Source organism: Cavia porcellus, unplaced genomic scaffold (genome assembly GCF_034190915.1).
Source record: "Cavia porcellus strain 051 isolate PalLab524CR breed Dunkin Hartley unplaced genomic scaffold, mCavPor4.1 scaffold_29, whole genome shotgun sequence".
Taxonomy (NCBI): Eukaryota; Metazoa; Chordata; class Mammalia; order Rodentia; family Caviidae; genus Cavia; species Cavia porcellus.
Window position 1 is genome coordinate 7,212,266 of NW_026947512.1, and position 285,904 is coordinate 7,498,169.

A 285,904-nucleotide genomic window follows, 5' to 3' on the forward strand; every position below is an offset into this window, starting at 1 on the left:
CCTGACCCAGTGTTGATTTTCTTAGATTGGTGAGGGCATTGTGCTGTGAATACAGCTGACCTTAGGAGATGAAGGGTGAGATGTTCCGGGGTAGTGTAGAAAGCTGCCTGCAACCTTTCAGGTGTTGTGGCTGAACGGTGTACCAGTGCACACCTGGGTGGTGTCAAAGTCACAGTGGCAGGATGTAAACAGTTGGGAAATCTATGTGAGGGGAATATGCATCTTCATTTTGCTATCTGTTCACTTTTTTGCAGATTTAAATTTTTTAAACATAAAAAGCATTGAGCAATATCACTTAAAATGTTACCTGAGTATGTATTTTAAACAGTTTCCTCCTTCTGTTGAAACTTAAGTCTTGATGCCCTGTACTCCCACTGCGATGTATTCACTCACATCTGTCCCCTGCTCTGTGTGTCATTCTTGCAGCCACAAAAAACACGCTCACGTTTGCTGATACCAGAAAAGCAACAGGAAACCTGTGCTGTGCTTGCTGGGCCTTACTTGGTGGGGGTGGTGTGGGGCTGCCTTCCTCCTGTCCCCCACCCTTGGCTTCCCGCCGGCCGGACTCCTGTTTGTCCCCACATCCCCCTACTCCGGAAGGCCTTCCCTGCCCTACTTCTGGGCTCTTTGGTCATTTCCCCTACCACAGTGAGGAGCGGATGGACGGTATCGCTTCAACATCTGTTTTCTTGACTGAATTATCCTCTAGACTACAGTTTCCTGCAAGGGAACTTTGTCTTTTTACATCTGCAACTGTAGTGCTTGACAAAGTATCTGAGATTTAGGAAGAGTCTAAAAATCTTAATGAACGCATGCCTTGTGCCTGAGTGACCAAGTTTTTTAGAGCACCAAACTGGAATGCCATAATATTAGAGATTTATATATTCAAGAAGATTTAAAATTATGGGTATATGTAGCATAAAATTATGGGTATATGTAGCATATGTAGTATATGTAGCATATCAAAGGTGTTTGTTACAATTATGGTAAATTTTTTTTAGACAGGGTCTTTCTATGCGGCCCAGGCTGGACTTGAACTCACTGTGTTGCTCAGGCTATAGACTGACCTATACCTCATAGCAATCCTCCTGCCTCAGCCTCCCTAGTGCTGGAATTATAGGTGTGCATTACCATGCCCAGCTACAATTTCTTAAAAGTTATATATTTCATGATATATAACTCATGAAGGACTCTCTAATTCCTAAGTGAATTTTTATACTCTTGGTTTTTTGTTTTTGCAGTACTGGGGATTGAATCTTACAGACTTTGCAATGAACTGTGTTCCTAGTCCTTCGTATTTTTTATTTTGAGACAAGGTCTCACTAAATCACCAAGTCACCCAGGCTGAGCGGAAGCTTTTGATCCTTCTACCTCAGCCTCCCAGAGTGCTGAGATTATGGATATTACCAAATGCCTGGCTTGGTTTTTGAGGTAGAATCTCACTATGTTACCCAGCTGACATCAAACTCTAGATCCCTTTGTTTCATGTAGCTGGGGTTACAGGTGTGTGCCACTGCACCTACTTTAATCTTTGTTACTCTTTATTACAGTTTTTTCACATCAATTTATTTCACATACATATACCTATATGTGTGCATACTGTTAATTTTTTACTTTTACTATTAGAAATCTAACCCAGACCTTTATACATGCTAAATATGTTCTTGGCTGCTGAGCTATATCTTCAACCCCAACTTTTTGTTTTAGTGTTTATGAGTCTATTTTTTATTACTGTTTAAATTTCTATTTCTGGTTCATTATTACTCCTGTAAAGGAGAACTCTCTTATGTATTCTTTTGTAGTTGTTGTTGCTATTGTTGTGCAGGGTCTTGCTGTGCAGTTCAGGCTGATCTTGAGCTTACTTCGTAACCCAGGCTGGCCTCAAATTTGCAGTAATCTTCCTGCCTCAGCCTTCTGAGTACTGAGATTACAGGCATGTGTCACCACACCTGGCCTACTCTTGCATCTATTATAAAACTCTTTAGTGGATCATCCTAGATTTTCTAAATATATAGTTATAGGTAGAGATAGTTTCCCAATATTGATACAATCTGATTACCCAGTTTTTTCCCATCTAGAATGGATGGCCTTTGAATTGGCATATGAATAATTTTGGGGTACATGAAAATGTTAATGACGGTATTTGAGCAGGCAAGTTTTATCAGTCTCTAGGTCCTCAGCTTCTCCAACTGCTTTTTCCAAAATCTGGTGATGGTGTATGTCCCCACCTCAGACTTGAGAAGACAGGCTGTGGAAATGAGACTCAGGGTTAAAGTTAGGCTTTCTAGTGGGGTATATATGCTAGTTACCTAACCCAACTCCCACCCCACAATTCAAGAAGCTGAGTCCCAGTGCGATTTTCTCATACATAAAGGATCATACAGCTTCCCATTAACTTCCTTCCATTTGTCTTTTTTTTTCTTTTGTACCAGGGATCAAACTCACGACCTTGTGTTTGCTGGGCAGGCATTTATACAACTGAGCTAAATCCCTGGCTGCTTCCTTCTATTTGATATAGGTCATGTCCAAGCAAAATAAAACAGAATAAAGCAAATCAAAACAAGACATCATTTCAAAACAAGGCAATAGAAAATCAATAATGGTTATCATTAATGCCTCTTGTTGTCTTCAAAATAGCTGTCCATAACTTCAGAAGTAGTAAAATCAAACAAAACAGAAATAGAATAGAACCAATAAAAACAAAACAATGAATGCAATAAAGGACTTCAAAACAAGATAATAGTAAATCCAAAATGGCTACCGTAATATATCTTATTACCTTTGAAATAGCTGCCCATGTCATCAGATACAACAAAATCAAACAACATAAAACAGAATAAAACCTAACCAAACAAAACAATGAGAATAATACAGGATTTTGAAACAAAAATAATAGGGAATTAACAATGGCCACCATCTGCAGAAGGAGATCCTGCATAGATGCTACATTGTGTATTGTTACCTTCTGAGAGGATGACTAGATTACCAACTTTAGGCCTGCAAAGTCAGTGAAACACTAAACACGACAAGCATTAGGCTGTATTTTACTTCATTAGCTATCATCACAGCCTGTGTTTCTCTGGATCAGCTGCTTGCTTACAGGGAGCTGGGAATGTTGGCTCTTCTTGTCTTCCTGCCTGTGAGCCTGAAAGGGCTGGCATCTGGCTCTCCCCTGGTCAACCCATCCAAGGTACTAATTCATCAGAGGTTTTAGCTTCTTGTTGACTTCTTGTTCTCCTCCTTGCAGTCTGTGAATGGCGCCAACTCATAGGAGAGGGTTGGCATCTGGCTTGCCCTGAGTCAGCACATGCGTGGCGCCAGCCCACAGGAGGTCTTAGCTTCTTGTTTACATCTTGTTTGCCTCCCCCACAGTCTGTGAATGGTGTCGGACTCGCAAGACAGGACTGGCATCTCTAATGTTTTTTGATCTCTGAGACTTTAAGGCCAGTCTGGGTTACAAAGTGAGTTCAAAGCCAGCCTGAACTGCATAGCAAGACCCCGTCTCAAACAAAACAAAACATTAAAAAAAAAAAAAAAAGAAACTCAGTTGATTATCAGTCTTCAGTAGTCCTTTTGTTCCTGGTGGGTTGACTGACTTCTTATGATTATTTATTTCGTCCACATCTCTATCACTATACAAGAGATTCCTCTAAACTGTAATCCCTATTAGTTTATGCTAATTTTTTCATGACTTCACGAAGTAATTGTGAAACCTGTGTCAATTTCCCCTTCTTAGGCTTTACATCCAACACTCTGATTTTACTATCAATCAGCTGCATTTCAAGTGGGTGCATTCCAGGTGTTAAAGGTAGAAGATGAAAAGTATTTCATAACCTAGCCTTGGAAAGCAGAGTCAATTCTGACATATCATTGGTCAAAGGGTTATGATTTACATATAAAATGTCTCCCTAACTCTTGTGTTTGGGAGGTGATTGGTTTGTGAGGGTACTATACTTATCCGGGGATTTCCCCATAGATGAGTTTATTATAGGCAGCCAAGTTAGATGGATATTAATATACAGTCAGAGCAGGATTGGAGCCTCAAGGAAGTCAGCACTTTTTTAAAAAAACAAAGTTATCAGAATTGTGGCTGGAGGTGAATCTGAAGAGAGCCAGGCTCAGGATGGAGATACAATAGCCAGGCCAGCAAGATAAACAGTAACTTGAGATTATTCTATAATTAGCACCACTAGGTCCAGTGGGCCCACGTGGGCATCAGATACATAGTGGATGACCAGAACATTCAGATCCATACTCCTCTGCCTTTCCCTGAATTTCTTTCATCTTTCCATGTACCATTTGCTACAAGGTTTGTTTCCCTATGGGACCCTTAGTTAAGCGACTCCACTCATAATCCTACAGATTGATTGCAGTTTGATCCACGTTGTATCCCTGTTGTGATTTTACAGAATAAATTACCCCTGACGAAGAGCTGTGATAGCAGCTGATGGAGACCTCTCTGGTCTCTTAGGAGCTTTCTCTTATAAACCATTCTTACTCTTAACCTCCTGTAGCCCTTGGAATTCATTCTCCGATTTCAGGGGACACAAACTTCTAGCAGGCTGGGAGTTATATTTTTCCTATATCAGTTCAGTAGCTAAATGTGCTACTAGGAAATGGGGCCTGGATGGAAGTGGGGTCATTGGGGGCCTGATCCTGGGTATATTCTTGTCCCCTACCTCTTCCCTGCCCCTATAGGTTGAACAACTTTCTCTACCTGGCCCTTCTGCCAGGCCATTTCTGCCTTGGAGTTAACCGATCATGGACTGAAATCATGAGCTGAAACAATCCTCTCCTCCCTTAAGCTGTGGGTGTGGGTATTGTACACCAGTGACGGGAAAGTGACTAAGACACAAACCATGGACCAGGAGTCAGAGAAAGAGAATGAAGCTACACATTCTGAATCACACTGGAAGTCATCATAAGTTAAACCTCTTTTAATGAAAAAGCTTTCAAGGCACAGAGGAAATGTGAACTTGTAAAATGAAAGTAGGAATAAATTACAATTTTAGAACTGAAATTGATGAAGTCTTATTTAACTTGGCTATCTTTTCCTAGTGGCACTTTCTTCTCTTTTTTTAAGTTCCAAAATAGTGCTAGCTTCAAAAAACAAGGCATCCTTTCCACTGTGATTCTTTTTGTTGTAACCTGCACATGAAAGCAAACATTTCCCAGGTAGTTGGTTCACATATCCAACATGTATCACTCCTCCCCCTGCTGTTGGCTCCTTAGGGCCTCTAAGTATCATCCATCTAGGAGAAAAAGCATATAATTTATTGTAATTCTTTTCTCTGGTTTCACCCTCAGTGTAATTTGTAAATCACACATCATCTCACACCTTGGAAATACGACTTTGCAGCAAGCCATCTCTTCTGTGGCAAGTAACAGTGATAGTCACCTTACAGGCACATGTCCAAGGAGGCTATTTCCTTCTGTTTCTGTGAAATAAAAAATCTCATTAAGTGCTTCAGCTCATTTTAAAGCAACCAAAATGTCACTAGTTTTTTTTAAACTTGTCTTAGTCCATTTGCACCGCTATAGCATAATACCTCAGATTGGGTGATTTATAAACAACAGAAATTTATTACTCATAGTTTTCCAACTAGGAGCTCCAAGACCAAGAGACAGGCAGAGTCAGTGTCCAGTAAGGTTCTGCTTCACAGATGATCCCTTCCTGTTGTGTCCTCACCTGGTGGAAGGGGCTAAGAGCTTGCTTGGACTCTTATTAGGGTATTAACATCATTCATTAGGGTGGGTCTACATGCTTAATCACTCCTTAAAGGTTCCATTTTTTAAAACTACTGCTTTGGAGATTGGGTTTCAACATATAAATTTCAGAAGGACATAAACATTCAGATCATAGCAATTATGAAAGTCCCCAAATCACAGAAAAATAAGTCACATACATGCCTTGTGTAAGTCATGTTGTGTACAAGGTGTACAGTGCAGAACATTTAATTGACAGGGTCTTTTTTTCATCTCCTTTTGTAAGAAGTTTATAAAAGAATGGAAATTCCATGGAATATCAAGATACGTAAGTCTAGTATTTGGATGACAATTTTTATTTTATGTGTTCTTCCACTTCATTAAATCTTTGCCCACGCCAAGAAAATGACTTGAAATTCCTTTTTAAAATTCAAATCTAAAAGCTAGGAAGAACATTTTGTTGTCATTGTTCCTGTGATTTGAGACATCACTTTGACAGAGTGTGGAAGTTGTGGGAAGAACTCATTCTGCGCTCAGAGGGGCCAACCCATCTGTCATCAAAATTTTCCCTTTTGTTTGCCAACAAGACATTTTGGTTGCAGCTTCAGAATCAGAAAATATGACTTTACTGTTTCATAGAACAATCCAGTAACAGATACAAGAATGCCTGTTAATTCATGTTAGTTTTTGTGGTAATGCCCACATTTGCAGCAATTATTTCAGTGTGAACATTGGTGTCTTGGAAAATGAAAAGAATTTTGACTAATAAAAGTACAGCGCTGGCCTTTCTCATCCTGAACTCATGAGGCTTGGTCTTCACTTGAGCTTTCACCACCCAACCCCACATTACTGCTACAAATTGTGCAATATGTTGCTTTGGTTATTTACCACTTAAATTCTATTACACGGTCCTTCTTGTTGCTTAGCCTTCATTTGCAAAGCGGTATGGGTCATGCTGGCACAGGTATAGTAATTGTTCTCTCTTATCATCTGAACCCTTAAAAAAGTATGGTCACAATATTAAAATTTAACTAGGGTTGTCTTCATCCAAAGCCAATGTTTAATCCACAGGCTGTTACAAAACAGGTGAATTGCCCACTTCAGTTGCATCCCTGAGAAGAAGGCAAACAATGGGAGATCCCTGACTGTGATACTAATCAAGGTAGGAAACAGGAGCCTGAGGTTTGCGGGTTGGGAGTCAGCAACTCTAGAAGTTGAATAAATTATGTTGCTTACTATGTACTTGACAGTTGCTTTCAACTGCTTTTTCTGAGATGCCACAGGACTTGTGCACCTTTCCTTAGAACTTCTGCACTGGGACTTTCATTCCTTATCCCTAACACACTGGAGGTTGAATTCAGGCCTCATGGACGCTAGGTGTAATTGTTGGTTGACTGTGTCAATTTGAGAAGTTTGGAAGTTTAACTACATTGGCTCAGCCATTCTACACCCTAGGGTTCTGTATACTGAGCTACATTTCCAGCCCTTCTTTATTTATTTAATTTTAATTTTATTTTTGCTGTACTCATGATTGAACCCAGGATTGTCAAAATGAGCTACCTCCCCAGCCCTTAAAAACTTATAAAAACATGTTTGAAATTAATTAACTCACACTGCGGATTGAACCAAAGGAAGCCCTACCACAGAGATGCATCCTTAGCCCTTTTTACGTTTCACTTTGAAACAAGTTCTTGCTAAGTCACTCAGGTTGGGTTGGAACTTGTGGTTTTCCTGACATGACTTCCCCGAGTATCTTCGGTGCATGAGTGTGATGCCTTTCCAGAAATTTCAAATATAAAAGGTCTCCTTCATTAGCTTCGTGATTTCTGTGAGCCTTTTTACCAGCCTGCTCTTACTCTGTAGGGTGTATTTCTTTTCCACCTTCAATACATACACATCCTCAATATCTTTTCTGTGCCCAATTCTTTGTTCAGGACACCAAGAATTTGGAAAGAATTTCTTCGGGATCCAAAAGCCAGTAACAGTGGGACTTAGGGGTTTCCTAGTGCCTGGGGTTTTCATACTGGGCCTTTCTCATCTCTCACCCTATTCACCGCTGGCAGTCACAAAGGCTTTTTCCCTGGGGATGGTGTCCTAAGCCCACTTGGGCTCTGACAGTGTTCCTGACTGGCCTTCCCCCCAACATGGATTCTCCTTACCCAGTCTGTCCGCTCAGCCCCCGGGAGGCTGCTCCTCTTTCTGCAGTGTTGTAACAAACAAACAAAAAGAGATAGACTGCAAAACATGAGTGTATCACAGTCAGAGTAAAGATGGTTTCCCAAAAATTTCAAAATTTTTGTCGTGTGTGTGTGTGAGCACATTTATGTGTGTAACTGGATTAACTCCCTGTAATGTAAAATGCCTCCCCCAACCCTGAACCTGCCCTCACGATGGGGCTCAAACCCAGAACCTGAGCATGCCACGCAGGCACTGTGTATTACAGCCTGAGCTCTGCCATTTTTAAATCTATGTTCTGTACTATTTTAATTCTTTTTTTTTTTTTTTTTTTTTTTTATCGGTACCGGGGATTGAACTCACGGCTGCCTGCTTATAAAGCAGGCACTTATGCCGCTGAGCTAAATCCCCAGCCCACTATTTTAATTCTTACAAGACAGTAAGCAATGAGTTTTAAAAATTTTTGTCTCTTTTTTTGAGACAAAAATTTTTCACTATGCAGTTCAGGCTGGCCTTGAACTCACTTTGTAACCCAGGCTGGGTCCGAACGTGTAGTGATGCTCCTACCTCAGCCTCCCAAGTTGTGGGATTCTAGGCATCCACCACCACCCACATCTGGCTATTAAATTTTATATTATAACCGATACATTTAAAAAATTTGTACCATTTAACGTTTCCATGTACATATACATTGTGTCTTGGTTAAATCAGGTTAAAGATATTTATCCCTTTGAATAGTTATCATTTCTTCATAATAAAAACTTTCAAAAGCCTTGCCTGCAGGATTTTGGAGGCTATAATACATTAGTGTTATCTGTAGTCACCCTGTTGCCCAGAAGCACACCGTAAGCCCTTGCTTGTATCTAACTATAATTTACTACCATTGGTGAACCTTGCCCCACTCTACTCTCCCAAGTAATGTATCAGTTATTCAAAAACAAAAAGTAACCAAAACTTGAGTGCATGTATCTATGCTTAAACAAAATCAAAAAGGAAAGGGAAAACACCAAAAATGTTTATGTATGAATAATGGAGTTCTCTAGATAGCTTTTTAAGTTTTTAAAATTTGCATTTTAGTATTTATTTATTTTGAGACAAGGTCTCCCTATGTAGTTCCGGCCAGCCTGTACTCACTAGGTACCTCAGGCTGCTCTAAACTCAGAGTGCCTGCCTCAGCCTTGCATGTGTGACATTACAAGTGTGCACTGTCACACCTTGCTCAATTTTAATTTTCAAAAGAAGTACGTTGACAAAATTATTTGTAGACAAGGTAGGAAAATAGTTTCTAAATATTCTATTTTATTTAATGAGCACTTTGTGTATACACCAGGCACTACACTAGTTTCTGGGGATGCTCTGGCAAGTAGGACCAGTCTTCTTGTCTGCATCTTAGGGCCTAGAATCTACTGGGGAAACAGATGTCCAAATAATCCCCCATAGTAAGGGATAATGGGGTTGAGGAGCTGTGAATAGCTATGAAACTACAGCCTAAAGAATTTGAGGTCATTGGAGAGTGAGGAGCTTCTCCCTGGGGAAAGCACAGAACTTAAGGAAGAGATAAGGAGCTGTTAGCCAGGCAACAGGGGAAGGGGACTGCATTTAAGGCAGAGAGAATATTGAGAAATAAATCTGCCTTTCTTTGTCTGCAGAAAACAGCCACAAGAGATGCAGTTATAAAGTTGCCAAGGAAGCAAAGCTGCCCAGGGAAGGTCTGGCGAGCCCTTTTAGAGAAAAACACGGGAAAATGTCTTTGTAGCTTCTTTGGGCTCATTCCCAGTTGTCCAGAGAGCTCAGTGAAAAATGGAGTGGTTCCCAAAACACTAAACCAGCCACTTATTCACTGGAGGAAGCACTCAGGAAAGAAGATACTTACATTGAATATGTGACAGTAAAGGACAGCACTCTGCAGGTAGAAATTTTCCCCCCAGGGGGCAACAATGGTACAGGCATTGCTCATTGTCATCCCCAAATCATTCACCCAGAGCACAGGACATGTGCGTTCAATTGTCTGAACAATACCAGAGCAAACCTTTCTCTTAAGCAAACTTAGGAGTCAGTAGTGTAACTCTCTGAACTATTTTTATATACACATATATGTGCTTTTTCTTTCAGCTTGTCACACTGATGAAACAATACAGTGTTTACATGTGTGTCTTATTTATTTCACTAATGAGTATGTTCTCAAGATGCATTTATTTACCTATAAAAGTGTCCAATTTATCATTATTCATGGCAGACTAGCACTCCGTTATATAAAAATACCACAACTTTTTTATCCATTCCTCAGTCTGTGGACACTCAGGTTGTTTCCAAGATCTGGCTGTTACAAACTGTGCTGCTATACATGGGTGCACATATATCACTGTGGTGTGATGTTTTTAATTCTCTTGCTAAGATACCCGGAAGGGAAATAGCTGGGTCGAATGGGATCTCCAATTCTAGTTTTTAGAGGAGTCTCCACACTGCATTTCCACCAACAAAGGAGAAGGGCTCCTTTTCCCCACAGCCCCTCCAGCATTTGTTATTACTTGATTTCTTGGCAGGAGTCACTCTTTCTGGGGTGAGGTGAAATCTCAGTGTTGTTTTAATTTGCATCTCTCAATGACCAGTGATGCTGAACATTTTTTCATATATTTATTTGATGTTTGTATTTCTTCATCTGAGAAGTGTATATTCATCTCAGATGCCTGTTTTTGGACTGGGTCTTAAAGCTGGGAGGACTGATTTTTTGAGTTCTTTATTTGTTCTCGAGAGTAACCCTTTGTCTGACATATAGCTGGCAAACATTTTCTCCCACCTTGTAGGCTATTTCTTCACTCTGTTGATGGTTTCTCTTCTGCAAAAAGTTTTCAGTAGGGTGTGATCCCATTTTTGATTCTTTGTGATAGTTCCTACGCAATTGAGGTTTTGTTCATAAAGTCTTTGCCTACACCAGTGTCTTCAAGAGTTTTACCTACTCTACCTTCCAGAAGATTTAATGTTTCTGTTTCAATATTAAGATCTTTAATCTATCCTGATTTTAGCTTAGTACATGATGAAAGATATGAGTCCAGTTTTAATCTTTGGCATGTGTAGAGCCAGTTTTTCCAGCACTATTTATTAAAGAGGCTTTCTTTCCTTCAGTGAATATGTTTGGCAACTTTGTCAAAGATCAGGTGGTTTAGTGTATCTGGAGTTGTTTCTGCATCTTCTAATTTGTTCCATTGATCTTTGGGTCTATTTTTTTGGCCAGTACCACACTGTTTTTATCACAGTAGCTTTATAGTATAATTTCAAGTCAGGAATTGTGGTACCCCCTGTCTTGTCTTTGTTGCCTAGGATTATCTTTGCTATTCTAGGTATCCTCTGGATCCAGAGAATTTTAGGATTGTTTTCTCTAATTCTGTGAGATATGCTATTGGACTTTTGATCAGATGAAGACTTTTTAAAAGTTTTCATGGATTGCTAAAGTAATTTACTTTAAAAATGCAACATGCTGAGGAATGAAATAATATAACTTCCTTTTTTTTTTTTGGTAGTGGGAATCGAATCCAGGACCTCACGTTTAACAGGAAAGCACTGTGCCAGTGAGTGACATCCTCAGCCCCACAACTTTCTTTTCATACTGATGCCATTCTCCAGTTTACCAATTTGTATGAGTTATTTGCATTAAAACTGCGCAGTTGCACTGGAACATTTACTTTGATTGAATTGATTATATCAATTATTATGATGCAGCTTAAAGTAATTTAAGCAATATATATATTATATATGTATAGTCTTTTTGAGACTATGTCTCACTATGCAATTCCAGCTGGCCTTGAGCTCATTTTGGAGCACAGGCTTACCTCAAACTTGCAGCAATCCTCTTACCTCAGACTCCCAAGTGCTGAGATTAAAAGCATGCACCACCATGCTATATATATATATATATATATATATATATATAATCAAATCTGAGATGTTCAAAATCTATTATTACTCATTATGTAATGAGTCTTCCAAAAAGACATGTTGAAGTCTTAGCTGTTAGTACCTCAGGAGGTAAGCTTTTATGGAAACAGGATCCTCACAAAAGTAATCAGGTTAAAATGAAGTTATCTAACATAGCAGGTGTTGTTAGGACAAGAACAGTTTGGATACAATATTGGTCCTGTTCTGTTTTTTAATGTTGATGACATGACCATTTGTGAATTTATCAAACTGATGAAAGATACATTTTTTCTGATATAACGTATGTAGACATCTTCACCCATGTACTGTTACATATAAATATTACGCTTCTTTTTTTAAAAAAAATAGGATGGGTCTGTAAGCATAGCTCAGTGATAGACTGAGTATTGCTTAGCGTGCACAAGGTTCTTTGTTTAACCCCCAGTATGGTAATCATCAATTAACGTTTTTAAATGGAGAAAAGCTGAAGCAGGTTCTAGTTGTTAAGTCAGAGAAAACAGCATAAGCAAGGGCACAGAGGCTTGGGGAGTTTCCTCTCTAGGAGAAGCTCAGAGAATGGGAAGCAAACACCTTGTGAGTAGGAAGGGGCAAAGGAAATTTCCTAAGTAGATATTGGCATGGGTGCCTTCTAATTACACAGTCTGTGCTTTGGCCGGGGTGGTGGTGCGTGTCTGTAAACGCAGCACTGTGGGAGGTTAAGGCAGGAGGATCACAAATGTGAGCCCAGCCAGGGCAAGCTATCAACTTACCAAGACCCTTTTCACAATAAAAACAAAAAAGGCCAAAGTCGTTTCTCATTACAAAGGCCCTCAATTCAATGCGCAGCTCACTCCCCTCCTCCCAGCACGATCCTGGGGTAGTTTGAAAACACGGCCATAATATTTTGCTGATCTTCCTATTAACAGGTGAAATCTACTTCCACATGCTTTAAATTTGGGCTGACCTGGTGATTTTGCTTTGACTAACAGGCTGTAGTGAAAGTGATACTGTGAGAGTTTTGAAGCTTCTCCCTTAAAATGCCTGGCAGTTTTTGAACTCATGCTGAGTATCCTGAGACCACGATGCTTTGAGGATTACAGTGGTGGCGGTTGAACTGTGGCTTGCACCAAATGCATAGCTGAAGTCTTTACTCCCAGGACCTCACAACACGGCCTTTTTTGGGAACAGGAAGTTATCAAGTTAAAATGAATTCGTTAAAGTCTCATCCTGATAAAATGTCTGTATTCTGGTGAATATGGGAAATGTGGACCCAGGTACACACAGAAGAATGCTATGTGAAGGTCAATGCAGAGATACAGGGTGAAGCTTCTGCACACCCGGTGCTTGGAAGGATCAACCCCGACAACGTCTTTGGGTTCTTGCTGCCCAAACTGTGAGACGGTGAACTTCAGAGGGGTTGTGTAAGCCTCCAAGTTTGTAGCACTTCCTTACACAATTCCTCTTACCTCCTGGAAGCTAAGGGGCGTCTTAGTTTGCTAGGACCACCCTAGTGAAGCACACAGACTGGGGGTGCAGAAATGACAGAAATTTATTTCCTTGCAGTCCTGGAGGCTGGAAGTCGAGGTCAGGGCGTTGGCAAGTTGGCTTCTCGTGAAGCCTCTTCCTGGGTTGTAAAGCTCATCTTTCTCTGTGTCTTCCCATGGTCTTTCCTCTGTGCTCTCTGTGTCCAACTTTCATTTCTTTTTACTGGGGATTTGAACGCTAAGCAGGAGCTCCATTTACTCTGCCCTAAATTTCCTCTTCTTATAAGGGCATCAGTCACATCGGATGAGGGCCCACCCCAATGACCTCCTTTTTAATTTGGTCAGCTCTTTAAAAACTCTGTTCCCACATGCAGTTTCATTCTGAGGTCAGAGGTTAGGACTTCAGTAAGTGAACAGGGGAAAGACAGCCTGGATGTGACAAGAGGCCTAGGAGGAGAACCAAGAAATGCCAGCTGACAGCAGTGCCAGTCGCCAGCTGTGTGACTGGAATAGTGATGTTCCTTCCAGCCTGGCGAACCTTCCAGCTGATGCTGTTACATGAGTGAACCCAGGTGAGACCCATGAAAAGGCCCGTCCAATTCATACAATTACAACAAGTAATAAGTTACTGTTGTTTTAAGCCACTAGGGGTTTTTTTGCACATGGTTTGTTATACAACAATATATAACCTGAAACAACCCCACTTTGGAGAAATCCCACTTCAGGCCCAAGTCTATTACACTACAGTTAATGATAGGTTACATGTAAAATGGATTGTTTAGTCAGCTATTTCATTATTACCACTCAAAAGGAAGTCGGTACTAATTTATTAATTTAAAATGAATACATATTGCTACTGGTAACATTTGTATAGCACTTTGCCAATTGTTTGAAACAGTCTGTTAATAATTTATAAGGTTTTTTAATCAAACCAATATTGAAAGATAGACTCGTGGGGCTAAATGGAACAACAAGAGATCATTTAATCCATCTTTTTATCTTCAGAAAGAATGACTTATTCTATCCCAGCCAGATAAAAATCATCCTCTTCCTCTTCCTCTTCCTCTCTTTCTCCTCATTGTTGTCATCCAAAAAAACTTTTAAAGTGTCAATCTGTAAATGGAACTGCATTTGGCACTCTGTAGCCCTTTAAAAAATTAATACAGTATAGAGACAAAGTACACATAAAATCTAAAGTACTGCACACACAAATAGCTTAAGAAGAATACTATACATAAAATGACAGGAAAAATTTTTTTCTCTTCCCATTTATCTACATAAGCATTTTTCTGCTCAGGTAGATAAATACATATATATATATATATAAACATAGATAAACACAACTATATAAATATATGTTTATGTGCAGTGAAAGAAAAAATTTGGGGGAGCATAACAGCTTTAAATAGTTGAAGGACTTTCATAAAGGAAAAAAAGGTTAGACTGGTTTTGTGTGGCTTCAGGGTAGAATTGAGACCAGGGGTGAAACAGGTGGAAGTTTCAAGGAGGCAAATTTCAGTTGAGTTTAGGAAGAAATAATTAGGAAGTAAATGGATGTCATCACTGGAATTACTATAGAGGGGATTCTAGATTAGCCCAGATAATCTCTAAGGTGCTTTCTAGCCCTGTGATATGGAGTCATATGTCAAACAGTAAATATATTTGGAGGACGTAGAGGAAGATAGGCGAATTTTATAGGTAAAGAATTATTAGCAGCTGTGGTTGTTTTAGGTATGGACTGGGAAATAGGTCTACTGCTAAATGTGCGATTTCCTTATGAAGAGTGTAGGATCTGAGTGGAAGGGGAAGGCATGCAGGAGCTATATGGGGGAGAAGAATACAACTATTGCAAAGTCATAGCTAGAAAGGAGACATGCCAGAGTCAGGCTGATTGAATAAGGCATGGTTGCTTCCCATTGGAGGAACAGATGAGTAAGATAGGCAACTATAATTCAAGGTATCTTGGAAAATAACTTTGAGGCATCGAGTGAAAATTTTTAACTTTGTACATAGTGAAAAGGAGAAGAAGCATGGTAAAGGAATAAGAGAGAGAGTTTCTGTTTAATAAATTGCTTGGTGTTAAGGAAGAGTCTAGAAAGAAGAGGCTTGTAGGAGAATCCCTCAGAGTGACGTGAGCCACAATTAACAATGTCCAAAATAACACTGTCCACAAAGACACAGAGAAGAGGTGGGTGTGGGAGATGGCGTAGAAACTACAAATGTGCCAACATCCTGGAAACGCTGACTGGGGAAGACAGGGATCAGTACAGCCCTGCTCACAAGCTCTTTGCTCTGGAAAAAGTGCTGTTAGTCCTGTTACAGGGAAGGGAAGCTGAGCTAAAGATCAACCACACAATTGGGGCTAGACCAAGGGCAGCCCCCAAAACACAACCACCAGAGGCAAGCCACATAAACAAGTTGTTAGGACTAAAGCAAAGCCAGGGTAGTAAGTGTCCAGACTTGGTGTTCCTCCTTGTTAACTGCCACACACACAGTTCTAAAAATGTTTCACTTTTAGTGTTCTCAACAAAGAGCACTAAGACCTTACACTTGTGGCCTCATTGTGTGCTTCCGCTTGCCCCCTTTTACTGTATATAAATAACAACACACACCGTGCTGGGTTGTCGCTGCATCTCCATCAGAGAGGTCAGGTCCCATGTAATCCCAGCTTTCCTTTTATGTGTCTGGTTTCTTTTTAATCTCCCTTTCCCCTCTCGCAAGACCCTGAAGCTGTGGAGTTTGCAGCAGGAAGAATGCTAAACCATTGAGTGTAGGGTGAGGCTGTCCCCAGTCCACTTGCTCAATACTAGCTCTTTTTAAAATTAATTACTTGAGGACTGAATTATTATACCATTGAGCTATACCCCAGCCTCCTGCTGCTTTCCATGGTTTCTCCCCCTGCCTAGAGCTTCCCACCTGCCTTCAATTAGGCTGAGATGATACTACTTACAACTGCTCATGATGGTGAACAATAAATAGTTCTCAGTTAAGTCACTTTGGTTTATTTGTATTGAGGTACAGTAGTTTCCCACACCGACCAGGTCTTTTTTTAGTTTATTCCCTGCTTCCCACTCACAGAAAAACACAAGTGTGGCAGGATGTGATAGTGCATGCTGTAATCTCAGTACTTGGGAGGCTGAAGCAGGAGGATCGCTGGGAATTCACCGCCAGCCTGAATGACATGAGACCTTGTCTCAAAAACAAAACAGAGAGACAGAAAGAGAAAGAGAGGGGGAGAGAAAGAAAATGGAGGGGCGGAGGGGCGGAAGGGCGGAGGAAGAGTGACACAGAAACAAGGTTTCACAAGTCCCAGCTGCGTTTGTTACACAGACGCGCACGTGGGGGGAGCTCAGCACTGAATCTGACAGGTGGAGGCGGTACTGAGAAGACCGGAGATCCGCGAAGCCCCAACGCAGTAGCTTGTAGAGCCGAACATGTGAGCGAATTCCAATCTACGAGACTGGGGACCAGTGAGATGCGGCACGTGTATAAACTAGGTGGGTGCCCGGCGCACGTTGCGGGGAGGCGGGGCGCGGGGCGGAGCCTCCGGCAGGCCCGCCCCCGAGTCGCGGAGGTGCCTGGGCGGGCGGGAGACGCTCTGTCCCACGCTTTCCCAGTGCTCGGTGGTTTAAAGATGGCGGCGGCGGAGGCGGCGGCGGAGGCGGCGTTGGGGGCGCGGAGCCGCCGGAGGGGGAGGGCAAAGGAGACTCTGTGAACCGCCGAGAGCTAGCGCGGCGGCTGCGTGAGGATCCGGCTGCGGAGCTGCTGGTGGCCGGGCCCCGGGCCAGGGCTGGGAAAGACAGACCTGGGCCGCGCCAGGACCCTGAGGCCGGAGCGGAGGAGGAATGTGACCGGGGGCCGGTGGGGGCGCGGGAGTACACGAGCGCAGGGATGGGGCAGCAGGTGGGCCGCGTCGGGGAGGCTCCGGGGCTCCAGCAGCCTCAGCCGCGCGGGATCCGGGGCAGCAGTGCAGCCAGGCCCTCCGGTCGCAGGCGGGATCCGGCGGGGCGCACCACCGAGACCGGCTTTAATATCTTTACCCAGCATGGTGAGTGTGTCCGGGAGCCGGCGTGACGACTTGGGGGCGGCCGGGGGTGCGGTTCAGAGGCGGTGGGAGGTGGAAAGGCAGCCCTGGGGGGTCGCGGAGTGGAGGGGTGCCTGAGAGCGTGGGCGGAATCTGCTGCCATCTGGGCCAGTCGCGGGAGACAAGTCACACCCCTCCCCCTCCCGTGTCCAGCCTGGCTGGCAGCTCCGGGAGCGGTGGAGGAGAGAGCAGTGGTCTTAGGGACCGTGGGTGCGCTGTCCTCTGCCCTGGGACGGGATTGTGCTGCTGGAGGAGGACAGCGGTTGGTATCCCCAGGGGAGGGAAGGATGAAGGGAGGTATGAACGCTGTCTAGGAGTGGAAAGATAAACCGGTTGTTAGCGAAGGAAACAGGAGTTGTGCCCCAGAGGGATTGGCAGATAGAAACTGAATCTCAGGAGACTGTGGCATATAAAGTATGTGTGTATGTTAGGCGTTGAGTGTCAGAACGGTGAATTGTGAACCGTGCCCAGGAATACCCTTCTGTAGGAAAGATAAGGGCAATGTGTCATCACAATTGACACTTTTGTTTTTTTAAATTAGAAATAAAGGACTTTTTCAAACCACTCAGTTCCATGCCTTTGAATAGGACACAGGATTCTGAGATGGGTGGCATGGGCTAATAGATTGGTAGGCATGGGTAGGGCTTCAGTGTTAACAGAGCCAAGATTCTTTAGTATTTGTGTATGTCTGTTTGTATGCAAATACTTACACGTGTGTGTTCTCTGTATAGTCTGAACTCTGTTTGGGCTCATGTATATCTTTAGACAAGTTCTCTCCATACTGTATGTCATACATTCTTATTAGTAAAAAATATGAGCATATACTCTTAATAGCTTGGCATTTTTATTAGTTATATACATGTGCTGCAGTACTAATATGTAATTTATAAACACAGGAATAGAATATACCCAGAAATAGAATATAAAAAGGAAGTAGCTAGCTTTGATAGCACATATTTGTAATTCTAGCACTCTAGGTGACTGAGGCAGGAGGGTTGCAGATTTGAGACCAGCCAGGGCAATTTAGCAACTTAGCAAAGGCTTTTCTCAAAAAATGAAAAGGGTGGGGATATAATTAAGTGTGAAGGCTCTGGGTTCAATTCCCAGTGCAAGAATAAATACATAAACAGGCTGGGACTATAGCTCAGTTTGCAGGGCCTGGGTTCAATCTCTCCAATACAAGAATGAATGAACAAATGAATAAATAAACATGTGCTGGGGATATAGCTCAGTGTGAGCGCCCCAGTTACTATCCCCCATCCAAGGTGAAAAAAAGCAGAAGTAGAGTGCATGGAGGTGTTGAGTTTAATTCCCAGTGTGACCCCCCCCCACACACACAGAATAGAATTTTTTTTTTTTAGTACTGGGGATTGAACTCATGACCTTGTGATTGCCAGGCAGGTGTTTATGCCACTGAGCTAAATCCCCGCCATATAGAAAAATTTTTTAAATTAACTACTTGAGTTCTAATATTCTTTTCTACAATCCAGTAGATGTTTTTGCTCTTTGGCAGGGTTTTTTTTTTTTTTTTTTCTTTTTGAGACAGGGTCTAGCTATGCAATTCCAGACTGTCCTTGGGCTTTCTTTGTAGCCCAGGCTGGTCTCGAACTTGCAACAATCCTCCTGCGTCAGCCTTTCTAGTGCTAGGATTACAGGAGTGCGCCCACCATGCCCAGCTCCTTGCACCACTTTTGAGATCATCTTTTTAGAGAATGGCGAAGTAGAAAAGGAGGAAATCCAAAATTGACCATGAGATTATAGATGTGACTTCTATACCTGGATAATTGAAATTGGATTGAAAGTAGCAAACTGGAGTTCTATTGAAGATGCTATAGAAATAGATACTCTTGCTAATTTGCCCAGGCTAACCTTAAAGTTGTGATTATTCTGCCTCTGCCTCAGCCTCCCAAGTTAGTTGAGCTTATAGGCACACACCACCAAACTAGGCTCAGAGTGTTCTATACAGTTTCAGAGAGAAGAAGAAAAAGTGTCAACTGTTTATTAGAAATAGAGTTTGGGAGGAAGTAATAATAAACAGTTTTGTGCAAAGAGAGATGAGCTCAAGGATTGTGGTGATTTGTACTGGAGTTCTACACTTGAACTTGTGAATAAACTGAGTTACTTCCTAATGGAAGAAATACAGACAATTGGGGAGATCCAGGCTTGTGTCTACTATTAAAGGTGTACCATGGGATCTCAAAGGTATATGGATATTGTATGTTAGATCTTTTTTTCTGTCTTTTTAAAATAGTCTTACTGTGCAGATCAGGCTAGACTTGAACTATTAGTGGTGATCCTCCAGCCTCCTGATGATGCTGGGGTTACAGGCGTGTACCACTATGCCCAGCTCAAGTGTGTTAGTGTTTACTGGAATTATTTCCTAAAATATAGGAGAAAAGAATGGGTTAGTAGTTTTTAGGGGAGAAGTCATCCAAGTAGCTTTGACTTGTGGGAAATACTACTGTTGCTGTGCATTAAACTTGGCCCACTGGACAAAAGTGATTCTTTTCCTGTAGTATTTCATTCAGATACAAGATTTTCAGAAAAGGAAGAAGTCGTAAAGAATAGATAGGGAGATTTTGAAGGATGGATGGGATTTGAATCGGTGGAGCCTGTTGATGGGTGAGTGAAAGGATGTCTTTTAGGAGTGAACTAGCCTTATCCTCTGAGGGAAAAAAAATCCTAGAAGAAAAACTGAAAAAGTCAAGATCTGGTCTGGGTTCTACCTGACTGGAATGGGTAACGTCAGAGTTTCACTGTAGGTACTTCACCAAGTCATGGAATATTGTTCTGAAGCTTTTGCACAGAGACCTTGTTAAAACAGATTGCTTGGTCCCACCTCAAGTGTTTCTGACTTGAGTCTGAGGAGAGGCTTGAGAATTTGCATTTTTAACAGATTTCCATAGCTTGCATCTGCTGCTGGCTAGGGTTATACAGTACTTTGAAAGCCACTGTTGTGAGATGAAGAAGCATAATGGATCAAAGGTGAATCAGAGGTTGTCAGGAAAACAATGTATTGTTTCACTTCAATTTAAAACTAGTGCAAATATCTGTATGTTCCAAGTCTGGTGTCTTCGTGTGAGTGACCACTGCCTTTAAGATTGTCCTTTTGTTATTTGATCTTTAAAAGTTTATATGTTGAAGGCCTGTGAAAAGATATACTTTTGAAAGAACCTAGAGTTATCAGGGAAAAGAAGGTGAGGGACTTAAGGTTCTACTGAAAGTTATGCTAGAGTAGGTTGGGTTTTAGTTGCTGGAAGAATTGGGTGATAAAATAATTGTCACTTTAAAAATGCTGTATGCAAAGGATAAACTAGAGAATGTTACAGGTAAATGGATGTAACTTGAGACCACACTCATAAGTGAAATAAATACAACATACGTGTATACATTGTATTGCTCACTAGTGTGGGAAGAATGAAACAACATGTGTAGGTGTGTATATATATGTATATTAAAAACAAGATTGTTATACTACTGATTTCTCTGAGTTCACTAAGGAGAAAGATTTGTGTTGGTATTTTTCAGACAGTTGAACACAGATGTCTTATGCTGTGGGTGAATGATTGGGGCACAATGTATGTGCACAATGTATGTATCATTGTTGCCCTCTGATTGGCGTGTTGTGAAATTTTGTCGCAGCTTTTCTTTTTTTTTCTCCTTGAAATAAAATGGATTTGGGGCCAGGGATTTAGCTTAGTGGCATAAGCGCCTGCCTGGCAACTGTGAGGTTGTGAATTCAATCCCCAATACAAAAAATAAATAAAAAGAAAATACAATAGATGTTTTAAAATTATAAATAAATAAAATACTATGTGCCTGGTATGTTCTAAAGCATTTTGTATACTTTATTTATTTATACCTCATAAAATTTTATTTACCCAAATTGAAAAAGATTTGAGATCAAACAAATTGGGATATTAATTTGCAACTCTATAGTTTTGGTGTGATGGCGCCTTGTTACCTTTGTCTTTTTGCTTTTTTTTTTTTATCGGCACCGGGGATCGAACTCACGACCGCCTGCTTGCAAGGCAGGTACTTATGCCACTGAGCTAAATCCCCAGCCCCGCCTTGTTACCTTTGGAGTATGTACTTGTGCATACATATATGTATATATATTTGTGTATATACATAAGAGTTTTACCTTATCTCGGACCAGTGGGGAGGTTTCAGAATTGTGAGTGGTTAGTACTTTGACTATTATTTCTGACAATAATGGGAATGCTGCTAACATTGTGCCCTTAAAAATGGAAATACAGGCCAGGTGTTGTGGTGCACATCCATAATCCCAGCACTTTTGAGGCTGAGGAAGGAGGATTGCCATGTGTTTGAAGCCAGCCTGAACCATGTTGCAAGACCGTCTCAAAAAAAAAAAAAGTAAAAAATGAAAAGACAACATTGGGTCCTTTTTCATGCTGTAAATGTGCTGTTTGCGATGGTGGTGGTGCTGCCAGCTTTTGCATAGTAAAGTCTGCCAGTATTGGCTTCTGATCCAGTAGAACACAAAGCTCTGTAGGCCATTTGTATTCCCTGCTTTGCTGCCCCAAGAGAAGAGGGGTTTGGTTTAGAAACCTTTCACTTGATGTGGTGAAGTTCAAAGAAAGTGTTTTATGTGTGTGTGTGCCTGTGTGCAAGTGTGTATATGTATACATGTATATTATACATACAGTTTACTTAATGTGTTCTCGTTTATGCTAGTCCCAGGAAATTAAAGTGACAATATTGAGTTAGGGCCACTTAGCACTTTGTAGTTCCAGGGTTCTAGATATTTACTGAGAAATATTTTTTTAAAACTAACTGCTAACAAGCACAGTTGATATGAACCATCTTTTTTTTTTTTTTTTTTTCTTTTTAAGACAGGGTCTCTCTATGCAGTTCACACTGGTCCTGAGGCTTACCTTATAGTCCAGGCTAGTGTTGAACTCACAACAGTCCTCTTGCCTCAGCCTCCTGAGTGCTGGGATTACAGGCATGCCCCACCACACCTGACTTGAACCACCTATTCTTTATAGAAAAGGAAGGTTGATACATAAGTTTTTGAAATTTGCATTTTTGATTGATAGTAACATACAAACATGTCTCAATGTAAAAAAATTAACAATAGAGAAACATAAAGAGTAGTTGTGAAAGTCCTCTTTGAAATATCTGACCTAGATACATATTTCTTACAGAAAATTACTCTTTATAGTTTGATGAGTGTTTTGCAGAACATTCTTTGTGTTTACAAATATTTGGTATATGTATTAATATTTTTCTCACCATATGCATATTCATACTGTATGGGTTTTTTGCATATAAAATGTTGGGAGCTGGTGTGGTGACATATGCCTGTAATCTTAGCACTTAAGAGGCTGAGGCGTGAGGATGACCATGAGTTTAAGGCCAGTCTGGACTACATTGTGAGATCTTATCTCAAAAAACTAAACAAATAAAATGTCTGTAAGAACTTTCTATGCCATTATGTAAAATTTTTAAAATTTTTTCGTAAGTTTTATGTTTCATGTTCCACCTATATAACCACTTGCTTTTCTTCTTTTTGGATTTTTTGGAGACATAGTCTCATCGTATAATTCTGGCAGGTCTTGAACTCCCTTGTGTAGCCCAGGATGGCTTGAACTTGCAGTGATTCCCTTGACTCAGCCCCTCAAGAGCTGGGATTGCAGGTGTGCACCACCACACCTGGTCATTTCCTTGTTGATGAATTTTGCTTATAAGATTATTTTATTGGTTAGTTTTATTATATACTTATGATTCACAGTAGTTACATTTGTTTTGTGGAACTGGTACATGTACTTATCACATCTTAATCATTTTTACTTCCTCTTCCTCTCCACCATGCTGTCTTCCTTCATTTTAAGATTTTGTTTTGCTTTGATTTTGATTTTGATTTTTCGAGATGGTATCACTTGTGGTTCAAGCTAGCCTTGAATTTACCATGCAGCCCATGCTGGGCTGACCTTGAACTCATGACAGTTCTTCTGCCTCAGTCTTGTTGAATGCTGGGATTAAGCTTTTGGTTTTTTGTCTTTTGCAGTGTTGGAGTGGTGCCAGAGCTTAGTGCCTGCTAGGTAAGCAATAGACAGTTGAGCAGCTCTCCACCCTGGTATTCTTTCCTTATCTTCAATCTTTCCTTCCTTTTCTTTGTTGAGACAGGATCTCACTGGATAGTTCTGGTTGTACAGACTGGCCTTGAGCTGGGCATCCTCCTGCCTCAGTCTCTCAAGTTCTGTGGTCATAGGCTTGTACATTATATTTCTAATTTGAATCTATCTGGAATTTATTTATTTGAGCTTGAAACAAACAGTGTTTTTCCATTGTACTTCATACTAATTAGTGAATTGTCCATCACTTCCCCACTGATTTAATAAAGTCATATTTATCATATGTGAAATTCTCATACATATAATTGGCCTTTAAAAAATTCTGTCATTCCATTTATCTTCATCTCTTCCTACATAGTAAAATACTATTTTAATTTTTATGAACTCTTATAGTACATGCATTTATCTGGCTATCCTTCTCAGTAATTGTGTTCTTTTTCAAAAAAATATTTTTTGTGTTGTATCTTATATCTTCCAAAGACCTTTGGGATCGAGCAGTTAAATTTAGTTATTTTGAGAGGCTTTTTCTGTTTGTTTGTCTTTTGTTTTCTGAGGCAGAGTTTCATATGTAACCCTGGCGGCCTTGCACTCTCAGCAGTCCTCCTTTCTCAGCCTTTTGGGTGGCATGCACCACCACGCCTGGCTACTTTGACGGGATTTTAATAGTGTTGATTTATAGGCTAATTTAAGGATGCAAGATCACATTATCCTTTTGCAAACCCAGGCAGGTTTTTTTTATTCTTTATTTTATTTGTAGTGGCTTTGTACAGTTTTTGTTAGGTTGTAAGTGTAATCTTTGTGCATTACATATCCAAATTGCTTCTTGCTAATATGTGAAAGATGAGTGATTTTGTATGTTGATTTTGGATCTCATTGCCTTCTTATATTGTATCTAGTAATTTTTTCTTAGTTCTCTTTCTATGCTGTACTAATGCTCTGCCAACATTTTAATTTTCTTAACACTGATAATCTTAGCTGCTTTTGTTTTAAAGGGTTATTTTGAGAGAGTGTTTTAGTTTTCATTGCTATCTTGGCCACACTTTTGTGGTACATAACATTAAGGCAGTTGGTTGGGAGGAGACATGGTGGAGATGGTATGGGTTGCAGGGAGAGAAAGATTATCTGTATTTATTAATACCAATTATTTTTATCAGTAGCTTTTTCTACTTTCTATAAAAATATCTGAAGTACATGTAGTATGCATATCTAAAATGTGTATATAAACAGCCATAAATATATAATAAATGGAGAAACTGTATATTTTAATAGGGTAATGAGAGAAATTATTTGTCTGCATCAGCATAAAAATGTCATTATTTAAAGTTAGCATCTAGAATAAAACATTATTTATTGACTACTTTGGTTTTTGTTTTTTTGCATAAATATTGGAGAATGTTGTACAGATCTTTTTGCAGAAATGGGAAGTGTTGGGTTTGGTAAATACATTTCTAATTTTGGTGAGCTTGATGACAGTTATAGTTAAAATGCTACATTAATAGTTGATATCATTTTTAGAACTCTGAGCATAGGTTCCACAAATTTAAACTTTTTAAGTATAGAAGAAATGTAATGTATTCTGTGGATACTGTAAAAGAGTTCCAGATTCTGCTTAGTTGGATCTGAGTTTGGGTTTAGCTTCATAATCAATACATTTTTATTATGCTGCTGGAGGCCCATTAACTACTCGAAGATCAGATTCAGTGTGGAATAATTAATACTGTGAAAGTGATACTTAGCTCTAGGGAAATCTCAAGAAAGAACTTTTCTTTTGCAAAAGTAATTAATTCTCAATTAACAGGAGTTAATTGTCTGATACCAGTGAACTCTAAATTCTGTTTTTAGTATGTGAAAGAAGCGTATTTTTTAAAATTTAATTTAATTTAATTTTTTTGGTACTGGGGATTGAACTCATGACCTCATGCTTGCCAATATTTCAAAAACTTAGTATGAATAAAATAACACATTAATTTTTATATTGATAACATGCTAAAATTACATTTTGGATGTATCAGAACAAAGTATATATATGTAGATATGTTTTTTTTGGTGCTAAGGATTGAACCAGGACCATGTACATGCTAAGTATAGGCTTTACCACTGAGCTACAGCCACAGGTCCCAAATAAAGTTTATTATTAAAGTTAATTTTATGAATTAAAGTTTTAATGTAGCTACTAGAAAACTAAAATCATGTGCTTGTTATGTATTATATTTCTGTTGGACAGTGCTATTTTATATGGGAATCTCTGTGCAAGCAATAAGTTGTTCCTTTAAAAGTGCAGAAATACTGTAGACAATGAGAGTTGGTTGGTTGGTCGATTGATTATAATACTGAGGATCAAACCCATATCCTTTGCACTGAGCTGTAACCCAGCCCATTTTTGTTTTTTATTTTTTTATTTTGAGACAGGGTGTTGCCAAGTTGCTCAGGCTAGGTTTGCACTTGAGATTCTCCTATCTGTACTGCTGTGATTAAAGGTGTATGTCTCTATGCCCAGCAACAATGAGAATTTAAATGAATGAATGCATTCAGCAAGTAAGGAAAGCATTATTTTCTTTATATTCACAGAAGTGTTACACCTGGCATGTTGCAGTGTATAGTGTAATGAAGGGGCTTTGAACCAACCTGAGTTTTCTTTGATTAGTAAAAAGTCTTTTTAAATTTTCTCTCTTTTTCCTAGTGTATTTTTCCTTTGATTGCTTTATTTTTAGCTTCACTGCACTTTTAAATCTTTAAATGAAAGTCTAAAATACTGTATATTTCAGTTTCCATTTTATTTTGTTCTATAATTAACTCAGTTACTTGGAAAAATTCAAACACTTTCATAGATTTCTTGACCTAATTGTTTCAGTTCTCTGTTTGTTTTGAAATTATTAAACATCTTCAAAGAGAAAAGTCATCTTGTTCGTAGACTATAGTTGTGAAAATGGGTTCAGTCCAAGGTGTTTCCTTTTCAAGTGTGCGGTCATACAGGCCCTTTTGTATGTAAATATCTATTTTTTCTTGATTTACTGTGTTGAGCTATCACATATTCTGCAGTGCTGTAGTTTTTTCTTCTATGTCAGTGGTTTTCTGTGGATAATAAGTGTTGGTCGGACTCTTGGCTATAAGTGATAGAAACAAGTCCAACTTATATGATACATAGAAAACTGCATGGAAAGAGTGAAGGTGTAGAGAGCTCAAGGTTAGGAATGCAACTAGACCTGTCCAGAAGCAGGAAGTAGAAGGCTGCTAGAAACTGCCAATATTTATTTTTTGTTTTAGCTTCTGTTTGTTCTTTTTATTCTTCTTTCTTAGATATTCAGTGGATACTGGACTTCCTGATTTTTTTTTGTCTTTTTGAAACAGGGTCTCTCTATGCAGTTCAGGCTGGCCTTGAGCTCACTTTGTAGCCTAGGTTGGTCTCGAACTCACAAGAGTCCACAGGGTCCTCCTGCCTCAGCCTCCCGAGTGCTGAGATAACAGATGTGAGCCACTAGCCTGGTTTAGACTTCCTGTTTTTTAAATCCTCTGTATTGTTGAAGAGGGCAGTGTAATAAATGTTAATTTAGGCCAGTTCTAAATTTCTAGGAGTGTCACTGTGATTGATGGTCACATCACCTTTTATAGGGTTTCTTAATCCTATATAATGCTGACATTTTGGGCTGAATGACTTACATTGTAAGAGCTGTCCTGTGCATTGTGGGATATTCAGTAGCACCTTGTCATTTACCAATTGAATGTCTAGCATTTGTCTTCCAATTCTAACAACCAAAATGTGTCTAGATATTTCCATATGGCTGTGGGTGGTGTGGCTGAGAACCCATGGCCTTTGGGCCTACCAGCATGTGAGGAGGACATTATGGGAGTCTTGTGAACTAGTGCAATTATAAATGTAAGCAGTGGTGTTTTTTTTTTAGAATTGTTCAGTGTTCTTTTAATTTTTTTTTTTCTCATATGAAGTTTCTTTCTTTTTTTTTTGTGTGTGTGTGTGTTTTGGTTTCTTGAAACAGGATCTCACTATGTAGTGCAGACTGGCCTTGAACTCACTTATGGAGCCCATGCTGACCTCGAACTCACAGCGGTCCTCTTGCCTCAGTCTCCTGAGTGCTGGGATTATAGGCATTTACTGTATTTCTTAATACTTAAAATCTTTTAGCTGGAATTTTAAAAGTTTGTGTTTGGTATGTATATGGGGGTGGGATACTAGCAATCAAATCCAGAACCTTTACAGTTTAGCTACATTCCCAGCCCATTTTTTAAATTTTGAAATAGGCTATCCCATTGTTTCTCAGATTGGGCTTGAATTTGCAGTCCTGTCTCAGCCTGTCTGAGTGCTGGGATATATGTATGTACTATCATGTACTACCTGCCCTAGCTTGCCATTTTTGTTATTTCTCTGAATGTCAGTTTTTTCACTGAGAGTGTGTATATATGTGTGAGAATGTTGGTTATTTTTAGAACAATTTAAGTTTTGGTTATTAGACATAGGTGCAGATATTTAGAACTGAGTTTAGAAATAGGGTATTCTAATAAACTTGGCTTACACCCAGGTAAACTGATACTTGGAGTGTTGATCAGTTAATTATGGACACATAGCCTAGTAGTAAATGCCCAGGGGAAAAAATTAACAGCTTTTTCTCAATCATCATTATGTTCATGACTGAATCTATTATAGCAAAAGGCCGATTAGTAAGAAAAAAGCATACACATTTACTTAAGTTTTATGTGACACCAAGGCCATCAGAAATGAAGGCTCAAAGCAGTACAAACTCAGCGTGCTTAGGTTTGGTGAAGAATAGATAGTGGTGCAAAAGTATAATTGACCAAAGAGTGAGTGGTCTGAATTGAGGTGGACTTAGAGCAGGACCTTTGTGGTGTGGTTCATGCTGTGCTGCAGGCATAGAGAGAGCCTCTGAATGAATCTTAGGGTCTGCTTCTGACTAGAAAGTGATTCTTTCTATGTTCTGCATTAGGGTAGAAGAACAGGAGGAGGTTAGAGATAACTAATTGTTTCTGGTGTTTCCTCAAGTGGCAGAGTGCAATATTTTGGAGTAGTAATTGAGACTAATTTCAAATTTAATACTTTATAATATAAAATGCTCCAAATTTGAAATACAAGTTTTGAATTTTGGAGCATTTGGGATTTTAGAGCATTTCATTACTCTTATTGTGGAGCTACAGAGCAATTAGAATGTAACCTATTTTGGGGGGGATGGTTTCTAGTTATATTGTGTTGTCTATAATCTATTTTTTAGAGTATTGCTATATAATTCTACACATTGAACACTTATGTACCACCTCCGCTGCAAATTTTAATTATTCTCATTTAATCCTCAACCAGTAGTAAACATGAAAGGTTCTCAAAACAAGGCAAGTTACCTCTTTAATTATTATTTTTAAAAGTAGGCTGATGGTTTAAGAGTTGGGTGCCTGTGTGCCAGCAGGTTTTTTTATTTTTTGTTTTTAAAAAATACTTAATTACAGAAAATTTCATACATGCTCTCCCTAGTGATCCATCTGCATCTCTCTGATAGGTACCATATCATTTTTATTCCTTACTTTTATTTTGCTTTTGTTTGGTTTTATTTTATTATTTTTTAGTTTATGTGGCTAGACTAGAACCCCATGCTTTGCACATGATAAGCACATGCTCTTACCATTATTTTTTTTTTAATTTTTATTATTATCATCATTATCGTTTTTTTTTTTTTTTTTTTTTTTTTTGGTACCTGGGATTGAACTCATGACTTTGCACTTGCAAGGCAGGTTGCTTATGCCACTGAGCTAAATCCTCAGCCCCTATCTTTTTTTTTTTTAAATAGGGTCTTGTTATGCAGTTCAGGCTGGCTTTGAGCCTGTTACTGTATGTGCATTGTCCCCAGGCTTCCTTTTTTAAAAAAATTTTTTCCAAAGTTTTTATTTTTATTTTTATTTTGTTTTGCTGAGATAGGATCTAACTACAAAGCCCAGGCTGGCTTTGAAGTCACAGCAGTTCTCCTGCTGCAGCCTTCCAAGTGCTGGGACTACAAGCAGGCACCATCACACCAGCCACCAGTTGTTTTATTATTCTTATTTAATTGTTCGGTTCTTGCTTTTCTCACAAAGGACGCTTTGAAATGATTCTGAAATTTCTTATTGATATATAGAGAAAAGCTAGTTGTTTGGTCCTTAAAAACAAAATGAAACAAAACACCAAAAATGAAAAACAAAAGGAATGGAGAACTAGTGGAGTTAAGTCCAGAAGGCGGCACTCCATGGACCGCCGTTACGGCCATGGGAGCGGATGAGCCATTAGCAGTTAAGACTGCATACTCCATCCATTTTGTTCAGGGGCTGCAAAATTTTGGCATCTTTTTGCTGTGTATATCTGTTTAGTTTTCCTTTCGCCACTGGTTTTCTTGATTTTTTAGCTTGTCTGGGGAGTTTAAGGACTGCACAGTTCTTTATCACAAATACTTTAAATGTGTTATTGTGGTAGTGTCTTTTGGAATTTAAGTCGTATGTTGACTAAAAGACCAATACATCTGGCTGCTGTTTGGCCATCTTAATTTTGGCAATACAAATCATCAATTGCTTGTATGTACATCCAGAGATATATTATGTTCATATATGTATGGATGCATACATGTATGTCCCCTGGCTGCTTTCTGCCCTTTTTTTTAGACTAATGAAAATATTATGTATACTGTTTTGCGCCTTGCTTTTAAAACTTTTTTTTTAAATTTAATTTATCTTGGAGCTGTGGTGGTTTTGTTGCTCTCTCTTGCTCTATTTCTTTCTTTCTCCTCCACCCTCTCCTCTACTTCTTTTCCTCCTCCTCATCTTCCTCCTCCTTCCTCTTCCCTTTCCTCTTTCTTCTCCTCCCTTCTCCTCCCCTTCTCCTTCCCTCCTTCTCTTGTCTTTTTGAGACTGTCTCACTATGCAGTTCAGGCTAGCCTTGAGCTCACTGGGATTAGAGGTGTGCACCACCACACCTGACACTGGAGAATCTTCCATATTAGTAAATAAAGAATTTGCTTTTTAAAATGGGTATACAGCATTTCATTGTCTAGATGAACTATATTGTTAGATTGTTTAAATGCTACAGTGAAAAATGGGTCACTTTAGACATGTTCTAGAATGAATACCTAGAACTGGAACTGCTGACAGAAAGGGTATGGGGCTTTCAAAATAACCACTTACTGAATAAACTTTTTTTTTGCTTTGAGACAGGGTCTCGCTGTGTAGTTTAGGCTGTCCTGAACTCATTTGGTAGTCCAGACTGGACTTAAACTCACAATGATCCCCCTGCCTGAGCCTCCCAAGTGTTGAGATTACAGGTGTGTGCCACCACACTTGGCCCTAGTTTTTTGAGGTTCTTCCTACATAGTCTAAGCTAGCTTTAAACTGTCACTGTAGAGCCCAGGCTGACCTCGAAATCATGGCCATCTACTTACCTCAGCCTCAAGAGTGCTGAGTGCTAGGATTACAGGTTGTGCCACTATACTGGCTTTGAGTCAACTTTTATCCACCATTTTGTATGTACAAGGATAATGGAGAAATGCCCTCAATGGTTAAATTTTTAAAATGTAAAAGAGCCAGGCGTGGTGGTGCTTATTTGTGATCCCAGCACTTGGGAGGCTGAGGCAAGAAGATCTTTGTCAGTTCAAGAACAGCATGGGTTACAAAGTGAGCTCAAGGCCAGTTCGAACTGCATAACAAGACTGTATCTCTAATAAAAGAAAAAAAAATGGGATAAGTGTTCAAAGCAAGAGAGGGAGTGTCTGAAGGGGAATTAATGACAGTAGCTCTTTCACTATAATGAAATTTCTCGGGTGCTTTTTTTTTTTTTTTTAAACAGGATCTCACTTGGTAGTTCAGGCTGGCTTTGTAGCCACTATGTAGCCCTGAACACACGGTGATCCCAGCCTCAACCTCCTGAGTGCTGGGATTACAGGCATGTGCTACCAGCATGTGCCCGGCTATTTGAATGGATGAATGCATGATTGGTTCATTACTAGGAATCAAACTCACAACCTTGCACTTGCCAGGCAAGTGCTGTGCTGTGTGCTATATATTCCTGGACCCTTATAATGAAAAAAATTTTTTTTTGATACCGGGAATTGAGTTCAGTACCTTGCGCTTGTCACACAGACACTGTGCTGCTAAGCTATATCCCTGCCCTTCTATGATGAATTTTTAAGTTTTAAGTATTCATTGTATTTTTTGATTACCCTGTTGATCAACCATTTGTGGCAGTTTCTGTCAAGTAAAAACATTAATGATGTGTCCTTATTCACCTTAATAATTGAACTGGCACTGTGCTACTTCTGGCTCTTATCCAAAGTCAAAATAACCATGAAAAGTAAATGTTTTTAATCTATTTAGGATACTGAGGCAGCACAGTGCAACTAAAGGCATTCATGAAAGAGGACTTGAGGAGCCGGAAATTTAGCTCAGCAGCAGAAGTGCCTGCCTTGCAAGCACGCAGTTGTGAGTTCGATCCCCAGTACCGATAAAAAAAAAATGGCAAGAACAGTGAGATGAGTGTGTTCAAAGCAAAAGGGAGTATTTTGAGGGGAACTTTTATGTATCTGTTTTACTGTGGAGTTTTTATATCAGGGATTAAACTCATGACCTTGTGCTCATGAGGCAGGCATTTATACCACTGAGCTAAATCCCCAGTCCCAACTGTGGTATTTTAAAAAATTTAAATATACAGTGTATTTTTAATTATGCCTCATAAGTTAAATATTCTTGTATGATATGATTTGCTTGGGACTAATAGTATTTCAGATTTCAGAGTTATTTACATAGATTTTGAAAATTGAGACTAATCTCAAATTTAATACTTTGTAATATAAAATGCTCCAAATTTGAAATACAAGTTTTGAATTTTGGAGCATTTGGGATTTTAGAGCATTTTAGAGTAAGCATACTTTACTGTATTCACATCCTGTATGCATTTGATTTCATTTCTGGAGTTCATTCTGTTCTATTGATTTGCCTGTCTGATTAAGTGCCAGTATCATTTTATTTTTATTATTATTATACTTTTATAGTATGCAGTATAGCTTGATGGAAAGGATATGGATGAATTAACCTGCCTGACATTGAATCTTGTTTCTACCATTTACTTATCATTCCTGTAATTCAGTAACCTTATTTGTAGAGATGATAATAATGTCCGTTATTAGACACATACAATATGTAATATAATAGTTGTTGTGAGGATTAAGTGAATTAATTTATATAAAGAGCTTAGAACACTGCTTAGTGTATAGTTAATGCTATATATTAGAGCTGTCTTGATTTTTTTTTTTTTCTTATTGTGAATTGAACCTAGAGCCTTTGCACTGGGCTACATCCCACCCTTTTTTCTATCTTATGATACGGTGTTGCTGAATTTCTCAGGCTGGGCTTCAATTTGCAGTCCTCTTGCCTCAGCCCCCCCTAGTGCGTGGATCAGAGGCATACACCACCACGCCCTACTGGTCTTTTGTTGGAGCTGTCCAGTAGGGCTAGTTCTTTTTCAGTTCTATTCGTTTTGAGAATTTTCTTGACTATTTTTGTCTGCTTATTTTTTATTAGTTTTATAAGTTGATCTATTTAATTGGGATAAAACTGGGTTACGGATTATTAACAACAGTGTCTTCCCCCAGTTACGATGAATGAATACATCAAAAATTTGTCACTTGCACAGCATGTTGATTGTACTCAGTGATTGGTGGGGAAGGCCCCACGTGGACATGGGCTCTGCTCATTTTTTGCTATCCAGAGATCATCACAGACAGCTTGCTTGCGTTCTCTTTCTCTTTCTTACCTTCTTTTTTCTTTCGTGGTCTATTGAGACAGGGTCTCACTGGCTGTTCTTGTCTCTGTTTTCATAAGGTAAATTAAATTTCATAAAGTAAATTAAAAATTTAATTTGCCCTTCATGTAAATGAGTATTACGGGGAAAAAATATAATCAAAAATAAAAATAAGCCCTTGAACCAGCCTTCCTATTTGGAGAAGTCAATAAAGTTCTGTAGTTCTTTTAAAACCTTTCCATGTATGTCGTTTGTATTGCCAACCAAAATGTATACAAAACATAAGTGCAAATTTTTTGTTAATTTTTTTTTCTGTTTTTTGGGTTTTGTTTGTTTTTGCAGTGGTGGGTATGCAATGCGGGGCTTTGTGCATGCTAGGCTTGTACATTCCCACCCAGGTATCTTTTCACTTTGTGTATTTTGAAACTTCTAAAATGGAAATCTTAAATTGAAGGAGAAAGGCTTTTTTAATTTTTAGTTCTTTTTAGAACTTGCACATTTATTCCTGAAAGTAACATCTAATATTTCTGTTTTAAAATTTTTATTATTTCCTAAAAATAAGTTTCTTGAAGGCTATTGTATTCTGTATTCTGCTGAGGTCATACAAAGTTTATCTAAGGACAAAACATATGCAGTATTAACAGAAATGATTGTAGGGCAAAAAAGCAGAAGATATTTCAGCAATTATGTCAAAGTACAGATCAGTCACTAATTTACTTATAGTCTGGTGGTGTTTAACTGGCTAAAATAAGCAAAAACTAAAGAAGTACAATTTTTTCTGCAAATATTTAAAATCTTTTCTTATATTTTAAAAGAAATATCCTTGAGGTGTTAATCTTAATGAACCCTTCGAACAGAAGTTACTTATTCTAAGGCATTGTTAAGTACTGAAACAAAAGTGTGTGGGAGGACAGCAAGCTTATATATATTCTATTCCTTTTTAAATGTCATGCATTTTATTTCTTTCAAGAAGAATGTGTGGGTTTTCTGTCTAGTTTTCAGCGATGATTATAAAGGAATAGCACTCCTACACCTTAGCCAGTTTGTAAATGTATATGTTAACTGATAATAAGTAGAAATCTCTTGGAACTAAGGCACACTTTCAGTTTTTTGGGTTTTGTTTTGTTTTGTTTTTAGTGCTGGGAATTGAGCCCATGGCTTTGAGTCAGAGTGATCTATCTACCTTTGAGCTACACTGCAGCCGATTTTTTCTTTGATTTTCAAAAAAGTATTACCAAATATCAACTCTTGAACATTGTAGATGGCCAGTAATATCTGTTAAATTGTATCAAATGTTTATCTCAGTGTGCTAAATAAAATTTTTACCATCTTTAAATCTTAGATATCCTACTTAAGTATAGATACAGCATTTAATCATCTCATAGTGTATCTAGTGCATTTATGGCTTGCAACAGTTTTAAAAGTTATGCATAAATAGTTGGTAAGTTATAAAAATGATGCAGATCTCAGCAAAGTAAATTTTAGTTAAAATGATAGTAATGGGGACAAGTTTTGGATAGACAACGTAGATGGCCATTCCGCTTACCAACCAACCAAGCAAACAGAAAACACCCAAAACATCTTATTTCCAAAAGGAACATCTCATTTGGGCAAAAAGAGAAACCATAGCAGCTTTGAGTCTCATCCTTGGAAGTGTGTGTTTGTGAGGTTGAATCTTGGGAACTTGGATTTTGGAAGCATTCCCACCATTTCCAGAGTGGCCTACTGTACCCACATTGTACTACCAATGTGGTTTATGCTGAATATCTGCTTGCTTCCAGGGAGTCTGAAGTTTTTTTCAGCTAGACAAGTGATGGCAGACTTTGGCCGCACATGTCCCAGTGGACTGTTTTGTACCATTGAAAGCTCTAAGAGGTTCACCACCATTGTACTAAATAGAGATTATTTGTGTGACCAATTCCAAACAGAAACCTTGAGCACCAAGTCTCTAGTGAGTTTACTTTGGAGACACTTTTTACACATTATAACTCATTGCTGGAGAAATTTACGAGTTCTGCGTGACTCTAGTGGGAGAAGACTTTCAGAAGGTTGTGCCACGTTTCCTCCAGACTTAGTCCCATGTGCCCCTTCGCATTACCATGTTTACTTCTGTAGTCTTTTGTGTTGCTATAGTAAGTCACAATCGTGTGCATAGTTATGTGCTGAATTCTCTGAGTCATCCTAGTAGTGTGTCTTTGAGGACTACCTGACACACTGATCAGACGCTTTATAAGTACAATCTACTGTCTTCATAGAAAGCCTCTGTGGAGAAGCAACCAATGAAAGATGTGATTTTTTTTTCTTTAAATTGTATCTTTTTAGGGTAATAGGAAGTAGGTAAAAGTAACTTTGAATCTGAAGGTGAAAAAAAAATAAAATCTGTGGGTGAAACACTTGTGTTTAATATTCTGTCTTTGTGAGGCTTCATCTTGATGTCTAGCAGTCTACTGAGGTTCTGTGTATTGTAGAATGTATGTAATTGTGGAAGGACAACTAAGTGAGGCAACATAAACATTGACTCAAGAAAGCACTATGATGTAGAAAGTGCATGGGATTAAAAACTACAAATGAGGCTGAGGATTTAGCTCAGCAGCATAAGCACCTGCCTTGCAAGTAGGCAGTCGTGAGTTCGATCCCCGGTACCAATAAAAAGAAAAAAGAAAAAAAAGTGTAAAAAAAAAAAAAAACTACAAATGTTTTCTAAGCTTTAAGGTGAGGTTTTCAAGAATTAATTGACACGTTTGTAAAATTTCAGTAACTGAAGAATATAGAAAGTTTGGGGGAATAGCAAAAAGAATTCTTATTTACTTTTTGCCTAGATTCCCCAGTTGCTAATATTTTGTGTTATCATATTCTTCTCCTCTCTTCTTTTTCCTTGTTCTCTCCTTAGCCAGAAGTATGTGTTCCTATTGTTCCAATCAGGTGTACTCTGGAGGAGAACCAAAATCCTCCCTTGTGCTTTGGATATATATTGTCAGTTTAAGAATTAATTCATTGTGATATGAAGGTGAGCTGTGTTTTTTTTATGAAACAGAGGAGCCCTTGGTAGTAGGCTTATTTGTGCAGCCTTGATATGTATTTTAGTCTTCAGTTTTTTCCTACTTCCTGGGTCCCATTGTTGCTACTGAAAAACTAAACTGCCAGTACAACTGACATTCCTGAAGATAATGTTATTTTGATGTAGTGACTTTATAAATCTTTTTGTCTTTGGTATCTTTCATCTTCATTAGAAAGTAATTAGATAGATTTATTATTCATTAAGAAATACTAATTGTCCTACTTGCAATGGGTTGTGCTTCCTAAAATTACAGCGGTTTTGGAAAAATCAGCAATTATCTCTTCAAATAATGCCTCTCCCCACCTCCCCTTGAGACAGGATTTTGCTGTGCAGTCTTGAGCTCACTTTGTAGCCCAGGCTGGTCTTGAACTTGCCATGATCCCTCCTGCCTCAGCATCCTGAGTGCAAGGATTACAGGTGTGTACCACCAAGCCTGGCCAAATACTGCCTCTTTCTCATTATTTGTTTCTTGAATGTTGTTCATACATATGTTGGACTTTCTTTTGCTCATTCTTCTCTAGTTTCAATTCTTGTATCAGCATTTTTTTCAGTCTTTTAGTGATCTAGTCTGTTTAAGCCATCATTTGAACTTGTAATTTCAGTTATATTTTTCATGTTACTCTTTAAAATTTTTGTCTCTCTTTTTAGTTATGGTAAAATACATATTACATGAAGTTTACTGTGTTAACAATTTTTATTTATTCATTTTTTTTACTTTAAAGAGAATAAAACCAAGCAAAATAAAATAGAATAAACCCAATCGAAACAAACCAGTGTAACACAAGATTTCAAGACAATAGGAAATCAACAATGATTATTATAATAACTTTTCAAAATACCTTCTGACAAAGTAAAAGTCAAACAAAACAGAACAGAGCAGAACCAGTAAAAACAAAACAACGAATGCAATAAAGGGCTTCAAAATGAGATAATAGTAAATCCAAAATGGCTACCGTAATGTATCTTGTTATCTTTGAAATAGCTGCCCACACCATCGGATATAATAAAATCAAACAAAACAGAATAAAAACCAACCCAACAAAACAATGAGAATAATAATGCAGGATTTTGAAATAAAATAATAGGGAATTAAGAATGGCTCCCAACTCCAGAAGGAGATTCCCATAGGAATTGTATATTGTTATCTTTTGAATATAGGTGATCAGGCTACCAGCTTTAGACCTGCAAACTCAGTGACACACTAAACACTATAAGTATTAAATTGTATTTTTGCTCAATAACTATTGTCACAGCTTGTTTCTTGGGATCAGTCAGTGGCTTATGGGCAGGCCGGGGCGTGGGGAGGGCAGGTGTTTGTGCTCTTCTTGTTTCCCAGCCCACGTGCTGGAAGGGGCTGGCATCTGGTTCTCCCCGCAGCAGCCTGCACCGTTCACAGGGAGGGCTTGCTTCTTGGTGACTTCTCTTCCTCCACAGTCTGCGATTGGCCGTGACTCTCTGGAAAAGGCTGGTGTCTGGCTTTCTCCTCAGTGCCTGTGGATAGCACTGATGTGCAGGGAGGGTTTGCTTCTGGTTCTTAACAACTTTTAAATGTATATTTTAGTGGTATTACATATATGTATCTTTCTGCACAATCATCAACACTGTCTCCAGAACTCTTCATCCTCCCAAACTAAAACTCTGTATCTCTTAAGCAATAACTCCACTTAAACCCCTGGCAACCACAATTTTTTCTGTGTCTATGAATTTGAACATCAGGTGTCCAAGGAGAATCATACAGCATTTGTATGTGTGTGTGTCCAGCTTATTTCATTTGTCATGATGTCCTCACATATAAGTTTCATCTGTGTTGAAATATATATCAGGATTGCTTTCCTTTTAAGACTGACGATAGTATATCTACTGTTGTATTATCTACCATATTTTGCTTGCTTATTCATTTGTTCATGGACCCCTTGGGTTGCATCCATCTTTTAACTATTGTGAATAATGCTCCTGTGAACTGAGTATAGAGATGTCTCTAGTATCTGTTTTCAATTCATTTGAATATGTACCTAGAATTGGGATTGTAAGATCATCTAGTAATTCTGTATTTTTGAGTAAACACTGTTTTGTTTAGTGGATGCACAATTTTGCATTTTTTAAAAATTTTTATCAGTACCAGGGATCGAACTCACGACTGCCTGCTTGCAAGAATTTTGCATTTTTATCAGCAGTGCACAGAGTTCCAGTTTCTCCACATCTTCGTTGCCAGTGTTATTTTGTGAGAAAACTTAAAAAATAATAGTATCCTAATAGGTAGGAGGGTGGTATCTCATTGTGGTCTTGGCATTTCCCTAATGATTAGTGATGTTGAATGTCTTTTAATCTGTTTACTAGCCATTTGTATATATTGGAGAAAAGCCCTTTGCCCCTGATTTTTTTTGTTTTTGTTTTGTGGTGCTAGGGACTTTTCTAGCTCCAGGATGGCTTAAGAAGTTCTGGTTAACCTGCTGGCTGGAGCTGCAGTCACCTGAAGGATCCATTGGGAACTTAGTTAGCTCATTCACATCATTACCTGTGAGAGGCCCAAGTCCTTTCACAAAGGTCTCTCTACAGGGAGGTGTAAGTGTGGTCACAGCAGGGCAGCTAACTTCTGAAAGTAAATGATCTTAGAATAAAATGTCACAGAGCCTTTTATGAGCTAGTGTCTGAGACATACAACTATACTTCTTTTCTTTTTGGTCCCGGGGATCAAACTTGACCTCGCACTTGTGAAGTAAGCACTGTGCTGCTAAACTATTTCCACGGCCACTTATCTTACACTGATTGCTAGAGGTAAGTTCATAAATGCTCTCTGAGTAGGGAATTAAGATCCATTTCTTGATGGGAGAAGTGTCACATAATTTGACAAAGAATACCTTAGAGTAGTGATGTGGGAACCTTTTAGAGCTTTTGGTGGTATAAACAACCTGCTGTGGCAAAAGTGTCATAGATTTGCCACCACTTTAGAGTAACTCTTGTATTTTATTAATCCTGGTTTAAAAAAGTGTTGAAGAGTTAGAGGTATAGCTCAGTGGTAGCATTTGCCTAGCATGTGCAGGGCTCTGGCTTCACTTCACAGAACTGAGCAGCAAAACGACAAGAGCATAGTGGATGATGATAAAGTTGTTTTTTTGTTTTTGTTTTTGTTTTTTTTTTTTTAAACAAAATAAAAGCCTAAGCGAGGAATAATTTCAGGAGAGGGATATGTTGTCATCCAATGGGTTTCTGTTGGGCACTACAAATAATATTAATGTGATAGTTGGTGTCCTATTGGATGGTTTATACGTATATCATTTAATCTTAATAACATATATCGTTTAATCTAAATAGCCACATCATAACCTTAATAGCCATTAGCTAAATGAATCAAGAAAAAGTAGAATACATAGTGTTAGCAGACAAGTGGACTTCTACCAAGGAGAGGTTTTGTTGATTTGGTTGGGATTTGAAGTATGTCCATGGAAATGGGTAAGGAAGTATTTTAGGTAGAGGAAACAGAGTGCAAAGGACATGTGGATTAAGAAGCGTGGTAGTACTATTTCATTGTGCTCAAGTTTGATCGAAAAGCCCTGCATTTTTTGCATCTTAGTTATTTGCAGAAACATGAAATAGTGGGGCCAGGGGTATATTTTAGTGATGCAGCATCTGTCTGGCAAATGTAAGATCCTGAGTTCAATTGCCAGTACCTACCAAAAAAAAAACCGTGAATAGTCATTGTTTTTATTTGTGTGTCGCATAGTAATTGCGTTTATTTGTATATAGGGTGTTGATGCCTTAAAAATTGTTTCTACTCATTCTTACTCCACATGTTAGTAGAAATTATATGTAAAATTTTTTTTCAAGTTCCTGTAGAAATTTTCCAAGCTCATTTTTAGTAAACTTGATCTTGGCCAAAAGGCCAAGAAATGATTCAAGCTCATTTTTGGTAACCACTGGCTTTTTAGAATACACTGTGGTGAATATTCATGTTTTAATTGCTGACATTTAAGTCAGTGAAGTAATTTAATTTTTGTAGCATACACTTTAAGTAGAATTATTAGGATACTGCTAAAGATTGGTTTAAAATTTTTAAATTTATGCTTTTCTATTAAAGGTTCTTGGAAGAACTTATTATATAAGAAAGTTTAGAAATGATTTTTAAGAAGATACACCTGTAGATGTGCTTCTGTCTCTCTGGATCCAAATAAAGTTAAAAATTATGGAGTTTCCAAAAAACAGTGTTAACATTAATTTGACCATGAAACAACAACAACAAAATAATTGTAGATGAGATTATAAGTGAATTTATTACCAAAAAATTAGAAAGTTTAATTTAGTAAATAAAGAAAACTTCCTCACCCATCCACCAGGGGACACTCCAGTACTTAGGAAGAAAATCTAGTTGCTGTCCTAGTTTAAAAATGATCTTTCAGTGTAATTATCACTTTATTGTTTACATTTATGAAAAAGTAGACTTTTAGTGTTTGGGCTATTAATTTAGGAAGGACTTGGTGCATTTTTAAAGTTTATAGTGTGAGTCATTGGCTACTTTTTCTGCTGCTATCACCTCAAACTGACTTCCTTGAGCACTTTAGGGAAACTAATTACTACTTTTTTCTTTTTTGCTCACTTTTTTTTTTTTTTTTTGCCTTTTTTATTTTCACATATGCTAGGAAGCACTCTATCACTGAGCTATATCTCCAACACTCACTTATTTTTTAAGCTGTTGTTTTCCCTGGAAGGTCAAAAAAGCTGATACTTGGTTTGAATTTGTTATAATTTTCTCCATTATATCATGTATGCTTTTCTAAACACTTATCTTAAAAATTATATGGATATGGCCTTACATACAGACCTCACAGAATAATTTCTACTAAAGGTGTTTAATGGAAACATCAGTACCTGATTCAGATAAAATCCTGAGAGGTTTTAACTGGAAAGTGTACTACAAAAATTAGTTGTAGATGAATATGGTAAGTGTAGCTCTATAGATGGTTTCCTATAGTAAACATAACAATCAAAAAATTGCTAGGACTGAAAAAGGAATGTTACATAGTGAATAGATTTAATGAGAATGTTCATACTTAGCAGAAGTAACTTATTAGATTCAAACTCTTAGTTTTGGTGTATTAAAGATTTAGACATTCTACTTTCTTTCCTTATTTTTTAGCCATTTTTCTTGTTTTTTGAAGCTTTTGATGTGGCATATGTGTATCTTTACAGTCTTACCATACTTAAGAAAAATGGCCATGTATATATGTCATATATATATATATATATATACATATATATATATATATATATAAAGAGACAGTCTCCTTATTTTGCTGAGGGTGCCCCAGAGCCCTAAAATCTGGAGCTCTAGTCATGTTGCTGCCTTAGTCTCCTGAGCATGCTGTACTGTCCCTAACTATTTCTCTCTCTGGAAGTTTTATTTTCTCAATTCTGACTATAGTATAGATGTTTTTAAAAATGCATATTTTGGGGTAGATGTTTTGTAGGTCACTAGCTAAGTTTTGATTTTGCCATTTATAAGGTGGGGGTAATACTATTGTATACACCCTCACAAGATTATGAGGACTAAATGGGATAATATATGTGAAGTGTTTGGCACATGGTAAATGCTGGTTAAGAATGTAGACTTTCAGAATTCAAATCCTAGCCCTCTTTTTAAGTTTGAGTCCCAGTTGCTTAGTTGTATGACTTTGTAAAAGTTGTTTAACCTCTTGTAGCCTCTTTTTTAAGTCCTGTTGTGTTTCCTAGAATTTATAACCTGTGTTTATAACTAAGTTATACTTTTTAGCCAGCCTGTGCCTGCTCTTAGAAATGTGGGAATATAAAGGCCCCTTTTCATTTTGTAATCTCTGTGTTGTTTTTGTTTGATCTGGCACTGTTAATGCTTTTGCAGTTTTGTGATGGAAGAAGTTAACATTTTCATATGCAGAAGGAAACTTGGCTAGTTGTTCATTATTATAAAGCAAGGCTTCTATGTGCAAATGAGATGAACGGATGAGTGGCAATCCTGGGATGTTCTCTTCATGTTGCCTTTTCTTTTTTTACCGGGGAGTTCAATCCCCAGCCATGTTGCCTTATTTTTTAAAGCCATATCATCAGCTATTTGAGAAGGGTTAGAGAAAGAAGTTTGAGAAAAGAAGAGAGAGCAAATATTCATTTAGAGAAGTGGAAGAATGAATGGATTAGGGAAATGAAGTGTGATCACCAGGCATTGTAAGAGTTCATATGAAGTTAAAGGTCCTCAAATTAAGAGTGAGCCCAGTCAGGCTGTTCCTGTGCTTTTTGGCAACCACGTTCACTTTGAGGAGTAGAATGATAGAGAATTTAAACAAGGCTTGAGATTTGCAGAGTATATTCAAGTTGGTGGGGGGCAGATGGTGTTATGGTGGGCTGTGGAATTTAAGCTGGGTAAGGAGAGAAGAAAGAACTGTCAGAGCTAAGGGATAGTGAAAAGATTCTGGTAGGATAAAATGTACTAGGAATAAGCCAGAAAGATAGTATTCAGAAAAGTTGCATAGAATTGAGAGAATTCTTTGGAATGGGTGCTGAAGTAGTGTTACATTGAGTTCTTTGATCTTCACAGCAGCTCAAGATGTAGATGGCATAAACATTGTTATTTGTGTTTTGTGGATGAGAAACTAAAGCACAAAGGGTTTGGGGAATTTTTCTAAAGTCACAGAGCTTATATAGAGGTTGCCTGTGTGGCACTGAGACTGCATTAATCTGATGCACAGTACTCCTTTACCATACTAAATCAGCTTCGTAAACATTAGTGACATTATTTATCTTTGAAGGTAAATGGCACTCGCAAGGCTGTGCCTGCATACTTGCCTGTGTGTATGTACGTGTGGGTTTGTGTTGTTGGGAATGGAACCCAGGTCCTCCCATGTTCTAGGCAAGTACTTTCTTACTGAACAACTCCTCTGGCCAAAACATTGTGAGAAATGTACATTAACAAACTTAGGTCATCTTCAGGACTCTGAGTTCACCACTACTGTTATCATTTCCCTGATCTTACTGAAAACATATGCAGTGGAGGCTGAAATACGACAGTTTTGTTTCAGTTCCCTTCATAAGGGGTTTAAGGTGGGTAGAGGGCAGACCAAATAGGAATGTAATATTTTTTTTTTGGTACCAGGTATCGAACACACAGCCTCACACTTGCCAGGCAGGTGCTCATGCCGCTGAGCTAAATCCGCGGCTAAGTGTAATATTCTTTAAACAGTATTTCTTAGAATGTGTCTGCCCAAATCTGTGTGCATTGTTTTTGGTGACAGTTGCACCATTACAAGGCTTCAGGATAGTTGCAAATTGAATCTTGTGTATTCAAGATACAATTCTGCTCTCTGCCCTAATAATAATACCGTGCTTTTTGTCTGTTCTTTTGCACATTTAGCAATATGAGAGAAAACTTTGAAGAGCCCTTTAAATATGAAGGAAGAAGCTTATATCATGGTGTGCACCTGTTATCCCAGCACTTAGGAGGCTGAGGCAGTAAAGTTGCAAGTTCATGGGCAGTTAAGATAGCCTTGGCTAGTTTGGACTATATAGTGAGACCCTGTCTCCAAAAAATAAAGCAAAATGTAAAGAAAGAATATTATTGTTATTAAATATATAATTGGTATTTACTGTGTTTGCTATAGTAGAAAGAATGGTACATCCAAATTTTAGGTAATTTTTTAAAAATTGTGGCAAAATACAACATGTTATCATTTTACTAGATTATTATTATTATTAGGTTTTATTTTTTCTGGCAGTCTTGGGGTGGGAATTCAGCACCTCAGGCCTGCTAGGCAAGTACTCTACCACTGAGCTACATCCTTACCCTTTTTTTGTACTTTTGTTCTGTGACAGGGTCTTGCTGAGTTGCCCAGGTGAGTCTGTAATTTGCAATCCCCCTCTCCTATCCTCCAAGTAGCTGGGATTATTATAGGATGCATTACCATGCCTGGCTGAGTTATTTTATTTTGTTGGTATAGTTGCCTGTTTAAATTATGAATAATGATAGATCCTGTCTCAAAAAACAAAATAAATAAAGTGTGAATAGTTTCCTAGGAATGACCCTTTTGCACTTTGGCCAGAAGAACTCTCTTTCCTGTCTGGTACCTTGTCTGACTGCTTTGAGACAGGGTCTCACTGAGTTCAGGCTGGCCTTGAACTCAATTTATAGCCCAAGCTGGTCTCAAACGCAGTGATGCTCCTGCCTCAGCTTCCCAAGTGCTGGAATTACTGGTGTGCACCACCATACCTGGCACATTTTTTACTTGATAAGCAATAAAGAAATGGTGAACGTTAGAATCTAGTCCTGCATTATCTATGAAATATAGGCTATCTCCCTCCTTCTTGCTTACTCGTGTGAAGCTGTCCTGACTGTTCCTTTGAGGCGTGTATCAGAAAACTTGTCATGGTATATAAACTTCAATCTTGTTACTTCTTGCAGCCAGCTTTCATTGATTTCTTAGATCTTTAGGATAAAGTCCAAACTTAGCAGAGCATCTGTGGCTTTTGTAATTTGGTGCAGGCTCAGTACTGTACATGCTCCTTAGGTTCTGGCCATATTAAAATATACATGGGCTATACATAAAATGGAACTCTCTAGACATAATCTGTTCCTGGCACATAGTAAGAAGTCTGTGTTTCTTGACTGTATCTCCCAGTTATTTTTTAGGCACGTTAATTTATTAACTTTTATTCTGTCATTAATTTTCTTTAAGACTCAGTTTAAGAATATGTATTCTTGAAGGAGGCCTTCTCTACTTGGGTCTGTACTAGTAAACACTGATACCAAAAACATTCAAGTTACATGTCATATTATAGTGGTTGATTTGTGTTTTTATTTCTCCCAGTGGTATGTGACATTCTTGATTGCTGGGAACCGTGTCTTAATCACCTTAGTACTTCCCAATTCTAGACCTGTTTTTTCATAGGCACTTTGTAATTACAAAGAAATTTTAAGATAGTTGTTTCTCTTCTTACCTCCTATTTACAGTATATAATACTATATATCCTTGGGTTCCCCCCACCCAGCACTGTGTTTCAAACTCAGAGAGGCACTTTACAACTGAGCTACATCCCCAGCCCATCCGTCTTTTTCAAAGTGAAAATTGCTCAGATGCTTGATGAGATAATCGTATACAATGAGTATGTATTATAACAGTCATTAGTATAATGTGAATGCCTATTTGGAATTGGGATTTTGGGTGGGAAGTTTAGAGTTTTGAGTTCATCTTCATATAGAAAAATTATTTAAACATTTAAAGTAATTGGGCAAGATTATGTGTTTTATATCTGAGTGTTATACATTTTAAGTTGATGGTAATTTAATATAATTTAAGTCATTAAATTATATTCCTAATTAAAGTGTACCTTGTTAATGTGTTGTGTTTCCTAATTTCCACTCTCTTTTATCAGTACTGCTCTTTTGTGTTCTAGTATCAAAGGTTGTATAATTTGGGTATTCCTTAGAATTAATGACTTGATGGGTGATAAATTATGTCTTCCCACAAGGAAGTTTTATTTTAGATGTTCTTCCATTTAAAAGTCTAGAATGTTAATCATTTTACTGTAAGTTTTTATTCTTTCTGTCCCAAATTTTAATTTAGTGAGAACATTTAGGCAAAACAATAGTCAGGGAAACTATACACATACTAAAAATGTGTTGGATGCTTTGGGCATGAACCTCAGTACAATAAAAATTTATTATACAGTTTTTGGAAATCCAGATTTATTTAGATAATTTGTGTGTGTGTGTTGTTTTGAGACAGGGTCTCGCTATACTGTTCAGGCTGGCTTTGAGCTCACTGTTAGCCAAGGCTGGTCTTGAACTTGCAACGATCCTCCTGCCTCAGCCTCCTGTGTGCTGGAATTAAAGTGTTCCACCACCACCCCCAGTTTTAGATACATTTTTAAATTAACATTTTGGCGGGGGGTAGAATTGAGACAGTTTCTCATAACTTTTTTGTCCTGGTGGCTAAAGTAGCCAGCTCTTCCATAGCAGATCTGTTTGTTCACAGAAGTTTTTGACGTTCACTTTTTAAAAACAGTTATAAAATATATAAAACAAAAATTACAGTCTACTCATTTCTAAGTATATGGTGCAGTGGCGTTAATTATATTCACAGTGTTGTACAACTACCACTGCAGTTTCCAAAACTTTTATCAAGCCAGATAGAAACTCTGACATCAGTAAGCAGTTGTTGCCCATTCCTCCCTTCCCACAGTCCCTAATCACTTCTTTCTTTCTCTTTGAATTTGCCTGTTTTAGATATTTTGTGTCTGTTTTGTGTTGTTTCATTTTTGAGATAAGGTCTCAGTATGTAGTTCACAGTAGGTTGAATTCAACCATGTAGCTCTGGCTGGCCTCAAACTCCCAGCAATCCTCCTGCCTCAGTTTCCAAAGTGTTGGGATTACAGGTATACTCCACCACGCCCAGCTAGATATTTTGTATAAGTAAAAATCATGCAGTTTTTATCTTTTTGTGTCTAGCTTATTTCACTTAGCATAATATTTTCAAGATTCATCCATGTTATAGTATACATCAGAACTTTTTGTGGCTAAATAATATTCCATTGTATGCATATGGTAATACAGTTTGTTTATTCATTCATTTATCACTGATGGACAATTGGGTCATTCTCGGCTTTGGCTTATAAATCATGCTTCAGTTATCATTGGCCCACACAACTATCTGTTTGAGTCCTTGTTTTCAGATTTTGTTTTACATATTTCTTTATTTTGTATATGCCTAGGAATGTAATTGCTGGGTCAAGTGTAACTTTTGAGGAATTGCCAAATTCTTTGCTCAGTGGTAGCACCATTTTATATTCCCACTAGTAGTGTATAGACTTTCATTATGAGTTGATTCTGTCTACAGGATCTTTAATTATATGATCTTGGACAAGTTCCTTAGCTTTGTTACCTTACCTTTTAAAAATGGAGTGTAGGGGCTGGGGATTTAGCTCAGCAGCATAAGTGCCTTCCTTGAAGTGTGCGGTCGTGAGTTCGATCCCTGGTACCGATAAAAATGAAAAAGACCAAAATTGAAAAAGGAGTGTAAATTACGTAATCTGTAACTCCTCTTCTGTCTCAGCCATCTATAGTGGTGCATGCCTCTGATATGAGCACTCTAAGAAAATGAGATGAAAGGGTGTCAAATTCGAGTGCAGAATGGGCAGGTTAGTAGTGACTTATCAAGACCCTGTCTCAAAATAAATACACAAAAAGATCTGGGCTGGGGATGAAGTTTAGTGGACAAGTCCATTTATATTGGTAGATCATAACATTTATTAATTTGTACTCCATGGCTTAAAAATCATAATCAGAAATTTATCTTTTGCACAGTATGTTAAAAAGGTCTTCCTCAGAGTTCTTACAAATAATACTTACAGAAAGCATAGTACTTGACATTTATAAGATGATTTTAAAGATAGTAGCACCATTTGCATAAAGATAATTATGTCTAGGTACTTAATGAAACCTCAATATAAAAGCAGTCAAGAAGAACTGCGAATTTCAAACCCAAAAGAAAAGTAGTTCTCAACAAAAAATAGAAAATTTGAAATAGAAGCCAGGCATGGTTGGCACATGCCTGCAATCCCAGCTACTTGGGAAGCTGATGCAAGAGGATAACAAGTTTGACACCAGTCTGGGCAACCCAGTGAGACTGTTTCAAAAATAAAACAAGACAAAACAAAACAAACCTGGGGATGTAGGGATGTAGTTCAGCAGCCTTTGGGTAGAGTCACCAGTACTGTGGGGAAAATGTAATTTAGCTGTCATATGAACAACAGCTGAAGTCTTTAATACAGTTGTTACTTTCTGTAGAATTTGACTTGTTGGAAATTGTACCTTTCATCGCTGAAATTTGTGTTCCATCCCTGCAGATACAGTACAAGTTTATTCGCAAAGCACCACAAGCACAAAACAGAAAGTATTACCCATAGAATGAACAGGGAAATCAGAATCTTGGATCTGTATTATTAGAAAGCTATGATACCTCAATATACCTTAATGTTCTAAGGAGGAGAAATTTTGTTTGTTGTTTTGTTTTTGCAGGCTGGAGATGGAAGCCAGGGCCATGTGCATGTTAAGCAAGCATTTTATGCCTGAGCTACAGTCCCAGCCCCAGGAAAATAATTTTGATTAGGATTTTTCTCCCTGGCTACTAATCATTAACTAAGGAGAAAACCATAAATAGTTTTTAGTCTCTGACCAAAAAACCACTTTTAAACTACTTGTAGAACTTAAATAGTCTACCTCAGCTCTACAAGGAGAAGGCTACTTTTTATACATAAGTATTTTAAAAATATTTTTAGCACCTGCAGTTTTATACAAAGTCCCTAAGAGAACAGATTTACCAGAGAGATGGCCATTTTTAGGGTCCTCTTTTCCTGCTCCAAATTAAATGAATTAATTGTTAAATCCCAGGTTCCTCATCCTTCTGTCTATTGGGGTATCATTGGATAAGGAAGGAAACAGTGAAAAATGACCACTCTTCTAATTCTGACCATTAGTTCAAGGGCAAGATAGTCCCAAAAGACTGATAGACTCCATGGGATTGGCTTGATTGGATGAGGATGGTATGTCACGACTATTCTTGGAACTTAACTTGGCTGTTTTTGTGCCTCTTTGGCAGAAGCTAAGAGGGTTGGGTTAGATCTCATGGCATCTTTGGAATAATCAGGATACTTAATATACTAGCATCCTGGCTTGCAACTAGGGCTCAGAACTCTGCCGGTAATTTTTGTTTATTTCTCAGTTTGTTTATTTAGTCATTCATGTATTTATTCATTTATTTTGGTGATGGTACTGGAGGTTGAACCCAGAGACTTCACATTAAGCTACACCTCCAGTTTCACACCCTCACCCTTTATTTTTGAAAAATAGTCTTACCAATTCACTAAATGGGCCATGTTAGGCCTGAAATTGGCAGTCCTCTTGCTTCAGCTTTCCAGAGTTCTGGGGTTACAGGAATACACCACTGTGCTCAGCTCTTAACCGTATTTTTAATTCTTGCTCTTCTTATCAGAAATAGGAACATGTCCCTCACTCATCTGTCTCTTCCCCTATGCCAGTGTGTTAAATTAAAGCTTATTTTTCCGTGGATTCAATCCTAAATTTTGTGCATCTAAAGCAGAATTTTATGTCTGAAAAATGTTCATCTGCGTACACTAGGAAAATGTAACAATACTAACAACTAAAACTCCTTCTGAAAAAAACTTACTATTTTTGTTTTCTTGAATAACACTTGAATAGTTCAGATATTTACATTCCAAAAGTGAGTTTGTTTTTGTTTTGGGTTTTTTTTTTGTCTTTTTGAGACCGGGTCTCCCTATGCAGTTCAGGCTCGCCTTGAGCTCAGTTCATAGCCCAGGCTGGTCTTGAACTCACAGCTGTTCTCCTGCCTCAGCCTCCCGAGTGCTGGAATTACAGGCTTGCACTGGTTCCAAAATGAAGTATTCTAAGCAGAACTTTAAATAATCTTTTTATGCATATAGCTAAAAAGAAGTGATGATTTGGTTTTGATAAAGTTCTAATAACCCCTTTGACTTCATGGACTATGGCAAGAATTTGTCTAGTATTTAATCTCCCTTGTTAATTTGCGTCATGATTCTTTTTCATTATTAGCCATCAGCCTCATTGCCCAGGGCATGAGCATGAGCTCACATTCTCATTTATTAGATGTGCAAGACAGTGGCATACCAGACAGTAGTAAAACTTTCTAGGACATCTGTCTGCCAGGAGGATACTAAAATTAAGAGCAGGGTGTTTATTCCTGAAGGACATAATTTTAAGGAGAGGAGTACCCTTCTGTCTCACCCCTTAAATATCTAATTTATTTCTTTTAGGCCTCAGATTTGTCTGTCCTGATAATTCGATTAAGCCTCCTGATAATGTACTAAGCTTTTATTATGAAACATTCTTGGCAGTGCCTGGCAAAGTCTTGGCAATGAAAGTCTGGCCTTTCTGGTTGTAAGTGACTAGTGATAACTATTCTGTTATGGGGCAAGGCAAGGAACAAAAGACCCATTGAAGAGGTCTAGGGAATCTGATGAAGGAGCCTGCTGAACATGTATCAGCCTGATCCAACCTTCTTTGTACCTTTTTTCTGTCTGGCCTTGATGGCCTGTTGCTGCTGTGGCCATGTATGTTTTCTACCTTACCCATTGTTAAAGCCCCAAAATAAAAAACTATCTTCTATCTTTCCTTTTTTTTATCTTTCCATTTTTTGAAATTTAGAAATTGCCCGGTGTTACAAAGGGGAAAGGCATTAAAAGGGAGGCCAGAAGTAAGTTCCTCCTTGTATTTCTCTACATTCTCCCCTTTTTGCTCAAAACGTGTAGGAAAGTTGAGAGTATAAAAAAAGTTGTAGAGCAGTACTTGGTGGTGCATGTCTGTACAGCACACTGGGAGGCTCAGGCAGAAGGATCTTGTTAGGTTTGAGCCCAGCCAGGGCAACTTAGTGACTTAGCAAGACCCTGTCTCAAAATAAAAAATATAAAGAGAGCTAGGAGTATAGCTCAGTGCAAATTGTGAAGGCCCTGGGTTCAATCCCCAGCACTCCCCCAACTCTATTGTAGAAGCTTTTAAGACTTCTGTGGACTGAGTGAGTCATGTTATTCATTAATTCATATATGTATTCCAGGCTATCTCAAACTCATTCTCGGGTGTAATATAGGCGTAGACTATCTGTGAGAATGAGAAAGAACTGTTATTAGAAGAGCTTTGGTTGGTTTGCATGTTTGTAGTCGGGGTGAATTCCTTCTAGATTCCAAGGTGAGGAGGTAGATAGAGGTAAGGGAATACACTTGTGCGTGTGTATGTGTATAACACTGAGTTATTCCCTAGCTCTCATTGATTGATTGACTGAGCCAGGGTCTTGCTAAATTGGCCAGGCTGAACTTGGTAACTCGTGATCCTCCTGCCCCAGCCTCCCAGAGTGCTGAGATTACAAGTGTAGAACACCATATTGGGCTTTTCCTGTAGTTTTGAAGCTGTATATTCGGTGTATGTGTGTGTCTCTTTTCGAGACAGGTCTCGCTAAGCAGTTCAGGCTGACCTTGGGCTCACTTTGTAGCCCAGGCTGGTTTTGAATTTGCAATGATCCGCCTGTCTTAGACTCCCAAGTGCTGGGATTTCAGGCATGTGCTGCGATGCCCAGCTGAAACTATATATTCTTACAAATTGTAATAGGCATACTTCATTTTTTTTGAGAGAATAGGTAGCATTGTAATGTTTTAAATATTTTGTTTTGCTTTTATGTAGTTTTATATCTAGTCAGTGTTCAAATGTCATTGTTTTTAGTTCACTTGAATTAATATTCAGAGAAGATCTATACATCACAGTGAAGCATTTACTAATTAATGTAGTATTTGCTATCCAGGGAAATCGTTATTTGATCTTTTCTGCTTTGATACATTGTATTGTTTTGGGCAAAATAAGTGGTTATTATTTCTTTTGAAAAGGCTCTCTAAAGTTTATTTGTTGCTCTAAATGGATGAGGTCTTTTCCAGACCTGCTTTCACATGTTCTGGCTTTAGAAGAATGGCTTTGGCGGTATTTTTTATTTTTTAAACTAAAACTTTTCTTAATAACTTATGATGTTTAGGCCAAGAGTGGTGGTGCTTCCTGTAAATGCAGCACTCAGGAGGCTGAGGCAGGAGGATTGCTGCAAGTTTGAGACTTTACTGGGCTACAGAGTGAGCTCAAGGCTAGCCTGAATTGCATAGTGAGGCCCTGTCACAAAATGATAAAAACAAAACAAAACAAAAAAACCCTGACAATGTTTAATATTTTGTGAATGTCTGGATGGGATTTATTACACTCATATTTTATAATAGAAAATATCTCATAATCTGGTTTGACATTTGTTTGATTCTGTCAGCTTAATAACTTTAGAGATTTACTTGCTTTTGTCATACTCTATAAGAGGGACAGAATAGTTTTATTACATGATTCAAAAACCATCAGCAATGTGTTCTTGACTACTTGTTAATGCCTAGGCCTTTTTTTTTTTTTTTTCTTTTTGAGACAGAGTCTTGCTATGCAATTCAGGCTGGCCTTGAGCTCAGTTTGTAGCCCAGGCTGGTCTCAAACTTTCCTCCTGCCTCAGCTTCTCCAAGTGCTGGGATTACAGGTTTGCACTACCACTCCTGGGTAGGGGCCCCCCCCCCTTTTGGGTACTGCAGATGGAACTCAGGACCTCAGATTTACTAAGGCAAGTGCTTAAGCTGCTGAGCTAAAAAATCCCTGGTCCCTGAGCCTCTGTCTTTAGTGGGATTTCTTTTATCTATTAAAGAAATCTATTAAATGTAAATTAAATAATCTATTAAAATGTAAATGTATCTGGGATCAGGAGGATTCAGGGCTATCCATTATTTGTATATTAGAACAAGTTATTTAATTATACATTCTAAGGCTAATTACACTGAGACTTTAACCTAGAGGACTAAACACCCTCAATCTTGAGCTCTTCTGTAGTTAAAATAAACTGAATCTGTTCTGTCTCACCTATTATCACAGTCCAATCAAAGATAAAGTCACTTCAGTCCTTTCAGTAGAAAAAGACTGACTTGGGACAGTGTGTGCATACATTTGGATGTGTGCACTTGCAGAGAGCATGGGAGGGGGTGTGCTGGGGAGTTCGTCCCTTGGAAGATGATGGGCACATCGAGTGAGGCAGGCTGTGAAGAAGTACTTCACAGTCTTCTCTAGGATGAGATCTGATGAATTTCCTTGTTTTGAAGTGAAGCATATGTCAAGTTTAATTCTTGTCTTTGCTGTTTGAAAATGCTGTAACATATTAGTTATGATTTTTAAGGCAAATTTTTACTTTCCCCTGAATTATTTTGGCTTTTAGCTCTGTGAATAGTTTTAGTAAGGAGAAAGGTATGTATTTGTAATTTGTACTGTATTTGGGTTTTCTTTCCCTTTTTGTTTTTTTATTTTTATTTTTTGTTTTTCTTGGAGAAATATCAGCAATCAATAAAGAACCTCTGTGACCAATAGTGCTTAGGTTTGTGTTTTTCCCTTCCACCAGTGATTGGATTTTTATCAGATGTGAGAAATCATGCAAGACTTTTTTAGGTTTGTGAAAATATGGACATAAAAAGTCATTCTTAGAGGTTTCACAGAGTCCCTTACAGAATTTTATTTCTGTTTCTGTGAACCTAGTGTAGCATAATTACATGTTATACTTTTCTTCATAACAGTATAAGGTGAATTTTTCTTTCCAAATCCATTTTATTTCAAAGAGAAAAAAAAATAAAATAATTTCAAAATACAGAATCAGGATAAAGTGAACTTTTTAACCAGATGTCTGAGACATTAAGCAGAGTCTCTGTGTCTGTGCTTTGTATTTTCCTTAGTGTCTAGCTAACAGTTAAATGGTACACAAAATTTGGTAGGTTAAGGTGTTGTGAAATTCTTAGTGTGGATCTGCACAGAAGGCCAGTATTTATAGAAGCAGTCACTAATTGTATCAGAACCTATAATCTCTTGGACAGAGTGGTTGCTGAAAATGTTTTCTGTTTATATTAATTAGCACTGATACAAAATTTAAATCCCCGCTTTCCACTTAACTCATTGGTATTCTCAGCTATAACTATGTTAAGGATCTATACATTTTTTAAAAGAGAAATATGTTTACTATTTGGTTACAATGACTAAAATAACCCCTCCTTTACCAGATTTTGCTATAAGTTGAATGGAATTTAAATGATCTTAACTCAAAAACAACTGCTTTAGGTTATTTCTTGTATTTGATTTTCCCCACTCATACTTCTCATAAAAGTCTATTTATCTTGATTTTTGTTACTTTTAGTGATAGTTTGTCAGGTGTTTTGAGAAAGACTGGTTAAAAACCCTTTTTTTAATGTGAAAGAATGTATTCATTTGTATATTCTTCTATGGTTTCATTTCTGTTTTACGATTTTTTTAAGTCTTAACCTCTCCAAAATTAAGGCAAGAAGAAAAATTTGACTCTAAGGTTTTTTAACATTATCCTAGGTAATCAAACATTTCTGTTTAAAGATTTGATTACTTTCCAGATGAAACTAGACCTTGTCCTGTGTGCATATTGTGGAAAACCCTAAGCCAGTACAGAAAGGGTCTATGAGTCAGCAAGTGTGTTGCCCAACTCTACTGATGGACTCCAATGCTTATATTATTTGACCCATAAAACAGATTTCTACCATTGCTTTTCAGATATATTTGGCACTGTTAATATTACTAAATGAGCTGGACTTTTGTAGAATTTTTTTTTTTTTTTTTGTCTTTTTCCTTTTTATTGGTACGGGGGATCGAACGCACGACTACCTGCTTGCAAGGCAGGCGCTTATGCTGCTGAGCTAAATCCCCAGCCCCCTTTTGTTGAATGTTTAAAGCCTCAATAATTGTAATGTTAAGTTGTGTTAGTGTCATGTAATGTTCTCTTATTTTTTGTTCATCTGGTCCCTAAAAGAATTTCTAAAAGTTCCCTAGGTAGGAAAAGGATGTGACTGTAAAAAGGATAACATGAAGGAGATTTATTTATTCTGTTTTATTCTATTCAGGCAGGTAGTGATTACATGAGTCTATACATGTATTAAAATTTGTAACTGTATACCAAAATTTAAAAATAGTTTTCATACTTATTTTGAGCAACATCTCACAGTTGTTTTCATTACAGGTTTAATCACAAATTTTATTATTTTTCATGTTAATAATGACATTTCAACATAAAACTGTCACATCATTTTAAATGTATTAAAAACCTCAGTACCACAGTAATTTATTACTTACCATTACTCATTTTAAAAATACATGAACAGGCTCTTTAACAGCTGAAAGTTGTAAATTATTCTTGTTTTTCTGTTTTACTTTCCTTATAGAATTTTATCCCAATGTTGTATTTTATTGACTACCTGAATACCATATCATTTTCTATACCTAAAATAGTTACATACATTGAAATAGAATTTTTAAAGATCCTGTGTTAAAATTTTTTTATTATTGTTTTGGGATTTGTAATCTATCAGTGCATAATCAAAACTATAAATATTTGATAAAGTAAAATTTTATTAGAAATACATTGTATCAGCTGTTATTACAATAGTGCTACGTAGTCAATCTAAAACATTTTCCCTCCTTGAATCTGGATCATTTGAGATTCGGATGTTCTCAGATGAGCATGATTGAGATCAGCTGCGTTTGGCTCAGCATCACAGGTCCTGTTTTGAGTATCTCAGATTCTTCTTATGGAGATACAGTAACAGAAGCACAACAGGAGTAAGAAACATGTGAAGCCTGTTAAGGCCTCCATTCAAAACTGGCACAAAAAGGCTGCACTGTAGTTTAGTGATAAAGTACTTGCTTAGCATGTATGAGCTCCTGGGTTCAGTGCCCTGTACCATGCACAAATATACACACGTGTACATACACATACACAGCAAACATAAACTCTCCCAAAAAACAAGCATGCTGCTCATTATGTTAGCAACAAATGCCACACAACCTAGCCCAACATTAATGGGGCAGGGAAATACACTTTGTCTGATCTAGTTTAGTAGTGCTGCAGGGTCATTTGGCAAAGGCAGTGGATGTGTAATTCTATAATAAAGAGTAACTAAGAAACCAAGTAACAGTAGTTGAACCTATTTTGTGTGGCTCCCCCGTCTCCCCGCCCCATGATGGTGCTAGTGAACCTAGGAGTCTTGGTGCATTTAAAATTTTTTTTTCCTGTATCTGTAGATATTACTTACAGAGACATCTGATCATATTAGATGTCTGGGACTTATAAATTGAGGTCTGATACAGTAGAAGGTAGCAAAATGAGGCTGGAAACAGTAGACAGAAAATATTGGGAAGTGAGGGAACATTTGCTTAAGTAAAAGAGGACTTGATTGAACCACAGGGTTCTGTACACAAAATGTGGAGTAAAAGTAGTCAGTTGTTTACCAAACAGAGAATGGGCAGGAGTATTATGCAGAGGTCACTGCCAAAGAACTTTGCATGCCATGTAAAGGAGTTGAGACTTTAGTGGCGAAATATTGGAAGATTTTAAACAGTAGTTATTTGATTAGATTTGCTTATGTCTAGAGTAAAAGATTTGGCTATTTATGATTGATGTTAAAAAAGACCAGAGGCTAAGAGACCAGTGGGAAGACTTTTGTATAAATTCAAGCGAGGGATGAAAGGGCCTCAACTGAGGTAATGGAACTAGAGTCAAAAAGAGATATTATTGAAGCATGGAAAATTAATCTGAACTATTTTCAGCCAGTGAGTAAAATACTACATGAGATATTCTCTTGTTAACTTGAAACAGTAAGTATTTTGTTAATATGAGGCTAGAGAATGACTAGCTATTATCACAGTGGCTTATATTGTCTGTATTTTGTGTTTTCCTAGTGTAAATGTTTGAACCTACTCCCATAATCCAGAAATTTCAGATTACTTATTTATCAGACTGAACCCTTGAAATTCTGTTTTTTATGGCTTCTAATTGCCAACAGCATAAATTGGAAATTCTTGGTATGATGTCCAGAGCTTCCTGCGGTCTAGTCCTTGCTCGCTTTTTCTGCCTTCACTTTCTCCTGTTGTGTACACACATTCTCTGCATACACAAAAAAAATCAAACCCTGGGATCATAATAATTTTTAAATTCTTATTTCTTTAAAGAACAGACAGACTCACCGTGTTGGCAGAGCTGGGTTTGAATTCATGAGCCTCCCGAATAGGTAGGGTTATGGATATACACAACAGCCCAACCCATAATAATTCTTTTTTCTTTCTTTCCAGTTTTCATAATTGTATTATGCTGTTCTGTTATTAGTTACTCTTTCCCTGGAATGTCATCTTACTCATTCACTACCACCTTTTAGGTGGTTGATTTCCAAAATGACTTATTTAAGCCAGGTTTAGTGGGGACATGACTGTAAATCTAGCGCTTGGGAGACAGAAGCAAGAGGATCATGAATTGGAGGTAAGCCTGGCCTACAAAGCAAGTTCAAGGCCAACTTAGACTGTATACTAAGATAGTGTCTCAGCTCCCACCCACTCCCACCAAAAAAGAAAAAAAGACTTGTTAATGTGTTAAAAACAGAGGGATCCAGAGGGATCCAGATCTCATCTTTCCAGCTTAGTGATATATATCCCTGCTTGGCACAAAGTGATTCTAAAAATTTTTAAATTAGTACGTTGAGTTATGGATAGCTATACATTCTAGAAATTCCTATGGATTGAGTTATTTTATTTCTTATGTGTACACAGATGCACTCACATACATTCCATGCCCAGAACGATAGTGTGTGTGTATATGTGTGTGTGTAAACAGTTGTTGCATGCTTCCATACCCTAAGTGAAACAGCTGACTACTTAGATTACAAAGGGTTGTATTATAGATCTTTAGGAATGATCTAGTTTTGTTTGCGAGTCCCTCCCTAGGAATGTCATCTGTGAGCCTGCATTGCAGTCATTGTACCAGGTGCTAGCTACATTGAAGGATTGGCACATTCCTTTCATCTTTTAGATTATTTCATTGTCTTTTGTCTCCACAACATAGGCAATGATCTGTTTCTGCAAAGATGCACAGAATCTAAAATGATGAGTTTCGCTAACTTTAAGTGTTCAGGAAGGACCTTTTTTTTGACCTAAACCTTTGTAACAATAAGAACAAAAGACATTTATTTATAGCTTTAAAGAGGTGTGGAAATTTAACTTCAGATTAAGTTGTAAATTCTTATCTGTAGGTATTGCTAAAATGTGTTCTGTAATGTGATATTATGACATTCTTTTTATATAACTAATGAAAATGTGATTCAACATTTTTTGGGTTTTTTCTACTTATTTTAAAAATTATCACAGTAAAATACTTTTATTTACAATGTAGTTCCATGAATTCTAATATGTACAAATTCATGTAACCCTACAATCATTAGAAGAAGTCTATCACCCGAGAATATTTGCTATGCAATAATCCCCCTGTAGTCACATTTCCCCCATTATTTTTATATTAGATTTTATTGGTACATAGATATAAATAATGATCATATTTGTCATAGAGCATTTGTATCAGTACATGATATAACTCTTTTCCCCATTCTTAACTCATGACAACCACTGATCTCTCCTCTACCATATAGTTCTATCTTTTCAAGTATATTATGTAAATACATACAGTGTATAACCTTTAAAGTCAGGTATTGCCTTTGAGATTCCTCCAAAGTGTGGGTTTGTTTTGTTTTGTTTGAATCAAACTCATGACCTCATGCTTGTCAGGCGGGCACTGTGTCACCGAGCTATAGCTCCAGCCCCTCCCAAGTGTATGTTATCAGTAACAGTTCATTTCTTTTTATTGTTGAATGGTATTCCATTTGATGAGTAGATCCCATTTTATCCTTTTATTTATTGAAGAACATTTAGATTTTTTCCAGTTTTAGGTAGTTGGAATAGAAAGAACTACAATAAACATTTGTGTACAAGTTTTGGTTTGAAATTAAATTTTCAGTTTTCCAGAGTAAATACTCAGAAATAGGATTGCTAGATCATATTCCAAGTATTTCACTTTATAAGAAACTGCCCGATTGCCTTGGAGAGTGCCTGTATCATTTTTAATTTGATGGCAAACCTTTAGAAACCAGATGGCCAAACTGCAACCAGAAACACAGTTATTGCAAAGTGCCAACACTGCAATTAAACCTGAATGTGAGGTTTTAGTTTAGAAAAACATCCATTGTCTAGTGATTGGCTTCTTGGGCAACGTGGTTCATGTGCTGACAGAAGAGGGCTTTACAGGCCTGCTATAACTCGTGTGCCATAGGTTCACTACCACTCTAAGCAGTGTCACCAGCTCTTCAGATTTCATACATACATGCATACATACACATATATACATTTATATGTATTTTTTTAATAGCCACTATAGTAGGTATTTAGTGGTATCTCATTGTGATTTACTTTGTTTTTCGTCATGCTGGAGTTCAAACCCAGGGTAATGTTCATAGTAGTTTTAAATTGCATATCAATAATGACCAGTGATACTGAAAACCTTTATGTGCCTGTTTGTCATATGGCTGCTTTTTTGAAGTATCTGTTCAAATCATTTGCCAGTCTTTAAAAGTTGTTTTCTTAGGGCCCAACTCATTTTTGTTTGGTTTTTGTACATCATCAAAGTCTTGTTCTTACCGCTTTTCTTATTGTCTTGTTAAGAGATTTGTTATAGGGGCTGGGGATTTAGCTCAGCAGCATAAGCGCCCGCCTTGCAAGTAGGTAGTCGTGAGTTCGATCCCTGGTACCGATAAAAAGGAAAAAGACAAAAAAAAAGAGAGAGAGATTCGTTATAGAACTTCACAATCGGTTGGCCGAGTTTTAATTGTGGAGTTCTTCTCTGCCACCTTGTCATTTGAGACACATTAGTTATTTGTCAGAGTTACTATGAGAATTAAATGATAATTTGATGTATATGAAGTGCTTGATACACAGCTATATCCAAACCTTTCCCCTTTCTCTCAATTAGTGTCAGAGTTTGCTCTCTAGAATGCTAGGCTTTGGAAATGCTCAGTGAAGAGACTGTGAGATACCTAACATGCTATGTGGCATAACTGGCTTTTGGAGAGTTACTATAAACATGGGTAGATTAATGGTTTTGATAAATTAGACTTTCATTTGTTGTAGTTTTACATGACTTTGGAATACTTAATGACATTTCTTTTCTAGTCTTACTTGACTTTGGAATTCTTAAACACTGTGGGAAGCTGAAGCAGAAGGATTGTAAGTTCAAGTCCAGCACTTTAGTGACTTAGTGAGACCTTGTCTTAAAAGGAAAACTTTTTTAAAAAGGGTTAGAAATGTAGTTCAGCATGATGGCCTTATGTTTCACCCTCAGTGCTGAGCGGGGGGAGAGGTCATTATGATCATGTCTGAACATTGGTATCACAGTTCTATGTATTGATTGTGAGTGTACAAGGAAGTCAGGGTGTCACTGTAGGTGCATGGGCCAAGGCAGTTCCTCTGCTTACACCCGGGGATGCAGGTGCTTAGAAGACCCAAGTTGTATTTAAGTATTAACTTGAAATGAAAAAGACATGTCTCCCATCCTGTCTTACATTGACTGATTTTTTTTAATTTTAAAGAGAATAAAACAAAACAGAACAAAGAGGTAAGAACAAAACAATGTAAGCAACACAAAACTTCAGAACAAGACAACAGGAAATCAGCAGTGGCTACCATAATGTCTCTTTGTTTTCTTCGAAATAGTTATCCATATCTTCACGCATAATGAATTCAAACAAAACAGAATAGTATAAAACTGATGAAAACAAAATAATGAAAGCATTATGGACCTTCACAACCAGACAAGATTGAATATTTGTAATTATGTTCTAAATTAGGCATTCTGCTACAACACAATAAAAAAGAACAGAGAAAGAGGGGCTGGGGATTTAGCTCAGCAGCATAAGCGCCTACCTTGCATGCAGGCAGTCGTGAGTTTGATCCCTGGTACCAATAAAAAAGAAAAAGACAAAAAAGTTAAAAAAAAAAAGAGAGAAAGAAAAAAAACAAAGCATGAAGTTTTATCATACAATATAGCATATAGGGAGGAAGAAGAAGAGAATTGCAGAAAATCTGTACAATTTTGTATAAATTATTCACCCTACAGCATTATTATGAGACTAGATAACTAGATATGTCTTAGGTACATTCTAATCTAATAATAAGATCAATATTGATACAAATTCCAAGTGTTTGGAATTTAAATAGTATTTTAATATGTAGGAATAGTACTAAAGTTACATACTTAATACACCAAATACTATTATATGTATACAATTTATAATAAGTATTGTTAATATTATATATTTTTATATATTATGTAATCAAGTTATATATTATACAATTATTTGAATAAGAAATTATCATCAGTGCAAGCCACTTCAGAGAAGTGTATATTTAAACATATAGTATCCTATATGAATACAGTTACAAAACTGTATTTAGTTTGTTGTTAGTCAAATATAAAAATATATAGAAATCCTGGGATACTAATCAGATTCCAGAAAGCTTCTACATAATGATCCTCAGTTACAGAAACAATTATAGATGGCAGGTTTGAAAGGAATAAGCCACCATATTTCCCACCAGTTTCATAAACAGATCAGTTTCTTCACTTTATGGTCAGAAAATCAGGTAATTGGCTGAATTAGAAATTGGCTTAATTTATGAAACAAAGTTGAGCTAGAGTTTCGACTAAGACTACTACTGCTTCATTAGCAAGCTATCATAACCTTGATGTACTGTATGACTATTTTACTATGTATTACCTACCTCTGGAGAAGTAGTATAGACCCTCTATATGAATTGGAAAATAAATTGATGTGGAATGTAGGTTTTATGGATTACAGATTAAAGAAAGTACCTGTTAATGTGCATTTTAAGCCCATATTAAATTGAATCTATTGAGCATGGTGGCACATACCTATAATCCTAGTGCTCTGGGAGGTTGAGGCAGGGGGATTGGAAGTTCTAGTCCCACTTTGGCAATTTAGTGATTCAGTGAGACTCTGTCTCAAAATAAAACATTTTTTAAAAGGGTCAGGGATGCAGTTCAGTACCAAGCCACAGAGTTCAATCCTCAAATAATAAATGAATGAACGAATCAGTCAATTAATTTAGCTTGCATCCAGTGCCATCTGATTGGAATCCATATCTTCCATTCAACTTTCTCATCTTCATCAATAACCTAACACTTACATAGCCCTTATTTTGTTTCAGGTTCTTTATATAAAATAGCTCCTTTCATCCTCATGTTACTTTTATGATTAAGTACTATTATACTTTCTATTTTTAAATGAAGCAACTGAGAGAAATGTTTTTTTGTTTTTTGTTTTTTTCCAGGGTACTGGGAATCAAACTCAGGACCTCACGGTTGCTGGGTAACACCACACTACTGAGCTAAATCTTTGATGTGAGAAACAGAAATGTTAAAGTGAAGGTGATAGCTTTTAGGTGGTAGAATTTGGGAAACTGGATGTAGAATCTGTGTTCTTAACCACTAGGCTTTATTGTTCATACTTACAGCTGCTTCACAGGAGTGTGACACTTAAATGAATTTTCATTTTTCTTACACTTTATATGTTTGTTACCCAGTAAAAGGAAGATGTATTATTATTATTAGTGCTTACTAAACACAGCTAGAAAAAGTTCTGCAAAGCATGTCTTTTAAACCTTTCCTTCCTTCCTTCCTTTTGTAGGCATGAACCTAGAGGATGTTGGGCTATATCTTCAGTCCCTCATCCCTGCCTCCCACAGCCCTTTTCAATTTTGGGGCAGGGTTTTGCTCAGTTCGCTTCAATTTATAATCCACCTGCTGAAGCCTTCCAAGTAGCTAGGATTGTAGGTGCGCACCTCCATGCCCCACTAAACCTCTCTGTCTCTCATCAGGTTTATTGGTATACTTTAGATATGATATAATGATTGCATCAATCATGGAGAATTTGTACTTGTATATAACTTGGTTCTTTTTTCCCCCATTCCCCTACCCTCCCTTTTAAACCCCTTTTCCCTTCTACTTTTACAAAAGCTTTGTTTCCATTTTTTCTTCTCTCTTTCTTCCTCTCCTCTTTTCTCTCTCCTTTTCTCCTCATTCCTTTTCCTCTCTCCCTTCCCTTTTTTGAGCGAGGGTTTCACTGTGAAGCCCAGGCTGGCCTCCAACTCATGGTGGTCCTGCCTCAGCATCCAGAGTGCTGGGGTTACAGATGTGTGCCTCCATGCCCAGCTGAATCCTAAACTTTTATAGATTATGTGAACAAAACTACGTATTAATATGTCCTGACCTAAAATAGTTTTTTAATTTCAAGTTTTTTCTTTTTACCTTTAACATTTATTTTTTTAAAAGAGAATAAAACAACAAAGCAGATCAAAACAGCACTAATGCAAGCAACACAGGACTTCAAAACAAGACAACAGGAAATCAGCAGTGGCTACCATAATGTCTCTTGTTTTCTTTGAAATAGTTGTTCATATCTTCACACACTACCTTTAACATTTATGCCATACAGCATTAGGGTTCTGTTGCTTTGGATAGTCAGTAGCTGCTGAAATAAAGGTTATGAATAGAGTCCTTTGTTTCTCTTAGTTAAGACAATTTGAAATACCTGAAGTCAGCCGGCAAGAAATAGCTTGCAGCCAATATCCAAGTATATGTACACATTGACATATTCTTCATAGGTACTAGAGAACTAACACCAGAGATTTGAAACAGAAAGAATGAGCTTTTTTTTTAATTTTAATTTTTGGGGGGGGGTCTTTTTCCTTTTTATCGGTACCAGGGATCGAACTCACGACTGCCTGCTTGCAAGGCAGGCGCTTATGCCGCTGAGCTAAATCCCCAGCCCCCGAGGTATTTTGATTTTTAGTGTCATATGAAAAGATTGTTGTTCTCTACAACAGGATGATACACAAAAATTAGAAGATGTATTAGAAGATGTTAGAGAAACTATAGAAATATATATATATATATTTTATGTATGTATTCTTACCACATGCATTACTTCCTTTTGGATGAAATAAGTCATATACCAAAGGAAGGTTTTTGTTTTTAACTCATCCTTTCTTTGAGTAAAAATCAAAAAAGGAGACACAGTCTATTCCATATTTGGTCTGATAAGGTTGTGCCAAAAAGAGATGTAAGTTGTCCTGTCCTCTTAGAGAAAATGTTACATTACTGGATGAATTGCAAGTTCTGGCATAGCCTGTAAAAATTCTTAAAAATTCTTCACTGAGTCATTGCGTATCATCTGTGGAAAAATTTGGGATTACTGTGCTGCTACAGTAAATAGTAGATGTGTCTACTTTCCTTTGCTATAACAGATTGGTTTTAAGTACATGCATATCATTCTAACTATTGCCTTAGGTTTGACTCTTGAATGTCATCCTATGAATGAATGAATGAATGAATGAAGAACAGCTCACTTGGGGAACCTATGTTCAAATTCTTCTGTAGAAGAACAACACTGGGTTATTTTGATATTGCACTCTTGACAAAATATCTGAGAGAAATCAGTTTAAAGAAGGAAAGTTTTAATGATTTCTGAGGATTCAGTCCATGATTAATCAGTTGGCTCCATTGCTTTTAAGCATATGGCAAGGGAGAGTATCATGGCAGGGAGCATGCAGTGGAGCAGAGCTGCTCACTACATGACAAGATGTAAACAGAAAACAGAAAGGGGTCAGGGTCCCAGCCTTCCCTTCAAGAATATACACCCTCAATAACATAACATCCTTCCCCTTGGTGTAATTTCTCAAGGTACCACTCCCCATTAGTGCCAAAGGCTGGAGACCAAGTTTTTTTGGGAGGCGTTCCAAAATCAAACTGCAACAAGGACTTTTTCAGGTCTTTTGTATTATTTTGTATTGCATTAGAAAGATAGCTTGGTGCAGTGGAAAGAATATGGGCTTTGGAATTGAGTAAGACTGGTTTCACCAAGCCTTGGGACTTAAATTCAGTGACTTGACATTTGGTGATAATAGTATCTATTCTTCAGGGACATAGATAATGAGCTATAATTTATAATAGTATCAGTAGAGTTAGAGTATCTGCTATATGCAGAATACAGTGATCAATACAGAAAAAAGCCAGCAGTCTCATTGTGAAATGCAAACAACTTTATTGTTAAAGGTTCTTGTCTGCAAATGGTTTCCAAGCACAAATACACCTTCAAAAAGTATTTCAGGGTAACTGATAATGTAAGAAATAGTGAGAATGGCGTTCTGTTAGATGATGTTAAGAGATTTTTCTGGCCAGAACACAGGATTCCTGAGTCCCACCCAAGATTACTCACTTACCCAAGATCATCTTTCAGGGATGACATCTACACATGAAATTGAGCCAGGTAGCATACTACAGTGGTTTTGGCCTCCGATCCGATTGAAGAAACATGGTTAGTTAGGACTGAATTTTACATTTAGCTCTCTAGTTAGACAAAAAGAGTCAGGAGAAAGATCGAGTAGGTAAAGAAAATGTGACCAGTTAGCGTGTCTAAATATTAAAAAGCACAGCAAATCTTCTGTTTCTTTGAGGCTAGAGTTAAAGATACTGATATATCTTTGGAAATGGAAAGCTGGGTGAGATGAGAATGTACTTTCAATTTCTCTTTCATAGATATAAATAAGCATGATGTTTAGAATTAAATAAAAATTTAAGCTAATTATCATAAGTTTCTGAAATAGTCAAATATTAAGAACTGTATTGAGTTTGAAAATTATAGTTTTAGAGAGCTAGTGTTTGGGCCACCAGAGAGAATGTGTGAATCTACTTTAAGGATGGGCCCAAATATGTTTCATTTTAAATTTTGTTAGCCCTCAATTTTAAAAAAATGAAAAAAAAAAGTTGAGGGTTAAAATAATTTCATATAGCTTTGTAAATATATAACATTTATTTAAATTCACAAATAATACTTTAACCACTGAGAAGTTCCAAGTCTAATACTTAACCACAAGAAGTTGCCTTGAACTTCTTTCTTAAAACCATTTTACTTTTTATGAGTCCACAGATAGGAATCTAACTATAATAAAAATAGAAATGAAATGAAATTAGCACGGGTTCCAGACAAATCTCTAGACTAAATTCTGACTGTTGCCATGTTCCAGATCTTAGTTATAGGAATTGGTAGGTTATGTCTTTAATTTTAGTCTTAAGGCTAAAAATGGCTGTAAAAGTAGACACTGCAGAATTTAAGAGCAAGATAAGGAAAAGACTAGCTAAAAATGTATGAAAATGTTACCAGTCAGTATTTCTGGATAAGGGGATTCTTTAAGTCTGTTTCCTGTTGCTGTGACAATACCCAAGATGAATAGGGGTTTATTCAACTCTTGGTTTTGGAAGGCTGCAGAGTCCAAGCATGGTGTTGGTCTCTGCTCAGTGTCTGGTGAGGTCTTTTTCTGCTGCTTCATGGGATGGCAAAGAACATCCATGGTGCAGTAGGGCAAGCAAGCCAGAGAAAGCTTACTTTGCAACAAAACTACTGCCAAAATAGTTCATTGATTCATGAATGTGTTAATCTATTAATGGGAACAGAGTCCTTATGACTTAGTGGTTCTACCTTTCCAGTAGCATTAACATATGATTTTGTGGGTTAAGTTTCCAACACATGAAATTTGAGAGTCACAAATTCATAATACAGGAATCCTGACAACTGTTGTCTTCATTATTATGTAAATATTATTATTTAGAATTCTAGAAAATGGCCAGGTGTGCTGGTGCACACATGTAATCTCAGTACTCAGGAGGCTGAGGCAGGAAGATTGCTGCAAGTTTGAGGCCAGCCTGGGCTACAAAGTGAGTTCAGTGCCAACCTGAATTGCATAGCAAGACCCTGTCTCAAACAAACAGACAAACAAGAATTCTAGAAAATGGACAAGTATGGGTTTTATGAGTAAGAAAAAATGATGTATCAGAAAAAATTTATTAAATGCATATGCTGGAAAAATGAATACAGTAATACCTCAGTTCATGAACTTGATTCTTTCCATGATTCTGGTTGCAAACTGAGTTAGATAAGAACTGAATCAAATTCAACATTTTTGGTTTGTGACCAGAATCATAGAAAAAGTTGAGTTTGTGAACTGAGTTACCATTGTATGAGTAAGACACACAGTCTCTGCCGTTTAATGGGATGTAGTGGTGGAGGGGAGGAGGAAAAGAGCTCAGTATGTTCAAAATTAGCACATTAAAATTTTTAGAAAACTGTTGTAGGGCTGAACATTTGGCCATCTACCTCTGGGCTCTGTATCCATAGATTCAGCCAACTGTGACTGAAATATTCAGGAAAATTGTGTCTATCTTGGACATATACAGAGTTTTTTCTTGTCATTTAAACAATTTGGTATAAGAACTGTACAGATGTACACTGAATTAGGTATCCAAAAGTTGATTTAAAGTATACAAGAGGATGTGCTTCATTTGTATGCAAATAAACCATTTTATATAAGAACCTTGTACATCCACAGATTTTGGTATCTGCAAGGGATCTGCAGGCCAATCCCTCATGTATACCAAGGGACTCCTGTCTAAGACTGAGCATTAAGTGTAAGCAGGGGCATGTAGAAGATGAAACTAGAAGAGCAAGCAGGGGCCAGACCATAATAGATCCTTTGTATACTATGCTAAGGATTTTAAAACTGAACTGTGTAGAACCTATTAAAAAAAGTTGAACCATAACCTGAGATTTGCCTTGTGAAAATACAAGTTTAGAGGCAATGTAGATACAAGGTTTAACATGGTGAGATGGAAATCATGAAGGTCAGATAGATGAATGTTGTAACAGTTCAGGCAGAGAAATAAAGACATTCTGAATAAAGACAGCTGTAATAGATGGAGAAGAACAGTTAAGTTTGAGAAGTATTGTTAGAATAAAGTTTTTAGGATATAATGGTAAAAAGAATTGGGAATAAAGGAATCTAGAATGATAACAGGTTTTCTAGTTTAGATGCCTGGGTTATACTACTAGCAGCAACAAAACAGACATGTACACATGTACACAGATCAAAAAAGAAATGACTGAAGAGTAGGAACAAAATGAGTTTTGGTTGTTCGGCCATAGGCTGTAAGAGACAAATGATCAGAATGACACTCAGGATAGTGTTTGGATTAGTGGGATTTGGGAGCTGTGGTAAGTTTACATCTCAAAAGTTCTCTGTCCTATTCTGCACAACCTTTGGATGTACCTCCTGTGGACAAAAGGGATGGGTTATGGGTAGGAATAGAATTGTGATGTGGTCTTTCTTTGTAAGTGTTGTAGGTTTTTACCTTGGATTATTGAGCTGGGCCCTACATGCCATCAAAAGCGAGGTTTCTGCACATAGTGGAATAGAGAAATTTGAAGATTCTGGCTTTGATGATTGTAGTGTTAGGAAGGGGAAACGTATGTATTCTCCCTTACACCATCCAAGGGAACTGTGGCCTTACTGATTTCTTGATTTGTCTGAAGGGTACTGACTTCTGACTTGTATCCTCTAAAACGATGATAGAATGGCGAAGTATAATGGCACACACCTGTAATCTTGGCCACTCAAGAGGCTAAGTCAGGAGTACAAGTTTGAGGCTAGTTTGGGCCATTTATCAAAACCCTGTCTTAGAAAAGCGGGGGGCGGGGAGCAAGGAGATACAGTCCAGTGGTAGAGTGCTTGCCTACCATGCACAAAAGTTTGGGTTCAGTCTTAAGTACTGCAAAAACCAAAAAGCTACAAGGTTTCCTAACCTATTACAAACAAAATCCTAACCTATTACAAACATATTTTTGGTTCGATTCCTGGTACCAATAAAAAGGAAAAAGACAAAAAAAAAAAAAAACAAAAACAAAAAACATATTTTTGCTTGTAATAGGTTTTTGTTGGCTTAAGGCATCTAGTTTATAATTGCAACAGCCATAGGAAACTTAATCCTACAGCCGTTGGCCTGGAGTTGATAATGAAAAGGGATGAGTGTGAATGGCTTCACCTAGTAGATTTGCAAGAGAAACAATTTAAAACATGACACATACTTTATAGTTTATTTTATAATAGTCAAAGAGTCAAGTACAAAAGAGTTCAGAAAATCTGTTCACATACTAGCAAGCCAAAAAAGCCAGCTGAGGACCTGGATCCTGCCTGATTTCAGTGTCCTACCTGATTGCAGTTGAAGACCTAGAGCTCATGACAATGCCCTCCATGAGTCCAGCTGGAGGCTGGGAGCCCATGATAATGTCTGATGCAAGTTTGTTTTATGGATCTGTGCTGGGAAAGCCCAAAGGTCAGTGATGGAAGCTAGAAAGTTTGCACCAGTAGAATGAGGGATCTGTGCCAGTAGGCTGAAGGATTTGCATTGGAGACAGGAAGTGACACTCAAAGTAAGGACCAGAGTTCCTCCAGAAAGTAGCACTGCCATCCTCAGTGGCAGTGAGGTCCTGAGCCCCTCCAACTATGAGAGCAGCTGAATTCGAATCAGGAAATCCAAAGCAGCAAGCTTCTCTGGGAGGTTAAACAGCATACCATCTTCCCCTCTGGAACCAGGAAGCAATGCTTACAGTAAGGGCCAAAGCTCCCCCAAAGGGAACCACAGCAATTCTCAGCAACAAGGTCCCATGCTCCTCTGACGATAAGAAGAGCCGAGTTCATATTAGGAAAGCCAACATGGCAAGCTTCTCCAGGAGAATCACCTCTCCCTCTAGAGTTCTTTTTATTTTGTTGCCAACAATTTTCAGGTAGACCCTCCACATCCAGCGTCCTGTTGATTCAATTCAGCTGGCTGTTACAAATTGACCATCAATTATCAGTTCACCACAATCCACCCCTGGTCAACTTGATAACCAGGCACATTTCCTTAAACCATCTTCTCTAGTGGCAGGTTTGTGTGAAATTAACATGTCTTGGCTTACTCAGATTAACATTAATATAAAATTATATATATATATATATATATATATATATATATATATTTCTTACTGCATGCATTTCTACACCGAAAGTAAAATATTCAAAGGGTGATCAAAATTCAAGGTTAAAACACAATGCCTTGGCTAGTTAACCTATTACAAACATATCTAAAAACTGTAAAAATCACATTAAAAGAATTATTAAAATCCCAGTCCTTGGTCAACAATATAGTTCACTGGCACAAGTGTCTGCCTGGCAAGTGCAAGTTCCTGAGTTTGATTCCTGGTACCAAATAAATAAAATGTTAAGACAGTACCAACAAAAAGATATTCCACAAAACTACATTTAAAAAATAAATCACAATACTTGCTTCCCATTAACTTTTTTCTCTTTTTCTTTCGTTGTTTCCTCCATTAACTTTTAACAGCAGGGCCTGGCAAGACTGAAACACAGGGCTCTGCAATTCAAGTACACTGTTCCCTTTAGGTGAAAGTCTTCAATTTGTTTTTCCATTGTCCGGTTCTCAATGAGTATGTACTCTTTCATCCTTGCAATCCACAGTTCAATGGAGCCTCCCCTCTGGAAAAATGCTTCCGTATTCTGTTTCAGGCAGTTATCAAATTTGTTCTTTAAAAATGTTTTTGACTCTGTTCTCCTTTCCATGGCCAGCTCCTTACTGTTCTCTTGTTTAGCTTGGTGCAGCAGGCTTACTCTTAACTCCAGTAATCACCAAGAGCCTGTCAGTCTCTTCAGATAGCACAGTGTGTTCTTACTTCTCCCAGACTTAGAGTGGCTACAAATTACTTGCTGTAATAAGTCTGAGTTCTTTTGTCTAAATGTCAACAGTATCTATCATTTTATTGACTCATCTGAGGTCATTCCTTCTAATGGGGACCAATTTCTCATGTAACCGATTTACTGACCCATATTAAGGACTTTGTCTCCTGGGCCTTTTTCAGAGTGTTGGTTGGTTTCTAAAGTTCCACTGGAAATGTAACACTATTTACTAAAACTTTATTTCAGAGGAGGTGTATTATGTAGCTTTGGGAAGAATTTTCATAGGTACTTTGGGCTGGGACATTATAAAACAGTAAAGTGTATGTAGACTGCTTGCTTAGGTTGATAATTGTAGTCAATGTCAGGGCTTTTTGGTGAATTATGGCAAGATGAAGGTCAGAGACATTGTTCAGGACCACAAAAGGCTTTAACCTCAGTCAGCCCTCTTTGCTTTCTTTTCTCCTTCAGTACAATTTTCAAGGTTGTCTTTTAGGAACACATTCCTCACTTAACAACTTTCTGTTCCTTTGATGTTAAGTGAATTGGTTGCTAAATGAGGAACTGTATATATGTGTACATTACAGTATTCAGAACAAAGAAATGGTCAAAGGAAATTCCAACTTGATGACTTGCTTTTATTTACGTAACTTACATGCCATACTGTAATGCATAACAACATAAAACTGCAGTACTATACAGTGAATCAGAAAAATTACAATACTGTATAAACAAAGTAGACAGTACAAGAAAAAGACATTGAAGTTCTGTAAAAAAAAAAAAACTGTATAGAATTGTCCCCTGCACCCTTGCGCAGTGATGGCTGAATAAGTCCGAGCGGCAGGTCTTAAGTCCAAACAGCAAACGCCTGTCATTAACTTAGTAGGTCATTAATAGAGAAATATCTGTAATGTTGGACCATATTTTGTATTGGTTTGAAAAAGTATTAATTATTAACCACCCAGGTTCTTTTTGTTTTGGTCTGGTCTTGAAGTTATAGTATTATTTTCTTCCTATTTCCTAGAAGATTTTGAATTCAGAGTAGCCTGACACCTATGTTTATGTAGTTAGACAAGTTTCTTACTCTGATAGAAGCAAGTGCATCCTGTATGGACCTGGGTATATTGTTTGACTAGATATAGTGTCATAGGTGAACTCTCAAAAGTGGTGATAACAACTGAGATTTTTTACAATGGTCTGTAATCCTCTAATACTCAGTGCTGCCCTTAGAATCTTATCCTTTTAGTAAATAATTTCCAGTCTGGCCTCAGACTTATGATTCTCCTGCCTCAGCCTCCTGAGTAGCCAGTGTTATAGATTTGTACCAACACAGTTGATTTTGAGCAGTGATTATGAAAGAAATTTATCTGACAAACAGAAAAGTTGCTGTTTTAGCTTTCATTTTTCTAGCAGGAGCTCTCACATTTAAATTTTACAATGAGGCAGACACGCTGGCTGCCTTTCTTTTTTCTTCCTTTCTGCCATTGAACATTAAACCCAGAGCCTTTTCACTGAGCTAAATTCCCAGCCCTTTAGTATTTTTATCGAGACAGAGTCTCATTGAATGGTCGAATTGCCCATGCTGGGCTCAGACTTGTGATCTTCCTGCCTCAGCTTCTCACAGTGTTTAGGGTTACAGGTGAGCCTCATCACACCCAGCTCAGTTGGTTCTTCTTATCAATCATATTTTTATTAGAAAAGTGCTTTGCTGGTTTCATTGACCAGAGAAGCATGTTGATTCAGTGTCTATAAATAGTTAATATTACTTCAAGGGAAAATCCCTGTAAAAACTGGGAGTAGTAAACTGTAGCAAATAAGGTACAAAGATGTCCCAGATTTGTACAGCAGCTGCTGTTTTAGGCAGAAAGGTCTGTGAGCATAGGTAAAGCAAGTGATACTCAATCTGTCAGGTTCAAAAAGAATCCAGGAACTTAAAGCACACCTTAAAAGAAATGCAGAATTTGAGCCGGGGCGATAGCTCAGTGGCACAGTGCCTGCCTGGGAAGCCACAAGGTCCTAAGTTTGATTCCTCGTACCAAAAAAAAAAAAAAAAAAAAAAAAAAAAGGATTTGAATATAACAGGGTATACATAGTCCTGATTAAAATGTCGTCATGACTTTTCAATGAATGAGAAACTTTATGAAAAAGAAACCTCCTTATTACTCCTATTAATGACTATCCTAAAGAGAACTAAGCTAATCTTTAGTGTTTTTGAGATAGTGTTTCACAGAGATCCTCCTGCCTCAGCCTCCTGAGTGCTGGGATTACAGGTGTAAACTACCACACCCAGCCCTAAAGAGAGTTAATCTTGCCAGGCCTGGTGGCACACTCCTGTAATCCCAGCACGTAGGAGACTGAGGCAGGAGGATCCTTGCAAATTCAAGACTATCCTGGACTACAAAGTGAGCCAAGTCCAGCCTGAACTGCATAGCGAGACCCTGTCTCAAAAAGATACACACACAGAGTTAATCTTAGCCTATTTGTTACTGCTGTACCTTTACTTCCTGTTAGCTGTACTAAAGCTTTCAACTTGTTCCCTAAAAGTTTATCTTATCTTTTAATAGATTGATTTTCAAAGTAGTAAGTCACCTCTCTTAGACTATAGAAAGAAGGTTTTAAATTAATGGTGTTAAGATCTCTACTGAGTCCTTCTATGCATTTAAACTTTTAAGGACCCCTTGAGGTTCTTACTAGTTTTCCTGTTTTACAAATGATAATGTTAAACCCAGATTTTATCTTTTTAAGTACCAGAATCCAGGCTGCCTAATACAGCCTGAGCTCTTAGATTAAAAGAAAAAGGGATGGGTGGGGGGAGGTGGGAATGCTGACAGTATAGCTCAGTGATAGAACACTTGCCTGGCATGTTCAAGGCCCAAGATTGAATCCCCAACACCCTTCCTCTCCCACCCACCCTTCACACACAAGAACGAAAAGTTTATTGACAAATAGGAGTCTTACTCTTTTTTTGATGGAAAGCCAGTTTTTGTTCCTAAAGTCTTGAATACATGAAAGAAACAGGAGAGAGGTGAGTGCTCAGAGTAAAGTTGTAGAATGTAGAATTGGTACTCTCCCTAGAATTTCTAGTCAGCTGTTATATTGGGAGCCTTAGCAAGGGGCACAGTAGCTGCCAGTTTACAGATCAGTTTTTAAGGTCTACCATTAGATCCTAAAGTACTAAAGGACTCCTGTTGTAGAAGTACCTTTCTGTGCATTGGTGTCTTTTATGTTCTGTGTTTCATGCTGTTGTGAAAAAGGGATAGGTGGTCAATTGTGAGGAAGTTCATCTGGGATGGTGCTCCACTCCAAGGTCACGTGTGTGGTTATAAAAATAAGAGCTTCTTGGTGAAGCTGTTTGAAATTGTAGACCTACACATAGCTGAATCAAATTTTTTCTTTGTCATATGCAGTCATAGGAGTGCCAGTTTTAGTCTGGCATTGTAGCTCACTCCAGTAATCCCAGTGCTCCAGAGGTGGAGGCAAGAGAATCACTGTGATTTCAAGGCCAGTCTGAGCTACATGGTGAGTTCAAGGCCAGGCTGCACTGCACAGTGAAACCATCTCAAAAAACAAAACAAAAAAGTACCAGTGAAAGTTGTACTTTATGTATTTCCTATTAGTTGATGCAGTGTCAACCACAGCTTATAAAATAAACAGCAAAATAAATGATAGTTTTAGGAATATATTAAAATATAGTTAGCAAAAGAAATGGGAATTGTTTCACTTTTTGGAAAGGAAATACTTTTTCTACAGGCTCTTTGAATTTGTACTTGATTTGTTACAGATCCCTGTAACAAAAGACCGATTAACCAAAGGACTAACAAATTTATTAACTCAGGCATGAGAAATCAGAGTGATAAGTAATACAGAACAGTGGCTTAGCACTTTAGTTTACATAAACTAAACTTCAGGAAGAATAAATTTGTAGAGAAATGACAGGAAAAAAGAGTTAAGTTTTAGGTTTCCTAAGGTGGAGAAATTGAGGATGAATTTATGGAATGAAACAGAACATTTTTTTTTTTTCTGATTTTTTTTTTTTAGGGCAATCTCTGGGATGATGAGAGTCTACAAATGTGTCTCCAGTAAAGGAGGATTTTTGCCCATCATCTTTCACTCTGTCTCTCTCCCTGTTTCTCTTCCTGTCTGTCTGTCTTGTTTCTTGAGACAGAGTCTCTGTGTCATTCAGACTGGCCTTGAATTTAACAATCCTCCTGCCTCAGCCTCCCAAGTGCTGAGATTACAGTTGTTCGCCACCACCTCCAACTCATAAAGCTTTTGAAGATTTGTAAGAATACAGAAAATTTCTTACAGTTTTAAAAAGAAATGAAAACTTTTGTATTTATTTATTAACATCTCAACAGTAGGTGACTATTGATCCATCCTCAAGTATCACCCTTTTCAATTTCTCATAGCTTTCTTGTCCTTCCTTGATTGTCCTTATCACTTGTTCTTCCTTTCTTTCTATTTGTGCTAAGTATGAGAGTTTTTCATTGCTTACTCCTGGATTCCACACTGAAAATTCAAAGAGAAAAAATTTTGTAAAAGAAAATATAGTAAGATGGACCATTTTTTACTGTATAGTATATAAATTTTAAAACATATATAGGTTTGTGTAATTGCTACCACAGTCAGGTTGCTGAATATCACCCCATCAAAAAAATAAATAAAATTCACTTTGTTTTCCCCAACCCCTGGCAACTGCAATGGTTTTGCCTTTTGAAAATTGCATTCTTTTGCTATTGACTTCTTTGGGAAACTCAGCATAATGTTTTTGAAATTTGTCTAAGTTGTGTATATTAGTAGCCTGAAATACCATTAGTTTGTTTCGTGTATTTATTTATGGAGACAGGGTCTTGCTGTGTAGTGCAGGCTGGCCTTGAACTTGCTTTCCTGGCCCAGGCTGACTTCAGACTTACTAGTGATCCTCCTGCCTTCTTAGTGCTAGAATGACAGGCATGCAACACTATACCCAGCTTTCCTTTTATTATTTAAATCAATGTATTTGTTATTTTATAATTAATAAATGGTACTAACATTTCGTGATTTCAATTTCAAATACAGTAAAGAATGACACACAACCCATATACAGAAAAGATCTTTGGAAACCCCAGCAATCTTAATTTTAAATTTTTATTTTGACAAGATATCCATAACAAAGTTTATCCTTTTAAGTGTTTTTAGGTTTGCACTTGACTAGCTGTAAATATAACAGTATTGTGCAACTATCCATTTGTAGAATTAGCTTTTGAGAACTAGAAAAATTGGTAGCTTTTTCACATAAACCACACAATATTTGCCTTTTTGCATCTGTCTCATTCCTATCTTTTTTATAGCACATATTGAAATTTTGTTCCTTTTTAAGTAATACTACATTTTATGTATTTAACACATTTTGTTAATTTTCTCCTCTTGTAACTATTATAGCAATTAAAATGTATTGATAATCTAAATAGGTTTTACTGACTAGTAAATTTATGGTATAGAATTTACATATGGGTAGAACATGGATTATAGAGATCCTTTTTCATAATTTCTTTTTTATAATCCAGAGGAGAAATTCAGTCTGGTCTTTGAAATTCTGAGTCATTATTTGAAGTAAGCTTTAGTATAATTCTTTCTACATGATGTTGACAGTACTGGCTTTATAAAGGTTGATTTCATAGCTTTAAAAAAACTTAATAAATATCAGGTCATTCTTTCTCTAATAACATTAAATTATAATTTTATGTTTCAACTTTTAACTCATTAGCTGTTAGCTTGTTACTTGTATGAATCAAGAAGAGTATCTGGTGTATAGTAGGCACTTCATAAATGTTTATTGATCAGTGAATGTTGACAGATACAGTTATGAACACTTTTTAAATATTACTATTATTGTTTTTTATTGGTACCAGAGATCCAACTCACGACTGCACACTTGCAAGACAGGCGCTTATGCCGCTGATCTAAATCCCCAGCCCATTATTTTTGTAAGACATACCACCAAAAAAATACATGAAGATATACACAGCTATTTTGAAGAGAACAAGAGACATTACAGTAGCCATTGCTGATTTTCCTGTTGTCTGATTTTGAAGGCCTGTAATACCTTCATTCTTCTGTTTTGTTTTATATTATTTTGTTTTTTATGAATTCATTGTGTGTGAAGATATAGACAACTACTTAGAAGAAAATAAGAGATGTTAATGATAGCCACTATTGATCCCCTGATGTCTTGCTTTGAAATCCTGTGTCACTTACATTGTTTTCTTCTGATCTGCTTTGTTCTGTTTTGTTCTATTTTGTTTTACCCTCTTTAAAAAAAAAAAAAGACATACCACCAAAGTCATCCATTAGATTTTAAGAGTGTAATTCTCAGAAGATTACCCTCATTTTCTTCTTTTTGGCAGACACTTATGCCACTGAACTAAATCCCCGGCCTACCCTGATTTTTTAAGTTCTTAAGCGTTAATTTTGTTCCTCTCTGTTAAGAAAGAGTAGATTTTTGCTTTTTAAAGTTTTAATAATCAGACATTTGCAGTACCATTGTGGCAGTCTTTTAAGCTGTATAAGCTACAGAACCAAAGTGAAAGCACTTACTCCTAGCTTTTGACTGTGCATCTGAATCAGATCGTAACTATTTATCTTTGTAATTGTGGTTTCTTGAGCTATTTTGAATGATGTAAAAGATGAGTCTTATTAGGCGTTTCCTCTTTTAAAAGGATACTTGGTGTTTTATTGTAAACAGTTTTCTCCAAGGAAACATTTCTCTGAGGTCTCACCTCATCATCTCCTTAGAAATGAAAACCTTTCTGATGTACAGGTCCTTAGTTTATTTTATTATTAAGCTGTTACTCATGTGTGTTTGATGTAACCCATATGTCTTAATTTTACTTACATGTTTTTAAAGTATCCCCAGAGCTTCTAAAGTAACGTCATTCTGATTCAGTGTTTCCCTGACTACCAGATACTTTTCTTCAGGTTACTCTCCACCCACTGGAGGAGTTGTGAGTGCTCACCCTTTCATTGGTTCCCCGTGGCCACTGCTACATGAGTAAATGCCACATGCATGTGGCATTGCTTGTCAGAGTGGAATTCTAAGACTTCCTCTTTACACAGAACAGTTTAACTTCTGTGCTTCTGGCCAAAGGATGGTCCTGGGTACAGTTCTACTCCCAGCTAATAGTTATGGCAGAGATCAGGACGCGTTGCTTTGCTGCCCCTGCAGCGAGGCCTCAGGATCCGCTCTCCTCGACTCGACAGGTATGGTTCGGAGATGATAGTTGGGGAGAAGATAAATAAACACAGTACGCAAGTATAAATAGTGATATTTAAGAATTAATCTCACCTACTGTTGTTACTGTTATCTTCATTCTTGGTTAGTGAAGTTTTATGTAGCTATTTTTGTTTCTGTGTTTTACAATAGAATTTTAATAAATACTTGTTGAATAGAAGAATATGTAAGTAATATGTGATAGCTTATATTAAGATGTGTAAAGAATTTAAATTGTATCAACTAAACTATTGAATAGTTTATCCAGATAGTTAGTAGATTTAAATAGTGATATTAAAAATTGTTAGCTCCTTAGAGAATATGCAATCATATGAAGCAATTCTGGAAGATAATTAAGTTTATAAAATACTTAAAAATGCCTAAACTGAAAATTTTGTACTTTCAACTTTTCCAGTTTCAACCTGAGAGATTTCTAATTTAATTGATAAAAATTATTAAATGACAAGTTAGGAGAAAGTGTTTTTAATGAAATTAAGCATTAAGCTTCATAATTACCTGAGTTTGAATTTAGCTTTATTCTAGATTTTACTTTGTTTAATCATGGTACTATGTAAAAGTTGTTGCTTCAGTTTTATTTTTGTTGTGTTCTAAAAGTGTATCAATAGAAAAAAAAAACCAGATTACTTTAATTGTCATAAGGTATTTTTGCTACCTTTACAGATGTAAGTAAAATTCCAAGTCTTCTACTGTCTCACTTTAAGTCCATGATCTACCTTTATATGAGCAATTAATTGGAAGAATAGTTAACTTCCTAAGTTATCTTAATTCTCAGTAGTCACTTCACATTGTTCAAAAATAAAACATTCTCAGCCTTCACACTTCAGGCGGGCACAGCACATCTGAATCATCCAGACATGTCTGTTGTAACTGATGAGAAAAGTGGCAAGGACTAGACCCACTGAGTAACACTGCCATCTACTTGCTCTTGTCTCAGGCTTTTCTTTCATCTTGTTTTGGTCTTAGCTTGTTCTCCTCTTTTAATTAACTCTCTTTGTGATTTTATATGTGTGTAATACATGCATTCTTGGTCTCAGAAAAATTTGGGATTTTTTTCTTTGGGGAAAGTGTTGGGTGTTTTTGGTTTTTTTTTTTTTTTTTTTTTTTTTTTGTGCTAGTTGGTAGGATGTGTTTCAGTGGATATCCTGTGCAGACGGATTATACAGGAAATTGGCCCTTAGTTCCATGAGAACAAAACAGCGAGCGGGAAGAAAAAAGAAAGAAAGGAAGGAAGATCTTTTGACTCAACCAAAAAAACCAGGGAGGAAGGGGAGTAGGGAATGAAAATGATTGCCTTCAAAGTTGTGGTTCTTTTAGTACTTTAGCCCAAAAAATGATTTTTATCCTTTATGTATTACTTTATATGTTTGAGAAATATACAGTATATTTGGCTTATATACCTTTTAAATTTACATAAAATTGTGCCATGGGCTCTCATTCTGCTTTCTCATTTTGTCACATAGCATGGTTTTAAAGCAACTAACCTTCCTTTAACAGTCTTCATTTGGGATTGGAGTTCTTCCCCAGAAGAGATGAGCCACTTGTTACAGATATGTCCTTAAACCCTGAGTCATCAGTACAGAATTCCTGATCATCCCGGCTCCAGTGTTTTATTTCATATTCTGTCCTCTCGTGATGTCTTCTATGAGTATGGCAGTCTGTACAATTTATTCATTTGACTTTTGGCTTTGCTTTGTGTTGTGGTACTGGGGATTGAATGCTAGGGCTTTGTATATGCTAAGTGCTCTACCATTGACCTACACCTCGAGTCCTTTTTTATTGTTATTTTGTTTATTTATTTATTTTGGTACAAACTCATGACTTTGTGCTTGCCAAGCAAATGCTTGAACTGCCGAGCTAAATCCCTGGCCCCTTTTTATTTTTATTTTGAGGGAGGTCTTGCTGAATTGCCTAAAATGGCCTGAAACTTGTGATCTTTCTTTAGTCCCCTCTAAATAGCTGAGTTAGTGGCATACAACTTTGCCTGGATCAAAAAAAAAAAAAAAAATATATATATATATATATATATATATATATATATATTTTTTTTTTTTAACCAAATAAAATGTATACTACTTTTTGTTCTAAAGGGTTTAAGTAAACTTCAGTATTTGTTTAATACCATATATCTAACTTGGTCATGGATAGTTCACAGGTTCTCAGAGTTGACATTTTCTTACATTTTCAAATGAGAGACTTTTTCCTCTTCTAAAAAGAATGAAATCTACTTGAGACTGTTGGTAATCATCACAGTAATAATTATAAAACATTGTGTTACCACTGTCATGGGCAAAAACCATGTATCAAACATGGATCTTGTGTTCAGTGTGAACCACAATAAATGTGAATTTTTTCCCTATATTTCTTTTGACAAGGCTTTTAATTTTAATAAAAGACCGTCATTTTGTAGACCAGTGGAAAATCTGCTGGAGTTGATAATTTTTTCATTAAAATAAAAAAAATGCAGAACATAAAACCCATTTGAAGAATGTTTCTTATAACATGGGATTTTGTTTATTTGGTAATCCTAAATTATCCGAGCACACAATTTACTCCATTCACTGCAGTTCTGTTTAAATGAGGAGCAACATGCAGGTTTTAATTTTTCAGGACATCTTTAAGTTTAACATAATAGTCTAATATAAAATGTAATTTGATTAACTGTAGAATGTTAAACATATACTATATTTCTTTTCAGAGAAAGACTTTTTTAATGCTTTGACAAAATACCTGATGCCCAAAGTTAAGAGAGGAAAGGTTCATTTAGCTCACTGGTTGTAGAGGTTTCAGTCCATTGTCAACTTGTTCCCTGGCAGGGGTAGCACAGCAGACAAGCATCACGAGAGACACAGTTCATAGCAGACAGAAGATAGTAAAACAAGCAAGGGGCAAGATAAGCTCTTTCTGTCCTTTACATTGTATCCAGGCTTCTGGGATTAGGATGGTACCAAACCAGTCAGTGGATTGATTTAGTAATTACCCCTTATCCTAGCATTGTGCCATGAATCAGTCACACGTCTGATCCAGCCACTTCTGAAAAAGCCTCACCTATAACCGCATGAGGCTTTGAGGGGACATCTAGACACAAGCTAACAGAAGGCATGTGGTAAAGTGAAACAAACTCTTCATTGGGAAATTTAGATTTCAGCCTACAGAAGGAGTTTCTGTCTGTATCATATAGTTATGAAGATGCCCTCCCCCATAGTATTATGGATTGAACCGGAGGTTTCCACACAAAGCTATACCCCTAGCCTTAATTTTTTATTTTATTTTATTTTATATATATATATATATATATATATATATATATATACATATAAGGTGTCACTGTGAAGCCCACACTAGCCTTGAATTCATGATCCTACTATCTGAGCCTCCCAAGGGTGGGATTTACAGGTGTGTGCCATTGTTTGCCTTTGAAGCCAATTTTTATCCCTGGGTGATATGATTCTTAAGATTAAGATACATTATGTTGTTTCCTGTCACTCTGGGTAAGTTAGTTCAGCTAATATAATACTTACCACATTATTTAATCTGTGACACCCCTCTCTCAAATGATGCAGTTGTTATCCCTAAGGAGTATGTTGTTGTTTGGTATGGAAATTGAACTCAGGATGTCATGCTTGCCAAGCAAGTGGTATACCACTGAGCTACATCCGCAGCTCCCCTAAGGAGTCTGTTGTGAAGTTTAGAAAATGTAGAGAAGGACTTAAGACCACAGATTTAAAGGTTTTTCCTATTTAAATATGATAGAGCCAATTTTTAATTAAGACTGAGTAAAAGGAGAGAGACATGATAGAACAAGTGTTATATGACACAGATAGTTGGATAATTCACCTTGGCAGATTGATAGAGGGTGCATAGTGAAGTTTGGAAAACTCCCGTAGAAAAGGTGTCATGTGGGCTAGGGGTTTAGCTCAGCAGCATAAGTGCCTGCTTGGCAAATGCAGGGTCGTGAGTTCAATCCCCAGTCTAAAAAAAAAAGTGTCATGTTTTTGAAAGGAAAGGGTGGAGGGGGGTGGATATGAGCTTCTGTACAGGGAGGTTATTTGATTACTAGAAGAGCAGTGCCATTCCAGGTATATTGGACTACATGAACAAAGGCCACAAGGTGGGAAGCAGCATCATGTGTGTTAAAGAGATGTGGAGAAGGTTAAGGGGAAGCTGGAGAAGTAGATCCTCACTCTCTGATCATGAAAAGTCTTGAAGACATAGTAAGGAGACTTTAGTTGGTGATGAACTATTGAGATTTAAGAAAAGTGATGTGGTCAAATTTTTGTCTTAAATAGATCACTTTGCCAGCTGTGTGGAGGATGGATTTGAGGCAGACAAGACTGGAGGCAGTAGTCCAGGTGAGAGGTGCTGGGAATCTGAACTAAGGCCTGGAAAGAGAGAAATATTCTAGAAAAATGTTATATGATGTAAACAGTTGGATAGTTTGCTTTGGCAGACAGCCACTAAATAGTCTCAAGGATCAAGAAAGTCACTGCTCAAAAAGCAGTGTATTTCTTGTATACTTGTACTGGGTTATGGAAAACAGGTGTTTTAGGATGGTATAAAGATGACCTGTTTAGGGTAAGTACAGAAACTATAAAACCTTGAAGAAATAGGTCTTACAAGTCTTCAACCACTGCACATAGATAAACTCAATGAATCCCCATTTATACTTGTTTTCTATGGCTAAGTTGTCAACATTTTACAAAAATCTGCCCAGGAAAAGAAATTGGAGTTAGAAGGCTGGGCTAACTCAGTGGCACAAGTGCTTGCTTGACAAGCACAAGGTTGCAAGTTTGATCCTGGTACCAAAAAAAAAGTTAGAAAAAAAGTCAATAAAACAATGAACAGTTGTAAGTCATCTTAACATAAAAAAATACTTTTATATGTTAAGGATATTTTGTATTAAACCAAGTTATGTTCCTTCTCTTATCAGGTAGTTTTAGGATTATTTTGCCAGAGGCACTATTTCTTTAATTTTTGTATAAATAGAGGACCTGGATTTATAAAATACTTATAACCATGTCTTGTTCTATAACAATTCTTTTCATTTGGAGAAACCCTGTGCCTTTGCTATTAATTTATGTATGATTTTAGTAAATGCATATAAATCAGAGCTAAGCTCCTGTTTTGTGGTCTTTTCACTATTTTTTATATTTTCAACAAATAAATGGCAGCTTCATGCTTAGGAAATGCAGTACCTATTTGTTCCTTCATGACTCCATGAAGTGTATAGTTCTGTCCCACTTTGGAGTTGTCATTACAGACCAGCAGCTGAGCTGTGTGTATCAATTCCTTTCCCTTTTTGTGTCTTTCAGAAGCTTTGCACCGCCCCTACGGTTGTGATGCTGAATCCCAGGCGCTGACTGAAGCCATCAGGTGGAGCTCCAAGGAGAACTTACTTGGAGCCACTGAGAGTGACCCTAATCTCTTTGTTGCACTTTATGATTTTGTAGCAAGTGGTGATAATACACTCAGCATCACTAAAGGTGAGGTTTCTATGTGACATCCTGTCAGTTTCTAGCTTTCACAGTGGTTAAAAAATGAAGAGGCCTGTTTTGTTTTCTGCCACTGACTGAAATTAATTGGGTGACTTGGGTCCAGAAACTTACGTTTCATTCTGTTTTACCTTGCATGGGTTATTGCCCTACAAAATAAAACTTTACTTTTTAGCATTTGTTACAGATAAAATGAGTTAAAGCACCTTAGAAAAATATCCTTATTCTTGGAATTCTGTAGTGTGTACTATGCTAGCATTCATCTACCACTGAGGTAAGACTGACTGTACATCTGTTCTAATTGAACTGTGTCCAAGATGAGTCAAAGTGCCAGACCCCAGTGCTACCCATAAGTGCTTGTGCGTACCCAATTGCCTATATGAGAACTGTTCATTGCCAAGTCCAGAGTGAGATTAAGGACTTGCATCCAAAATGCAAACCAACTGTATCATTAAACACACAATTATTTTGTTCAGCAAACATTTTTCAGTCTTGGAACATGACTTTCTGCACAAAGATAGTAGTCCAGTGTTTACATTCTGGCACAAAGATTTTATTTCATTGTGGACCAGATTTGAGTGGCACTAGCCTAAATGACCTAAATGTCTACCGTTTTTGTTTCTAAGGGATAATGAAATAGTAGAAAGGATTTCTCTTGTTAAGAGTAGAGAATAATAGAGAGTAGTAGTTTATTTCAGTGGCAAATTCTTGCAAAAGGGAATACAAGACCCTGATCAGTTTTTTTTTGTTTTGTTTTGTTTTGTTTTTTTAACAAAGGTGAGAAAAGTCTTAACTTATATGAGAAACAAGAAAGTGGGTCATTTTCATTGTACACATGGATTGGACGTATCTTAAGTTTCAGAATAGATTTGAGATGGTAATGATTATATCAGAGACAAGCTTCTACCCGCTAAAGGAACATACTGCTCTTTCTATAAAATTTTTATGTACATCAACTTTTTTAAGCATCAGTTTTAAAAATCAGATTCATCAGAAGCAGAACTCTTTAGAACTGAGTCTGTCAAACTGAGGAATAGGTATGTCTGAGTGAGCATGATTGCGTGTTTGCAAGTGCCAGGACTTTCAAAGGCATATGAAAAGTAGAAGTATCTTCTGGTATCAACCTTATTTAAAGATTTGGATAGTTTAGGGGTAGGGTTGTGATAATATGTGTAGGGATTATGTTTAAGACAAAAGCATTTTTTACATCAAGTTCAGGGAAAAAACAAAGTACTGCTGGATGTGGTGCATGCCTGCAGTTGGGAGACTGAGGCAGGAGGATCGCTGCAAATTCGAGGCCAGCCTGGGCTACATAGTGAGTTCAAAGACAGCCTGAACTACATAGTGAGACCTTGTTGTAGTCTATTTGGACAACAAAATGGACTCTGTTTTACTTTTACTGAGACTTCAGTAAAGAAATTTTCAAAGCAGTGACTCAGAACATTCTTTCCTCTGTGTATAATTTTTTTTCATTACTTTCCAAGGTAGCTCAATAATCACCAAGGAAACATTAATAAAGAAAATCTGTTATTTCTCAGTTACCAGTTATAGCAGCTAGTAGTGTGCTGTTCAAAGACTGGAATTCCCTTTATCTTATGGCCAACGGTGGTTTCTCTTAAAATCCATGAAATGCCAGATTTTTATGCTGGGTTCTTAATATATAAAATAATATCATACTTAAAGCTATTTTACAATTTTGAAAGAAAATACAGGCTAAAATTAAAGTAATTCGAAGACGATATTTTGCTTGATGTAAAAAGAAAAATTCTGCTGGACACGGTGGTGTGTGCCTGTAGTCTCAGGTCCTTGAAAGGCTGAGGCAAATACGTAGATTCAGCCAGGCAGCTGGACTGGGCTGGGTTGCCAAAGCTAGGTTGAGGCCAGCTTAGGCAACATAATAAGGTCTTGTCTTTAACAAAACAGAAAAGAAAAATGTTCCTTTTAGGATTCTTCTGCGAAAGCCCCAGCATTTGCTTTATTTCCATGGTAGTAAAAAATAAAAACTCCCATAAAATAATAAAATTCCTCCTAATTGCCAAAAAAAAAAGTAAACACACAAACACTGAGGATACTTGGCTGTACCCTTGTTGTTGATATAGGGGAAATGCTAGGTGTCAAATATGCTGAGTTCTAGAATGAATGAAAGATCTAAATATTAAAATGTATTAAATCTATTGGAAGATAAAATAGATAAAACTTGAAGACATTGGTGTAGGCAAAGACTTAATAAATAAAACACAGGAACAATTACAGAGAATTAACAACTGGGATCTATTTTATTAAAAAGCTTTTGCACAGCAAGAAAAACCACCAACAAAGTGAAGAGACAACTCACAGTGTAGGAGAAAATGGTTGTCAGCTGTTTCTCAGACAAAGGATCACTATCCAGAATATACAAAGAACTCAAAAAAATCAGACTTCCCAAATGTAAAGGCGCAATCCAAAAATGAGCATCTGAGATAATACACACTTCTCAGATGAGGAAATACAACAAATAAATATGTGAAAAAATGTTCAACATGACTGGTCATTTGAGATGTGTAAATTAAAACAACACTGAGATTCCATTTCACCCTGGAAAGATTGACTATTTTCTTTTTTTGGTCTTTTTCCTTTATATCGGTACCAGGGATTGAACTCACGACTGCCTGCTTGCAAAGCAGGCGCTTATGCCGCTGAGCTAAATCCCCAACCCCTTAGATTGGCTATTTTCAAGAAATCAACCAATAATAAATGCTGGAAGAACTGTGGGGAAAAGGAACATTTCTCCTCTGTTAGTGGGTGTGTAGACTGGTGTAAGCAATATGGAACTCAGTGTGTAGTTACTTCAAAAAAACTAGGATTGGAGGTCCCATTTGACACAGCTATTCCCTTTCTTAGCATCTTCCCAAAAGAATTAAAAACATCGTACCTCAGCAATACATGTGCACACATATTTATGTGCACAATTTGTAATAGCTAGATGTTGGAAACAACCTAAATGTCTGTCAACTAGAGAATGGATAAAAAGATGTATTTTTATAAAACGAAGTACTACTTAGCCATAAAGAAAGATAAACTAAAAACTTATAGGTAAATGGATGCAGCTTGAGACCATACTCATGCAAAATGAATCAGACTCCCTTGTGTAAACATCATATTGTCTCCTTAGTGTGAGAAGCTCAAATAGTGTGTGTGTGTGTGTGTGTGTGTGTGTGTGTAAATGATAATTAAGGTATTTATTTCTCTTAGTTCATTGAAAACAATGGTTTGTGCTAACATTGTTTGGACAATTAAATGCAGATATCTTGCACTCTCAGTAACTTAAAGGTAACAATATACAATATGCAATGTATTAACCATTGCTACCCTCTAATTTTCATGTTTTAAAATTTTATCTTTTTTCTCTTTAAAGTAAAATTAACAAAAGCAAAGCCAAATACGTTGTTTGTGTTCCCTGAAGTTGAAGAATGAATTCTAAAGAACAATGGAGATTAAGAATAGAAAAATTGGGCCAGGGATTTAGTTTAGTGGCACAAGCACCTGCCTGGCAAGTGTGAGGTCATGAGTTCAATCCCTGGTACTGCAAAAAAAAAGGATAGAAAAATTTATTAGAGAAAAGGAATGGGGAATAGGACTAGCTCCTGAGAGACAGGAGGGGTCCTGAATGGGCTGCCAATAAGCTACTTCTCAAAGAAAGTTTTATAGAGCAAAAGCACAAAGAGGTACAGGGGTCAAAATTATGATCAGCCAACAAGATTGCAAGTATAGATGCTTAGGTGACATTGGTCTAATGTACATGAGTACACAGCAGGGGTACATGAGTGAGATCATTAACATTGGTTGATAATCTGTAGTCTTGGCCTTGTCTTCAGTCTTAGCAGTCTTATTCTTGTAGTCTTAGTTTTAGTCTTATTTTTAGTGGTCTGAAAACTGAGAGAGGATGGCCCACCCCTAATGAGATAATGGGAAATCTCAAAAGGGTGGTACCAATAAGGGAAGTGTGTAAATGAGGCCGTTGTGACTTTATCTTCAGGCCTCTAGCCACAGTTCTGATGTGTTCTCATCTCCTGCACGGACTCCCTCTAAGACCCAGCCCTGTCTGACTGCCTACTATATTTCCACCTAACTTAGCTGTCTGTATTATGATAGCCTACAATTATCAATTCTGTTTAAGGATGCAGCAGTATAAAAATATACATTCACAGAATCTTTATTTCTAGTCCTTACAGACTAATACAGAAAAGCTATAGAGTAACACGTTTGTTTTAGTTTTTCTAACAAGAGTTTCTTTTTTTTTTTCTGATGTAGTTGGTCTATATATATATATATATATATATATATAATGTATATACATACACACAAATATATACCGTACCACACATACTGCTGTCTGTATACAATATGTGTTTACATACTCACGTGTATGTGTGTACATACACATTTTTGTGTTTTGTCTCATATCCAGATGTCTCAGATGAGATAATCAGAAATGATAGGAAATTATCTTACGGCAGACATTTTTGTAGGCCATTAGAAAAAGGCCAATGGCTACCAAAGTAATTATTTTGAGATTTTCCTCATTAACTTTTGCTGGTAACTTCTTTTTTTTTTTTTTTTTTTTTTTTTTTTGCTGGTAACTTCTGATTCTAATTGACTTGGCTTTCTTTTGCTTTCTGACACTGAGGAAATGGTGTGAACTCTGTAGGAAGGTTTGCCTCTCTTAGAGGTAAGAGCCTAAGGCGCTACAAGGATCCTTAGATTAACATTTAGGTATTGCTAGTGAGACCTCTTTCATCTTCCTTATTTTGCTAAGCTTCTCAGTCCACAAGTATAAAGGCAAAATGTATATTGAAGTCTAAACTTGATGTTCACAACTTTAATAGAAAAACCAAGGACATTGATGTTGACGGGCAAAGAGCCTTTAAGTGGCTTTGGATTTGGACTCCAACTTCAGAGTCAGCGTGACTTTCTACACACTAATTTTAGAGGAATGAATGGGAATGATTCATTCTTTATGGAAAATGGGAAGGGAAAACATAACTATATTAGGAAACTATAACTATTTTAAAACTGAGTCCTGGAAATAATTGTTTTGGGAAACTTCACTGCCCACCCCTTGCTAAATACTTTTCTTGCTGAAAATATTTTTGGAAATTTTTTGGTTTATAGTTTTGTTTGTTTATTTACATTAACAGTTTTGTTGACTGTTCCGAGGTTTTTTGTTTTGTTTTTGAGACAGAGTCTCATCATGTAGTTCAGGCTGTGCTTGAACTGAATATGTAGCCCAGGCTGGGCTTGATCCTCTTGCCTCAGCCTCCTGATTGTAAGTGTGCACCTGTACAGATGGGTGCCATTATGCCCATCTGCAAGGGAAATTTAGAAGTAACTTTATATTTCACATATCTTATCACTAATCCTTGGTTATCGTTAACACTGAACCATACAAGTGGGGTTTCTTGTTTGGCTTTTTTGGACACAGGATCTTGCTATATAGTTCAGTCTGACTTTGAACTCACTTTGTAGCTCATACTGAACTGAATCTCATGGCCATCCTCCTGCCTCAGCCTCCCAAGTACTGGGATTACAGGTGTGCACTACCATGCCTGGCTTCAATAAATCTTTGTATACCATACAGTTTCTTGAGGACATTTTACAAAAAAAAAAAAAAAAAAAAAACAGTTAATGCCAGAAAGCCATTTCTTACTATGTTCATGCAGTTTAAAGCTACTAACTAAAAATCAATGAGGATGTGGTGAGCAACCAACTTTTTTTCATTATTTGAAAAACTGGGGGCTTAAAAATCTTTGAGTCAATTAATTTATAGTTTGACATTACACTGCATCCACTTGAAATAAAATCTTAATGTCTTTCCTTTTGTTCTGTGATGACTTGATGACTAGGTGAAAAGCTTCGAGTCCTTGGTTACAACCAGAATGGTGAGTGGAGTGAAGTTCGCTCTAAGAATGGACAGGGTTGGGTGCCAAGCAACTACATCACCCCAGTTAATAGCCTGGAAAAACATTCCTGGTACCATGGACCAGTGTCCCGCAGCGCAGCAGAGTATCTGCTCAGCAGCCTGATCAATGGCAGCTTCCTGGTGCGAGAAAGTGAGAGCAGCCCCGGGCAGCTGTCCATCTCGCTCAGGTACGAGGGGCGCGTGTACCACTACAGGATCAACACCACGGCAGATGGCAAGGTAAGGCCTTCCAGGACCCCCTCCTCTGTGGGCTGTCTGGCCTGTAGAGACAGTACTCAGACTGACTAAAGGGAACTGTGTTTTCTAATGTCTAACATGAAATTAAATACTTGCTTTGTGAATTCCGGCTATTTGGCATGCTAGAGAGATTTTGCTCTTTTCAAAAATAATACATTAATTTAAATTAAAAACACGGCTGGGTGTGGTGGTGCATGCTTGTAATCCCAGCCAGAGGCTGAGGCAGGAGGATCCTTGTGAATTGGAGCCAGCCTGGGCTACAAAGTAAGCTCAAAGCCAGCCTGGACTGTGTAGTTTGACACTGTCTCAAAAAGACAAAAACAAAACAAAATAAAATTAAAAAACCAAAAGTAACTTTAAAATTAGAAAAGTACATTAATTTAAAGGTAAGCTACATTTGAAGGTAACAAGGGAAACATATAAGTTGGCTGTTCTAATCCTCACTTGATCAGATATACATTCAGTATATTGATGTAGAATTTCTAAATTAATCTTACAGAGTTGAAAATTAGAGTGAGCTTTAATAGAAAGTTCACAGAATAAGAATGTAGATTTCTTGATACCGGGTTCTGACCTAGATCCCCGATCTCCCAAACGAATGTACAGAGGCTAAATTAAAAGAGACAAGTTGTATAATTTTTAGGGCTCTAGGAGGGTCAAAATCCTTTAATTAAGCTTGAGACTTCCAGGGTAAAGACAAGGATTCTCTGGATTAGTCCACTTACATTAGGACCAAGGAAAAAGGGCAGAGAAACTGAGGAAAGTGCAGGCAATGAGCAGGACCTTGGGAGTCACTTCAAAGACATCTCCAAGTCATGAATCAAGTCAGTTAGTAGAACTGTCTTATGAAGACATGGTAGAAGTGAAACTGCAGGAGTGAGTAATCTTTGCAGCTGCAGTCTCTACCTTGTTAATTGGGGTTGGAGCCAGAGGGTCCACAGCTGGCCTTATCTTGCCCTTTGAGATATCTCTGGCCTCACAGGCCACTACAGGCCTCAGCCAAGACCAGTGATTCAGAGAGGTTCACTTACTGTGAATCAGCTCCTGTCGCCAGGCAAGGGGCTGAGGCCTAGGACAGACTCACAGATAAACATAGAAAACCAATTAGTAAAATTTAAATCCTGCTCAAAGCCATTTCATAGTAGTCTCTAATATCTTGAGACTGATGTTGATCATTAATTTATGTCCATATAAGTAGATCATTGAGTCACTTAGCCGTTTGCATGTTGGGAAGACCAATCATGTAAGAAAGAATAAGTATGTTGTAATGGAACTGTTATATTTTATAAATTATAAAGCCTAAGCTTGCTTCAGTTTCTCTTCTATTGAACAGTAATTTAGGTTGAATCCTTTTTTTCCATTTTTCCTTCTGTGTGGTATGCATTGTATAGAGAAAGCATGGTCACAAGCCAGGAATATTTGTCTTCTCTCTTTATAGAAAGGTTTGCTGGTCCCTGCTATAGATGAATCTCATATATATAAAATTGATTGAAAAGGATTAGTGATTGCCATAGGGTTGGGATGGGAAGAATGTGGGACTAACTGGATTTATTTCTGAGTTTAGATAGTGATGATTGGACAGCTTTGTATGTATACTAAACTACTGAATTGTGTTATTTTAAATGGTGAATTTTGTGGTGTGTAAATATATTCCAATAAAAAAGGTTAAGTGAAAGAAGACCTCAGACAAATCATATTGCATGATTTCATATACATATGTTTCAAGCAAAGCTAATCTAAGATGTTAAAAATGTTAAAAATGAGTATGGAGGTTACCTTTGCAGGAGTAAAAAGCTGGTCGGGTCCAGTGGGCATCTGGGGTGCTGGTTGTGTTAAATCCTTGGTGTGGGTAACTTACATGCAGAATTTTTTTTTTAATTGGTACCAGGGATCGGTACGCACTTATGCTGCTGAGCTGAATCCCCAGCCCCCAGAGTTTATTTTTAAGCATCATCAATTCTCCATTTGTGAATTGTATACTTTTGTGTGTAGAATAAAACAAGTTTCTTTGTAAAAAGTAGCAGGCTGCCTTGGAGAATAAAGCTAAAGACTACTATCTTACTTTACTTTTCTTACTGCTTATTACAAATGAACTATTTTGCTATTGACTCAGAAATCCAGTTGTGCGTCTTTTTAAAAAAAATGGCCTAGACATTCAAAAGTATGTGTAATTAAATAAAAATTATAAGATAATTTAACAAAATTATAGTACCCTCCTCCTAATCATTCTCAAAACCTGAATCAGTGGTTGGCAATTTATGCTGTCTGCAGGACTTTTAGTGTTTCATTAACTTTTGCAGTATACCAGTTACTGTCACCTGCTTTAATCAGAATATCTATCTTTCTTATATATTTGAATTCTGCAGTTCTGTTGGTATGGAATTATTGAGAAAGCAATGAGTTTGATGATCCCAAGTGAAACATTGAAAGTTTTCCCAAGTCTGACTTAGGCAAAGTAGGACGGCCAGTTTAAGTAAAATTAAGCCAAACACCCTGGGAAACTAAGGGAGAAAGATTGCAAGTTCAAGTCCAGCCTGGCCAGTGTAGCAACATAGCAAGACCCTGTCTCTAAATGAAATAAATATGTAAACAAATAAATAAATGGGAGGATGTTGTTCAGAGCAGAGACCTTCCGTTCAATCCCCAGTATAGTAGAAAACAAACTGAAGTTTTAGTCTCCCCTTGCCACCATCGCTTAACTGTTTACCTCAGTGAAGATAACTTTCTGTCTTTATATCTTCAGGTCAGTGAAATAAGGGCTTTTTTCTTTTCTTTTTTAAAAACTACTAATCTGTTTTCAAGGTGTTTAACCTTTTTCCCTTTCTCGTCAGGTGTATGTGACTGCTGAGAGCCGCTTTAGCACCTTGGCAGAGCTTGTTCACCATCATTCCACAGTGGCTGATGGGCTGGTGACAACATTACACTACCCAGCACCCAAGTGCAATAAACCAACAGTCTATGGTGTGTCCCCCATCCATGACAAGTGGGAAATGGAACGAACAGATATTACCATGAAGCACAAACTTGGGGGCGGTCAGTATGGAGAGGTTTATGTTGGTGTCTGGAAAAAATATAGCCTTACAGTTGCTGTGAAAACATTGAAGGTGGGTAGCTGAAAATTACAGTTTTCAGGCATCTTTTTGTGTATGTGCTGAATCACTTGGAAATAACTTTGAAACTTTCCACCCACTGGTGTCAAACATCAGCAAACTGTGATTAACCCTGTTGCCTTTAGTGACAGTGTAAGGGTAGATTATTCACTGTAACACAGTGAAACCTATGTGTGGGAAAGGTTTATCTCTTGTGGCTGTCAATGTAGATCTTAGGTGGGAGTTTACAAGTAAATTCTAAGTTACAAAGCAAAACAAGCTGTTGAGCTTCCTGAGAACGACCCCTACTGGAGAGAAATCTTTATGCAATGTCTAAGAATCTGGGTGCTTTCTTACTGTGCTTATCTTCCTTCCTCTTGCTCCTCCTGTTTCCATGCAATTAGATCATTTCTTGTTCTTAAATTCACAGAAATCTTTTTCCTGACACTACCCTGTCTCCTGTTTAACCAACCTGGTGTCAAGTTACAGAATTATTTGCCAGGTTTCATTTCTTTTACTTTGGAAGCTTCCATGGCTCTGCCACAATTTCTGTTGCCTTGTGGCCTATAGCAAATTGCCAAAAGCCTAGAAGCCAAAAATATGACTGAGTCCAACCCCAGGTGAGCTAAATACGTTGACATGGCAGATAGTACCTCTTAACAAAAAAGGCTAAGGTCACATCCCTGGAAAACTGAACCTAACTAAAGAGATCTTCATACTAGCAAATTTCTTCACTCTATTTAACCTAATCCTCAGTATGCACATGTGCACGCACACACACACACACACACACACACACACACACACACAAAGAAACTTTAAAAAAAATAGGCAACAAAACCCTCTAAAGAAAAAAATCCCCTACAGTCTCCCAGTTCTTTCAAAGCAGATCCAGGTCAAATGTCAGATTGCTAAGCTATACAAAATGATCAAAGAACCAGCAAAGAAAATCAGTGAACTCAAATTATCACCAAACAGGTAGTAGAACTAACAAAATTTATCAATGTAAAGAGTCATATAGAAAATTGGAAGAGCTAACCAAAACTATTCAATACATGAATGATAAATTTACTAAAGAAATAGAGTTAGTGAAAAAGTTCCAAAGGAATATTCTGGAGGAAAAAAAAAATCTGTTGGATATTACAAAAGCAGAAATGAGGCAAAGATTTAGGGGCACAAGTGCCTGCCTGGCAGCCAAGGTCCTGAGTTCAATCCCTGGTACTTCCCCACCCCCCAAAGAAAAGAAAGGGGAAAAAAAAAAAGCAGAAATGACCTATGTGAGGAGAGCATGTCATACCTCAAGAACAGTATACTCAGAGGTACCTAAAAATAACAAAGCAAAAAAAATTGATCCACTAGCTATTAGGTGATATTATGACTACCTAAGACTAACTGAAGTTAGAGAAAAATTAGAAGTTAGAGGGCAGCACACATGGAATAAAGAACCTGCATACAGAAGTTACAACAGAAAACGAAGTCTGGAGAAAGAACTCAACATGTTTTGGAAGCATGTAGAACCCCAAATAATCATTAAGAGAAAAGAAGCTCCTCACAGCACATAATAGAAATCCAAAATGAAGACAGACTCTTAAACGCTCTCAGAGAAAAATGAGTCACTATTATAAAGGTAAATCTCTTAGGAATAGAGCAGATTTTTTCAACAGAAACTTCAAAAGCTAGGAGCTTGGACTGAAGTGTTTCAAACCCTAAAAGAAAATACCTTTTAGTTTAGACTAATAATATCCTGCAAAACTACCTTTCAAAATTGATGGGGAAATAGATCATAGCACTCTGAAACTAGAAATCTATTCCAATAGAAACCCCAGAAATTTTACATTCATCTGGACATTAAATAGCATACTCCTGAATACTCAGTGGAGCACACAGAAAAAATAAAGAAATTAAACTGTCTAGAGGTAAACTATAATACAGTATAACATACCATGATCTATGGGACACAAAGCAGTCCTGAATGAAGTGTATTTTTTAAAAAGCTCAGATCAAAAAAGGAGAGCAAGCTCAGATAATCTAATGATACACCTTATGGTCTCAGAAAAACAAGAACAGTCCAAACTCAAACCCAGCCCATTGATGGAAATCAGAAAGATCAGCACACAGATTAAAGAGCTGGTTCTTTGAAATAAACACTTAGCTAAATTTAGAAAAGAAGGAAAAAGATCTACATCAATAAATTAAAAAAGAATGGCTAGGTTTGGTGGTGCATGTAATCCCATCACTTGGAAGATGGAGATAGAAAGATCACCACAAGTTCGAGGCCAGCCTAGGCTACCTATCAAGATCCTCTCTCCACAAAAAGAAAAAGACAAGTCAATATGGAGGACACCACTACTAGATCAGTAGTAAATACTATGAAAAATTATACTCCAACAAAATGAATCTAAAAGAAATGGACAGGTCACTAGATACGTATGAATTACCAAACCTGCACCAAGAAGACATAAAACCCATGAAGAATCAAATAACAGATAATGAAGTGGAAGCAATAATTCTAAAAAATCTACTGACCAGAAATACCAAGAACTCAGAGAACTCACCAATGTATTGTAAAGATAAAATGCCACAAAACTCTTTAATGAAATTGAAAGGGAAGAAATACTTCTAAACTTATTCCTGGAAGCTACCATTACTCTGATTCCAAAGTCAAAGACCCAGCTGTAAAATCTACAGGCCAGTGTCTCAGGGCATGGATGAAAAAATCTTTTAACAGGATACTGACAAGCAGAATGCAACAAATCACCAAAAAGATTATATATCATAACCAAGTAGGCTTTATCCAGGGATGTGAGAGTAGTTCAAAATACGCAAAGCAGTTACTGTGTAGTACACTACATAAACAAAAGTAAGGCCCAGAAAATCACATGAGCATCTCAATACATGTAGGAAAGAAAAAAATACTCCTTTTAAAACTAAAGTTATAGGATTGTGAGTTGATTCAGAAGATTAAGAAAGGGGTATGCTCCTTTTTTTTTTTTCTTTCTTACCTTATTCTTTTTTTTTAGGAAGATACTATGGAAGTGGAGGAGTTCCTAAAAGAGGCTGCAGTGATGAAAGAAATCAAGCATCCTAATCTGGTCCAACTATTAGGTAAGGAAGCTGGAGCTTTAAGTTTCCTTGAAAGATACTTGGCCTTTGAGTCCTTAATTATCTTCAAATTCTTCTTTTGAATTACGATAGTGGAAACTCTAAGTGTAAAGCAACTTCAGTAAACAATTATGACCTGAAGATGTATCTGAGTAGTAGGCCACTTGCCTAGCAGAAGTGAGTCCCTTGGTTGGATCCCCAGCACCACAAAATGAGTATTAAAAAAGTCAGTGGTAGGATGCTTACCAAGATGCACAAGGCCACAATACTGCAAAAAAAAAAAAGTTTTTACTCAGGTCTGTTTCAAACACAAAATCTGTGACCATCGTTGATTCCAGTATGTAAAACTCACCAGCTTATAGTGATTACTCCAGCTCAAAGCTCAGAAGCATTTATCACAGTAGCAAGATGTTCATCTTGGCAGCACATATATTGAAATGGTACCAAGACATCACAGAACATTCGTACAAAATACGGAGATTGTTTCACAGTTTAAAAAAAAAAAAAGCAGATTAAATATTGTGACCACAGCCATCAGTTTACCCAAGCAAGCAGGAAGTGCTATTACTGGAATAGATTAATTTATCTGTTCAGGTCACAAACGTTTGACTAAGGCTTTTTCAAAATGGATCACTTTTCTTTGAATGTTCTCATTGGGCCAAATTGTCGCAAATAAAGTGGTTTATTGTAGGTTTTTTTTTTTTTTTTTTTGGTGGTACCAGGGATTGAATTCACGACCTTAGGCTTGCCAGGCAGGCGCTTAGGCCACTGAGCTAAATCCCTGTCCCTGTTGGTTCTTTATAAAGAGCTGTCATATGTGAGTGAAATCTTTGTATACAGATGAGGAGAGGACTCAGGGGTTACATATGAACCCTGGAAATTTTTTAGAGAATTTTTAGTAAAACAGAAGCAAAGAATTCCCTTGGCCAACTTTTAGTTTTTACCATATTGTATATCATTTTCAAAGAATGTGATGGTAAAAGGGGGATAAAATTACTGCCTCACTAGACCTAAACATTGTCAAATCATTCTTAGCAGAATGGTTTGGAGTTTTTGAATATATGCTAATAAAACACGCTGCACTGTTGTGCCAGGTGTGTGTACCTTGGAGCCACCGTTTTATATTGTGACTGAATACATGCCGTATGGGAATCTGCTTGATTATCTCCGCGAATGCAACCGAGAAGAGGTGACCGCAGTTGTGCTGCTTTACATGGCCACTCAGATCTCGTCCGCAATGGAGTATTTAGAGAAGAAGAATTTTATTCATAGGTGGGTAAAACCTGGTTATTCCTGTGGCTCACTACCAAGAGATCTTGCTTGACAGAAAGATGAAGGGAAGAAAACCTTCTCAGCAATTTTCAGATAATTTAAGAAAGGAATTCTGTGTTTCACGGGGCCTCTTATAATGTTATTTCCAACTTTTAAACCAGTTTTCCTGATAAAAGTATTGAGAGACCTTTTTTCTCAGTACAGTTGGCAGAGTTCCAAGGTGCTTTTGCTCCACCTGGTGGCTGAATTTGAAAAACAGCTATTCTAGTAAAATGTTTAAATCCTTGTAGAAAAGCATCTATTGCTCCTCTATCCCCATGTGCTTATTCAGAGAAACTCATTTTATAAAACCCTTGTTTTTCTGGCATCACATAACTTCCTCTTGATGAATATTCTACAAACAGTATAAATTAATGACTTTCTACCATGTTAGTGATTATTACAAACTGCTACATTTATCAGTATTTATCAACTCTGCTTATAAAACAAAGAACCAAGAATAGTGTATTCATGACGATTTTTCTTACTGATCGAATGAAATTACACTGAGGTTTTCTTTCCCACAGAGATCTTGCAGCCCGTAACTGCCTAGTTGGAGAAAACCATGTGGTAAAAGTAGCTGACTTTGGCTTAAGTAGACTGATGACTGGAGATACCTACACTGCTCATGCTGGAGCCAAATTTCCCATTAAATGGACAGCACCAGAGAGTCTTGCCTATAATACCTTCTCAATTAAATCAGATGTTTGGGGTAAGATTATAAGGGACTTTTTCCTGCATATGTTGTTTGTTTCCCTCATATATGTTGTTGTTTTCTTTTTGTCTTATGTCCCTCCACATCTTTCCCTTTTTCCCTCCCTTCCTTTCTCCTTCCTTCCTTCTTACCATCCTTCCTCTTCTTCTGCATGTGCCCCTGTCTCAATTTTTCTCTCTTTCCCTCCCTTTCCTTCCTCCCCAGTACTGGTAATTGATCCTAGGGCCTTCATACTGAGCTACAACATCACCCCATTCTGAAACTTTTTTGAGACTAGGTATGCAGGGTGGGCTAGAATTTGAAATATTTTTGTCTTGGCCTCTCAGAGTGCTGGGATTATTAGTGTGTGCTACCACACTCAGTTTATATTGTCTTTATAAATATAAATGTCTTAAATCTTTTTTTTGTGGGGGGGGGGGGTTGAAGACAGTCTTACAATGTAATTCAGACTGGCCTTGAATTTACTATGTAAGCTCAGGCTGACCTCAAACTCACAGCGATCCTTTTGGCTCAGCATCCTGCATGCTGGGATTATAGGTGTGTGCCACCATGCCTGGCTATACGTATCTTAATTTTTTGAAGCTTTCCTTTTATATAATTATCAAAAAAGTATTGTGTTAGAGCATAATATCATGTCTGTAGTCTGAGCTTCTTGAGAGGCTGATGCAGGAGCATTACTTGAGGCAGCAAGTTCAAGATCTGTCTGGGCAACATAGAAAGATCCCATGTCAATAAAAAGTCTGCCTTCAAAGAGGTCACAGTCTAAATCTCAAATTAAATTACAGTTGTAATGATTCTTTCTCTGTAAAGTGCCCTACTTTTTATATTAGTTGGGGTTTGTTTTTGTTGTTTTGGTTTTTTTGGTTTGGTTTGGTTTGATTTAGGGTCTTTTTGAGATAGGGTCTCACTATGCAGTTCAGGCTGGCCTTGAACTTATTTTGTAAGCCAAACTGGCCTTGAACTTACAACAGTCCTCCTGCGTCAACCTCCTGAGGGCTGGGATTACAGGTGTACACCCCTAAACCTGGCTTTACTTAGGTTTTGCTGCTCATTTGCAAAGCACAATGACACAGAAAACTTTTCCAGGAAAATGTTATGATAATTTGTCTTTGTAATTGATCTGGTTTATACTGCTCTGAGAAGCTGAATGGCTTAGTAGAGGATTAGTAAATTTGACAAGTCAAGAAATTTGGGTTATGAGAAAGTAGAAATAGTTATAGGAATCTAAGATACTTTTTACTAGAAAGTGCAAAAACTCAGTGGAATTATGACAAAATCAAGCAAATTGTTTTTACTGAGAATTTTGTCTGATTTTAAACGAATCAGTTTTTTGTTTTACTCCTGGGATATTAGCAGACTTTGAAATCATAAAACTGTAATCCCAGCAGTTAGGAAGGAGACAGAGGTAGGAAGGTTACTGTGAGTTTGAGGCCAACCTAGACTATACAGCAAGACAAAACAAGGAACAAAACAAACAGAAGATTGGAACTCAGCTGGGTGTGATGACACTCACCTGTAGTGCCGCACTCAGGAGGCTAAAGCAGGAGGATCACCATGAGTTTGAGACCAGCATGGGCTACATAGTGAGTTCGAAACCAGCATAAACTGTACAGCAGGACACTGTCTCAAAACAAAAGCAAAATCAGAAAACTCAGAAATAAAGATAGTTCCAAGATTAGTTGGATTATGCCACAGATTTTTTATATGATCATAGTGTATTTTCCCTCACTGTAATAAAATAAAAATTGGGATGTTTTCAGAAAACTGTCTTGAGACATCCTGTAGCATTCCTGTGGGAGACATCTCAGACAGTTCATGCTAAGAATGGTAAAAGGGCATGTTAATATTATAATGGAATTTGATTGTGATCCAAAATCTTAAGGACAAGATATCTGATGATATAAATAATAAAGCAGAAGAAACATTAGGCTCTTTTTTTTTTTTTTTCTTAATTCCTTATGCAGCTTTTGGGGTACTGTTGTGGGAAATTGCTACATATGGAATGTCACCATATCCAGGTATTGACCTGTCTCAGGTCTATGATCTGCTGGAAAAAGGATATCGAATGGAACAACCTGAGGGATGCCCCCCTAAAGTTTATGAACTTATGAGAGCATGTGAGTATTTCTGCATATTTTAATTTTGAAGCACCAGCCAAGTTGAGATGATTAGCAAAACTGAAAACACTTTTTCCTCTCACTGTTTTTATATTGAATTTAGTTTATTATTAATCAGCCAACTGGCGTAGTGTATAAAACACTATTGAGTCTTACTGGAATCCTAAAAATAGTGGTCTGTGACCCAAATATTTATCCAGTTTCTCAAAAACGTTTGTATATATAAGATAAGAGGGCCAGGGATTTAGTTCAGTGGCACAAGAGCCTGCCTGGCAAGAAGCAAGGTCATGAGTTTGATCTTCAGTACCAAAAAAAAAGATAATAAGGAATTGGATTTGCATACTAAGGTAGAGGAAAGCTACTTTCAGCTAAATAAGAATGATTGCAAAAGACTATGGAAAAGGGCCAGACATTTAGCTCAGTGGCCTAAACGCCTGCCTGGCAAGTGCAAGGTTGTGAGTTCAATCCCTGGTACAAAAAAAAAGGGGGTATTCAAAAAAAGACTATGCAGAATGCATAAAAATAATCCCCATAATAAGTAAACAAAAGTTTTGGGCTGTTGAAGATGAAAGTGTGAAGTTGAATAGTAAATTGCAGTTGTGTTTCAACATAAGTTTTATATTATCTTCTCATTGAACATTGGCATTTGTCAAATATGAACTCTTTAAGTGTCTTCTTCCTAGTTCCCTATTAAATTATGGATACGTATATTTGATTCTTTATTATAAAATCTGACTGGTGCAAACTTGAGGACAAGTTTGGTTTTTTCATTTCAATTCTACTAAAAAGAAAAAGCTAGCCATTGTCAAATTCACTTTCTTGCTTCTCCGCATCCTTGTAGTAGAGGGAGTGGGAGCCAAGAACCAGCTTTAGGAAATGGATTCTTATGCTTTTCTCAAACTGAGAAGCAGCTGCATCACTACCACAGTGAACATGCTATAACCAATAAGGATACATCGTGTTGCATGGACCTCTTTATTTAGTGTGCTGCTGACTGTATATAATTCTAGCAGGGAGCTTTTAATACTGTTTTATGTGTCATACAGGCTGGAAGTGGAGCCCTGCTGAAAGGCCCTCTTTTGCTGAAACCCATCAAGCTTTTGAAACCATGTTCCATGACTCTAGCATTTCTGAAGGTAAATTTACTGTTAGTAGCTAGCGGGCGTTATATGTGTGATAATTACATTTCAGAAACTGTTGGCTCCAACGGTTCGTGACTATTTCAAGATATCACGTTAATGGTTGGCCTTTTATTATTCTCATGTTGTTGCTTTTTTTGCTCTTTTTTGATGTCTTATTTCTGTCTTGTTTATTTAATGTTGAAATTATACTTTTATTAGAAATTTATTCATTCTTTCCATAAATAAAATTAATGTTTGGTAGTTCTTATATCATACGATTTATGATATAAGGAAGAAAAGAGGAAAATAAACAGTATAAAAATATTCTGGTCAAACCACATCAAGACAAAATCAAGTCACGAGGGACCAGGGATTTAACTCAGTGGCATAAGTGCCTACCTGGCAAGTGCAAGGTCGTGAGTTCAATCCCCAGTACCAAAAAAAAAAAGTCACAAAAGCAATCTCTCAAAACTTTATTTCTGGAAATTTAAGGATATAATTACAGTGAAAGCACAATAGTGTACTTTATAGTATTAAGAAAACTAAAAACAATTTAAACATCTAGTAGACAATTAACCATTGTGGCTATATAATTGAATATCTAAAATTTTAATATAATTGATTATACTGGGAGGGAAGGAAGTTTAGAATAAGTTAATCTATCAGTGGAGAAGTATTTCCTTTTCTTCATAATTGAACAGAGTGGACTAAGTTCCAGTTTTAAAATAGTCAAAGAGGAAATTAGGCAAGTTGATTTTTGTCTGCTTCCCTTAGTGGTTTATCAGCTAAGAAAACATAGACTAAGAAGAAAGAAAAAAGAGAAGTACAGTGTCAGAGCTTAATGAAAAATGCTTCCTTTCCCTGTGATATATTGTGCTTGTGTAGACTGAGGTCACAGCTGGCCTTGGGAGCTGAGAGCAGATGGCAGTCACAGCATTGTCCTTCCTCGTGCTTTGTTTCTGTGGAGTCAAAGTGTTAGAAATGAACATCAGCCAGAATGTGGGATCCATTTTACTTTTGCATCAACTGTATTTTTACATTCACTTCTGATACCTCTTTAGTCCTTAGTTTAATATTTTTGCCTCTTTTAAAATGAATTCTTTTTGCTGGGCATGGTGGTGCATGCCTGTAATCCCAGCATTTGGGAAGTTGAGGCAGGTGATCACTATGAGTGTGAGGCCAGCCGGGGATGCATAATGAGTTCAAGGCCAGCATGAACTGCATGATAAGACCTTGCCTCAAAAACAAAACAAAAGAAGATTCCCTTAGAACATCAACAGATCAGTTTTCTTTTTTAAATGTTAGAAATATTTGTCAAAAAGTTATTTAAAAAAAAACGAGTGGAGAAAACAAGGCTAAATTTCATCTAATATTGTATCACAATCAGGTCAGACAAAAAACAAAGAAACAAAACAACTACAAAACCCCAGTGGACCTAGCAATTTCAGAAGAGTAGTTTCAATGTTGGAGTCCAGAGCTAACAGAAAAGTCTGCTTGCCATAACATGGTCATTTTAAAGGGATAGGAAATGCTGCAGAACGGCAGGGAGAAGGGTCCAACTCGTAAGGAAAAGCAAGATTAGGGGGATTCTACTGTAGAGGAAAAGGGATGCCAGCGTAATCCTTACCTAGGGCCGCTGAGAGGCTGAGAATATAAGGAACAGATTAAAAGGCTACAGACACTAGTATCAGAAGGAAAGAAAAGCCAACTTAGAAGGATTCAGTTAAGAAAAACATAATTGGTCACAAACTGCTTTGTTTACTGACACATAAAGCAATAGGAAACATCCCGGCAAAAGGGACTGTGTGGAGCAAGTTCTCATGACCACAGCCTGAGGGTTTAGTCTGCGTGTATCCTACCTCCAGTTTTTATAATGCTGAGCAACTCGCTCGGTCTACATGCTGCTCCCATTGATACGGGGCCATGTCATACCGGGAATTCTGTGCAATTACTGAAGCCTGGGACAGCTCACTCTGGCCCAGAGCTGTAGCCCTGTCCAACTGTGGGGAGCACAATGCAGGGGGCTCCTGTCCCTTCCAAAGGAGGAGGAAGAAGTGTGGCACCATAGCAGCTGAGGTGCCACACATAGCACTGGAGTTTGGCAACAGATGTCTGTCAGAAGAATCAACAGAGGTGGAGTTGAGAGGACTGGTCACAGCTGAGCTCTGGACTTGAGGCAGATGAGACACGGTCTGGTCTGCGTAGTTGTATGTAGAAGCATCAGCAGCTGCTGCTGCCACTTCATAAGAGCAGACCTAATACTGCTTCTAGTAATCGAGTACTCCGTGTGCACCATTGCGATACATGGATTCTTCATAGCCCATGGTGTAGAGTGTACTCCATACTCTTCATTGTGCTGTTTAGTAAAGTCTGCCATGTGTCCTGTACAGTCTATCAGGCACTCCTTTAGACCAGTGTCCCTCTTCCCCACACCAATAGCAGCCACTCTGGTCTCCCATCCCAGGAGCAGTGTGAGGCCAGCTGGTGGACAACTGCACATGCATTCTTTTGCCTTGAAACTATCGTCAAGGCCCCGATGGCCTCCACTGCATCTTCTGCCCACTCCATGCATACAAAGGCATAATCTTGTACAATGTCATATTCGATGACTGAACCATATTCCTCAGACTTGGCCCGAAGCCCTTGATTGTACAAGTAGGGCTGATGTTACCCATATGTAACTTGATTGAAGCTTTGCTCTTGTTCTTGCTGACTTCCGCAGTGATGGTCACACTGTGTAGCTGGTGGTGGTGCAGGTCATGGATGGCTCCCCGCTGCTGTCTGGTCTTTATGTGCACAAAGCTATAGTTCTTAATGATGTCACATTCCAGCACCTTTCCATTCTGCTCAAAGCAGCAGTCTTGCTCTGTGGCCGGCCTCCGGGGCGGGTTTCCAATGACAGCTGCACCATTCTGAGGAACCTCGGGGTAGAGCGGTGGTGGCAGTGGCTCCCACATCAGAGATAATCCTACAAAATGGCGACGGCCACTCGAGCCTCAACACGTCAATTTGTAAAAACTAGTTTCAATTCAAAATTGTTTTTAAAAAGGAACTTAAAATTACTCAACCCCCAAAAAATTACTCAACCCACATTTTATTGATCATCTCTTCTTGGGCAGCCATTGTACTCCTGGGTTAGAGGACACAGATAAGACATAGTCCCTTGTATTGGTTAACTTTCCTGTTGCTTAACCAGAAGATTCCTGACATATGCAACTTAAAGGAGGAGAAGTGTATTTGACTCAGGTTTCAGAGATTCTAATCCATGGCTTGAAGGTTCAAGGCAGGAATACCATGACAGAAGGGCATGGCAGAGCAAAGCTGCTTAGCTCATGGTGGCTGGAAAGCAGAGCATGGAAACTGTGCCAGCAAGAACTGTACCTCTAGAGCATGCCTCCACCCAGACACAGGCAGAAGTGTGTTTTACTGCTCTGCTGGGTGCCTCTTAATCCAGTCAGGTGAACAGTCACAATTAACAGTGACATGCCAACATTAAAAACGATGCACTTGTTAGTCAGATATAAGTGAAAAAAAAAAAAACCAACTCAAGCTTTTGTAAGTAAAAAAAGGTTTATTGGCTCATAACCTGACTGTGGAAAATAGAGGTGGCTGAAGCCACGGGCTCAAGTAGTTCTCCCTCTCACACCCACTCCTGTCCAGTTTCTATTGACTTCTGCTTCTACACTGGTCATCCTTAGACTCCTTCAATTGGGTAAGACATAGTTGCCAGCACTGTTCAGGACATACCTGTAGAGCTCATGATCGGAGTAGAGATGGGCTCCAGCTGCTGTGCGTCAGTATAAGCTCAGTGTGGGCTTGGATTATGTGCCTTATACCTGCTTTTGTGAGGGGCTAATTTTAAGGTAAATACTTAAAAAGTTGTAAAATAATTACAAAATTTCACATCTTGACTGATGCTTCATTTTTGTTCAGGAATAGATGTATGACAAAGTATGTCTTTGCCTCAGTAAAAAGCTACTACCACCATAGCCCCACTTTAAGTCAGCTAAGGCTTACTAATGGGGCAAACACTTTTTCAAGATCCTAAATTGTATTTATCCTCCTTGTTTAGTGTAAGATACAATCTAAAAATTAAAATACGTGCAGACATTTGTCCACTTCGTTAACTCTCTGAATAGGCACTTAGTAAATGAGGATGTCCAGCTGACCATTAAGCACATAAAACCATGCTCAGCATCCCTGTAGAGAGGTACAAATCAAATCCTAGCCAGATACTATGATGTGCCTACCAGAATGTTACAACTAAAATCATACCCAAATATCCAGTAACATCCAGTTTACACAACCATGCAAAGAAAGCAGGGCCTTTATAGTAGGTATATAAATTCTTAAAGCCATTTTGAGACAGTTTGGGATGACCCAATAAAGGTGATTGCATGTGGACCCTGAGACCTACTAATTCTCCATCTAGGTTTATACAAAACAGTTGTGCATAGACATCTGCATACCTGGAAGACATGTAGATGAGTGTTACCATTATGTATGTGTAAAATGTACCATGGGCTAGGGATTTAACTCAGTGGTATAAGTGCCTGCCTGGCATGCATGAGGTCGTGAGTTCAATACCTGGTACCAAAAAAGTATTTTTTTTTTTTTAAGTAAGCCAATTGTAGGCCAAGGATTTAGCTCAGTGGCACAAGTGCCTGCCTGGCAAGTGCAAGGTCGTGAGTTTGATTTCCAGAACCAAAAATAAATAAGTAAATAAATAGAATGTACCAATAAAACTTCTAAAAGGGAGGAAGAAAAAGATCTCAGAACACGTGCAGAGAACAGTTCCCAAAGCCCTGCAGGTGTACTTTGCCAGAGAACTTGAGCAGGTTCTCAGCAGGATGGGCTAGTTCTGATGTCAGCCTGAAGTGCGGAATCCCAGCACTGCCTCTCAGGACCTGTGTGTAGAAGTTCTTGAGGAGTTTCCTCAGGATTTGGACAGCATAAAAGGACACAAGTACCATGAATAACCTGTTATTGGGACTTTCTCATGGTAGCCCATCCTGCTTCCTCCAGGATGTACTTTAATTTTCTCTCCTTTTACTGGACCCAGGCTCACTCTGCTGAGGCAGTATGTCCCTCTTCATCTTTACTTTCTTTAATAAACTTTGCTGCTGCTTAAAAAAAAAAAAAAGACATGTAAGAAAGCAACGTATTTATACTAGCTAACAACTAAAATAAGCCTAAATATCCATCAAGAGAATAGATGAATTTTAGGATAATCACACACTGGAATACTACACAGCAATGAGACAGAAATCTGCTAATTGCAACATGTGCTTTCACAAATGTAATAGTGAGCAAAAGAAGCCAAAGGAGTAAATACTTGGTGATTCCATTTGTAAATTAATTAATTAAGAGTTGGCATCTCACACTGTTGCCCAGGATGGCCTTGAATTCCTGGGCTCAAGCAGTCTAGTCTCAGCCACCCAAGAAGGTAAGCTATAGGAACATGCTGCTACAGCTTGTTGCTGCATTTAAATACCATTCTACACTCCATTTCTTTATTTTAATCAGTACCGGAGATTGAACTCAACCTCGAAAGGCAGGCGCTTATGCCGCTGAGCTAAATCCCCAGCCCCGGCACTCCATTTCTTTCCCAGTTTTTCTGAAAAGAAAACTTCATTTCTCTATCGCAAAATTGTTGTTTCTGTCTGTACTGTTCTTTACAGAAGTGGCTGAGGAACTTGGAAGGGCTGCCTCCTCCTCATCTATTGTTCCATATCTGCCCCGATTACCTATCCTTCCTTCCAAGACTCGGACGCTAAAAAAACAGGCAGAGAACAAGGAGAACATTGAAGGCACACAAGATGCCACAGAAAATCCTGCGTCCAGTTCAGCACCAGGTAAGGGTCTCAGCATGTTAGATGAAAATAAAAACTGCTTATTGAAAGGTCGTAGGATTGGATTCTTTTGTGGCCGTCTTCCCGGAGGACAGTACAGCATCCTCCACTCCCACTCTACTCCCTGGCCCCGTGTGGCCCGCACTACAAATCTTGATCTATCAGCCCAACATGTGACTTTGCCACTGCTCATTTTTGGTACATGCTGACTTCCAGATAGCTACTGTTTTCATACTTCTGGCAAAACTTCATCAAGCCTAATAGGCATGGCCAGTTCTGTTCAATTTTAGGGAAAGGAGTCAGTGCTGGGGATTTAGCTCAGCATAAGCGCCTGGCTAGCAAGCACGAGATCGTGAGTTCGATCCCCAGTGCCAAAAATAAATAAATACTGAGGTCATAAGCAGCAGATTCTGACCCCTTTCCCCCCATTTACCTCTATATCACATTTGGAATACTAACTACTATGAAACAAGTCATTGTTTATTTCCTCTGAGTACTGCCAGCACATCGTATTTCGTAGATGCTGATAGAGCTTCTGTAATTCCACCTTAGTCACCTAATGGATTCATTTCCTATCTTTCACATTATTGATTGCCCATTTTTCATCAGGGTTCATTAGGAGTGCACAGACCAGTGGGTCCCCTGCCCTGCCTCGAAAACAAAGAGATAAATCACCCAGCAGCCTCTTGGAAGATGCTAAAGAGACCTGTTTCACCAGGGATCGGAAAGGAGGCTTTTTCAGCTCCTTCATGAAAAAGAGAAATGCTCCCACACCCCCTAAGCGCAGCAGCTCCTTCCGAGAAATGGAGAATCAGCCTCATAAGAAATATGAACTCACGGGTAACTTCTCATCTGTTGCTTCTCTACAGCATGCTGATGGGTTCTCTTTCACTCCTCCCCAGCAAGAAGCGAATCTGGTGCCACCCAAGTGCTGTGGGGGGAGCTTTGCCCAGAGGAATCTCTGTAATGATGACAGTGGTGGGGGTGGGGGCAGTGGCACTGCTGGGGGTGGGTGGTCTGGCATCACAGGCTTCTTTACACCTCGCTTAATCAAAAAGACACTGGGCTTACGAGCAGGGAAACCCACAGCCAGTGATGACACTTCCAAGCCTTTTCCAAGGTCAAACTCTACATCTTCCATGTCCTCAGGGCTTCCAGAGCAGGATAGGATGGCAATGACCCTTCCCAGGAACTGCCAGAGGTCCAAACTCCAGCTGGAAAGGACAGTGTCCACCTCTTCTCAGCCAGAAGAGAATGTGGACAGGGCCAATGACATGCTTCCAAAAAAATCAGAGGAAGGTGCTGCTCCAACCAGGGAGAGACCAAAAGCCAAACTGTTGCCCAGAGGAGCCACACCTCTTCCTCTGAGAACCCCCTCTGGGGACCCAGCCATTACCGAGAAGGACTCTTCAGGGGTGGGGGTGGCTGGAGTGGCAGCTGCCCCTAAAGGCAAGGAGAGGAATGGAGGGGCACGACTTGGGATGGCTGGAGTCCCAGAGGACGGAGAGCAGCCAGGTTGGTCTTCTCCAGCCAAGGCTGCAGCCGTCCTCCCTACCACCCACAACCACAAAGTGCCAGTCCTCATCTCACCCACCCTGAAACATACCCCGGCCGACGTGCAGCTCATCGGCACAGACTCTCAGGGCAATAAATTCAAGCTCTTATCTGAGCACCAGGGCACATCCTCTGGAGACAAGGACCGACCCCGACGCGTGAAACCAAAGTGTGCCCCACCCCCACCACCAGTGATGAGACTACTGCAGCATTCATCAGTGTGCTCAGATGCCGCAGAAGAGCCTCCTTCAGGACAGCCCATGTCAGAAACACAGGAAGGAGGGAAGAAGGCAGCTCTGGGGGCAGTGTCTGTAGGTGGGAAAACTGGGAGACCAGTGATGCCTCCGCCTCAAGTGCCTCTGCCCACATCTTCCATCTCGCCAGCCAAAATGGCCAATGGCACAGCAGGTACTAAAGTGGCTCTGAGAAAAACCAAACAGGCAGCTGAGAAAATCTCAGCAGACAAAATCAGCAAAGAGGCTCTTCTAGAATGTGCTGACCTGCTGTCCAGTGCAATCACAGAACCCGTGCCCAATAGCCAGCTGGTCGACACTGGGCACCAGCTGCTTGACTACTGCTCAGGCTACGTGGACTGCATCCCGCAGACGCGCAACAAGTTCGCCTTCCGCGAGGCCGTGAGCAAACTGGAGCTCAGCTTGCAGGAGCTGCAGGTGTCTTCGGCAGCTGCTGGAGTGCCCGGGGCCAACCCTGTCCTTAACAACTTACTGTCTTGTGTACAGGAAATCAGTGATGTGGTGCAGAGGTAGCCACTGTCCGCTCTAGTGGGAAGATGACACATTTCTGAGGGGAGAGAGAAAGGGACTTGTTTTCCTGTGTTCTTGTTTTCAAATTGAAAGACTGATACTTGAGTGTGTTTATGTGAAGTACCTCAGATCCCTGAGTTCTCACGTTTACAGGTTCATCTCAAAAAAACAAAAGCAAATCACATGAAGGAAGTGTCAATTGGGTCCGGGCAAAGTTGGAAACTGCACTGGAAAAACAGGGAGTGCGTTTGTTTCATTAGGAAATGCAGCCCACCCCCACCTGGAACCTTGTGAGGTGCTAGACTGGGCTGCTTGTTGTCATTCTGCAGCGCAGAAGAGGGCCTTGTCCTGGGGCTCTGGGGAATACAAGAGTGAGTGTGCTCCCAGGCGCCTAGCAGATTTGGTGGGGCTGAAGAAAGGAAGCTGGGATATAGCAGGAGGTTTGTTAGGCTTTTGGAAGCCGCTTCTTGCCTTGCTTCCATGAGTCATTACTGTTGTAAGAACTGCAAGTCAGATTGCTAGACTATGAAATGGAAATACGGCCCTGTGTTTATCATAGTGGATTAGTTGGTGTGAGAAGTAAAGAATGCTGGGATGTTTAATCAGGGAGATCAAAACCTCTTTTTAAAATCTTATATTGATGAGCAGTCATTTCTCCCAGTCTAATATATTCTTTCTTAATGGACCAGTATTGATTTTCTGCTTATTGGTAGCTATCTGTAAACCATAGGTACAGGGGTCTCCTCAGTGGTTCCCTGTCACTTGCTGGGCAAGCTATCTTCTTTTATTTCTGGCAGCATTCAGGGCATTAATCAACATTGATTTTGAAAGTGGTCACTACAAGTTCTTGCAGGGAGGTCTTTTCTGACACAATGCCCCTGCATCCTGCATTGCAAAGCACTGTATCAACTAACATACAGTACTAAGTTGTCGGTTTCTTCTTGAAACTGTATAGCCAGGTCCAGACGCTTACGACTGAGAGAAGTTGGCTGTTCTTTTCTTCTCCTTTAACATCTTAAGCCCAAGGTGGGTAGATAGTTGTGGAAGGCGTTTTCTCTCCCTGTGAGCTTGGATTACCTGCTCACTATTCTCACATGCTTTTGTCCTCTCAAATTTCTGTTCCCATGCCCATCATGTTTGTTTGTATAGTTCATATTGGGGATATTCTTTATTTATTTTATTATTTCATCTCTATTCTAAGAGTTCATAATTTAAGTAGATCGTTTTCAGGGAGAACTGGTTAGATCCTGAAAATCTAATGACTTAACCCATATTTTTTGCCCTTGAAAAATAGTTTTCCCTTTCCTACTCAGTTATAATTATGGAAGCTATTTAGGAAGGAACTGATTTGAATAGGTTATATATTACTGATGTTCTTGGTGTTGTATCTAATTTTAGTTACTTCGTTCTTTTTTAAAGCTTTATAATACCCACACACACACACTCCCTAAAGATAACCCAATGAAAGTGTTTCTCCTCCCAGAGAAATGTTATCATAGGAAGATAGGGACTCAGCACTGAGCACTGAGTTTTCTCCATGGCTCTGTCATCGTTCCACTGTGAAGACACAGCCCCGTCTCTTAATCTGTTGAATGAAAATAGCAGTACGTGTTCTCAAGGGTGTTTTGCAGATAAATGTATTCACTACCCTGTTGAGAGCTTTTGAAAAAAAGCTCTTTAGTGCAGTATTGTTACATTTAATTGTTTATCATTCTCTTCTTTGCTGTGTAATAGAAGAAACTAGTGAAGTTTGGAACTGCTGAGCTTATATTAATCTGGCTAGAATACTAAAGAGGAGCTGGGCATGATGGTGCATGCCTGTAATCCCAGCATTTGGGAGGCTGAGGAGAGAGATCATATGAGTTGGGAGGCCAGCATGGGCTATGTAAGTGAGCTCCCTGTCTCCAAAACACCTAAAAAAATAAAGGAGAAACTATGTTTGGATAGAGTTTGAAAACTGTATTTGGGTATCTTTGACCAAGGAAGAAATTGTTTTCATTAAAAAGAAAGGAAACTTTGATTCTTCTTATTGTTGCTGCTTCAAAGGAGGCCCAGGTAAGAAAAAGATTAGAAGGGAGGTGACCACTGGGCACACGGCGGGTGTCAGGTGATCCTGTCAGTGTGCACCTGCAGCTGCAGAGCGGGCCGCTGGTGACCAGTTAATCTCCAACAGCCCTCCGTACCTCCTTCCTTACCATACCCCTTCATCACACCATTAACTTGAACTGCTTTTAACAGTCTTTTAAAAGTGGGGAGGGGAAAGCTGAAATTTTAGAGAATTTTTATGCTGCTTTTTAAGTTTATCCTTGTCATTGTGGGTGCATAGGGATTATAATTGTTTCCAGGGGATTTTTTTTTAAGCAGGGGCTCTGGGGTTTTTTTTGGGGGGGGGGTTTCTAAGAGTTCCGAAAATAAGCCTTGGGGAAACACTACTGAGTGTATTTCAGCTCCCTGGTTTTCACTCCGAAGAACAGTCTTAAAGGTGGTGGGCAGGGGCTCTGTCTTACTCAGGGGTGGCACCTAGTTCTGTCCTACATACAGTGGGTGCTCAATAAATTCTTGAATTGAGTTTTCTGAACACTGTCATGAGTAATACTAAGTATTGTAGCACACTCCATCCACATGATGCTTGAACCATGTAACTTCAGGGGTTGAGAGTTTAGAGTTCAGGTTAAAGAGACACTGTCGGGCTGGGGATTTAGCTCAGTGGCATGAGTGCCTGCCTGGCAAGCACGAGGTCGTGAGTTCGATCCCCAGTACCGCTAAAAAAAAAAAAGAGACACTGTCAACTTGCTATAAAATTGTAATTTAGATTTTCCTTTTTTCTATTTGAAAAGGACTAACTTTGAAAAAAAACTTTATTAAAAGAAAAGGTTTAAATCTAAAAGAGAAAACTTCTAGAAACTTATATTCAGTCTGAAAGCAGAAAGCAAGGATAAAGAATTTTGTACAAGATGTTGACAAATTTCTAAAGTGGAGATACACACACATACTCACACACACACACACACACACATATGTCACAGCCTGAGTTTTTTCATGTATAGGTAGTGGGATTACAGTTTAGATTTCCTACCTTAAAACAAGGTTTCATGTTGAATACATCTTGATTATACTTTATTCAAAGTATTCTCTTAAAAGAGTACATAAAATTAAAATAGTCTTTTTCCTGTATACCCCAATCATGACTTTCAGAGATTTAGCCTTAAAAGACTCTCTTTAAAGATTTGTTTTGCACGTGTTCTTATAGTGCATTGAACTCAGTACCAAGCTGTCAGGTCTGTTATGCAAAATTGTAGTCGCTGTTTTTCTAGATAACCTCTATGTGTGGTGGAGACCCTTTCTGGCACTAAAGGAGGCTGAGGCAGGAGAATTGCAAATTAGAACCCACCCTGGGCAACTTAATGATTTATTAAGACCCTGTCTCAAAGTAAAGGGATGGGGATATTGCTCAGTTCAAAGGTTCTGGGTTCATTTCCCTATACTGTAAAAAAATAATAACAGTTTAAATTAGGAATTTTCTTACAATTGAAAAGTGGCTAGTAAAATAGTTCTCAGTTAATAAAATGTCCTGACTTTGCTATGGCATAACCTATATTTATTTATCTAAAGTCACAGAGCTTTTGAGTTTAAAGGCTGCAGTTCAGATACTGGTCTGGAGTTCAGGCTTTATAGTCTGTCTAGGAGGCAACTTTTTTTTTTTTAAACTTGCTTGAGCCTCAGTTTCCACATTTTATCACAGAGATAAATATTCACTACCTCAGGGTTGTTACAAGGATTAAATGAAATAAAAGTTTGTAAGATTCTTAGCTCAAGTGCCTAGCACACAATGAGCACTCCATAAATGTTAACTATTATTTATACCTAATCCAGGAAGTACAGTGGGATCTCCTAAGGTTCTTAAAGGAAAATTGATGAAGTATCCCCACTCTAGATCAGAATTAGTAGTGGGATGAAGTCTTAGCCAGTGTGTTTCCAAGAGTCTCTCCAAGTGTTTTAGAAAGCTCACATTGTCTTAAAAATACGATTATGAAAGTACAGGAGAAGATGACTAAGTTACTTACCCATTGTCTCAGAAGAGTCTATTAGTGATTGAGCTGAGGTTAGAATTCAGGTCTCCTGACTCCTAGTGAAGGGATCTTTCCACTGTACTGCTGCTTTGTGAAACTTGGCTAAACAAGTGGCTCAGATAGACAATCAGTCTGCAGTCTGCACACTTGCCAAAGCACACACTCCCAGCACACTAACCTTAAGGCACTCGGATGTTTAATAATGGCAACATTAGCAAAATAAGCATTTAGGACAATGCAGTCATTTAAAAAATTATATGGCATTATTCTTTTGAACTGACTTCAGCAACACAGTCTTGCACTTTGTAGTAAAGGAATACCAACTCCCAATTTTAAAAAGAAAAACCAATCCTACATTCCTTTTTCTTAAAATATAGTTCAGTATCACTTTAGTGACTGTGAGATAATTACATGAAAGCACTTTGAGAGAGTATCTAATATAACTATAAAGTTGTATTATGAATGTCTGTGTAGAACATAAAACATTTGATTAGATGATGATTGACCTAAAGGTTTTGTACCTGTGGGGGACCTGAAACCACAGAGTCACCTCTGTAATTTTATCACATTTATAAATATGAAACTCTAGTATTGTGCTAAAGTTGTTCACAGCTGAATAACTTCAGAAAAGTGGGGACCAATTTTTTGGTTTAATGCTAATCTTTAAAAAAACAGTAAAGTGTGTTCATTTCAGAATACAGAAGCTCTTCAAGGACCTTGACTCAAGAAAGATGAGGCCCTCTTACTCTTGAACACTTCTCCCTACGTGGTCAGCCCTTCATGTCCTAACTCTAAATGTGGTGGAGGCAGACTTGTTACCTGTCGGTGTTGACAGTGTCTGTTTCAACTTACATCCTGCGAGGTTTTGTGAGGCGTTGGGAGAGGAGATAGGAAGAGGGATGAGTGGACGTAGAACCAGTGCACTTGGATTTTTGCTTTTCTAGGATTTCCTACTAGTTATAAATGGCATTGACATTTATCATCAATGCTAATTTTATTCTAAGATGAGTAGCCAAACAATTCACATAATAGATTATGAAATACTCAAGAATAAACAACAGTGGTGTTTGCTTTTGAGTTAGAGCCACACCTCATCCTGATCTCTTACTTTTTTCCATTTTTGCTACTAATGTCATTATCAAACTATGCCCACAACAGGAATTCATGTTGGACTGAGAGGGTTATCAGTATTTTTGTTTGACAATTTTGGGGTTTCATCATCTTGCTTGCATTAACTTATGTCACCTAGCTCTGGGGTCTAGCTCTACCCAAAGCATATAGTGACCAGTCCTTCTTGTGCAGGTAAATCTCTGGGCTTAAGTTTCTTGTTGTTTATTGATAAGACTGCCACTGTCTGTATCTCTGCCTTAGCTTCTGCCAAACCAGTAGTTTAGCACCTTGGAGTATTCCTGCTTCAGTTTGGAATTTGTGACCAACTCCAAAGGAGCCTCTGCCTTGCTGACGGACTTGACATAGGCAATCCAAGGGCACCTGTACCTTCCATGTGACAGGTGGGGAAACTGCTGCTAGCTATAGCCTCACCAGTCAAGAGATGAGGCCTTGGGCTGGCTTAAAATCTGTTCTTCACAGCCAGGGTGTCTTCATCTTTGGGATGAGTTCCATTTTCCCAGTTATTAGACTTTAAAAAATGTAATGCAAGACTGGCTTTTGGGGGCTCGGGGGAGTCAGTCAGTAGTGCCTGGAGTAACAGTTACCTGCCCTATTTAGCACAATTACAGTTGCCAAACCTCACTGCCATTCACTCTGCACCTCTGTACCTAAGGAAGCATGATGTCAGACTACAGAGCAGGCTGCTGCAGGACAGTTACCCAGGCAGGACTCACTCCACCTTGTCTTTGGTAAGTCTTATAGTGTCCAGACAGATGGGTTTCTGTTCTGGGGCTGCTGTTCTCTGTGCCCCCCGACCTGTGGTGCATGGTCTGTCTTAAGTATTCAACATGAGAGTTCAGTTTCTGACTTATTATCTTAGATCCAAAGGCCAGGGATTTAGAAAAGGTTCTTCCCTTTGTGATCAGGGTAAGAAGTTTTTCTGCTTCTCCTGGGGTAAGGAGGCCTACAGCGAATTAGCTTGATTCCAAGCTGACTTGGGGTGACAGAGGTTACCTGCAGAGATTTGTGCCTTCAAAGATGGGGTCCTACGTCCTGCAAAGGAAAAGTCTTGTTTGCTGAGTTGATTGTGCGTAAGCGTTGATTTAGGTCTGGTAGAAATGCGCTTCAGACGGTCTCGGCCTGTGTGAGTGACTCCTCCACTTGTGTGTTCTCCTTTACACACAGTGCTGACCCTGCAGATAACCTCCTGCTGCACTTTTGTCCATCCCATTTGGAGAACTGAGGAAAGGCTGCTGTCACTGGTTCCTTCCCTCCTTCCAAATGCACTTCTTTGCTCCTATGTACAACTATAAATTTGGAATTGTGTACCTGTCCTATAAAAATTGTGTGTTTTAGCTTCCCCATTGCTGAGCAACCTGAATACAATAGCAGAGTCCTGTTAACTTGGCCAGAGGTAACATGTCCTATGCAGATCTGTAGACCACCTAAATGACAGGTGGATGATAACCAACTGAGTTGAAAGATGAGGCACAACTTTGTCCTCAGCCCATACCCCATTCAAGGCAGAATTATGATACTAAAACCTCCCATGAGATTCTGTGCTCATCATTGTACTTGCAAGGGCAAGTTTTAGGGTCCTGCGTATCACTCTGAGCTGCTGAGCTGTGCACAAGTCAGGCTGGTAACCTTTCAGACATGGTGAGGGCAAGTTCAGATGCTAGCAAGCTTTGCATAGGGAGTACTCAGAGTTGTGTTCTTGAAATTTGACTAGATTTGCTTCTGAGCTTCCAAACAAGAATTTTAAAACATTTTCATATCTTAAAATTTAGATGGAGATTTGGACTTGGGGTTAACAAAATTTTCATGTATCTCGGTACCCTGTTTCTGCCCCTATAACAATAAAAAAAAAAAGAGGTAGGCCAAATGAATTTATTCTTGATTTAGAAGATAACTGTAGTGCTTTAGAGCTATCAATTAACAACTCCCAAATAATGCTTGATTTCATTTCTAAGAGCCTCACATATTGTGAGTGGCAGGAGTGCCAGGAGACAGAGCTGCTTCTGATAGATGAAGGTCAAATAAGACATCTTGCTTGCTTGCTTGCTTTTGTTTTTGAGACAGAGTTTCCCTGTGCAGTTCAGGCTGTCCTTGAACTCACTTTGCAGCCAAGGCTGCTTCAAACTCATAGTGAATCTTTTCCTCAGGCTCCCAAGTGCTGTCATTACAGCCGTGCACCACCATGCCTGCCCCTTTTTTCCATTTTGACAGCTGGTTTTCACTGTAGCCATTTCGACTCCATTATGAAAAGAATTTTTGGTCTGGAGAAATTACCTTGATTAGCCAGAGAAATCAGTATTCAAAAAAAAACAATAAGGGACTCACCTTACAGTTCTTTGGTACATATGTTTGAAAACCCTTTAGTGAAATAAAAAACCATCACATCTCATATCTCCAGGGAGGGTATACATTTATGTAAGTGCACATCTTTTCTTAACTGGGAATGAGTGAAAGAGTAAATCACGTCTCTCCTTGTGGACAGCAGCAGTGGCATGACTGGCATGCGGACTAACAGAGCTGTTAATGCGTGTGTAACCCCCGCTCCCTTGGAGACCCCACACTTTGCCTTCCTTGCAATCTGATTGTGTAATGACTATCAATGGAGAAACCCCAGTTTTGCGCTTGCTCCGTAAAAGTAGGTTTGACGCTTCTGATGAATAACAGAACTTTGTCCTAAAACATGCTAATTCAAATTCTTAAAAGCTCATTTAATGTTTATACCAAAGGTCATGCTCTGCAGGTGTTTGTGGTGCAGAGGGTGAGGTCTGGAGTGGTGGGCACTGTGTGCATTGCTAGGGGGACACAGTACACAGTGAGACAAGAAGGGATTTGACTGCGTCAATCATGGGTCACACTACCAGTGTTGTCAGATATCTGTCCTTAATCGTTATTGTAATATATTTTCAGTTGTTTGTTTTCTAATTTAATTCTCTTACTCTGTTGTCTGACTGTGAACTGCTAACAGTGTTAAACTTGATGTAAATAAATGATGCCCTTGAAAGGGACTGCTCTCTGCCTGTTGTCTCACAAGGTTTGCAAATTGTGTTTTGTTTTAAATAAAGGTTGCAATATTTTATTGATGCAATAGTGTTGAAATTGGAGTGTTTCTCCCACTATGTTAAGTGACAGGGAATGTAAGCAGGCTACGTAAAATAGATGTCTGTAAGGTGGAGAGATGACTTCAGCATGCATTCATTTTGGCACTGTCTTTAGGGTGTCCTCTTTGGGATGAATCGTCATCTTGCGATGAACTACATTTTTAACACAAGGCATCATCTGGATTCCAAGCAGGAGTACATAAGGTGTGAGTGTCTCCATTCCGAAGAGAATTCCAAATACGTTCTAAAAATGTTTGGAGCCAAAGCAGCATTATAGACACAAGGAAACAAGTCTATTGTTTTTATCCTTCTTAATCTTTAAAAATTACCTTTTGATGGACACATAAATAATAGATATTTGTGGGATGTAGTGTGATCCAAAGCAGAGTGTTTAGAGTATCCATGACCTTATGCTTTTGTACCTCTTTGTGGTAAGAGCCTTCAAAAGTTAGCTTGTTTTTCTCTTACCTGTTTTGCAATATTCAGTACAGTATTGCTGACTGTAGTCACTCCTGTGCAAAAGAATACCAGAGTGTGTTTCACCTGCCTAACTTTATGGTAAACCCACTGACCAGTCTTTTACTAGTTCACTTTTCTCTTCCTCTCTCTACCTTCTTTTACTCTGCCTCTCTGAAATTGGCCTATTTCCATACCACACATGAATAGACCATGCCACATTTGTCTTTCCGTACCTGACTTATTTCAACTAACTTAATGTCCTCCAGGTTCATCTGTGTTGCTACACTTGATAAGATTTCATTGTTGCACTTTTTTTTTTTTTAACTAGGAATCAAGCTCACAATCTCACGCTTGCCAGGCAGGCGCTGTGCCACTGAGCTATATGCCTGGCAGGATTTCATCGCTTTATGCCTAACGAGTATTCGTGTGTGTGTGTGTGTGTGTGTGTGTGTGTGTGTGTGTTTCCTTTATCCTTTCATCTGCTGGGGGACATTACTCCTGGATTTTGTGAGTTGTGCTATAATACATATAGGCATACAGGTGTTTCTTTGACATACTGATTTCCTGTCCTTTGAATATATACCAAGTGATGAGATTGGTGGGTCATAAGGCAGTTCTGTTTTATTTGTGTGTGCATATGTGTGAATATTTTCCCAACATTTCCAAAAAATATATGAAATCTGATTACACATTATAATGTATTTAAAACAGTCCTGAAAATGCATTTTATTTTTAAATCTAAGTTAAAAATTTGAAACATACATAAAATAGTATATGTTGGGTACATGTGATATCTTGATACTGTAAACATTGTATAATGTTTAAATCAGCTTAATTTATCTCACTTATCATTTCTTTATGAAAACACTCAAAATCCTTCCTGCTGCTTTGAAATACGTAAAAGGTGGTTTCTATAGTCACCTTACTATTCAGTAGCATATCAGAGCTTTTCACTCCTGTCTCACTATAACTTGGTGCCCATTGGTCAGTCTCTCTCCTGTCTTTCCTCCCTCTTGCCTCTCCAGCCTCTGGTAATCATTTTACTCTTCTATAAGATCAGCTTTTTTAGATTTCCACACACAAGCGAGATCATGTGGCACTTGTTTTTCTGTGCTCTTAAAGACAACTCCATTCATGTTACCATATATGTCCTGTATTATATGTATATGTGTATATATATTTATATAGATATATTTTTTGAAATAGGGTTTCACTGTGTAGTTCAGACTGGCCTTAAATTCATTGTGTGGCCTTGTTCTGTCATGCTTGCCTGCATCTAATGAATGATCATGATTCTGTGATGTCACAGTTACTGATGTGCAGATACTGAACCATCCTTGTTTACCTACGATGAATTATGCTTAATGATAGTGAATGATTTTTTTTTTTTTTTTCTTTTTGAGACAGGGTCTCACTTACGCAGTTCAGGCTGGTCTTGAACTTTCTAGGATCCTCTTTCCTCAGCCTCCCTAATGCTGGGTTTATAGACATGTGGTACCACACCCAGTTTGTGAATGATCTTTTTATTTGTTTTTGTTTTGTTTTGCTTTTCAAATCCATTTTATTCATACATGAAAGGAAAAAAAATTTTAAAGTATGTCAGGATGAGTGATCTTTTTAGCATTCTGTTGAATTTTGTTTCCTAGTATTTTGTTAGGGTTTTTGCATTTATGTTCATCAGAGATATTAGCCCATATTTTTCTTTTTGTTGTTGTATCCTGTCTGGTTTTAGTATCATATTGATGCTAGCCTTGTGCAATGAGCCCTATACAGTTAAGTTGCATTGTTTTGGAACAGTTTCAGTAGAATTGATGTTGTTTAACTGGTAGAATTCAGCATGAAGCCACCAAGCCCTTGGTTTTTCTTTAATGGGTAATTTTTGTTACTGATTATCTTAGCCCTTTTCTCGTTGCCTAGCACCCAAAGTTATTTGGCTCACAGTTTGTAGAGGATTCAGTTCATAGCTGGTTGGCTCCAAGGCACGGTGGCTTTGCAGAATGCAGCAAGTGATAAAGGACCACAGACCCTCTTTCTGTCCCTTATGTATTATTAGCCAGGCTACCCACATTCAGAGTGGGTAACACTCACACTCAGGGTGAGGCAATCTTAATCCTACCCAGAACTGTGCCAAGCCAGTCAGTGAACTAATTTAGTAACCACCTTTCATTCTAGCATCAAACTATAGATCCAGCCACCTCTAACAAGCCCCACTTATAACTACATGAGGCTTTGGGGGGCCATCCAGACACAAGCCATAATACTTATCAATTACTATAGGTTTGTTATGGTTTTGTTTCCATGGCTGGGGGTCGTGGTGCACACCTGTAATCCCAGCACTTGGGAGGCTGAGGCAGTAGGATCACCAGGAGTTCACAGCCAGCCTGGACCACATAGACCCTGTCTGCACAAAAATTAAAATTAAAAAAATAGTTTACTCATAAGTCAAATTGTGAAAAGCTGTATTTGTCCAAGAATTTATCCATTTCTTCTGTGTTATCCAGTTTGATGGTATATAATTACTTATAATTGCATCATATGATCTTTTGTGTTTCTACGATTTTAATTACATCTCTTTTTTCATGTTTGATTTTGAGTTTTTTTCTTAGTCTGGTATGAGTTTGTTATTGTTTACCTCTTCATTTCATTAATTTGTGTATGTGTGTGTGTTAGGGTTCATTTCATTGATTTTTTTTTCCCTGATGTTTATTCTTTCTTGTTAATTCTGCATTTAGTTTATTCTTGTTTTCCAAGTTCCTTGCAGTATAGTTTTAGGTAGTTTATTTGAGATCATTTTGAGGTAGACATTTATTTCCCAGAGTTCTCTCTTCAGCTGGGCCTGGTGACACACACATACAACCCCAGCATTCTAGAGGCTAAAGAAGGAACATCACTGTCAAATTCAAGGCCAGCTGTGCTACAGAGTAGTGAGACTCTTGTCTCGACCAAAATAATAACAATAAACAAAAATAAAGTTTCCTCTTAGAATTGGCTTTGCAATATCACAAGTTTTGGTATGTTTGTTTTAATTTTGGGCCAAGAAACTTTAAAATTTCCCTCTGCTTTCTTCATCGGCCCATTAGTTGTTCCAGAGCATGTTGCTCAGTTTCTGTGTATTTGCAGTTTCCAGAGCCCTCACCCCACATTGAAAACCAGCCGTTGTGATAAAGATCACCTGAGCCAGGTGGGTAGCACAGGCTGCCGTCCAGGCACTCGGGAGGCTGAGACATAGAATCTCCATGCGTTCCGAGGCCAGCCTGAATCACAGAACGCAATCCTGTCTCAAAAAAATTAAGTCTCTCAGTATGATTTTCAGTCTTCTTCAATTTGTTAGGACTTGTTTTGTGGTCTAATACATGACGTGTCCTGGAGAATGTCCCATGTGCAGTTGGAAAGTGTGTGTCCTCGGCTACTGGATGGGATGTACATAAATGGTTGTTAGGCCCATTTGGTCTACAATACAATTTAAATACAGTGTTTGCTTGTCGATTTTCTTGTCTGATCTGTCCGTTGCTCTGAGTGGGCTGCTGAAATCCCCTGCTATTTTTGTATTGCAGTAAGTTTCTCCCTATTTTAGGTCTATTCATGTTTGCTTAAATGATTTAGGTGTTCCAGTGCTGGATACATTCCTATTTAAAACTGTTACATTCTCTTGAATTGCCCTTTTATTGTTGTGTAATGACATCTTTGTTCCTTTTTAAAGTATACATATATATAATATACATATATGTACACACACATATACGTACATACAGACGCACACACACATACACACTCCTCTCCCTTGGTTTCCATTTGCATGGAATATCTTTTTCCATTCCTTCACTTTGAGTCTGTGGGTCCTTGCCACTTGGGACCTAGCCAGAGGCCTGAATCTGAACCTCAGCTCTCTGGCTTCATTCACCTACCCATCAAGAGTAAGAGAAAAGCCTACACAAAGGGAAAAATAAGTTTATTCACAAGCGAGCCAAATCAGGAGGGCAGCTATCTGCCACCCTCAAAAACACGGATGCACTTTAACTTACAGGAGAAATAAGATCACGGTTAGGAAATAGGGAATGTAGATTTGGCCAGGCTTTATCCCACCAGCTGGTCCAGAACAGTGTTGAAAGCCTGGTTCTGTTGAAACTTCCTTGGTGCCAAGGCTAAGGGTTGCAGTTGTCACTGAGCATGAGGAAGCTGGACAGATAGCTTAGCTTTACAATTCTAATTTTTAAAGCTTTTCAGTTCTTAACAGTTAAATGAGTCCTGAAGCTACTGTTAGATCTTTGTTTTTTAATCAATACAGCCACTGTCTTTTAATTGGAAAATTTAACCTGTTTACTTTTAAGGTAATTATTGATAGATAAGGATTTACCTTTCTGTTGGTGCCTAGTTTATTGAATGGGAGATGATTGTTTTCTAGATTATATCTTCACTTTTGGAAGTGGACACAAGGCATCTTCTAGAGCTCAGGCTGGTGTAGACAAGGTAGGTAATGTCTGTGCGCATTGTGTGTCTCCAATAGGAGGGGACTGTAAAGAGAAACTTAATTCTCTCAAAACCCATTCTGCGACAAACTCCAAAGAGGTTCTAAAACTGTTGTGAGCCAAAACAGTGTTAATAAACTGTAGACCCTCAAAAGGGAATACTATGTTCTTGTTGGTTGATTTTGTATTTTTAAAAAATTTAATGAGTTATTCTGTGGGTTTTTTTTTTTTTTTTTTGCACTGGGAATCAAACTCATGACTTTGCATTTGCCAGGCAGGCACTTAAGCCACTAAGCTAAATCCCCCACCCCTAAGTTACTGCTTCTAGAAGTTACCTGAATTAGGTACAGGTAGACTACACATAAGTGATAGGCATTAGGCTAATTAGAATGGGTTTAAGCACAGTTTATCTTTTTGAGACAAAGTTTCACTATGAAGTTAAGGCTGGCTGGGAACTCGGAGATTCTCCTGCCTCTGCCTCTGGTGCTGGGATTATAGATGTGTGCCGCCACACCCGGCTTATGCATAGTTTATACCCTTTGCATTCCCTTTTAAGTCCTTTTCTTCCATTCATTTTCAGTTCAGTTTAAGTTTTGTTTTTAGAGTCTTCCAGAAAGAATTTCACATTGTGATCTTCTCCCTCTCACATTATCCATACCTGAACACAAACATCAATCATTAAAGTACAGAAGCTGGAGTCCAATTTCCGGGGTTGAATCCTCATTCCACATAACTGGCTAACTTTGTAACTTTGAGCAAGAAATTTAACAATTTTATGAAGTTTGTCTTTATTAAGCATCTGTGGTATTGTTTCATAACATATATTCCTAGAACCTTTGGCAGTTTCAAGTATTGTGGTGAGAGAAATATCTGTTATTCACAATCCTACCAGAGTTTGTACTCGGGAGTTAACTCTAAAAGAATGGGAGATGGTTACAGGAGGAAGCAACTATGTGATCAGAAGTTTGGAGCTTTCTGCCTCACGCCCCTACTTTTTTTCACACACACACCCCCCCCCCAGCAGGGAAGAGGGGCTGGAGATTGACTTAACCACCAGTGGCCAGTGATTACTCGGCTTCCATAGAACTTTAACAAATGATGGGTTTCAGAGGGCTTCCAGGATGGCGGAGACATGAGGTGCCGGGAGGGTGGAAACTGCAAGAGGGCACGAAAGTCACTGAGTTCTGGGGTTCTGGGGACTCGGGACCACATAAGAACTGGACCAAAAAAAGTAGCAAAGTTTTACATTTACTAAAGGTAGGAAAAGAAATACCCACTGCACAGAGGGTGTGGGCCAATTGAACAGAAGTACGCGGCAGGTAATGGTCACGGTAGGAAAGAGCACAGTGACCAGGAACTTAACGGTGGCCGTCCCTCATGTCTCGTGCCTCCGGCTGACTGATAGGATGGCCGAGGCCATCCCATCTAAAACCTGCTGGGGTTCTCAGGAGAACGGAAGGCCGTTTCCTGTCCCAGGTACAGCACTTTTGGAACTGATTCTCTGCGTGTGCCCTGGACTAACAGGTCGTGCCCACTTGTTCAGCTGGTTTTCCATGTCCACATGTGCCTCAGCACCAGCTGACCCGGAGCACTCTGCTCTATGCCGCTCTTCTCTCAGCTGTTCCTGAGTGTATCCTTTGTAACAGGCTGCCAACAGTTTTGAGTTCTGTGTAAATTATCCGACTGGCAAGGGTCATGTGTTCACTGCGTGGACAAAGCTCATGGTTCCACAAACGTTGAAAACTGAAGTCATGAACCATAGGAGGTGATTAGGAGAATTTTCACTGGAAACAAGAATAGCTTCTGGATTTCCAGGAGGGGTTCTGAGACAAATCCTGGTGTCTCACAGTCCTAAGTGGTGGAAACCAACTCCAACCCAGATACACTGGCTTGAGAATGTGTCTGGAACCACTGTGTTCTGCTACTTGTCTGACCCTGAGTTCAGAGTTCACACCTGTATTCATGACACCAAACATTTCTGGCCAGTGCTAAAACGAAGTGTTTGGTGCACCTCAGATTTATCAATACAGACTATACCTTCTACAGTATGTATTCAGAGTGTGTCAGCGTTAGACCGCAGCTGGATGCGTTTTGACAGGTGCTCTGTCTAGACTGAAAGATGTTGAGCCAGCAGCTAAAAGTGGCCCCTTCTGACTGCAGTTAGACCGGGTTTACCCCGTGTATGGTGAGTGGTGTGAACTACTCGCCTTAACTCCTTCACGTATGTATCGGCTAGGGACTCCCTAACCTTGAGGCCGTTACTTGAGTACTTGAACACAATAAAGTGTTCAATGGGGGAGCCAGAAATGTTCCAGATGAGAGGGTTGAAGAGGGCATCAAGTAAAAGAGGACATAACAAATACAAAAGACAAGTGTATTATTCCAAAAGTGCAGAAGGGAAGAACCAAGAAATGAGAAAACCTGGGAAGTGTAAAGTTTCACATTGTATTTAATCCCCCAAAATGACTTTTCCTTTTAAAACTGGGAGTCCAGGAGTGAATGTTTTTAATATGTAAAAGCACTATGCCTTCGAAACCTCTTCACTAAAATTTTGTTGTGACCTAGCTCAGCTAATGTGGTAAAACAATAAAAAAATAAATAAAAAATCTCAAATGTGCTCCGCCAGCAGTGTGGATGCCAGCATCCACCTGTTCCCATCAGTCCCCATTAAGATTACCTGACATTTGAAGTTTTGCTGAGCACAATTACTAATCTCAGTAAGAAAACAGGTTAAATGTTTTAAAAATACAAAATTTTAATCTTTTTACATATGACATAATCATTTATGTCAAGCCCCCAATTTAAAAAAATTCAATCTGCAGATCAGAACACCACCCACATGATCAGAACACCACTTTTCCCGTTAGCCTAATACCCTGCTGATCCGTGATCCACTCACAAACTGAAACTGCTCTGCTTTGAGAGTAGGAACTTGAGAACCAGCAAACTCAGGTTATACTCCCCTGCACAGGGCCACAGAACTTTTCTTCTGTCTTCTCTAAACCAAGAATCCAACAGCCTTGGAAGCACAAAACCCAAGATAGCCAGTTAAGTGCTCCAGTGCCAGCGAGACCATCGCAGGGCTGAGCCAGCCCTTGGAAATTGCTGATCTCCCTCTGGCCTTTCCAGCTTCCTGGCCTCTCATTTGGAGTGTAGGTCTTTAAGGCACTAAATGATTTTAAGAATTGATTCTGGTTCCGATGTAAGCCTGTCCTTGACAAGTTGTGTGTCAGCCATTGTTGGATGCCCACCAGTGACCTGGCAGGTCCCGGAGTTTTGTTAGTGCAGCAAGGTATCTTCAGAAGTCTCACGGAGCCTTCAAGGCAGGAAGTAGTTAATTCTCTGGGAAACAGATTTGCACCCCTGGGAAGAGAAGAGTTTTTCCTCCTTGGGAACGTAGGTCATCATCTTGGCAACTTCGTCCAGGGTCTCTTCTGTGTAGAGGAGCTCTTGGCTCTGGAAAGCATCACGTGCGCACAGCCTCACGTGACGGTACTCCAGTGGCAGGAAGGGGACAAAGAAGTCAATCAGGTTGTCCTTCACCAGACGGCTGTGGCCAAAGCCACTCTCTGAAATCAAGACCCAGAATTACATGAACTCTAACTGGGCAGAACCCAGTCCCTGAATCTAAGACCTGGGCAAAATCTGACCTCCTAGGCCAGCTCTAGTGGGGCTGTCTGCAGCCCTTGCCAAGAGCCAGGCAGTGCTGCAGAGCACCTCGCATGGTAACAGGTGTGCGGTGAAGCAGGGGGAGTGGGGTACAACTGCCAGACTGTGGCTCTGTTTGATAGCAGAAAGCAGAAGGTGGACCCATCCTACCTTTGGCTGGAGGCTAAATTGCTGAGACCAGAGTTTAAGTTTAAGGGCTTCTGAAAACACTGCCTATAGCTCAGGCCAGTGCAAACAAACTTTTCAAAGAATTTTTAGAAAAGTTCAGGCTTTCTTGGGCACTTTTATTTTGCCACCAAAAACTGACAAACATGATTTTGATATGGCCTGGCCTCAAGCCCTGTCTGCCTCAGAAGCACATAATCAGCATGCAGGCTAATCATTTCCAACAGCGGCTCTCATCACAGGCTTACAGCCAGCCACTCACCTGTGGACTCCTTAATTTCAGCCTGGAGGTGGGCCTGCAAGTGTTCCATTGAAATTTCTTCCCGGGCCCATCCTGCCTTAAGCAAATTCAGGACCACCTTGTTGATGACATTGCCTCCAAGGTTACTGAAAGAGATGAGGTTATTGGCAGGTGTGTATTTTTAGTCTTCCAAATGAAAGCCCATCATTCACTGATGCCTGAAAGAATGGAGGCTGAGGGGCCGAGGTCTTCCATCTCAGGCAAGTCGCATCACAACCCGACAGCCTACAGAAAAGACACTGCCTGCTTCGCCATCTACCCTCTCTTTAATGAGACTGTACAGGGAGCACAAGGTTCATTCCCTTGAGTTCTGTGTGATAACGAGGCCCATGTGTGCATGAGATTCCGGGACAGTGTGGCAAGTACTCGTGGAGAAGCAGACAGCTTCAGGGCGGATCCACGCTAAGTAGTGATCATCAGCCCTGAGGAGGGCACGGTGCAGGCCCCCGGACCATGCATCACAGGCAGTGGGGGGTCAGGAGCTGGAGGAACAAGCCTGAGAGGTCAGCCACGCCGGGGGGAGGAGGCCTTCGTGGGCCCTGTGCATGGGTTTGAGCTTATGGGCCTAAGAGGAGGACTGAAGAGTTTTAAGCGTGGGGTTGCAACTTATCAGCTGTGTGTCCTAAGACAGTCATTCCAGGGCTACGTCGGCTGAAGAGGCCGGGAATGCTTGCAGGAAGCTAATCCCAGAGCTTTCTGCCAACAGTGCACGTGTAGAGGTGATGAAGAGAAGGATTAAGAGTTAGTTTAGGAAACACCACTGAAAGGATGGATGTTGCAACTGAGGAACATGAGAAGTGAGAAAAAGGAGGCAAAAGTTCCCCACGGGTTGCTTGCTGCTCTGCTTGACAGGAGAAGGCTGGACGTGACAGGTTGGTTTTATGTGCCTTTGAGTGTTTTCCATGGCCTGTGGCCGCTGTAGGGGCTGGGATGTCATTACACAGCAGCGATTACAGGTCTGAAGCGTAGAAGAGAAGGGGTAAGGAGAAGAGAGGAACCCAGAGAACCACCCCCTGAGAAGCTTAAGGGGAGTTAAGGGGAGACAGCCCTGCAGCTGCCCTGCCCCTGTACCCTTCTGTCCCGCAGCTGCAGCACCTTAAACCAAGCCTTGCTCTCCCCGTGCTTTTCCTCCAGGGCTGGTGGAATGAGGGGGTGTAATAGGTGGAGGAGGAGGAAAAGCAGGCCTAAGGCTGAGGAGCAGAGACCAGTACTCCTTTCCTATCTCTGCTCACAAATCTCTGAAGCCCTTTGACACCCTAGTAACCCATTTCTTTGCTCATTTTAACATTTGAGTGTGCCCAGTGGGCCAGGCCTCCGGGATTCAGGGAGGAGCTGGGTGGGGACCCTCCTGGCCTACCCACCTCCCTCCCCCAGGGCTACAGGGGATCCTTCCTTAGGGATCAACGTGCTAGGGCCGTGAACCAGCAGAAGCAAGGACAGTCCCCATGTCCTGCTCAAGGTCAGCTGCTCGGCCAGACTTCCCTGATCCCGGCACCACCTGAAGCCGACAAGCTGCTGCCCTGCTTCCACCTCTGCCTCGAGGAAGCCTGCGAGGCGCTCTGTCGGGGCCACAACTGCATCAGCAGGGGCAGGGCAGCTCCATGCCCAGGGTTCCCCCAACCCACATTCGCTGAAGGAGACAGGCAGGGACCTGTTTTCAATGGCATGGGCTGGTGGCCAGGCCTCCAGGATGAGACAGTGCGGCTCATTCCCCCAGCACTGGGGTACAGACCCCAGTGCCTCCCCCTTTCTACCCAGAAAACCATCACCTTTAAGCTGCTCGAGAACAGGAAGCCTGGCTTATTTAACCAGATAAGCCCAGCGCCGAGCACAGTACTCACCACCCAACAGGCACCCTGCACCATCTCCAGCTCTCCTGCAAGTCTCCCCTCTGTCTTTGTCCCCTAGATAATGTCTTCTTTCCCCCACCAGGCTAGGCCCTATCTACCAACAAGCCGTAACTTGGGAGTCCTGACCCTTCACTGCCCCCCACGCACAGCTCCTCGGGGGTGCACTCTGGCACCAGCATGCCACTTGCACACAGACCTTGCCTTCTTGGAGCACCTCAGTTCCCTTCCACTGCACCAGGCCACCTGCTGACTGCCACAAGGGGCCGGAAACACCCCTATGGGCCAGCCTTCTGACCTGGGGCAGGAAAGGCCTGAAGGCCTCTCCAGAACACGTGGTCACTGAATACCCCCAGAACGAACTCAGACTGCTAAGTTTCCTTGCACAAGGAAAGAACAAGCACAGATTGAATCGCAGATCTCTTTAAGCCTTCCTTATTTGTAAGGTGAGAACTAGTGTGCTTGGTCGATAAAGAGCAGCCAACAAATACACACTGAGTACTCCATGCTGAGGTACAAGGCCATGATGAATTATCCATATTTGTACAGTTCACTTTTCAGTTATTTCAAGTCAAAGAAAAACTAGTTTTTCTCTTTTAGCTTCAATAGCTTCTATCTCTGGTCTTACCACCTAACCCATTCCTGGAGCTTTGTGAACTTGGCAAAAATGGGGAAAAGTAGTCAATGTCAGTTTCCTAATAACCGGATGAAGGCAGCCTAATTCTTCCCACCGAGACTAGGACGGGCTATGAGACCGGGGTGTCCTCACCCACCACACACTAAACTTCCTGCTCCATGGCTCCCTCTGAGAGTGAGCTGTAAAACAGTAAGCCCCTGCCTCTAAAATCTGTTCCAGCTATTCCTCAAGACACAGGCTCAGAAGCCTATGACCAATCTACAGTGACCGGAGAGCCCGGGGAACCAACAGAACCTGAGGAGCGAGCACCTAGATTAGAGGCCAGAGGAGCTGTCAGTAGTTACAGGATGGACCAAGATTATCTACCAGCTCCACCTGGACTATTCTGCGAAGCTCCCAGTTATCACAGCCAATCACTCCTTTTTCCCTCACCCCAGGCTGCTTAAATCCCTGTGCTACCCACCCATGGGGATGACAGGTGAGCATGCTTGGGATTCGGGGGGACCCTTCAATATAACGCCCTTGAGCTGTGAAAAATCAGCTGCCAGGGTATTGGCGTCTGCACACCTGGGCAGTGAGTCCTCATCCTAACTCATCTGCCAGCAGATGCATGAGAAGGTGGCCACCAGCGCCTCATTTCAAACAGCTGGTTTAGGATACTTCACAGGATTAAAGGTGTCTTACCCTAGGGTGATTGGTCATGCTAACAGTTTAAATCAGCTGTACTTCATGAGTCCTCATCACAAGGGGGATTCACTGAAGTCCATTATAGAAATCGGGCTCAGACTCAAATCTCAAGGTGTCCGCCCCACTCATGACTAGGGTACCTGAGCACTGCTGAGTTAGAGCAGCAGCCACTCTGTGGGGTGTCCTAGCCTGTGGAGGGGGGTGCAACTGGCTGTGGCTTTGTGTGTCCCATGACCCCTTGTTGGCAGGAGGCCTTTATACAAGGTCACGTCAGAGCTAATGGAACTCAAGGCCACATCTTCAAGTCCCTGTCACAAGTGTGTGTCCTCCTCTCTGCCTCCAGGTCAGCTGCTTCATCAGATGGTGATGAAGTACAGTCTCGCAGGATGCCTTTTCACCAGGCCCTGTCTCCACCTAGGATGACTGGCTGTGTGTGTGACTATGTGGCCTGGGTGAGTCCACCAAAGCTGGTTCACAAAAGGAAAATGCAGGACTGCCGAGGGGACAGGGGACACTGCCAGCTGGTCCGCCACCAAAATGCTAGAGGCAGATGTCTGTCTAGAGACAGCTGGGTCACTAGGTCACATTAGGCAATCCTGGTCCAGGTGAGGGCAAGGGTTTTCCAGGCTGAGGTACAGACAGAAGAATCAGCCAGCTCCTCGGGCGTGGAGGTAGCGCCTGCAGCTGGACTGATCTGGAGAGGACAGAAGAAGCAGCAGGAGAAGCTGATGCGTGAAAGGAACCGCGACTCCAGGCTTCATGCATTCGGTGGGAAGGGCTGGGCCCAGCCGCAGTGGGGCCAAGCATCCCAACTCCCAGCCAGAAGGGCCCCGGGGGGAGCCGTAGGTCCAAGCGACTCCTCCAAACAGCCTCTGCGGCTCGGAGCCACCACCCAGGAGGTGAACAGTGTAGAAGCTGGGGTCGGGACTAACTGAAGACACTTGCATAGCTTCGTGTCAAGCTGCTCTTTTCTCTTAAATCCCTTGTGGAACTTCATCCCTGCCTCCTCCTCACCCCGAATCACCTCTCACAGTCCTGCACAAGCTTTACGCCCCTGAAGGACATGGGAACCCCACCTGGCAACAACAGCCTGGTCCATCCTGTCCTGAGGGTCACACAGAAACAAGGTTAGCCCTCTGCACTCGTCAGACCTAGGTGAAATCACCCCGATCCTCACCAGCTGTGCCCTAAAACCCCAGAAAACCCACCTGCAAATGAGTGCTTTCAGAAGTGAGAGTAAGGTAGGATGGGGGAGGAACTGACTTCTACTGGGTCTACAAGAAACTTTGTAGGGGCCAGGGTTTAGCTTAGCGGTGTAAGCGCCTGCCCTGGTAAGCATGAGGTCGTAAGTTCGATCCCCGGTATCAAAAAAAAATTTTTTAAAAAGCAGCTTTGTGAAGCATTCAAGATGGTCCTTCCATAAAAACAGTTTCAACCGGGTGTAAACATGCACAGCTGGAATCCCAGCCCTTGGGAGCCTGAGGTATGAGGACTGATCTGGGCTACTCAGTGAGTTCAAAGTCAGTCTACACATAGCAGGGCTCTGTGTCAAAAAAATAAAAAAGTTAAATTCAAAAATAGTAATAAAAAAGAGTTGGACAAATTATTTCTGCGTTTGCATCCTACAAAACCATTTCAAGAGCCTGGGGACAGGTCCTGCAGGGCAGTGCTGCAAATTCAACTACAGGTGCTGAGAATGAGGACGCTGTTTAGTCAGCATCATGCCTGAATTTGAGGCCCAGGACTGATCAGAGACCTTCCAAGGCTGGAAGAGGGACGGGCAGCGTGGGACCTAGTGGGACACTTACTCCATCCTCTGACACTTTCCTTGGGAACTTTCAAGGATGGTTTGTACTTGCTTTTCAGCTACTGGGCTGCCATGAAAACGGAATGCCCTCCTCAGAGCTCTCAGAGGGAGTTTTGTACTTATGGGTGGCAGCTTCTCTGCTAGGCTGGTCCGGCTGAGCTCTGCAGACCCTCAGAAGTGCTTGCAAGTAATCAGGGCAAAAGCAGAGAAACCTGAGGCAAGCCGCTGACTACTTTTCCCCAGCCACAGCTTGAGTTAGTATTTCCTGAGCAGAAGGGACTGGCGCTTAGAGTGGGGAAGCCCTCCACACTCACCCGTGCCCTCCCCAACCCAGACCTCACCTGAGAAAAAGAAAGATGGCTCTTGGAGACTTGGTCCTGTGGCCCTCGAGAGCCTGGCGTTCCAAGTGTGGCCCAAGGAGCTCCAGCAGCTCTGGGTGCAGCTTCTCGGCCTCATCAAAGATGAACAGACTCTGGTGGCAGCGCTGCTGCACCTGCTTGATTTGGTCTGTCAGCAGCTCCTGCACAGGACATAGGGAGCCAGTGGGTCCTGGGGTACTGTCTACCTCGAGCCACAAGGGCCTGGAGAAGGCACCCGTCCCCCCAGGTATCTGCAGTGCACTGCCTGACACTCAGCCCATCCCCTGGAACAAGCCTGGGGCCTGGGCTTGTGCACCCTGGATAACAGGCTTCTCACATGATTCCCCTGCACCCCCTGCTCTGGCAGGCCCTGTGGGTGTGGAGGGCAAGACCCTGCCCCTGGGAACAGGGCCTGCCTCTAGCATGCGCTACCCTTCTCCAGGACTAAGTTCCCTCCTGGAACTAATTACCAGCTCACTCTCCCTAGAGACAGAGTTGGACGCCTCTGTGGGGGTGACAGGCAGGACAGGTTCCCCATGCTCCCTCCCAGGAGCAGGGCACTCACTGGCACAGGCTGGGCTGAAATCTCAAGGTACCAAGCTCGCTGAGGGCCCGGTCGGTCCCAGCTGGCCTATGGCTTGGGGCTCTTGTGATGGGCTCCAAAAGTAGACCTTGAGGCCAGGGATGGTGGCACACTCCAGTAATCCCAGCACTTGAGACTGAGGCAAGAGGATTACTATGAGTTTGAGGCCAGTCTGGGCTAAAGAGACAGTTCAAGGCTAGCCTAAACTACAAAGCAAAACCCCATCTCAAAAAGCAAACCATAAACCACCCAAAACAAAAATAAAACTCAATTAACAAGAGGCTTCTTCTTTTTACATCTAAAGGCATTTTATTCATTTGATACTTTAATTTGAAGAATTTGTGTGAAGAGGCTTCTTTGTGGACAAGGAATATATTATGTGGGGTCAATTCCTCACCCTTTGCTGGCCTTGCTAGAGTTTGACTTCAGCCCCAGTCATCTAAGAATATGGGTATGAGAGTGCATCAGCTTTCACAGTGGAGAAGCTGGAATCTACAGTTTTAGCATAGGCAAAGCTAGACAGTTTTTCCTAGAGAAGCCCCAGCTGATCAGCTGCCTGCCTTTAGTCCAGCTGGGGCTCACAACCGTCCAAAGCCATGCTACACTGCCTGGTGACTCGGGCAATCGCTGCCCTCAGAGGCTCACGTAATCTCCCTAAGTTAACACTCTTTGGATATTAGAACCAAAAGCCAAAGATGGGGCAGTTTTGCTGTGATGGGAGTATGCTAATTTTCAATACTGTATGTCTAAATGGGAAAAAAGCTGGAAAAAGCAAAGGATCTTTGTGTCCATCCATCCACTAGTGGCATAAAACAAGCCATTATGGGACACAGAGAATCATGATACAATAAGCCTCTTAAGAAAAACCATGGGTGGGGGTGCAGCTTGGGAGCAGAGCACCTGCCCAGCATGCTGGAGGTGCTGGGTTTTATCCCCAGCAACACACACACACACACACACACACACACGTGCGCACGCACACGCATGCGTGCACATGCACTCTTGCACACACCCGTAAGCAGCACTTGGCAACTTTCTGTCGAATAAAATGAGAATGGTATGAAACACCCCTGGGAAAATCTGATACCAAAGGAAGGTCGCCAGAATGTATGGGGAGATTGTGGTACAGTTTTGCTTTTCTTGGTCTGACATTTCCTGTGACATTTCACTCTTCCTCCAATGCAAAAATGAACTTGAGATTCCCAGCCTATGGCTGGAAAGGAGGCAGAATCTGGAGGAGATGTCAGGAACATCTGTCTGTTCCCTGGCTGCCGGGGTCTCCCTGTGCCTTGTGCATGGCCAGGGGTCCACTGCCCCAGCCACACCTTCTCTGAGGCTTTTCCAGACCACACCACCTTGCAAGGAAGGGCCAATGTCAGGATGTCTGTTGGCACAGAGGCCCACTCAGCCCTGGCCGGACAGCCTGGCTCCCGGCACTGGCGGCCTCACCTTGTACAGGTCCACGTACTTCGAGTGTGGAAAATGGATCGTGGTGATGAACACCTTGACACAGTCACTCTTCAGCCCATCCCGATACAGGTTCTCAGCCACCATTCGCGCCACGAAGTTCTTGCCCGTGCCAGACCAGCCGTGGAAGGAGAGTGCTAGGGCCTTGTCTGGTTGGGGCATCTCTAAGTAGCCTCTCACTGTCCTGAAGACCAGCTCTCGGGCCAGATGCTGGCCGTGCAGTCGCACGCTCAGGTCCGAATCTAGGCCTAAGGGCAGAGAGAGAGACATAGCAAGAGGCACACACAGGCGTGTTCCCTGCTAGGCTGCCGGCGTCAGCTGTTCATCCTGTCTGTCCTCAGAAGAGGCCAGAGGACAGCCCTTGCAACAGAAGGGATTCCAGAGCTATTGTGTGAAGAATTTGGAAAGCACTGCACTCAGAGAGGTAACAGATCACCCTCTGAAGAAGACATTCCACAGTGGGCCGCACCAGGAGTTAGCAGGAAGGACCCAGGGCCACTCTCCGAGGCAGCGCCCATCCTTAGTTTCAGATCCTTAAAGGTTTCGTGGACAAGACCCAGCTTCTCCTTTCTATTTTAATCCAGCAGACTCATACAGAACAGTTACTGTGGGCCTATGCTGGGCCTTGCCACCTCTCAGCTGTGGGGGCATAGGACTGGGAGACAGGAAGGGCACTCGGCCAGCTGGCCTACGGACTGAGTACTCCGAGTTCAGTATCAGCTAGCTGGTCAGGCGATTCCAGCCAGCCAGGTAGGGTGGATTCTGGGACCTTGACAAGTCACAATCCACCAAGCAAGGATCACACACTGCTTCAAAACTCCAGAGAAGGGAAAATCAGCGTTTGCTGCTGTTTCCTTGTTCTGAGGACTGTGTGGTTTCGTATTTAATCCTCACAATAATTCCATAAAGCACATATCACTTGCATTTAAAGCAGAGGAAACTGAGACTTGGAAAGGACTGCCCAAAGTGTGCCCCCTAAGAGGTGAGGTCAGGGACTTGCACAGGGATTTCTGACACCCACTGCACCAGAACAAGCTGGAGACTCAGGCCCTCATGGACAGTGAGTATGTTACAGCTGGGGGTAACTTGTTAGGTCCCTACAGGCTGGCAGAAATCTAAATTCAGACTTCCTGACCTGTATGTGGCCTGCTAGAGGATCCTGTGCTAGAGACACTGTCACTTGCACTTCTTTCAATTAAGTGACCAAAAATATAAGGTGGGTCTCATTTATGAAGATGACAAGAACTGGGATTAGGGGACTCTAGAGAATAAACTGGAGAAAACAGGAAACTTTCACAAAGGACTAACCTACTGGTCTTTTATCAGACTTGGTTCTAAAACTGAAGTGCTCTGAGAGCTAAAATACAAATGAACTACAATATGCAAATAAAGCCACCTCACCTAATTTAAACGCACAGAGGAGGAAAATTGTTTAGCAGTGAGTTGTAAGCAGCTGGACTTGAGGGGAAGAATTCACAGCACACTGAGGGGCAATCTGCAATCCACGTGGTGGTTATTATCAACTAGTTTATTAATCAGGAAAAATCTACTCCTTTCAGGGTGGGAAGCCACTCAGGCATCCCCACTGATCCAAGATAAACCAGGAAAAGTGTTGCGTTTCCCAGACCTTTGCTGGCTGATCATATCCCATCATCTTTAGTCAGTTCCCTCATTGGTAATCCCCACCACTGTTGGACCCTGTCTCAGCCTCCCAGAGCGCTGGGACTGTAGCAGGTACCACCAGATGTGGCAATATTAACCATTCTTAGTTTTTTCCTTGGACCCACTCCCAGGGAGGGCAGGAGGACATGGAGAGGGGTAGCAGGGGAACAGAGGAAAACCTGCAGCACCTATACCTCTCTCTGGCAGTGTTCCTTCCTCCCAGCTGTCTTAGCTGGGTGTGGCATCTTCAAGGAATTCCCATGAATTTCAACAAGTTCTGAGTCATCAAGCTAAAGGTAAAAGGGAGGTTCTCAGCCCTGCTTCAAGTATCATGGTGCTGCTTAAAGAATCAAGATGGAGGGCTCAGAGGACAGAGGTACTCTGGCTTCTGTTCCCAGGTGAGAGAATGACACCACTGATGTTGGTGTTACCTTGTTCCCACTATTCGTCTTGGAACACCTAGTAGTTTTCCCAGAAATCCTTAAACAACTGCACACCTGACTGCAGTCTTGTGGCAATTCCCACTTGGGAGGCTGGGTAAAGTGCCAGAATATCACTTGCACCCCCACCATTTCCCTGTAATCAGTCGCCTCCCTTCCCCACAATCTCTAGCCCCTGGACATGTGCAGGGTCCAACCTGAAAAGTCGTTGGAGATCCTGCAGTCGCCACCATTGCAGCAGTCCCGGAAGCTGCAGTACCACGTGGTCAGGGCATCCAGGGACCTCTGGCCCAACTGGATAAGGGTCTGGCCTGGAAAAAGAGGAGCGATGAGGCACAGCCGAGATTCTGTTAGCTCACTAGTGATGTGACAGCTCCACTTGTCAGTGTCAGCACCAAACCCAGGACTCAGGTCCCAAATCCCAACCCAGGCTCTGCCCACTGCATGCACTCAAGCATTGACTGCCTTCGTAACCAACAGAGAGGGAACTTGGGCGTGGGGGACCATCACCAGCCTTGTCCACAGCGAACTCTCCTCAGGGTCATCAGTGTGAGGCAAAGCAGCAGTGGGGCTGAGGTCAGCACCAGCACTTCCTGATCCGCTGAGGCTGCCCCGCCACAGCCGCGGGCAGAGCCCGGCCGAACAGTGAGGCTGGCGACCAGCGCTGCTCTGAGCGGCGGGAGGGGCGGCTCTTACCCAGGCGGCCCGCCGCAGCCTCGCCATCCGCCTCACAGTCGTCGGGCCACACCTGGCAGCTCAAGAGAGCCCAGTACCTCCTGGACAGGGCGCCGGCTGCCCGCAGCTGCTCCCGCACGCGTTGGAGGCCCGGCCAGCCCCAGGCCGGGCCCGGCTCGTCAGCCCCCTCCCACAGCCTCTCGGCGCCCCGACACCCCGGCGCGCCCGCGAGCAGCAGGAGGAGCAGGAAGCTGAGCCCGACCGCGCGCCGCCAGCGGCGAGGCATGGCCGGCGACCCGGGCTCCAGGCCCGCTGCGCCGCCTCCCGGGTTGGCGGGGGCGGGGCCGGCGTCCGCGCGGCAGGCGGGGCTGGCGATTGGTGTCGCCATGGCGACCGGCCGCTGCAGCCCGCCCACTGGCCTGCGAGCTACTCGGAGAGAAATAGAAACTCCGGCTGTGAGCTGGGACAGCATCCCGAGGCAGACGTCCGCGTCCCCCACCTCACCGCCCACCAGGAAGCAGTCTATTTTGGGTTGCTGCGCTTGGCGTTGCAAAGAAGGTGACACATGTAGGCCTTGAAATGACCACTGTCAATCACTCAGGTATGCTGCTATCACTGGCAGCACATCTGAGGCTTACCAAATAAGGCAGCCGGCATCCTGCCCCAGGTCCGCAGGCCAGCTTCCTGCCAACCTGTTAGAGGAAGCTGTGGACACCATTTCAGTGAGGCGCACTATGCTGGGAGGAGACTTAGCTGAGGGGAGAAGCAGCCCTGAAAACAAGGTGCACACGGGCCCCTCCGACTGAGGGGCCTCTCTGCAGAGCAAAATGAAACACAGCAGAAAGGAACCTGCAGGCTTCCACCGGAAGCAAGAAGCTGACGGGTCTGAGTTTTGTAAATCCCCATAGTCATGAGATCATAAGGTCTCCTGTACTGTGGCTTGCAGCTTTCAAGTGCTTGTGAGAAGCAGCCCATTAATACTACTGGCAAGAGATTTGAGGGCCCCTTTCCCAGACTTCCTTAACACAGAGCGGGGAAACAAGGTTGAACGAAGTCAATTTCAGAAAATCTTACTGCGTTTTTCCAAAAATCACCTTAGGGTCACTAAAATCAGTGACCTATGAGCCATCTTGTCCTAGTTGGAAACTGTTGGTGAAAGACCAGGGGAGCTGATTAATGTCTTCTGAGCTCCGGCTCTCAGGACAGACTGGTGAACCCTGACACCCCGCCTCAGGAGTATGACAGCAAACTGCCTCCCCTGCTCACTCCAGCAGATCACACTCAAGGCCAAGGCTCCTCTGTCCTCAGCTGCTCACCAAGTTTCTCCTCCCTTTCATTCAAAAGGCTCCAAGACCGGGCTAGGAATATAGCTCTGTAGGTAGGATGCCTGCCTGATAAGTGTGACATTCTGAGTTTGATTGTGGTGGTGCACACTTGTAATCCCAGTACTTAGCAGACAGAAGCAGGAGGACTGCTGAAAGCTTAATGCCAGCCTGAACTACATAGTGAGACTTTGCCTTAAAAAAAAAAAGTTTGGTCTTATAAAATTTGTATAATAAAACAAGTCATAAGGACTTATTTTCCAAAAAATAAAAATAAAAAAACCAAAAGGCTCCAAACCAAATAAGCACCTTTGTTAATACAAAGAGTTCAGCTGAAAAGTATTATTATGTGTCTATATACAACTTTAGACTGGTGATGTCAAAAATGGGCCCAAACTTTCCATGGTGCTGCTGCTAGGGCACCAGCACATTATCTGCAGTCACATGTGTTATGGCTTGGATCATCACGGTCTGCCCCAGCCCCAAGACTCATGTTAGAGGCTTAGCCACCAGCTTCATGCTAATGGGGAGGCAGTGAAAACTTAAGAGGTGAGGCCTGGTAGGAGGTCTCTGCCACCACCGAGAGCACAGACGCGTGTTCTCTTTTTCTTTTGTGCTCCCTGGCTACAGGGTGAGCAGTTTTTGCTCCACCCCACACTCCCACTATGGAGTGCCACATCCCATACCCTCTCCACCTGCTGCCAGCAGCCTCAAAACAATAGGTCCATCTGATCACGGTGGGAACTTCCAAACCTGTGGAACAAAAACACTTTTTATAATTATCTCAAAGCAACAGAAAGCCAACACAAAGGAACTCAGGCAAATACACAGCTATGAAATACTCATTCTTTCAGAGTGTATTTTTTACATTGCTGGGTGATTTGAGACTTGATTTGGGCCCAAAGATTGTTCACACAGCGATGCTTGTGCCTGCCTTCAGTGGGTTGGGGGCGATGTTTTTTGTAAACTCAAGTTTCGTTCAGATGATCTCAACAGAGGTCACAGCCATGTGCTTGTCTGAAAATTAAGAACATTAACCCACTCAACAAATTTTATTGAGCCTAAACGGCAGTTTAGCATAATAACAGAATGGGTCTGTCATTTTGTTTGGCAGACTTTGAGTATTACCAATTGCATATGCCTCAATTTCCCCACCTACTGAACAGTCAGCTTGTAAGGATTAAATGACCTGAGTGCATCACACTCCACTCATGTTAACTTTTATTTTTATATATGTTTAGATACTATATAAAATAGCCTATTGGAGGAGGTTTGGATGAGTTAGTACTGGACTTATTGGGGAATTTATGGTGATACACATACCAGTAACAGGGATGTGCTGTAGCTCAGTGGTGCAGCATCTGCTTGGCATGCTTGGGGCCCCAGGTTTAACCCCAGCACCACCTCCAGAGTTAGAGATAATACGTTACAAAAACAATCCAAGTCTTTAAAGACTGTTTAAGTGTGTGTATATATACAGATATATATATATACAGATATATATATATATATATATATATATATATATATATATATATAATTTTACTTGTAAAGACATTTTGGTTTAGAATTACAATTTATGGTAAGTAGGTAGCTGGCAAGTTGTTGGATCAAATTGATTTCAAGACTTTTTTCCCTAAAAAATACTTTTTTTTCACAAAGAGTCAGCCCACGGGAAAACAGCAAAGCAAAATACTAGTTTCTAAGTAACCTCTTGGGTATTTCGGGAAATCGCCTCTAATTCACTCACAGGGCTTGAAAATTAATGGCTATGAGCTCCAGGACTAAGACTTCACGGACGAGGCGGACACCTAGAGGCCGTCGTGAAAACTACAGACAGCTACTTTCCTCATTAGAGTGGCCCAAGGACCAATGAGTTTGCCAGAAATGCAGAATTTCAGGCTCCAGACCTGAATCAAAATATTCATCTTAGCAAGATCTAAGAGAAAATGGGCACACAACACTTTTACTGAGGTCATTTGAATGAGCTTTACAAAAGACACCTTCTCTATCCCACTGAAGGCAGGCAGAACCATCTGCTGTATAAACAAACATTGGGTCCAAATCAAGTCTCTATCTTAAATCACCCAGCAATGTAAAAAATACACTCTGAAAGTATGAAAACTTCATAGCTTGTGTATTTGCCTGTTTAGCATCCATGGTGCACAGCACTGAGGCATCACGGGACAGAGATCGTCAAGAGGCAGGGCTCCTCCAGGATTGAGAACACGGGAAAGTGCGCAAGGGTGTTTCTGGTGATCTGAGATCACCACACACTGAAAACTGTACATGCCCGGAGGCTCTGCATCTCCTAAGCACATGGCTTTGCACGTATGTGTGGAAGCAGGTTCTACACGCAACCCTGATTACATCTGGATGTTTGCCTTATCTCCAAGGTGAGTGCTTTAAGTTTTTCCTGAAGCATCTGGTACCTCCTGAGAAGTTCTCTCCCAGGACTGAGAGGCTGTCTGAGGGAAGAGATGGTCACATTGCCACCTCTGTAACAGATCACACAACACCCAAAAGTCCACTGAAGACCAAATACCTCACATACTGTGACTTGATCCCATTATTCCTTGAGGTTTATACTTTTACCTTACAGAACCAACCAATGGAAAGCCAGTTATGATCACTAATTCATAAAATGACTGCCAAAAACCAGTTTTGTAGGTACACACTGTGGTGTAACATTACTCAGGAACAGAACCTCACACCTCCTTCGCTCAGCTACACTTTTTAAGTACTAACAATCTGATACGCTTAAAAGCAAGTGAGAGCTGTGGGCCGGGAGGAGAAACAAGAAGTGCTCAGCACAGTGGCTGTGGGCTGCGGGTAAGAGCTGAGCCTCTCCCTCTAACAGGCAGCCACCTGATTCAGGTACACAGGCTGAGCAGATAGCAACTGAGGTGCAAAAACAACTTAATGCTTGTATTATTTGACTTTGCAGGCCTAAAGCTGAGAGTCTGCGCATAGAGGATAACAGTATGCATTAAAGCAACTATGGGGGGGGGGATTTCCTTCTGTCTTGTTTTGAAATCCAGTATTGTTGTTTTGCTCCATTTTATTGATTTATCCTGTTTTGTTTTGATTGGTTTTATTGTGTTTTGTTTGGTTTTGTCACGTCTGATGGCATGGGCAGTGATTTTGAGGGAGAGACATTATGGTAGCAATTACTGATTTCTTACTATCGTGTTTCGGGGTTCTGTGTCACTTTCACTGATGCTTTGATTGGCTAATTTTAGTTTCTCTGTAAAAAACCAAACACACAAACAAAAACTAGTGAATCCTCAGAAGAATTTATGTGGTGAGTCAGGGAGAAACACGTATGTTTCATCCTCCGTGTATTCAGGTACAAATGACAAAAACTGGTAAATATTCCACAAATCAAGTAAAAATGTTAAGAACTCTGCTTCGTTGTCTAAGGAGTGCTAGATTTCTACTTCACAGATGTCCTAAGAATTCTAATCAGGGCATCCAGCCTTCTCTTCCTGCCTATATTGTATAGTACTATACCAACAAGATTGGTATTTCTTGGCTGAGTATGGTGGCACACACCTGTAATCCCAGCACTCAGGAGGCTGAGGCAGGAGGAATGTTGTGAGTTTGAGGCCAACCTGGGTTACAAAGTGAGTTCAAGGCCAGCCTGAACTGCATAAGGAGACCCTATCTCAAAGTCAAACAAACAAAAAAAACCCAGATTGGTAATTCTTTAGCTTTAAGAAGCTGCATGAAGTTAACTGTTAATATACAAATGCAACAAAGAATGACCCCCCGGAAAGCTCTGGCACAGCCGAGGCCTTGGATGGACCTGCTGAAGACAGGTGAGGTAACTTAGGGCCTGCCTTTCAGATACTGCGACGCAAACCTCTGTGTATGTTTATGGGGGAACAAAAGATGTAACCTTCTTCTGTCCCCTATAAAACAGGTAGGAAATGGAATAGAAAATACTAGAAAAATCCTAAAGGGGAGGAGAAAGATGAATAGACAAAGATTGTATCTCCATGTTTATTAAAATCTTTATTTTTTGTTTTTCAGAATCGGAACCCAAAGAACAAACTAGAAATTGGGGTGTGTCTCTTATTCAGTCTCTTACCAAGAACCTCTATTTGTGCAACAGCTCTGAGAGGAAATCCTTGGCAATCAAACAAGGGGTGGTGATTCCCATACCTCCCTTAAAGCAAATAAATTAACTCCCGAGTAAGTTATTCCCAGTTTCCTCACTTTTCATTTGTGAGGAACACCTTGGTTTCAAAATATCTGTGACAGTATGGTACCCAGGCCCTAGTCACCATCCAGACTTCAGGAGGGAAAGGGGCCCAGCTGGCCTCCCCGAGGCCAGGTATCCGGAGTCAGGTTCAGGCCCACCTGGCTCGCCAGAGCCTTTACGTCACATAGCGTGCACTCACAGAGACTGCAAAGAGAACTTTTAACAGCTTCAAGTACCTCTGCATTGTGTTTCCTTGTGTCAAAATAAATACATTTTCCTTAGCTTAATACACAGCCACCTTTGTCAGGATGTACAGCTTCGCCCGTGCTCACAGAGGAACTGTCAGGACAGCTCCCCACGAGGCTGCTCTACCGCCCGAGAGGAGACAGGCAGGCTGAGCAGGGAGGCTGAGGAGGACGGGTATGGGATGAGGAGTCCAGAGTTGGTTTGTGTTAAAGACAAGACAGATTCCTTTGGAAGACAATGCTGCACCCAGGTGACATTGAAAAACTGCCATGTACAGGATTCAATTCTTCCAAAATACTGTGCAAATAAATATACCTGAATTTCTCCATTTTCTTCCTAAATTTCATTTGACATACTAACCCTGAGTGCAAACAGGGAGAAATGTCTTAAAATATATTGAACAACACTCTGAGCAAATTACATCATATTAATTTGTTCAGCACAGAAAATTATATATACTCTTCTCCCAACCACAATGTAGCCTCATTAAAGAACAGTTTTAAAATAAAACTTCTATACTCAATATTCTACATTTAAACTTCAAAATACACATTTTGAAGACATGGAAGAACAGCAAATGGCAATCACCTCTGATTTTTCTTCTTTTTTAGTATTAAAATGTATCCACATCTACGTGTTCAGCTGTCAGCCCCAACTTAGAACTAACCAAACCCCCTCCAATGACTTGGTTGTAGCAGCCTGAGCCAGAGTTTAACAATCAAAACTAAGAAGAGGACAGCATTACAAATCGTTTTTTAAAAAGCATCTCTTTTTTTCACACAAAACTTAGTGTTTCTTAGTTTGAAAGTAATAAGGAAAAGAATGGAATGACACATTTTTGCAAATGCTTTGAAGCAAGGATGAAGTTTTCCCAGCAGGTCTCCTTCCTGTTTCTCCCCTCGCAGCTCACCGTCTTCAGCCTTCCTGAAGTTCCCAGTCCGGACAGCTCTTCCTCATTTCCCGGTGCTGCACAAAGGCACCGTGGCTAACCCAGGACTGACTGATGCCCTTTCTACTGCCCCCTGCCAGCGGGTTCCCAGTTTTGGGGAAGCACTAAACCAAGGTATTCTCAAGCTGAACTGTGAATTTCCCTGAACACACATAGCAAGTGGCCTTAAAAATCGCAACCAATGCCTTCTTTTAACACTGTTTCAGTGTTTTGTGCTAGTATCTGCTTCTTAAATTCAGGAGCCTTTTTTTTTTCTTTTGGTCTCTGTGACAGGGTGTCACCAAACTCACAGTGAACTCTCCTGCCACAGCTTCCCAAATGCTGGCATTACAGGTGTACCCCACCCTGCCAGGCTAGGACATCTTTCACAGTCACTCCTATGTCCACCAACAAAATGTCTATAAAAATTACAATGGTTTCCTAATTTCATGCTATTTTAAAGTAGTTACAAGTTACTCAGTTATTTTTCAGTGCCAGAAAATTGGGGCACAAATTGGAAAGCTGTTTTTGAAAGGGTGGTGGTCAAGAGTCCCTGACATTAAATTTGCTCAACCACATCGTGTAAGTATATTTTTTCTGACAGAAGTACAAAGCTGAAATAGCTACTGGACGAGACGCAGGAGGGACACACACAGCTCTGAGTGTACAAGTGAGCAGGCAGCCCAGGCCTGTAATATCCTGCAGCTGCTTACATGTTAGGATCATTTTGCCAAAACATGATACTAAAACTATGTTTTAGCAACACGAATTTGGGAGTATTAAGAGGAGATGGAAGAACTCCAAATGAGACTAAGTGATGAAATTAGGATTTGACATAAATCAAAATCTTATGGCTCCTTGTGGCCACCCCCTTAACTTCAAGGTGTAGAAGGCTCAGTATCTTGGATTCTAGTCTTCTGAATGGCTCATCATAAACTCAGTTTATCCACCAGCAAGGTGCACACAAGGTGGCATAACTGCCTTTCCTTGTAAGAAAGGCAAAAACAGAGTCGCTGATCTCCTAGGAACAGCATCTTTAATGACCAGTATCTTAGAACCCCAAGTGGGAATTCATCTCAGAAGAAAAATGAGGACAGCAGGGATCACAGGCAACCTGACTCTTATTCACGGTATTATTTCAGTTTGCTTTGTTAATTTAGAAAGGATGTGACAGCTTTAAGCAAAAGGGGACATTAGTCTCAGTAAGAGAATCATGCTTGGGTTGTAAAGATATTTTCTCTAGAGACAATGTTTCTGTTAATTTGGACAGAGCTGTGAGAACAGATTTTACTTACATGCCTTTTAGATACTTTGGAACCTAAGCACAGGGCAGCCAGCTTTCTTTCTGTTCAGTATCTCCCAGAGGCTCCACTCAGTGTCTCCCTTCTTCCCTCCTCTAAGATCACCAAACCACACAACGCAGTTGCTCACTAGCTGGAGTATCTCCTGCTTTTTGCCCTTCCCACCAATTCTATCTTACAAACATATCCCTCTCCAACAGAGCATTCTATTTTGGCTCAACAGAATGCAAGGTTTTATTCGCTGCTACTCTGTAGGTAGCAGTAAACTTTCCAATTTGAGTAGTCCTGGTTTAAAAAAAAAAAAAAAAAAAAAGACAAGAAATTGTAAAATGTTTCCACAAAATCCACAAGTGTGGAGAAAGGACTGTAAAGTTCACCTCAAAATAGTCTGGAAGCAAGTGCAGCTTTCACCTATCTGAATGTCACACCTGTTTGTCCTTTGGCATGGGAGACAAAACTGACCAAAAATGCTAATCCCCATTGCTAAAATGAGCCACTACTGAGGAACTCAGAAAGTGGTTCTGCAGGAACATCTCGAGTTCTGAAATATGTCTGCTTTAGTTTCTAAGATACAAAACCCCAAAGACACCCAAGGCCATCCTGTCCTCTACCAAAATTTGCTGCTGGCAACTTCCAAAGCCATCTGATACCATCTGGAATTGATTGTGCTGTTTCTGTATCTTGTAAAAATAAGTTTCACTTATTTTGTGTTGAGAATTACAAGTGGGAGAGAGGCATCCTGTCTTCCACTAGCACAGTGTCCATCCCAAACTGATCAGTGCACTGCTTCACGGTAGCCAGGACACTCAGCAGCCGCTGGTCCACAGCGTCCAGGTGAGGATCTGAGAGCACGGGGGAGATGGGGTCATGGGCCATGGCAGATTTTAAGGCAGACTTCAGCACTCCGTTCTTTAGGTAGTTTAGTCTGTTCCAAGTGGAAACCCGAATGCTGGAAGACAAAGTTTTAGTACAAGTTACATAAAAGCTCTCACTATCAAATGGAGTTCAAAACTTGCTTGGCAGACCAAAGTTTAAAAAAATTTTTTTGGCAGTACTGAGGACAGTGTTGTAGACAAAGACTTTATAAATAAAACCCTGATTGAACAGGAAGTACTGCAATGAGTCAACAACTTGGCTCTCATCATCGTATTAAAAGGCTTTTACACAGCAAGAGAAACCACCAACACAGTGAAGAGACAACCCACATGGGAGAAAGTGTCTGACAGCTGTTCCTCAAAGGATTACTATCAAGAACATGTAGAGAACTAAAAAAAAAAAAAAACAAAAAAACGAATCTCCTAAATTTAAAGACTCAACCCAAAAATGGGCATCTGAGATAAATACACAGTTCTCAGATGAAGAAATACAAATGGCAAATAAATACATAAAAAATGTTCAACATCATACATAGGTTACCTTAAAACACATTAAAACAACACTGAGAGCTGGGTGTGATTGTGTGTGCACTGGGGAGGCTAAACCAGGATGATTGTTCTGAGCTCGAAGCAGCCTGGGCCACATCACGAGACCCTGTCTCAAAACAAACGACAAAACAAAACAAAGCCCCCAAATTAAAAAACAATACTAAGATTCCACCTCAGAATGGCTATTATGAACATAATAATAAATGCTGGAGGGGCTGTAGGGAAAAAGGTAACCTTCTCCATTGTTGTTGTTAATGCAGACTGGTGCAACCACTCTGGAAATCAGTGTGGTGATTCCTCAAAAAATTGGGATTGGATGTCCCATTTGACCCAGCTATTCCCTCTGGGTATCTTCTCAGAAGAATTAAAAACATTGTACTACAGTGACATATGTGCACCCATGTTTATAGCAGCACAATTTGTAATAGCTAATCTTAAAAATAACCCAAATGCCCATCAACCAAAGAATGGATAAAAAAGATGTAATATTTTTATGCAACGGAGTACTACTCTGCCATAAAGAAGCATTAACTAGAGATTTTTATAGGTAAATGAATGCAACTAGAGACCCTATCCTAAGTGAAATAAAGCAGACACACATGTGTAAACATTATATTGTCTCGCTTGTGTGAGAAGCTGAAAGAATAAATAAGACCCAAAATGCACAACAGATAATGTGAAATGGGAAGAAACTTCAAAAGGAAAGAGAAACTGGGATAGTGGAATGGATTAAAAAAGTAAGGGAAAAGCAAAAAAGTATATATATATATATATATATATATATATATATATATAATATAAAATATATGTATTTTATATATATAAAGAAAATAGGATAGTTATACTATGCATTGAAATGAAAGGTTTGTGCTAATATTGTTTGGACAACTAAATGCTGATTTGTGTACTCTGAGTTAACTAAAGATAACAATATGCAATGTATTAACCACTGTTATCCTCTTACTGTTTAATTTTGAAAATAAATTTTTTTCTCTTTAAAATTAAAAAGAAAGAAAGAAGGGACGGGGAGACCAGGGGCTCTAAGGGGCAGTCTCCCATGCTATGAATGTGCCTTGGAGAGTTGCCTAGTGGTTTTTTTTTTTTGTCTTTTTCATTTTTATCGGTACTGGGGATTGAACTCATGACCACCTGCTTGCAAGGCAGGTGCTCTATGCCGCTGAGCTAAATCCCCAGCCCCAAGTTGCCTAGTGTTGAGTGGTGTTGCTGGGCCTGCTTTTCTGTGCTGCCCAAGCAAGGTGAATCCCAGCTGATTCTTCACGTGCATGCTTTAAAATCAGACCAGGAATGCTGCTCTGAAAAGGAACTCTGAAGGGCCCAGTTTTATCTCATTTTCTTTTCTTTTCTTTCTTTTTTCCTTTCCTTTCTTTTCTTTCCCTCTCTCTCCTTCCGAGCTCCTCTCTCTCTTTTTTGTACCAGGAATCAAATGCGGGACCTTGTGTTTGCCAGGTAGGCACTGTGCCACTGAGCTGTATCACCAACTCTCATTTTCTTGAATTATTTTTTTCTTTCTTCGTTCTCAAATACAGATTTTGCTTTTTGTTTCTGAGACAAGGGCTTGCTATAATGCCCGGGCTGGCTTGAACTCACTTTGTAGACCAGGCTGGTCTCAAACCCGAAATCTTCTTGCTTCGTCCTCATGCCTGCTGGGATCACAGGCACGCTTTGCCATGCTTAGCTTAACACAGAATTTCTTAAGAATCAATTATTAGGGGCTGGGGGTTTAGCTCAGCGGCATAAGCACCTGCCTTGCAAGCAGGCGGTCGTGAGTTCGATCCCCGGTACCGATAAAAATGAAAAAGACAAAAAAAAAAAAAGAATCAATTATTAAATAGACATTTGTGAAAAAGTTACTTTTAGTTTAGACAACTTCAAACTAAGATATGCAAATCCCAGATTTTATGTGATGCAAGGATTTAAAATCACAAGGTAAACCAGATGTAGTGATGCAGGAGTTTTTTTTAGAAGATTAGTGCGTTCTTGAGTTTTCTTTTTGCAGGGATGTAGGGAACACAAGAGAGGGTTGACTATACTCTGACATTAAGTCAAGCATACATATGTTTTACTACAGAAGACCACAAACCTTTTCCCCCTGTACTGAAGACTAAACTCAGGGCCTTCACACCGAGCTATACCCTTAGCCCTTGATTTACTATTTTAAGACAGGGTCTTGATAAATTGCTAACTTGCCCAGACTTGGCTCAAATCTGTTATCTTCCTGCCTCAGCATCTCAAGTGCTGGTGCGTGTTTGTTTTCTGAGACAGTCTTTCTATGTTACTCTATGCTGGCCATGAACTCACTAGGCACCCCAGGCTGCCTCCAGGAAGTCTGAAGGCCCAGGAAATGGGTGTACAGTTACCTGAGCCTAAAAAGGAAAACATTGCATGTACATGTATTGGCTGTGCATAACTTACATGCAGCACTGATAGAGAGGGGCAAGAATGCTTCTCTCATCCAGCGAGGGGTTCCCAAAGCTGAAAATTAAATGAAAACGTAGTGAATTAGAAAGAAGTACCAGCTCTCTGCTTAGCATCAAAGAAACAGCAAATTCTTTAAGAAACCCAAATTCTGTAAGTGACCCTAGGTAATTTAATGTGTGAACAGCTCCAATCCGTTAAAAATAAGCAGGACATGACCAATTAAACATAGGATCTCTAATAGCCTGTGCTGACGTATCAAACACAAGTAACCTCATTTGTGAGGAGTCTTTTCCCTTCCAAGATACTGTAAGGTGCTGGAGCATAACTATGGTAACAGTGTGGAATGTACAGACCAAAAGGAGGACAGAAAAACCAGTAAACTTGAAAAGTTTGGGAGAAAGGGGGCTGGGGATTTAGCTTTGCGGCATAAGCACCTGTCTTGCAAGCAGGCAGTTGTGAGTTCGATCCCTGACATCGATAAAAAGTTAAAAAAATTTAAAAAAAGAAAAAAAAAAAGTTTGGGAGAAAAATAAGGATATGTATGTCCCAAACAAGCAGATGGCCATTATCTATCTTACTCCAAAATCCTCTTCTCCACAAAAAAAAAAAAAAAAAAAAAAATCACACTGACAGCTTCAAACTGGAAAAACTGGTCAAACTGGAAAAACTGGTCACAGGGGCTCAGAAAACAACAATTCAAAGCAGACAGATATGAAAGTGTCACTAGCTAATTCAGAGTTAGAGAAATAGATATGAGTCTACAAAAACTGTCAACTTTTACTCTTTTCCAGGAAGCTCTCAACGGCTGGAGAGTCTATAAGTCCTTAGTACAGTGCAAATCCTCTGATAATAAAAGCTGGTACAGTATGAGTGTGTCCCAACCCTCCCACAACTTTCATGCTCTAAATAACCCCCCAGGTAAGAGGTGTGTGTGTGGGGGAGGCTTTGGGAGGTGATTAGTGGAAAGCTCATGATCAGCAGTCACGTCCTTAAAAAGCGTGTTGATCTCTCCTACCGTGTAAGGACACACATCGATGAGGAATGGACCCTCACCAGACACTGAATCTACCAGCATCTTGATCTTGGACTTCCTGGTCTCCAGAACTCTAAGCAACAAATATGCGCTGTTTACAAATTGCTTGGTCTAAGGTATTTTGTTATAGCAGCTGGAACAGACTAACCAACAAATTTGATATGTACCAAATGTTATGTGTATCAGAATTTATAAGATCTCTTAAACAAAATGATCATTTTTACAAGCAAAGATAAAGTTTTTCAGGAACAGACATAGTCCTGGCCACTAGCTACTTTGCTGTGATGAGTCAGAGGGAGCGGTAATGTTTGCTGACCCGCTTTCTGTCGAAGTCATGTTTTGCAGAGTACAAGGTGCCTGTTGCTCAATATGAGATGGTGGCATCTTTCCTAATGCTACCCAAGCATTCTTTTTTTTTTTTTTTTTTTTTGTCTTTTTCGAACTCACGACTGCCTGCTTGCAAAGCAGGCACTTATGCCGCTGAGCTAAATCCCTAGCCCCTTACCCAAGCATTCTTTACTAAGGAGCTGTGCCTCAGCTACTTCCCAGCACTCAATATTAACAGTAGAGACTTACTGCTTGGACAATTCTAGGCTTCAACTAAGCATTCTATTTTAACAAATTCTATTTAAGTTCAACTAAAAGTATGGCACTAAACTGGTCACCATGGAGACTGCAAAGTAGAAATACAATGTGATCTCCAAATAGCTTAGGCCTAAAAAATAAGGATAATATTAATACATAAAATAAACTTATCTTTTTTAAGACAAAATAATTTTATTTAATATATAATCACTATGCAATAGCTCATTTCATAATAGCAAAAGTCTCAGCTTAGACTGCCACAAAAACAGCAAGAACATTCTATCATTTCATAGGATTAAATTTTAAGTTGCATGAACCTCTGGACAGATGAGTTTAACAGGAAATAAAGTTCATCTACTATTTAGTCTGTATTTCTCAGATTTGATGCTCTGTAAATATCATAGCCAAGAAAGAGGTAGTGACAAATTCCAGCTATCTGTGAAGGGGACCACTTTTTAAAAGTCCTGAAATCCCTTAGGGGCAAAAAAGGATGAGTGACAACAGCAAAGGGCCTAAGGGGAAAAAAGAAGGGCACATTCCAATCAGCTGTGTTCTGGATGTTTCCGGGACACCTGCTCTAGTTCAGATCTGAAATGTATCTCAAAGGCTCATCCGCTCAAGGCCTGGCTGACTTCACAGTGCTGGTGGGAGGTGGTGGGACCTAGGAAGGAAGCTGAGCACTGGAGCTTCCCTTGAGGGAAACCTGGAATCCTACCCCCTCCTCTCAGTGTTTGTTAGCTGCCATGAGGGGAGCAGCTGTTCTCTGACATGTGCTCTCCACCAGGATGTTCCAGCTCACCACAGGCCCAACAACAATGGAGCCAACTAAACATGGACTGAAATCTCTGAAATAGTGAGTCAAAATAAATCTTTCTCCCTTTTTATATTGTTTATCTCAGGCATTATGTTATAACAATGAGGAGCTGATTAACGGGTACACCAGAAAAGATCCATCTATTATAAATAGTGAAAAAAGACAGTCCTGCTGGCCTTACCTTTTGGCATTATCGAGAAGGATGAGCATACTAGCACCTTCATCATCTTGAAAGCTCTCATAATGATGGCGGTCAGCATTGCCAATTAGGTAATCAAAGACAGAGGTGTCAATGATGTCCAAGAGGCGCGGGCCTGAGTCATACGGAGATGTTTTTTTCACGGCATCACAGTAGCTCTCATCATACTCCCACCTAGAGGGAAGCAACATCGTGAGAGGTACTGAGAGGCAGAAATGTAGCTTGCTGCTACGAGTTGAATCTTCAATATCCTCCAAAGGCCATGTGCTGAAGGTGTGATCGAGCTTTAGGAGGCAGGACCAGGTGGAAGAAAGTCACTGGGAGTGTGCCCTTAAAGAAAGACTGGGACCCCAACCCCTCTATCACTTTGCATCCCAGAATCCATGAGGTGAGCAACCTTATTTTACAACGCACTTCGCACCATAACATTCTGCCTCACCACACACTCAAAAGCAACGGAGCCATCAATTATGACTGAGTCCTCTGAAACTATGAACCAGAAATAAATCTTTCTTCCTCTTAAGCTGTTTGTCTCAGGGATTCTGTCACAGTGATGGAAAGCTGACTAACAGAAAATTGTCTCTTATAAAGTGGTTCAGAAACCTTTGGAACTGCTCTGCAGAAGTTTGGAAAAGCTTGGAGAAGCAGACTTGAGAGCCTAGAATACCTGAAGCAAGACCAACGAGCAATTCTGGTAGAAATTTAGAAGACCACAAAATGCACACGGCAAAGACTGCTACTAAGGGTTCATATGGAAATGAAGTCTCTATTGGGAATTACACGAGAGGATATCTGTGTTACACTCCGGCAAAAAATTTGTCTACACTTTGTCCATGCCCTGAAACTCTATAGAAGGCCGAATTTAAATGTGGTAGACCAGTTTATCCAACAAGGAAAATTTCTAGACATCACAGAACTCAGGCAGGAGAAGGTTTTTGACTGTCACTTTTAGAAATGGGAGGAAAGGGGCTGGAGATTTAGCTCAGCGGCATAAGCACCTGCCTTGCACGCAGGCAGTCGTGAGTTCAATCCCCGGTACCGATAAAAAAGAAAAAGACAAAAAAAAAAAAAAAAAAAAAAAAAGAAAGAAAGAAATGGGAGGAAAGAGCAGAGCAGAAAGATTTGAAAAACTTGCAGTGTGACCAGAAAAGAAGCATGTATAAAACTCAGGCCAAGGAGGATGAAATGCTGAAGAAATTAGTACCACTAAAAATAAGCCTGAGGCTGAGAATGTGGCACAGTAGTAGAGCTCTTGCTTTGTTTAGTGCCTTTTTTTTTTCCTGCCTTTTTCTTTCTTTTTTTTTTTTTTTTTATCGGTACCGGGGATCGAACTCATGACTGCCTGCTTCCAAGGCAGGCAGTTATGCCACTGAGCTAAATCCCTAGCCCCAGAGCTCTTGCTTTGCATTGCACAAGTTCCTCAGTTCAATCCCCAGCACCACAAAAAAAATAAAATAAAATAAATAAAGCAAGCTTGGTACTTTGCTCCAATATAATAGGAAAGATACCTTGAGAATATCTCAGGAATCAGTAAGACCCCACCCATTACAGATTCAAGGGTATAGAAGTACAAGCCTTGACTTGAGAAGAGAGCCTCTCTGAAAAAGACTTAGCAAATCATTTCTCTAGGATCCGCTTCTCTCACGTTCAGCCATCAAGGTACCCAGAGGCCACTCACTACAGCTGTGGTCCAGGAAGGCTGGCTACTGTTTCAGCGGCAGACTTCGGTGTCACTGATGTGATGCTTATTTTCCAGGCATGTAGAACACAAGAGTTGTGAGGTCACCGAGGTATGACTGAATTTCAAAGGAAAGCACGGGGTACAGGCAGTACGTGGCAGAACTGCAGCCTTTACAAGTAGCCCTTGAAAGGCTGAGAGTGAGGCTGAAGCTGCAGTGGACATCACAGCAAGTACTGATGCTAGGAATAGGAAGGCTGCTAAGGAAAGCTGCAGGGACCAAGAAGGGAGCCCAAAAGAGAGACTGTGTGGGCTGGATAAGCAAAGCCATAGCAGCCCAAGCCCTCTGGAACCCTCATACAATTCCTGTGTTCCCCAGACAATGGACGTGGAAGTGAAAGGATTTAAAGTCAGTGAGATTGTCTTGTTTTGGTCCAATTTCTCCTTGCTATTGTCCTAGTCCTCCCTTTTGGACTAAGTTATCTTTATTCTGTTTATTGTATCTTAGAAGCATGACACTTGTTCTATTTTTTTCTCTTTTTTGGGGGTGGAGGACAGCACCTCATTATGAAGTTCAGGCTGGCCTCAAATTTGCAGCAACCCTCCTGCCTCAGTCTTCTGAGTGCTGGGATTATAGGAATTTGTGCCCATGCCTGGCTTTGTTGTTTTAATTTTTTTTTTTTTTTTTTTTTTTTTTTGTCTTTTTCCTTTTTATCGGTACCAAGGATCGAACTCACGACTGCCTGCTTGCAAGGCAGGCGCTTATGCCGCTGAGCTAAATCCCCAGCCCCCAATTTTTTTTTTTTTTGAGGGCTTAAAATCTATTATGACTGTCAGACTTTTGACTTAAGACTTTTCAGCAGTGCTAGAAGTTAAAACTTTGAGGACTCTTAGGAATGGACTGAATGTTTCCTGTATACTGAGATGGACACAAGTTAGGGTTTGGATCTTAAGTATTCTCCCTACAGGCAAGTCTGGGTTGCCAACACACACTGCTACTGGGAGATGGTGGAACCTTTAGGAAGTGAGGCCTAGTGAAAGAAAGTTAGACCACTGGGACTGTATCCTTAAAGAGATAGGAGATCCTGGCTTCATCTTCTTTTTGCTGCCTGGCAGCCTCCTCTACCATTGTGCTTCTGCCAGGATATACTGTGCTACCACAGGCTTAAAGCAATTGTCACCAAACAACCATAAACTGAAATTTTTGAGGTTGTGAGCTGAAATAAATCTTTCCTCTTTTTAAACTGATGTGCCTCAGGTATTTTTCACAGTGCTAGAAAGCTAACACAACAGCATTGCTAAAAACAAAGAGTCCTCACTTAGTAGGTCTTCCCTGATCCTGCAGGGTTTTTTTTTAACCTCTTGGAAAGCATAGCTAGCTCCTATTATGGATGGTACCTGGCCAAGCAAAGGGAGAATTAAGCCATAGCTCAGAGGAGCACTTACCTGGCCAGTTTGCCTTCTCGGTAAGTTCTGCCCCAAGGGTGTCGGTGCTTCTGCAGAGGCCATACATCTGGAAGCCAAAGTGTGACAGATCCTTCCATCGTGTCTCCGTCGGCACATGCTGGCTCTGTTTCTCGGCAGTAATAGCACTTCCCGTAGAAACAAGTGTTGTTTCCTAAAGGCAAAAAGGAACCAAATACACTTAAGAAAAATACAAAGGCTCCAAATTCTCTTCCAAAGAATCTGAAAGAGATCAGCTGAGTAGACAGGCACTGAAAGAATAAACATACTGAACTTAACTACACTGTACATTGATTTTCCTTTTCTGTTCAGGCAGAAAAGCAAAAGGTGTTGTAAAAAAAAACTCCTCATGGTACAAAAGGATATCTAGCAAAAAGTGAACCCCCATTCTCCATGTGCCTTCTATGTACGCAGTTTCTTTCCAAAGAGTAAACTATCATCAAAGTATTTTTTTGTTTGTTTTTTTCCTTTTTATCGGTACCGGGGATCGAACTCACGACTGCCTGCTTGCAAGGCAGGCGCGTATGCCGCTGAGCTAAATCCCCAGCCCCGTATCCTTCTAAACTTATTTTGGTTACAGCAGAAGTAGCCTTGTTATCCTGAGTGCTGCTGAGGTGCTGGTCAGTTCGCCTAGGGGAGAGAATACAGGCTCGCAGTCAATTTGGTCACAGATGTTGGGGGAGAAGTTTAACAAGCAGGTAAACAGATTGAAGATAATGGGAACCAGGTTTCTTACAGACAGAGAAAGAAGTTAAATGTATGGAAAGGGAGATGGACAGAATAAATCCCGTCATGAATTAGAGATAACTGGTTTCAACTGATGATTTTCATATCCATTCAGAAATACATAAAAAATAGATGTGTATATATGGGCATATATAGATATGTGTATATATAAATGCATATGTACATCTCCTATTGACATCTATGTCCTTCAAAAGAACAGAGCAATAATGACACCCAGGTAGCTTATGAGCACAACCACATAAAAGCATTCTAAAGACCTCTTTAACACTACATTAAAAGGAACCTGGGCTCCTTGACGAAACTGCTGACTCCAGAGCCAGGGCAGGGTAAGCATAAGATGAGTCTGGGCTGCAGTAACATGCCCCACTCATCAGGAAGTGCACGAATGATGGGGCCATTCCAAAAGCACACTAGTGGTTTGTTTGCAGAGGCTCCATACAAACTGGGGACAAATCCAGGACAATATGAGCATTAAAAGAAAAAAAACCGCACTAGCAAATTGCAATTTTGAGTAAATTAACCTGTAAGTTCACAGTAATACATAAGCATGGCAGGGGGGAGGAAAAGTTCTAACATACATTAAGATGACAACTAATAGGTTAGAAGACAACATTAGAAAATCACCACTTAGCAACTATCATAACATCACTTCAGACAAAAACTATCAATAAATGTTAAAACTGGTGGGTGAAAGTTTGATTACACTGGAATATTCACGTAGTTTTAGAATATCTTCCTACAAAGTACTTAGTAATTATCATAATACTTATTAACTATTTGGAAAAACTTTGCAAATACATACCAGCTTAAATAGATAAAAGTTAATATCACAGATATGTATTATGGGACGTATCTACAGATCTGTACCACACACTTCAGCACAGTATCATTTCTCTGGAATTCCTGACAAAATTTTAAAATCATGAACACTGATAAAGTATAAACTCTTCAACAATGTTAAAGCCATGAAAATCAAGGTGAGTGAGAAGTGCTAAATTTATTTCTTTATCTTTTGGAGACAGGGTCTCGCTATGTAGTTGAGGATGGCCTTCAACTATGTGGCCCAGTCTGACCTTAAACTTGGGGCAATCCTCCTGCATCACAGTCTCACAAATGCTGGGTTGACAGGTATGTGCCACCATACTCAGCCAGTAGTTATTAACCTGCGACTCATCAGAACTAGAAAGGGATAACTGACAGTAGTTGGGAGGCAGAGGCAGGAGGATCAAGGCTAGCCTGGGCTACAAAATGAGTTCTAGTCCAGACTAAATTGCAGTAAGATCTTGTCTCAAAAAGACAAAAATGAAAACAAACAAACAAAAAAACGCTTGAAATACCAAGTTCCTAAATGAATTACTGGGACAAGTGACAAAATCTGTCTATAGTCTACAGATTAGATGGAGATATGAATCTATGTTAATTTCTCAATTTTCATGGCTGAAGGTGGTTGTGTTGGAGACTTTCTTAGTAGAAATACTAAGTTTTTTTCCTCCCAAATCCATTTTATTTCAAGGATAAAAAAGAGGAGGAAGAGGAGGAGGAAGAGGAAGAAAAGTAAAAACTACAAGAAAATTTCAAAACATGTCAATCAGGGGTAACAATGGTACATACATTGCACACTGTCAACCCCAAATCATTCATCCAGAGCATAAGACATCTGCATTCTATTCTCCAAACAGTACCAAAACAAATCTTTTTCTTCAGTGAACTCAGAGAAATCAGTAGTGAAACTTAAAATATATATCCATGTCTTTTTTTCAGCTTCTCGCATTAATGAAACAATATGATGTTTACACGTGTGTCATTTATTTCACTAGTCTGAATTCCCATAAGTAGTGGAGAAGGGCTCCTGTTTCCCCATAGCCCCTCCAGCATTTGTTATTTCTTGATAGTAGCCATTCCTTCTGGGGTGAGGTGGAATCTGTGTTGTTTTAATTTGCATCTCTCAATGCTAGTGATGTTGAACACTTTTCACATATTTATTTGCTGTTTGGAAATACTGAAGTTTTAAGGACGCATGCAGTGGTGTAATGGGGCATTCATGTCTGTGACTTTATTTTTTCTTTCTTTTTTTTTTTTCCTTTCTTTTTTGTCCTTTTGAGACAAGATTTAACTATACAATTCAGGCTGGCCTTGAACTCACTTTGTAGGGCAGGGTAGCCTCGAATTCACAGGGACCCTCCTGCCTCAGTCTCCACAGTGCTGGATTTTAGGTGTATGTCATCATGCTGGGCCTGTCTGTGACTATTTCTTAAATGGTTGAGGTATTACAAAGCAACAAATCAAAAGTTACCAAAAAAAAAAAAATTTACCTATGTACAAAGTTTTAAAAAAGTAATGCTTTTGTCTACCTCTTCCTCCACGAAATACAAGTAACAAATATGCCAATTCAAAAATCTCACTCCTTTAATGAGCATTTACATTCCTAATGTATGTGCATCCTTGAGGGGACATTCATATGTTTTTGTATTTCCAAACTCCAGCACAGTCCACACTAAACAGAAAGGAAGCAGCTACATATACACACTTGCAAAGATGATTACATCACTCTCCTTTACCTTAAAAGCATCAGGTAAGACAGATTTAAATATATAATTATCGATTTAACTCAGTAACATCAGAAATACCAAATTTTTTACAGTATAACTGGACATGAAGATTTAAAGGTCAAATGGAAAAATAAAGACTTGCTAGAAAGCTCTTAAGAGAAAAGAGAGGGAACTATTTTGACTAAATATCAAAAATGATAAGGCCTCAACAAAGTAAAACATTAAAGACAGTTCGTGAACACACATAAGTACACGCAGTCAATTATGACGTCTAGAAACTAAAGTTGTAGTTCACAGCCGGAAAAAAGACTTCAATAAATGCTACTGGGGCAACTTTGGAAAAAACCTTTTGGAAAAAACAAAACAAAAACACAGCCAATTTCATTCCACATATGGGGTAAATCCCAACCAAATAAAACTATTAATGTAAAAAATAAAGCTGTAGGACTGCATGGTACTAAAAAGAAACAGGGCAGAAGTGAGCAGAAGTATGACTCCAATCAGTAAACTGAGGCCAGGCACAGTGGCTTCTAGCTGTGGGATTCTAGCTAGTGAGGAAGCTGAAGCAGGAGTATCTCAATTTCAAGGCCAACCTGAGCAAATGAGTGAGATCCTACCTCAAACTTAAAAAAAAAAAATTCTGTATCTGTATCTGAAGATGTAGCTTAGTGGTATAGTGCTCCAGGGTTTGATCCCAGTATAAAAAAAAAACAAAACAAAACACTAGAAAACTGAAAAGAAAACCCAATTATTATATTTTTAAAGAAAAATTTCTCTAGACAAAAAACATAACAATTGGACAAGGATATATTTCATATTACTACGATAAATTTTAACTAAATAAAGATGTTACTGTGAAAAATAAAGCTACAGTATAAATAAAACTATATCTATCCTAAGATGATAAGACCAGTAACAGCAGGAAATGAGCAAAGCACATGAAAAGACAGGTAACAGAAAATACAAATGGTTCTTAAATAAAAAGATACTATATATGAAACAGACAAAACATAAAAGGTTAATGACATATTACTGATGAAACTAGAGAGAAGGACTCTCCAATACCATTGGGAGATAAACTGGCTAAATCTCTACGAAGGGTAATTTGGCCATGACCATTAAAATTTAAAATGTATGCAGGCTGGGAAAAGAACCAAGAAGTCAGCCAGCCCTTCCTGTGGAACACAGGCTGGGATGATAGCAACAGAGGTACAAAAACAACTTAATGCTTATGTTGACTGATTAATTTTGCAGGCCTGGGGTCAGTAGTCTGAGCATCTGTTTAGAGGATAACAATATGTAATATAGCAATTGCATACTGGGGGATTTCCTTCTGTCTTATTTTTGAAAATCCAGTATTGTTCACATTGCTTTATTTTGTTCTGTTTTTTGTTTTATTCCCTTCAAAATAAGTTAATTAATTAATTAAAATAAAGTTTAAAATGTGTGCAATGTAGCAATTCACTTTCAGGAACTTTTTTGTTAATGTTTGAATTAACATATGTGCAAGATAATTCTGAGCAATAATGGTTACAAAATACTGAAATAGCAAGTCCAATAAGGGATGGATAAAATGAAATTACGGTAGATTCATAAAAATGAACACTATGCAGCTGGTAAAACAACAAAATAATGACCATCTTTATATATTATGTGGAAAGATTTCTAAGATATAATAAAAAGAATAAGATGCTGAAGTATGTATAATGAGCCACATGTTATATTTAATTGTTTCATATAAAATCACATAAATTAACAATAGATTACCACTGGGAAGAAAGGACAGTAGATGGATGTTATGAGAACCTTGTCATAGTCTTTTCAGCAGCCGAAAAAAGTTGGCATTGTTTGAATGTCTTTCTGATTCAAAGAACTCAAAGAGAGGGGAAAAATGCAAATAAAGCAGAACTTGGTATGGGAAACCTGTTGCCTACAGGACAAAAACCCAATCTTATGAGTTTGGTAAGCAAGAACCTTCAAAACTGGGAGTGAGTATAGTATACTGGATCAGACCATGGGGGGGGGGGCAGGTTTCTGGAATTACAACATAAACTGTGTGTGTGTGTTCCTTGGGATTGAACCCAGAGCCTTTTAGCATGCTAGGCAAGGGCTCCACCGCTGAGATACACTGCAGGTCCTTAAAATACAAACTATTTTCACCAGGAGACTGCAAGTATCTGGGAATGTAATTTCAGCTCTCTAAACATCAGAAATGTGAAAGAGATAGTAACAGTTCCTCCAATGCAGAGTTGTGAAGATTAAATGAGATAATCCATGGCAATGCTTGGTATATGCTTGACAGTCAGAAACCATAAATGCCAAATATTTATTATTAATAATACAACTCCTCCTACCTTCCTAGTCTTTTATACCCCTGCTTCAGTGCCATGAGCCTGAGGTGCTAAATTGCTATTTCCCGGACATGCTCAACTTCTAAACTGGTTCACTTTAGTCCCTATGCTCTTTTTTGAGTAACTGTGATAGTAAAATCTGTGCCCTCAGTCCAGAATTATCTCCTTAACTGTAGATTTTAGCACCTAAATGATTAGTCATTCACTCTTAAATGTTCCTGACAAGGAAATGAAATAGCCCACGTTAAATGCACTACTTTCCTGTGCTTCCCCTGGAGTCCACCTCTCTGTACACTTTGCAGACATTTAACATTAATTCACTTAGTCCTCCAGTCCTGAAAGCTGGAAGTCATTTTAAGGTTTTTTTCCTCACTCACTTGCTCCCTCTGATCAAAAAGAGCTCACTAAAGTCTTTGTATTGCCACTCTTGAGTATCATCTGAAACTCTGCATCCTTTATCTGCCTTCAGTTCTGTCTCACTGCACATGAATTTTCTGCAGTGGTCCTCTCTCGTTTCTCCCCTTGCCAATTCATCTACTACATGGTCACCTCACTTCATTTTCTAAATTGAAATCTGATTATTCCACACTCAATCTCTCTTAGTGGCCCCATGGCTTACAGGCTCTTCAGAGACTGTCTTGACCAACTATACTCCACACTGGCTAGGCCCACGCACTCTACTTCAGCTAATTCACAGACTCGTGAGCTTGTTTTTGTCTTCTTTCACTTCTCATCACCCTGGTCTGTGCTTTGTCTTCTACCTAGAATATAGTTAACTCAAGGGACTTGTAAATTGGATGAGAAAATAATTTCATCTTCATTTTCATTTATTTCTATGTGAAATTTAGCATTTCATTCAACTATGATGGTGGCAAGCAAACTATAATATTAACATTACTTTTGTCTTGCTCACTAAGAGAATCATAACTTTTTTCATTCTGAATTAGTATGTTGCAGGTATCTCAAAATATCATTTATGGGCTGGGAATGCAGTTCAGTGATGTATAGTGCTTGCCTAGCATGTGTGAGGCTCTGTGTTCAATCCCAGCACCGTGAAATTATCTTCATAATTTAAGATTATGGCAGTTACTAGAGCTCTACTGGACTTTGTTACTTTAACATGTTAAATAACAAAGCACATAACTATAGTACCACAAATTTACTTGTATAATTTTTGATAATGAAATTTACTTGACTATTATTGGTTTCATTTATAAATCTATGTACTTTAATTTATGGATTTAAAAACACTGAGTTTAGGGGTCAAGCATATAGCTCATCAGCATAAGTACCTGCTGGCAAACATAAAGTTCTAAGTTTGAGTCCTGGTACCAAAAAAATAAAAACAACACTGAGTTTAGGATGTAAGTCAATGACAGACTGCTTGCTTATCATATATAAAGGTCTAGATATGATCCCCCCAGCACTATAAAACCAAAACACTACTTTGAGTAAACTCTGAATGTTTTTTCCCACTATATCTATCTGGGGGACCACCTTTTAAGACTCGAGTTAGTATGTAACATTCACCAATGAGTTGTCACTCTGGCCCTAACTTCTAGGCCCTCTTCCCATTTCTCCACATTCCTTATGTCTCCTTAGGCCCTGTATCGTGCTCTCCATCAGAGAGTTCCTTAAAGGCAGGAAGGTCATTCATTTTGAATATTCAGTACCTAGTTTACAACCTGTCATAAAGAAGTGAAGTAAAGTTTTGTGTATGAATGTGTGTGCATTAAGACAGGGTCTTGATCTATAGTAAGGTTTGTCTTGAACTCACTATGTAGCCCACGCTGACCACAAATTCAATACTCCAGCCTCATCTTCCTGAATGCTGGGATCACAGGCTGTGTCAACAGGTCTGGTTTAAAGTTTTGCTGAATAAGTGAATACAGAAGTAGTATAAACTGATAAATGATTTTTAGTGTCTTAAAATCTGAGTTTGAATCCTGGCTAATGGTAGCTTTGTATCTTTGAGGACGTCTTTTACCTTTCTCAGTTGAAGGCAGTGACTCCTCTTTTACTCATTTTCTCTCTGTGTAGGTTTCTTTTGTTTTTCTTTGAATACAGAGTCTCACTGTGTATCCAGGCTATCCTTGAACTTGTGATCCTGCTGCCTCAGCATTCTTAGTGCTGGAATTATAAGACATGTGCCACCACATGTGGTTTATTACATTCTTTTATCAAGCGAATCAAGTAACAGAGTGAAAGAGCATTTTCAAGTTGTAAGGGCTACAGAGAACTAGGTCATTATTATACCAACTTATCTAGTAGTATTTAAAAATGTGTCAAAAGAATGAAAAAAAGGTCACAGATTAGCAAAAAGTACCTGCAAAACCATGTATCTGACAAAGGACTATTTTTGGACTTGTGACTAGAATCTAAGCCCTCTTATATATTACAAATGTCTTACAAATGTTTGATCCCTGAACTATACTCCTAGCTCTATAAGGAATTCTTAGAACTCATTAAAATAGTAAGAAAGCAATGAATGTGATTTAAAGTAGGCCAAACAAGGCTGGGTGTGGTGGTGCATACTTACAATCCCAGCACTCGGGGCTGGACTACATAGTGAGTTCAAGGCCAGCCTGAGCTACAGAGCAAGACCCTGTCTCAAAACACCAAAATAAATAAATAAAGTAAAAGCAGAACAAACAAGGTTATATGGAAAATGTTCAGCACCACTAATCATCAGGGAAATGCAAGTCAAAACATGAGTTGCCATGAATTTGTGGCCAGCCTGGACCACACAGCAAGGTTCTGTCACACACACAGAGGTGCTATCTTAATCCAGTTAAGAGTATTAGTCATCAAAAAGACATATAAAAACCTGCCAGCAAAGATGTGGAGAAAAGGGAATTTTCATGCACTGTTGATAAAAATGTAAATTACTATAGCCATTATGAAAACAGTATGGAGGTTCCTCAAAAACCACCATGTATGCAAGCCACACATGGTGATGTACACCTGTAACCCAGCATTTAGAAGGCTGAGACAAAAGATCACCATTATTTTGAAGCCAACCTGAACTACAAAGTAGGACCCTGTCCAAAAAAAAAAAAAAACCCCTAAAAAACCAATTATGCCTAAAACTACCATATGATCCAGCAATTTCACTACAAAGGAAATCAGCCCATCAAAGACAGTTTTATACTCTCAAGGTTACTTCAGCACCACTCACAATAGCCACAATAAGGAATCAACCCAGGTGTTCAAAATGGATGAACAGAACTTAGGGTGCCGGGAAACCAAGCAACCAGCTCACCCCCCTGGTAAGCGGCTATGGCTCGGCAAGCTGCAGCCGCCCCAGGGCGAGAACCACCAGTGACCCTGAGATCCACACCATGTGGGAACTTAGGGTGCTGGGGAAAACCAAGCAACCAACTCGCCTCCCTGCCAAGCGGTAGCGAGCCTATCTGGCGCATGGGCTGAGAATCAAATATCCCACCCACCCACCTCCATTAGCAAATGGGAGCCAGGGATCTGACCATCTCTCGGGAGGCTGACCATATGCAATATAGCAAATAAGGGGGATTTCCTTCTACCATCTCTTTGAAGGCAAATATTTTTACCACTGTTTTGCTTTATTCTGATTAATGGTATTGCTCTATTCAATATTCTGTTTTGATAAGTTCTATAATGTTCTGTATTTCGTTTTATTTTGCTATACCTGACTGAAAGAACAACTATTGTGAAGATTACGAGATATACTGTGATACCTGTTACTGTTATCCTGGGATCCTGCTGTGAAGTTCTGTACCAACTTCACTACACTGTCTAAATTGGCTTTGTTCTGTCTTCTTCTGTCATATTTTACTACCTTCAAAATAATTTTAAAAAATTTAAAAAAAATGGATGGATAAAGAAAATGTACAAATACATAGTAGAATAGTATTTGCCCAGAAAAACAAGAGTGAAACACTGTCAACTGTGGCAGAATGGATGAAAATGAAGAATACTTGGGAAAGGTAAACATTATGGAGACAGAAAAAGACCCAGGGACGCGCTAGGGTAGAGAGCAAACAGGAATTGTAGTTCAGATCCTCAGTCTCAGAATGAGAAAACAGAAAGCAGGGGGCAGCGCAGAGCGGTCAGCTCCGTGCTAACCCAATGAGGACCAACCACCCCGCACAGCACAGCGAGGCAATGATCTTCCTCACCCAAATGCACTCCTATGAGACCCTCTTACCAAGCTGCCTGATGATCTCCTCAGTTCTCAGGTTACAGGAGGCAGGTCCCAAGAAAACACATGTTTATAAAAAAGTAACTCACACAATGATATGTGGACAATAACTGATTTAGGTCAAATTCTGAGTAAGACTTAGTTGTAAGATCAAGTGGAAGAAATAAATGACCTCATTTCCTACTGTGGAGGCACAATAATGTGCACATTTTGAGAAAACTTTCAATTTCCCCCCATCTACCTTTAAATCCATTTTTCTTATTAATCAGAGACCAGTGTGCCTATTTGTTTTTGGATTCCCTTGGGTTCATTAAGTCCTCCAAGATAAACCGGCTTGCTCAGTTGTGCCCCATTTAACTTACTAACTCCTCTCCTATCTAAATGTTCTCCATAATCCTCTTACCTACAGTTAGGAAGGTGCTCAACAGCTGCTCCGTGGCAACAGGCTTGATTTCTGTTCGCAGATTAACAAATCTGCCAACCACCAAAGGAGCGCGACGGAAACCCAGAATCCTGATTTGGAAGATTGAAGAAGAGACAAATCTTTTGAGATTGTGCTTTTAAATAACAGTCTCAAAATTATGGTTAATAAATGTTAAATGTGTAAAGGTACTACAAGTTGGTAGGTATGCCTTTTTAAGAGACAACATATATTTAGGAGTTTAATGTCAAGATGTATGTAATTTATTTTCCACTTTAGAAAAAAGGATCAGACAAGTCAGGCAACACATGAACTGTTAAATCTATGGAGTACATGAGTTTTTAAAAAATAAATTTTAATAAAGCATTGGAAAAACATTAGGTCTGAACTCAAAATGGATTCAGAACTTTGCAGATGTACACTATATTATAATTTATTACAATTTAAATAGAGGTACATTTGAAAGTTTCTCTGATGGTGTGAAAATGGTACCTTATGACTGAAAACAATCTTTTTTCCATAAATGAAATTTCCTGGCTACAATATACATAATCTATAAAGAAAAGTTAGATGAGTAAAATTTAGAACACACAGAAAATTGATAATCAAGAAAACAAAGACCATCCATTAATTCTACAACCCATAAATGACTACTGACATTTTGGCTTATAAGCATTTTTTGTTTACGTGCACACATAAATACATATACCTATACATATACAAGTAGTTGAGCTTATACTGCGTGCAGTTTTGTATCCTGCTGTTTATCTATCACTGTGTTCACGAACCTTTCTTCATGTCATTAGAAAGACTTTAAAAATGGCTATTTTATAAATAATCTACTAAATGTGTTGAGTCTATCCTAAATCTGAGAAAAGCCACAAAACGAGAAACAGATTTGTCAAAATGACATACAAATTGAGAGAACCCCTGAGGCAAGAGAAACTGGCCAAATTTATGTGTAATAAAAAAAAAGCAAAGCTTAAGTGTCAGAGGCCATGGGGGGAGGGTGGGAGTGGGTGAGGAGAATGGGAAATATTTTTTCTTCCCACTGAGCAGTGCAGGCCAGAGACCAGAGGCCAGTTTAGTGGTGAAGACCACTATCACAGCGGCACTTCCAAGCTGGCCACGTGGCAGTTAACAATCAGGTAGGGGCATGGCCAACAAGTATCCAGCTTCGAGACTCTGAAAAACTCTGAAATGTAAGACACTTAAAGCATAAGTTGTAAGCTGAAGCATCAAAAGTAACATTTTTTTAAAACAAGGAATATCTTATTCAGCAGATAGGCATGCTGTGAAAAGATCAACTTTACACAGTAACTTTCACAGTAACTACATTCAATTAACAAAAATTACTACATTAGGTAATACAAAATACTGGTTTGGAAATGGAGAAATGAGGGATTTTATGACCTGCTGGTATCCAAGAAATAGAAAGCAAGAGGCTAGACAGTGAAGAAAACATGCAAATAATAAATAATGTTTTGGCATCACGATTCTGCTGGGCACAGTAGGATTTACTCAACTTTCTGCCACTAGCTTTTAAAAGAGGCAGAAAAACACAATATTATAAACATTTATTTAACTGTTTCTCTATCTATAGATATTCAGGTTGCTATTAGTTTTTCAGTACAACTAAGAAAGCAGTATGTGGGGTTTTTTTTGTACCCGGGATTGAACTCAGGACCTCACGTTTGCCAAGCAGGTGCCTAGGCCACTGAGCTTAACCTCTGGCAAGTATATGTATTTTTAAATCTATTACTGCATTATGGTATTTCCCAAAAACATCTTCCTAGAAATATCTTAAATATGTACATAAAAAGTCATTCATTCAAACAAAATCAACATTAAATTTTTTTCGACATTAAGATTTTTGATTCAGGGACTGGGGATTTAGTTCAGTGGCATACACCCCCGCCTGGCAAGTGCATGATTGTGAGTTCCATCCCCAGCACCGGGGGACGGGGGAGTTTTTGATACAAAATGCCAGTTTTTTTTGTTTTTGGTGCCAGGGATTGAACTCCTGATCTCAAAACTTGCAAGGGAGGCACTTAGGCTGCCTTGGCCCCAGAGTTCTTAATAGAAATACTGAAATTAACAATGCCAAAAGCAGAATATAAATCTTAATACAGTTCTACCAATAAAGTATTATCTTTAAAAAAAAAAAACTTGCTGTTTTTGGCAGGTGAAAACAGTAACCGATAGTTTAAATTTTAAATGTTTTTTGCCTTTTTTTTGATCGGTACTGGGGATTTTTAGTGAAGACAAACTTGCTTCCATATTTATTAGCAAAAGGTAATTCCTATTCAGCTAACTGCTTGTGTTCTTGACCCACTTTCTATTATAGGTTTTACTGCATATTGTATAAACATGTAGAAAATCCTTCCTAGTCCAAAAAAAAAAAAAATCTCCCCCCCTAATATCCTTACAAATTCATTTTAAAGTAAATATTGTAAATAATTTCTTTTAAAGTCCTTCAATATACTAGATTAAAAGAATTGGCGAGAACAGTAATTGGGATATCGGACAAAGTTTAGCTAAGAGGTTCCTGATTAACAATCTGCTAATAAAATATATTATTTTGAATGCTGGATGTGATGGCACACACCTGTAATTCCAGGCAGGAGGATCATCATGAATTTGAGGCTGGATTGGGCTACAGAGTGAGTTTAAGGCCAGCCCAAACCACACAGCAAGAATTTGTCTCTATTTTTTTTTTTGTCTTTTTGAGACAGGGTCTTGCTATGCAGTTCAGGCTGGCCTTGATCTCACCTTGTAGCCCAGGCTGGCCTCGAACTCACAATGATCCTCCTGCCTCAGCCTGCCGAGTACTGGGATTACAAGAGTGAACCACCACGCCTGACTCAACAAGAATCTGTCTCAAAATAGTATTATTCTCGTTATCTCATAATTAAATTTCTTTTTTTTTTTAAATTCTACTTTCCTTTTGAAATGTGATTGTTAATCGTGACTATCAACCTGACTGGATTAGTAAAGTATACCTCTGTGCCTGGGTAGGTCATGAAGTCATGACCTTGGAGACCATTTTAGCTGGCTCCTAGCACTTTCCTCTCTGGGCTCCTTCCAGTCTGCTCTGCTTCCTGGCTGCCGTGAAATGAGCAGCTCTGCTCCATCACACCCTTCTGCCATGATCTTCTGCTTCACTTCAGACCCACAGCAACAGAACCTGCCAACCAGGACTGAAATCTCTGAAACTGTGAGCCAAACAAACTTTCCTCATTTAATCTATGTATGTCAGACACTTGTCCCAGCAGTGGGAAAGCTGACCAATACATAAAGTTACTCTAATTTTGGAAACTGTGAAAGTTTTACACTAAAAACAATAAAACTCATTATATATTTCAGGCTAGATGTTTCCAGTATATGAGGATAAGTTAGTATTACAACAAAACAAAAAACAGAACTGCCAATTCTCAATTAACTACCAATTCAACACAGGGATATGAGCTCAAACTGTGCAAACATCCTGCCATTTTATTTACAAAGAATATCTTTAGTCAAGATAACGATAGCAAACATGCCAGCAATAAAATGAAACAAAGGTAAAAGTCTGAAGTTAAAATATTTACTTTGGTATTCCTAGTGTCACCTAAATTACGAGATTCATAACTGTAATGGAACTAGTCAATCAGCTACCCAAAACAGGTAACAATTCTAAGTTGTTAATGTGCCCTCTTTACAGAGAGTTCACAAGTTTTCTTTGAGAGATTTTTGCCTAGCATGTTAGTATATGCCTGTAATCCTAGCTACTAAGGAGGCTGAGGCAGGACGATCATTAACCTGGGGCAAGTTAGCAAGACTGTCTCAAAATAAAATTTTTAAAAGGGCCTGGGATATAGTTCAGTGGTAGAATGTTTGTGTGGCACTTACAAGCCCTGGGATCAACCGCAGTACTGTGAAACAGACAAGAGACAGAGAAGGGGAGGGAGAGACTGATTTTAAAAGGAAACAAAGTGAACACAGACCATTAGGTTTATACGTACCTGTCCAAGTGAAAGGCTGCCACCTCTGCATTGTGTCTGTCATAACCAGCATACGGCTCCCCTTCCACCACGTAGTCTCGGCTATATCTAGCAAAGGGAAGGGAAAGCACAGGTGTAGACATGAATCACAATGCATCACACTGGTACTGGGCTGACACAAAGAAAGCAGAATCCACACTTAGCAACCTGAGTCTGTTCCATACACCTGAGAACAGTAGTGGGTTAGACAAATTGCTGCAAGATGGTGGGGAGATAAGGTAGAGAAGGAAACTAGGATTCTGTATCTGCTTCAGCAATCATAATGCAAATAAAACATGGAAGATGTCATTTTTACCACTTTTCAGGGCTCTCAGTGTGGTTTAAGTACAACTACAACATAATTTGCTGGAAAGCAAGAAGCATCTTTGCATTGCTAGCAGTGTTAAATCTACAGTCAGTGTTTAATAAATGTGTAATAATAATGTATTAGACTGAACAAACAAAGAACTTCTGCTTACCAGAATGGCTACAATAAGGCTTATAAAAGAAGTTTAACTCTCTTGGGAGAAAAACAGTACTGATATTTTTCAGATTTTGTTGATGAAAAAGCTAAAATACTTTTGGGGAAGAAAAGCAGCTGGAATAACAGTTTTGCTCTCTCTTAAGTTCATGATGATGCAGTAGAAGGAATACTGGACCAGTAGTGAAGGCTGGGTGTGGCTCTCATCTGTCTTGGTAACCGTAAACAAAACCCTTCTCTTCTTGGTGTAGATACCATATCCACAATATTAAGGACTGGACTAGGAGGTATTTTCTAAGGTCTCATCTTACATTGCATTCAGATGATTTTATACCATATGGGTAACATAAACAAAGGATAATGAAAACTAGTATATTTTTGCTGATTTTTTTTTTTCTTTTTTGACAGGGTCTCGCTATCTAGTTCAGGCTGGCCTTGAATTCACTATGTAGCCAAGGTTGGCTCTAAACTCACAGCAATCTTCCTGCCTCAGCCTCTTGACTACTGGGCTTGCAGGCGTGCACCACGACACTCAACATTACTAATCACTTGTAAAGGTACAATTTAAACCTGTTATTTATGAAGAGAAAAATATTTAACTCACCTATGACTTTTACTGAGCGCCTGCATTCCTGAATCAAAGGAAGATCTATTAAGCTTTACAAAGCAACTGTGAAATAAGTTGAGACTGAAGTGAAGAAGAGCAGTTTCAGTAAGGACAGTCAAATTTCTGATTTTAAAAAAGCTCTGAGAAGTAGTACTATAAAAGTCAATAACTGGGCTGGGGATTTAGCTCCGCGGCATAAGCGTCTGCCTTACAAGCAGGCAGTTGTGAGTTCGATCCCTGGTACCGATAAAAAGGAAAAAAGACAAAAAAAAAAAAAAAAGTCAATAATCTTCAACTTAAAGGATTTTTGAATACAAAGAGAAAGATAGCCACAAAACATACCCTCAAGGCAAAATGAAACATTTATTAGAACCGAAATGGGAGGGCACCAGTTTCTCCTTAGCATGGCCTAAATATGGTAGGGGGTTTTTGTTGTTGTTTTTGAGATAGAATCTCTCTATGACATTCAGGCAAGCTTTGAACTATCTAGCCCAGGCTGGTCTCAAACTCACAGCAATTCTCCTGCCTCAGTCTCCTAAGTGCTGAGATTACAGATGTGTGCCACCACACCCAGTATTTTTGTTGTTGTTTCTAATGCAAATAATTATTTAGGGGCCCTAAATTTACACTGGTTGCTTCTAAATTAAAACTCAACTTATAGGGCCCAGCATGATGGCGCACTCCTGTAATCCCAGCACTTAGGAAGTTGAGGCAGGTGGATCGTTGCAAGTTTGAGACCAGCCTGGGCTACAAAGTAAGCCCAAGGCCAGCCTGAATTGCATAGTGAGACCCTGTCTCAAAAAGACCAAAAAAAAGGTCAATTTTTAAATATCATTGGAGTAAAAGCTGTTGATATACAAACACCTTTTAAATACAGGTGTAGGTTGTCTGCGAAGATAAGAATGTTCTAGAATATTTTTCAGGACTTCAGCAAGTCATACAAAGATATGTGATGAGTACAGTACCCTCCATTCAGTGAAATATTAGAGAGCCTTAGCATACATTCATAATGAAATATAAAACCCTAGAATAGTTCAGGAACTTTGGGAATAGGCTGGAGAGAAAGGGAAGAAAAATGCAAGGGAGTAAGAATCAAGGTGAGAGAATAGCACTGGATAGCGGCAGGAGTCTGAATCCGTGGCTCACGTTCTGGCTCTGCAAAAATCAAAATTCTAGATCTTACTTTCCTCACCTACAAAATGAATTGTGGACTAGCTGATGTGCAAGATCCTTTTCAGCATGGCCTAAGGTTATGCACAGCCTTCTATCCAGTCCTTAGGCCCCTGCCTTCTTGTTCTTTCAGTTTTGGCTTGCAAAAATCAATTTACTTGCAGAATGGATACAGGGCAGGAAGAGACAGACAGACAGACAGAGTGACAGACACAGACAGAGACACAGAGACAGAGCAAATAAACATTTGGTATAATATAAGAAAAAGGACATAAAATCATCACTATATTCCTTTGCACGCCACCCACCCACACATATCTTCTACCTCTGAGAGTAACACATGGCTCCAGAAATGCTGAAACCACAGTGGCTATTTAAAAAAGGTGCACGTCTTGATTTAGCAGGGAGAACTTACGTCCTCCTTTCAGCAGAGGGTGATTCATCTTAAGTCACTGACAGAACAGCGAGATTCATAAAGTAACTGCCAGTTAATCACTCCTATCCTAGTGAAGGATATCGGAGTCTGAGTGAGGTCATTAATTTGCACTTAGAAGGAGGAATAAAAAGCATATGAGGCCCCAGGGGTCAGAAGAGTATTATGCTGGGTGTTTAGAGATTGAAGTCAATTTGCACAAATGCTTAAACCTACGCCCCTCATCTTCCTCAGCCTGTATGAGTGTCTGTTGTAAAGCACACAGGTCACGGTGCACAGTGAGAGTTAACACCTTCTACATAAATTTACAGTGAAATGGAAAAGCAAAGGAAACTGTCCTGCAGCTGAGAGAAAGCAGGAACTAGTCAGCAGAGTGGAGGAGCTGGGGCCCAGTTTGATAGGAAAAAACAGCAAAGGGAGACGAAGGCCCAGAATAGAGAGGCAGATCGGATGGCCCATGGCTGGGTTTGGTTTGGTAGGCATAGTGACAACATGAGTAAAGAAGAGTTGTTCAACTAGTAACTGTCAGATTTCCAATGCTAAAACAGGGTAGTAAGAGATATGAGATAAACCACGTAAGGCCTGGGGTTCATTCCTTCTCTGTTGCCACCTTCCTACGTATCAATCTGGCTTCTCTTCCCTCCACTTATCCCTCCCCTGAACGCTTCAGGCCTGCTGCAAAGCCCTGGTCTACACTGTTCCCTGTTAGCAGTCTGTCTTCTAACACTTCCCATCTCACCCTTAACTCTCCAGTGTACAAGTAGTGAGTGTGGAAAGGAATTCTTTTTGTTTAAGCAAAGTATTTATAACTCATCTTTTTCTATACAAATTTAATTTTTATTTTTGTTTTGCCTTCTTTCACTTTGCTGTTGCTAATTTCAAAACTGAATTAGTGATTTTTAACGATGGGTGCTACACATCATCACACTTACAGAGAGGCGAAAAAAGAAACTTAAGAGAGCTGGGTGGTTAGCTCAGCAGTGTAAGTACCTGCTTGGCAAACTCAAAGTCTTGAGTTCAGTCCCCGCTATCAAAAAAAAAAAAAAAAAAAAAGAAAAAGAAAAAAAGAAAAACGAAACTTAAGAGAATTCTATGTATATGCCAGAATGCAAGCTGCCTGCAACTCTGACAGATCTGGGTTCAAATTCCAAATCCACCTGTTATTGTAGGATGACTTTGGCTAGGTAGTTACTCTAAGCCTCAGTTTCTTATTCTGGAAATAACTAAAACTGATCCAAAGGTTAAAACCATTAACAGATGTAAAAGTACTTGGCATAATGCCAGGCAAATGGTGTGCATTCAACAAAAATTAGATTTTGAATTAGTGTACTTTTTCCACCACCAAAGCCAATCTATTCTCCAAAAGCCTACTGCATTTTAAGCTTGCCCAATGTCTACATTTTCCATCCATCATATTTCCCAATTCTTCCAGGCAAACAAACCCTGGCCTCTTTCACTGCTAGAATCCCAAACAAATTCATGGTCTAGCTGCTTTTTAGCTACCAAGAGTTGGATAACAAAGGGAATTGAATTTTGTACATCTTTTCCCTATATATCTGCTCTCATCCCAGCAAGAAATCTAAGTGTACAATTTTCTCAAGTTTACCAAGAAATGAAAAAATGTTTGGTACACAAATTTTGAGATATTTTGTTGGTAACTAACTCCTGGCAAAAGAATATGAATCATCATCATGTTAACTTTTACTCAAAGAAAACTGTTTTAGAAAATTAACTACTGTGCAGTACTAAATTATCTCTGTAGATCTCCAGAGAAGTCCAAAGGCGTTATTACATCATACAAACCAGTTACTGAGGCAACTAACATGGCCTAGTTCTTTGCTTAAGACAGGTTAAGAAATGACAAGATACTCTTTAAAATGACTATAATTCAACACATTGACAACATAAAATCCAGGTGAGGATATGACCTAACAGAAACTCTCATTTCTTGAACCACTTTGGAAAACAGTTTCTAACAAAACTAAACATACCATTACCACATATTGTGCCAATGTTTCTTTATATTTATCCAAATAAGGTGAAAACTTACTTATGTTCACACAAAAATTTGCATATATACATATATATAGTACATCCACACAACAGAATATTACTCAGCCATAAAAACAACTGAGCTACCAAGCTACAAAAAGATAAGTAGGAAGCTTACATGTATATTGCTAAATGATAGATGTCAAGTGAAAAGGTTAAACACTGTGTGGTATGGTTTCCAGGGGTTGAACAGTAGGAAGGGAAGGATGACAAGATGAAGCACAAGGGATTTTGAGAGCAAGGATACTATTCTACCTGGTATTATAATGATGGGCATATGTCTTTATACATTTGTCAAAACCTAGCATGGGCAACACAAAGAGTGAACCCTAATGCAAACTAAACTCTAGTTAGTAATAAAGACCAAGCTGGGATGGTGGTACAAATCTATAATCCCAGCACTCAGGAAGATCACTGCAAGTTCAAGATTAGCCTGGGCTACAAAGTAAGCTTAAGGCCATCCTGAACTGCATAGAGAAACACTGTCTCAAAAAGATCAAAAAATAAAATAAAATGAAATACAGACCATTACTGACTCATCAATTATACCAAATAATTACACTAATGGAAAATGCTGAGAAGCTTAGTGGGAGCGCAATTAATAGGAATTCTCTGTATATATTCCTCAATTTTTCTGTGAACCTAAAACTGCTCAGACAAAAACAGGTGAAAAAAATCAAGAATTAGCGCTTCAGCACTGAAAGAGACTTCAGTCTCCCATCTAAAACCTAGTCCATCTTTACAGTACCTCGGAAATGTGGTTATCCAGTCTTCGTTGGTACATTTTTTGGTGACAAGCTACTTAGTTCCTAACCAGTTATTTTTTTTTACTTATACTTGACACAAAATAGGTGTCTGATAAATTAGAGATCAAGAATAGGTCTAACTGTCAAAAATTCAGTCTTCCAAAGAAGCAAAGTATGTTTTCTATTTTTCTTCTCCTCAAAGAATTGTATACTTTCAGAACTAGAAAAGTAGGTAGAGCTTCCAGTCTGCCTTGCATTTTACTGAAAAGAATACCAAGAAAAGGAGATTAGCAGTCTTATATAAATCTCGAGTTAAATTCACCAGCTAACTAGCTTTTATGGCTTCTGCAATGAAGACTTACCGCTTAGGTTTGAAGACAACTTTCTGTCCTCCTTCAAGGATCAGTAAGGCTTTCAGCTGCGTCCCTTTATAACCCACATCAGCTTTAATGATTTTCTTGGTGGCCATGGCATGCATGATTGCCCCCAGCTCTGGGGTCTCTTCAGGGTACACTTCCCGGGGCACCACCCACTGGGCTGCAATCTCCCAAGGAGACTGCAAGGTGTGGTCCAGCTTCGGTGCCAGCTCTACTCGCAAGCCAGTCATCATTCGGTGAAAAGCCCTCTGATCCTCCCGGTTGGCAGCTGATGTATCTAAGTTGTCAATCAGGAAAACTTTGGTGAAGATAAAGATGACAAGGAGTATTGCTAATAGTACAACTCGCTGCTTCAGCTTCATGTTGACTTCTTTTTCTTCCCCTGACCCAATCTCTCGATCACTTATCAAGGAGAGCAGGTGGTGATGACTAGCAAGGAGACTCCATGATTACACATTGTTCCACTTCTTCATTAACGCGCCGCCACAACTCCTGCAAGCCCAAGTACAAAGAAAAATTCAATGGAGAATTCTGTCCTTCCACTGTAAATATTTTGTAAGTAATATGTTAGCTTTTTAATCTGCTAATCTTGAGTTTAATAAGATGCAGTAATTTAAATTAAACTAGTCTAGAGAAGAAACTAGTAAAAACTTGATACACTGAAAATTTTAACAAAATCCCAGTTTTAATTGGCATGTAGAGCCATTTAAGTGCCATTTGGCTGGCCACACATGCATAATAATTATCAAAACAATGAAAACAACAACAACAAAAGCAGAACATTCAGATTAATTTCTTTAACTTTCATTTTTTCCTTTCAAAATCTATAAAGAACTTTTAAATGTCCAAAATCACTAGTATGTGCTAAATTTTCAGTTCTTACCTTCTCCAAATATATGCTTTATGATACCCTGTAAGACAAGAACTAAAAATGCCAAAGAGGGTTCAGTGAAGAGTAACAACTCTTCCAAATCCAAATACTCACCAATCCTAGGTGGGTCATAACTGCTACTCATGTATTTAAATACAATACTCAGACACCACATTTCGTCAGTCCTTCACTAATAATTTCTCAAAATTAAAATGCCTTTAAAATATGGATAACTACTCTGGATAAATTAAGTAAAGGAAAAACATTTGACTATTAGTAGAATATGATCAGAAAACTATAAGAACTGTGGGAGTAATAAAACCCAAAATGTGTAACTGTCATTGTACAAAAGAAAAGAAAAGAAAGTGCTCTAAAGGTTAAAACTGCATATTTGTTTAAGTGTCTAAGATAGAAAACCATATTACTGAGTTTTTTTGGATCATTGAACAAAACTGTTTGCACTCTCACTGTTTGAAAGTCCACTTTATATGCTTCAATTTTGTAACTTGAACAACTATTTCTAAGATGACAATATGTAATCTATTAACTAGTGATTTCTTACTGTTTATTTTTTAAATTTTGTATTACTTGTACCCTTTTTCTGTTTTTTTCTTTTTCTCCTTAAAAAAAAAAAAGAATATGATCAGAAAACTGAAATGAAACTTAGAATTATAACAACACTACTAAGTCTAGAATGGTCAGGTGCATTAACAAGAATACTAATGCAACAAGCATTAAAGAAATGTTGCTTCTAGTATGGCCTGACCGTACTTCAGACAACTCTCAAGCTACAAAAGTCCAAATACAAATTTTTGCAAGGATGTAAAGAATACACAATTCAGTTTCATTTGCATGCTGAAAGGTTGCTTTCCATTCTACAAGGCCATTTATAAACATGCACAAGCTTGTCCTGCTATATACCCACAAACAGCACAGCACTGGGGTAAGAAAAAGATGACAAGACGCTAACAGTGCTGTTTCACTCTCCAATTCATTTAACAACTCAAACCATTAATCTAAGAAATAAAACCAATACAAAGGGCAAACATTGGGGCTGGGATATTCTCCAACTAAACTTGAGACTGCTGGAAACAACCTGAGAGCAAAGATGCGTTCTAGGGGCAACACCTTGGTATACCAGCTGATATGAAGTTTGTTCTGTGATTAACCACTCCTTTCCTGTTATGAAGGAAGCAAAAAGTGAGAGTTAAATTCAAATTCTAATTATCCATAGCGACCTGTTTCATTTCACTGCTATTTCCCAGGAAGCACCTAACACTATTAGCTGGGAAAAAAGCCACTTCAAATACATCTAAAATGTAATTGTGATGGTATCAAATCTGATGTGGAACTTGGTAAAGAGTTCCCTGTGATTACTAATAACAGCAGTGCTAGAACAGCAGATTTTAAGATACTTTTGCTAGTTCTAACATGATCTAAATGACACTACTTTTCTATTACAGTGGCACCTTGGTTCATGAACACTTTTGTTTGTTTGCAAACAAATTCACTTGCAAACAGAAGCATTCGGCAGAATTTTGTTTTTGTTTGCAAACTATCAGGTGACAAATATGACCACAGCCATCTTTCCCAAACACAAACATGACCACTATTTTCCCAAAATTGTATAACAAGTTAAATTCATGGACTTCTGCCCATTATATTTGCTCAACAATTCACATCACAAGCTGCAATGATAAAAGGCAACATAGAAATCCAACTGCATGAGCAATGGCTTCCACTGGACCTCTTAATACGTGTACCACAGGGGAAGAGTTCTGGAACAAAGGGGTCAGCTAAACAGGCATCCCTTTGTACAAAACATCCTTCAGGACAGAAGTCTGGTTTACTATAATCTTCTAATGATGTTGTGATTTCATACAGAATAAAGAAAATCCACTCTCATACTGTATAGACATATAGTCAAACATATAACATAAAGGTTAGGGCTGTTTGTTTTGTTTGTGGCACTAGGGATTGAACCCAGGGCCTTGCGCATGGTAGGCACTCTACTGTGGAGCTATGTCTCAGCCCTGTTTTTGTTTTTTTCAAATGCAATAGGAAGTTCTAGAAGCTCCAAAATTCAGATAAGACAAATGGCCCAACTCTGAGATCCAATTTTATGTGCTTTTATTGAAATCTCATTACCTTTAGAATAGGCCTCAGAAGGACACACTAATCAATTCAGGGCTGCAAATAAGTCATCCACTCAGACAAAAATTTTTATTAAGAGAACTGAAGAATTCAATTGTTATATTATTTCACTATTTACTTTTGAACAGTTGAGGTGAGGGCAGATTTTAAAAAGAGGCTAAGTGAGTTCCATGTTTATAATCAATAAGTCACCACCTCCTAGTAAAGTAAGATCATGATTTGACATTGTTCTGCATGACCAAGTTCCATTTCCACAGACACCAACATATTGCAGTCTTCCTCACCATCTACAGGACATGGAAAGAACTGACTTCTGGCCCACCAGACTCTCCATACAGCCTAGTGTTAAAACAGTCAAAATAATTTCTCTAACCATTTAACCACCTCTGATTCTAAAAATTCCTTAGCAAGGCATTAAAATCCTACTCTACATGGCTTCAAGCCAGGCAGCTTGTTCCTCTTCTCACTTTCAACCAAATAAACACTGGTGGTCCTCCTTCTGATGGCACTGCCCTTTGCCCTGCCATTCCTCACACCTGAACACTCCAAAAGCCCCCTTTCCCTTACCCATTCTTCCTGTCTCCTGTGCAAAGCGTAATCCTTCTTTGAAGATCCATCTCCAAGATTGTTTCTGGGATCTTCTTATACTATACAGTAATTTTTCTATCCATCCAACCAGTATGTAATTAAATTCTGCCTTTTAGACAGTTCTTAATTTCCCTTTCCGAATCTTGCCTGCTTTGAATGACCTACTTTGCTCCTTTATGTTTGAGAGAAGCTGCCCAAGGTAGGGCTTCCAGTCTATATTACCATCCTTTTTCATCTGAGACAAACAGCATACCTCTGCTCTGGAAACCAGACTTTGTAAGATGATCTCTCAATTATGGATACTAAGAAAATAAAAGCAGGATCACTAGGTCTATTTCACATTGTCTGTCAACATTCCTAGCATTCCCAGAGGAGTGTGTCCCGCTGTATTTCATGCCCTCAGCCCCTCCTATAAATGCTTCAAACAGTTCGACACTGTCCAGTTATTATGATCATTTATTTTAATGTTCCTATTATGTGGAACCAAGCCTTCTTCAAAGAACAAGTAGACTCAAAACAACAATTCAGAAAATGTCAAATATAAAAAGGCAGTGCAAATGGTGTATGTGTAAATAGTCTTCACAGTGAAAGCTGGCATAAACGCTCAGATGCTGCTCTGGGAGAAACTTTTACAAGGAATTCTCCTACGGAACCCTGGTTCACACCCAACTCCATCAGCCACGTGGTGCTTGAGACACAGACTCATTTATTTTAATTCCTTACCCACAGACACACCATCTTAGATGTGTGATGCATTTTATAAGAACAAACTTACGACTGTAAAGAGTCTCTGGAGAAGATAAAGCAGATTCCACGGGAAAAAGTGAGATTTTAGGATAAAGTCCTCTGCTCAAAGAGTCTGATACTGGAGGTATACAGAAGAACATGGCAGTGCAGAGGTTGATAAGTTATATGACCCATGTATCTGCTACAGAACACAGCATCTTGCCCACCACTCAGTAACATTAGTTAGGTTCCAAGCCTATCTGTAGGCCACGCTCCTTTGAATTGCTCTGTAATTTAAGTCAGTAACTTCACACTATTACTTCTGAGGTAAAGAGAAGAAATCTCAACCTTTGTCCAAAGCAACTAAAAGTGAAAGTTTCAAGGATGCGTAAAAGTTCACTTTTTAGGGCTGCCAATTACATGGTCAATCAGGTTATTAGGTTTTTACCTAATACCATGTACATGGGATATAATATGCTTTGTGACTGTAAAGTACCACAAAGCAAACATCTAGTTATTAACGTTTCATGAAGAGAACAAGTAACAGATTTGTTGAGAAGTGGTAAAATTGATTTATATTTATTAAATGTAAATACTGTAGCATAAATATAAATCTGTATTTATGTCCGCAATCTTCCTACCCTACATCCCAAGTAGAACTATCAGGATCCTTTAACAAACTTCTTTGGTAATTGTAAGCTTCAGCAAAACTATGCTGGTTTGGCAAGGGTAAGAGATAAGATCTGAATTTAGAGATTTGTTGACTATACACAAGGACAGACACCAACAATTCCACTCAGAAAGGGTGGAGTCTAATCTTCCTCCTCAGTTTGGGCTGCCTTTGTAACGTGCTGTGAACAACAGAATGCTGTGCAAGTGACTATGAGTCAGCTCTGGGCCTCCTCCTGGAAACACCTGGTGGATTCCACCTTTACTCTTTTGGGGTCCAGTCACCATATAAAGTTGCTTGGGGTCAGGGATATAGCTCAGTGGCACAGCGCCTACCTGGCAAGCCTGAAGTCCTGAGTTCCATTCCCAGTAAAAAACACAAACAAACAAACAAAAAAACAGATAAAGTTGCCTGGGATACATTACCAAAGCCCTTTGCTATTCTGGCCACCAGGCTGAAGAGCCAGACAAGGAACTGAAGCTATAAAGTGAGTTTCCAAGGGAAAGAGGCACGTACAGGACCCTAGCTTGTAGGCAGGAACCAACCAGCTGAAACCAGCTGACCTACATAAGAAAGAACTGTTGTAAGCTATTGTATTTTGGGGTAGTTGTATCACACTAGCATATCTATTCTATCAACTCTTATGAGATATTAAATTTATGAAGGGAAAGGATATAGGAAAATAAATTCTGTGATCAAAAATTCTTAGCCAGGCAATGTGGTACATGCCTGAAATACCACCAGTCAGGAGACTGAGACAGAAGGGTCACAAGTTTGAGGCCAGGGTGGGCTACAAAGCAAGTTGAAGAGCAGCCTATACTACATACTGAGACCAACTCGCCAGACAAAAACCTCTAGATATAAACAATAAGTTAACTATTAAATATAAAAAAGATTAGATTGACAAATTGTTAGGTCATATTTGTAAGTTATTATTGACTTCTATGAATATACTCAATACAAACCTTATCTCCCAGTTATTTTTCTGCCATCACTACAGACATATAGGAAGGTAAATAACCCTAGAGACTTCTACTCTAATTTACTTGTGTACTTTAGACCCTTATATAGACCCACGAAAAGCAATCAAGGCAAATCTCACACATTCATACATATATCCAGTTTATAATGGCTAAACCTTATGCAGTACTTCAGCCAAAGCAAAAAAAAAAAGCCAAAAATCACAACCCTTTAGTAAAAAATAAAGACAATGCCTTTCACAAGTCTTTAATTTACAAAAACAGCTGTGTGTTTTAAAAACGACAATTTTACATTTCCTAAAGCTTGTAAAATAAGCCTTCAGAGTACCTTAAATTTTTTTTTTTTTTATTGGTACCGGGGATCAAACTCATGACCGCCTGCTTGCAAGGCAGGTGATTATGCCGCTGAGCTAAATCCCCAGCCCCTAGTACCTTAAATTTGCAAGCACAGAATTCCCAGTCTCAGATGGCCTGAGTTTTAGATTTGCCTTACTGTTTTCACTTCCATTTAAAATAATAACCTATAAACCAAGAATCCTTTATGTGAACTTCTCTAACAGTTCCCCATGAAGGAACTAAAATGATAAGCATGACTCAATGCAGCATTAAATTAGTCCCCCTCCTTGGGTGTGAGAGCAAAAACAACATAGGCAAAAACCAAAACCAAAACAAACCCAAATGGTTCCTTCTTTGGAAAAAACCTGCAAACTGCCCCATTTAAGCCTTAATTCATAAAAACCCGCTAATCTTCCTTGAAAAAAAATGTTTCCACATTGCTTGGAAGATGTTATAAACACCAAGATAGGTGGTGTTCAGTAATCTTAGTTACACACTTGGTGGAACTAAGAATTTATACAGTACTTTAATGAGCTGAGTATAATGAAGCTTCCTACTCTAGGTATTTCACTTCTCAGCTGTCCGTACATAAGCACTTTTATGGGCTATATTACAGAAAACAATTCCTATAGTGTGGGAATATGAAATTTCAAATATTTTCCTCCAGCTTTCGAAAGCTTTCCATCTTAAGTGTTCAATTCACAATTCAATTCAGATCTTAGGAATGTACTCAAATTTTGTGCAACAATACCATCTTTAAACTTTTCTTCTGTTGTGCTTTTTTTTGAAATACAGGCTATCACTATGTTGCCAGGTTTGCCTTGAACTCCTAGACTCAGGCGACACTTTTTTTTGATACCAGAGATCAAACTCACGACCTCGTGCTTGCCAGGCAAGGCTTATGCTGCTAAGCTAAATCCAGGGCCAACACTCTTGTCTTGGATTACAGAGGTACCACCATGCCAACGTAGATCTCAATTTTTAACTTTATGTTCCAGTATGCCAGGCTGACTGCCCACACAAAAATCTCTTTCAGAAACAGTACAACTGCAAAACAGGCCTGTGCTGATAAGATGGCAGGGTAGCTCAGGCATTATCACTTTGTGATCACATGGACACACACACTGATATGCTTCAAGTATCACCTGACAATGCTTTCTGAGAGAAGAATCAACACTTGAACTCCCATTTTCTTTTTTTTCTACAGGATGAATTATACAAACATAAATGTACCTATATGGAGTACAAATTCACTATGTAAGTCAAGGATAAGAAACAAAAAATGAACAAAAAAGGCCTCTGGGTTGCTGATATAGAGGCTACAAAGTTCACTTATTAGTATTAATAGAATGGTTAGTGGAACCTAACTAAGCCAATGTCATTGTTTTACATTCGATTTCAGGAAGCAGAGTGATCTGAGTTTCTTCTACTCTATAGGAGATCAGAAGCTGTACAACTTTCCAATTCTTGAAAAACACCATTAAAGTTTGATTCAATAATTTAAAAATCCAAGAGGGCAAACGACCTGTATTTCTCAGTTATTCAAAGCCTTACTCAATTACTATCACCACTGGATAATAGTAATCATAACTTTGGATAATAAAGAAATGGTTAGCTATATTGTCTAAATAGTAAATAACTGATTTTAAGAACTTTTCCATAAGTGTAATAAAATAAGAATTTTGTACATACTTTATTTTCCATCATTGGATAAATGACGCATAGCTATACACATGCTGCAGGTCAACATTCAAGAGATGGAGTGATAGACTTTATTGCCTCATCAATCTTGGTTCTTGGTTCTGTTCTCTTTAAACTCGTAAGTTCATATTCCTTGATCTCTTCCTTTTATCAGGTACTCAAATTAGCACCCTCTCCTCTCAAGGGGTTGTTACCTTGTCACAAAGTACAGATCTTGAACACCCACCAAAGTTCACTAGTTTCTGCATAAGCCTCTGATCTCTATCTCTTGGATGACAGATGTACCCTCAAGATTTTCTAGGTCCAAATAGGCATTCTTCTTTTGTTTCTGTTAAGAAAAACCAATGAGAAGTGGTATCTTTGCATTACATTCTCTTCTAGGCAGCTTTAGCTGTCATGCTGACACTATAAGTTGGTCAAAAGTTGGTTTTAGTAGCAAAGTAAGGCCTTCTGTTCTTCATGACAGGCCCACAATTATGAATTCACCAGTCCTTGGAGATGACAGAGAGAGAGGAGCAAAGTGCAGAAAGAAAGAAAACACACCTTCAGTTTAAGGCACAAAAGAAAAGTTTATACTACTGATATGAATATTACCAACAGTTGAAACAGCACATTTTCAAAAGGAATCTGATAAAATTTGCTGGGCTTTTTATTTTCCTTTTATAAAAAGAGGCCTTTGGTCAGGGATTTAGCTCAGCAACGTGAGTACCTGTCTTTCACGCACACCATCATGAGTTCGATCCCCAGTACCAAAAAAAAAAAAAAAAAAAAAAAAGAAGACCAAACAATTTAATGTTTGCATTAGGATATTTCTGCTTTCCTCACTATTCTGCATCTATTGATCAACAACTAATTCCTACACAACTACTACGCACTTGCCACTATTAGATGTTCTTTGTAACAAAATGTATGATCTTAATGTGTTCCCAACCCAATCCACAAACCCTGGCACTCAGCTCCAAATTGACCTGACATCCAAGTTTAGAAGACTCTCTTGCCACACACCTATAATGCCAGCACTAGGAAGGCAGGAGGATCACCTCGAATTTGAGGCCAGCCTGAGTTACATAGTGAGGTCAAGGCCAGCCTGTATGTACTACAAAAGCAAAGTCCTGTCTCAAAAACAAAACAAAAAAATACCTCTCTCCTTTATACTGTTTGTAACTATGAGCACACAATACAAACAGCAGTCTCTGGCTTCTATTAGGAGATGGTAGCAACCACAAAGAGACAACCACTTTTGTTAGCTATTCTAAAAAGTTACCAATTTAAGAGCTGAAATTTCTGGTTTCAAGATTTGTATCACTGAAACAACAGTCACAAAAAGTGTAAGAAACTTAAGTCTGCTCTGAAATAAAATTTCACTTAGGAATTCAAGATTCAAAGACACAAACAGTACTAATAATTTTAAATTAGATTCTCACAGAATCTAAGCAAACCTTTAGTACCTGTATCTCAGTTTCTCAATGTTGTCAGGTTAACAGCTAATATATGTGGAAGAGCTCTAAATCTTAGCTTAAAAGTCCTGTGTGAACTCAAGCAGAGTTTGTAATACAGAAGCACCCTGTGAGCACCAGCCCAATTAAAAAAAAAAAACCACTAGGAAATTTATATGTGACTTTACAATGATTACAGGCATGATTGATAAACAGCAAATTTAACGTTATCCAATTACAGATCTATAAAGTCTTTAACTACTAGATCCTACAATTTTACTTCCTTTCAGGTAGAATTGAAACTTCTAGAGGGAAACTGGTAGAGTGGGAGACGATACTGGCCCTAGGTCCTATACTGGCCCTAGGTCCTATCGGCAGTATCAAGCATCTCTCTCTTTCCAAAATTTTCAATTCCTTATCCATCCCGATGTTGATATGGCTCGTGAAAGCCCTGTCCTTCTACTTTCCATCTACTTCTCTTCCTATTGAAGATTGACTGGTAACGTAAGGATGACTAAAACGACTTTTATTAGACCCCCACAATCAAGGACACAGCCTGACAATTGTTCAAGTTCATCATTAAGGGCAACGTTTCTGCTCGCTCTTAATCCCTGGGCTACCACACCCGGAAATAAAACCTCTAGAGCAACCCTCTTAGGACATCGCATCATTTCGTTAAGTTGTGCCCCACTAAGAGCGCCAGGTGCACGACCCCGAGAAGCCCGTGCTCCACGGGCAAGGTTGTCCGCGCCTCCTGCCTCGGGCCTGCAGGTCACAAGGGCTACTCGGCCACGAGGCGGGCCCAGTGGAGACCCCGCAAGCGCGCGCTTTCTGGGAGGCAGCCGCCGCGGGCGCTGGGCTGGACACCAGGGCGGCACCCGGGCCAGTCGCCCCTGGGGACTGCGCTCCGTGCCAGAGCTGGTCGCCGGAAGGAACCCCGGCCACCAGAGGCGGCCCCAGGTAAGGCCGCCCGCGCCTCCAGCGGCCCGGGGAAGTGTTAGCTGACGCCGCGTCCTTCGAGCCACCACCATCCGCAGGGGCATGCGCCCCGAGTCAGTCACAGCCGCGGTTTCCTCGCGGGACCCGAAGCTGCCGCCCCGCGACCACGCAGGACACCCGCGCCCGGCCCCTCTGGGAGGCGCCCCGCCTCCAGCGGCCCCCGCCGGGCGCGCGCCACTCTCCGCGCCCCGCCCGCCGGCGCTTTCCCGCCCGCCACACCGGGGCGGGGGTCGCGCACCCTCCCCGCCCCCATGCCGCTCACCTGTCCGGCCCTAGGCTAGCTCCATGACCGTCCGCGCGGTGCGGTGCGGCGCGGCCCTGGCCGCCCCCGCCGCCTCCGGGGAGGGGCAGCCCCACGCCGCTCTCACGGCCCCCAGCCGCCGCCACCACTGCGGTTCCCGCCCACCCCCGGCCCGGCCATTCCGCGGCTGCCTCTCCCCTAGTTGAGCCGGCCGTCCCAGACCCACCCACCCCCGCCTCCGCGGCACCCAACTGTTGGTACAGTCCAAACGGAACGCCTTCCCCACAGCCAATCCAAGGGCGTATTTCGCTAATCCCCGCCCCCGAGCGGCCTACCAGTGGGCGGGCCTTGCTGAACTGCTCTGGACTACCCTTTAACCGCTTCCCTCCCGGACTACCCGCGCTAACTCGATCCGCAACCATCCTCCTAGTCTCTGTCCCTTCCTTCCCCTCACCCCAGCTTATAAAAACTGATCTTCGGCTTCTCTCTGACCTCTGTTGTTTCTGTCACCTTTTCTCAGGCAGGGAGCCTGGCAGAGGGACTAGAGAATTACAGTTGCTTAAGTAAAATTCTGTTTGCGAGAGACAATTTCCTTCCTCTTTTTACCGTATTAATTTGTCTTGAAGGTTCTGGTGATTTTAACGTATCCTCCTTTGACCAAAAGAGGCGCGCCTTCCTACACGGAACACAAATCACTTTTCCTCTAGATCAGATCTCCTTGCTACGCACTTTCAGTAGCTTTTAACAAAAGTCACGAATCGGTTTCTGTACTATTAGTTATTTTATGTGTATCTCTTGCACACAAGTCAGATGCATGCTGGTCCCCAATGCCCTGCCACCCACTAGTCTCCAGATACAATCTTTGAACGAAAGTTTCTCCCTCCCCTTGTTTCCCACTGACTCCATGCAAAGCATCCAGTGTATAATGCATTCATTTATTCATTCACTATGTATTAAGGTTGCACTTAGTGTGCCTGACCCTGAAATATTATAATTGTGCTGCCGCATAATGTTTGTGTGAAGGACTGAACTGGTCATTTTTAGGAAGGCAAGACTGAGTTGACTTTTTTTTTCAGGCCATTGAAGGAGCAAAGTATATTGGAAAAAACACACCCTTTCTGGCTGTATGACATTGAGTAAACATTGGTTTCTTTATCTAGAAATGGGAGTACCTGCTTCACAGGGTTGTTGTGAGGAATAGGTTAGGAAATGTGTGGGGGCAAGTACTTGCAAATTATTGTGTAAAGTTAGTTGTTATTCATGCATATATAGAGCACTTTCTAACAGGAAAATGATTGGACTTGACACTCACCCCAGACAGTCTAGGTAGGAAGGCAACATTAATCACATGGGTAGCATTAATCACTGCAGGGAATGTATAATCTGATGCAGAAATCATCATATCAGCTTTTTTTGCTAGATGTAGTTGAACAGGTTTGAAGGTCATTATCCAACCATGCAATACATAATTCTTGGGAAAATGAGCTGGACTGTAGTAAGAACCTATCTTATTTCTCTACACAGGAGCATAGGTCTGTCTGCAGTCAGGTAATCTCTTTGGACCTTGTTCACTACCTCAAGGGATCATAAAGAAAGGGTAAGCCAACAATTCCTCTAAGATGCTTTACCACTGACTGGCTTTTCTTCTCTGACAAGGACAGTGAGATGAACTCCCCACCTGTCACTGCACAGAAGAAAGTCAGCTCATCCTGCAGCCTTAGCTTTCTGGACAAATGCTCTCCTCTATATTTAAGGCTTTTCAGAGAGGGAGGCTCATTCTTCAGGACGAACACACTTAGTCCCCTTCTCTCTTGAGAGTTGGAAAACCTTGGGTACGAAACTCTGTGTAAAACCTTTCAAACAGCAAAATTGTTCCATCTTACAGTTTTTCCCTTCATCAGGCTACTTGACCCAAGTTCAGCGTGACTCTTTCCAAGCATTAGTATCATACCTGATGCTCTGTAACCTCAGTTTCTTCCCCCTCCTTAAAAAAATAGCATCAACAGTCCACATATTCTAAGGGCTGTGAGCCATGCAATCATTCAAGAAGGCAGTTTGCATGATTAGCACACAGGAAGCAGCTGCACAGAATACAGGACACTTAAATTGCACAGCACAGTCTCTGTCATTAGTGAAAGAACCAGAGTCCAGGAAAATAGCGTGGGCTGGTTGCTGACAGGAAGGGAGGACTGAGGTGAGCAAAATAAGATGGGAGGGGAGAGGAATAATGTGAAGCAAAGTTAAGCAGTACTATGTGAATTTATAACAGACATCCTAGGCAGATAATGCGTGGCAGGGGAAGTGTTTATTTGCACACTCATTCATTCATTCATTCACTCCCACATTCATTCATTTCATGAATGTTTCCAGATGCCAGGCACTGAGCTGAACCCAGGTCATGCAGAGATGAATAAAGCTGCATCCCTATCCTTGCAAAGCTTAATAAGCTAGGTGAACCCCATCCCCCAGAAGGTCATGTCACTTTGTTAAGACTGCTGTGATGATCATTTCACTACTCATATGATGTACTGCATTTGCAGATACCTGATTTCCTCTTTGCCTTTCTCTCCCTCGTGCTTTAACTGCAAGGCTCTTAAAGACACAAGACTGTGACTTTATCTTTTTCTTTCCACTCCCCCATACACACTTGTGGACTGTCTTCTCTGAACTGATGTGCTACAGTGCATTCAATTGAAACCAGAGCAGGAATCTAACTATCTCCCTCAGCTGAAGGCAGCAGACATCCTCAGCAGAGAAGTCTTGGTTATCAGCTCTAGTGTGGAACCCCACCAGTGATCTGTGTATGGTCTGCAGAATTCAACAAGAAGTCTGCTGCTTGACATTTACAGTCTCAATGTACCTCTCCTGGCCTGTTTTTGGAGTATTCTTTATCCTCTGCTCTTTAAGGCTCACTTGCCCTCCTTTATCTTATCCACATGACTATGATCATAGGGAGTCTTCCTCTGGAGTCCTACCTCATCACCACCTGTATAAATGTTAAGTTTCTCTCAGTGCCACTTGTTCATGAAGTCTTCCATGGCATTTCTAGTTGGATATGCCTTTTTCAACTTCTGAGAACCAACACTTCTTTATTTTTTTGCATCATTCTTATGTATGGTTTGCAATAAAGCCTTTGGAATTTGATATTATTCCCCATAGGCTGTAAAGCCTTCAATGCCCGGACAGTGTGGTGCTGACATCTGTGTCTGCCACAGGGCCAACACTATACATGGCCATGGTAGACATGACACGTGAGGAGAGCGGGTCCTGCAGAATTGGGGAACGGAGCACTGGAGGCTTGTCGCCTGCTCTCTTCATCACTGTAAGCATTTTAAAAAAGTGGTTCCATAATTTCTATGTCTCTACCAATTTCTCAAGCTCCAGAACTCCAGTAAAAGTCCAGAAATCTCAGGTATGAAGGAAAGTATTATCTCAAGGTGTGAAGGCAACACATGCACACTTTCTTTGAACCCACAATGATGGATCTCCCTGAACTAATTAAGTGAGCTCTACATCAAGCAAGTTAAGGGGAGTCAGAGGAAAGCTTGCTTGTTCCAAGGTGCTAGGATCCCGGTGCGGGTGACAGGGTTAGTGAATGAAGGAACACGTGTACCTCTCCAGTTTTCCTGGAGGCAGTGGCTTCTGCATTCCTTTCCCAGGGGAGCAAATATCTTTCTTTCATTTGGCCATCAAGCTCTGTAGAGCTACTCTGAACCCTCCCTTGGTGATGGCAGTGGAATAGCCACTTAAACTTTCTGTGGCTGCTCTGTCAGTGTAATCTGAGTGGATGCTGGTGCCCCAGGCTCAGTGTCATATATACACATGTTACACATCCAGCTGCTCTGCTGAGACATGCAGGCTATGGGTTCCAAAAGTGGTAGAAATATTTCAGTCTGTTTCCTAGTCTGGTAATATTTTTAAAAGAACAACTTACATATCCTAAAACTCACATATTTAAAGTGTACAATTCAGTGCCTTTTAGTAGATTTACAGAGTTGAGCAACCAGTACCATAATCTAATTTTAGAACATTTTCACCATCCTCAAAAGTAATATAGGCTATTTTTGATTTTATCCTGAAAATGAATTTATCTATTTAATCTGGTTCAAAAATCTTTATATCAAGAGCAAAAGGAAAATATAGTTAGAGGGAAGTTAAATTCCTGGAGTCAGTAGGAATGCAAAAAAATCAAGGCTTTTAAGGCTATACTTCACTTAACTGCAATGTATGGCGGCAGTAATTTAATAACAAGTACAAATTGTGCATTTTGTTGTGGTGTGTATTATTCAGTAAATATCTAGGGCCCTATCTAAACATTTTCCTGTTTTTGGTGGCTTTCTTTAATATAGCTCTTCAATGTGCTGAACAAAGATAGTACTGCAAATTCCAGACTGCTAATTCTCTCTAGACAGTAACTTTTTTTTTTTTTTTTTTTTTTTTGGTGCCGGGGTTCGAATTCATGACCTCACGACCTCATGACCTCATGCTTGCCAGGCAGGTGCTTATGCCTCTGAGCCAAACCCCCAGCCCTTAGATAGTAACTTTGTAATGAGCCTAGGATGGAGTATTAGGCACGCATTGTGTATGTGCTTGTGCATGTGTGTGCATGTGATGGAAACTTTAATTTTTATTAACTCAATTTAGTGCACAAAATAATTGCATTAATTACTGTATGAAGTAATTGAGTCACATGGACATTCTGGGTTCCTCAAACTTCATGAAAAAGGCCAGGAAGCTTCTACCCTACACAGGTGACATGGTAAGGCATGTACAGAAGGCTTTGAGCACCTCCCATGGCTGCCTCAGGGACATGCTAGAGTGTTATAGGAATGATGGTTAAGTGCCTTATGCCTGCCCCTGTGCACAAAGATTTGAATTCACTACTTATTGTGGGCTGAGGTCCTAGCAAGGGTATTTCCAAAAAGCTGCTAATTGATTTTAGTTTGGAAACAAAGCTGAGAACCACTGTCCTACTAGTAACTAAACCAGGACCATTTTAATAGGTTGAATCAGGTGAAACTTCCAGCTTTAGAGGGCAAAAATCAGTTGAACATTAGCAATTTTATATGTTTCAATCACTATATGGGCAACTAGTTTTTATTTTGGGCAGAATATGGGTTTGTTTGGGGGTGGAGTGTGACTTTCTACTGGGAACCAGTTTTGTTTTGTTTTGTTTTCCCCAGAGAAACGGCCCACTGATTGGATTGGCACTACCCTAATCTAAACAGTCTGGATAAGATAAAGGGGCAGAAAGAGGCTTGTTTCTGTCTCCCCTTTTTGCTCTTGTTCTTTTGCTGTCTTCTGCTGCCATGAACTTTTCCCCTCAGCCACACTGTGCTGCCTTGGAGCCAGGTGATTACAGACTGAAATCTCCACAAATTGCGAGCTAAATAAACCTTTCCTTCTTTAACTTTGGATGCCAGGTGTTTTGTCCCAGCACCAAGAGAAAAGTAACTAAAACAGAGGTACAGGGGACCCATGAAGGGTGTGTGCAAGAACTTTAAGAGAGGTTATAAAAGTCCTATCAGAAATACTAATACCAAACTGTTATTTCCTCCATGGTAATACATATGTGGGAAAAAAGAAAAATAGTTTAACAATGCCCAAGACACCTTCAAAATAGTTTCTCCCTTTTATTCTTGTTTCTAATTTAATATGGCTCAGTCAAGCCAGGAATCCAGTTATTCTAGACTCTTCTTGCTTAACCCATTGTGATGAGCTCCTGGTTCTGCAATGCAGCTTTTAAGGACCCCTCGGGTCCAGCTCCTTCCTCCAGACCCCTTGCCACGAGTTCAGGCTCCGTTTTCTTCTCTCTGGATTATGGCAGTGGTTATTCTGTGGAACAACTTGACCTGAACATAGGATCTAGCTAAGCTTTAGTTCTGGACATATCATGAAGGTGTTTCCAGAAGAGATCACCATTGGAGTTGATGCAGTAAGGAGAGCATATGGCCTTCCCAATGTGAGTCATCAGTCTTTCTGCCCTCCAGACTTACTGTTCTTAGGCCTTAAGAATGAATTGGTGTCTACACCATTAGCTTCAGTATTCAAACTCTACTGGTAGATTTCCTGGATTCTACACTCCTCTGCCTCTATAATTGCATGAGCCACTACTTTATAATAAATCAAGAAAGAGAGCCGGGTATGGTGGTGCACACCTGTAATCCCAGCACTCAGGAGGATCACTGCAAATTCAAAATCAGCCTGAGCTACAAAGTGAGCTCAAGTCCAGCCTGAAATGCATAGTGAGACCCTGTCTCAAACACACACACATACACACAATTGCAAAAGAGAAGAAGAAAACGTTTGGGAGGGGGAGAGACAGCTCTATTACAGTAGTACTTCAAGTTCACGACTTACTTCATTCCACAATTTTGGAAAAGATGGCCACATTTGGTTTGTGTGGGGAAGATGACCACTTGTGTTCATTACCCAATGCAGAGCTGACAAAGGAAAAACAGAATTTTGCCAAATACCTCTGTTTGAGAACCAAATTGTTTACAAACAAAAGCATTTGAGAACCAAGGTTAACACTATTGTCCTGTTTTGCTGGAGAACCCAATTAATACAGATTTAATGAAATGGACTGAATGTTTATGTTCCTCAAAAATTTATATGTTAAAGCCTAAATCCCCAGTTTGATGGTATTTGGAGGAGGGGCTTCTGAGGGTAGCTACATTATGAGTTAGAACTCTCAGGAATGGAATTAGTACCCTAATAAGAAAAGACAGCGAAATGATCTCCCTCTGCTTTCTGCCATGTGAGGTCAAGATGGTCATTTTCAAATGACAAAGCAGGCCATTGCCAGACACTCAATATCTGTTGGCACCTTGATTTTATACTTTCCAGCTTCCTGAACTGTGAGATATAAATTTATATCTATGGTAATCTATTAGAGCAGCCCTCCATGAAATCTATTCTACATAATCCTTATTAGAACGTACTTCTAGGAAGATCTTTCAAAAGGAAACTATAATCATATACCTGCTTACAACTGCCAAGAATAGTGATTCAAAGAATAAAACCCAAAGTTCCTAGAGTATATGAAACCTCAGTATCTGTGGTGATCAGGGTGGAGTTTCAACTCGATTGGCCTTGGGATCTGCCCTGGGCATTGGTGGAGCACATGTCCAAGTGTGTCTGGGTGGGCCATGGGGGTATGACCTGGGATACTATACATGGTCCCTAGCCCTTCCTCTCTGGGTATTTATTCCCAGCTCTGCTTCCCAGCAGTCATTAGCTAAACAGCTTTGCTCCACCACATCCTTTCACCATGATGTCTTTGCCTTGCAGTCCCACTGATCATGGACTGAAACCGTGAACAAATTAAACCTCTCTTCCTTTAAGTTGCCAGTGTTGGGTATTGTGTCTCAAGCAACAAGAAAGCTGACCAATACAGTGCTTCCTGGAGTGGGTTATTTAATTTCCACATTGTGAATTTCCAAAATGTTCTTTTGTTACTGATGTCTAATTTCATGTCACTGCTTGTATTTTGTATAGATTTAGTTCTTTTTGATTTATTGAGTCCTGATTTATGGACTAACACATGAACTTTTCTGGAAAACATTCCTAGTGCACTTGAGAAGATTGTGCATTCTGTTGTTGGGTAGAATGTGCATAGATCTCCAGTTCTAGTCAGTTTACTGCTGTTCAAGTCTCTTATTTTCTTTTTGATCTTACTGTCTAATTGTTCTGTACATTATTTAAAATGGGCCATTGAAGTCCTCAGCTATTACTGTTGAATTATCTGTTTTTCCTTTTAATGCTGTCAGTTTTTACTTCACATATTTGGGGGATCTATTTTTAAGTGTGTATATGTTTATAATTCTTATATCTACTTATTAGATTGACCCTTTGTCTTATAAAATGGCTTTTTTTGTCTCTAGTAACAATGTTTTTTGCAAAGTCTATTCGTCTGGTATTAGTATTGCCACCCAAGCTCTCTTTTGGTTACTGTTTGCATCTTTTTTTATTCTTTTTAAAGAATGTGTGTCTTTGAATGGTCAATAAGTTTCTTATAGATACTATAATAGTCAGATAATGTTTTCAAATACATCCTGTCGGGGGCTGGGCATATAGCTCAGTGTTATTGTAATCCCAAATATTCTGTATTATAATCCAAATATTGTAATCCCCTTTTCCAGTCTCCCCCACGATCCAAAAAGTTATATTTGTAATTCCATTGAGACATTACTGGAATCCCAGCAAGTTAATTCCAATCTACCACCTCCAGTGCAACCCACAGTGAGAGTAAAGACCCCAAGACATTTTCAAAGTTAAGGGCAGCCGAAAGATGCTAAATCCAATCCCTGTGAGGATGTACAGACAGAGACCTTGATCCAAGACCTCTCCCAGAATTTATTATCTTGTGAATAAGAAGGGGCTCGAGAATGAGTAACAGTGAGGATGGGTGGCTGGCTAGCCAGGTAGCAAGAAAAGTATCTTTGCAAAATGCAGGGATAATGATATGCAGAAAGATCAATTTGCATAATTCAATTAAAGTAGCAACCAAATTATATTTGGAGGCTGTTGTTTCAAGTTCTGATATGTAAACTTTCGTGCCCTGGGGACTCATAGCTTCTTTATCTCAAGGCTCATACCCAGTTGATGTTCCGAGTTGACTGGCTCTATCATTCCACTGTGCTCATGTATTTTACAGAGAGTACAACGTGAGGAAACAGGAGACTGTCTGATAGTTTTAGAGGTTACATACCACTACCTCGCTAGCCTTATTTGCAATGCTTGGAGCCAATTGAAAAGGAAATACCATAGTCAGCTCTGAACAGGTCATCAGTATAAGGAAATAAGTCTTGATATAATCAAAGTTGCAGCAATTGTTCTGCATTCAAAGGGAGTCACTCAAATTGTCTCCCACAAGTGTCACAGTGCCTGCCTGGCAAATGTGAAGTTATGAGTACCTACCTCCCAAAATTTAAATACATCCTGTCAGAGTCTCCCCTTTAATTGGGTCATTTAATCCGATTAATACAATTTCAGATAAGGCAGGATTTATGTATGCCACTTTGATATTTATTTTCTATTATATGCTTTATGCATTTTTACTCCTTTATTTCTCCATTACTGCTTTTTCATGTTAAATCAATATTTTCTAACATATCATTTTAATTCCCTTGTTCAATATATATTTATATATATTTTAAGTTACTGTTATAATGATGTAGTTTAAATTAATACCAACTTTATTTCAATAGCATACAGAACCTTTGCTTCTACTTAGTTTTGTTCTGTCTCCTTTATTTGTGCATTATTGCCATATAAATTGTATCTTTATGCTTTGCATAACAGTCAACACAGATTTACAATCATTATTTTCCTCTCTCTTATATTGAAATCACCTGTGCCCCACATCAACAAAAATCTCTCTGAGAAGATGGTTCATGTCTTATTTATATTTGCATACTTGGAATCTGGCAAAATATCTAATACACATTATATAAATAATTATTGAACACCAAGTGGCTAATTAGGTCTTGAGAACTTTGATCAACTCTCTTCATAAGGATGCACAGTAAGTCAAACTAAATTCACTCCATCATTAATTATGATGCTTTGAATTCCTGTTTAGTGGAATCAGTTCATAGTTGGATAATAGAGTTATTTTCAGCCAGATCCATTTCTTTACAAGTTCTAGGAAATACTGCTTATACAAAAACATTTGGTGCTGTAAGTGGCCCTTCTGCTATCTGGTTAGTACGCATATTGAAGACAGGAAGGAAGATAAATTGCTGGTTTTCAGGAGGGATCTAGAGGGGCAGGGAGAATGAGAATTTTTTTGTGAGGATGATAGAAAGTTATTATAATAGCACTTTTAAAACTGCTTATAAAGGGAAGAAGCTAACCACTTTCTGTGAGCCAGTGGCAGTCATGGGCTGGGCCAACCCCTTCCTGAAAGGCAGCAGCAGCCATGTAACAACTGACTGATTCAGAGAAACACAGGCTGAGATGATAGCTACTAAGTAAAAAACAACTTAATGCCTGTATTGTTTGATTGATTTTGCAGGTGTAAAGCCAGTAGTCTGAGCATCTATTTAAAGCATCTATTTAGAGGCTAACAATATGCAATACATTTTTTTCTGAAGGTAGTAGCCATTGTTAATTCTTTATTATTTTGTTTTAAAATCCCGTATCATTTTCATTGTTTTGTATTGTTTGGTTTGGTTTTATTCGGTTTTATTTGGTTTGGTTTTAATATATTTGGTAGCATGGGCAGCTATTTCCAAGACAACAAGATATGGTAACAATTGTTGATTTCCTATTATCTTGTTTTGAAGTCCTGTATCACTTTCATTGTTTTGTTTTTATTGGTTTTATTCTGTTTTGTTTGCTTTTATTATGTCTGGTGGTATTGGCAATTATTTTGAAGATAAGAGGCATCATTGTAGCCATTGTTGGTTTCTCATTACCTTGAAGTCCTGTATCACTTTCCCTGTTTTGTTTTGTTTTGTTTGACTTTATTCTGTTTGATTTTGTCTGGTTTTATTCTCTTTAAAAGAAAAAAAATTGCTTACAGAAAAACAAGCAAATTAACTACGAAAATACCCAGGAGGAAAACATTTAGTGATGAGAGAGCCAGGGATATAGTTCAATAGCACAGTGCCTCCTAGCAAGCACAGGGCCGTGAGTTCAATTCCCAGTACAAAAAAACCAAACCAAACCAAAACAAAACAAAAATAATGTTGGGCAACATCATTTTGTGTGTGTGTGTATGTGTGTGTGTGTGTGTACCAGGGATCGAACTCACAACCTTGCACTTACCAGGCAAGTGCTTTGTCTTAGACTTTTTTCATTGCTGAGACAAAATACCTGACAACCATAAGTTAGAGGAGGAAAAGTTTATTTGGGCTCACAGTTTTTAGAGATGTCAGTCCATAGCAGGGTGGCATGGCAGAGGAGCATCTCAAAGAAGCAGCCCATGACAGAGGAGGCAAGAGACAGCTAGCAGCAAGCATCAGCAGCATTAGCAATAGTCTGTCTTCTTTTTCTCCTTCTGTAAGTCTTTTAAGTGGTGCCACCCACATCCAGGGTGGCCTTTTCCATTATCTGAACTCAAACCTCTGATGAACCAATTAGTGGACTAATCCAGTACTACACACCCGTCATTCCAGTGTCACACTCCTATAATCCAGCCCCACCTATGAGCATGTGAGGTTTTGGGGGGACATCTAGATACAAACCATAAAATTAAGCAACAAAATCTCATGCAAGAATGAACTGTCTCTGCCCACCTTCCTGGTAAGCAGGAGTGGTGAACAGTAGCCAAGCCAGGAAGAGAACCAGTCAGCGCCTCCCAAGAGCCAGCCATGTTGGAACTTGGGGTGCTGAGAAAGCAAGCAATCTGCCCTCCTTTTTGGTACGTAGCTGTGGCTCAAGCGAGTGGCGGGAGAGCCAGAAAAAGAACCAGTCAGTGTCTTCCGTGAGCCTACCGGGTGCAAGCTGAGAATCAAACATCCCATCCTTCCTCCCACCGTCATTAGCAACTTGGAGTCAGAGGTCTGAGCATCTCTTGGGAGGATGACCGTTTGCAATATAGCAAATATGGGGGATTTCCTTCTGTCACCTCTTTGAAGGTAAATATTGTTTTCACTGTTTCGCTTTTTCTGGTTAATTGTTTTGTTCTATTCAATATTCTATTTGATAGGTTTTATAATGTCTTGTTTTTGGTTAGATTTTGATTGAGTGGACTATTGTGAAGATAATGAGATATACTGGTGTACCTATTACTGTTATCCCGATATCCTTCTGTGAAGTTCTGTACCAATTTCACTGCATTGTCTCGATTGGCTTTGTTCTGTCTTGTTCTGTTGTATTTTACTACCTTCAAAATAAAAAATAATTTTAAAAAAATGAACTGACTTTGGATTTAGTTCACTATCCTCATTACTGATGTAGAAACAACTCTAGAGCTGAAGTAATTTGTCCAAAATTACAACTTGTCAGAGTAGAATCAAAATTACAATTTGGATCCCAAATCAAGTTCTCCATGGTACCACTGGATGTGGCAGTCTAATAGTTTAGGTACAAGTTCTCACTTCACCCAGCTTTCTATCAGGAAAGAGTTCACAGTGTCTCTGTGGGTCTGGCTGATGATTAGCTTTTATAGCAGTGTGCAAGGATTTTATTAAATGCTATAGACATTGTGGGTTTCCCCCTTCTGTCAGGTGGGAATGCTGGTCATGCCAGTTATCTTTTCAGCCTTCTGTGCAGCTAGTACGTGGTTTGATGACTGATCACAATAAATGGGACCTGTCATGGCTTTTTGGAGCTGGCTTACTGTAAAGCATGTGATATTGGGACTGAGGTGTGTGGTACCAAATTAGTCCACTGGTTAGACTTAGTATGGTTCTGGGTGTGGCTGAACAGATCTACTGAAGACAGAAGCCCAACCTGGGTATAGGTGGTACCAATGTATAAGCTTGTACTTTGGATGGGTAAAAGGGAAAGGGAGCCTTGCTGCCTCACTGCCACTGCCCCCTCGCTGCTTTGCCATGGGCTAGTCCTCCTCTGCAGTGCCCCTCTCCCATGCCAGCCTGCCTTGGATCCAGCTGACTGTGGACGGAAACCTCTACACACTGTAAACTGAAATAAGCCTTTCCTCCTTTAACTGTTGGACATCTTGTCTCAGCAACTAAAGTGAGACAGAATCTGAGGAGAAATCCCCTGTAAAGTTTCCGGAAAATATTTTCTTCTTTATTAAAAGGAGAAGGATGACAAGTATATGAGACAAGAGCAGTCAAAATATCAGAGACAGAAGTAAAATGGTGGTGATGAGGAGTTACTGTTTAATGGGTACAAAATTTCAGTTTTGCAAGAGGCAAAAGGTTGTGGAGATGACACCAGTGCATTTGAATACATTTACTACTATTGGACAATACATAGAAGATTTTTTTAAAGGAGAAAAATGAATTAAAAACACACACTTCCTGCTTTTGGATGTAGTCCTGTGAAGAGGTTGTGTGTACAGTTAGCAACAATGTTAGAGTCATGAAAATAAAAACTCAAATCTCTGGTCAACCCTCTGATCAAGGCAAGATTATTGTAAAAAGTACCAGGCACTTTAATTTTTTTAATCACAACATGATTGTAGAAAATTATAAGCATACAGATCCATGAAATGTCACAAATCAAATACATCTATGTAACTAGTATCTCCTAATCACTATTTGCACCCAAAGGTAGACACTGTCTTGAGATGTGACTCTGTACACAAATTATCCTGGTTTTTTACTTAACCAGGAACTGGTTAGACCTGACTAATCCTTTTCTAAACATACAACACTTACCTGTGTTCTAGTATCTTTCATTTAATATTGTGTTTGTGACATTCATCCATGCTGTATATCATTATATGATTTTCCATTTTCATCACTGAATACAGTTACATTGGAATAATACATCACAACTTATTTATCCATTTTTACCCTAGATGGACATGTGGATATTTGACTGTTACAAATAGTGTAGCTATGAATATTTTTCTGCTATGAATAATGGTTGGGTCTGCCTAAGAGTAGAATTGCTGGGTCACTGGATATGCTCATGTTTAGCATTAGCAGATAATGCCAATCCAAAGTGGTAGTACCAATTTGTGCAAATTCCAGTAGAGAAATATTCTTGATACTTGGATCTTTTCTGAGCTACTGAGATCCTTTCTGATCTGCTGAGGTCCTTTCTGACCTGCTGAGATCCTTTCTGAGCTGCTTACTATCCCAAACCTGGGAATGCCGACTTCCAACCTATATTCAGTGTTTACATAATTGCTAGTCAATCCCTGTTACATGCATTGCAAAGCTTCCCATCTGAGGTATGCTTAAAGGATAGATGAGAGTGCTTTATTCTGAAAGACTTCTTTCTTTAAAAGGCTGCTTTTCTGATGTGTTGGGTCCCTGCTGCCATGGTTGCTGTGACTGAGGCTGGTGCAAACAAAGCCTGTCCAACTTCTTCAGGAGTGACACATAGATTTGCTTTTTCATTACCACTGCGATTACTTATCTAGGCCTTTCTCAACTGTTTCCTAGACTATTACAACCCTCTCCTAATGGATGGTCTCGTCCAAGTCTCTCCCCACTGTAATATATCATTCAGTCCACCTATAATATAAGGGTACTGCATATATCACAGTTAAACCCTGCAGTCTGGAGAATCTAAAATCATCTGAAGTTGTCTTCTTTGACAACCCATTTAGCTGCTCAAGAATACACTGAAAGACCTTTGGTAACACCTAACCACCTACATATTACAGTAGCTACCACTAACTGAGAATTCATTTTGTTTGACAAGCCCTGTACTAAAGTCAGGTATCCTGTATATTATCTATCTATCTATCTATCTATCTATCTATCTATCTATCTATCTATTTATCTATCTATCTATCTATCTATAACGTTCCTCTTGAGGATTGGGATATATACGTAACACATCTTAATTTTTAAATTTGTATCCCTTTTTCTTCCTCTTCCTTGTACCTCAATCTGTCTTTTGGTCCCCTTCCCATAGGCAAAATATCTATCTTGCTATTTTCTATTATCTATCTTTTATTTTTATTTTGAATTTTTCTCTTTATTTATATTTTGAGTTTGTTATATAAGAAAAACCATACAATATTTAAGCTTGTATATCTGACTCATTTCTCATGATATTATGGCCTCCAGGTACATTCATTTTCCTGAAAATTACTCAAGTTTATTCTTTTTTAGGGCAAAGTATAGTCCATTGTACATAAATATTACAATGTTGTTAAAATCACTAAGATAATCTGTCTATTGGAATAAAAAGAAAACCTATTAATAGCAACAACTGTACGGCTCTGAAAATATCAAATAAATCAGCAACTTTAATATCATTTTTGGGCCAGGGATTTAGCTCAGCTGTGTAAGCACTTGCCTGGCAAGTGCAAGGTCGTGAGTTCCCCCAAAATCATTCTTGACAAACCAATAATGTGAGGCGAGCATGCTAGCACATGCCTGCAATATTTGCATTTGGGAGGCTGAAGCAGGAGTATTGCTGTGAATTCAAGATCATCTTGGACTACACAGTGATTTAAAGACCAGGCTGAACTACACAGCAAGACCCTGTCTCAACCAAAAAAAGAGGGAAAAACCCAATAATGTACCACCCTTAAACTTATATTTTAAAAAACCACTATAATTACAGTATAAATATCAAGAAAACCAGGGATTCCATCTCTACCCTCCACCCCAGCTGAGAGAGAAGCCAGGTCCTGGGTGAGTGCCAGACTTCTTACCACATGGTGTAGGACCCATGTCTTTCTTAGCCTAAGTTTAAGCCCCTTGGGGAATGTCTTTCTAGCCCACTCCCTGTCTATGGCTGTCTGCCATAGCTGTCTCCCACCCAGTCGCTGTGGGAAGACAATTTTGGGAGCACTAAAGAGAAATAGTTTTTAGTTGTTCTGAGTTCCAGATTTAAATAATCAAACCCTCCCTGAAATTGTGCCTGAATAAACACTGACAATATAGTGGATACCCACACTGCTACCCCCTGTGGCTGTTTCCTACCGTGTGGAAAGAGAATCCTCAGGACAAGACCCTGGGCTGCTCCTGCAGTTCACAATGCCTGAGGCTTTCATCACCATTTTCCCCTGGATCTCCCAGTCCTGGGCACTTGTACTGCTTCTGGGGAGCCAAGCTCTCCTCCCTATGAGCCGTAGGCTGGGGAGCGAGTCCAGATTGTTTCATTTTTTTCCTCTGCATTATGGACCATCTCCTATTTCTCCCACTTCTCTGTAGCATCTAACTTTCCCATTAGTTCCTTCCCCGTTCCCCATAATCTACTTTTTTTTCTTAGCCATGTTGTTGCTTTCCACTGTCTGGATTCTGGGTCTCAGCGAGACCAAATTTTGCTGGCTGTCACCACGCCACCATTTTCCTCCTCCTTATTGTCTCATTTTACACTCCAATAATCCTAGAAGATCTTTTAATTAGTTATCAATTTATAGCTTTTCAGCTCCAAATCTACCCAGTTACCTGCTCTGTGAAAACTAAGTCTTCCTTTAGCATCTGCAAAGAGTTGGTTCCAGGACTCCACATACCAATGTCTAGACATGTTCAAGTCCCTTGTACATGACCTACTCACATCCTTTTATATACTTTGTCATCTGTAGGTTACTTATAATACCTAATACAAAGTAATTTCTATATAGGTAGTTGTTATATTGTGCTGTTTAGGGAATAATGATTAAAAAAAAGAAGTTGAGCTGGGCGTAGTGGCACACACCTGTAATCCTACCACTCAATAGGCTGAGGCAGGAGAATCATCTTGAGTTCAAGGCCAGCCTAGACTACATAGTGAGACCCTGTGTCGAAAAAAAGAAAGAAAGAAAGAAAGAAAGAAAGAAAGACAGAAAGAAAAAGAAAGAAAGAAAGTTGATACATTTTTCAGTACACCCAACTTTTTCCCTGGATATTTTCTGATCCACTGTTGGATGAATGTGAAGACGAGGAACTAGAGTTTACTGGGGATTATTTTTCTTCTGCTGAGCAGCACTATGTTAATCTTGACTGTAGAGGGTGCTGGAGAGACAGTGCAGGAAGACAGAGTTTTCCTCCTGGGACTGTGCTCTTCTCAGATGGTCCACACTGTCTTGGTTACTTTTCTCTCATTGCTGGGACAAAACACTCGACACCCAAAATGAAGGAAGGAAAGCTTAGTATATAGCAAGACCCTGTTTGTGGAGCTTACAGTTTCTGGAGGTTTAAGTTCATAATCAGCTCTAAGGCAGGGCGTCATGGCACCCAGGCAACACTACAAGCAGCAGCTAGCAAAAGCAACCAGAGCAAAAAGAAGGAAGGAGCAAGCCTCTTTTTCTCCCTTCTGGTATACTCAGGCTACTCCCCACCAACTCCACGGGGCTGCCTTCTTCTACGCTTTCCTCTAAGCCTTCCTCTTGCACAAAATGAGGATATTTACAAACTAAGGATCCTGGCTCCCTGCTGGGTCTCTCAGTTAAACTTCTAACTTCTCAAGTTGACACAGTGTATCAACCAGAACACACACTGTGTCTAGTGCCAGGCTACAGCAGGAACAGAACCTGCTACTCCCTACCTCCCGCATGCTGTGGTGAGCCATCTCTCTGTAAATGGCTTTCCCCAGATTGTAGGGTGTAGACTTCAAGCATCTCTAGAGATTTCCAGCAAGCCCGTCATCTTGGTGTCACCTTGGACCACAGGTGTGCCGTTTCCAACAGTCTGCATGGCAGCCCTGGAGGGAGGATCAGGCTCTCAGCCACAGGAGCAGGTGGCTGCTCTTTTTATCCCCTCTCCTTACAGTCCGCAGAATTCTGCTTGCTTTTTACTAGGTAACCCTTGCTTATTCTAACTGGTGTCATGGTTAATAATTTGTGGCATTAAATTTTCTCTACTCGGTCTATTGTGTGTTTCTGTTTTATGATGGACCCCTGATTGATAAGTACCTTGCTGATTACCTCTTTTGCCTTTGAGGGGAATTAATAATTGTTTATCTATTGCTCCTATATAGCTTTTTTTTTTTTTTTTTTTTTTTGGTCTTTTTCGTTTTTATCGGTACCGGGGATCGAACTCACGACTGCCTGCTTGCAAGGCAGGCGCTTATGCCGCTGAGCTAAATCCCCAGCCCCACTCCTATATAGCTTTGTTATTATTGTTTCAATCTAAAAAGTCTCTGCTACTTACCTGTAGCTCCTCCCTATAAACGCAGCACACTAGCTGTCCTATCAATTTCACTTTCTTGAAAAAATCTTTTCTTAGTGCTTTCTGACTCATCCACAGCAGACTGCTTGCCCTTCATGTCTGTAACAATTCTCATCCTGGGGTCTGCCTTCAACTCATGCTGGAAATCTCCTTGGACTGTTCTGTATGGAACACTCACTCCTTCATGTGACCCCACATTTTGCCATTTTTGTCTCCTCTCTTTTTGTCCCTGTCTTTGCAAGTGTCTATGTTTTTTAAAATCCTTAGTTATAGGCCCCACTTTACATAATGTACTCAAAATATATGGTGACTATTTTAAAAGTTTTTAATGTATTACCGTAGAAAATACATTGCCGTTACTCCCCCTCAAAATACTCTTTCTCACTTCAAACATCCCGTAATCCTTGCCAATTTCTGAAGCAGATTTGGAAGTCGTCTTTTGTGTGTTTATGAGGTGTGATAAAAAAAATACAGCAAATGTTCCTGCTAAGTGTCATCTACCTGGTGCTGTGTCGCCATCTACTTTATTCACCAGAGCTGGCATTATATGACTTCTGACTTTTTCCCAAAGTCAAAACGACTCTAAACGGTAAACGTTTTGAATTGACTCAGGAGATTGAAACAGTTATGACACTGCAATTGAAGATACTCAAGAAAGAGGACTTCCAAAACTGCTTGAGAAAGTGGCAGAACTGTGGGATAAATGTATTTGAAGTGAGGAAGATTAATAGCAATTAAATGTAATTTATGTAATTAAATGTAAATGTAATTTTAAAAATTAATTCATTGTATTTTTATCACACTGCATGTATTTCTTTAATCTTACTTTAAAGTGGATTTTTATTTACTTATTATGCCTCATAAAAAATTTATATTTAATATTACTGCTAAATTTCTAATGAAGAATCAGGGTTTTTTTAGTTAAACAATTCTTTTATTGTTTTAGTGGGACTTGGGGAAAAACCAAAAGTATATATATATTCATTCTGCCACCATCTTTTGCCAGAACTCTCTATATTCTATTAAAACCTACTTTTCATTTTTATTTATTTATTTATTTTGAGGTGCTGGGGATCAAATCCAGGGACTTGTGCATTATCTACCACTGAGCTATATCCAGAGCCCTAAAATCTATTTTTTTTTTGTCTTTTTTTTTTTTTTTTTTTTATCGTTACCAGGGATCGAACTCACGACTGCCTGCTTGCAAGGCAGGCGCTTATGCCGCTGAGCTAAATCCCCAGCCCCTCTATTTTTGATTTTTAATTTCACAGTATATCATGAACAACTGTCCATATATTTTCTTATTCTTTTACTACAACATTTTACTTAATCACACCATTTTGAAAGACCTTTGACATTCTGTTCTGAAGATATTTTGTAATGTGTTTAGCCTGTGTCCTGTTGGACCTCAGGTTTTTTGGGGCAGGTCTGCTGTATTCCCTCATCCACAGTTTGCCCTTCTCTCTTTTGTCTTTCTTGCATTTTCCTCCTAAGTTTGCCTTTGATGTGTGAAGTACATCTCTTGTAGGTTTCCCTGGCATACAGCTAAGTAGTGTGCCCGCAGTGGGCTTTGTCTTTGATACTGTTGCACACTGTTTCTGTGTCCCTTCTCATAGCTGACTTGTGTGCCCGTTTGGGATCCTGTTCTGACCTCCAGTGGGTGTTCTGAGCCGTCTTGGCCCTTGCGACCCCAGCACACAACATGAAGGAAGGCAGCTTTCCACACTTCAGGTTATAAAACGCATCAAAGAATGATGTAATGACATACAAATAAATAAAGGATGTTCCATGAATAGCTAAGTACTGGGGAAACTTACATGGAAAATGAAAACAGTTCTGACCCTTCCAGTCTTTACCCTCCTCCATACACAAATACAGACGGGCAATTCACAAGTAAATGCAAAGTTTTCAACATCCAATAGTTTGTAGGAATGAAAAAAAGTGAGAAGTTAAACACTGCATACAGTGCCTTTTCTTGTCCTTTCAAAGCTCGAAAGAAGAAAGGCAACAACGTTCTCCTTTGGGCCTGACACCAGCTGGCCGGGCCGCCCTGGGACAGGGCACCTTTTATGATCCCGGTGAAGACTGGGCTCTTTCACAGGCCGGCGGTTTCTAGACCACACCTCCTCCGGGCTCTCCTGGCCTCTCAGAGTTTCGGGCTGGGCCTCACCGGACCCCTGGCCTGCAGAGCGCAGAGCCTCCCGAGGGCATGCTTTGGAGCCCGGCTTCCTCTGCGCAGTGCTGTGCTTGCTGCTCATGAGAGTCTTTGAACTTGCATTTCCTGAGCGCCTGTCACGCATGGGGCATGGGGACAGTACAGGCCACCATGGTGGCCTGCAGAGCACCCCGGTCTGGGAGGGAGCTAACACGCAGACCTGAGCCACAACGCGGTCTTTTTACTGCTTGCTCCTGTAGTCACGCCCCCTCGCCTGCTATTTCTACCGACTCTGTAACGTGAACAGAGGAGGAGTTTAGGAGAGTCCAGGTGGGAGAGGGCAGCCAGGGGACTGGAGGGAAGCAGTTTGTTTTTAGATCCTATGCTGTGGACTGTAACGATGGCAGTTTCTCAAAGCTGCATTTACTGATTGAGAAAATGTCAGTGTTCCACATTATGACATATTTCAACACCTTTAATTTTTTTTCTTATTTCCTTATTGCTTGGGGTAGGAAAGGAGGCCCATACAGCTGTCAGGAGCGACTAAATTCTCTCAAACCACCTCGCAGGCTCTCTCTAGCCAGAGTCAGCATTAGGCACAAGGGTGGCCTTTGGCACGGTCCACACTGCAGTACAGTGTACCAAGGGCTGCTACCAACCTGTATAATGGACCATTATTCCAGTGTTGGTTGTGTACCTGCAGTCGCCCTGCCACCAGCTCAGCTCAGGGTGCTTGATCTCAGAACTCACAGGGCAGTGAGATCTTAGGAACAGTTTGCCTGTTGAAACACAATATGCCCCACTAAACTTAAAATTCAGGCAAACAAAGAATAATATTTCTAGAATAAGAATACCGCATGCAATATTTTATTTATGATGTCTGGCCATATCACTCAGAAGACACCACAAAGAATGTGAAGTGTCAAGACACACAGAGGGAGAAAACTTCCTCCACTTCCGGCTTATGTGTGCCCCTGGTGCCCACCTTCTCTCACCCCAGCCTGTCTCTGTCATTATTCTGAAGTGACGATGTGCACTTGTGCCCTTATTATCCGTGTCACCCAGGAGAATATAAACCCTCAAGGCCATGCTTCTCACCCATCCAGGCAGCTATCCTAGTTCCTAGCAGGTGTGCTGTATCTATTCATTGTTAAATAAATGAATGTGGTCCAGCAAAGGAGGGGAGGCAGGAGAGGAGCTGTGCAGGGGAGGTCACTCGGGCATATTTAGAACAAAAAAATCAATAGGACTGGAGCACACAGAATGCTAGAAGACAGACAACGGATTCTGGCTGAGTGGAGGGAGGGAGGATGAGCTGTCAGCAGAGTCCTGGGAAGGGAAAGGAGTTCTAAACAGAGTGAGCACCACACAATGGTTGGGCTCTCCATTGCCCGAGGGTACCTGGTCCTGAAGGCCCTGTCCTGTAATTCCCTCACTGCTCATCTCCGGGTTCCATCAGCCGGGAGAAGTCATAGGTTACAGGTGTGAGGGATCTCTGTGTTGGGAAATAGGAGTAAGATGGATCTTTGCATTGGGCCTAAAGATCTCCCCTGTGACCCAAAGGGACTCTGCACTGGCCATGGTCTTAGAGGTCAGATTCTCTTCTGGAGATTTCTGGAGGAAACTTCAGCTGTTTCTGAGTAGCAAGGCTCAGGGACTAAAAAGCAAATGCATGAGGATGGACAGTGAGTTCATGGCATCTCACAGGACAGTGGGCATTCTCAAGCCATGGGAACCGGAGGATAAGAAACTAAGCCCCATGGGTGTCTGCTCTGATCAGGCCCTGTCCCAATCTCTAAGGGCTCTAACCTTCACTCTTCCTGCTGAAAGCAGTGAAGGCCACAAAGCCCACAAGGATGGGGCAAAGTTTTTTGTGGGGTTGTATATGGTAACCTTTTATAGTGTACATAAGTGCTTGTTCACACAAATAGAGACTCTTGTAACCATCATCTAAGAACAATTCCAGTGCTCCAAATATTTCTCTTGTGCTATCTCTTTATGTCAAGAATTTGTCACCCCTGCTACAATTTGGGTGATTTCTAGTTTGCATTATTGTAAAAAGCGCTATTAGGAACCTTCTTACACACCTTACTGTGATGCACACGCATACACACTTTGCCTCTGCACCTTGGTGTGACTCATGCATTCACCTGCAGTGTTCAGCTGTCCAGAGTGGTTGTGCTCACTCACACTCTGTGCAGCAGTGCAGGAGTGTTCCCTTTGCTCCTCTTGCTTTTGTTGATCTTCACACTTCAGCCATTCTGGTAGAATCAGTGCTCTCAAACATTTCAACAGTGACAACTAGCAAGACCAGAACTCCAACCTAGTACTACTGATCTGATGTTTATTAATTAGAAAGTAGTTGTAGCTGCTTTAAAAGCTAATTTTGTGGTATTTATCTCCGAACACCTAGAAGCTGTAGGATCTTCAACCTAAACTTACATTAAATATCATTTAGTAATTTCACTTACCAATGAATAGTGACTTTGATATTACATGTTAATTCATAAATTAAGAACAAGTAGAAGTGGTATAGCTAAATAGTTTGGATCCAAGACTTGGCAGGTTCTTTTGAATATTTCAAAGTCAGGTTGGCCTTTCCCAAAGACAATGCATAACTCATATTTAAATGGGACCCATATGCTGATTGGGACATAGTAGACACTCAGTTATTTTCCATTAGTAAAAATTACATCACAGTTTATACTGCATGTTAAGACAGGTGCTTCTAATAACTATAACACTAATCTTATAGATGTCACAAATTAAACCATCTTATGAGCATGATACTAATCATCTGAGCGTCCTTAGCATCAGAAGGAAGGATCGGCGAAGGCTGCAGAGGAGGAACGGTGCCGGCCATGGATTCAGGGTTGATGTGCATTCGTGTGTGTGCACTTGTGCTTCTGTGACACGCACGCCCACACACACACACAACAGTGGTTAAGGAAGGGGAATCAGGACATCTGTTCCCTCAACACACCACCCCCAAATTTTCCTTGGCCATTTCAGCTTTGTTTACTTTTACTTGATGAGACTTTTTTTCCTCCCTGGGAAAAGTAGCAACAGAATGCATACCTGAGTGTTGTCCCCAGGCTGCTTGGGTTCAAATCCCAGCTCTTCCAAAGCACAGTTGTGTGAGCTTTACCATTTTGAAATCTTTCTTAGTTCATCTGTAAAGTAGTGTAAACACTAGGGACTATTTCTCAGCATCCTTATGAGGACTAATGGTGCCAGTGTTCATCACGAATGGAAGCCATTGCTTACTGCTATAGTGGTTCACGTCAATCAGAATTTGCCTGTTTAGAGTTGTTGCATGAGACAGGTGGAGTCAGCAGTTCTTTGTCATGTGCACACTGTTTCAGAAGTTCTGACACATTATTTAGCAACTATACAGCATTTCCTCCACTGTGGTCTAGGCTGCATGAAATTAGGATGTTTGTCCAGCTTGTGTTCCAAATGCCTATTGCAGTACTAGATACTCACTGGGGGCTCAGTGAATATTTATTGAGTGAACAAATATTGCTTACAGGGCACATGCTGCCACCACTCATAAATTTGAAGTCATCAGACCAGGATGAAGAGTGAAGGTATGTGGCAGGGAGCTTGAAGAGCAAACAGTGGAGATGTCCAGAGAAGAATGTGAGCAGAAGGACCTGAGCTCTCTGGAGGCAGCCAGCAGGGAGGACAGAGCTGCTTGTGGGGAAGACCTCAGGAGTACACGGGATGCGTTCCAGACAGGCAAGCTCTGCAGGCTAAAGCTTATGCAGGGTGACCGCATCCCTGCCCCATTACCTTCAGTCCCCTCAAACAAGGGGTGGGGGAAACTCTTGCTGTTCTGCTTCTTTGGCTATAGTCCACCTTGGCCACCTAAACTTAGGCCCACTCAGTCAGATTCTATCTGAGACTAAACTTCCTCTGCTGGAAAGCTGGCAGAGGTCTGTTTCTCTATGGTCTGGGTTTAGCAGGAAGGAGAAAATGTACACAATTATATTAGCGACAAGGACTTCATGGGAAACAGATGAGAGCTGTGGTTGACGTCCACAGAAAACAATCAGATGAAAATTTCCCTCATTACTGAAGCTTCTATTTCCTTAGCATTCAGGAGAACAAGGGAGTTATTTAATACTACATAAGCATGCTAACGAGGGTAGCATGGTAACATGGAATATGAAGGAGCTCAATTATTCATTTTAGCCTGGAGGCAAAGCAAAAATCAACACTATCCCAAGCACATTCGCTTCATTCATTGATTTTTTTCAAACATTAACTCAACACCTACTTTGACTTAGATCCCATGCTAGGAACTTGGCATATAGAAATGAGTAAGAAAAGGCCTAGTTACAAACATTTTATGGCCTAGTGGAAGCCAGCCAACTTCTGAGCATAGAATCATATGTAAGTTTTATCACTCTGGATCAAGGATGCACCATCAGAGATTTTCAGCCCTTTCTTGTTGTCGCCCTCAGAAGTTTTGAACGTGCCATTCCACATCCTCCTTCTTCTTATGCTCTCCTTTCCTAACCCTTAGTCCTAGCTTGATTCTGTGAATCTGTTCCTGCCTCTCAGGAATGGGAAGTCTGTTCTCTGGTGGGGGAAACCAGGTGAACCCCATCTTCAGTTTCCTCAAGCCTATAACTCACCCAAATTGAGGGGGCTGCTCTGGCAAGTAGTCTCCAAGATGAACTCATCGTGTTTCCCTCTTATTTCTTAGGCCTTTGAATGACACCTCTGTTCATCCCATTGTTCAAGTCAGGAAACCGAGGTGAAGCTCCTCTTCCGCTACCCCCGGCCACTGATGGCTGCCAGAGGCACCAGAGTGTTAGGACAGCACTGGGCCCGAGCAGATGGAGGGGAGCGATAAGTGGAGAATGTTTCATTCTCCAATCCTGGGGCTCCAGTAGTTGTGTCCCCGTCCTTGGGCTGATGCCAGGGACCCACGCAGCCTTTTGCCTGGTGCTCATTCACAAATGGTCCCAGATGTGCTATCATCTCTTCCATGGGCCTATTCTGTCTTGGGGGAGGAGTTATCTGCACACAAAAGAGCATATCTTCCCCTCAGAGGCCCCGTTGGTCTCTTTCATTTGGCCAACACCCGCATGCTTCCATTCATGTAAGGTCCTACACATAGCAATTTCAGAACAGAGGGTTCTCCAGTACGATAGGCAAGCCTGAAGCCCAGACACTGTATAATGGAGGTGATTGAATGGATGAATCTTTATTGATGGCCCAACATCTTTGAATCGCATGCTCATTCACCCTTCTATCTTACACACTGAGGAGTCCTAAGTCTAGATGTGCTCTCTCTTACTCATTTACGGCAGTTTTCCCAAGTGCTGATGCGACTTTGTTGGGACACCAAGGATCTGGAAGCAGCCACAGCACAGTTCTGTAGACGGAGAACAAGGAGCAAGCACTGTGTTTTGTTTTGTCGTTGTTGTTGTTGTTTTTAACACATATCTTTCATTATTTGCTTCGTTTCTGCCAGTTAACAGAATTAACCTGGGAGGATTTTCTGTTTCCCAGAATTAATCTGCCAATTAACCTGGAAGGCTTTTCATTCAGTAATTCAACAAAAATGTGTTGAGGACAAACTTTGTGCCAAGCCCTGTGTTAGAGGAGAGTGCACAACAGTGGACAGAGCTCAGTGCATTTCAGCCCTGGGACATCTCAAGGGTTAGAGTGGTGGTGAGGGGGCCCTCAGGGACAGTCACCTAGGGTGGTACGAGCGATCAAGATATATATATATATATATGTTTAAATAAAAATTACTACAGCGAAAGACACACCGCCATCCTCCCAAACCACTCTGCCTGACTTTGAATGTTCCTGTCCCATCGCTCTTGCCACTTTCTGAAATGGTTCTGGAAACACACTCTTTCAAGAGTGTCTTTGCAAGGGATGATCACAAATATGGTAAATCCTCAGCTGAGTGCCATCCCAGGCAAAGGCAGGCTCACAAAAACACGACACTGTGTCCTCAGCCATCTAATTCACGGAGTCTGGTACCTATGATTTCTGGCTCTTTCTCCCAAATCAAGATGACCATGAAAGGCAAATGTTTCTTTCATGTGGTGACTCCGCCACCACAGCAGGACTAAACACACAGAAAAGTGCTTCCAGAACTGCGTCAGAAAAGGGCACTGACAATGGGATAAGTGTTTGAAGCAAGGGTATGTTCTCAGGGAGAGTAATATAAATGTATGTTATAATAATTAAAAATTAAAATTCACCATATTTTAAAAAATCATACTTCACATATGCAAGAGTTACATAACTGAGGCTTTATTTTTTAAGACTTTTCTTGTTTCCTTTTATAAGCAATACAGTGTGTACTCCAATTTTGCTTTTGCTTTAATAGTTCATGTCTCATCAGTACCTGTGAAAAAGACGAATGAAAGTAGACTCCCTGGGCCTGGTGGCTCATGCCTGTGATCCCAGCACTCAGGGGGCCGAGGCAGGAGGATCCCTGCAGATTAAGCCTTTTATTTTGGGAAGATCCAAACACATACAAAATATTGAGAAGACAATATTTCTACCTCCCAATTTTAGTACTTACCAATATTTTGCCATTCTGGTTTCATCTATTTCCTACTCCCACTGTTTCTTGAGTGTTAAAAAGCAAATCCCATTTATCATGTTGTTTCCCTTATTTCTGTTTGCTTCTCTAACAGATGAGGGCCAACCAGTCTCAAAGGAGTCAGAAAGGCTGCTGCAGGCAGCAGCATCTAAGCTGTGTCCTGGAGATGCAGACTTGGCAGCCACTCAAAAGAGACAGGAGAAGGGGATGCTCGGGGAGGGGGGCAAGTTCTGGATCAAAGGGACAGTACATGTGGAGGGCTAGCTGAGGGGAACACAGTGCATTTACCATCTTGTAAGTCACCTGTGGTGTGGACCTGCAGAATTGGCATCAGGTGGGAACTTGTTAGAAATTTAGAACCCGGAGCTCTACCCCAGGCTTCATGCATCAGACGTATTTTACCAAAATTCCCCCAGGTGGATGGGTATGGTGGTGCACACCTGTAATCCCAGCATGCTGGAGGCTGAGCAGAAGGATCATTGTGAGTTTGAGGACAGCCTGAACTACATAGTGAGACTTTGTTTCAAAGAAAAAAAAAATCCCCAGTTGATTCCCCTGCGCCCCTGCCTGAGAGGCTGGCTGGGTGGGGACTTCCTGAAGCTATATGGAGCGCAGGGAAGCTCCTGTGTTTAGCAAGGCTTCCTGGCCACAACAAATGCTCTGTCTTTTTGTTTTGACTTCTTACAAACTGGACATGACTGCAGACACAGCTATCTAACCCTCAGAGCCTCTCTTTCCTCATGCCCCAGGCACTCAGGGGACCTTCTTGTGGACGTTTCACCCATGTTCATGAAGGCAGAAGGTCTACAGTGCGACCTGACTTCCGAAGTGTTAGCAAATCAAATGGAATTTAGCTTGTCCTGGCTCCTCCACCAGCCCAGATTGCAGAACTCAGTTCGTTTCCTTCAGTCAGGTGCTCAGGGAAAGCCCAGAACTGGGCTAGGACTGGAGGTCCTCAAACAGTCAGGGCAGTGCTCTGCCTAACCTGAAACTTCTGCCGAGAAGCAGCCCCTACTCTCCAGTCTCCTGCACACTGCCTGCCTACCCGGCTGCCCTGGTCGGGGCCTGGCTGTCACCTGAAGTGCAGGTGTGCATGTGTCTATCTGTTCCACATCAACAAGGGAGCTCTGTGTGTCTGGGACATTGCCCTAAGGGCCTTGAGGATGCCTGAGAAACAGGTGCTGTCTTCCCCTCTGCCAGTTAAAATCCATCGGGCCTTTTGAGCTCCTCTCATGCCTGCTTGCACCCGCCTCCTTCACCTCTCCGATGAGCTCAAATGGCCTCTGTAGTCCTAGCCCAATAATAGCTTGGAGCTGAATGTGCCTGGTGGGGAAAATGTCGCTGGAGAAGAACGAGTCATTTGGCTTTGGTGGGTCTTGTGCTGTGACAACGGACAGCACTGAGAGAGTCAGGCAAGGCCGGAGTTAACTTGGCTGAGGTCAAAGGGCCGTGGGACAGGACTGTATTAAGGTTGCCGGTCGCTCTGGGTGTTGCACCTGTACATTGGCCACACGGGGGCAGTGTTCTTTCAGGCTTGGATTGGCAGAGCTGGAGGACGGCCAGGGGTTCCAGAGCTCTCTCTGCAGGACTGCAGACAATTGGGGTTCACAGTGCAAAAACCTCCGTGAGGCTGGAGCCAACATAGCCCTTTAGCCTAGAGAGACTGAAGGCTATGGGTAAGGGAGAGGAGCAGCACGTCTTTTTCCTGGGGAGCTGCCCGGTGGGCACCTGTACTCTGCACAGGCCATCTCAGCTCTCTGGCCTGTCTGTCTGCCACAGCAGGGCAAAGTCCAGATTACACAAGTTTATGCCTCTCAGGAACATTCAGGGGTCCTAGGCCAGCCCAGAGGCCCAGGGCTGTGTGACACAGAGGCTACCCACCCTGCCAGGCCCAGCTTTGTTGGGAGAAAAGCCCCTAGAGCACTGGCCCAGCAGATGCAAGGCTCAGCAGCTCCTAAACCTTCCGGCCACCAAGGGGCCAAGGAGACCCTCAACTTCAAGTCGCTGACAGCTCTCAGTGTCTAAGGGATGAGGACCATGATGCCGACCTTGAGGGTGCAGTGAAGTAGGGACCCCGAGGAACCTGATTGCCTGCCAGAATAAACCCTTGGGACCAGGCATAAATCTATAGTTTTTGTTTTCAATTTTTTGTTACTTTGTGGAGTGGATTACAGTTCACACAATGCAGTGATTTCTTTATGAAAAATAATACAAAATTGCAAGTAGAATATTAGGTATAAAAGTACATATGTATCTAGAATAAGAAAATAGATGACAACAAATTATAAATTTTTAAATCTGCTAGGCGTGGTAGCACACACCTGTAACCCCAGCATTCAGGAGGCTGAGGCAGGAGGATCACTGCTGAGCTCAAGGACAGCCTGGGCTACAAAGTGAGTACAAGACCAGCCTGAACTACATAGTGAAACCCTGTCTCAAAAAGACAAAAATAAGGTCGGGGATGTAGCTCAGTGGCATAAGTGCAAACACAAGGTCTTGAGTCTGGTTCCAGGTACCCAAACTCAAGAATTTGATACAAACAAACAAACAAAAAAAAACACTGATAAAATACAAAAATAAATAAAAGCAGACACACCACAAAATCTGGAAAAGTATCATTTTTAACTGATATAACTATATTTTTCCATGTGTTTGTGCTGTATACACTCATGATCACTCATTTACCAATAATTTTGTTAATATCATTTTACAACTTGGGAGGCTGAGGCAGGAGAATCGCTGAATTCAGGGCCAGCCTCTACTACCTAGTGAGACTCTGTTTCAAACTCACCCCCCCCCCAAAAAAAACCCTACAGCTTCTCAACTGTGGGTGCTTAACTGTGCATGGGGCCACCTTGCAAGAGTGTGGATTAAAGCCTTGCTTCTGCTGCCAAAATAATAATAATAATTTCTACAGAAAGGATAATTCATTCGTCTAGTGTGGCTGATTAAAAAATTTTATAATACTGCTATAAATTTATGCTTACAAACTCAAGAATTTGATACATTCTGTTTTTTCAATTTCAACGGAGAGTAAAATTGTATGCTGTGCTTATAATTGTGTGTGCTGCATTATTAAGTATATTCCAGATGAGAGAAGTATCCTGGCAGAAGAAAACTTGGACTAGATGTCAATGAGAGTCAAATCCTGGATTCTACATTTCGCATGGCTGAAAGCACTTCCCACACACTAGCTTCTGACTGTATAGGTTTTGAGCCTGTTCCTCTCACACTTCCTCCCCACCTCGGAGCCAGGTGTCAAGAGTCACACTCACACTACAGTGAAATCCTTCATCAGTCAGGGCAGTGGGCAGGAGGCCATTCCTGAAAGCCACTGCTGCCTGGGGGAGGGGTGTTTCTGTGGACAGTTGAACTTTAGTGGGAAGCATCAAGACAGAAAATCACAACGAATTTAAAGGTCTCTGAGAAGTGGCTGAAAATCACATAAATAAATGTACTCTTAACTCAGTTTCTCCGTAGCCAGGTCCTCCGGTTGCCCACAGCCACTGCAACCACTGCGGAGTGTGAAAGGCATCCTAACCAAGGAATGTCAGAGTGGAGAAAGACTGTGAGCTCGAGTGTAGCGATGTCACACTCCCCGACGTTTTACAAGCATGAAACCCAGGAACTGAGAGGGTGCTTGCACGTGAGGTGTAAGCTCTGTTATCCTCATGCCAAATCCATACCTGGCTGGGACCTATCGCTTTTTGCTCCCTCTCCTCCAGGAACTGATCTGCCTTCTTCATTCTCTGCTGAGCAACTCTGGTTGCTTCTGGTGGAGGAATTTCCTCCCTTCCAGAGGACGGCAGAGCTAGTTCAGTCTCCAGCCCCTCTGGAGTGTTGCCCTCCCTTCTAGGGATGTGTATTTGACAGCTAGCACAACAGACAGGAACAAAAGTGACTCGTACCCTGCCCTTACCTCCTTCTCCCCACCTGGCTGTCACAGAATGACGATGTCACACACAGGTCGGTAATGCACCAATAGCTATGATTAAATAAATGGCCGATTGCCTTTTATCCCTGGAGTTGGGGTTGAAGTTCTGGGATGAAGAGATGGGAAGAGAGGCCAGGGTCGTGGTCATCCTCCCTGTTGGCTCCACTGGACCCTGCCGTGTGGTGTACCTCCGATGGGACATTTTTCCGAGGGCAGAGTCTCTACCCTCTCTATGCCCCTGTCCCAGACCTAGTATAGTTATTGGCCCCTATTTGGCACTCAGTGAATGCTGAATGTGAAGAGCAGGCTGAGTTTGGGGATTGGCTTCTTACAGGTGGCGCTGGGGGGATGGCAAGAGCTGCACGGTGCCCTGTCTGGGTGCGTGAGGGTGAGGGGACTGCCCTTACTGGAAAACTAGGTTCAAACCCAGATGCTGCTTCCATAACACTGTGCACGCTCTCATTTAAGGCACTATTTTGTTTAAACAAGGATCTTCCTTTAGCAATCAGGCAAAGCCCGAATCCTTCCTAGCATTCCATGCTGGAATTCCTTTGGGCACTTTTGGGGGAGTTACGTATTTCTCCAAATCCTGAATCCCTGGAAAGATCAATTGGTAAAGCAGGAAGGAGTAGTATGTTTCTCCTGTGAACGCTGAACCTTAACAATCAGCATAGAAACATTCCTGGTTTAAAGGACCCTGCTGACATCAAGTCCAAGTCAGGCACAGGAAAATGCTGACAAGTCTCAAGCTGAAGGTTAAGGTCAGTGATTTTGGAAACGGGAACAGGAGCACATGGGCGAGACATGGTCACCGTATAAGTATGCTTACTTATTACCGCTGCATGATTGTGTGTGTCTGGGGTCCTATCTGGTGCTGTGAATTATTGCTGTCTATAAAATAAATACCAGCCTGTCTATATCCATAGGATATATTTTTCCACAAATCCTATGAGTGGAGTGCCAAGAAACAATTTTGTTTTGAAAGCAAAAACAAATTTCTAAATTGATAATTTCAAACCGTGAGTCTATGTAGTGATGTTGCTTTTGCAAGAAGCTTTAAATGTCATCTTTGCCACATAACCCAAGCATGTTCTCTGGAGTTCTCCAGTGTTCTGGTATTCCCTGTAAGCAGCGGTTCTTTAAAATATCACTAAATTTTATTTATATTAAACAAAATTAAGATACAAATAATAATGAGTAGCATATAAAGAATGCTGGAAGTATTTTAAGAATAACTTATGGTGAGAAATTTCTGAGAATTCCCAGGAATTTTGATTTTTTACTCTTGAGTCCTGAAGGTGGCTGTTTGTCAGGAATTTGGAAATATGACTCCACCTCATTCTGAGTGATGGGACTGGACCAATCTAGTTTTACAAGAACACTGGCTGGTGGGATGGCCAGTGGGAAGATAATGCTCCGGGTGGAAACCTTGGTCTTGAACGCACATTTGTGTTTGAATGAGTGGATTACAGTTGCTGAATTAGGGAACTGAGCGTCAGGGAAGGTTGTGGTGGTTGTCTATGCCATGGCCATTTAGGGCTCATCTAGAGCACCCACAGCAGCGGGCCGCATCTTGCCCTACCCGTGATTCCTGGGCTTCCCAGTGCCTGAACCCTGTACCTCCTCAGTCCATTTCTTTTGTCTCTCTTGTATCAGGGGCTTTGGAAAGCAGAATGTGATCTTTGCCTTGGTTTTGCATCTTGGAGTGAGCTCTAGGTCTGATTCAAAAATTCAGATTTGAGTCTCCGATCTGTCAGTTACAAGCGTTATCATACTGCATTCTGGTGTGTTCCACCAGGCTGTGAGGCCAGACGGGGCACTAAAGGAATACTAGGCAAACAAAGAAATAGACAAATGACTAAATGAAGGAGATGGTGCTTCACATAAGCATGATCACAAAAAGTGAGAACTTTTGGTCAAATACCAAAAGATTGAAAATATGTATATCTCACCTCTTTTCTCAAATGCCATTTGAGAAGCTTTATGAAGAAATTTTAAAAAGCTGTGAATTCCCAAGGACAAAGCAAGAGACTTCAACATTTGTTGTGAAGGTGCAACAGAGAGAGGGAAACCTGGCCCCTGGGAGCCAAGAAAGCTGGAGGAGGTGTCAGCTCCCTCTGTAGGCAGCGGCAGGTGGGCAGAGAGGGCAGCAGATCTGGGTCAGGAGCAGCCAGAGCCCCCTCTCCTCCCAGCACCCTTTGTAGGAGAGGAGAAGTTCATTCCCTGGAGAAATGGACCAGACTGCTGATTTCCAGAGCACCCGGCCCAGCACACACTGGAATCAAGGTAAGAGAAGTGTGTTTCCATCCTGCGTCCCAGGGACCCCGTTCCACTTTGTTCTGAGCAGCCCAGTTGCCACCTTCCCAGTGGGAGACTGGAGGATTATTCTCTGTGAACAGTCGTTGGTACAAGAGAAAAGACCTATAGCTGCCAGAACTTGGATTCCCAACAAAACAAGTGAGTCTTGGGCCTGGTTACAATGTAGAGAAGCCCAGGAGGATTCATGTATTAGGGTTCACTAGAGGAACAGATTTAGTATCAAATGGATGCATGATCATACCAAGGGTTGTGAGGTAGACTTACAAGATCTGAAGCAGAAGAGTTCAAGTGGTCGTCCACCGCATCAGAGGCGGAAGAATGCAAAATGTTCATCTCAGCCACCAGAGGACTGGAGGATCCATTCAAAAGTCAAAGCCTGGGAGGCTCACTGCAGACTCCATTGTGAGTCTGTGTCCGAAAGCTGAAGATCAGTGTTGCAGGGCCGAACAATGTGCACTGGAAGGAATCTATCCTGAAGGAACTGGACACAGTGTCTAAAGACAGGGGACAAAGGTCAAAGCTCGTGGAAGGAAAAAGGGCAGACTTCCTCCTTTCCTTTTTGATTCTTTCCAGGCTATGAGCCTATCCACTGGTGCTCCCCACACCCTGGGCGGGGTGCTGCTCTCCCTGTGCAGCCTAGACCTCAGTGACCCACAGATACCTTAGAGTTCTACTAATCTCTGAGTGGTTCTTACTGCAGTCAACAATAAGCAGTCCCCACCCACATCCTGTTCCCTACTCACCCGGCGTCACTGGAATGGGGAAGAAAATCAATAGTAAATATATAAGCAAAACAAACAGCTTTGTGCTCAGCTGTGAGGGAAAATACTCAGAATTTGCTTTCTTTAAAACAACCACCATCCTGTTGCAGCATAAGAGAACAAGTAAAATTATGTTTTATGTGTTAGGGTTCTGTGCTGAGTTTTGAAAACAGTACTTTTTGTGGAAAAAAAATCTTACATCAACCTTGAACCATTTACAACACTGTGAGTTTATGATGAATACAATTATCTAAAGACAATTTCATGGATTTAGTAACTAATTTAAGAGTGAGGGATTTTACTATGTGTTTCTTATATTAAAAACAATTTTTAATGCAAATGAAGTTTCTCACTTATTCTTTGGGTGCCAGGAGTTTCTAAAATGTGTTTTGAAAACATAGCATACAGCGAAGTTTAATCTAATTTAAGATTTTAAAAGTTTTAATTAGCAAAGCATTTTACTAGAAAAGAAAGCCCCTACTATTTTTCCTTAGAGGAGACACTAATACATCTTTTTTTTCCCTAAGAATATTTTCTAAAGAAAGATGTTTTATAGTCTGTTGGATTTTGTTTTAATTTTTGGCTTAGCGTTCCGGGAGAACATGGCGGACAGATAACAGCTACTACGGAGGCTCTCTGAAAGGCTTGGTTCAGAAGTCAGGAAGGGTGCGGAGTAAGGAGACATAAGCAAGTGGAGATATGCTCTGCTGACTCAGGAACGAACTGGGCTGAGAGAAACCAACTTGGAATGCAGTCTTAGCGCTAAAACAGGAACAGAAAAGCCTCGGTGTGGAGGCTGGACCCCGCGCCATTGGAAGCCGCGATCTTGGTTTCCCGCCGCGCGGCGACTGCCTCTACATCAGCTCGGCAAGGAGAGAGACACGCGGAAGCTCTGAGAACGGCAATCTGCGAACGGAGTCGAAAACAGGACGGGCAGGGAGGCGTGCACTGACTTGTGGTGAGGTGAGTGAGAGAAACTGACACTCTACCACAGTTTGACTCCAGCGGAGGACTTTCTGGGCCCGGGCAGTCCTGCAGGAGCAGGGCGCAGTGACGACTCCAGCCACACATCCCCCTCTTGGGCAGGATTGGTGAAAAGTGCCTGGCCTGCGTGATGCTGCTGGCAGACCTGGTAGGCTGGCCCAACCAGCCTAGATCCCAGAGCCTGACGGTGGCCGGGAGGGGCAACGTGTAGGCTGCCTGGTCCGTAACTCCCTGGTGCGCTGCGGTGGGCGGGATCACCTAACTGGCGCAATTCGATCAGGCTGTGGCTGACAGGGAGAGAAGCTGGGCCTCCTATGTAAGCTTGCATATATAAGGAACAGAGAATATGGGAAGAGGCAGCAACAAGAAAGGCTCCTCGGCCCCCAGTTCTGAGAAACAGGCAATAGCGGACACCGCACCAATAGACATAAAGCGCCATATAGAGAGCCTCATAGATCAATTCAGGAATGAAGTTATCAATGACCTGAAGCTAGAAGTATGCAGAATAGTTAGAGAAATGCTAAGCACCACCCAAGAAAAAACAGATGGTGGAATGGAAGAACAGAAAAAGAGGGGAGAATTGTTTGATGGAGAAAACAGAGAAAGCATAGAATACGTGAAGCAGGTTCAAAGGGACTACCAAGAAACTAAGAAGTCTATCGAAGACTGGCATAACAGCTTGAAAGAAACTAAGGACAGACTATCTGAACTGGAGGGCAGACTTGTAATATGGGAGAATGAAATGAAAAACTTCTTAAAAATAACAAAGAAACAAACAGCAATAATATAAAGACAAGAAGATGATAAGAGGATCCATAACTTAAGGATTAAGAACATAAAAGAAGAAGTAGGGACACAAACAAGTGAACTACAAAAGCTACTCACAGAAATAATCCAGGAGAATTTTCCTAATTTAGCAAAAGGTAAAGATACTCAGATGTATGAGGCATACAGGACCCCAGCTACCTACAACCCAAACAGAGCAACACCCAGGCATATAATAATAAAAATTCCAGAAATTCAATACAAGAACAGAATATTAAAAGCTGTCAGAGACAAGAAACAGACCACTTACAAGGGAACACCCATCAGAATTACAGCAGATTTCTCTGCACAAACCATCAAATCACGAAGAGCGTGGGGGGAAATAATTCAAGCTTTGAAAGATAATAATCTCCAGCCAAGATTGAGATATCCTGCACAACTGTCCCTGGAAATTGATGGAAAAACAAGGTGCTTCCAGGATAAAGAGGAACTGGGGGAATTTGCAACCACCAATTCAACTCTACAGAGAGTATTGCAGGATATTCTAAAAAAAGAAAAATACAAAGAATCCAGTAATAGTGGCGGGGAGGCCACAACGAATGGAGCAGAGAACAAAATGAAGAAGACAAACTGACAGCTACTGACAGAAAAAGAGCTCAACAGAAATGAGGCAGAGAAGATTGGATGATAGGAACAGCTATTTTGGAGAAAATGACATCTTAATAGGTAATACTGATTTAGTATCATCTTGTTTTGAAGTCTCATCTAGCTTTTGTTCTTCTGTCTCCAATGGTCTAAATAGGTTGTATCTTATTGGATTTTATTATGTGCGATAGTATAAGCAAAAACCTTTTAAAGACAAGGAGATTATACAGAAACCATTGTTCATTTTCTGTTAGTCGATTCTAAATACTCTGTAATGCTGTCATTCTCTTAAATGGTTTCACATTGTTTTGATATACTTAATGCTACAGTATACAAAGTTGTACTCAAGGATTTCAAGGAAAGAGACAATATGGTAACTACTTTTGGGTCGGGATTATCTGGTGGTGAAACACTATTCTGCTTAAATGGTTATGTTTTGATCTGCGCTATTTCGCTGTTATGCCCTCTTTTATCTCAATCTCCACTCCATTATTTACTTTTTTATTTTTATCCATTTAATTAAAGGAAAAAAATAGCAGGATATATTATAGTAACCCACTTTGACTTTCCATTATCTCGATTTGAAGCCCTGTATTACTCTCACCATCTTGTTTTTGACTGATGTTCCCCTATTCTGTTTTGCTGGATAGTATCAGGTTCAAAAGTTTAGGCATCAGCTGTGAAGATAATGAGATTCATTATAATGCCCATTCTTGTTGACTTTTATCTACTTTTGAAGACCTACTATGTCTCCAATGTTTTGGTTTTGTCAGTTTTGTTCTTTACTGTTTTGTTCAATTGTATTATAACTAATGATATAGGCAATTCTATTAGAGATAACGGGAGGCATTATGGTATCCATTGTTGATCACCTTGTATTATGTTTTTACATTATCTATTATGTCCACCCTTTTGACTTGACCGATTCTGTTCTGTTATGTCACATCTGGTTTTACTCTCTTCCAAAAAAGTAATAAGAACCGTGGGAGCAATGAAACCCAAAATGTGTAATAGTCATTGTACAAAAGAGAGGAAAAGAAAGTGCTCTAAACTATATAACTGCATGTATATTTAAGTGTATAAGATAGAAAATGATATCACAGAGTTTTATTGGATCAATGAACAGAACTGTTTGCAGTATCATTGTTGGAATGTCCACTTTACAAGCTTTAATTTTGTGACTTGAACAATTATTTCTAAGATGGCAATATGTAATCCATTAACTAGTGATTTCCTACTGTTTATTTTTTTTTTCTGTAAATCTGTATAACTTGTACCCTTTCTCTGCTTTTTTTTTCTTTTCTCCTTAAATAAACTTAAAAAAAATAATTTTTGGCTTAGGTAATTTTTTTACTTATTTATTATTTTTTTTATTTTAAAGAGAATAAAACAATAAAGCAAAACAAAACAATGAGAGCAACATAGAACTCAAAAGCAAGACAAATAGGAAATCCACCTTAATTACTATAATGTACATTGTTATTCTCTAAATAGTTGCTCAGACCACCAGACTTAGGCATGCAAAGTCAATCAGATGATACAAGGACTAAAGTTTTTCTTTACTTTGATTGCCATCATTTCAGAAATTTCAAGTGTGTGCCTTCTAATTTCATTTGTGTCTGTGTCTCCTGGACTTGTTCCGGGTGAGCTGAGGTCTGAGATTGCACTTTGCTCCCTCATCTTGACGTTTGCCTGTGTTCCTCTGATTCAGTTGGTGGCGGAGTCCTGGTGCTTCCTGCACTGGCTGCCTGTCCTGTGGTGCAGAGGACCATGTCAGGGACCTGGCATCCTGCAATCTGAAGCTCCTGGGGTAGCAGAGAGGTGCGGGACAGCAGCCCACCAACACTCCCCTGATGGTGTCGGGGCTCCAGGGCATGGCCCGTTTCCCTCTGGACCTGTGGTGGCAGGCCCACTAGGGGGTGCCCAGCCCTGGTGGCAGCAGGGCCTTGGGGTGAGAGGCTCTTTACCTGCTCCTCACCACTCCACTTGGGTTAGGTATTTTTTTTTTATTCATACCACATAACCCTTCGTGTTGAAGACTAAAGGAGAGAGATTAAAAAACAAAAAAGTACAATTCAGAAAACAAGATAGTATAAGGTGGAAAAGAAAACCTTAAAATAATTATAATTGAGGCAGCAGAGTTGGGCCTGATAGTTCCTAAGCAATACTTACTATTGTTGTTCTTATTTTGAGACAGAGTTTTACTGTGCAGTTAAAGCTGTTCTTAAACTCACTTCGTAGCCCAGGCTGGCCTCAAACTCACAGCAATTCTCTTGCCTCGCCCTTTTGAATGTGGGATTACAGGCATGTGCAACCTTGCTTAGCACAGATGCATAGTATTTTTCTTCTTTGTATCTTTGACAGCTGTGTCTATCTCAGACACACTGTGACCACTGCAGAGAACTTTCACTGTGGCTATGGAAGCTTCAAATTGGGGATCTGCCTGCAACTTGTCTGGATAACTTGCACCCTTCTGCAGCCACTTCTGATGTCCCCACACCAGTCCACTAGGAGCCTGTCCTTGACTAAGCAGAAATTCTGCAGTTAGCCAGCAGCACATTCTGCACATGCATGATCCTGCTTTCCAATGTGTGTATAAGCAGCCTTCCTTTCAGCCTTATGAGATCAGCCTATGTCCAGCTCCCCTTTATGCTGCAGCATAAGATCTAATAAAATATCTCTCAGATGTTTTTAATTTTGCCTGCTCATAATTTCCATCACAAATAAATCCGGTTAAGCTGGTTGTGTTAAGAGATGGTAACACAGAAGGCTGCTGGCTACGCGAAGGTGGCTAGCACCCATGGTACGTCTGAGCATTGTCTGTGAGCTGCTAGCTCTGGCTGCTGGAAGGCTGCTGGTTTGCCTTCCAGGAGAGCAGCAAAGAGAGCTGCTAACACTCGGAGCTGAGAGCCACGAGCACTCAAGGCTCAGCACTGCTGACCCAAAGTCTTGAGGATTCACATTCAAAACTCAGAGCTGCTGGCAACAAGAGAGCTGTACTTTGCTTATTTGTGATTTCTATCTGAACTGAGTACAGCCCTTAGCTGACTGTTAACTTAGTGATCCTTAGGCAGATCAGGATCCACTTAAAAAAAGATAATAGTAATTTTTAAAAAAGGAAATGTGTACACCAAGCATGGTGGCATATACCTATAATCCTAGCATTTGAGGCAGGAGGATCACTGTGAGTTGAAGGCCAGTTTGGGTTACAAAGTAAGTTCAAAGCCAACCTGCACTACGTGGTGAAAACTTGTCGCAATTGAAAAAAAAAAAGCCTAGAGAATAAGAAATAGCTCTTAGAAATTAAAAATACAATACTCAAAATAAACCCAATAGAGGATCTGGAATACAAACAGGGAAATGTCCCAGGAAGAAGAACAAAAAGGAAGAGTTATGGAAAATAAGAAACTCCAAATATCACACTGAAAAATTCCAGGAGTAAAGAAATACACAAAAAATTTTCAGCCATGCACAATGGCACATGCCTATAATTCCAACTCCCTAAGAGGCTGAGGCAGGAGGATTATAAATTCGATGTCAGCTTGAGAATTTAGTGAGACTCTGTCTCAAAATAAAATACAAGGACTGGGCTTATAGATCTGTGATAGCACAATGCTGGGTTCCGTCCCTAGTACAATATACACACACCCTTGTGCACACATGCACACACAATTTTAACAATGAGGCCATAAATTGCCAATTTAAAGATATCCATGGACTACACAGCAAGAAGGGTGAGAAAAGACCTAAGCCAAAGTACTTAGTTTTGAGTGGTCAGAACGTTAATAAAGAGATGACCCTCACCACTTGTTAAGTTAAGCAGGGAATCGCACACAGTGACCAGCCAAGAGGATGAGCTGAGACTTCTCGCCAGCAGCACTGGGATGGCAGGACAGAGGAGCGGCACCTTCAGTGTGTGAGGGAAGAGCCTTCCGTCTGGTGTTCTGTTCCCAGCCAAGCGTGGACTCCGTGAGGACAACGAGCCATGTCTTCACCCGGTAAGACTTTCAAACAGTTTACTCTCATGCACCCTGTTCTCAGGACCCACTAATGCAAGAAGCCTTCCAAGATGAAGGGCAAACTGAAAGAGAGAAAGATAGGGGAGAAAAGAAAGTCAGGAGATGGGCAGAACTGTCTAGAATGGGGTTGAGAGAAGCCCAGTGCCGCTCGGAGCCATGAAGTCCAGATAAAAGCAGGAGGCCGGGGCTTGGGAGTGAGGGGCCCCTCAGAGCAAAACCAAAAATGGCCCATTTCCCAGCGACAGGTCGTATCAGGGCAGGTGGAGAAAAGCAAACGATAGGTACATGAGGTATAAAGCAAACCAAAGAAGGCCATCCTTACTGGGCAGGTGGGACAGGCACGGGGCTCAGAACAAGACAGGAAATGTCACTGGGCATCTCAGAAGTCAGCTGGCGTAGCACTTGCCTGATAATATGAACACTGTTGATTTTTCATTTTTTATTGGAATTATTATAGTAGGTATGTTATAGCTGTATATAAAGTATTTATTGGGTGCAGTGTGATATTTTGATAGAATGTATTTATGCATTCATTTAGTTTCGGTTTTTTGGGACAGAGTCTTACTGTGTAGCCCAGGCTGGCCTTGAACTCTCAGTGTTCCTCCTGCCTCAGCTTCCCAAGGGCTGGGATTACAGACATGCACCATCCCACCCATCACTGTATTTTTATGGAAAATCTTTTAATTTATGTGTAGTACTTGTTCTTATTTATGGTCTACAATGTTATAGTTTGATACATGTATATAATGTATAATAAACAAATCAGGGTAATTAGCATCTCCATCTCCTTAGATGTCATTTGAGTGAACTGGGAACTTTAAACCTCTTCTCTAGTTATTTTGAAATGTCTAATAAATCTCACCGACTATAGCTGCCCCATTGTGCTCTATAACACACATAGTGTGCTCTATAACACACATCGCTATAGAAACCTGTTCCCCTCTTCTCTGTTCCGGTGCACATCATCCAGCCTCTCTGTGCTGCACAATTTCACACGTGGTGGGAGAGTAGACGTGTGCACACGGCAGGGAGGTGTGTGGAGGAGGTAAACCTTCATCCTTTGTGATGGAAGTCGAGAAAGAATGTCTAACATGAAAAATAAATCAAGATTAATAGCATTTTAAATATGAAGGTTAAATTTTCAAATCAGCTAAAGGAGCCCGGAGGGAAAAAAGGAGCCCGGCCTTAGGAATGGGGCTGAGAGGTGGATGAGAGTGACAGAGGACTAGGTACTGTTTTTGTTCTAGACCTGCAGTCATATTCAGCTTTGGAAATGATGCACACCTGTATTATGATGCTATAAACAAAAATCCTTCACAAACAATCCTTTAACACTCTGCCCCCTTGCCAAGCATGGTATTGTATGACTATAATGCCAGCATTCTGGAGGCTGAGGCAGGAGGGTCACTGTGAGCCTGGGCTGCATTGTGAATTCAAGGTCAGCCTGAACTACATAATGAGACCTGGTCTCTAAAAACAAAACAAAAATCAAAACAAAACAAAACCAACCAAAGGAAAAAAAAACTCTCACCCTTTAATTTTATTTTTAGCTCCAACAAACCCTCTGCAAGCAGTCATTCATCAGGCAAGCATTGAAGCCTCAAGTGCCCCAAAGCCCCCAGATTTCCTGCAAGCAGTCCCCACAGTCCCTCCTTGAAGACACAAAGCCAAGCCATAGCTCCCTTGTGGGTCGGGCCCTGTGCTTATCCCCCAGTCTTGCGTCTAAGCCACTGAGCTCCTGCCACATGCAGTTCTTTACTAAATCAAAGCAGCCGACCTTAAATCTCCTGCCTGATAACCCCCCTCCTCCATCCAAGCAGACGGAGTTTACAGGAAGATTCATTAGACTGCGGGAACCTACAAAGGGGGAAACATGCCCACACCTCAGCCCACAAGGCATCAGCGATTGCTTCTCTCCTCTAGAGACAGCGGAATAGATGGGCTACCCTGGGAGACCTGGCAGATGGGAAACACATTACAGATGTGAGCTTCAGAGAGAGGGACGCTTGGAGACTTGTGCGTTTCAGGAGTTTGGGGGTATTCGGTGTTGCCTGGAAACCAGAGACCAAATAGGAAACAGGAAGCCCCAGGAGAAAAGCGAGGCTGAAGTATTTGAGCATTATTTCCAGAGGTGAAGGCTGCCTGCCAAGGCCTGAGGGCAACTCTGGTCCTTATTTTCTCCTCCAGCCTCAGATCATCAGAATTCCTCCTGCCAATTCCACACCCCTCCATCTCACTACGCAGCTCTTAGAGGGAGAGGCAGGCTGCTAGTGGCTATCAGAGCTCCTCACACACACACACACACACACTCAAGGCTGTGAAGCCATTTTCCAGCATCGATTTCTAACAGAAATACCGTCTCACACCTCCAGCTTTCCTGCAGCTGCAGCGGCTGCCTGTGCAGGGCACTGGCTTACAGCTTCCATCTGTGTGACCCTGGGTGATCTGCCCCAGGCCCTGCAGCTGGAGCTGGGTGTGACCAAGGTCGGAGAATTCCCAGGGTACAAGGGAATCTCCCAAGCACAAACCCCAAGTGACCTCCCTACCTTGCCGCCCTCCCGGGACCCTTCTCCTGTCCTTCTGTGCTGCAGACACAGCCCCGGCCAAATGAGTCCCTGTCCATGTGCCATGCTGGGTCTCTGTCCCTTGTACTCTGTCTGTCCGCTGCCTCTGTCACTTCAAACCCATGTGTAACTCCTTTCCCTTCCCATCTGAAAACTTTTTGCAGACTCCAGTTTTATTTTATTTACTTATGTTTATGGCTCCTCCACACCCTGTAAATCTTTGAAATTCTCACTTGGCGCCAGCACCTGTGCCCTTGGAAACGGGGTGGGGTGACAGGAAGCTCAGGGTTAAGCAGATGTGGCTTCCTGTCAGTGATGGGCTGGGGCAGCCTGGCCCCTCTCAGCCTCGGCTTCTTCCTCTCGGAAAATCCTTTCCTCTCAGTGGATCAAGAGTCTCAAATATCCAGGTCTTTCCAACACATCTCCAGAGGAGAGTACGGGGTATCCCAAGCATCTGAACAGACGCTCAACATTACTTATCATTAGAAAATGAAAACTAAAACCTCGGGGAGATGCCTTCATATCTGCAAGGATGGATACAATAATAAAAAATAAAAATAAAAATAAGTTTGAGGACATGGAGAAACTGGAGCCCTTGTCTAGTGCTGGCAGTGGTGTTAAAATGGTGCAGTAGCTGTGGGAAACGGTTTGGTGACTCATTAAAAAGTTAAACATAGAATTCCCATATGATCCAGCAGTCCGCTCCTAGGTATGTATCCCAAAGAATGAAAAGCAGGCGTTCAATCAAAAACTTGCGCATGATTGCCCAAAGCAGCAGTATTTACAATAACCACGAAGTAAAAACACCCCAAATGCCCATCAGCTGATAAATGGCTAGACAAAATGTATTCTGCCCGTCCAGTGGAATATTACTCAGCGATAAGAAAGAATAAAGTATGGATAAGCTTATGCTAAGTGAAAAACTCAGAAACATATTGTATGATCCCACTTACATATTACATACTGCTTCATATTGTATGATCCCACTTACATTAACTATCTAGACTAGGTAAATCCAAAGAAACAGAAAGTGGTTCCCAGGGACAAGATGAGAGAAGGGAGACTGCTTTTATGTGTATAGGGTTGATTTCCTTTGGGATAGTGACAGTATTTTGGGTCTGAAGAGAGGTGATGGATGTAAGCAGGGCAGCCATGGTGGCTCTCGGCTCCTGGGTCATAGGTAGGAGCTGCCAGGGCTTCTTAGGTCTAGACCTGCACAGAATCACTTCTGCCACATCCATTTGGTCAAGGAAAGCCACAGGACCAGTCCAGATTCAGGGGAGGGACAGCACAAGAGCAGGGACTGCAGAGATGTGGGTCTTTGGGGCCACATTTGCAGACCAGCTGCCACACACAGTGCTCATTTCCAGAACTGAGGTTTACTCATGTGTGGCACCCAAGCCGCTCCTCTTCTTGGGTCCCTTATTTTGAGGTGATAACATCTAGTTCCTGAACAGTGGTCCAGTCATTCCTGCCACTCCCCCCCCTTCCCCTCCCCTACCAGGTAGTCACTGGAAGTCCTTGTGTCCTGCAGCCCAAGTATTTCCGCTCTTCCCCAGCCCTGGTCTTCCTCAAGGCCAGCATTGTTCCGTGCATAGGCTGATGCAAGAACCCCTCTCACCACCCAGTTTCCTAGAGTGGCCCCTGCAGCCCACCACACACTCTCAGCAGAGTGACCAAGTAAGTAATGGGTTGGTCCCTCCAGGGTAGAGTCGCTGCCCGGCTTCCGGAGCCTTTGACGGTGTCCACACCAAGCTCCTGAGTGTGACACCCAGGTCAGTGCCTCCTTTCACGGTGGTGCCAGCCGCCTCCTCCAAAGGGCTCAGCTCTATTTGCTCTGTAACACTCACTGCTCTTATCCCCCTGCTCCCCCTCAGCCAGAGCTCTCCTCTCCCTGGGTTCAGCCTCTGTTGTGTATTTGTCAAACTTGTAGTTATTTTCAAGTCTTCTCTCTAACTTAGGTCAAACTTTCATGGAGTTACTGATACTTGAATATTTTTAGATCTAAAAAACAGCCATTTCGTGTGGCTCCACACAATGGGTTACAAGTAACTGTATCCTGGTGTCCTCAGCATCTGGCACTGCTCTTAATTAGTCAGTCACATGCACCCTGGCTTTTGGAAAGGGTTTTGGAAAATCTAGAAAAGGCAGGCATGATCCCAGGGACATGGAGCAGAAACCTGATGCGAGCGAGACGGAGGCTCTAGAATGAGTCCCCAGAGGACAGCGAGTAATGACCTCAGTGAAGAGCGGCGCATGTGGCCGCTCAGACAGGCACATGTTTCTTAATGCCAAAGAACAGACATCAGCCCGAGGACAAAGGGGTGCAGGGATGCGGACAGACTCAGGAGAAGGACAGGAAGCGTTTCAGAGCTGTGTCAGGACAGCTAAAACTGAGCCTTGCGAAAACCAATGTTTTTGTCTGATTATATCTGGCTTTACTGGTATTGTCTGTGTACTCATTTCCTCTTGTTGTTATAGCAAAGCTAGAGACTCGCCACAACAGAGTCCTACAAGCTTGCAGGTCCGGAGCCTAACTTGCATCTCACTTGGCTAAAAGCCGCGGCCTCGGCAGGGCTGGTTCCTCTGCAGGCTCCAGGGCAGATGCTGTCTCTTGGCCCAGCTTTTCTTGAGGCTGTGCGCATTCCTTGGCCAGTGGCCTCTTCCCTATCTTCAAGGCCAGGACCATGGGCAAGGTCTCTTTCAGGCCACCCTCCGAGGACTCCCTTTTCCACTTTTTTTTTTATTTTTTTATTTATTTATTTTTTTAATTTTATTTAAGGAGAAAAGAAAAAAAAAAGCAGGGAAAGGGTACAAGTTATACAGATTTACAGAAAAAAAATGAACAGTAGGAAATCACTAGTTAATGGATTACATATTGTCATCTTAGAAATAATTGTTCAAGTCACAAAATTAAAGCTTGTAAAGTGGACATTCCATCAATGATACTGCAAACAGTTCTGTTCATTGATCCAATAAAACTCTGTGATATCATTTTCTATCTTATACACTTAAATATACATGCAGTTATATAGTTTGGAGCACTTTCTTTTCCTCTCTTTTGTACCATGACTATTACACATTTTGGGTTTCATTGCTCCCACGGTTCTTATTACTTTTTTGGAAGAGAGTAAAATCAAATGTGACATAACAGAACAGAATCGGTCAAGTCAAAAGGGTGGACATAATAGATAATGTAAAAACATAATACAAGGTGATCAACAATGGTTACCATAATGCCTCCTGCTATCTCTAATAGAATTGCCTATATCATTAGTTATAATACAATTGAACAAAACAGTAAAGAATAAAACCGACAAAACCAAAACATTGGAGACATTGTAGGTCTTCAAAAGTAGATAAAAGTCAACAAGAATGGGCGTCATAATGAATCTCATTATCTTCACAGCTGATGCCTAAACTTTCGAACCTGATACTATCCAGCAAAACAGAATAGGGGAACATCAGTTAAAAACCAGATGGTAAGAGTAATACAGGGCTTTAAATCAAGGTAATGAAAAGTCAAAGTGGGTTACTATAATATATCCTGCTATTTTTTTTCCTTTAATTAAAAGGATAAAGATAAAAAAGTAAATAATGGAGTGGAGATTGAGATAAAAGAGGGCATAACAACGAAACAGCGCAGATCAAAACATAACCATTTAAGCAGAATAGTGTTTCACCACCAGATAATCCTAACCTAAAAGTAGTTACCATATTGTTTCTTTCTTTGAAATCCTTGAGTACAACTTCGTATACTGTAGCATTAAGTATATCAAAACAATGTAAGACCATTCAAGAGAATGACAGCATTACATAGTATTTAGAATTGACTAACAAAATGAACAATGGTTTCTGTATAATCTCCTTGTCTTTAAAAGGTTTTTGCTTATACTATCGTACATAATAAAATCCAATAAGATACAGCCTATTTAGACCATTGGAGACAGAAGGACAAAAGCTAGATGAGACTTCAAAACAAGATGATACTAAATCTGTATTACCTATTAAGATGTCATTTTCTCCAAAATAGCTGTTCCTATCATCCAATCTTCTCTGCCTCATTTCTGTTAAGCTCTTTTTCTGTCCGTAGAGGTCAGTTTGTCTTCTTCATTTTGTTCTCTGCTCCATTCGTTGTGGCCTCTCTGCCATTATTTCTGGATTCTTTGTATTTTTCTTTTTTTAGAATATCCTGCAATACTCTCTGTAGAGTTGAATTGGTGGTTGCAAATTCCCCCAGTTCCTCTTTATCCTGGAAGCACCTTGTTTTTCCATCAATTTCCAGGGACAGTTGTGCAGGATATCTCAATCTTGGCTGGAGATTATTATCTTTCAAAGCTTGAATTATTTCCCCCCACGCTCTTCGTGATTTGATGGTTTGTGCAGAGAAATCTGCTGTAATTCTGATGGGTGTTCCCTTGTAAGTGGTCTGTTTCTTGTCTCTGACAGCTTTTAATATTCTGTTCTTGTATTGAATTTCTGGAATTTTTATTATTATATGCCTGGGTGTTGCTCTGTTTGGGTTGTAGGTAGCTGGGGTCCTGTATGCCTCATACATCTGAGTATCTTTACCTTTTGCTAAATTAGGAAAATTCTCCTGGATTATTTCTGTGAGTAGCTTTTGTAGTTCACTTGTTTGTGTCCCTACTTCTTCTTTTATGTTCTTAATCCTTAAGTTATGGATCCTCTTATCATCTTCTTGTCTTTGTATTATTGCTGTTTGTTTCTTTGTTATTTTTAAGAAGTTTTTCATTTCATTCTCCCATATTACAAGTCTGCCCTCCAGTTCAGATAGTCTGTCCTTAGTTTCTTTCAAGCTGTTATGCCAGTCTTCTATAGACTTCTTAGTATCTTGGTAGTCCCTTTGAACCTGCTTCACGTATTCTATGCTTTCTCTGTTTTCTCCATCAAACAATTCTCCCCTTTTTTTCTGTTCTTCCATTCCACCACCTGTTTTTTCTTGGGTGGTACTTAGCATTTCTCTAACTATTCTGCATACTTCTAGCTTCAGGTCATTGATAACTTCATTCCTGAATTGGTCTATGAGGCTCTCTATATGGTGCCTTATGTGTATTGGTGTGGTGTCTGCTATTGCCTGTTTCTCAGAATTGGGGGCCAAGGAGCCTTTCTTGTTGCTGCCTCTTCCCATGCTGCCTCTTCTTCTCTGTTCCTTATATATGCAAGCTTATATAAGAGGCCCAGCTTCTCTCCCAGTCAGCCACAGCCTGATCGAATTGCGCCAGTTAGGTGTTCCTGCTCACCGCTGCGCACCAGGGAGTTACGGACCAGGCAGCCTACGCGTCTCCCCTCCCGGCCACCGTCAGGCTCTGGGATCTGGTTTGGGCCAGCCTACCAGGTCCGCCGGCAGCATCACGCAGGCCAGGCACTTTTCACCAATCCCGCCCGAGAGGGGGATGTGTGACTGGAGTCACCACCGCGCCCTGCTCCCGCAGGACTGCTCGGGCCCAGAAAGTCCTCTGCTGGAGTCAAACTGTGGTAGAGTGTCAGTTTCTCTCACTCACCTCACCACAAGTCAGTGCACACCTCCCTGCCGTTCGCAGATTGCCGTTCTCAGAGCTTCCGCGCGTCTCTCTCCTTGCCGAGCCGCTGTAGAGGCAGCCAGCCGCCACGCGGCGGGAAACCCAAATCGCGGCTTACAATGGCGCGGTTCCAGCCTCCACACCGAGTCTTTTCTGTTCCTGTTTTAGCACCAGGACTGCATTCCAAGTTGGTTTCTCTCAGCCCAGTTCGTTCCTGAGTCAGCAGAGCATATCTCCACCGACTTATGTCTCCTTAGTCCGCACCATTCCTGGTTTCTGAGCCGAGTCTTTCAGAGAGCCTCCGGTAGTTGCTGTTATCTGTCCGCCATGTTCTCCCGGAAGTCTCCCTTTTCCACTTTTAAGGTCCCACTTGATTCCCTCAGGCCATCAGGATAACCCAGGGCGTCCTTATCTTTTTTTTTTTTGGTCTTTTTCCTTTGTATCTGTACCCGGGATCAAACCCATGACTGCCTGCTTGCAAGGCAGGCGCTTATGCCACTGAGCTAAAACCCCTGTCCCCCATGGCATCCTTATCTTAAGGATGCTGCTTTTCAGCCTCACTTCTGCCCGAAACCATACCTTCCTTAAGCCCACTGCCCTCCTCTGTCACGTGATACGTTCATTCATGGGACATCTTTGGGAGGCCACGCTGCTACCACAGATTCCTCTGGAAGAAGACATATAGATCCACTGTTAGGGGAAGTGGTGTTAGCAGATTCAGAGTCCACTCAGAGGCTCCCTGCTCCAAATGAGTAAAGCGAACAAATTTAAGGAGGTCGCATAGCAAATGAGAATCTTGGTGAGTTCAAATTCGGGAGCCGCACTCTATTTTTTTCCACTTGACTTCAACCTGAATCCACTTTTCAGCTCTAAAGAAAAGCAATTTCAACTGTAACCAGAGCTTTCTTTTGTCCTCAGAATTCAGCAGAAGCTGTGCAGAGTATGGTGACACATGCCTGTGAGCCTAGAATTCTGGGAGGCTGAGGCAGGAGGGTTGCAAGTTCGAGCCTAGCACTGGCAATTTAGTGACTTAGTGATGCCTTGTCTCAAAAGAAAAAGTTAAAAGAGGGCTGGAGGTATAGTTCAGGGCAAAGGCCTTGGGTTCCATCCCCAGCACTGCAAACAAACAAAACAAACCAGCCAGGAACTGTGGAGCCATCAATCACCATCAGTAACAGTGTGCTGTTATTCTCAGCATTTACAGGTATTAACTCATTTAATTCTCACAACAGTCCTGAGACAACACCCATGCTCCCATTTTACAGATGAGGGAACTGAGGCCCAGAGAGGTTCAGGAGCCTGCCTAAGCCCTCAGAGTGCCAGGCCGTTAGAGTTACAGCCAACACCTCATGGTCTACACATACCTCCTGGTCCCTTGAAGTTTTATCTGCTCAGTGCGTCTAGGGTGTGGAAGTTGTTGGGGTTTCTGTGCTCTGCCCACCTGCCAGGCACTATGCTGCCAACCACAGACTTACGTCTGACCACTTCCTCAGCTCTGTCCACTCCTGGGCCTCTCTCTTGCCTTCTAGAACTATCCCCCCTTATCTTGGAGAATTCTGTTTTTTACTGTTCCCTTGCCACTGAAACACAATTTCTTAACTAACACCAACACTAGATGCCAAGTGAGCGCTCCTGTGTTTTGGTGCAGAGCACCCTCATGGGAGGGGACGAGTAGGTAAGGACCTATCGACCTTGGGTGAGAGGACACTCAGTCATTATTTAGGAGCCACCCCCACCCCGGGAGGAAGAGTGTGCTCTGCACCCTCAGACCCCAGAGTGTGGGGAGTCCCAGGGACCAGGAGCAAACTCTGCCCTCCTCTCCTCGAGGAGCCCTGGGAGCTACCAGGGGGCTGGCAGATGCTGAACTAATTTTATAAAAATGGAAAAGGAGGAAGATTCCAAAACCAACAAACACGAACCTTGGCAAAACCTTTCGAAGCGATTATTAAACAGGTGATTTGTAAGCTCTGAGCAGAGGAAATGGTCTCACTTCCTTTAATAATGGGGTCACGAGACGAGGGTGGAAGGGACACCAGGCTCACAGACTCTGAAAGTGGAGACTGCTGCAACCTTGAGGGCGAGGCGGACAGAGGTCTGGATGGAAACTGGGTAGATGGGTTTGTGGCTGGTTCAGAGAATGTAATCCAAGAATGTCATCCTCGGGGTGGGTGGTTGGGGTCAGGGCCGACCTGAACTGACAGTGCAGGGCGGATGTGGCCTGGCCTCACGGCGGTCCACGTTGGAATGAATAACTTATGTGGGAAGGTGGGAGGAGTCCCTGGGGCCAGTGCTGGCTGTCAGCGCAGGCCTGGTTCCCACGGGGGCTCGGCACAGGTCCCATCCGCACTCAGAGTTGCACCCTGTGCTTTCGGGTGGTTGTTTTCAGATGCCTTTGAACTTGCTATTTCTTCTAACTAGAACAATGACTCAAAGTGGCTGCAGTGGCGCACTCCTGTAATCTCAGCTATGTGAGAGGCCGAGGCAAGAGGGTCCCAAAGCTGAAGCCAGTCTGGGCAGCTTTGTGAGACACTGTCTGAAAGTGAAGACCAGAAGAGGGCTGAAGGTGTAGCTCAGTGGTGGAAGGAGCCTGGACCCGGACGGCTCTGTCAGCCCTCATCTCAGTCTCCCTGCAGTTGGGGGAACCTCATTTGAGTCACTGTGATGCATGAGATGTTTGTAGCTGTAGAATAATCCTGTGACCTGATGCAGTAGCCCTTCAATAAATTTGTGTCAAATAGTCCACAGATTCTACTGTCATTTTCATAAAGCCCCTGAGTTAAAGAGCCCCACTCTACGTCTGATCTACATTTCATGATTATTATTGTAGTTACTATTATTTTGAGACAGGATCTCACTCTGTGGCCCAGGTTGGCTTTGAACTCATGGTGATCCTCCTGCCTCAGCCTCCTTGGACTATAGGCACGTACCACCACACCTGGCCATGGTTATATTTTGAATGCTGAGTACTTTCAAGTTTACAGGGCACAGATCTAAGCATCTTTACGAGGCCTTACTCACTCAGTTTTCTCAATAACCCTTTAAGGTGCTATCATTATGCCCATTTTTCAAGTGAGGAAGTTGCGTTCCAGAGAGGTTGAGAGGTTAAAGTCAGCCCACTGGATTCCACTGGTGTTTGTAGTGGGAGTGGCAGGCTGGTGGCCTGCAGGCCGCAGTCAAGGTGTCCTACCTGGCAGCGGTAAAACCTGTCACCGTTTTCCTCAGCCACTACGTGTGCGTGTCTGCATGTAAGGTGAGCAGGCAGCTGTGTTGTGTGGCGTGCTAACCCGCCAGGCTGGGTGACAGGTCACCTAGGTGACTGCATGTCTGGTTAACATCTCAGGATGTTTTAAGTGGTTTGGCTGCCAGTAAAATTCCCTAAAATGTGCTTTGGGGGAGAAACACCAAATCATAGGAAGAAAAAGAAAAAAAAATCAACCTCCATCCTTACCCTTGAATTTTTCAATCCATGTGTATTCTTTGGGAAAATTCGATCCATATGTCTTTTGTACATTAAAATGTTTCCTGGGGAGTATTTAACTTCCAAAAATTTCAGAACCGTCCCCCACTTCCCTTTCTCTGCCTTCTGCATTAGCCCACTGCTCCAACACGTTAGAACAGGAATGCATACCAGCGAAGGTGAACCCCCAGGGACACCCCAGGCTGCACCGCTGAGCTGTCTCAAGGGCTGGCACCTCCCGGCCTCACACCAGGTGAGACAGGCCGGACGCCCTCGCCCATCCCTGTGCTTTGGAACAGTGGGTGCAGCCTGCAGGGCCTCCTAGATGGCAGAGCTGGACACAGCTCCCAATTTACAGGTGGCTGGAGCCTGTGCCTCCGGGTCTCCCCGTAGCCCTTCAGGGAAGGCCGAGCGTGCGCTGCAGCAGGTCTGAGGTACAGGGTGGTCAGGCCAAGCTCTGGGAGGTGGAAGCAATAACAGTTATTAATGCCTGACATTTGTGTAACTCTTCATAGTTTTTGAAATGCTGTCTCACGATGCACATAGCCCACAGTTTCCAGTGCCAGAAAACTTGGACTTGAGAGTCTTTGTCCTGCAACCGGGACAAATCGTCTCATCTCTCTGAGCCTCAGTCTGTTCACCTGTGAAATAGGGACAGCAACGATTCCTTCCTGGAAGGGCAGTCATGAGTCTCATGAAAAATGTCGGGGCTCAGCCTTCCAAGTTACAAGAACTAACAGCCAACCATGCCCTAGAGGAGGTAATACAACATCTCACTTGATGCTCCCCGTCTTGATGTCAACTGCTCAAAAGCGACAGATGAGTTTTCAGTTCCCTGGACTCTTTTCTAAACAGGGAAGTGGATGGCGTAACTCTCTGGCTCCCCTTTCTGTGCTGGGTGCTCCCCGCTGCTGACAGTGTGTGTGGATCCCGGGATTCCAGACGCTGGGGTCCATTTCTAGGAGGAGCCAGGAGCCTCCTGGGGAAGAACGCAGCCTAAGGCAGAGCAGGAGGGTTGTCCTAAGGAGGGGACAGGACGACCAGGAGACAGTGACTCCCGTAAGTGCTCTGTGAGACCCCAGGAGTACACTGTGAGGGGGACTCAGCACCAAGCCCCACACAAAGGGAGAAGCACGGAGACGCCATGGTCAGCAGCCATGCAGGGCCCCAGGTCCCTTCCTGGACTCCAGGCAGCACTCAGCAGTGTGTCGGATGGGAATGACTGCCTTCTCCATGGGCTTTGAAAATTGTGGTGCAGTGTGTGGGGGTCCCAGATAGCAGGGAGGCTAAAATTCTAACAAAATCAGGCGTCACCCGACTGGTGCTGTGTGAGCCTCATGCAGAGCTGCCACCTCACAGATGGGGTTTCGCTGCACATTAGGATTACCCGAGGAGGGCAGAAGCCATGCTGGGTTTGGGAGAAGCCAGCTCACCCTTCCTGTAAGCTGTGCAAGCCATGCGGGGCCCAGGGGGACAGAAGCCAGTTCGCTCCTCCTGTGAGCTGCCCAGCACGCAGGCTGAGAATCAAGAAGCACCCCCACCCTGTAAGAAACTCACCGTTTCAGAGGACGAGCAACTCAAGTACAAAAACAACTAGACACTTGTTTGGTTGACTTTTCAAATCTAAGGCCGGTAGCATAAGCATCTCCTAGGAGAATAACAGTATGTAATATAGCAAACATGGGGGATTTCCTTCTGTCTTGTTTTTGAAATCCAGTATTGTTCTCAGTGTTTTGTTTTATCCTGATTGTTTTGTATTATTTAATGTTCTGTTTTGATTGATTTTATTCTGTTTTGCTTTATTTGATTTTACTGTCTGATGGTATGGACAACTATTCTGAAGATAACAAGATATATTATGATAGTAATTGTTGATTTCTTATTATCTTGCTTTGAAGTCCTGTATTACATTCACTGTTTTGTTTTGATTGGCTTTATTCTGTTTTATTTGGTTAGGTTTTATTTTCTTTTAAAAAATGGGTTACCCAAGGGGCTTGGAAAACCACCCACATCCAGGCTGCTCCTGGGTCACGGCTGAGAACCTCTGGCATGAGACGCAGGGATTCATATTCCTTTAAAAGTCCCAGTGCCAAAGGCCCGTGTGATGAAGGCTTGGTCTCCAGCCCGGGAGCCATGAGAGGTGGTGGAATCCTTAGGAGTGGGGCTCAGCACCGTTATGGAGAGTGTGCCCTAAAAGGGGACATTGGGATCCTGGCCCTGCCCCTTCCTCCCTCTTTCTCTCAGTCTGTCTCTCTGTCTGTCTGTCTGTCTCCTCTCTTTCTCTCTGCTTCCCTGACACAGGGAGGTGAGCAGCTTCCTCTGCCCTGGCTCTTGCCATGATGTGCTTTGCCCACAACAAGCCCTGGAGCAACAATGGGCTGAAGCCTCCGAAGCGTGAGCCAAAATAAACCTTTCAACTTTTCATGTTGGTTATTTCAGGTAGCTGTGACCGTAGTGGAAAGCAGACTTACACAACAGTATCCTGCCGAATCTGAAAGAAGGTAAATTAGGAAACTGTAAGGAAATGCCCATCCTCAGCCTTATCTCCACCCAATGAAACCAGATTCTGACGAGGGCATCATTTTGTCCAGTTTTGATTGTTCTCTAGGTGACCCTAATGTGAGCAGAGTGGAAATCGCTGCTCAAGCCCAAAGCCCTCACTGTGCACACAGTAGGATTAGGGCAGGAACCCAGCCCGGGCTCCTGACTGCATCGCACATGGCAGGGGTTAAAAGGAAATTTTCTTTCATAGTAATTAAATGATTTAAGAAAAGTGAAAGAGAAATGGTTCATGAGTCAGGCAGCTCCCAGCAAAGGTTCTGAGAACTCCAACCAGCATCATCAGATGGCTTTTATAGCAAAATGGAAGCAAGACAGAGAGGACAACTTCCTCTCCCACAATTTAGTCAGCCAGTCGTCAGTCGACTGCGTCCAGGGCATTCTGCAGCCAACCAGAGATTACTAGTGGGATTAAACTCTGCATGGTTTTGGTCTGGTGGGCTCAGCCAGATACTGGGTCTAGATCCATGGCCTCCTACAATTTTACCTAAAATAATGACACAGAGAGAGTCCCTCTAGCCATGCATTTCTCACCTTAGGTGTCAGATTGTCACATGTAGTCAAGGAAACTTGGGGATGAGTTTTCTCTTGATGAGCGCTGACTCACCCCTCGGAGTCTGAGAATTACGGTGCACTGACGTGCGTGTGGGGTTCAGAGAGAGCCCGCCCCGAGTAACCGCACTCACCACTCTACTCTCTGACCTTTCTCAAACATGTGGGAAAAGCCCTTTGCAGGCAGAGCACCCCACACTTGGGAACATGTTTAGAGTTCTTGTGTCATCAGCAGTGATGTAGACTGTGATAAACCACATCAGTGAAAATATGGAAGAAAGACAATTCCCAGAGGAAGGTTCTGAGCTACACATACCCTGGGCGCTTTAGAAAGTTCCTTGGTTTCCTTGTCTCTTATCCTGATTCATGGTGCTCTTTGTATCCCAGCCTTGATTTCTGGGAACTCCACGGACCTGGACATAGGTGTCCTTGGTTTCCTTTCAGCTCCAAGAAAAAGAAGCACTGGGAACCGGCATTTACTCAGTACCTGCCACGTGTAGACACAGGGCTTCAACGGCCTCTTGACACTCAGCTGGGGATCATTAAGTGCCCATTTCACAGAAAAGAATACTGAGACTTAGTGAGATTAATAGCTTGCTCTTAGTGACCTGGGTTATAAGTGATGGAACTGGGATCTAAATTAATGCTCCAAAGTCCCCACTTTCTCTCCTGGAGCACCCTGATTGCCAGAGGGGCCTCACCCAGGTCACTGTGCCAACTCTTCTCTCTTCCTCTTCCATCACAGTCTTCTCTTCTTTTGCGGTTAGTGTCTTGCTCCTTGTCTTTGTGGCCTCTGGAACCTGAATTCTTCAGCCTTGGGAGGAGACAGATGTGCCAGGCGCTGGTGCAGCAGGGACCTTGCTCCATGCTTCTTCTTCTACTTAAGGAGTCTCTTTCCAGGAGACATCCGTCAGATCCAAGTACATGACCGGGGAGCTAAGGCAACCTGTGATCCTCTCCTGCTGAGCTTGCATGGAATGGGCCAGAGGGTTGGCATTTTAAATTTTATATGACATTTTTATTATTACTATAGCTTTACGAGAACAGTAAAAGAATTTAAAGGGAAAAAGCCAATGTATGACCCTACCTCCTCCTCTGCCACCATTATTTTCACTTACTGGAGGTGGAGAAATACAATTTTTTCCCTTAGTTCCACTCACTGTTTATAAGTACTTCTGTGTTCTTTTACTTACAACTTTATAGACATGTTTCCATAATCTTGTCTTCATGTCGTTCCATCCTAATATCTGCAGGGTCGTTTTCATAATTTTTTGTTTTGGTCCCATAGTTAAACTGTTCCCCAGTAGTTGAAGACTGAAACTCATCTTCTAAATAAAGATGTGATGAACGTCTTCACACCGATACCTTACCTTCCTTTCTTGCTTCCCTCTGGAATTACTTCAGGTATGTTTCAGAGGGACACAGAGGCCAGGGCTGGTGAGAGGAGTCAGGATTGGGAGGGATGGACAGCGGATGCGGAAAGGGGAGGCAGGCCAGCTTTGCCTGAGTTTTGTCCGCGAGAGCCTCCTTCTTCAGTCACGTGAAACCTGTTTTCCTGTAGGGGCGGAGTGGGGACAGATGGCCACACAGTGCACAGGTGTCAGCTTGCACCTGGTGGAGTGCAAGTTGGCACCTGCATGCAGATACTGAGTGTATCATGCAAATGACCATCGCGCCCTCCTGTGCGGGGAGTGGGTATTTTGCAACAAGGGGCTGGGACTCAGGAGGGTGCACGAGCTCCTGAGGTGCTAGCGATGGTGCTAGTGATGATGACCGCTGTACTTTCCCACCCCAGAGAGTAAGGGAGACTCAGGAAGATTGGAACCAACTTGCTTCACACCCCAACCCAGTGTGGAAGTATGTGTAGGGGTGGCATAGTGATGGTGAGGGGACAGGAAAATATTCCTGGGAGTGCCAAGCATGGTGGCACACGCTTGTAATCCCAGCCCTTGGGAAGCTGAGGCAGGAGGATTGCCGCAAGTTCAGAGCTAGCCTGGGCTATGTAGTAAGTTCAAGGCCAGCCTAAAGTACACAGTGAGACTCTGTTTCAACCAGCCAAACAAACAAACACTCTTAGGAGAAGAACAAAGGAAGACAAAAGGCTAAGTGTACTTGAGGATTTCCTCTATACACTTGAGTTTCTTTTCCCTCTGTAGTGCTTGATTGTGTCAGCTTGAGTTTAGAAGCTTAACTGAATCAGCCCAGGTGTAGAGGACCCCAGGGTGGCGCATCAACTGGACAGTATAAAAGGGAAATGAGGCAGGCTGGATGGGCTTCTGTTCTTCAGAGGAGCTCCAGTCATCGCCTTTAGCTTGGGCATCGCTTCCTGGCTTCCGGCATAGACTCGTCAGCCTCCCATGGCAGACCCATTGGCCTCCTGATATGGACAAGCACGGGACCCTGCAGGGAGCTCCAGATCTCGGACTGAATTAGTCCTTCAGCCTCCAGTGTGCAGACACCCTCTGCACTCTTCCTCATCCAACTCTGTGGCTGACCATCGTAAGCCAGTCTTGTAATTTATTATACGTTTGTAGAGCTTGTGTTATATGTTTCTCTAGTAAAACCCTGATTGACACAGATTTTGGTACTAGGAGTGGGGCCATTGCTGTGGTGTTGTTTGGCAATGGTTTAAGAGCTTTGGGAATTAATTTGGAAAGGTTTTGAGAGACGGACCAAAGAGGCAACTCCCGTACGCTTGAACTATGTGGGATACTACAGTTAAAGCCTGGAAAATCAGCACGGATGGAAATGCTGCTGGGGTAGGATGAGGCTCAGGAGACTTCTATCGAGGAGAATTGCATTGGCTGCTGGATCCCAGGTGGTGTGAGTTGTGCTTTGGCAGGAAATCGGTCTGCATTCTGCTTGTGTTTAGAGATATTGCTTGGATGGCAGAAACATTTCAGAACACAGTACTGTTGGGATGGTGGCATGATTACTGTTGAGAGCCTTTGGCCAGATCTATGTTTGAAATGAGGACTGAAGTGTGAGTAGGGTGATTTGAAGCATTTGGCCAGAGAGAGAGCTCCAGCAGAGCTGTGCATTGCAAGGACGAAACAGGAAAATGTGGTTGTTGAGAAGGAGCAGGACAATGAAAAACAACCTAAGACCTTTTACCTGAAGGGAAGAGTGTATTTGAAGTGTGGGAGAGTCCTGGTTTTTAGTGCTGCTAAAAGTTTGCGGGAAGCAAGGATTGTGATTGTGATAGCTCTTTGAATAGGATTTTAATGTTTTTAGTATATGCTTGCAATCAGGTTAATTAGTCAAAGTGTTACAGTTTTTAACCTTGAATCTTGATCACTCTTTGAATATTTTGCTTTTGGTGCTTAAATGAGTGCAATAAGAATTGTATATATGTAGTTCTATTAAATGTAAACCTGAATAAACTAAGACCTGCTAGCTTGTCACAAATCTGCCATGGAGGCTATAGTTTAAGGAACTGTGTGTGGTTATAAGTTAACTAGCAGTGAATTATAGTGGATTAACTAACTGGTAACACTCAGCTGAACTGAATCAGCATGATGCTGGGTGTGGAAGGCCCACCTGAGGATTGTTGCCAACAGCATAAAGAGAACTGGAGGGGAAGATGGTGTGCTGTTGATTCTCCTGGGGAAGCGTGTCCCTCCCAATTGTAGATATATTTATTTTTTAAAGTTCTTTTTTTTTTTTTTTTGGTCTTTTTCGTTTTTATCGGTACCAGGGATCGAACTCATGACTGCCTGCTTGCAAGGCAGGCGCTTATGCTGCTGAGCTAAATCCCCAGCCCCTATTTTTTAAACTTCTAATTGATACATAAAAATTATACATGCTTATGTATGTACAGTGTGACATTTTGATACATGTATACATTACGCAATGCTCCAATCAAGGTAACTTATTTATCTCAAACACTTATTTTTATGGTGATGTAGTTATATTTTGTTTTGTTTTGTTTTTTGAAACAGTCTCACAAAGTTAAGTTGCCCCTGCATGGGCTTGAATTTGCAATCCTCTTGCCTCAGCTTCCCAGAGTGCTAGGATTATGTAGTCGATGCCTATATTCTGCCTCTGTCCATGTAAGAAGCTACCAGAAGGCAAGACCTGTGTCACATCCTTTTGTCTTGAGCGTTGACAAGGACCCCATTATTACTTTATTTTTGTTAGTACATGCTTGAAGTACATAACGATTACATTCACTGTGGGACATTGGTACATGTACGTAACAGATCTCAATTATTTTTTCCTCTTTCCTTCCCTCTTTTTTTGGTGCCAGCATTAGATTCATTCATTCACTTATAAGTCCTATTGAGTTAATTATCATATATGCAGATTAGCAGCAAGACTAGCAGGTCAAAAAGCAAATAAAATGAGGACTCTGTCATTACAGGCTGGAACAATGGTGGCCAGGCTCAGTCTTGAGAGGAAAGGAGGGGGGGTCTCGTGTGCTGTAAAGAGATGGGTAAGACAAGCCAGGCAAGGCCTGACCCTCAACAGAGTTACAGTCAGAGAGGTTTTCAGCTAGCCAGTGATGCCTGATAAATAATACCCATATATTCTCTTGTAACAAGCTTAAATACTTTCATGCCTCTGTAGCTACCTTCCATCCTACCTGTCATTCAGGTAAACAAAGGAAACATGTCAACCCTGTTTATCAAACTTTGCTAACTTAAAAGAGTCATAAACAAAACCTAACTTAAAAGAGTCATATACAAAACCTGATATTGGTCCTGCTTATATTAGTAAACATTTTCAGTGTTTTCCTCACAACTGGGATATAAAGCATGTTACAAAAATATCCTATAGTCCCAAATGTCAATCAATAATTAAACACAGTAATTTTAAATTTAAAAATCAATTAGCTGAACAAAAACAAGGGGCAATGCAGAGTTATAACGCTCCTCAAATGTTTTTAAACTTTCTGTCTCCTACCCTTGATTCTGATTTGCTGCCAGCCATGATACATTGGGGACAAGAATCTGACCATTTCTCCAAAGTTCCTGCACCCTGTAGCTTGGCATGACTTCTGAACAGGTGTTTGGAAGGGTCTAGCATCACTTTTAAATTGGGGCTGAGAATATGCTTGTATTTCCCCAGATTTTTGGTGCACATTACAACTATCGGAGCCAGAATCTCACCCACCTGTGCAACATGTCAAGCCCTCGAGTGATCAGCCCCACAGCACATCATCCACTGTCCTGGGAAGGCCTGTGGCAGACCGTTCATGGGGCTTGCCACCTATTTAACAGCCAAGGTTGCTTCAATCACCTGATAATTTTCTTTAAAATGCTTGCTATCCTGGCAGTTACTGTACGTATTCCTTTGGTTTAGGGAGAGGAGTATTGGGTAAATACTTAATCCACTCTGCTCAGGCCCCTAACTAGATGGACCACCAGAAATTTTCCATTCTATAGAAAGCAAAAATCCTACATACACTATTCTGCCCGGCCCTCATATTTTTATGCATTTGTCTCTCACTTTGTATATATCCTCCTTTATGTGTAGCCTATCTACAGCAGGATTCTAGCCCATGTATGTCGGCTGTAGATCAGACTTGGAAAACACAACTGTCTAAAGGACAATTCACCTTATGGACCTTAGCTTTTCATCTCTCAGATGGTAACCTTATTGGAGATTTTAAACTTAATATTCTGATCTGTATTCTGGAAGCTCACGCCCCTCTTTTTTTTTTTTTTTTTATCAGTAACAGGGATCAAACTCACGACTGCCTGCTTGCAAGGCAGGCGCTTATGCTGCTGAGCTAAATCCCTAGCCCCATGCCCCTCATTTTGAAGAAGGTGATTTGGGCCCTTGGCAGTCTTGAGAGGCCCATACCATGAACAGATTACATACAAGTTTAATTATTCACTCATAGATGAGTCCCCCAGAGGATTCCTAAGGCTCAAGATTGGCATGAGACTTCTATTTCAGGCTCTCCTGACAATACAGTGACCTCAGAAGCCTTGTCTGATGTTATATGGTCAAGTAGACCTTAATTCTCCTATTCATAGACTTAGTGTCAATGACAAGGTTGGACCTATAGAGTATGCTTTATGGAAGTTAGCCCTGACTTTTCATGCTGGACAGCTGCGGACTAGGCATCTGCAGCCAGTAAATGGAGGAAAAGTCAAAATAGTATTGCAAGATCACAGGTATATAAGAGTAAATGTATGCTTTTATGATTCTCATGTACTGTTGATAGGAAAGAATGGCCACAAAATACATTTTATGTACTAATTGTTATCTAATCCATTATATCACACCTGAATTTCTAAGAACTCCACAAAAATAATCATGAGCAGGATGCCCAGTTTGGCTTCCAATCAATCCAACAGCGCCTTGGTATCATTAACTTACTGCCCTTTTGGTAGGGACCTTGATTAAAAGATTTAACAATCAAACCAAGAGGGTGCTTGGGTTGATTATTGCAGGGATTACTTCCCTAGTAGTTTTGATAGCCAGCACAGCTACTGACTCCATGGCATTAGAGCATTCAGTACAGATTTCTCACTTTGTAGATAATTGGACAGACGCTGGTGATGAGAGCTGGAAAACTCAGTGAGAGATTGATATAAAGTTACAAACCCAAGTGAGCATTCTAGAAACTTCCATCCTGTACATGGGAGATCAGATTGAAACTTTGCAGTTACAACAGGCTCTAAAGTATCACTACAATATGACTTGCTTTTGTATCACCCCATTACCATGTAATAAAAGCCTACATCCTTGGGGAATGATCAAAAAACATATACAAGGAGCAAGCCATCAGAATATTGCTATGGCTATAGATGGTCTTCAGAGACTAGTGCTGTCTGTGTCATAACAGCTACTTTTGATATCTAAATTAAAGATAAGTTTGCTGATGCTATGGAGCAATTAAATTCATTTGCCTATCTCAAATCTCACTTTTGGTTTTATATCAGAGTTAGTGTGCTCATTCTATTCTTTATCATTTTTCTCATTAAATCCTATCGTAGAGGGTTCACAACCTGGTGACAACTAGAGGCCACCATACAACCGTGACTAAACCTGTTGGAGCAAGACGAGAAAGGGAGAGATGTAGGAGACAATTTGAACAATTCACCTTGACTGCAGAACAATTGCTGCAACATTAGTTAAATTGAGCCTTATTTCCATAAACTGTTAGGTACAGAGCAGGCTAAGCTATTTCCTGCTCCCTTCATTTGGCTCAAAGTGATGCAATTAAGGCCAGCTAAGGTACTAGTATGTAATCTTCTAGGCCCACTGACAGCTTGCTGTTTACTAACATAGTGCTCTCTGTAAAAGATTGAAGCCCAGTAGGATGGCAGAGCCACTCAGCTCCAGCACTGTCAGCTGGGTAGGAGCCTGCACAAAAAATTTACATATCAGAAACTGAAGCAACAGCCTCCTAATTCAATCCAAATGCTACTTTAACTGAATTATGTAGCCTGATCCTCCCTGTATTTGGTAAAGATGTTTTTCACCCTACCTGGCCAGCCAGCTCAGATTACTCACGTAGTTCTCACCATCCTCACTGTCACTCATCCTGGAACCACTCCGTTTGTCACGAGATAAATTCTAGGAGAGGCCTTGGATCAAGGCCTTTGTCCATATATCCTCATTTGGATCGGGTCTAGGACCCCTTTGCTACACGTAACTTTGAATATGTCTTGGTATTTTTATTCTTGCTGTGTGTTGTATTGGAGGTGGTAGATTGGAATTAACGTGCCAGGATTCCAACAACGTTTCAGTGGAATTACAAATACAACTTTCTGGATTGTGAGGATGACTAGAAAAGGTATTACAATACTTGGATAGCAGTATTCAGTTTTGGGGATGCAGTAGGAGAGGGCATTGGGGATGGGCAGGGAGTGTAGGCTGAATAGGGGATCAAGGAGAACACTGAACTCAGTAGAGTGGGTCCATACGGGGCAAGTGAGAACTAAGCTGCAACAGGACACTCTGACTGCCTTTGGCTTGGGAAGTGATCCTTCTCCAGGTCTGATTTTTTTTTTTTTTTTCCTGGCTCAGGACAAAGAACAGTGGTGGCCTTGAGGGTCTGATTATATTTGGCACTTTCTTGCAATCAAGAAATGGCAAAAAAATAAAAAACACTAGATTAGGTAAACAACTGAGGTCTAAGTTGCCCCTCCACAGCCTGAGGGTAAACAGTCTGCTTAGCATTGGTCTCAATTCAAACTGTGTTTCTCCAGATAAGCCCTGTCCTGCACAGCCAAAGTGACCTTGTCTTCCCAGAGGGTGGGGCCTGGCTACATCCTGGGACAGGCAATGCTTATGCTGGACTCGGCCCATAGCTCTACCAGTGGCTGCTGGAGAAGTGGCAGAGGGTATTTTCTCTGCAAACCTTGCTGTTTTCCTAGCCTCTGATGTCTTTCCCTTGCCCAGAGGCTCCAAAATCTATAGGAAAACCTAGAAGGAAAAGACCATCTTCTGGACCAGGCAGGATTTGCTCCAGAAGCCTCTGTGGCCTGGTTCCAGGTCTCTATCTCCCGTCCCTCATTCTCTAGGGCAGACAATGGGGAGAAGAGGTCAGCCCCTCACTCTGGGGCCCAGTCTTCTGCACTGTTTGCTAATTTTGGTTGGAACTCTGGCGTTAAGTGAAAACATCAGGGATTCCTGGCATGGACTCAGACAAAATGAGAATTGGGAAAACAGAAGAGTCTCCAAGTCTTCCTAAGCCATGTAAGCAAATAGCCCAAGCTGTCGAAGGCCTCTGGAGAGCATCCTTTGGCAACAGACGGCCCCAAGCCACCTGCCTCAAGCTTGGGAGGCTTCCTCTGCCTGTGGTTCGTGTTAGAAATGCTAAGGGATACATCTGCCTGGCGCCTGGATGTTTCCATGGGAAAGGAAATGCCTCCAACTCAGCAAGTCAAAGCCAAACTCACCCCAGGCCCTCACCTACTGTATCTCCAGTACCGTGTGCACCCCAAGACCAGGACCAGACTTGTGGGATGAGCCTCTGGCTCTTCCGTGCAGACACCAAGGGACCCTCAGCCCCATCCCCTTTCTACTTCTGCTGCCACTTTCTTGGTTAAAGACTTGCTCAGAATGAGAGTCGCAGTCAACTCTCCAATGAACCTTCTCCCTCTACCCTCCCCATTCTCAAAACCAGTTTTTATCCAACGGCCAGGAAACTGCATTCAAGTACTATGATAATATGTGCCCCATCCCTACTCCCGTGGCGTGTGTTGGAGCAAAGGGTTGAACACCAAAGTGTCGAAGGGGTCAGTGGTGGCTCAGTTTCTGGGAGAAAGGTGGGAGCTGACTTTTGTCAGGGACCTTGTGTGGACAAGGTCTCAGTGGTCACTGAAGCCTTGTACCGGGGAAAAGTAGGTGGAAGCCACAGTGCATTCTGTTGTACTGAATTGGAAAGAGTAGCATCCAATGTAACCTTAAAACAAATAGCTTGCTTCTGGTCATCAGCAGGCCAGCGCACGGCCCCCCACCCCGTGGGGGGGCCTCACACACACCTACTGCAAGCATCCACACTGTGGTCTTTAATCGCATTCTCCATCACAGGAATGAGGATTCCTCAGAGGACAACTGATTCCATGTCTCGAGGCAGGGAAAACACACAGCATGGACCTGGAACATCTTGCTGTTGGCAGGAAGTATGAATGTTTTCCGGAGGTCAGGAGCATCGCTGCAGGACAGAGGAGCTGCCCAGGGGCTCCAGCATTAATTGGCATAGGTCAAGGCAGACTATGGGTTCATTAAAATACTAAAAAATGAACAAATGCAAAAAGACTAAGTATATAGAGATTAAAAGGAGCATAAATATATGGAATAGAACACTTTCATTTGCATGGACCTTCTTATGTAGGGCATTGCTTACATACAGAGTCTTTGTCTCTTTTCCTAATTATATGTATTTATAAAGTATAGCTATGTGCTGTTTGCTCTCTGCATGAGCATGAAAATTAATAGCAGGGAGCCCAGAGTCAGGCAGTTTGGAAAAATGGAGACATTGTCCCAGACTGGGCTCCTCAGGTGTGGGGGTCGCACATGACAACTGAGTAAAGGGGGTCCCAGTGGCCTAGAGAGGAGCCCCAAATACACAGACTGCATGCCTCTGTCCTTAGACAGTGAGAGTCCACACAGCTACAAGTTATAACACAGCATGCATGAGGACCGATCGATTTTAATGTGCCAGCAGCTCCGTCAGTACGTCATGACAACAGGGAACAGATTGTGTGATGGTGATCAAGTGAGATGTGAACTTATTTTATTTTGGGGAGAATTCAAACACCTTCCTCAAGGGTGTGGACTGAGAAAGTCTTACCAAAGTAACACACTTTAACTATATATAGTTAACTTTAACTATCTGTAGTTTGAATCACCCACCCACATTTTGCAGCCCCAGCAGCTTGAGGTATTTCTTTCTTTCTTTTTTTTTCCTTCTTGTGGTCTGGTAATATTGTTTAAAATCCTAGGAAGGTAAAAATAGTATTTGGTAAAGTCACTGAAATCCTAGGAAGGTGTCAAAGTTGGCAGCCCAGGAAGGTGTGGAATTTAGGATGAGAAACAAAGTGAAATCCACAGTATTAGCACTTTATAACAGATTTCAGTGTAACTATATTAAACAGCTTTGGAATCATATTTTTGTTTGCATGTTTAATATGTTTAGAGAATTTAGGAGAAACCACTATTTATGAATTTAATCAAATGATTGGATGTGTTTAAGTTTGCAATAAATGTTAAATGTTTATGATAATCTAGTTTGCTAAATTCATGAATTTTTAAAATGGACTTTTTTTTTTAAGCAAAGTTTTAGGTTTACAGTAAAATTAACAGAAAACCTGGAGAGCTGTTATACACGCCCTGCCCCACACAGCCTCTCCCACTGTCAGCTGCCAGTGCGGTCATCCTTATCACCAGAGCTACGGCTTCCACTGCGGATCCTGCTTGGCATTGTGCTGTGCAAGTCTACGGCTTTGGACAAATGTAAAATACAAGTCCCTACCACTACAGTATCGTGGGGAATATTTTCCCTGCCTCCCAAACCCACTGTGCTCCACCTGTTCGCCCCTCCTAGTTCTTGGCAAACACTGGGCTCTTTACTGTGTCCATAGTTTTGCCATTTCCAGAATGTCACATGGTTGGAATCCTGCAGTGTGTAGCCTTTTCAGGTTGGCTTCTTTCATTCAGGAACCTGTATTTTCACGGTGTGTTACCGCGGATACTTCACTTCTTTTTAGCACTGAATAATATTTCATTGTTTCAGTGTTTATTCATCTACTGAAGGACATCTTGGTTACTTCTAAGTTTTGACAATTCTGAATAATGCCCTTGTAAACATTCATGTGCAGGTCTTTGTGTGGATATGTTTTTAGTTCATTTCAGTAAATACTAAGCCACATGATTTCTGGATCTTTCGGTAAAAGACTGTTTAGTTTTGTATGAAACTGCCAAACTGTGTTCCAAGGGGGCTGGACCATTTTGTAGCCCAGCAGCAGTGAGTTGCTGTCACTCCGTCTCTTTGCTGGCATTTGGAGTTTTAGATTTGTGCATTCTAATAAGTGCATAGGGCCGTCTGATTGTTTTAAGCAAATTTTCGCCTTTTTTTTCTCTATGAATTGTATGTGGATATTTAGAGGCTGTTGGGGTGAGATTGGTATGAGTGTAAAGTCAAACTTTACAAATGACAGGAACACAGGTGTGAACAGTAGTCACTAATCCTCTCTATGGCCAGAAACCAAAGAGAGACGGGAGCTAGCGATTGGTGGCCTTGATCATGGGTCGAACAGTACCGGACTGGGAGGGGTGCTAGAGGTGCTCTCTGATAGAATAAAAGGATTTTGAGGTTGGTGACAAAGGAAGGAGTCAATCAAGTTTGGAGAGAGTAGAGGAAAAAGCAAGATAGCAGGAGACAAAAGCCCACGATGATAGAAACGGCCAAAGAATAATATAAGGGAGGGAGCATTTTAATAATCCACTTGAAGTGATGTGAACCTTCTCCATTTTCATTCGGGCTGCCCTGTGAATGCTTTTTTTTGGAAAGTGTCCATACCTTTGTCTACGAGGACGGGGAGGGAGAACAGCCACCCAAAGAGCCGAGTGAGACCGAGTTACTAATTAATGTAGTCCCCGCAGCCTGAGAATGAGGGTGATTTCTGTGCCAGGGAGGGGAAGGCTGATATGTGGCGAATGACTCAGCTGCATCTTGGAGCTAGCTCTTTCCAGTGTGAGAGCTGATGAAGTTCTCATGATATTTTTGTGAGCTGGATAGTACATCACTGGTAGATTGAAATCTGGCAGAGTGGGAGGTATTTACACCACCGAAATTGGCACAAAGGTTACAGTGACCTCCTACCCCCTCCCCTGCCCACGTCGTTGAGTGAACAGTGACTGCCATCCTGCTGCGTACGTAGCTGTTTCTGATCTGGTCCTATCCCTTTTCCAGGCATCTAATCCTGAGGATCTTCACTCCTGCTCCACTTGAGTCGTCTCCTGTCAGGCTCCAGGTCCTCTGACATAGCCTGCAGATCCTGTTTCTGAAGCAGAAGAGGTTGCCGTGGGGCTCAGTGTTTCAAGGAAAGTCACAGTGGGAGACTGAATGTTGGGGGCAGCCGTGCACAGAGCCCTGGGTGAGTTGAGGTGAGGCCAGTGTCAAGGGGTCTGCTGGGAAGGGGTAGGGACAGGATAGGTGCCTCCCTGGTGCCCGGGTCTGGAGCCTCCCTCATGTGGCAGGAGCTCTGGCCTGCAGTCACCTCTGAGGGGAGGAGGAAATGGTCATGCGGTGTGCAGTGGTCTCCAGGCCTCCAGATGGCTTCCAGGTGTCAATGCACCAGGCCAGTGCCTGGGCCGCCAGCTGTCCCTGCTGATTCTCCCACCCAGGGCCAATGCAGACTTGTCAGCAGGACTGGAAAATGGCAGCTTGAACAAAAACGTTACGGGGTAGGGGAAACACTTAGGTCTGCATAGAGTGGCGTGCTCTCCCTGAAAGATACCACCATCCCAGGGCATTTAAACTTGCTTCCGCCCTCAGCTCCCTTAGCTCTTGGGGGTGGGGTGGGGTGGGATGTTTTAAGATGAAGAGAAAGATAGAAAGATCCCAGCTCAGCTACCCTGGAACTTGCATCAGGCAAGAGCTGGCCCGGCCATCCGCTTGTTTGGGGAAGAACAGTAGAGAGCAGGCAGCCAGGTGGGCCACAAGGGCTGCTGGACATTGTGTCTTTCCCAGACCAGCACCCCATCTCACATCTGGCTAACTTGGGAATTCCAAGTGTTGCTTAAAAATTCTTATTGTCAGTATTTGAAAACACACAAGCCAGTATTACCAATGGTTGTGGGACTTAGCGCTCATCCCCAGCAGGTCAGTGCTTTGGGACGAAGTGGAAGAAGCTGCCCTGGGTGAGCTCAGCCGCCCTGAGTCAGGCAGCGGGAGCAGCCCCATCCTGGCCTGGCCGGATCTTGGCCCCGCTGGTGAAGGATGTGTGCCTCCTCGGGCCTTCTTGGGTTGTGGATTTCCCCCAGCGTGGCCAAAATTTCTTTTCCTGGAAAGCCCAGCGCCTGCGTTTCCTGACCCTCTGGTGCCCATTGCCGATATGACCACTGTTTTCCTGGGAACAGATCCACCGTGGCTGACGTGGGAGTAGAAACCTTTTAGCCAGAAGAGTCCACCTCCAAGCCAGGCGGTGCAGCCAGGAGAGGCCCGGTGCTCAGCGCCTCGCCAGCCTGCCCCGGCGGTGGGCACAAGGACCGGACGGAGTCGGGCTTCCTGTTCTCATTCTGCGAAACCCAAGCATCACATACTACTTTTTATTTTCTTCTCTTCTGCTGCCGATGACTAAAGTAGGCCACAGTCCTACTGATAGACAGGAAATGATACTTATGTAACTCCCACCCTGCTAGATGTCAGACACAGCAAGGTTGTCTCCCCAAAATCGAAGAGTGAATTCTAAGGAACAACGGAGGTCAAGAGCAGGAAAAATTTGAGAGCTCCTGAGATATAGGAGGGGACCCAAGAGTGGGTGGCCAGGGACACCACTTTACAGAGGAAGTTTTATAGAGCAGAATCACAAGCTAGGTACAGAATCACGAGGTGGGTATAATGTGGGTCAAAACTATGATCAACCACTAACATAGTGAGTATAGCCTGATCCAATAGGGAAGTAAGTCACGTAGCAGGTATACATGGAAAGAACACAGACCTTTTTAGGAAGGGATGGATCAGGAGGACCTGGCCACCCTCCTTGGTGACTGATGTCTATCTACACTTTATTGGACCAGGGATACCCATTATAGTGTAACTTTCAATTTACTGCTTATCCCGTGGGGAGAGGGGAGGCATATAGACCTGGTCATTCCATCTTTATCTTGAGGGCTGCCCTTCAACAAATGTAACTCCAGCCACAGTTGTGATGCGTTTTGATGCCCCAAACTGACTCCCTCAAGGGCCTATAACATTTCTACCTATCTGAGCTGTCTATAATACCACGGCCTCCACTGGAATGTGCTACAGCTCTAGGCAAACAGGTATAACTCCTTTTGTGACTCATCAACCTGGTATCTCTTTGTCCTTATTCTGTCTCTGTTTCTCTCTTTGACTCTGTATCTGTCTTGTCTCTATCTCTGTGTCTTTCTGTCTCAGAGTCTCACTGTGTAGCTCAGGCTGGTCTCAAACTTGCCATGTGTCCCAGATCACACTCCAACTTGTGATCCTCCTGCCTCAGCCTCCTGAATGCATAAGCCACCATGCCCCTTCCCCTTTATGACAGCTACTGTGTGCTTCCTCTACACTTGCTACATATGAAGCAATATTTTTATTCAGCATCAGGAATCAAACCCGGTACCTTGCGCTTGCCAGGCAGGCGCTGTGCTGCTGAGCTATATCCCCAGCCCTACTGTGTGCTTCCGATGGGCCAGGAAGTGTGCTAAGCTATGTGCAGGCACCATCTCATTTCAGGCGAGAAAAGTGAGGCTTGGAAAGTTATGAAGGTGGTCACATGATTTGTAAGAGGTGGAGCTGGGATTTAAACTCTTACCTTTCTGATTCAGGATGCATTCCTGCCTTCCTATGATTGTAAAGACTGACCTTTCAGTCTGCCTGTAAAGTTCACAGTCTTATTTGGACTAGCTTTAGAGAACAGCGCTTACTGTGCCCTTACTTAGTTCTTTACGAGATAGTAGGAAATGGCATTCCTAGGAAATTTCTATCAACGTCTAATTAAATTAAAAATTTTTTTATTCATACGTGTTTGTAATACATTAGGTTCACATCGCTTGTGGGGAATTGGAACATATTTATTATACATCTTAATTTCTTTGTTTTTAATCCACTTCTGTTGATATGTTATCAAAAGACTAAAAGTATAAATTTTTCCCATCTGCTGATAGACTCTGAATTACTTTTGCCTTGTTTTCTTTCTGTAATCAATGTTTTTCCACCTCCACATGGCAGCTGGTAAGTGTTGAACCTGCTGAAACCAATGTTATTATGAGTCAAAACCAGTAAAATATCAGCGATTTCATGCAACTCAACCTGACAGTTGTCATTATGATTTAAAACCCCCAGATCTTACTCTCCTTTCAAGATTCAGCCTAATGCCATCTTCTCTAAGAAGCCAGTTGCTTTCCAGATGGAAACAATCTTTGCTGAACTCGGTGGCACAGTATTGCCACTGTCTCTCAGAGGTCTTGGTTAGGTGTGGATGTGTGGATGTTAGCTATGTCTAAGGTATCCCCGCCCAAGCCCCTCTTAGCATAATACCGGTTTGTCCTTAGCACAGTACTGGCTTGTGCCTGCTAAGAGATTATTGAGCTCAGCTGAGACTTCCTGCTTCTTGAGGGGCAGTGTCTGCGCCGGGCTTCAGAGAGGTGGGGTGTTCCCTGGCCCCTCCCAGTTCTCCCTTGCAAGCTTCCAGGAAAGGGGCAGGGAAGATGCTCTCTGACCCTGCTTAGAAAGGGGCCCGGGAGCTTTCTCTGAGTCAGATGGGACAGAACAAGATGAGGTTGACTACAGATGTGCTAGGGACACAGCCACCTAATATATTCTACCCTAGAGAAATATCTCCCCACACTGGCTTGATTGGCAGAGCTGAGAGCCACGAGTTCAGGCATTGCCCGTAAACAGCTTGAGGATGTGGTCTGCTGGCTGGCCAGTCACAGGCAGGTGGCTTTGCGTTTTCCCTGCTGATTACATTCTGGAAAGGTTCCCCTGGCAGCCCTTTCCTCCCAGGCTTGATTAAAGTGGAAGGGATTAGTGAATTTATATTTCCTCCAGAGAAGTGAAACGCACACATTCTGAGTCTGCTTTCTTTCTAGAAAATGTTGATTATGGGAGACTGTGCAGAGCTGAGTGGTTCATCTTAAACCCAGCAGAGCTGTGGTTTCCACCCTGTATGGATGCAGGTTTGGAAAGTGTTGGCAAGGAGGCCCCTGTGGGTTTTGCAGAGCATGAGTTAACCGGGGACATGACATTCCAAGCTGGGAACCGCACAGCTCCTTGGAGTCAGGGAGATGGGCACACCTGGGGACCCCCAACTATTGTACATGGTTGGCAGGAAAGGCAGGGTGCGAGACTATGAGACCAGAGATGCTAAATGGGAGAGGGCTGGGCCATGTGGGGCCTTGGAAGCCATGCAAATGCTTGAAGAGTAGTATAGAAAACAGAAAAAGAAGTGACAGGAGCAGATTGGGGCACAGGGAAGACCACAGTGACTGTAGTGTGTCCTCTGTGGAGCCTTCTCCTCTGTTACTGTGGGGAGAAGCAAGCAGATGGGACACACACAGGGGAAGCATCGGGAGGCCCCTGTGCGGAAAGCCGAGGAGCACCTGGAGAAGCATGGAGAAGCTGAAAGAGCCGGCATGCACCGCGTCCCTGTCACCCCAGCTGCTGGTGTGTGTGTGTGTGTGTGTGTGTGTGTGTGTGTGTGTGTGTGTGTGAGGGTGGGGGGACGTGGGGAAAAGTAGAGACAGGAAAATTGCATATTCAGGGCCATCCCGGATAACTTAGACTCTGTGTCACAGAGCACTGGGGATGTGGCTCCGAGGCAAAACGCTTCCTACCACGTGCGAGGACTTAGGTCCAATTTCCAGTACCACAAAAAAAGGATTGAATGTACTAGACGAGGGGATAGCTCAGGCGTAGAGTGCTGGCCTCCTGTGCCTGAGGCTCTGGGTTAGATATTCAGCGTTTCAAAAGAATAAAATTCCGAATAGAGAGACTTTATGAATAGCTGGAGGAATGAACTTAGAAACGGAGAAGGCCAGGATGACTGCTTGTGTGTGGGTAGCTGGCGCAGACCTGGTACCGTTTTCAGAAGTGAGGATGTAGGATGAAATCAAGTTAGGGAGGAAAATGAGGAGCTATGATTTGTGTATCTTGAATATCTTTCCCTTTAAATAGGAAGGACCAACCCATCTAATATTAGTAATTTGTTTCTTGGCAATTTGCTTTGTTGGGAAAAAAAAAAGATGCACAGAAAAGCATGAAAGTGAATAAAATTTCCTCTTAATTCTGTTATTTAGAAATAGCCATTTAACATATTGCTCTTCCAAATCTTTTCCTATGCTTAAGTAATCTTAGAAAAACAATTAAAAACACAGTATAATTTGTTACCAACACTAGTCGCACCCCACGTCAATACAGTGAGAATCGCTGGGGACAGGGAACCAGGCGTTAGTGTGTTTTAAAGCTTTCTGGGACACTAGCACAGCCATGGCTGGGGACAGCGCCCTGCAAATGGGGCAGTGCAAGGAGACAGGGTGCTGAGAACCCTAGAGCTCCCTAATCCTGGAAGCTCCAGCAGGAATCCTAGGTCTGAGTAAAAGCAAAGTCCATCTCCAATGACATTTTAGACTCCTACCCAATAGATTTGGCTGGGACATGATGCAAAGAACCAAGGATGGGGTGGCATTTTCAGACTGCTGAGCCCCGGAGCAGAGAGGTCAGGAGGAAGGAGCCACTGCAGTGGTTTAATTGTTATGTGAGACCCCAAAACTCACTAGCCGGACATCAGTACTGAGGATATGGTTGGTCACTTAGCAAAGTTAACCATCCCGAGCTATCAAGAAAGATTATAAACTCCTGGAATCAGCATTTACCTTCTCAGAGAAAGAAAAGGTGAGAGAGCCTCTGATTTACATCAGAGCTTTGAGTCCAAGGATTGTAAATGTGTGCAGGCTGCCAAATCTCACTCTAAATATATTCCAGTGAGCTCATGTTTTCACATGCAGTGAAATAAAAAGAGGCATTTTTATTCATCTTGGAGGACAGTGCCTTGCGCTTTTATGGGAATGTTGTAGAAGTCTGAGCTTAACCAAGAGCAGCAGTCAGTGTTTCAGCCTTTCAAAGTCATCAAAACAGGCACATGCAATACACGGCGGGACAATGTCATTGCAGTTGGCCCCTGAGGTGTGTTCCCCAGCACCAGCAGCAAACCCGAGTTTCCTCAAGAAAAGATCCCTTGCGGAGAGCCGGGCCTTTAGAGCACAGATTGGAGGTGATTAACATCTTGGTTTTGGCCTCCTCATCTGCAAGCGCTTCATCTGTTACTTGTTTTCTCTTTGGCCAAAGAGACCACATTCAACGTCCTGAAGGAGAAGGCTGGAAATTTTTGGAAAAGACTTTAGGGTGAAGCCCAGTGAAAGGACAAATGAAGATTCATTCCTTTTATGGACGGATCTCAGAACAAGAGAAACAGTTCACCTCTGGTCCCTGGGCTGTGGAGGTAGCATGTGCCTTAGCCTGAGCTGCATACAGAGTCGATCCTAAAAGCAGTGACCCCTGGGGTGACAGGAGGAGCCAGCGCACCACCGTCCCCCACCCCTGGAGCTTGCCTTCCCTCCCTCTGCAGCCTTGGCCTCTGCCCTGTGTGCATAAATCAAGCAGCAGGGTAGCTCCGAAATATGACGAATACCTTGGCTGGCTCCTGCTTGAAAAGAGTGGGGGAGGAGAGGGGTTCTAAAGTAACCAGCCCTTGGCTGGAAGAGCAGCCAGAATTTAGTGTTCCTGGAGTTGGCCCCAGCTGCTCAGACAGGAGCTGCCAGGGGAGTCTTCTCTGGGGAGAGCCCCAGCTTTCCACGCGCAAGAGGAGGAAAAGGCTTTGGTGCCTGTCAAAAACATTATTCAAGAATTCTTGGAGACTTCTAAGGGGTGAGCTAGCAACAGGAGGTTGGGGATGCTTTGCCTGGGCCAGGCTGGCCCTTGGGTATAGCCCCAGGTTTGGAGGTTGCCCTTTCAGTGGGTTCTCCCAGTGGCGAGTGTGTGATGCTCATGTGTGTGGACATGGAGGCAAGCGTGTATGTGCATGTGCGTGTGTGTGATTATATGCAGGGAGGCGAGAAAGCCTATCAAGAGTGCAGTTTCAAACACCTCTCTTGCCTTCAGGTCCGGGGGCCTGCTCGCTCTGGAGATGTCAGTGTTTCCTAGTTTCTCAGTTTCCTAGTTTATCGCTGTGTCTCTGGTGGCCTCAGTCCAGTCTTTTTGGTCTGTCAAGGTGCTGATGGCATGACTCAGAGACAGAGCTCAGAGTCCCAGAGTGACCACGGTCACTGTTCAGGCTCTAGGAGCTTCAGCCCAGTGGTTCTTTTTGTTTTGTTCTTAACAGTCACAAAGAGATCCCTCCCATTGCTGTGATCTGTGTGCACACAGTAGGGACGCAGAGCTGCTTCCTAGTGCAGAGGTATGGTAGGAGTCGGGGCTCAGATGCACAGGCTCTGGGCACATATATATCAGGGGCTCGGAAGATTGCTGCCTTAAAAATGTATCACATTAAGATATTCACCCCCTCTCCGAAACTTCCTCACTACCTCAAAGCAATTTTTATTAAATTTTCCTTTTATTTCTCTTTGATGAGAAGAAGCACTGTGGGACTCTGCTTGCAAGAAGACCAGTCATCACCCCCACCCTGCAGCTCCATGTCCCTTCCTGACTTCAGTGTCCACCTTCCGAGTGGCTGGTAGAGCAATTGGTTTTCCTCAGGGCAGGGACAGATCACCAAGCAGGCCCCTGTCCAGGGGTTTCCTGTCACCAAAGCCACATTAATGCCGATCCATTTTTCATTAGGAGAAAATAAAACTCACAAGTGACATCAACTGAAAAATGTTCTTTGAGAGTGAGTTATTTCCATTTACAGCAAAGCACATGACAGCTGGTGACTTTTAATGGAAAGTAAAATCTGTTGGGCTGAATTACTATCAAACCACTTGAGAATTTGTGTTTTTAATTTTCCTTTCTGGAGAAAGCCAGTGCCTTGGAGTCCAGCAGAGCAGAGGAGGAATGGAAAGGTCTAGTCCTCTGTCTACTTGTGGCCTGAAAAGACCCTGAGCGGCCTCAGGAAGATCATAGCCCAGTATCCAGGTGCATTAATCTCCATTACCCTCTACTTGAAGTTCATTTAACAAGTGGTGGTGGTGGGAACCTCTCCCATTGGTTTGGGGCCATCCCCAATGGCTGTGTATACTGAAGCTTAATAGAAAATATCAGATATGAGAGAACTCTGAGTATTTGCTGAGGCCTGAATGTGCCCCCAGTCCCCTCCAGGTTCCAATGCTGAAGCTTCTCAAAGGGGGGCCCTCGGGAGGTGTCCAGGACACGAGGACATGAGGACAGAGCCTCCGGTGTCTAAATCAGTCCTCACAAGAAGCAAAGTAGGCTGGAACTCTCTGTCCCTGTAGTGTGAGGACATAGCAAAAGGGCGGTTGCCAGGAAGAGCATCCTTCACAGCAGAGAATCTGCTGCTGTCTCCACCTCAGACTTTCCAGCCTCCAGGACTGCGAGTGATACATGCTTGTCATTTAAGCTACCCCGTTCTTCGGCATTTTGTTACAGCAGCCTGTGCTGATTGGACAGTGCTGAAGTAGGCTATGAGGTTGTCTCTCATAAGGTCCAGGGGATGAGGGGTCCATGCATGCAAGTCACACTTAAGGGCCAGCATGGGGCTCACTTCACAGTCTATTTGAGGACAATATGATTAAGTTCTTTCCTTCCAGAATCTTCTTGTGTTCTAGAATCTTCTTGTACTACTAGAATCTGTAGTATATTTGTTGTTTGTGTAAGTAACAGAGCGTCTCTGGAGTTGGGGACAAGGTGGAAGGGTGTCAAGCTTTGAAAGGAGAGGCCGTAAGAATGCTCACAGTGTCACTGAGAGGAATCACTGCAGATGCAGCCTGTGTTTGGGGTGGTTTCACACACGCACTGTCGAGGATTTCACATTTTCCATGTCGAGATTAGATGACTCAAAGCATATCTGTCATAGGATTAAATTACAAGGTGGTGACAATGCAAATTATATGAGCTGTGTTATTTGGCAAGTTGGAGTGGTAGAAGGAAGAGCCTGTGTAGAGCTGAGACAGCTGAGAAAGAGAAAGGAGTGAGACTCTCACTGGGCCTTATCCAGGGAGCTCAAGAGACTGGTGGAGAAGTGGTCCCCCGTCCACCACCATGCAAGATGCAAGGCCCTTCAATGCCTTTTCTCTGATTGCTGGTTACCAAGAAATTTTCTAATACTAATTCACTTTCTCTGGTAGATATCAGAAAGGGTACGCTGGATACTAACTCAAAAGATGGGTCCCTCATTGTACATTAGTTCAAGTGGTGTTTTGGTTTTCCCCAGTCCATTGTGAGTTTGGTTGGCAAGAGTCCATTCCTTGGAGCCTAGTCATCTTCGTATGGACTGATTGCATAGGATTTCTGAAATTTGAAAGTTAAGAGCCAGAGCTGAGCTGGTGCAGTGGTGCGTACCTGTCACCCTATCTACTTGGGGGGCTGAGGTAGGAGGATTGCAAGTTTGAGGCCAGCTGGGGCAAGTGAGACTCTGTCTTGAAATAAAATAGTGCCAGGGATGTGGCACAAAGGCAGAACATTTGCCTGCCATGAGTGATACCCTGGGTTTAGTCTCCAGTGTGATGAAGGAAATAAATGAATTAATAAATAAACCCAGATTGACTTGGGGCCTGTACCAAGTCATAGATGTCCTTTTGAGGGTCAGTGTGGCTCGGCAGTGGGTCAGTCAGGGATTGTCATGCCCCGGCAATCCCAGCTGCACTGTCAGGGATCCTGCCCGCTGACACGTTGCGTCTCAGATCTGTCATCTTCTGACGCATCCCCTGCTTCTCTCTCAGACTTCGAGGTTTCCCACAGCAGCGCTCTGGCCTTCCTCCCAGGACTAAGTGTGTAGGATCGGGCCACAGGGACTCTCAGTAAACCCAAAGGTTTTCTAAGGAAAGATATTTTAAGTGGTGAGTAGACGTATAATGTATTTATCTTGTTTGGAATTCAACTGTAAAAAGTTTAGATGGAAGCTGAAATCAGCTGCCATCTGACCTTTGATTTCTGTCCCATCCCACCTTACGTTTTTAGAGACAAGCAACAAATTCCATTTGCCACATCTCACAATACTGTGTCCTGTGGCTTTTGTTTTCATCTAAACTGTCTCTTTTTGCCCATAAATAAAATGCTATTTGGGGCTGAGTAGTCTTTGCAGTATTTAAATTTATTCCCAAGTATGCAGCTATAGATAACTATTATAGCCAATCACCACTATGGAAGTGCACACCTTTTAATTACCCTGTAGCAAAAAACATTAATGCACTTGAAAGGAGGCCTCAGTAACACTCCAGGAGGAGGAAATACAGCTTCAGTCAGATGCACCAGAAGTGAGCTGCTGCTTGCAATGCTGGCTAGATGCACGAGCTTGGGCAAGATTAACCAAGGCTCTGTTCTCATTTATAGCAATGTGGATAACTGTTCCTGTCTCCTAGGACTGGCATGAGGGTTGAATACCATGACATATGTCAAAGGCACAGCACACTGCCTGGCAGACACAGAAATAAAAATTTCTTCTGTTTTCCCATGTCCAGAGCACAGGAGGATGGAATGATAGAAATCTTGTATGAAGGGCCCAGTCAGTATTCCCAGGATTTGACCTCTACAAAAGAGATCCCAAAGCATCCTAAAACCTCATCCAACAACTCTGTGATAGCTTGGCTGCAGGACATTATAATATAAACACAAGAGGGAAGAAAAATCTGTATGCACAACATTTATTATAAAATAAGGAATATGAAATCATGCTTCACTGTCAGAATGGAACAACTTCTGGCTTTCTTCTTAGCAAGCTGTCTATGTCTAGCTTCTCTAACCAGGAGCCCCAGAGAGACCCCACTTTAAACTTGCTGGATCCTTGTGTTGGTAGCTAGACAGAGGAGAATAGCCAGTTTTAATCACAGGCACATCTCCCGCAGACGTGCTGATTGCTCTGTGGAGTTAGCTCCATCTGATGTGGGAACAGAATATTCATCGTGGGGCTCGCGTCTACCGCGGTTCTAACGCCAGGCCTGTGCTTTGCACTTTCCGTGTGTTCTCATGTACCCTTGCAGTAACCTTAGGACGAGGAACTGCCCCTTCCCGTTTTGCATGAGGAAACAGGCTTAGGAAGTTAAGAATGATTGACAGGAGGAGTCGAGCGACTGGGGAGCTGAGCATGGAGGGCATGGGTGGGGGGTCGCCCTTTTCTCTAGATTGGGGCACTGTGTTGTCAGCATGGGCCAACACGTTCTACCAACAGCTGAGTTCATCAGCACTGCCAGCAGGACAGAGGGCAGCAGGGCTCCTGGGCATGTGAGACAGGCCCAGCCTTCCGTCAGAATGCCTGTCACTCTTTTCCTCCTCCACTCTTACTTTGGTGGGAGACCCTGCTGTCTCTCCCTGGGACCGTAACTACTTCCTACCTGGTCTCCAAGTCCTCAGCCTGGCAGTTAAAGTCCTGACCACTTTCCTCCAATCCACTTTTCTAGCTTTCTGCCACCTCTCAATGAGAGCTCTTCTCAGCCTCAATTACATGCTTGCATTCAGTTCTTCTGTGACCCCAAATCCTACCCACCATTTGCAGATCTCCTCACTTCCACGTAGCCTGCTTTGGCTCGAGGCCACAGCTCTTACCCCTCAACCTGCAGAACCTTCTAGGCTACCAAGGACTGGCAGCACATTTAAGCAGTTCAGGGTTGTTTGTGCTAACCACTCTGGATTTTGTGTTTATAGGAAAATTCTAAAACTCCAGGGACTGGATGCAGCAGAGTTTGGGGCCCATAGGAAGAATCCACTCCAGCACAGACACAAAAGTTAGTTACGTTTATATGTTGGCAACACACATTTTCTTTCTTTATTTATTTAGTTAGAAACCATCATTAGCAAGAATACTCAAGGCAAGAAGCTGCTGAGTTATTCATTACATGATTAATCACAAGAGCTTTTGTGCCACTAACTCAGGGCACTGAAATTACAAAATTATGTGTGATGCTCTGAAAGCCAGGGTTGGACTAAGGTTGGAATCTTGGTTCCATCTCTTTCCTGGGTGACCAAAGGCAAATTCTAAATCTCTCTGAGGTTAAAAGGACAATTCTTCCTGAGTAAAAACAGGCATAAATAACCTCACAGGACTGTTGTAAATAATAAATGAAATATTAAACATAAAATAAGGTTAGAGCCAAGGCATCGGTGACTAACCACTGAATCAGGTGGGCTAAGTGTCACAAAATACATTGAGAATTTAGAATGGTGTCTGCAGCACTACAGTGAGAAGACACGAGGCAGAGGAGAGCCAGAGGGAGGGTGGAGAGGAGGTCAGCTGCCCATTCACCTCCGCCTAAGGTGAGTTCGAGCTTTAGGTCCGGGGCCTGGGTGATGGGCAGGTAGTTGCCACCAGACAGAGAAGGGTGTCACTTTGTCCCAGCAACCTCAGGGCCACTCTCTTGTCTGAATCACCTGCTGGGTGATGCTGTCCGCCTGTCTCACGCACGTGGTCATGCCCCCAGCACTTACCCAGCATGTTGGCTCTGCTTCTCCATGTTCCAGTCCCTGTGCTGCCCGGGGGATGCTGCCCTCTGCCCCTGAGGAGGGCACAGTGCAGAACAGAGCACATCCTCGTTTTTAGTGGATTTGCCAAGTGCATACTTTCCAAGAATAAAAAGAAGCAGGACTAATTTCTAGAGGGCTTGCTCCCCAACAAATGGATAATTAAGATATTGAAAAGAAGCTGCTGGCAAGTGTTCAGGGAGTTGCTTTTCTTAAACTCTGCAGGGAGGCGCGGGGGTTACATTTTTTACAGCAATTACAGAGCAGGGTGTAGATGGAGGAACAAGTACAAATGAGAACTTGATTTGAGCAAGACTTTTGGCTTTGTTTGGCAACTGTTTACTGGATACCATAGTAGCGCGCTTGTCCTGGTGTGTGAGAGAGACGCCGCCAGCCAGGAATGGAGGATGGAAATATGTGAGGGTAAAAGCCTAATTATTTTAAAACAAATCAAAACAAAAGCAAAGAGGGAAACAGGCTGGCTTGAACCGTTTATGAGAATCCAACATGTCTGCAAAAGCTGGCGCAGCTAAGGAATGGGGCGGGCAGGGCCCCGCAGTCGGGGGTGGGGGGCTGAGGCGAGAGGCGGTGTGTCCACCTCCCTGGTGACCTGAGAACCAGCAAGGCCCTGGATCGGATTTAGCAGCGTCAGTGAGCAGCACATTCTCCTGCGAGCAGAGCTGAGACTCACAGAATGCGGGACACTACTGCTTTGCCCCGGTTTGGTGGGGAATTTTATCTGAATGGCGGCAGAAGTCCCATTCCTTCCCCTCTTTTATAAGAAAAAGGGAGTCTCAGCTCTGGATATCACGTTACAAAAGCTAGGCTGGTGACTCAGAAGACTGCACGGTGGCTGGGGATGTAGCTCAGTGGCATAAGTGTTTGCCTAGCAATTGTGAGGTTGTGAGTTCAATCCCTGGTACCAAAACAAGCCTGCAGTGCATGTTGGGGACTGTGACAAACTGGAATGGCTCTGCCAGGCATCCAAACACTACGTGGCTTTTCCCCTATGGCTCTCACACGTTTTATTATTGTTAAAGGGGGTAAAAGAAAGTGTGGATGTTCTGAGATGTAAGGATGCTGTTGTAAACTGCTGAAACGTTTTGGTTCCAATTTTGCACAAGTCAGCACCAAATTTCAGAGCGATTAGGTGATCTGCTCCTGACCGGGTGGGGTTATGGGAGTTCTGGCCATAGCCTCTGTCTGCAGCTGTGGGGGAGTCTTGCTGCTGCCAGCCCTGCGCTCTGTCTCTACCGAGTCCCTAGACCCTAAGAGTCAGAGTAGGTCCTGTGTCCCCGTCACAGTCACATGGCCCTGCCCTCTGCACGGTGCCCGTTCACACTCCTGGGTGTGAAGCTGCGCGCTAGGGTTGGGGTAGACACTCCAGAGCTTCCCACCTGAGCTGATTTCCAATTTCCCACAGTTCTCAAAGTGTGGTCCTCAGGCAGCAGCCCATGGGAACTGGTTATGCAAGGAAGCTTCTAGATTCTACCCCACACCTGCTGAACCAGAACCTGGGTGTAGGCCCAGCATTCTGCATTCTAACAAGAGCCCTAGGGGATACCAGTGGCCTTTGAAGCCTGAGAACCACAGCCCCCAGTCTCTGTAATGCTGAGACCAACAGTCTAAATCCTGGTTCGCAGCTTGCACTGTACGTTCAAGTCACATGGTGAGTTTTCAAAAACTTGTTAATGCCTGGATCCTATCTGGCCTCCTAGGCCCAAATACTGACATGACTGGTCAGGGGTGCAGCTTGGCCCTTGAGGCTTATAAAGCACCCAGGGTATTCTAAAGTGAAGCTGAGAACCACTGATCTAAATAAAGATAAAAGAAGACAATTGTACTGGGCATGAGGTAAGAATTAAGTAGAAATCAAAAACCTGAGACACACACTCTGACAGAGTGTGTGTGTGTAGGGGGGTGGCAGGGGAGGCTAACACGAATGATTATACTCTTAAAAATAGAAATATAAGAAGATTATTCAGACATTATTGGAAATATCTCACTCCCACGACTTAAATTAGGCTGGAAATCTCATTACCTCCTTTGGGAACAGGTCTATACTGATGATTTCTAAATTGCTGTGGGTTAGCATTAGTGGAAAAATCCTCTTTACTGCTTCAAAACACAGCTCACGGTGTTATGGAACATTCTCATCACTTGATCTGCTGCCTTAGCTGTCCTTCCCTTTTCTGTGGGTTCAGGTAATGAGACAAGGTGTAATGGATTTGAGCTGTAACCCACCCCCACCCCTCCAACCCCACCCCGGCTCAGACCGGAACAGGATGTGCCCTTGTGGAAGTCCCTGTAATACAGAAGCTGTCCTGCTAGCATTCAGCTCAAAGAACAGGGTCCATTTATCCACATGAGAACAGAACAGATGCCTCTTTTCAGAGAAGAAAACACATGAAAACAGGGAAATCAGTTTTAAGTGAAAACAAGGAATCCCATGGAATGTGTGTTCTCCAGATGCAGCCAGTTGCTTTGACTTGGGGTAAGAGAGTCATTAAATTACCCTACCAAGTCAGGCTAGAACCAGAGGTCTCAACTCTACTTGCACTGGCCATGCTCTGTGCTTTTTCTTTGGTTGCCTGGCTCAGAGTTCAGGGAGCTGGGATCACTCTCAAAAGTATAGTCCTTTCTCTTTCAAAACAGAAATTACAGCCTGATGCTTGCATGGTCCCATTGGTTAAAATATGATTTAGCTTATGTACATTTATAAAGCACAGCTACTAGAGGCCTAAATGGCTGGCAGAGGTTCGCTGGTTGTGCCCACAGTTCACTTTTTACAAGTCTCTAAGTTTCCCCCTCTACATCTAATAAAAATGTGTTAATCTTTTCACCTTAAAACCTCTGAAGAATTTTTGACAAAAATAAAAAATAAAATAAATAGCTCGTTTGTCTCTCCTCCGCCACAGTTTAATATAATGTTCATGCTCTCTGAGCCCAAACTGGATGACGAGTTTGCATTTGACGATTAGGGAATGACAGCATATTTAGCAGCTATTACTTCTTGCTGAGCTTGGACTGAGGACAAATCAGGTGCATTCGGACTTCAGTAAGCATCGGGCATTGTCTTCAGCCTCTGTTTCAGCTGACCTGGGGTGGCACTTGGAAGTTTGAATTTTAAACAGTACCATCCTCACCTCAGGAGTCTAACCTAGGCCTCCATGTGACCAATCAGCTGAGAGTTCTTTCGGTCGAGTCAGATGGAAACCACCAATTAGCAAAGTGCAGCTCCGCTGGCGGCCGGGCCACCTGATGGATGGTACCGTTCATGCTGGATGCTGTTGGGTGACGCTGCCACTTGGTGCTTTCTGCTGTTGATCTTCATCAACTGCTGGTCTCTAACACTAACGCCCGACCGTCTATGGCTGTTTCTTTTAAATACTACCCAGGATAAGAATTCTGAGCTGAGCAGATTTACAGCACTTTCCAAATCCTGAGTACTTGAGAAGTAAATCATGAGCAGATTTTCAGGCCCATCAGAGTGAGGCTTTACTTGAACCGACCTGTGCAGCAGCACAGGGACAGGGTGCAGCAGAGGGAATCCTCCCCGATTAACGGAGAGGTGAGCGGAGTACGGTTTACATAGCAGCTGAAGGCCTGTGATTGGTCCAGGTGGTGCAGGTGTCCAGCTGCGGCTTGGTGGCCGTTCAAGGAAAAGGTAAGGAGACATAGCTGCTTGACTGGCAGCGGTTGCATCTGGGAAAATGGCAGAGCACTAACCAGCGATTCTTCAGAAGGGCTGGCTGTGCTCATCATAGCTTATTAGAGCCTGGGGAGGTTGGAGATGTCAATAATGGGTTCAGATTCCTTCCTGATCTCTGCCACATTAGGGGTGATTTCTCTGCCACCTTGTTAAAGAGGTGGCAGCATCTGGTGCTGATGGGGTCGAGGAGAAGGCCGTGGCTGGCAGCTGAGCTGCACCTCCTGCAGCACCCCAGCTCAGCCCTGGGAAGATACCAAGGCAAATTACCCCAGTCCAATTTGTGGATGCGTAGCAGGCAGGAACTAAGGGACGCAACGGGGAAGGATATGCTAGCCCTTGGCCAAACCACATCCCCTCTGGCCCTTGTAAGAAATAAAGGAGAGGACAGCCAGGCACTTCTCCCATCTCAGTAATAATAAACAATACAGTGAGGGTTTACAGGTGGCTTTCTTCATATTTTGTCTAGTGGCCAGCTTGTTCAAACTGAATATAGCTGGCTTAATTCTTTATTTAGATGAAGATGCTTTTCAGTTCACTCAGACAATTCACAGTAACTGCAAAGCCCCACTGTTCTACTAAAATTTCCCCTTCATCCCTAATCCCACTTTCAGTAGCTGACTCAAAGAGCAGAACTAGTCAGTTTTAGGGAGTGTAACAGTGACATCCGTTCTCCATCTGCTGTTCCTGAGCTCTAAGGGCTTCAGATGTCTAAGTGTAGCCTCACCGCAGATCTAGAAGGGGTGTTCTGACATTACGCATATTTTATGGAGAAAGACAGGTTGACTCTCCTGCTGACTGTCATGCAGCCAGGGAGTGACACGGCCAGTTCCTGACCCAGGCAGGTTAGTTTCAGCACGGGAATCCTTACCTCCTATGCAATATGCAGTTCCCCGATGCCGCCCAGCTGCTCTCCAGCCTGGCCTCTCCAGCTCGAGCCTTAGCTGCGGGAGTGAGGATTGTGTTTCCTCACACTGTAGTAGTCCCTAGATTCCTGTTTCCCACCAGTTTCGTAGCTACAACAGCTCTGATGTTTAGCCCATTTTTTCTTGATTTATTAAAAGTTCCCTGTATAGTCTTGGCATTCTTTGGAACTTTAAGCATTTCCCTTAAGTGTGTCACTTGTCTTTTAATTTTGTGGTGTCATTGGAATAGAAGAGATCGTTAGTTTGTATCTTTTTGGAAGGACTTTGAGGGACTTTAAGTCTTTCCCACCCCAGTTCACAGGGACAGACTTTTGTTGTCTGTGCAGTTTTACCTTTAACAGTAAGTTCTTTACTTCACTGCAAGTTCGTCTACGCATGTGGTGTGAGGTAGGAATCCAACTGCGCTTTTCTCCAGGTAGTGGGACACTTGTCCCAGTATCTTCTACTAAGCCTCTCTCTTCTCTGCCTCTGCACCTGCTAACACCTTTCAAGGTCACATTTATAGTTTTCCTCATTTTAATTTTTTTTGTACTAGGAATTAAACTAGGTTCATGACTTTGCACTTGCCAGGTATAGCACTGAGCTATATCTCTGCCCTCTAATTTTTATTGTGGCAAAATATGCTTAAAATGTACCACCTTCACATTTAACGTAGAGTTCAATGGTGTTAAATACATTCATAATGCCGTATACTAAAATCAGGAAGTGAGGATGCTCCAGTTTTCTTTTTCAAAACCTCATGAGTTGCCACATGAATTTTAGAATGGGTTTTATGTTTTTGTAAAAAAACCCACTGACTTTGATATGGATTGCACTTAATCCATAGATTGCTTTTGGTAGTATTGACATCTTAATGAAATTAAGTCTCTCAACCAATGAACATAGGATAATTCCTATTTGTTGAGATCTTCTTTAATTTCTTTCATCACTGTTTTACAGTGTTCGATGCATTGTATTCTTTTCCCTCCTTGGCTAGTTTCTAAATATTTTATTCTTTTGAATGCTTTTGTAAATTGAATTGTTTTATGATTTCCTTTTCAGATTGTTCATTGTTATTGTATAGAAATGTGACTTATTTTTGAGTGTTGATTTTGTATTTTGTTGGGTTCACTTGCTTGTTCTAAGTTCTCTCTGTGCATAGAGTCTATAGTGCTTCTGCATGTAAGGTCATAGAATCTGTGGACAGACATAATTTTACTTCTATCTGCCTTTTAGCCCCTCCTCAGGCCAAATCACTCCAAATAAAGTCCAATATATTAAACAAGATAGTAAAAATGTATTTTTTGCCTTGCTCCTAGTCTTAGGGGAAAAACCCTATTTTCACCAGTATACTTGCTATGAGTTTTCCATATATGGCCTTTATTATGTTGAACTAGTTTTATTCCCATTTTAGTTTTTTTTAAATAAAAGAATAATTTTTTTTTTGGTCTTTTTCCTTTTGATCAGTACCAGGGATCAAACTCACGACTGCCTGCTTGCAAGGCAGGCACTTATGCCGCTGAGCTAAATCCCCAGCCCAAGAATAATAATTTTGTCAAATGCTTTTTCTGCATGAATTGAGATTTTTTCCCCTTTATTTTGTTAATGGGTGTATAACATTGATTTTTTTTTAACACTGAGTCATTGAAATCAAGGAATAAACACTGCTTGGTTAGGATATATAACCCTTGTAATAAGTGGCTGTTTGTTGAAGAGTTTTGCATCATTATTAACAATACATACTGATCTATAGTTTTCTTGCAGTATCTGGTTTTGGTATCAGGGTAATACTGACCTCACAGAATCAGTGATCTCTTCAGTATTTTGAAAAAGTTTGAGAAGGACCAATATTAGTCTTTAAAGCTTTGATAGATTTCACCAGTAAAGAGTGCAAGGGTGGTTTTTGGGGAGATTTTTAGCTTTTCTGTCGTTGTTTTGTCTTGGTAAGTCCTGTTTTTCTGTGTATTTGCCCATGTCATTTAGGATTTTGATGTGTAATTTTGTTCATAGTACTCGTAAAATCCTTTTTATTCTTTTTTAAAATTTTACTTAAAGAAAGACCAAACAAACCAGAAAATGGGTAGAAATAATACATACTTTCAAAGAAAAAATAAACAGACACTAACCACACTAACCCAGTGAAACCTCAGAATTTTGACTGACAGTGCAGGCCACAGCAGCCTGACTGATCCGGAGCGGAGGGGCCAGCATATGCTGTCCCTGTCTGCAACTCACCAGCACACAGCAGTGTGAAGGGTCATCTAGCCAGCACACTTCAGAAGAATTATAACCACAAAGAAAGAAACTGGGGCCTCCTGGAAGAAGCAAAAAAGATGGGAAGAGGAAGCAACAACAAAAAGTCCCCAGGTCCCAATCCTGGGGACATGAACCCAGGACAGGTAAATACAAAGGAGAATGAGAACAGTAAACATGCAATATCAGACACAGTGCCAGTGGACATAAAAAGATCTATTCGGGACTTCGTAGATGAGTTCAAAAGTGAAATATTTAGCCAATTAAGGCAAGATATAAGAAGATTAATAAAAGAGAGACTAAGCATCCCTCAAGCAGACACAGACGACAAAAGGGAGGAACTCAAAAAAAGGAGAGAACCATTTGATGAAAAATAAAAAAAAATAGAATACATGAAGCAGATTCAAAGAGATCACCAGGAAATTAAAAACTCTATAGAAAGATGGCAAAGCAGCTAGAAAGAAACTAAGGATAGATTATCCAAACTAGAGGACAATTTTGCAATATGGGAGTATGAAAGGGAAAACTTTTTAAAAATAACAAGGAAACAGTAACAATACAAAGGCTAGAAGAGGACAAAAGGATCTATAACTTGAGAATAAAGAATGTGCATGAAGAAGCTGGGGTACAAACAAAGGAACTACAAAGGCTATTCACAGAAATAATTAAGGAAAACTTCCCAAACATAGGAAAAGGAAATGATATTCCTGTATATGAGGCATACAGAACTCCAGCCACCTACAACCAAAACAGAGCTATACCTGGGCATATAATAATCAAGATTCCAGAAATCCAATCTAAGAACAGAATATTAAAACCTGTTAAGAGACAAGAAAAAGATCACCTACAGAGGAAGGCCCATCAGAATAACGGCAGACTTCTCGACACAAACCATCAAGTCAAGAAGAGCCTGGAGCGAAATATTCCAAGCTCTGAAAGAAAATAACTCCATCCCAGATTGATATACCCTGCTAACCTGTCTCTAGAAATTAATGGAGAAACAAGATGCTTCCAAGACAAACAGGAACTTGGGAAATTTGCAACCACCAATCCAACTCTACAGAGAATACTGCAGGACATTCTAGAGAGAGAGAGAAAAGTACCAGGATTCCAGGAACAGTGGCAAGAGGCCTCACTGAATGGAGCAGAAAACAGAATGAAGAAGATAAGCAGACAACTGATGGCAAAAAAAGAGCATAACAGAAATGAGGCAGAGAAGATTTTATTCAAAACTGTTATGATTGATAGTATCAAGTCTGAGAGTATAGGCAACTACACCGAAGATGACAAGACTCAACAATACACATTCTGGTTTGATAACTGCTGGTTTTTGAAGTTTTATACTATATACAAAGTTCTGTTTTTATTAATACTGTTATGGACTGATATATTCAATTATACTATGTCTGATGATATAACCAATTCTACTGGAGATAACACAGGAACCACTGTAGAACTCTTTGTACAATGGTCTTATATGTTCATTTCATGTGTTTATAGGCATATGTTTTGTTTTGTCTTGCTTTGTTCTCCCTCTAATATAGAAAGGATAGAAATACATGTTAAGACTTATTCATGTGTAGAATCTATACACAGTTTATGAGAACTGATCTTACGACACATGATGAAATGAACAGATACTTTGAAGAAAAAGAGACACTAAAATACGCAGTGCTGATCCTGGAGTGTCATAATGTGAAACCTAGCAAAAAGTATTTTTTGTTCAGAGTGGTATTAGCCTGCTTGGGTTTATTCAATCTCAACATAATTGAAGATATGGATAACTGCATGTATGTTTACGTGTATAGGATTGATAATCATATTTCTAAGTTTTTATTGGATAGTTGAACAGAACTGGTTGCAATCTCACTGTTTGAACCCCACTTTATATGTCCTACTTTAGTATCTTGAATAATTATTTGTAAGAGGACAATCTGTGATCATCAACTAATGATTTCTTACTGTTTTTTTTCTTTGAAATTATGTATTATTTCTACCCATTTTCTGTTTTGTTTAGTCTTTCTTTAAATAAAAAAGACACTACAGTACCCCATGCTGATCACAGAGTGTCATGATGTGAAATCCAGCAATACTATTATTCTTTGTTCAGAATGATTTTAACCTGCTTTAGTTTGTTTAATCTAAACATAAATGAAGATATGGATAACTGCATGTAAGTTTAAGTGTATAGAATTGACAACCATGTTGCTAAGTTTTGGTTGGACAGTTGAACAGAACTGTTTGCAATCTCACTGTTTGAATTCCCACTTTACACGTTCCATTTTTGTACCTTGAACAACTATTTGCAAAATGACAATATGTAAATATCAACTTGTGATTTCTTACTGTTTATATTTTTCTCTGAACATATGTATTATTTCTACCTATTTCTGTTTTGTATAGTCTTTCTTTAAATAAAATTAAAAAAATAAACAGTAAGAAATCACTAGTTTATGTTTACATATTGTCCTCTTACGAATAGTTGTTCAAGACACAAAAGTGAAACATATAAAGTGGGATTCAAACAGTGAGACTGCAAACAATTCTATTCAACTATCCAACAAAAATGTAGTAATATGGTTATCAATCCTACATACTTTTTAAAAAATTTTATTTAAGGAGAAAAAGAAAAAAAAACAGAAAAAGGGTACAAGTAATACAAAATTTAAAAAATAAACAGTAAGAAATCACTAGTTAATAGATGACATATTCTCATCTTAGAAATAGTTGTTCAAGTTACAAAATTAAAGCATATAAAGTGGACTTTCAAACAGTGAGACTGCAGTTTGGTTCAATGATCCAACAAAACTCAGTAATATGGTTATCTATCTTATACACTTAAACATACATGCAGTTATAAACTTTAGAGCACTTCCTTTTCTTTTCTTTTGTACAATGACAATTACACATTTTGGGTTTTATTACTCCCACAGTTCTTAATACTTTTTTTGAAGAGAGTAAAACCAAATGTGACATATCAGAACAGAGTCAGTCAAATCAAAAGGATGGACATAATAGATAATGTAAAAACAAAATACAAGGTGATCAACAATGGTTACTATACTGCCTCTTGCTATCTTAAGAAGAATTGCCTATATCATCAGTTATAATAAAATTGAACAAAACAGTAAAGAATAAAACCAAAACATTGGAGACATTACAGGACTTTAAAAGAAGATAATAGTCAACCAGGATGGGCGTCATAATGAATCTTATTGTCTTCACAGTTGGTGCCTATACTTTCGAACTTGGTACTATCAAGCTAAGCAGAATAGGGGAAAATCAGTGAAAACAAGATGGTGAGGGCAATACAAGGTTTCAAATCAAGTTAACAGGAAATCAAAGTAGGTTACTATAATGTAACCTGCTATTTTTTATTTAATTTTCCCTTAATTAAAAAGATAAAAATAAAAAAGTAAATAATTAAAAAAGGAGATTGAGATAAAAGAGGGCATAACAACAGAACAGTGCAGGTCAAAACATAACCATTTAAGCAAAATAGTGTTTCACCACAAGATATCCTGACATGAAAGTAGTTACCATAGTGTCTCTTTCCTTGAAATCTTTGAGTATAACTTCATATACTGTAGCACCAAACATACCAGACAATGTAAAACCATTTAAGAGAATGACATTATTACAGGGTATTTAGAACCAACTAACAGAAAATGAACAATGGTTTCTGTATAATCTCCTTGTATATAAAAGTTTTTGCTTATATTATCACATATAGTAAAATCCAATAAGATACAACCTGTTAAGACCGATGGAGACAGAAGAATAAAAGCTTGATGGGACTTCAAAACAAGATGATACGAAATCAGCACTAGCTATTATAATGTCTTTTTTTCTCCAAAATAGCTGTTCCTACCATCTAATCTTCTCTGCCTCATTTCTGTTGAGCTGTTTTTCTGTTGTTTGTTGTCAGTTTGTCTTCTTCATTTTGCTTTCTGCTCCATTCATTATGACCTCTCTGCCACTGTTTCTGGAATATTGGTATTTTCCTTTTTTAGAATATCCTGCAGTATTCTCTGTAGAGTTGAATTGGTGGTTGCAAATTCCCCTAGTTCCTCTTTATCCTGGAAGCACCTTGTTTTTCCATAAATTTCTAGGGACAGTTGTGCAGGATATATCAATCTTGGCTGGAGGTTATTATCTTTCAAAGCTTGAATTATTTCCCCCACGCTCTTCATGATTTGATGGTTTGTGCCGAGAAGTCTGCTGTAATTCTGATGGGTGTTCCCTTGTAAGTGATCTGTTTCTTGTCTCTGATGGCTTTTAGTATTCTGTTCTTATATTGGATTTCTGGAATTTTGATTATTATATGCCTGGGTGTAGCTCTGTTTGGGTTGTAGGTGGCTGGAGTCCTGTATGCCTCATACATCTGAGTATCTTTACCATTTGCTAAATTAGGGAAATTCCCTTGGATTATTTCTGTGAATAGCTTTTGTAGTCCATTTGTTTGTGTCCCTACTTCTTCTTTTATGTTCTTAATTCTTAAGTGATAGGTCCTCTTATCATCTTCTAGTCTTTGTATTATTGCTGTTTGTTTTCTTGTTATTTTAAAGAAGTTTTTCATTTCATGCTCCCACATTACAAATCTGCCCTCCAGTTCAGATGATAACCTATCCTTAGTTTCTTTCAAGCTGTTATGCCAGCTTTTGACGGAGTTTTTAGTTTCCTGGTAATCTCTTTGAACCTGCTTCACGTATTCTATGTTTTCTCTATTTTCTCCATCAAACAATTCTCCCCTTTTTTTCTGTTCTTCCATTCCACCATCAGTTTTTTCTTGGGCGGTGCTTAGGATTTCTCTAACTATTCTACTTATATCTTGCTTTAGGTTGTTAATAACTTCATTTTTGAACTTGTCTATGAGGCTCTGGAGATATCACTTTATGTCTATTGGTACTGTGTCTGATATTGCATGTTTCTCAGGAATGGGGGCCAAGGACCCTTTCTTGTTGCTCCCTCTTCCCATATTTTTTGTTCCTTCCATACAAGCGTATATAGGAGGCCCAGTTTCTTTCTTTGTCGGTTACAGTTTGTTTGAATTGCACCGGCTAGGTGTTCCTGCTCACTGCAGTGTACTTGGGAGACACAGACCTGAGCAGCCTCTGCTGGGCCCACCCCTCCAGGTCAACCTATCGAAGGCTTCACTGCTAGGGTGTACCTCCAGGCACTGGGACTGGTTTGGGCTAGCCTACTTGGTCTAAGTCAGCGGCGTCACCCAGGCCAGGCATCCCCCACCAATCCTGCTTGAGAGGGGAATATGTAACTAAAGTTACTTACTGCAGCATCCTGTTCTGGCAAGTCTGCCCATTCCCAGTATGTTCTTTGCTGAAGCCTCCTACTCTATGGAAGGGTCCCCGATCCGCTCACTCACTGCAGGTTGATGCAGGGCTCCTGGCCTGTCCTGCTCTCAACTCCATTCACCGCTTCCCACTCTCAGAACTTTCGTGCCTCTCTCCTTGCTGTGCCGATTGGGATGCAGCAGTGGCTGCAGGAAATTTAAATCGCGGCTACCAGTAGAGCTGGCTCCAGCTTCCATGCTGAGACCTTATCTGTTCCTGTTTTGGCACTGGGATTGCGTTTCCAGTTGGTTTCTCTTAGTTTAGTTTGTTCCTGGGTCGGCAGGGTATATCTCCTCTTGCTTAGGACTTCTTCCCCAAAACATTCCTGGATTTTAAGTGGGGTATCTCAGAGAGCCTCCATAGCTGCTGCTATCTGCCATGTTCTCCAATCCTACATACTTAAACATACATACAGTTATCCATATCTTCATTTATGTTGAGATTAAACAAACCAAAGCAGGCTAAAATCACTCTGAACAAAGAATAATAGTATTTCTGGATTTCACATTATGACACTACAGGATCAGCACTGGGTACTATAGTGTCTCTTTTTCTTCAAAGTATTTGTTCATTTCATCATGTGTTATAAGATCAGTTCTCATAAACTGTTTATAGATTTCACACATACATGAGTCTTAACATGTATTTCTATCCTTTCTATACTAAAGGGAGAAATGAAACAAAGCAAGACAAAACAAAACATATTCCTATAAACACATGAAACAAAAAAGACATATAAAACCGCTGTACAAGGAATTCTACCATAGTTACTGTGTTGTCTCTTGTTATCTTCAATAGAATTGGCTATATCATCAGACATAGTATCATTGAATATAACAGTATATAACAGTATTAATAAAAACAGAACTTTGTATATAGTATAAAACTTCAAAAGCAGGCAGTTCTCAAACCAGAATGTGTATCGTAGAGTCTTGTTATCTTCAGTGTAGTTGCCTGTACTCTCAGACTTGATACTATCAATCATAACAGTTTTGAATAAAATCTGTTGATACCAAATAGCAACCAAACAAATCAGATTTAACTAAGATCAGTCATGATAAAACAGTATAAGTTATACAGGGCTCCAGATCAAGTTAAAAAGAAATTAAGGATGATTACTATATCCTGCTATTTTGGAATAGCTATCTGTGCCTTCAGATCTAGTGCAAGTAGACAAACTTGGACAGAATAAAATCTATATAAGCAAAGTGGTGTGAGTAATATGGGTTTTATTTCCTGATACACTATTAATAATATCTTCTGTCATCTTTTTTAAGACTATTCATTCCCTTTCACTCCCCCCAGGGTGCACTGTGCATTTTTGGGTCTCACCAACACCCTCAGTTTTTACATTGGGGGGCAACCTGCTATTTACCTAAGTGGTTCTGAACCTTCTCCCTCCTGGACTTGACCTCTAGTTGTATTCCTTTATCTATTAAAGCCTGTCTTTCCAAGCTCTCCACAAATACTGGTCTAGTTGCCCCTATTATTGTCTGGTTCCCTGTCACATAGAGCATTGTTTTTTCATATTTGATTTTTGGTTCATAAACCCTTTTTCAGGTTAATTATATTTCCTATAAAGAGCATCTCAGTGGACCCTACCTCCTGATCTACTCTGCCTGTGTTTCTCTTTTTTTTAAATTTAGTGTATCAAGGCCATCTGTGTTAGAGAGTATAGCCAACCTTCTCTGCCTCATTTCTGTTGTGCTCTTTTTCTGCCATTAGTTGTCTGCTTGCCTTCTTCATTCTGTTTTCTGCTCCATTCATTGAGGCCTCTCTGCCACTGTTCCTACTTTCCTCTCTCTCTAGAATGCCCTGCAGTATTCTCTGTAGAGTTGGATTGGTGGTCACGAATTTCCCAAGTTCCTCTTTGTCTTGGAAGCATCTTGTTTCTACATTAATTTCCAGAGAGTTTTTCAGGGTATATCAATCTGGGCTGGAGGTTACTTTCTTTCAGGGTTTGGAATATTTCACTCCAAGCTCTTCTTCATTTGATGGTCTGTATCAAGAAGACTGCCGTGATTTTGATGGGTTTTCCTTTATAGGTGATTTGTTTCTTGTTTCTGACTGCTTTCAATATTCTGTTCTTAGATTGAATTTCTGGGATCTTGATTATTATATGCCTAGGTGTAGCTCTGTTTTGGTTGTAGGTGGCTGGAGTTCTGTATGTCTCATATACAGGAATATCATTTCATTTTCCTATGTTTGGGAAATTTTCCTTAATTATTTCTGTGAATAGCCTTTGTAGTTCCTTTGTTTGTACCCCTGCTTCTTCATTCACATTCTTTATTCTTAAGCTAGAGATCCTCTTGTCATCTTCTAGCCTTTGTATTGTTACTGCCCGTTTCCTTGTTATGTTTAAGAAATTTCTCCTTTCGTGATCCCACATTGAAAACCTGTCTTCCAGTTTGGATAATCTATCCTTAGTTTCTTTCAAGCAGTTTTACCAGTTCTCAATGGAGTTTTTTATTTCCTGGTAATCTCTTTGAACCTGCTTCATGTATTCTATGTTTGCTTTATAGTCTTCATCAAATGATTCGCTCCTTTTTTTGTGCTCCTCCATTCTTCGTCTGTGTCTTCTTGAGGGGTGCTTAGTATCTCTTTTATTAATCTTCTTATATCTTGCTTTATTTGGCTAAATATTTCACTTTTGAACTCATCTATGAGGTCCCGAATATCTCTCTTTCTGTCCACTGATGTATGTCTGATAGAGCATGTTTGCTGTCCTCAATCTCTTTTGTATTTACCTCTCCTGGATCGATGTTCTCAGGGTTGGGGGCTGGGGATTTTTTTTTGTTGTTGTTGTTGCTTCCTCTTCTCATAGTTTTTGTTTCTTCCATACAGGCATATAGAGGAGGTCCCAGTCCCTTTCTTTGTTGGTTATGGTTCTTCTGAATTGTGCTGGCTAGGTGATCCTGCCCACAACAGGTGTGGCGTATTGCTGGCTCCTCCCCTCCGGGTCAGTCAACCTGTGGAGGCCTTCACTATGTTACTGTGTGCCGTGCATAGGGAATTGGTTTGGGTCGCCGCCTGGGAAGTGACCCAGGCCAAGCACACCCCACCAGTGTTGTCTGGGAAGGGAACAACTGACTAAAGTCACTGCTGTTCCTTTCTCTTGCCAATCTTGCCCGATTCCAAAACATTGTCCTGTTGGTGCCCCTTTTCCGTGGAAGGGTTTTATTCCTGGCACTCACTGCAGGTTGATGCAGGTCCCTTGGCGACTCCCTTCTGAGTTGGGCTCGCTGACCTCCAATGTCAGTGTGCCTGAGGTTCCAGTGAGTCGAAGCGGCAGGAATTCGGGTGGCTCGATGAGTTGTGGCTGCACAAGTTCAGATGCTGCAGCGGGAGCACTGAGCCTTTAGCTGTTCCAATAGTAGCCCCAGGACTGCATGTCTGACTGGTTCTTCTCACTTTAGTTTCTTCCTGGGTTGAGAGCATTCTTCTCCCTCTGTCCTGTACTCCCTGTGCTGTGTTATTTTGGCATCTAAGTTGACTGTCTCAGGGAGCCTCTGCATTCTGCTCTTATCTATCCACCATCTTTATCCAGCCAACCCTTTTTATTCTTGTGGCATCAGTAATAAGGTGCCACTTTTATACATGACTCTACTAATGTGAGTCGTTTCTTTAGTCCATCTAGTTTAAAAAGTCAGTTTTCAGTGAACCAATGTTTGGTTTTACAGATTTTTTTTTTTTTTACAAAGTTTCACTATGTAGCCCAGGCTGGCCACAAACTCAAGTGACCCTCCTGCCTCAGCTTCCCAAGTGTTCATGATATCAGGTGTGTGCCATCATGCCCAGCTTTGTAATCTCTTATTTTCTTTTCTTTTAGTTTATTATTTTTCTAGTTTAAGTATTGATAGATTGTTGGCTTGAAATTTTTCAATGTAAACAAATCTTGATAGCTATAAATTCTCTTGGATACTGTTCCTGCTGTGTTTTATAAGATTTAGTATCTTACATTTTTGTTTTCATTAGTCAAGTTTTCTTATGATTTCTTCTTTGATCTGCTGGTTGTTAAAGAATGTATTAATCACCAGGTGTGATGGTGCACACCTGTTATCCCAGTACTCAGGAGGCTGAGGCAGGAAGATTGCCACAAGTTCAAGGCCAGACTGGACTAGTCAGCAAGATCCTGTGTCGAGAAGGAATGTATTAATTTCCACAATTTTGTGGGTTTTCCAGTTTTACTTGTTACTGATTTCTAATTTCATCTTGCTGTGGTTGGAATATGCTTTGCATGCTATCTTTCTAAATCTATTGAGATTTAATTTGTGCCCTATCACAAATATGATCTGTTCGGGAAAATGTACCATATGTGCTTGAGGAAAATGTGTCTGCTGCAGTTGCTGGTTGAAGTGTTCTGAATGTGTTCATTACTTTGGTAATTTGTGTTAAATTCTCTGTTTTCTGAGGCAACCTGATTTTTCTATCAGTTAGAGAGTGGGATATTGAAGCCTGCAACTATCATTTTAGAATGGTTTATTTCTCCCATACATTCTGTAATTTTATCCTGATGGCTTGTTATTAAGTACACACACGTTTATAATTTTCTTCTTGCTATACTGAACGTTTTAAAATAATTTTGTCTATTTTAAAGGATTTTTTGACTGATTAATAGTGTAGCAACCCCTGCTCTCTTTATTGTTTGCATGAAATTTCTTTTCCCACCCTTTCACTTTCAACCTACAAAGTGTTATGTATTGAAATAAAAATTATTACAATAAAAGACAAATTGTTATTAGACCTCAAGACTCCCCCTTTGAACGCACTTACCCCATTATTCTTGCCACTTTCTGAAACAAGTGTGGAAGTCCTCTTTGTGTGTTGAGGTGTGGTTAATTTTATATAGATAGTGTATGCAGCTGCACAATGCCATCCAGTGGAAAGCTAAACTCGTATAAAGTTTATGGCGTCCTCTCCACCTTGTTCACTGGATGTGGGTCTGTGTGACTTCTGGACCTTCCCAAAGGTCGAAATGAGCATGAAAGGTAAATGTTTTGATCAGTTCAGGACATTAAGATAGCCAGGATAGTGCAGCTAAGCCTCTTGTGAAAAGAGGGATTTCAGAGCTTTCAAAGTGGGAAGAATGACGGGCGAGTCCAAAATGAAGTTTTTTACGGGAATAAAATGTTAAAACATTTTTTGCTCACACCTTGAATTTTCTTTGAATGTACGTCACTTTGATTGGGTATCAGGAGTTGAATGCAGGACGTGTTACTGCTAGGCAGGCTCTGTGCTGCTCAGCTGTGCATTTGCCCCCAGGCTAGTTTCCTGAAGACAGTACAGTTTGGTCATGTCTCTTCCTTTTGACTGCAGAACTGAATCCATTTATACTTAATTGCTTACAAAGAAACTTTTTTTCTTTGTTTTGGTCATTTGCTGTTTGTTTTCTTCATGTCTTACAGCTTTTTTATCCTTCATTTGTTACATTAATGGCTTGTGTTTAGTTGATTTTAAAAAGTCAAATGTTTAAATTGTTCTCATAATTCCTTTGTGTATATTCTGTAGCCATTTTTTGCTACCATGGAGACTATATTTAACGTCCTAAAGTTTTAACACTAAATTGAATTTGAGGTTTAACTTCTGTAAAGATACGAAACTATTCCTTTCCAACTTACTCTATCATTTGTCAAAACAAAACAACATTCCCCAAAGAACTACATACTTATGCATTGTGTAACTCAAAACACAAATAGTTCTTTTAAATGCCTTAAACCCTGTGGGGAAATGTGGAGTTGCAAATCAGTTACTATTATTATTATTTTAAAATAATATGAGTTGAGCCAAGGGATTTAGCTCAGTGGCATGAGCACCTGCCTGGCAAGTGTAGGGGTCATGAGTTCGATCCCCAGTACCACCCCCCCCCAAAGAGTCAACTAACCTAGAAAACAAAAAAATGAAGTTACAAACTGTTGTTACAATAAAACTAGGTTTTGTAATTGTGCATATATTTACCTTATTTCCTTACATGGCTCAAAGTTACTTGCTAGTGTCCTTTCATCTCACCTTTAGGATTCCCTTGAGAATTTTCTTATAGGTGAGGAAAGTCTAGTGATAATGACTCTCTTGATTATCGGTGATGTCCTAGTTCCTTCTCTCACTTTTGAAGGTCAGTTTTGTAGGATATGACTGTAATTCTTGTTTGAATATAAGGGCTTACTGGCTTTTAAAGTTTCTGATGAGCAATCTGGTGATAATTTGATCAAAGATTCCTTGTATCAAAGTTGCTTCTCTGTAGCTGCTTTTTTTTTTTTTTTTGGTAACGGGAATTGAACTCACAATCTTGCGCTTGCCAAGGCAGGCACTTAAGCCACTGAGCTAAATCCCCAGCCCTTGTAGCTCCTTTTAAGATTGTTATTCAGAGATTTAACTATAATGCCTCTCAGCAAGGGTCTCTTGAATTCATCTCCTTGGAGTCTCTGGGCTTCTTGGATGTGTACATTAATGTCTTTGATCAAATTTGGGAAGTGTTTAGTTTCTTGAAATGGTGTCACTGGGCATTAAGGCACACACTTGTAATGCTAGCACTTGGGAGGCTGAGGCCAGCCTGGGCTACATAGTGAGCTCAGTGTCAGCCTGAACTACAGTGAGACCAAAAAAAAAAAAGCATCTTTTATTCCCTTTTGATGGTATCTTACAGGTCCTTTAGACTCTGCTTGTTTTTCTTCAATCTTGTTTTTTCTTCCTCAGATTCATGGTTCCCACTGTTTTATCTTCAAATTCAGTCTATCTCCCACTTGCTTAGATCTGCCTTTGAATCCTTCTAGTGAATTTCTGAATTTCACGTTGTATTGCTCAGCTCCAGAACATTTAGGCCTCTTTATTGACCTTTCCAGTTTGTTCTCTATATACTGTTTTCTTGATGTTCTCTATATTATATATTTCTTTGAGCATCTTTAAGATAGTTGTGCTAAAGTCTTTGTATAGTAGCTGTGGCTTTAGTTTTTTTTTTTTCCCTTAGAATGTGCCATGATTTCCTTACAGATTTTTTTTTTTTTTTTGGGTGCTGGGGATTGAACTCACGACCTTGTGTTAACTGCTGAGTTAAACCCCAGCCCAGCTTTTTCTTTTTTGAAGCTAGACATTTGTACCCAATAATATAGCAACTCTCAAAATAAGACTGCCCCCATTCCCTAATAGGGAGAAACATTTTGTTTTTGATATTTGTAAGCTGCGCCCTAAAATCAGGCTGAGGGAGAATTTGGTCGTCTTGAGTTTTTCCTGAACCTGCAGGCATCTTCTTACATTCCCCACACACGCAGCTGTCCCTGGTGTTTAATGTTCGGCTGCCAAAAGGAAAGCAAGAAAATTGTGGGAAGGGAGGGGCGAGAAATGCCCTTTAGGTCCCATGCAAGTCACTTCAGGCAGAACAGAAGCTACCTGCAACAGGAGGATGACCAATGGCCATCTGTCTTTGACTTCTGCTCAGAAGGTTCAGTCAGCAACCAAAGCACAGATCTCTGATACCTGAGGTCAGGGTCTTTTTTTGCCAAGCTTGACTCCTGAAAGCTGTGTGCGAGGAGCTCCAGGAACCTGAGCACAGCTGCTTACATGGATCAAAATTAACTGCTTCGGCTGTTCAAGCTTTCCCCTGGAAACTGCAAGCCTCTCATAGATGCCAGAGTTCCAAAACAATTACAATAGTCTCCTCTTACCCATAGGGATGTTTCAAAAATCTCAGTGTATGCTTGCAATCAGACAGGACTGAATCTTGTATACACTGTTTTCCTATATATAAACATACACCAATTCAATGGCCTTTTTAAAAATCTTAATCAAGCACTTATGAACTGTAGTTGCAATTTTGCAGTTTGAAAGTGAAGTTAAAAATTTCTTAATTTCCTGGGTTTTTATTGTAGATTTGTTTTTTTTTTTTTAAGTAGAGAACTTTCATCTTTTCACTTAAAGGAAACATTTTACAGCTTGTTTGGCATTTCTAAATTTCCACCATTTTCTACTTTTATGTACTGGGGCCACCAGCTGAGTGAAACAAGAATTACCTGAACAGAAGCACCGTGCTTCAATGACAGATTTGAGAAGCAAGACAACTATGATGCGAGTGCGAGGCAGGTTGCCTATGCAGCACGATGCCCACGGGATGGGGCGGTGTGAGAGTTCGTCCTGCTACTCAGAACAACTTGCAGTTCAGAACTGGGTGCTTCCTACTCTATTTTCTGCCCCAGTCCTCTTCCGTGGCTGGTTTGATTTTGAAATTACGACAATCACCATGGAAGGAATACGTTTAGGTGGACATGTTCAAAGCCAATAGAAGGAAACCAGGAAGAATGCAAAACAGTAGAGAGAGAATGTGAGCAAAATTAACAACTTAAGAATGAAGAGTAAAGGTTAAAAACTGATCCACTTTCAGGTCCTAGTAATAAGAGAAAAATAATGAATATTTTTAACCACCATCAAAAAACTTTCAAATTTAGAGACCTTGCTTTTATTATAATCACTTTCCCAACAGTAACTGCCTTTTAAAGATCTAAAATCAGTTTTAAGATTTGAGACTTATTTGGCTTTTTAAGTAAAGTGTGAGGATGAACCATATGAAATTGCCATTTTACAGGTCAAATCATTAAATCCTGACAACTTCATGCAGCTAAGATCCTCTGACTGAAGAACTCTGACAACATGGAGCTACTTGTTGGTTACAGGAGAGCTGGAAATACCAGCCGGTTTATTCAGCATTCAGAGATGCTCTTTGATTGTTTAAGTTACCTTGTTCTGTGTACGCTTTCCAAAAGTGCTGTTTTATGGTGTTACATCTAATTTCATAAAAAATAACAACCACTGCATCACGAGTCTTTAGAGGCAGCCTTTAGAGTCTTTAGAGGAAGGTCTATTGTTTGTGTTTTAAGCGGTGACAGTACTAGAACATATGTGAGGGTTTCTCATTTGTTCCTAAATTTGAGAAAGGAGGAAGGTCAAGTTTTTAGCCTTAGAAATTTGGTTTGGATCATAGGAACCTGAGTCAAAGATGAATGTTTTACTAAATACAGAGAAGGGAGTCTGGGAGGTAGGTCTTACAAATTTCACTCTAAAGCTTTTTATACTACACTTTGTAATGAGGATATCACATTTTTATAATAAAAAAGCAGACAACTTCAGGTTTAAACTCAGATTAGTTTGATGAGTAACCCGATCAGACACACAGAAAAAGACAAACATTCCCCAAGATACTTATTTAGAACAATCCTGTTAAGTATGCTACAGGCTGAAATAGTTAAGCTTTTAACTTGATACTTCAAAAGTAACACGTTATGGGTTAATTATCTTTGCCGTTTTAGTCACGACGTCGCATTTATGAGATGCAGTAACTTACAGAGCAGGGTTTCTCAATCTGAGCACTCACATTCTGACAAGGCAA

At 41.0% G+C, this 285,904-nt stretch overlaps 3 protein-coding genes, 2 long non-coding RNA genes and 1 pseudogene across 13 annotated transcripts; 2 read left to right on the plus strand and 4 right to left on the minus strand.

The window, feature by feature from the left end:
• The first annotated feature begins 16,610 nt into the window (after positions 1-16,610).
• Abl2 (ABL proto-oncogene 2, non-receptor tyrosine kinase) lies at positions 16,611-117,290 on the plus strand. Of its 7 annotated transcripts, none has more exons than XM_003474934.5 (13): positions 16,891-17,325; positions 81,984-82,046; positions 83,007-83,177; positions 89,069-89,364; positions 92,214-92,486; positions 95,492-95,576; positions 96,668-96,845; positions 97,412-97,596; positions 99,564-99,716; positions 100,763-100,852; positions 106,519-106,692; positions 107,299-107,529; positions 107,839-117,290. In XM_003474934.5, the coding sequence occupies exons 1-13, from the start codon at positions 17,169-17,171 to the stop codon at positions 109,008-109,010; spliced, it is 3,228 nt and encodes a 1,075-aa protein (XP_003474982.2). In that variant the 5' UTR covers positions 16,891-17,168; the 3' UTR covers positions 109,011-117,290. The 7 variants fall into 7 exon arrangements, with proteins under 7 accessions (XP_063095953.1, XP_005005901.2, XP_005005898.2 ...); XM_003474933.5 differs by lacking the exon at positions 16,891-17,325 and adding an exon at positions 76,434-77,666; XM_063239883.1 differs by lacking the exon at positions 16,891-17,325 and adding an exon at positions 16,611-16,774 and having other exon boundaries at positions 107,299-117,290.
• Positions 102,706-103,825, minus strand: LOC106028720 (RNA-binding protein 4B-like; annotated as a pseudogene).
• Positions 117,291-124,963: 7,673 nt separating the features above from the next.
• Positions 124,964-136,930, minus strand: Tor3a (torsin family 3 member A). Its single transcript, XM_003474942.5, has 6 exons — positions 136,549-136,930; positions 136,050-136,163; positions 133,733-133,998; positions 131,683-131,861; positions 126,325-126,449; positions 124,964-125,797 (listed from the first exon to the last, which is right to left on the minus strand). The coding sequence occupies exons 1-6, from the start codon at positions 136,913-136,915 to the stop codon at positions 125,547-125,549; spliced, it is 1,302 nt and encodes a 433-aa protein (XP_003474990.3). The 5' UTR covers positions 136,916-136,930; the 3' UTR covers positions 124,964-125,546.
• Positions 136,931-141,840: 4,910 nt separating this feature from the next.
• On the minus strand, positions 141,841-185,184 carry Fam20b (FAM20B glycosaminoglycan xylosylkinase). Of its 2 annotated transcripts, XM_063240087.1 has the most exons (9): positions 185,027-185,165; positions 182,321-182,820; positions 174,289-174,795; positions 168,420-168,506; positions 164,398-164,507; positions 154,150-154,321; positions 151,008-151,199; positions 148,389-148,448; positions 141,841-145,480 (listed from the first exon to the last, which is right to left on the minus strand). In XM_063240087.1, exons 3-9 carry the CDS (start codon positions 174,663-174,665, stop codon positions 145,249-145,251), a joined length of 1,230 nt encoding a protein of 409 aa, XP_063096157.1. In that variant the 5' UTR covers positions 174,666-174,795; positions 182,321-182,820; positions 185,027-185,165; the 3' UTR covers positions 141,841-145,248. The 2 variants fall into 2 exon arrangements, with proteins under 2 accessions (XP_063096157.1, XP_063096156.1); XM_063240086.1 differs by lacking the exon at positions 182,321-182,820 and having other exon boundaries at positions 185,027-185,184.
• Positions 185,185-222,134: 36,950 nt separating this feature from the next.
• Positions 222,135-227,544, minus strand: LOC134473920 (uncharacterized). The gene is made up of 3 exons (XR_010044408.1): positions 227,416-227,544; positions 224,655-224,931; positions 222,135-222,603 (listed from the first exon to the last, which is right to left on the minus strand). It is a non-coding gene; the product is annotated as an uncharacterized LOC134473920 (long non-coding RNA).
• Positions 227,545-241,325: 13,781 nt separating this feature from the next.
• Positions 241,326-255,061, plus strand: LOC134473914 (uncharacterized). Of its 2 annotated transcripts, none has more exons than XR_010044398.1 (3): positions 241,326-242,040; positions 251,921-252,114; positions 253,090-255,061. It is a non-coding gene; the product is annotated as an uncharacterized LOC134473914 (long non-coding RNA). The 2 variants fall into 2 exon arrangements; XR_010044397.1 differs by having other exon boundaries at positions 241,327-242,040; positions 251,921-252,104; positions 253,090-255,060.
• The last annotated feature ends 30,843 nt before the right edge of the window (positions 255,062-285,904 follow it).

What these genes read in the sequence shown, in the direction of transcription:
- Abl2 (XM_005005843.4), top strand. Translation starts at nt 77,462, where the DNA reads ATGCCACATGCATGTGGCATTGCTTGTCAGAGTGGAATTCTAAGACTT. An exon ending in TTGCTGTGAAAACATTGAAG is followed by an intron (nt 92,487 to 95,491) that starts GTGGGTAGCTGA and finishes CTTTTTTTTTAG; the next exon opens with GAAGATACTATGGAAGTGGA. An exon ending in TGACTCTAGCATTTCTGAAG is followed by an intron (nt 100,853 to 106,518) that starts GTAAATTTACTG and finishes TGTTCTTTACAG; the next exon opens with AAGTGGCTGAGGAACTTGGA.
- Tor3a (XM_003474942.5), bottom strand. Translation starts at nt 136,915, where the DNA reads ATGGCGACACCAATCGCCAGCCCCGCCTGCCGCGCGGACGCCGGCCCC. An exon ending in AGTACGTGGACCTGTACAAG is followed by an intron (nt 131,862 to 133,732) that starts GTGAGGCCGCCA and finishes TGTCCTGTGCAG; the next exon opens with GAGCTGCTGACAGACCAAAT. An exon ending in GCCATCTTTCTTTTTCTCAG is followed by an intron (nt 126,450 to 131,682) that starts GTGAGGTCTGGG and finishes CATCTCTTTCAG; the next exon opens with TAACCTTGGAGGCAATGTCA.
- Fam20b (XM_063240086.1), bottom strand. Translation starts at nt 174,665, where the DNA reads ATGAAGCTGAAGCAGCGAGTTGTACTATTAGCAATACTCCTTGTCATC. An exon ending in GCAGCCTTTCACTTGGACAG is followed by an intron (nt 164,508 to 168,419) that starts GTACGTATAAAC and finishes CTTCCAAATCAG; the next exon opens with GATTCTGGGTTTCCGTCGCG. An exon ending in CCTCTCTATCAGTGCTGCAT is followed by an intron (nt 145,481 to 148,388) that starts GTAAGTTATGCA and finishes TTTGTCTTCCAG; the next exon opens with CATTCGGGTTTCCACTTGGA.